This window comes from Rhinolophus ferrumequinum, chromosome 17 (genome assembly GCF_004115265.2).
Source record: "Rhinolophus ferrumequinum isolate MPI-CBG mRhiFer1 chromosome 17, mRhiFer1_v1.p, whole genome shotgun sequence".
Classification (NCBI taxonomy): Eukaryota; Metazoa; Chordata; class Mammalia; order Chiroptera; family Rhinolophidae; genus Rhinolophus; species Rhinolophus ferrumequinum.
The window spans coordinates 1,323,569-1,611,926 of NC_046300.1; the positions used below are offsets into that span (position 1 = coordinate 1,323,569).

At 44.8% G+C, this 288,358-nt stretch overlaps 1 protein-coding gene across 10 annotated transcripts; it reads left to right on the forward strand.

The window, feature by feature from the left end:
* The first annotated feature begins 41,534 nt into the window (after positions 1–41,534).
* CHL1 (cell adhesion molecule L1 like) lies at positions 41,535–196,909 on the forward strand. 10 transcript variants are annotated; one of them, XM_033132128.1, is made up of 28 exons: positions 41,535–41,929; positions 82,426–82,499; positions 129,294–129,474; positions 134,273–134,378; positions 137,335–137,522; positions 147,859–147,981; positions 149,045–149,215; positions 150,100–150,147; positions 151,919–152,039; positions 156,639–156,823; positions 161,842–161,973; positions 164,899–165,039; positions 165,351–165,462; positions 166,472–166,638; positions 169,166–169,331; positions 171,883–172,007; positions 174,874–174,975; positions 175,147–175,344; positions 177,028–177,098; positions 181,711–181,933; positions 183,069–183,184; positions 183,328–183,532; positions 183,722–183,844; positions 184,449–184,628; positions 187,927–188,088; positions 188,611–188,820; positions 190,733–190,805; positions 193,359–196,909. In XM_033132128.1, exons 2-28 carry the CDS (start codon positions 82,458–82,460, stop codon positions 193,573–193,575), a joined length of 3,888 nt encoding a protein of 1,295 aa, XP_032988019.1. In that variant the 5' UTR covers positions 41,535–41,929; positions 82,426–82,457; the 3' UTR covers positions 193,576–196,909. The 10 variants fall into 10 exon arrangements, with proteins under 10 accessions (XP_032988019.1, XP_032988018.1, XP_032988021.1 ...); XM_033132127.1 differs by having other exon boundaries at positions 41,535–41,918; XM_033132131.1 differs by having other exon boundaries at positions 41,537–41,918; positions 188,689–188,820.
* Positions 196,910–288,358: the final 91,449 nt, after the last annotated feature.

Here is a 288,358-nt window from a genome sequence, read left to right on the forward strand (position 1 = left end):
CTGACTGCTGCTGTGTCACTTTCACAAACCTCAGATTTGTGCTAGCCAGCATCCCCTAATCATGCACAGCAGAAATTGTTAGGCACGCTGCCTGCATTCTCATTTAATTATTGTGACAGTCCTGTGGTACCAAACCCACTATTATTCCCATGCTACCGATGCAGAAACTCGGGAACCAAAATCACAGCACCGAGCACCTTCCCTGATGGCCCTATGATGCAATCAGACAGTCTGTCTCCAGACTCTTCTTGGGCTGCATTACTTCTCTGTATTAAAGCTGGGGCATTTTGAGAAAAGAGATTGTCTGTCATCCTTAATAACCTGTTCTCTCACTTCTTCTAGCTGGACAAGCACACCACAGCTCAGGAGTGACGCGCCTGTGTGTCTGTGTGTGTGTTGAAAATTTATAGCTTGAGACAATGACGCTATTTGCTGTCCAATGGTATGTGAAATCAGCTGGCTGCCTTGGTCTAGAAGCTGACACACAGGTGCTCATGTTAGAAATAAGTAGTGGCACAGATTTCATGGGCACTTAAGTTCACAGGCACAGGGCCGAGCGGGAGAGAGGTGGGCACACTGTGAATTGAATGCCTTCACCCTTAGCAGAGGTCTCTGTTGTCTGGAGTCACGGGTTAGTGGAATAAGGCAGCTTTTCTTTTTGCTTTATGAAAGATCGCCTCTGTGTACTTTTTTTTTTTTTTTTTTTTTTGAGACTTTATTTTTCAGAGCATTTTTAGGTTTACAGCAAAATCGCGAGGAAGGTACAGAGCTGTCATCCTATGTGCCCCTCCCCCACAGGGCCAGCCTCAGCATCACTCACCAGCACGGCGCATTTTTACCAAGGATGAGACTACACGGACACGTCATCATCACTCAAAGTGCATAGTTTACCTTAAGGTTCATGGTTGGTGTTTATATTCTGTGAGCTTGAACCAGTGTACAAGGTGTGATCAGAAAATACGGTGAACGTTTAAATTTTAAAAACTTATTACAGTAAAAGACATATTGCCACTAATCCCCCTCCAAAAACTCCCCCTCGCTTTGAACACACTTATTCCATTATTCTTGCCGCTTTCTAAAGCAGTTCTCTGAAGAAATCCTCTTCTGCTGAGTGTCTTTAGTTGAGCTGTCATGGCTGCTTCGATGTCCAGAACCAATTCAAAACCTTGACCTTTCCTGGTCATTTTGAGTTTGAGGAAGAGCCAGAAGTTGCACGGTGTCAGATCCAGTGAATAGGATGGATGAGGACACACCGTAATGTTTTTATTTTACAGAAATTACTGTACCAGAAGTGATGTGTGACATGGGGCGTTATCATGATGGAGGATGAAGTAAAGACACTCACGGAAGAGGACTCCCGGAACTGCTTCAGAAAGTGGCCAGAACAAGGGGACAAGTGTGTTCGAAGTTATGGGGGAGTGTAGTGAGAGGGATTAATGGCAGCGTGTCTTTTACTGTAATAATGTATTTAAATATGCTCTGTATTGTTTGATCATACCTTGTATAATAACATACATCCATTTCTATAATATCATACAGAGTATTTTCACTGCCTTCAAAATCTGTTCTGCCTATCCACCTCTCCCCACCTGAACACAGGCAAGCACTGATACTATTGTCTCCGCAGTTTTGCCTTTTCCAGAATGTCCTACAGTTGGAATCCTATAGTACGTAGCCTTTCCAAATTGGCTTCTTTCACTCAGTCGTGTGAATTTAAGGTCCCTCATGTCTTGTCATGGTTTGATAGCTAGTTTCTTTTTAGTGCTGAATAACATTCCATTGTTTGGATGGACCTCAGTTTATTTATCATTAACCTACTGAGGGACATCTTGATTGCTTCCAAGTTTTGTCAACTAGGAATAAAGGTGCTATAAACATTAGTGTGCAGGTTTTTGCTTAAACATAAGTTTTCAACTCCTTTGGGTAAATACTAAGGAGTACAATTGTTGCTCATATGGTAAGAGTATGTTTAGTTCTGTCAGAAACCTCCAAAGTGTCTTCCATATTGTATCTTATTAACGTCTGGCTTTGTAATTGTACAAAATGTGCAAAACTGTGTCCCTATCTCACCAATAAGAAGAATGGCAATGTAGAAATGGAAGATAGACTACCAGCTCTTAGAAACTATTGGTGTCGGATTAGTCCTGGACAGAAATCCCTGTGGGGTCCATCCCGTTGGTGTCCAATGTCTGTCTACACCCTCATGGCAGTTGGTGTGCCTTCGAGAGATGGAAGGGAAAGGCTCCCGGTTGACAGGGAAACAGATGACCTTTGAAGGCAGGTGACACCATTTCAACCTGCAGGTTAATTCTACAACTCTCGCCATCAAAGTACTTTCTTTTTCCCTTTAAATCCCCACATACAAAGAAAGGGGTGGGGAGTGGCAGAGCCTTTAGTCAGACTTAACATCGCTCAGTCAGGCCGGTGCAGCCGGGGCAGCCCGGCCGTTTGTGAGACGCCTTCTAATGCGTTTCCATGGGCTCCTCCAAAGCCTCCTGCTCTGTCTGGGCCGATTATTGCTCCTGGAAAAAGCCAGGGGCGGTTTCTGAGCCTCTTACAGCTGTAATCCAAATGACGGTGACTGTGTGAGACGTTGGACAAATATGGGCAGGCTGATTATTTACCAAAGCTGTCACTGCTTTTGGATCAGAAGGGACCATTTATTAATTAAATAGGGAGACTAAGGCCTCGTTACCCTGCTATTATTAAAATGAGCAAAAACCACCTGTTTACTGTATTTTAATCTCCCCCCAGGTTCTCATTAGGAATAACAAAAGCCTTGTAATTGAGCTAAAAACAAACGGGTGTTGGTCAGTTCTGGATGTGCCTGTAAATTATCTAGTACTTTCCACCACATTAGCGTGACGACTTAACTCCTGGTGCCTGCTTACATACTGACCTGTGAGAATTCACTCAGTTTTGTTTTTGTTTTGTTTTTAACCTCTTTATTTCCTTTGCGAAGCCACCATTCGTCTCTACTTTTAATCCATTTTCACTAAATAGTGTTATGACAATAGCTACTATTTACTAAGCACATAGGACATGCCATGCCAAAGCTTGACAGGAGCAAATGCCTTTCATCCTCGAAACAGCTCTATGCTCTATCAAAAGAGCAGTGTCATTACCCCCATTTTACAGATGGCGAAACTGAGGCACGTGGTCATTGACTTACCACCCCAGATCACACTGAGGGAATTATGGGAAACAGGCAGAACCCTGCCTGTCTCCCTCTCAGCTTCCACTCTTGGCTTCCAGCCAAATGTGTTAGGTATTCAACAAATACTTTACGAGCTCAGTTACTGCTTTCTGAACACAGCCTGGGGAATGACATGGCCGAATTCATCGCTCTGGACTCTGTTTAGAAGCAGATCCTCCCCTGTGAGCGGCCCTGCAGCAGAGGGTCCCGCTAAGCGGCGCCCTGATTCCTGAAACTGAGATAGCAAATGTGCATGGGTTTTGGCCCCCGAATGTGTGGTAATTGTTATGTAGCAACAGAGAACTCCCTGTAAACTATACATGGCCGTCTGAGTGTTAATTCTCCTTCAGAAGCTTCATGAAAAATAAAAGTTAGAAATATTAGTGACTGTAGTCGTGCTGGAGAACGCCCTTTACTGAATACCTACTGTGTGCCAACCTTTCACTGACTAGGGTCTTCACACCCGAGTCACTTCATACAAAGTATCTCATCCACCTTCACAACAGCCTCATGAGAAGGGCATGATAAGGCTTCCACCACTTTCACCATCCCATATACAATGGGCTTTTGAACTGTTTTTACTTTCTTTTGACTTCTCAGTGTTTTCAAGTTTTAATTTTTTTGTATCCCATTTATAATGTGGTATCTTAGTGAACATATAAAATTGAAATAATGTCTGCAAGCCTAATAGAAATAAAAGAACTTGCCTAACTCACGATGAAAGTCATTTCCCTTTTAAAAATCGACGTATCAAGTTGACAATAGTAAAGAGAGTGAATCTGAATAATATGATTAATAAGCTTCATAGGATGAATAAGTTTATCTAGATGTTTTAAACTTTAAATAGAGACATAGGGTATTTTTAAACATATAAACTATTTTTAAAAATGCTCCTGTATTAGGTCAAAAACAAAAATCTCATTATAGTCCTCAAAGCAGAAATTATATAGCTTAAATAATTGAATCAAGAGGTGTTAAAGTTAGACCATTAAAAATTAAAGAATAGCCAAACATCGTGCTTTGAAAGATTATAACACATATACTTCTAATAAGTCTTCAAAAGGGAAAATTTATATATATATATATATATATATATATATATATATATATATATATATTAGAAAAAGCTAAAAATAAATCACACAGTTCCAGAAGGTAGGAGAACAAAGGAAAATCCAGTGGAGTGGGAGAGAATGCCTTACTAAAGAGAAAAGCATAAATTAATTACACTGTATAAAATGGGACACCCCAAAAAGCACACATGACACCAGCTGCCACCCTGACAAGGGCGAAACACTGCTGGTGCCACTAGGCACATTTTTGTGGGATTTCCGCATGTCATTGCCCTGTGTCGTAAACCCAGAAGCAAGCTCCACGGGTATTTTAATATCGTTATGTGAGAAAAGCTTAGAAACAAGTGTGCTGTGTGTTAATGACTCTGAACCCCAGGGATTTCATTGTTAAAGACCTTCCTTCATGATCAGGCATGAAAATTAGCATTCAGAAAGAATTTTGAAAACCAATTATTCTTAAGTTTGATCATTATAAATTGGAAAATGAGTTTTTAAAAACCCCTGTTCCGAAGATGTTCCCACCAAATTCACGGGTGACATGAAATGCTGTCACGGATGTTTCCTTTCTCAAAATGGCTTCCTTTGAGCCTTTTTTCTAGAGAGATGTGAACGCTGCCATATTGCATCTTATCTGGAATCTTCGCAGGGACTGTCTTCATTTATCAGGAACTATTTACATAGTTCGCAGTATTTCCTTTTTCCTTGTGAGGCAGAAGTATTCATCGTACTAGTTGAGGTTGCTGGTACCCGGTAGCAAAGCAATCTGTCATGTTCCTACATCAGCATCTTCTCTGATTATACAGTCCTCTGGCAGAGGCGCTCGCAGGAGCACACCGAGCGGCCATCTAATGAATTTTCTTTATTATCTGACCCAAAGTGCAGAGGAACTGTATGTGGAGGCGTGTGATTGGAACACGTGATGGAGGATGCAGACCCAGGCTGATTCGGTCAGTCCCCTGGAAACATCCGACCAGAACTGAACACACTGAGTGTGTCATGCACACACCCCTTGGGAAACACCAGCTACTAAACCATTTTTCCGCTTTAGGAATGACTCACTCCCTAGACAGGCTGCTCGGACAGACGGGGGCTTGGTGAAGCCCCAGCTCCAGGGTCCAACCTGGAAGAGCAGCTGGAAACGGGGGGCCGTGTAACTGACGAAGTTACTAATCCCCCCTTGCCCTGAACTGTTCATCTGTGTTTGATGAATATTTGTCAAGCCTTCTTCTGTCTGACAGACGTGGGCTTCTTTCAGGGAGGCACAGACGTCGTAGGGTCCTTCTGGCTTTAAGGAGTTTGCAATCTCCTTGGAGAGGGAAGATTTGCCTGTAAAGTACATCCAGCCAGAGGAGAAAGAAAGTCACTAAACAGCACAGTGTAATCTAAAGGAAAGTCAGAAAAACGATGACCAGAGACTGCAACACACCCTGGCAAGTATGCAGAGCAAAGAAGAGGCAGGCTGGGGCGAGGGGCTGGGGCGGGACGGGGGCTCCTGAGCTGAAGAGCACGTGGCCCCGTCAATGCGGTCAATGAAGTGTCCCATAGACGGTCTGCTTCCCTCACTAGTGCCTTTCCAGAAAGGGGGTCGATGTTGCCTTCACTTTGTCATTTTTCAAGGAAGTTCTCGATTTCAGTATTCAACTAAAGCTTTAAAAAAAAGAATCCTGGGCAGTCAGCCAAAACTGAGTCTGCAGACAACAAAGTACGTCATTTCTGAGTCTCCACTCCCCCTGGTGAAGAAAAGCCATGCTATGTTCCCTGAGCTTTACTTAGCGAGTCGGTCAGAAGGCCCAAACCTCAAGGTCACATCAAGTACTGTCTGGTCCGAGGAGGGACATATGCTGTGTTACTAACATGGGTTCTACCTATGTGGCCGGGTCCCTGTCCCCAGCTTGTCAGTTCTACTGTGAGTTGAGACAGAGGAAGCCTCACTCGCTGCCTGGGACCAGCCTTGTCGGTGGCGAGGGGAGGACAGTTGTGGACGGAAGTTGGCGGCTCAGATAGAATCACGGACTCATTCCTGCCGTCCCCTCCGGCCTCGCTGCTTGTAACTCAGCATACCCCATCTCACCACGTGGGACCTTGCGCTGTGGCTCCCTTGTTCTTGGGACACTTGGTCCTTTCCTGTGTTCCCAGCCTGGCTGGGATCCTGCCTTGTCCCCAAGTTCACGCAGCAAGTTCACGCAGAGAGCCAGGTCTTCCCAGCTGCTGGTGGAATCCCTCCTGCTGTCTGCTGCTAGATTCCCACAGGCGACCCGCCAGGTCATATTGTCGGTGCCTCCAGGTGCCTTCCGTGCTTGTTGGTGGCCCCCCCTGCGCTGGGGCTTCCCACTGGCTCTGCCCAGATGCACAGCCCCGCCTCCTCCGCCCTGGGTCCCGCTCACGCAAAGCCGGTTCAGCAGGGCTCTTGCCGGCCGGCTTCCTCCGGTAGAACCTTCACCTGTAGCACGGCCATCCCCTGGGAACTTGGTTGGAACTGCCAGTTTGGGGACCCCACCCCAAAGCGCGTAATTTAGGAACTCTGGAGGTGGGCAAAGGATGCCTTTGGTTTTGGTGTGCGTTCAAGCTTGAGGACCACTGCCATTCAGTTTGGCCGGTGGCAGGGACTGGCACAAGGCCTGTGTCCCAGCGGAGAGCAGTGGGTTTCTCTCTGTCTGCTGCCGCTCCCGGGCACGCCTCACTGGGGTCCCAACCACGTCATTTCCTCCTCTTGCGACGTCGGCCTGCAGCTGCTCTGGGCCTCCTGCCTCTGCTGAGCTGGCGGCCTGCACGTCCACGGGGCCTCCTCACACCCTGTCAGCACATCAGGACATAGTTCCTGCCTTGTCATCTGACTGGACCGTTTCCTGCGGGGATCCTAGGTCGTGGCCTGTGGATTTCCCCTTCCCAGCCTTTCTCGCCAGAGCCCTAGCCCAGACCACAGTGGGCCGTGGGGTGGGAATAGGTGTCCTTTACTCCAAGGTTTGGGTTCTTATGGGCAATATCAAGACCAGGAAGGCAGTCCAACTCATGACAGAGGGTGACAAGGCCCCTAGTGTCCCTGAAATCTCCGTGCACAGGCAACTTCTCACCTCGTACACACACGGAAGTGTGTGTGAATGCATGTGTGTGTTCATATGAGTGCACGTGTGTGTGCATGTGTGTGCACATGTGTGACGTGTGTGTGATGTGTGCACACATGTGATGTGTGTGCACGTGTGTGACATGTGCATTTGCAGTGTGATGTGTGCATGGTATGCACATGTGTGCACGTGTGTGATGTGTACATGTGTGCACGTGTGTGATGTGTGTGTGTGTGTGCACATATGTGATGTGTGTGTGCATGTGTGCACATGTGTGGTGTGTGTGTGCACGTGAGGCGTGTGCAGTGTGCAGGTGTGCATACGCCTCCCAATAAATAAAAAGCTCTTTTGGCAAAATGAGAAATGAAAGCCTGCAATTTTCTGGCAGCTGCTTTGGATGTGAAATACATCGTCAGAGAAACAGTAGGATGCGGTTTGAAGAGCTCACTGTTTGGGGAGAAAAAAGTGACATGTAGCCAGGCTGTGGGCTGGGCCGTAAACCTGACGGGAGGTCGGTGCGTGGGTGTGTTTCCACGTCAGGCGGTGCGGCCTGGCCAGCAGAGCTGTGCTTGGGTTTCGTGTATTTGTTTGTGGCTTAGTCTGTCTGGGCTACTACAGCCAAATACCACAGACCCAGCAGCTTGTAAATAACAGACGTGTTTCTCACAGCTCTGGAGGCTGGAAGTCCGAGGTCAAGGTGCCAGCCTGGTCAGGTCAGGGCCCTCGGCCAGGTCACAGACTTCTGCTGTGTCCTCACGTGGTGCAAGGTCAGGACAGCTCTGGGGGCCGCTTTCTAAGGGCAGTCGTTGCATTCGTGGGGCCCCCTCCTGACCTCATCACCTCCCACAGGCCCCACCTCCTGATACCGTCACCTGGGCGTTAGATCTTCAGCGTAAGACTTCCAAGGGGACACAAACGTGCAGTATATAGTAGTTTGTCTTTTCTGCGCGAAAACCCTCAGAGCCAGAAGGTAAGGGTAAGCAGGTGATCGTGAAGGGTAAGCAGGCGAGACAGGAACTGGGCAGCATGTGCAGGATGGTGCGAAACTCACCCAGATTCTCTGTGAGCCTGACATGAGCGGCAGGCACAGGAACATGAAATTTCTGGAATCAGAACAGAGAACACGTTTTTGTGCTATAACCACCACCAGTGCTTAAAATGAGGGAGACCGTTTCTCCTAAGAACAGGTCCAAGGTGTTGCAATTATGAGTCTTATTTCATCTCATCCCCTTGTGTCTGAGAGCAGGCAGGGGAGGCCGAGCTGCAAACCACCAGCAGGAAACACAGACTGAGCCTCTCCAGGGATCAGGTCTCTCCCAGGCATGTGTGTGCGTGTGTGTGTGTGTGTGTGTGTGTGTGTGTGCGTGTGTCTTCTGGGCAGTCTGTGTGTGTTTCATTTCATGTACTGGGATCTTTTATTTTAGTTTTGCTCTGCAAATCCTTCTTATGGCAGTCATTTTTTTAAAAAAAAGTTCTATTTTGATAAAACAACACATAATACAAAATGTACCATCTGAACCATTTTAAGTGTCCAGTTCAGTAGTGTATTCACATCATTGTGTAACCATCTCCAGAACTGGTTCATCTTCCAAAACTGAAATTCTAGACCCAGCAAACAACTGCGTATTTCTCCCTTCTCCCCGCATATGTTTTTTAGGGGCATGCTGGGTCTTCCTTTTTTTAAGTTCATATTTAATGTTCTTCAGTGTTTAATTTTATCATGCATTACAGATAAACCACCAGAATTCATGTGGACTTTAAGTAAATATTTCTCTCTAAAATACTTTCATTTTACAAATATTTTTAAAACTTGAACTGTGCGAGACTGCATGTCTGCCATGGTGAACAAGGCAGATCTGCGATGCGGTGAGGAGAATATCCAAAATGACAATAATTACACTGCCTGACATACCAGTATAGACAATAATAATGAATAACAATACCAGACATACCAGGGTTTTTTCTCAGGGGTGATTGGGAAACCATGTCCTTAAATCCACCCCTGACACTGGGGACTGAACACACGCAGGAAGGTTTATGCATCTGTGATAATATCATCGTCACCTGCTCTCGCCCTGGTCTGCAGTCACCTCCTGCCTCTGGCAGCCCCCTTCGCAGAAGCTTCACGGTTTACTGCTGTTGGGGGCCCCAGGCGGACCCCAGCTCTGCACAGGCAGACCCAGCTCTGCACAGGCCTCTCAGGTACCCTGAGGATGTTGACACCACCCTGGCTGACTCCCCATTTGCTGCCATGGGTCATTACTCCCTTATTACCACCGTGCTTGTCCCGGCCATGTATCTCCTTGCAAAGAAAAGCTAGGCAAACAGCAACAACAGCAAAACCCAGCTTTTGCAACGGAAGAGCATAGACCCAGGTCCTCCTCCACTCTCACCCTTACTAGCCATGTGACCGGTGGCCTGTTTCCCCGCAGCTTCCCAGTGTAGATGCGAGCTGGTTGAGACGTGAAGTTCTGCAGACGGTTCTTGTCGCACGACCTATGTCCTGTAAGGCCACCTGCATGTCTGTGCCTGGGAGCTCGGTGCCTGGAGGAGCTGGATGGCAGCCTGTACTCACTTTGTCCCCCGTTCCAGTCGCATGCCCCCCTACACTCCTGGGTGCCTAGATCAACGTAGCTTTCCTTCCACCCAGACAAAACTGCACAAGGAGAAGGGGAAGCCCTTAGCCAGTAAAGATACTCATGAGACCAAAGGGCTCTGAGCGGGGACAGCCAGACGCCATCGGAGAGCCCGGTCACTTTCCTGGGGGGCTGTGGACGGACCGCCTGGTCACCCAGCTCACAAACAGTGTCTCATGTCTGCCCTTCGTCTTGTTTCCCTGGGAACGGAGCTAGGAAGTTCCCGAGCTTTGTCCCTCTGTTCCCTTTCTGCAACCACATGACCAGACAGTCACCAGACACCTCGTTCTGGACCTGCCACTCAGGATTCTCATCCACAAGAGGTCATCGCCACGGTGTCTTCCACTTCAGGTTCCTTTAATTCTACCGCTTCTTCGTGTAGCAAACAGCGGTCACAGCTCCACATGTGCGTAGTGATGGCTTACCTGTCATTGGCTCTGAATGTAAGCGTCACAGCCCCCAGAGGCCCGGCCAGCCCCACCAGATGTCCTGAGCTGGGCCCACAGCCCTTCCTGCTCACCCCGAACATCCTGGCCTCCCCTCCCGGAAGATTTCCCCATCCGATCCGCCTCGTGGGGCATCGGCTTTGCCTGGTTTGCTGACCCTTCTCGGGCCTGGGCAGCTCCAGCTTTGGTCGCATTTCCCGGGATCAAGAGCACACCTTGATCTTCATAAAATGCCATATTTTCAACTTTCCCCCAATTAGTTTTCTTTTGTTGGCTACCTTTGCCCTAGATTAAGTATGTAAGACAGCCAGATTGAGGTTAATGTTATAATGAGACGTGAATGGAATCCAGGGACGTCTTGCAGACGGTTACCTGTCCAAGCTCGGGGCTGGTTGTCACCTTGCAGTCTCAGCCGTGCCTCTCATCTCCATCCTGAGGACCTTGCTTTGGCAGGATCCGAACAGAAGAACAGAAATCCCAGCAAAGTATGTCGGAGGCTCGTTCGTCCTGCCCCTTTGTCTCCCTTCAATATGCAGTACCTGTTATTCCTGTTCGGTCCTTTCAGTTTTAAAGTGTCCCGTGGACCTTATTTTAGGCTATATACATTACGTACCACCTCCAATTCTGCAAGGTCAATGCCCTAGATTCAAAGAAGATATTTTTACAAGGAATAATTCTACAAAGACACATTTTTTAAAAACATTGTATCCTAATCTTTTAAGAGCTTTCCAGAAACTAAAAGTATGAGGATTATGACTGTTATCTTTGGTGAGTGAAGCATGTCGTTGTATTTTATGTAATTGTTCTCTGGTGTTTATTAACAATAAAACATCAGCAGTAGCAATTGCATGTATTAGCACTGACTAAATGTCCAAGATGTGTGAGCTTATTGCTGTCTAGGTATACATAGCACAATAAGTCTTCCAAGTATATATTATTATTCCTATTTATGTATGAAGAAATTGAGCCATCTTACAAGTAGAATTCACTGAACATGAATTAATAAGTGAAAAAGGAAGATTTCAAAATCAGTTCTTTCTGGGTCCAGGGTGCCTGTACTTTCAGAAAGTGTCATCTCAAGTGTGTAAAAATTATGTAAAGTTAAAAAAAAAAAAAAAAAAAAAACTTTGCCCAAGTACTTTGCAAAAATTCACAAATCCCAGAAACATCGTGACTGATACAAATGCGTGAGGATTGGCTCTGAGCACAGAACGGGGACCAGAGAGCCAGATGGGGCTTGTACGGAGTTTTCACCACACAGGTCTTATGCTGCCTTTACATCTGAAATAATCCTGTAACTCGGCATCGCTTTCCATTCCTGTTCTACACGTACAGGGATAAGAACACAGACAAATACAGCTGCTGTGAAAAACGAATAATAGGGGAAGCAAAGCCCAAGTCTAACTTACAGCGAGATAAGGCAACAGCCAAGGAATGTGACAGGGAACAACCATGTTAAGCATTTCGCTAAATGTGAAAACAAACAAACAAACAAACAGAAAACAGAATTAGGAAACGCTGGGAACCAGAGCATCCCTTTGTGTAGTCACTATCGGAAGCTGTTGTGCTTAGGAAGGAAGCGTGTGCGGTAAGAAGACACGCACCAGCCACAGGGCAGGCGGGAGCGGGTCCTCGAAAGCCAGACTGGGCCTCCCTGCTTCTGACAGCACCAGTGTCTCAGGTCCACCATGTAGGTAGTTTTGAAAAGCTCCCTGGGGCATTCTGATGCCAGCCCACATGTCACTCTCTGTTTCCGCATAACAAATGGCTCCAAAACATAGCAACTTGGGACAACAAACAGTCCTTATCGGCATGCTGAGGTTGATCAGGAGTGTCTGAGACGGGCTGCGCTGGCCCAGGCTGCCTCTCCAGTGTGTCACAAGTGACCACTAGGCTCACAGTTTGCGCTGCAGTCTCTTCCTGCAGGTCAGGGGGACTAACCCCCGAGACACTCTCAGACCCCCGGGATCGACCTGGCTCTGACTGAGGCTCTGTGGTAGTCAAGGCACGAGCGAAAAACAGAGCACGCAAGATCTTACATGCCTTTCAGTATGCTCTTTACTTATCAATAGTCAACGCACCACACAGTGAGGCGTCAGTCGTCAACGCACCACACAGTGAGGCGTCAGTCGTCAACGCACCACACACTGAAGCACACCGAGTCATACAATAATTGGGTAAAGTAGGGGAATGAACCCGTCCCAAAGTCAGAGTCCTGGTGGAGCGAGGAAGGGTGGCTGGTCCTGGAGGTCGGTCCGGCAGAGGTTCTGTCCTAGCACAGCAGAGCAGACGGAGGGTTGTTTGAGTCGAGTGACAGTGTGGTCACCTCTCAGTCAAGACTGGCTCTCTGAGCTGCAAAAGTCCTCAGTCCTTATGCAGTTCTGAGTGCCTTCCTGACGTCACTTATCAGGGCAGCCAGTCTGCGACCCTGATGTCCTATCTTCAGTAGCAGACCCCTGGGGTGTAGCTGGTTACACCCATTTACCAGGGTAACTGGGCAACTCCCTGGGCGTTGTGTGCTAAATTCTCTGTGCATGTCCAAAATGGAGTTACTCTTGTCATTCAATATGGAGCCACTCTTGCTCTCACAGAACTCATTCTAACAGCTTCCAGGGGGGCTGTACGAACAGTGGCAGCTGAGGTGGTCCCCTCAGGGTTCCGTTGGGGGGGCACCTGCTTCTGTGCGCGGCTGTCGGTCGTCTCAGTCCCTGAGGGTGGTTGGCCAGAGACAGCGGTGTATCTGCCACCAGAGCCTCTCCAAACCACAGCCCACAACATACCAGCTGGTCCCTCAGAGCATGAGTGTGGAGAGGGCACCCCAAAGGGAAGCCACCGTCCTGTGAAGTGACAGCCACCAAATCCTAAGAGCAAACTTGTGGTCTCACCCGCCCTGGAGGGGATTTGAACACCAGGAAGTGGGGTCGCCAAGGGACTTCTTAGAGGTCAGCTGACCCACCCAGGAGTGAGAATTGGCATAAGCACGGAGACGTGTATCTTCCCCACATGAGGGCAGAGAGACAATCCCAGCTGAGCTTTTCAGGGCTGCCAAGAAAGGGGCAAAATGCCAGTGGGCTGTGGGCATTTGCTGGGCAGAAGGAGTGAGAGGAAGAAGGGGGAGGCCCAGCAGGTCTCTCCTTTTTGTTAGGAAAGCAAATCCTTTCTCAGAAGTCCCCGGGGAAGACTTCCGTTTATGTCACGTGGGCCGTAACTGAGCCACTCGAGCTCCCTTCAGGACAAGTGACGGTGAGGGGTAGACCCTCACCTCCAGGTCAGTGGGGAGCGAGCAGGGAGCCGGGCCCGGACCTGCCCTGGGCCATGTCAGGAGTGTGCACACACGCATACGCTCCATTGTATCCTTCTCTTCACTGTGTCTTAATTGAAGTCTGGGAAGCACAGTGTGGCTTAACGCTGGTGTAACGCGCTTAGTGTGCACCTCTGGAGAGCCGGTTCCCGTAGCGTCCCACTTCTGCCCGCAGCTCGGAGCAGCTCGCGGCTGTAATCGGTGCATTAGCTGGAATTACAGGAAATCCCTCCGACCTTCGCGTTCACTTTACTTCCTCCTCCTCCTCCGTTCACAGTCCTACTGGGATTCGAGATGAGTTCCTTCCCCAGCTTGAAAAACACAGTTGCCTCAGCTTTTCTCCAGCCATCTCAGCATTGTAGCATCTCATACACAGCCCTTCGGACACATTCTGACTCTGCCCTCTGCTACCTACACAGCTCTCACTACGGCCACGCCGCTTCTCCCACCCTTCCCTCCAGAAGCTCGTGTGTCCTGAGCAGTCTCCTCTCCCGCCCTCCCCTGCTCTGACTGTAGTGTCTGTTCTGCCTTCAAGGTCTCCATCACATCATACAACCTCAGCCGCCTGCGGACAGGAAGTAATGTGCGTGCGGGCTGGCCTGGGCGGGTTGTGTATTAAACACAGGAATAACACTTGCGACAGGTCCTACATACCAGCCCATTTCTCTTAAGTTTTCTCCATTCTTGGTCATTCTCTTGTCTTCTCGTTGTCATGGAAACAGAATGATCAGCCTGGGTCGTCACTGCTGTGCGGGGTATGGCTCCAGTACTGTCTTATCTCTGTTTCCTTGTTAAAGCTCTTTCAAGAGTAAGTGGAGATCCAAATTTTAATAGGAAACATCCCATCTTAAAATCTTGGTGTTTGTGTATATATATTTACCCATTTAATTATTTTAATGGCGGGAGAGAACATTCTACACGTCTCGTTATATACAGCTGCCTCTGGACTCAACCTGTTGACGTCCATTTGCAAGCCTAGATCAACACGCTCTCCTCTTTGGAGTCTTCCCTAAATGCCCGAGCAAGTCCCTCACTCCCTGCATTGTTGTCTGGAGTGGCAGGCCGGCCTGCAAGGTAAACCTGTGCGCTGGTCCACACCTGGTCTACACAGGAGCCCTCACCTGGACTGTGATACCTGACGGCCAAGTGTGCTCTCTGGTGTATTCCCAGTGTAGCACAGGGACATCATGCCGTGCTGACGTCCTACAGGGGCAGGATGCATTCATGCATCTGGAATGAATAAGTGAATCTAATAAAGAAACATAGGTCATGTGGGGAGGACATGACCTAATTAGACAACAAGTAGGCGTTGATTTAGCAACAAGATACCTGAAGGAGAGACTTCCTGGGTGGACCCATTGGAAGAAGCAGTGGGTGGTGGCCCTAGAATCTCTTTTCATGAGTGTGTGCGGAAGCCGAGGGTGCCTCCAATACTCTTCTAGACACTGGGAATTCAGAAAACAAAATCCTAGTGAGAGGGTATGGATAGAAATAAACGCAACCAACAAACCAAGTCCTAGGGTCAATTGCTATCATGTGTGTTTTGGAGGAAACATGAAACAGATGGATATGTTAGTGAGAAGCTGAGCAGTGGGCACATGTACAAGGTTTAAATAAGGAAGCCATGTTAGGTCTCTGTGGGAAGGGGACATTTCAGTGAGAAGCCGAGAGATGAGGGAACCATCCAAGGGGGCATCTGAGGGAGGAGTTGCCAGCACATGGAACCACAAGTTCAAGCCCGGAGACAAGAGCCTGGCCATTCAGAGCAGCAAGGAGGCTGGGGTGGTGGGAGAGAAGAGGATAAGGGTTGGGGTGGGATGTGGGGAAACGCAGGGGGACATGGGAGATGCAGGGGGACACGGGAGAATGTGGGGGTACGTGGGGAGATGCAGGGGGTGTGGGGAGATGCAGGGGGACACGGGAGAACGTGGGGGGACGTGGCGGGACACCAGGGGGACACGGGGAGGATGCAAGGTTTGAGACATGATAGGAGGGAGAGTGTGTGAGCCATTTTGTGACTGGAACTTTTAGATGAAAAGCCAAGTTTGATGAAAGCCGTTAGAAGAGCAGAAGAGTAACGTGAGCTGGCGTATTTTAGTGCTGACTTTGAGACTAGACTGATGGGGAAAAGAGTAGAGCAGCATGACCACTCAGGCACTTGCTGAGTGAGGTCACACACAGAGACGTCAGGCACTTGCTGAGTGAGGTCACACACACAGACGTCAGGCACTTGCTGAGTGAGGTCACACACAGAGACGTCAGGCACTTGCTGAGTGAGGTCACACACACAGACGTCAGGCACTTGCTGAGTGAGGTCACACACACAGACGTCAGGCACTTGCTGAGTGAGGTCACACACACAGACGTCAGGCACTTGCTGAGTGAGGTCACACACACAGACGTCAGGCACTTGCTGAGTGAGGTCACACACACAGACGTCAGGCACTTGCTGAGTGAGGTCACACACACAGACGTCAGGCACTTGCTGAGTGAGGTCACACACACAGACGTCAGGCACTTGCTGAGTGAGGTCACACACACAGACGTCAGGCACTTGCTGAGTGAGGTCACACACACAGACGTCAGGCACTTGCTGAGTGAGGTCACTCACACAGACGTCAGGCAGCCTGAAGCAGAGTCGTGGTCACAGAGGTAGAGAGACTGATACTCAGTTTGCAGCCTCATTAGGGTATTAGAATAAGACTACACCCCTCTCAGAGCTATTGGCTCACAAGCTGACCTATCAGCTCAATCCAGGTATGTCTTCTCTGAGATCCTGTAACTTCAGTACAGCCAGACTGAGAACGAAATTGCCTAATCACCATTTATTCCCAACATTTAGCAAAACGTCAAGCACTTATATATTGGATGGATGGATGGATGGATGGTGGATGGATGGATGGATGGATGGATGGATGGATGGATGGATGGTGGATGGGTGGGTGGATGAATGGGTGGATGGATGATGATGGATGAGTGATGGATGGGTCGGTGGATGGTGGATGGGTGGATGTGTGGATGGATGGAGGATGAGTAGATGGATGGATGGATAGATAGATGAATAGACGGATGGATGAACGGATGGATGGATGATGGATGGATGAATGGATGAAGGGTGGATGGAGGATGGGTGTGCGGAGGGTGGATGGAAGGTGGATGGCGGACAGATGGATGGACAGATGCATGCATGGATAATCTGATTGACTTAGAACGTAAGCATTTCTCCTCTTGCAATGTCTCACCACTCAGTGCCATTTGCATTCTTGGAGGCCTGAATAGACAACAGTTACAAGTGCCGATTGTGGAAAATGTGTGGCTGTGAAGTGGGGCTACAAAGACTGCATTTTGTCCTGTGTGGGGATGAATGGGCGCGTTTGAGTGATGGCCGTGAGAGCCAGAATGCAGCTGGTGAATGCAGCACCACTTGAGCATCCAGTGGGTTGTAATCCTGCATGTTCCTCTCTCAGAAGCCTGGGGACTTCATGCTTTTGTTTGTCTATTTGTCCCTGGCACAGTCTGTGAGCCCAGAATGAAAAGGTTTATCTGTAACCAGCATGTCATATTCTTTCACATCTTCATGTCAAGAAAGCGGAAAATGATTCATGTCTGTAATTGATTCAGTGGCATTTTTGCAACTAGTTGCCTTTAAAGCATGATATACCAGAACTGTAAGGAAAAGTAAAGGCTTCTAGTAGTTCATAAAGCAACACTGCATTAATTGTTTCTCTTCCCAAAATAAATCGATGCTGTTGTACATATTTGGACAAAACAGTTTTATACACACTGGGTTAGAATTACGTTACCTAAAAGAGCTGAAACAAAGTTCCACCGTAAATCTTAAAACTTTAAAAATGCTGTTAATATCTGATTATCCAGTTGAAGAATGATATCTTATTCTTAGGCATTCCCCATAAATTCTCCCTCTTAATTGTCCTATAAACAGGCCGGTGTGCTCTACTGTCAAGCCACTTAAATGTATATTTTTATAGGACTTTGGGTCATTACTGAAACCAGGCAGCTACTGTTGATAAACCTTAGCGGAATAAAAACAAGAGCAAAGGGAGGAGAGAAGCGGTACAGTACCTCCCTGAAAGGGATCCTGGTTGGAGGTGGTCTGGGAGCTGGGGAAGCTCAGACACTCAGGACTTGGGGTGCCATTGCAGGGACAGGGCGTGGGGACGCCAGGAGGTGTGGCTGGGGAAGGACAGTGGGAATCCGATATGATTGGATATCACATCACATCATATCGTATCATATTGTATCATATCATATATCATATCACATCACATCATGTCATAGCATATCATATATAATAGCACATCGTATCGTATCATACATATCATATTGTATCACATCACAACATATCGTATCATTATATTTCTCTTTGATCGCAATTCTGTTCATCCTCAATCTAAGATATCTGAGGATTGAAAAACTGTCAGTGAAAATGCCAGAAAGCTACAGGAAGCTGTGTATCTCCATATAAACAAGCACATTTATACTTCTGGACAAGCATGCAGGCATATATATTATTTCTCTGATTTTTGTTCAGTTCCAAAAGTAATCTCCTTCACCATTTTGTAAATAAAAACTATGTTATTGTCAGTTCAAAACAAAAGTCAAAGCAATTCTTCTCTCTGGATTTTCCCTATGTGCTAGGTCCGTTCCTTGATAGAAAAATGGATTTATTTAGCTTGATTTATTTTGGATAAATCACACTTGGCACTCACCAATATCTTGATGTCCTCTCTGTGCTTACAAATTGATTTTTGAAGCAAAACTTCTTCGAATCTCTCTGAGAACGTGACCCCTTTCCTTTGCAAACCTGAGTGGGCAGAGCTAAGGGATGCCCCAGACACAGGAGTTAAGGTACGAGTCCGCCACTCAGCTGGTCGTCTGGTCTGTGCAAAGCCAGTACCATCCACGGGGACCCTAAATCTCCTCTTCTGGGGCTTCTAGCACATAAGCTCTTCTTAGAGTCCGCACGGCCATGTTTTCGTTTTGCAGCTGTTGTGCCAAATACCACAGTGCCGGATGCCATCTCAGAGGACGCACATGGTAGCAGTGCACCTGACACGTGGAGGCAGAGTTAAATGGTCTTGAAAACACTGAGAATGTCGAAGCCCTGTTGACTTCTTCCTCTGCAAAGTCAGAGACAGTTTTCACTGCACCTGACAGCAGACTTACGGTGTGAATTTAAGTGTCACACCCAAGTGTTGGAGTGTGCTCTGGGTGCTGTGTTAACCTAGAAGGTTACTGCATCTTCCCACGGAACCAAGTTCACTGCAAGGTCTTGCTTGCCGAGTGAATGACCTTGAACTGGTCCCAGCTGCAGCTTTGAAAAGCAAAAGCACGAACTGGCAGCCAGGGAACACTGAGGTGATAAATGGTGAGATACCTCTTTGAAAATTCAAAGGGTGGTTCTTAACATTTTCTCTGACATTCGAGGAGGCGTGCCACAGTGGAAAAGCAGGACTTTGGGTCTTTAAACAGTACCTATGAAATAAGGTGCACATATCATCCCTACCAACTGAGCAAAATGTATTTGTATCTTGATATATGACAGTACTTTCTGGGGTTGTATTTCACACTGGACTGTAGTAATAGCGCCTAAATTTTATTAATGTGTTCATTCATCTGATTTACAACTAACACAGTTCTGGACTTACAGTTTGAATTTAAGGTGAAATATTAAATAAACTTCTATTTCTGATGGATGTAACTTCAAATGTGTCAGTATATTTTCTGAAATTGGAATTACACATTACAAATGTATAGGACATTATACAAATTATTTAAATATACAAGATATAAAGAACCCCAGTAGTTCAGGGTGTATTTTTCCTGAGCTAATTTAAATATATTCTATCTAAACCCTACTTTGTTCAGGACATAGAGCCATGGATGAGAGAGTGCTGTGCGGTCTGGTGTCTGCACTGAGGCAGTAACTTTGTAGCTACCGGAAGGTCACCTCATTCTCTCTCAGCCTCCGTCTCTTCTTCTGGAGAGTGTGTGAAATCTGAGTATTCACCACATTCGCCACATGTGCTGTACATAATAGGTTCTCAAGAAAAGTTAACAAATGTTTGATTTAAAATCTAATAAAAGTTAGCTGTTGTAATTACTGCTAGTGGTATCGTGCCTATTGCATGCAGTCTCATCCTCTGTTAATCTTTATTTGTCCTTTTTTTCTACCCATTTCTCATAATTCTCCATTTTTATTTATTACTCTCCTGTGTGCCTGTGTAACTCCTCAAACCTAGGTATAAATTATGTCCTGATTTCTGTCCCTGCCTTCAGTGTCTGTGTCGTGACCACCAGTGGTTATGGACTGGATGCAGGGTTAGCCGCGGAAATGTAGGTGCGGGGCGTGGCCTGGTTCGAGCGTTAACCTGTGCAGACCCTGGTAGTTGGATCTCATTTTCGCTCTCGTTTGGAGAACACTGTACACATCCCCTGGTCCTAAGGGGGGAACTGGCACTGGGCTGGCCCTGCTGTTACATGAAACCTACTGAGGTCAGGTCGCGTCGGAAGTGGGTGTTCAGGCCAACAGGTCAATCTGAGCTTTCCCAGGTTTTCTAATGGATTCAGCAAACGGGATTCTCTCTTTCCTCATCTGAGAAATATAAGAATAATGCACCTGCGTCATAATTCTTTGATTGGTGAGTGACTAGGAAAGAACTTTCCACGTCCTGCCTGCCGAGTCCTCAGGGGACGTCAGAGCTGAATGCCAACCGCTGTCGTCGTCATTGCTGTGGGTACCAGGATTGCTGAGGTCGGAGGTCACGGGTGTGGAGCTGCAGGGGCCACACTGTTAGCACATAGGGAATGTCGGAAACAAAAATTGAAGCCAAGCAAAAAACAAAACAAAAAAACTTCTGAGGGAAGAAGGAAGAGAGGGTAGCAAGGGATACACACTGCTTATGTACATAGAGCCTGAAAGCCAGGATGTGCTGCTGGCATTCCCAGTACAAGAGGCAATATATTTTCTTCAAACAACAAACAAACAAAAACTGATACGAGCTTTCTTCTCATTGCTGTTCTCTCACTCCCCGGGAATTTGATTAATTTGAAGACAAACTTGGTCTTCAAGTCTCTCTCTCTCTCTCTCTCTCTCTCTCTCTCTCTCTCTCTCTCTCTCTCTCTCTCTCTCTCACACACACACACACACACACACATACACACACACGCGCATGCATGCATGTACAGGATTTCTTTTGCCTGAATTGCTCATGTAATCTCTCCATTAAGCCCTGGAGCCTATCTGTACAACCATCATGAATTAAGAAAGGAAATGATGCTGAGATGGAAGAACATCTGAGATCATCACTATCGCTCCAGCTGATTGGCGAGTGGGGTGAGCGGTGTGGATTGCAGCTACTGGCATCGCCACTTGACCTTGTACATGATCCCATTCACAGGAGCTGAAAACCAGGTGGGACGAGGAAAGGTGAAGCTCACAAGCCCTAGTGTGTCTGGTCTCAGCTCGAGGGAGGAAGTGCGGTCTGGGCACAAAGGTGTGATTTGAATCTCCTGTGTATCGCACAGTTTGGCTCATTAACTGAAAATAAACCTACCTTTTCCATTGCTTATTTGAAAATTTTGGAATAAATTAACCTCAAGTAAGTTACATCCAGAAGCTTCCTAAGTGAACAGTGTTCTTTATCATTTCTACATGAAATTTGCTATATTTTCATTTGAATTTATTTTGCATTAATGTCCACTGGAGGAAAAAGAGATGATTTGCCATCATTTCCATGTGACGAATGCACAGTTTTAGTTAGCGTTCACACACCTGACCAATCTGTAATTCAAAGGCAATTTTAGCAGGCGAAGGAGAGATCTTAAATACTAGTATTTCTGTTCTGCAGCTTTCCTCAATAATAGTTCTTTGCCCATGCACGTGTTCTTGTGATGCCGAGACTTTCTGGCACACACGCCTCTCTATGACCCTCAGACATGGTCTGTAATCAAGAACACATTATAATCCGCACCAATAATAACCCAAGAGCCAACCCTGCAGGAAGCCAGGGCTCCTGAGAACACATCAGCTCCACCTTCACCAGATTCCAAAGGATTTGAAAGTCAGTGTTACCAGTTGACATATCATGAATAAGTAAATAGCTGTTTTTCCCAAGTGGTTCTTACTTACCGTGTTTCCCCGAAAATAAGACCTAGCTGGACAATCAGCTCTAATGCGTCTTTTGGAACAAAAAATAATATAAGATCTGGTATTATATTATACTATATTATATTATAGTATAGTATTGTATTATATTATATTATACCCGGTCTGGAACAAAAAATAATATAAGATCTGGTATTATATTATACTATATTATATTATAGTATAGTATTGTATTATATTATATTATACCCGGTCTTATAGAATATAATGCAATTATATTATACCGGGTCTTATATAATGAATGTAATATAATATAAGACCAGGTCTCATATTAATTTTTGCTCCAAAAGATGCATTAGAGCTGATCATCTGGGTAGGTCTTATTTTCGGGGAAACAGGGTAGTTACCCAAATCACCTGTGTGTACAGATAGGCACCAGACAGGAGTAGTTTGAAGGGTGTTGTGAAATATCACCTCGAATCACTTCTTCCATGTCACACATTGGCAGGGGATGCCCACATTGTGTGTCAAGCGGCCACCGGCATTGGACTGGTGGATCCCTGGCGAGTCCATTTTCCGAAACAGAAGCTTCATTTTCCGTTGCTTTCTTCCCCTTGTCCCCTCTGCCTCCTCATTGCTGTTTTTTCCTCAGGCCGGCTCTGTCTCTGTTTTATGCTCCCTGTATCATTTTCTCTCTGAACAGTCGGTGGCATTTGAAGATGGGATTTAACTGTTAGTACCATCTCGTCTTTGCATGCCAGGCTGCCCCGTTGAAACTGGCTTTACATCTGGCAGGACGTCTGCAGGCTCACGTTTCTGCCACCCAACAGAGAAAAGGAAGCCTGGAAACGTGATGAGGTTAGCCAGGGCAAAAGAAAAGGCTGGTCTGGGGAAATGCTGAGTTTCCAACATCCGGTGGGGATGTGTGACAAAGCAGAATTGAGTTTCCATTCATCCTTCCAGTGTTTCCAAATGACCAGCTCTAGGTGGTTTTAAAGATAAGGAGCTGGCATGGATGCTGAATGTGGAATTCAGTTCCTGGTAGGAGGTTGTCCAAAGAGTGGGTCAGGACAGCATACCCCGCCCCCTCAGCTCCCACGCCAATCTCCGTCTTTCTGAGGTCTTCAGATTTCCTCTGCAAAAATCGTACAAGAAACGTAAACATGCGGAGTCAGGGACTGTTAACCCAAGGCCAAGAAGCAGATGCCAGGTAGACTGAGAAAGGGGTTTCCAACTTGTATTTTCTTTTTATCTTCAATGTTTCCTTGTTTCACCGAGGGCAGTGTAACGACAGGCTGATTCGTTAACAATGAGGAGGAAATAATCCCAGCGCCTGTCTTTACGTCACTAAATGCAGGGTGAGCTCCTGTGCACAGACTCCGGGGTGCTGTCAGTGCACCCCCCACCCAGGCCTCCTTTGCTCAGTCATGTACAATGTTACAGATCCGACGAGTACCAGATTCCGGAGTAACCCGTTTAATTTTGTAGAGGGATTAGCTGTGTGTTGTTGTGCTCACTGCCCAGAATGCCGATGACCGTGTGACATACTCTAAGTCACACGTGGAAGTGGAGTCCGCACCTCTGTCTTTGTTTGCACAGAAGCAATTTACATTTGTCATTCTCATTTGCTCGCTGCGAAGGGAGGGAGGGAGCTGGCCCTCTGAGGCTGAGCTCAGCATTAGTTGGAATATGAAGCCACATGCGAGGGTGTCAAGCAAACGCAGGTGAAGTGGAGTATGCTAATTAAGAACCATCATTCAGTGTCATCTCTACATTAGATTAAGGAAAACCCATTAAAGCACTCCATCTCATTTTTCTCAAGAGGTCACGAGCCAAGCGACTAACCTCATCAAAACCCCCGGCCTTAATCACTCTTTATCCACTTCAGCACAGTTCTGGTCTCATCTGTCTCTCACCAGCACGATACCTGAGTGCACTGAACACACTTCTCCGTTTTGAGGGACTCCCACACAGCCCTCATGCATCTCAGCCCATCTCATGTTTGTCAAACGAGGACAGTCCGTGGAAGGGCACGATCCCCTCTGTGGTTCCAGAGATAATTTTCCTTCCCTGTGCTGCCCGGGATCCACCACAGGAAAACAAGTTCCATGAACCGAGTCTTGAGCTCTTGCTGACTGGCCGAGAACACCACAGAAAAAGTGAGGTTCAAATGGCATTTATCTACAGATATAGTTTTGTTGTTTCGACTAAATCAATGTGGATAACCATTTTGAGATTTTTTTGTCACTGTATTGATCATAGCATTAGTCTTCCTACAGAGCCAACCCCTTACGCTCACTGCCTTGTGTAATTCTCTTCTGATTACTAAGTAATGGTCCCGACTTACCAGTAATACTGACTTAAAAATAATGCTGTTTCAAACAAGTAAAGTGAAGTCCAGGGTATAGACAATTAACAGGGTAATTCAGAGAGAAAAATGTCTCAATGTTTTGTTCTAGAATTGATTTGCTCTGAATTGTTTCGATGAATACCTCAGTTATTCACTTCACTTGGCACAGACACCGTTTAAGTCACGGCACAAAAATGAATGGCCATGATTTTTAAATTAATTAATTAAGTAGTGTTTCAGGTACTAAGTTTAGATAACATTAAATTTCTAATTTGTTGATATACACTGTCAAGTAAACTTGCTTACGTAAGTAATGTAATGGGTGGCTGTAAGTAGTTTATTTAATCTGTTCATTCTGTTAAAAAAAAATGCAGAACATAGTTTGAAAGCCATAAATGTCTGACATCCAAAAATGAAGCGATAAGTGAGCAAAATCACAGTACAAACTTCAGTTATGGATCATTTCTTTTCCGTGTGTTTAGTCCTCGCCAGCGCTTTGTGGTGTGAGGAACATGGCTGCTGTCCTTGGCTACACTTGGTGCACATGCCACACACCCTGGGTAGTAGGCCGTGCGTGTGGCACAAAGGCGCCTGAAATGTGCCTCCGTCCTCACATGGGAATGAGCTGTGTGCCCACTCGGGGGCAGACTCGGTGGCCCTGGTGGCAGCTGACAAGTGCGTGCTGCATGACCTTGAGGTACCTCACTCTCTACAACTCATGTTTCTTATCTCTAAAAAGGGGAACTGTGATAGACACAAAGATGGATGTGACAATTAAACGAGGTAATATGTGTCAGGCCTTTGGCACAGTTCCTAATTATGGATCATTGCAGTAACAGTAACAAAATGGGGTGCAGCTGTTACAGAGGAAACCCAAGTTCCTGTGGGCGGTCCCAGGGCACTGTGTGGGACACAGGAGCAGAGCGTCCTGGTGCAAAGTCAAAGGTTCCTGGGCTCCAGGAGGACGGGGATGGCAGCACAGGTGTCCCGGGGCCAAGGTGTGGAGAAGTGACAGGTCCCGTGGTAGGAAAAGCAGGTGTGACGTGGGGGACTCAGATGTGAATGAAAGCAAGGATTGGGCAGAAGACTGAAAACAGTTCTAAACACAGCCTTCCAAGCCCGTAAGTGACAGGCCTGACGTGTGGCCCATGTTCATGACTCAGCTGAAAACCTGTTGGTGTTGGAACATTTGGGAGGATGGACTGGAGATGGAGGGGAGTAGACCCAGGAGAACACCTGCTTAAAGTTCAGACTGAAAGTACGAGAAGACAGACTAGGCGGCAGGTAAAATGTGAAGAAAGGGGCAGAAAGAAAAGATGATTCTGGGATAAACTTAATCTTCCTGAGCAAATATATGAGGTAATGCAGAGGTCAAAAACTGGATGACTCCTGAGCCTTGAATGGGCGGAGTTGTGTCCCCTAAGTCCACATGTTGAAGTGAAGGACCTCGGAATATGCCCACTCTGGGGACAGGACTTCCAAAGAAGTCAGGGAGTTACAATGAGCCCTTAGGCTGGGCCTCGTCCAGTCTGACTGGGGTCCTCGCAGGAAGAGGAGAGCTGGACACACAGACACACACAGGACAGACACCGTGAGGACACAGTGAGATGTCAGCCACCTGCGAGCCCAGGACAGAGGCCTCAGGAGAATCCAAGCTTGTCAGCACCTTGATCCTGGGCTGGGGGGTGAGTGTTGTTTAAGCCTCCAGGCTGTGGCCTGTGCCGTGGCAGCCGTAGCCAACTAACCCAGCGCCATTCACAGAGTCGGGAAAATGGAATCAGGCCCGTTTAGATGGAGGCAGGTGGTTAGCACGAGTGGGGGCATGCCGACCGCCCCAGGCCTTGTGCTTCCAGATCATTGATGGTGTTTTCTAATGATGGCTGTGTTGTCGCGGTGAGCCGTGCAACGCTGTCCTTTGATTTGGGGAAGACTTACATCTCACGGACTCTTACCAGTCAGAGTCATTCTTACTTGCTGGTATAACAGTCATGTCTGGCCCTCCGCCCACACCCCAGTGCTCGCACAGAATGAAGCGCCGTTCCTTGTTCACACAAACTCACTGGAAGTATCCAGGTTGGGTGTCTGTCCTCTAAGAGTTCATGCAGAGAGAGAGCCTGGCCCCTTTTCTCTTGCAGCACTGCCATTTTCTCCTGTGCACAGCACGTGGTGAAAAGGGAGGGAACGTAGAAGACTCTTCTGTGGCCGTCCTTGGCCGTCCTTGGATATTTCCTCCTCCAGCATCTTCTTGGCCAGAACTCAGTCACATGATTCTACCCATATGCAAGGCATTTTTGGGAAGGCTGGCTGAACTGGGTGCCCAGGAACAAAACGTGAAAGGGGGCCTGATAAACGCCCGTGGCCTCTGTCTCCTGGCCTCCCAGATTTTCAATTTGCAGAGTTACATGTAGTGGAGAGGGCAGAATGAATAGCTCGTTTGTTGTAGGATGTATTTCTATCAAGGTATTTCAATACATAATCTGGGTTTGGGGATTTACTCTTAACAGTATATTTGCTGGAATTCCCAAAGGTCCAAGACAGGGGTTGAGAAGATTTTTTTCTATAAAGGGCCAGTTAGTAAATATTTTAGGTTTTGAGTGCCACGCAGAGTCTGTCAAAACTGCTCAGCTCTGTCAGCACAAACCACATGGAGAAAATACGTCAACAAATGAGCATAGCTGTATTCCAGTAAATCTTTTTTTTTTATTATTTAAAGATTTTATTGGGGAAGGGGAACAGGACTTTATTGGGGAACAGTGTGTACTTCCAGGACTTTTTTCCAAGTCAAGTTGTTGTCCTTTCAATCTTAGTTGTAGAGGGCACAGCTCAGCTCCAGGTTCAGTTGCCATTGCTAGTTGCAGGGGGCGCAGCCCACCATCCCTTGTGGGAGTCGAACCGGCAACCTTGTGGTTGAGAGCCCACTGGCCCATATGGGAATCAAACCGGCAACCTTTGGAGTTAGGAGCACGGAGCTTTAACTGTCTGAGCCAATGGGCCGGCCCCCAGTAAATCTTTATTGACAACAATAGGAGGCAAGCCGGATTGGCCCACCTGCCATGGTTTGACAACCCTTCCTCCAGCATATTAGGTATTTTGTCATTTTGTAAGAATTCCAGTCTTGTGCTCAGATAACTGTGCCTGGGCAGTGAGCCTAGGTGACGGCCAGAGTGAGTGCCCTCGAAGGACGGCTGAGGTGTCCCTGGTTTACCTGGTGGACCACAGGGAGCATCTGTTCTAATTCAGCGAGAAGGAAGCTGCTTTGTGGAAACTGGCCTTGGCATCACAGGGACCTACTTGGGTTGGTTACGAAGTAAAGAGGACGTGACAAGCCGGAGAAAGTGGGACGTAGCTAGACGATGTTGGAGTGAATTTCTCTTACTTTGTTATTTTTTCTTGCCTGTAAAGACCAGCCGCCTTGATTTCACTGTCTCTTAGATCCCGAGGAATCTTGTCTTCACCTGTTTCCAGTTCTCATCCCCACTTTGCCCGTCTGTCCTGGCCTGTCTCCTTTATGGCATACGTGCCTTTTCGGGGTGTTGCTGTCTCTTCTAGTACATTTTTTAAATCTGCCAAATTGGGCCATAAAGCATGTGGGAATCAGACAGACCCAAGTTCAGGTCTCAGCCCGTGACTCAGCCCCCCTTTGGCCTACCTCCGGCCCACTTTCTTCATTCTTAGCGTTGGCATAACCATGGTGTCACACTCAGACGTTTGTTTATTTTTGTGTGGATTTAGTGAGTTCATCTACGTGGATCACTGCTTGGTGCCCAGTCAGAGCTTGATAATAGTTTATTAATATTTTAATTGTTTTCCATAATCCTATCCTTCATGAAATTTCTAGAATCATAATGCTACCAAAATGTCAGCAAAGTCAATGATAATGTTTTTGGCCCAAGCCTTGTATTTATTTAATATCACCAGTGCCCTTTCCTTGACATGCTGTATGTAATGTTCTGCCACGACATCATGGCTCTGTATTTTCTGTTTCACTCTTACCATTTCAATGTTTTCTTCTTCATAAAATTTCATGGCTTTCTATCTTTGACTCCTCAAACGTGATGGCAGACATGGCTTACCCCTGTACCTTTTCTCCCAACACTCACACTGCTGAGGACCCTTTCACAACAGTAATTCTCAACAACCCCAAAACACGTAAATTAAAATCCTTAGGTTCCGTGCTTCAGAATCCCACTTTGGCAACTTTCTGATTGTGTGATATATCCATGAGTGTATCTCAGCCTTATGGAAGCATGTCCAAAACCAAATTGATGGTGTTTTGTGAAATCTGACTTGTCTTCTAACTTGGCACTATTGCCTCAGTTTCTCAGATTTAAAACTTTTAAGCCATTCTCTACTCTCTTGCTTCTCCTCTCACATTCATTCAGTTCTCAAGTCCTGTCCTTCCCTTCATGTACCCCCCCTTTCCCATCTCCTTTAGAAGAACTTCAGATCTCATCCCTGAATTAATTTCTATCCCCAGTAGTTCTCCATTTGTCCATCCATCCGATACCCATCCATCCATCCATCCATTCATCCATCCATCCATCCATCTATCCATCCACCCTCCTATCCATCCATCGATCCATCCATCCATCCACTCGTCCATCCATGAAGGCCCTACTATGGGCCAACTAGTCTGCGGTATTCACTGTGAGGGATACATGAAATACCAGTCCACTCCTGGCTTTTTAGGATGTATTTTCTCTTGGGGAACACTAGACATTGATCACGTGCATATATTATGGAATCAAACTGTCTTTTGTTGAAGACTTGGATCCATCACTTCTTATAAGTTTATACAATTGACTTAACCTCCCCATGACTCACTTTCTCGAGTGGAAAATGGGTCATCCTGGTACATACTTATGGATGTTTTGTGAGTGTGAAGTAGGTAATGGCCTTAGTACTGTACCGCACATACAGGAGACCGTCAACAGTGTTAGCTTGTTTATTGTCATTATTACGATTAATTAAACACTGAAAGGAAATTCCTAAGACACAGCTATAGATGCTAAGAGCCAAGATGAGTTATCTAGCACTACAGCGATTGAGGACAGTAGGTTGGCTGTGGCTCTGGAGCCGGCGTTGTCACCAGCCCGGTGCACACAGGTCTTGTGTCTGTGAGTGGTACTAGGAGGACAAGGGTGGTGGTGCTAAGAAGCCGAGATTGTGGACTTCCTCCTCTTGTCAATAAGGAGACATGTTAGACTTTTGAGTCGGGGAGAAACAGGGTGGGATCAATGATTTACAGTAACTGGAAGTCTCGGAATGATCCCCTCCTCGTTCCTGTGTGCACCTCTAGCCTGACCTCAATGAAGGCCAATTATCTAATTGTTTCTTATTTATATATTGCATTGTCCCAAGTGGAGCAAGAGTGAACTCCGTCTTGTTCCAGACTCCTTATTTTTGGCACACGGTAAGTATTTAGCAAACACTTGATTGTTTATTGAAATGTCACATTTTTGATTAAAGCAAGGGATTGAGAAAATTTTTGGATCACTTCATTTTATGGAGAGATATTTGTTTTGTCATTTTATTGCATGGTTACATTCTGTACCATTCAATCAAGGCTGGTTTGTGATTTAAAAATGTGCGTGGTGCTTTGTAATGAGACAAAAGATGACAGATATCAGCCACCTCATCTTCACTGCTGTAAAATTTAAGTCCAAAAGCACTGGTTCCAACCCTGAGATCCAGGCTTCACAGTGATGAAGCACTTGCTTATTCTGCTAAATTCTGCTTATATGTGAACACCACCACCCGTTTTCTCCATCACCAGAAGAAATCACTTCATTTAAATGAGACTTTGTTGCTTTTGTTATTTTGATCAGATACTCAAGTTTAAAGGCTAAGGGACCATTTAAAGTAGTTTACCTCTCGGAATAAAATACATTTGCTTCATTGGCCAGCTAGGATGCCATGTCTGCACTCACTGAGGCTCTCGGTGAAATGGCTGTAAGAATCAGACTGGAACAGCTTTGAAGCGTGGAGGGAAGACAAGTCAGCCTTTGGGGTACCTTACCTGTGTGACTGGTGTGCACCTGTGATAGGAAACCCCCTTTGTCCTGGGAGCCTGGGCATTGGCCTGGCAGAGCGCGTTGCTTTCCGGCAACTGGCAGGATGTCCCACTGCTGCTCACTTGCCCAGCGTCCTGCCAGCAGGACAGAGCAGAGCCACACTGGAGATGAAAGGATCCCTGTCACAGCTGCGCTAAGTCTGCACAGGACAGGTCGGGATTTGGCTCTGATCAAGGCAGTGACTCTCTCCTCCTGGAGACACAGAAAGGAACCTGCTCGTTTAAGCTAAACCGGGCGGCCTTTGCTATTTTCACCTTTCTGCTCCATTTGCAGAGGAAATCTTAAAACCTACTAAAGTTCCATTTCTTCCAGCACTGGGAAATGGATTGTTCCTGTGCCGGGGACACACCCTGCATGCCACGTGCACATTATGTGCGTGTGGCTGTATTTGGTGATCAGTCCAGTGGCATCCCCACTGTTGCTTACCCTGAGACAATGTGTATGGACAAGTGTCACAAATACAAGTCCTCTGGTCCTTTGCTTGCAGGGCCCAAGAAGTACTCGCCAAAGCTGAGGGCCACAGAAACGCATGTGGCTGTCAATTGTGTGTGTTTATTTCCCAGTTCCTTTTAAACTCTTAGGATCTTCTTTATTTGGTTGTGTCTCCATTTTGACTGTAGTGCACCACATATTTTATCGATAGGGTTATTTATCTCTCAAGCAATGTGAAGTAGAGGTACAAGCGTGTGTTTCTAGATGAAGCATTTTTGTACGAATGAGGCAGTTTTGTTTGCTTTTCCTTTCCTCTCTCCCCGTTATTTCTGTTTAGGGAAGGCTGAATGCTCGTGTGATTTCTCTGACGTAACGGCGCACTTCTCTGATTTAACACACACTGCATGCCCTGTTAAGCAACACGCTCTGTATCCTTTAGTGAAGCCCAGTCTCTTGGGAATCAAGACCAAAAACAAAGCCATCCATCTTCAACAGACGTACAAGATCACACCTACTGAGAATTCCGTGTAACTCCCCGTTCCCAAGGAGGCTCAGTCATTTGCGAAGGATGTGAACAAAAGCACAGTCTCTGTTAGAGAACACACTTTATTTTCCCTCTTCGAGATGATTCTGAGAAGGGCTGTTTCCCCTTCCATCAGAGATCACTTGATGGTGAGAAAACTCGATCCCTTAAAGGATAGGAGTTTATTAGAGTAAGTATAAAACAGAAAAGTGAGACTTCCACATCATTTTATGGGAACCTCTTCCGACCGTCCATAAATAACCCCTTTGGGAAAGTCCCCATTTTATGTTGGTTTGCTCTGTCATTGGGGTCGAGTTATGGCCTGAATAAATTCTTCTGGAGGGTTTGCAGGTTGGCATGGAAGTGCCTGTGTGTAATTCGTCAAGTGTGGGACATATGCCTGGCTCTATTCACAAACTTCCACAGAATTGAATTGCCAGCGACACTTTCAAAATCTGGCACTGGAATTTGATATTTAAATCATTCCAGGAAAAATTCGTCCATACGGCTTTGTAATTTACCCTAGCAAATATATTAACTTCCTATCAAAATGAAATTGATCTCAATGGCATTTTAAGTTTTTCAGAAGCTTATTATTATGCTTCATTAGATATTTTGGTGAGCATTTTAGATTTTTGCTGTATCTAAATTTTGGAGAGGTCGTGTGAATTAAAAACGTATAACTAGGCTCCCAGGTAATACCAGTTTATAAAAACTTTTTTTTTTCCATTTTATTTGAGTGGCACTTAATGGAGAATTGTGTTTTCTGTGTGTACATTGTATCTGTGCTATTGTTATATGTGTTCAAAAGCACAGTATCCTCTAAATATTCACTTCATAAAGAAAAATTTTAGGAATATACAGCAAACTTACATTTGCGTATTCCGTCTTGTTCTCCCTTTAAACTGGACCGTTATCACTTGTCAATGTCTTGAAAACTCACAAAAATTCATTACGCATTATGCTTTTACAATTGCTGGTTCTTAGGTCATTATGAAAAATTTAAAATGTCATCTTTCTTCTGCTCATAATATCCAACTGTTGCATGAAAGAGTGGATATGATATGACAGTGGGTGAATTTCCACAGGAGAAGCCTTCTTTTCTCACATCATACTCTCCGTGTCTGGCCTTCAAACAGGGATCAGTGTAGTTCTGATCATCAAACCCCGGCTGCCCCCAAGTGCATCTTCCACTGGGAAAATGCAGAGGATCCTCGTTTGCTCTGTAAGAATCGTTAATTACCGTGGGTGGAAGATATTTATCAAGTAATCAGTCCTAAGTGTTTTCACCAAAAACAGTGTTCCTTTGGGCATGCACGGTAGGAAAAATACATTACATTGGGCAGGAAGCTGTTTTATACCTTCTCTGAAGCTATTCATTCAAATGTAGGTAAATATTACGTTCTTTTATTTTCTTAGTAAGTGGACTGGCTGTATTTATTCCACTTTGTTTTCACATACAGATGGTGGGTGTTGTGCATTCCACTCAGGAAAGAGCCCTGTGACTAAATCATAATTTAATGATCTCTTCCTAGAGAGATAATGATGCAAAATTTAGATCTGGGAAGAGGGTGCTCATTTTCCTCTAATTGGGCTGATCTTCCTGCAACATCTCTGCAGACTCTGGAGTCGTGCTAATAATAAAACACACTGGGTGAAACCAGCAGTATGAAAGCTGCTGCATTTTTATTCAGGAAATACAAGTTACTGAGACCTATCCTCACATCTGAAATGGTATTTTACGTACATGTGATAACGTGTATTTTCTCTTGAGTTTGGGGAATTGTCAGTTTTATTGAAAGCCAGAGCTAGGACTTTTTGGGTTAAACAGTCATATACACTTTAAGTAAACTGAAAGAAAAATAGTCTTTTATATTTACCATTTTAACATATTTTACATTTATCATTTCCAGTGCTTTTCATTTCTTTCTAAAGATCCGAGTTTCACCTGGTATCATTTCCCTTAGATTTAGTGTTTCTTGTGCGGCAGCTCTGAGCAATACCCCTCTTTAGTTTTCTTTTATCTGGAACTATCTTTGTTTGCCTTCATACTTGAAGAATATGGTCACTGGATCTAGAATTCTAGGTTGATCTCTTTTTCCCGCAGCACTGTAACGTGCTATTCACCTGTGTGCAATGTGCTGCTTTTCTGTCTTCTTTCAAGATTTTTTTTTTTTAATCTTTGTTGTTTAACAGCTTCACTATTGTGTGTCTACGTGGGGCTTTCTCTGTATTTGTCCCGAAGGGCCTTAGATGCATATATACATTTCTGACTTTCACCACTTTTGGTAAATTTTCTGCCATTATTTCTTCAAGTATATTTTTTAATTAAATTTATTGTGGTGACAATGCTTAGTAAAATTACCTAGGTTTCAAGTGTACAATTCTGTAATACATCATGTGTATATCACATTGTGTGCTCACCACCCAGAGTCAGTTCTCCATCCTTCCATCACCATATATTTGATCCCCTTTGCCCTCATCTACCACCCCCACCCTTACCCTCTGGTAACCCTACACTGTTTCTGTGTCTGTGAGTGTTTCTTCGTTTGTCTTGTTCCTTTGTAGCCTTCAGTTTTATATCCCACATGTCGGTGAAGTCATATGGTTCTGGACTTCTTCTGTCTGACTTGTGTCACTTAGCATAATAATCTCGAGATCCATCTCTCTCTCTTCTTTTGGGACTCCAGTTACACACAGATTAAATGCTTTGAGGCGGTATTCATTTTTCTCTCTCTATTCTTTTCACTCTCTTTCAGGTTGGAAAAATTTCATTGATAAAACCTCATATCCACTGATCTTTTTCCCTGTCATGTCTATACTGCTGTAAGCTCATCAAAATGTTTTATTTCAGATATTACGTTTTTCAAATCTAGAATTACCCTTTGGTTCTTTTTTTAGAGATTCTATTTCTCGGGTTAGGTTTCCTAATTTTATATTCATTTTGAGAATATCTTCTTTCATTTCCTTAAGCATAATTATAATCACACTTTAATTCAACGTCCATTGTCTTTTCTTTGAGTACAGAGCAGGTGTGGAATCGTATGTTGAGGCACGTGGGGTTTTCTGGGCATTGTAGAGATTCTGGATTCTGCGATGTTCTCCAGATAATGCTGATTTTGATTTTTCTTAGCTGGCCATGAATGTAGCTGAGATCAAACCGCAGTCTCCTTGGCAGTGGATGGCTGAAGCTCAGAGTAGTTTGGGGATGGTCCTGTCAGTGTGTATGTCAGAGGACGGCCAGGCGTGGGCAACTTGGGGCTCCCTTCCTCTGGCTCGCTTCTTGTGGGATTTCCCCTCTCATTATCTAGCTGGTCTGGCTGCGAAGATTCTATTCTCTGTTTCTTCAAGCCTGTAAGTCTGCACATTTTCTTTCCTTATTTTATCCACTTGGCACGGACAGACTGGGTCCTGCTCGCCAAGGAACAGGAAACTCAGCCAGAGTCACTCCCTTCCTTTAGTTATCTCCCGGTGTAGTGCCTCCCTTCCCGTGCTTTCAGGTGTTCTGGTCTGTATTTCTCTCTACTTGATAGTTCAGATCTGCAGGAAGGTTGGTTCTAAAAGAAATCATCACTAGATGTCCACAACTTTATGGGCATAATTTCTTATATTACAAATGTTTAAAAACATAACTTGAGACTGTTTCATCATAAGGTTACAGAAGGATTTATTAGGCTAAACAGTGTGAAATTGCTACTTTTGCAGATGGCCAGAAATGGCCAAATAGTAACAATTTTAAATGATTCAACATAGTAATTATGTTCCTACATATTTATAATTAATTTTGTCATTGAATATCTATGGGCATAGAGAGTTACCTGTGTTTCAGGCTATTTATATTGTATGCAGTCTGAGCAGTAAAATGGCAGGGTCCATCTCCATGGATACTTTTAAATTTACTGAATAAAACTGATAATTTTGTCATGAAATTTTAATATAGTAATATGTATTTTTTTTCTTAAAATGGTTGTACTAGTACATGAATGGTTTCTAAAATGGCATCTATCTTAAAACTGGGTAATGCAATTATATTTGGCTTTGCTTTTTTTTATTAGCAAAAATGTTATCAAGGTATTTAATTTGATTTGTGTTCTGTGTTTGTTCATTATTATCTACATTGAATATATTCAGTATGCTTGTTAAATTATGTATGTATCCATCATTGGATAACTGTATCTTAATATTTTAGGGATCCTGGGATATTTCAGACTTTTGTCATTAAAGTTTCTCCTTTACACGTAGCTGAAACACTCAAATGTGCTTCATTTTAAGAAACTCTTAAGATGGCTTTTTTTAAGCAAGTTAGGAAATTTTGCAAACTTGTTTCACATTTATATTAAGGTGGATGGACTAAGCAATAGGAAAAGAAAATATGAACCAATAAATTGGGCCTTTTTGGAGGAAATACTGTACAGATAACCCTCACATAACACGGTTGTTAGGTTCCTAAAAAATGCCGTGTTACGCGAATCGGTTACACGAAACAAAGGACCAGCACAAAAAAGGGGGTCAGTTTCCAAAAATTAAAAAAAAACATACTATTATATTTTTATAATTAAGAGAAATATCTTTATTAAAGGAATTTTCACCAAAAGTATAACATATTAATATGTATTAAATAATGTTTTCTTCGTCATCACTATTAAGCCCCATTAACCAGGGCATTTTCTTTTTGACAAGATACCTTCATCCTCTGAACTTAATACTCCACAAACTAAATGGATTTAAAATTCTAATAAATTTTAAAATTCTGCAGTCGAATCTGATATGACATCCACGCTCGAAAATTTCAAATGAGATATTCTTTACTCTTAAAAGCTCTTATTACGTTCCATGTTATTCGGGGATTTACCTAATTTTGGATGAGATATCTTTTGCTCTTAAAAGCTCTTGTCATGCTCCGTGTTATTCAGGGATTTCTCTAATTCTCGAACCGTGTTAGAGCGAAACCGTGTTATAGAAGCACCGTGTTATATGGGGGCTGCCTGTATATGCAATGTAAGAGTTACGTCTGGTTATGTGCCCTTAAATGTTTTAGCATAAGCTGATGAAACTACCTGAATCAGAAACACAGAAGATATGGCAGAAGGTAGAGGATCGGATGCTGATAAGATAGGGTGAGTCTCCCCTGTCAGGACATGTGGGAGATTCGGACCCTTGCTGTCGACTTACTGTACTTTGGCGTGGAGTTTTAAATACCTTGTTGGGTTTGTCTGTTTACCATATTCTGAGAAACAGCATGAAAAAATAATCTGATAAGTTTCCTTTACTCCTGAAAGAAAACACAGCCAGTGCAGAGTCACGGTTTGTGCTAACACATATATCACATACTAGCAATTTGTGATTTATATGCATGTCTGCTAATTAATTTGTTTATTTTGCATGAGAAAAATCAATTGAAAGCATAAATTATGGACCCTAAACACAGCATGGAGAGGGCTAATTGGTCCATGACTAAAGATGTGCCCCCAAAGAATTTACCATTATATCATAATTTAAAAAAATAAAGCCCCTGCACACATCTAGATTTTTGCCACATGAAACTAAAAATACCTTAATACAAGGATGGGAAACACCTCACACATGAGAACCATGTCCTGTATGACATCAGTGAGGGAATTACTCCATGTCTCTGTCCTTTCCCGCTGGACTCGGACCCAGGGCTGGAATCCTTTGAAAACAGTATTTCAGGGAGTCCCTGCCAGTTGGACGGGTTAGCTCATGGAAGGAAGACTTTTTGCCATGCCCACCCCTTTACTGAGCAACCAGTCCGAACAGAATAATCTCACTAAGGAATTTATAGTGAATAAAAATGATTTTGATCACAGGACACAGCCAGCCAGTACAAACTATTTTAGGTTAAAAAATATTTTCACTCACCTTGTTACACAGTCAAGCTGTATCCCAGTTGCAGCTTTTAATACACAATAGACTTGCAGCTTACTTGAAGTAAGAGTGTCGTGTATCTGTCTGTCCTTTTCCCAGCTGTGGCTTTATTCTCAGGCACGCTCATAGGAGCAGTGTTAGAAAGCAGCCAGCTTCTCCCAGCTAGCCTCGTGCCCGCTGAGCAGTCCTTATTTTCTTCCGCTAGCTCAGGTGTAAACCCAAGAGCTCTCCCCTGGGTCTTTGGGATCAGTTGCCTCTCACTGTGCTGATCACCGCAGACAGCGGGATGGAAAACGCGGCCAGTCGGTCGTGCCTGTGTCACATAGCTGGACTGGAGTTCGATAGGCAGCATTGGACACAGCCTAACCTGATCCTGCCACACACACATGTTATTCCCGAGGGTGGATGCGCTGCACGGATGTAGATAAATTTTCTGGGCAAGCAAGGAAACAACAGGTAGACACTGCAGCCTGTGGGTGTTTCCCTGACTCGCCGGAAATTGTGCCGATGGCGGCGATTGCGGTTGTACGAGTGAAGGGGAAAGCTCAACAGGTATACTAAAGAGATTCCAAAAGACATGGCTCAAAGCAGACACAAGTTCAGTTCCCAGTCATGAGCGGACTCTGATTTACTCACCCAGGGTCTCAGGCTGATGGGGACCACTTGCCACCTCAACATGAGGCTTTTCTTACTGCAGGATAGCTAGACTGGAAGTGGGAGTGACGCTACATTATCTTTAAGCAGGTGACCTGGAAGTTTCGAACAGCATTTCTCAGCAGGTCCCTTTGGTGAGAACCTAGCCTTGGGGCCAAACTCGGTCACTGGGAAGAGTGGGAAGTGGAGTCTTTGTGTAGGCGGCTGTGTGCCCACGGAGAAGAGAAAACACGCTGGGGGAGGGGAGAACCGCCAGCCTCCTGCCCCAAGCCCTTCTGTTCAGGAGACCCACGGGGTGGAGCATCTGCCTTTTCTCTCACTTGTTTCCTTCCTACTGAGAGTGTGGAAACCTGTTTCTAAAATCAATTGGGCATAATAGACAGAAGAAAAGGATGAAGGAAGACTGCGTTTTGGCAGGTCTATATCTCTGTAAGACCAGCCCTGTTCCTCTGGTGTCACTCACCATCTCACAACTCAGCTTTTGCCTTGTTTGCAGTACCAGAACTGGAATAAACAAAATGATCTTCCAAGATGGCCGTGGCCTGTCATATTCTAAAATGATACACTTTAAGAACTAGGAGATTTTTAATATGTCTTAGGCTACTAACCAGCTGTACAATCTTGAGAAAATTTCTGAACCTTAGCATCCTAAAGTATAAAAAGAAGCTACAGGGGATATGTTATCTGAGGTCCCTTCCCGACTGAAAAGCTTTTGTATTATGTTGGAAATAGGTTTGGATGAAACCCCATTCTCCAAAAACTACCAGGGTTTCCCCCAACAAACATGAATTCGTCCTGTAACCCAGTTCACAGGCCTTGGAGATGCCCCTTGGCTGCTCAGAACTTCGGAGTAAATCACCAAGAAGAGAGGAAGCCAGCAGAACAGGTGGGCGGGCGTTTCTGACTGGAGGACGGGGTCCCTTCTGACGTCCACAGGCAATCGGCACATGCTTTAAGTGAGAGAGCTGTCAATACGTAGCATTATCTTAGCTACATAAGTATATTAATGGTCATACAATTACCTAGCCCTTTTCAAACCCAGTGAAAGCATCTGGTTCCATCAGTTCCTAAGGCTCAATCACACGTACGAGTGATCCGTGGCCTCAAATACCAGGTTTTCCCTTTTTATCTGTCCCAGCATCGTTGCCCTTGTATTTCTCCTGCATGTCCTCTTGTTCTTGTGTTACAGGACCAGTTAGTTACAGGGGTGTGGACTGTCATTCTAACTCCGCGGGTAACGGTCTTCTCCAGCTTCATTATTACCTAAGGGGAGGTGGCTCCTTGTACTTCCGAGGTCACCTTGGAGGGTCTGTCCCTCAATGGGGCATCCTGCTTTCCTCTATTCCAGCTGTTAGTTGGCCAGAAAACCTCTGTGGGTCTGACTGTCGGAAGTGCTGGACAGAAATGGCGTTTCCAGCTACAGCTTTTCTGCTAAACAGTTTTTCGGGGAGTGATACCATGTGGCTACCTGCATGGCTTCACCCAAGTGTACTGGTCCTCCCGTGGCCCTCACTCTGGGCACAACACCCAGGGGCGGTCCAGGTGGGGGTGGGCACTCCATCAGCGGTAAGAGCTAAAAACTGTCCTAGCTTTCAAGACCTTTTCTCTTTCCAGATGACTGAACCCTCTCTCTCACCTTCTGCTTCTGTTCATGAAAGAGCCCGTTTGTCCCTTTCATGTGTGATGTGACAGTTGTATTTTTATTTTACATCCTTCCTCAATGGTGAGAGATGAATTCACACCTTTCAAAGCTTATGCTAGCACGTTTCCATGGGATTCGTACCAGTCTTAGTCATTCTCCAGCATGGCTGTTTGTGAACTGTGAAGTGGGTCTGAACAGAATCAGACAGGAGGCTGGGAGCCCAGACGGGGATCCAGACCAGTGCCAGAAGGGGCCTTCAGCACACACCTGCTCTGCCAGAGGCCACCTTCCAGGAGGAGGCACTGGCCTGTGGGGTCCCAGGGCCCTGGAGGCCTGGATTCCTGCCTGCCTTGGACAATGTGCTAAAAAACGTGAACCTATGCATGGAGATAACAGCTAGGAGGTGCTTCTTGGATGTGGAAATTTAAGTCAACTGCCTCCATTTTGCATATCTTTAAAAAGAAATCCTTTTGTTGGCTAAAATACTTTCTATCTTTCTCTCAAATACTGTTTTCCTTTCTTGGTTAATCATTTGTCCTCCCTTCCTCCTTCCTTCCTTTCCTTTTTCCTTACATACTTTTCCCTCTCTGTCCCTTCTTAAATTTTAGTTGCCTGCGGTGAGTGTATTGTGTATATGAGTATGCTAGCTTAATGGCTATCCCTAGTAAGCCATGGGCTTACTGTGGGCCATTATTTCTTCATTTATATGCAGCGACAGAGGCTCAGAAATGTGTTATTTCCCCTTCAAGAAAAACCCATATTTAAGAACTGGCTCTTCATTCTCTTGTTTCAGGTATGTGCCTGGGCATTCTCCAAGATATTTTGCATATTTGATTTAAAAAGAAGCAGCTGGCCTTGTCTGTTAGATTTCCCACTGGGCCCAGCACCTAGGACAGTGATACATGGTAGGTGCTCAATAAATACATGTGTATTTTAGTGATTCAAATGTCGAGCAAACTAAGCAGAGAAAAGAAGAGCTGTGTGTTTAAGAGTAGCCTGAGGACCTGGCCAGGATGGAGTTCTGAGCCTTTTGCTCAGCGGATGTTTACGCAGAGGGTGGTAAACTCCAGAGACCAACTTGGCTTTGTGTCTCCTTGACCTTGGAAATGTTTTCCTACAGGCACAGTATTTTCCCTGTTGGAATTTTCCTTAATATTCTATCTTTGTTTCTAGTTTAGAAAACATGCCACATGAATAATGATGCCTCGGGCGAAGAAATTACCCCAGCAGTACAACTGAAACTCAGGACGAATCCTGCCCTCACTTGCATTTGCAATTTGCAAGGCAGCCAGTAAGAACTGTGCCCACACATGAACTGACAGAGTCACGGCTCCAAGGTTAGCAATTATTAAAATTTACAAGCCCATTTATTCAAATATCGTCTTCAGTTGCTTCTGAAGCATCATTCCATGCCCCTTGCCTCTAGCTGTTCATTCTAGAGACATCGGCGTCTGAGGGTAGCTCACAGCGCTGTGTCCCCATTGTTCAGTGCAGGGCAGGAGAACAAAACCAATCTCACTGCCACAGTGGAGCGAAAATGAGAAGTCAATGATTCTCGTCGTCAGAGGACTTAAATTCAACGAGCGTTTGTTTAAGTGGTATTGTGTGAAAATGCTGGAAAATCTGACCGTAGTGGGGCAAAAATGAAAGGGTATATAAATCATTTATACTGTCGAAGACTGTGACTTTCCCAGAATAATTGTGGTATCCTAAAACAATGTATGGTTTTTGGTGGAATTGATAAGGCATCAGAAATGGCCTTTTGCATTGGAAATAAGTATGCAGGGCTTTCTTCTGCCCTAAGTAGCGAATTAATACAGAATAAATAAGAGAAACGTTAGGGAATAATACGGTGAAATTATAGAACGTGTTAGGACAGTGTTTTAAAAGATGGTAAAGGTGGAAGGTGCCTTCATTTCTGTAAGTAATAATTTGGCAGTTTACGGAGCTAGCATCTTTTGTAAATTACACAGCAAGGCCGGCCACGTCTGTAAGAGAGGAGGGAAAGCTAACGCATATTTTTACGCGGGCCGCGGCACCACGCCCCTCCAACCTGCTGCGGATGGGGAAACCAGACCCGCAAGCGTGTCTGGAATCTGCACTGAGCGCAGCCCTCCGAGCGGGAGGGGTCTGCAATCTCTTTTGCGGATAAAAGCGGCAGAGATCCTACCTCCTCTGACCGTAGCTGTTGACCATGACGATCAAAGTTTGGGCTCCGTGCAAGTCCTAAGCCCGCAACTCTCCCTGTCCCACGGGAGTGTGCAAAGGGAGGGACACGCCGCGTGGGGAGGGCGGCGGAGCAGCGGGGAGGAGAGGAGGCGCGGCAGCCTGCGCCGGGGGCGTGGAGCCAGTGCGAGCCCGAGCAGGTCCCGCGCTCCCGCGGCCAGAAACACGGCCCGGCCGGGAGCTCCGTGACCGCGCGCACCGCCCGGAGCTGGGGACCTGCACGTCCTCTCGCTGCCGGCCAGTTCCCGGAGGGAAGGCGCCCAACGCACCGGTGCCGGAGGCGACGCAGGTGTGTCTGAGGTGGGGCAATTGGCAGTGTCTGCTCGCCCGGAGGTGGGAGGGGGTCTCCCAACTCGCCAGTAGCCAACTCTTTGGCCGGGATGGAGGGGGGTTCAGGATTTGCTCGTAGGAAGAGGGGTCATCCCACTGTGGACAGGAAATGGTGGGCAACCAGGGCTCCATCCTGGCCAATGTGGGGTGCTCCGAGGCCCCGAGGCCCTAAACTGGGAAAGACCCCCTTTCCCAACCCCGCCCCAGAGGGTCTGAGGCTGGATTCAGACAGCTGGGTCAGCCGGTGGAGTCAGCACGGTCCCTGAATCCTCCAGCCGCCACCTTCTCCGCCCGGTCTCCGGTAGGACAACCCTCGGTTTAGCCTCCAGTGTCCCGCACCCCACCCCTCCCTGCCCTCCGGAGAGCAGTCCACACCCAACTGGACAGTCCTGCCCTCTCTCGAGCGGGGGTCTGAGGTCCAGCTGGGTTTGCGGTCAGTCCTAGCCTCACTTCACTCCTCTCTGTTCCCGACCGTCTCTTGGGTGGCAGGGCTTGGTACCCCCAACCCCCAATCTTGCTCCCACTCTCCGGACAGGATTCCAGATCCCGATGGGGTTCCCCATACGCTGCCAGCTTGAGACTGGGGTGGGGGGTGGGTCTGACGACAGAAGGGTGGGGGTGGAAAACGGGAGGGTTAGCAGCTACACCTCCACTGACCTCTGCCTCCCCCAACCTCCGCGAGGGCCGGGGCCTGGTTGCCATGGCTCCCTGGTAGCCGAACTGGGGGAGCTAGAGATGCCAGTCACGGATGCCCCTTCTTCCTCTTTGTGTCCCTCTCTCCGTGTCTCTCTCTCTCTCTCTCTCTCTCTCTCTCTCTCTCTCTCTCTCTCTCTCTCTCTCTCTCCCTCTCTCTCTCTCTCTCTCTCTCTCTCTCTCTCTCTCTCTCTCTCCCTCTCTCTCTCTCTCTCTTTCTCTCTCTCTCTCTCTCTCTCTCTCTCTCTCTCAGTGAGGGTGTGTGGGGAGGGAGAGGGGAGAAAGTGATTAATTTGGAGAGCAGGGATTGGAGCCAGACGCTGGGAGCGCCAGCCCCTTCATCCCCACTCCCCCTGCTGGCTGCCAGCCGCACTTGCTCGGTCAGGAGCCGGGGCTGAGGATTCCTCCAAAACCGGGGTGGAGAAGCCGCTGCGCGGGCCCAGGTACCCGCGCCCAGGGCCGCGGCCGGGGCTGCAGAGGGGCGGTTTGAGGGTTGGGCTGCGGGCCCAGAAGGCGGGCAGGGGAAGAGGTGGGAGGCAGCGGTGCCGGCAGGTGTGAGATGGCCTCGCAGGGCGGCTCCAGGGGGGACCCCTGCCCTCGGGGCTCTGCGCGCAGCCTTGCCAGCCCGCGGGAGCCGCCGAGCAGCCAGCAGAACTGGCGAGAGGGCCGCCAGCACGCGCGTGCGCGGTAGTGCGCTCCAGGACCGCCTGGGGTGGAGAGAGTGCGCGTGCGCAGAGGTGGGCAACTGGTGAGCCACCTGGGCTATTGCCAAGCAGAGTCTTCCCCACATGGCCACGTGGTTTGGAATTCCAGCTCCACCATCTATATCTGTGACGTGTGGTTTTGCAAAAGTGATTCAACTAACCGGTGCCTCCGTTACCCCTTTTAAGTAACAGGGATAATGTCAGTACCGTCCTTATGGGATTGTTGCCTGACTGGAATGAGATAATCCAAATAGACAGTTTAGCCTGGTGTCTGATGCATGATAAATACTCAGAAGTTAGTTATGGTTGTTGATGGTGTTTACTGTGATGATGGTGTTACTAGTTATTCCTCAATTTAATTAGAGATAGTACGTTCTCGTGTCTCTGTATCTTTACTGAAGGTAAAATCTTGTGTTTTCTAATCTTGAATATCAATTAATATTCTGCCCAGTCCAGCTCCTCCAAAGCTCTGGGTGGCAGCAGATGGGACAATAGAGCTGACCAACCGCTGGTCGGGTTGGCTTGTCACGATGTGGGTGGAGAGAGGAGCTTCGGAAGCATTTGGGGAAACTCACAGAGACCAGGAAGACAGTGTTTCTTCTAGGCTTTGTGTAAGACCTTGTGTTCCCTCTTTCCCCTGCTGATGTGCCAGTTGGCTTTGCCGTAATCCCATCTTCTTTGTGGCCCAGCATCCTGTGGCTTTCATAATTTCACACGGTTCTAGGGTCTAGTGTATAACCCAGCTTCCCACTTTCTGGCCTTAAGTGCTGCCGTGGGTTTACCTCCAGTAATGGCAGGGTGTCATGCCATTCCTCACAAGCTCCTGATTATCAGTGAATAACTTGAGATGAATGGTTACTTCTGGGTCTGTGTGAGCACTGGCTGTGGCAACTCATCAGACATCACTCTGGGGACATGTCTGTACCCACTTCACTGCAGGACTATGGTGATGAACATCTGTGTTCCAGATTGTTCTCTATGGCATCTGTATTTAAAGAGAAAGCCGGCTGTAGATGTGTATTGCTACCACGTGGTTATACAGGTGCTCCATTTTACCCAGTCATGAAAGAACCATAGACCTGGGGACCTAATTGCACACCTGACAGGGTTGATATTGCACATAATATATGTATTACCTTTAAGTTAATTAATCTCGTTAAATGAACGGTTTTAAATAACTTCTTTAAAAATCACTTGCTTGTTAACATATAGGCATGTCTCAGTGGATCTGAAGCAGGTAAGACCAGACAGATGTCACCATTACAAAGTTCCTCGTGACTTACAAAACAGACCTCACCTAGAAAATATTTGCTGGACAGAAACTTGATTTTATAGTTTACTTCTGAAATCTTTGAAGGTAGCTTGTTGTTTGACTCAAAATGGCTTTGTTGAAATAATTAGGCTTGTTCCTTTTTATGAAGTATTAAATAAGAGTAGTGATCAACGCTGATTTCTGATTCTACTAGTTTTTGTCTCATAAAAGCAAAATTAAGCAGTGGAGGGAGGCCAGTGACATCAGGCCTGAGGGAATGATTGTCAAGAAGCCCTGTGAGCACCCCTTCAGTGGAGTTTGCCCTCAGGGTTGACTTGTGCATGACAACACCCCCTTCTTTACAGTGAGCATGCATTCTCTGAAAGGTACCTTGAGGAATTTGTGGGTCAGCTCACCTGAAATCCACATGATCATTTGCATATTGTTTTCCAGGAGCACTGGTATTAAATGCTTCATTCTCTGGAAATTATTTTGGCCTTTGATTTATGGCAGCCAACAATGCCATAAAGCCTAGAAATAAAAATTTAGCTTTTCACTATTTTATATTTTACCTAAAAATCTAAGCAGTCGTGCACATGGAAAGCTCGTAAGTTAGGTCAAAGACAAAAGGTAGCTGTGGAAAAAATCACAGGTCTGGAGGTGTCAGGTCCTTAATTGGGGGGAAGTAATTGACATGCAAAGGTGTAATCCTGAGGACCAACTATCTCTATACTAAGGTTGTTTTGAGTGGTGTACTGTATTGTGATTCAATCAGTGTCCTTTGTTGTTTTTCAGACCCAGATTGAGAATACTATAGTTTCAATTATGAACATTTTGATTACAGCTTCATTCCAACTAATTCAGTCTGAAGAAAATGCAATTATTATGGTGATTTACATACAATATGCTAAGTTAACACAGCTAATGAATGAAAGCATAATATTCTTCCTATTCGTTCCTGGAAAAATATTGTGCTAAGCGTTCTTTCAAGGAAAAGACCACATTATTCCCCAGCATTTTATGGCTACCTACAAGTAGAATTGGCACTGAGCCATTTTCTCTGCTGTTAAAGTGGAATCTCTCACATTTTGGCCATCACATCCCTCTCACCCTCTTTTTTTGGGAGGGTGGGGAAGGAATGGAAACAGTTCTCAATTTAATTAGATGTAGAGCTTTCTCCTTGCTCTACATCCTTCTTGGAGGAAAGATTCTGCATTTTTCTAATTTTGGAGGCTAGTTAACACCTTAAACATTACTAATAGGGCATGCTCACGGTTTAGTTTATGCTGTCGCAATAGTGTCGTTAGTTAATTATAGCTTTCTCAGTAGCACCATGGAGAGAATAATGAATTAACACATCCCTTTTTGATCAAAAGAGCATCTAAGTTTATCTTCTGAGAATAAAAGTGTTATTGTGTTGCTGAAAGTCACTATAATTTTCCCAAGAAACAAATTGGTTGGCGTTCTCTAGCACTGGGATAAGAAGCCTGCTGAATGAGTTGGATTGATCACAGACGAGAGGGAGTACGGCTGTGGTTGCTTGGCAACCTAACATTATTCTTCAATTTCTTCTGGTATATTTATCCAGTAAACTAGAAAATGCTGTTTTGTTAACGAATGTTTTTAGTCAGTGCACAAATAGACCATAACTAATTGAGATTTTTATGTATTGTGGGTAAAAAATGACACTGCTTACCTTCCCATTGTGTTTAGATAACAAACGTACAAAGACAAAGCATATTCTATTTTCTTTCCTTTTTAAATTCTGTAAAATGTGTTTATTTCATTTTCACATTAATTTGTTTCTACCAAAAAATTATAACTTGTTTTTCTCTTTGGACGTCAAATTATTCATTGTGTGTGTGTGTGTGTATGTGTGTGTGTCTGTGTTTAGTCATAATTTTTTAGTAAGAACCAGAAATAGAGTCTGAACTGACATGAATTCTTAAAAAATCCCGATTTACCAGTTGAGCTGACAATTTGGTAAATTCAGGGGGGCATAAACATGCAATCCAGGTGGCGCTGGTAGATGATGGTGAGAATAATAACATATTGCATTTGGCAAATGTGTAAATACAGTCTGTCCTTTGCCCAGGGTTCTTCTGGTGGCCTTGTCACGGTCTCCCTTCAACGTTTGGATGCATCTCATTTTCCCTGTGGGTTCCAAGTAGGAGTTCAGCAAAGACATGGGGGTCTTCTTCTAAGTCCCCTCTCTGTGACTCCAGTAAACACCTTTGTAATTCAGGCTGTGAATTTTAGTGTGTGTCACAATCCCTTCTCACACTGTAAAATCCTTGAGGGCACATGTCCCATTTGAGCATCTCATAAACGCTCAGTGTCTGGTACAGTGGGAAACACCCCGGGTGGTGGGTAACAGCACTGGCTGTCATAGTCAAGCGGCGGGTTCAAGTGAGGGCAGCATTCGTACCCAGCTCGTGTGCGTGATTATGAGCGTGAAATGGGACCATCTGTGCGGACAGCTGAGTGAACTTATCAAGTACTCAAAACTTTGTGGTTTTTATTACAGTAATTGTTATCCTTTTCTTTTATGGTCAGTGTATGAATGGAAAAAGAGAGAGAGAGAGAGACGTGTGTGTGTGTTTCCTTGTGCGTGTGAATCAGTGTGTGCCCTGAGTGATTGGTGCCCGTAGAAGTGTTGATCAGTTTCACACAAACATGAGCAGTGGTTGTCTTGCAATTTTAAAGATCCTAATAGTTGTCCTCGGGCTTGGCCCACCTGAGAACTCCCTGGAGAGCTTTTTAAAGGTCCCAACCGGAACAATTCAGTGAGCACCCTGGGTGTGAGCAGGCCTGTGGATTTGGAAAGCTTCAGGTGAGAGGCTGCACGTCCAGGCTTGAGAACGGGCGCTGAGTTGGGAGGCCTTCTGTAAGATCGCCTGGGCCTGGGGCACTGGCGCAGGTAGCCCGGTTCCTGAAAAGCTGTGGCCAACCTCTGAGGTTTCTCTTACTAATCCCTGTGGTTTAAATGGCACTTTATTCTCTGAAGAGCTCAAACGCACATTTTGTTGACTGTGTATTATTTCATTCTTCATCCAGGTATCTCAGTGAAGATGGTGGGAAAGAAGTATTTATCCCGATTTTGCAGACAAATGGAGTGAGCCATACTGACATTCAATGATTTGGTGAAATTCATACATTTAGAACAGGCCCTGATATTACGATTCCTGTGACTTTCGAACTCTGGATGTTTCTGTTTGGCCTTGAGATGTCAAATGAGGGAGTGAAGTTATGGTATTTGGACTAATTGTGTAACAAAAAGCTATATAGATGAGAACTTCTACACTTCTTGTTATGATTATGCATTGTAATAAAAAGCAGACTTTCTCCCCCAAAGAAGAGGCACTGTCATGTAGGAGACCCTGCTCGCTGCGCCATGTGTCGTGCAGAGCGGCATGTGCGGCCTCTGCTCCCGCTCCCCACATAAGAACGCAGGATATAGTGAGGCCAAAAAGGAACACCCACGGAGCCATAGGTGGGGGAGTCACACCACTATATTCTCGCTGGCGGCATCCACCTCTCGCAATCTGTGCTTGCCAGCCACCATCTCCTTGCTAGCCCCCATTTTCTGCTAGCATAGCCACGGCAGTTATATTCGTGGCCAATGGCTCACTGGTTACAGCTGACGGCCAACTAGCCACAGCTGCTGGCCATTTGATCACAGTCGATGGCCATTTACTACCTGAGCCAGCACCTTTCTATGTGAGGCCGAGAGCCTGGAAACTGCTTTTTGGGGCTCTGTCCCCAGAGGCACCCACCATAGTCTATTTAGGATCCAAACTGATGTCCCTTGGATGGAACCCAAGTTACATATGTGTTTTATTTGCCCCAAGGAGTGTTTAAGAAATAATCAGGCATATTTTAAAACTTGAGATTTTACATACAAGTTCCTATCTCTGATTTATCTTGAAAAATGTGATGTTCTTGCAGTATTGGATGTGAGTGCTCAGGTGGCGGAGAGAGGCTTGGGTTGGATCTGGCAAGCATGTCTGGTTGGTGCTCCTAATGGACCAAAGTTCTGTGTCTCCTCTGGGTAAAGCCCGGCGTCCCCTGCTCTCACCAGGCCTTCTCTTATGCACAGGTCATCCTCAAAGGGACAGCGGAAGGGAGTTTGCAGAAAGGGCCGCATCGTTTTGGACGGGGCTGAGGGAGGCCAACAAGGGCTGCTGCATCACCCCTGCAGCCATACTGCCTGTTGTCCAGTGGGACAAGAGGAAAGAGAAGTTACTAGAAGGAGGAGAGAGCAGAAGCTCTGGGGCAGGGCTGCCAGACAGGACGCTTGGTTTGGGTGGAAACGTGGCCACCATCAGGTCTCCTCCCACCCCAGACCCCCTGCTCCTTCGTCAGAGCGGCCGAGCCACCTGGGGCCAGGTGGTGTGCAGAGGTCAGTTTCCTCTGCACAGAGCAGGATGGAAGAAGGTGGAGAATGGGTCTGAGGCTGGTGTGTTCATGATAAATCTTCATGAGAAATATCCAGCTCACCTTGAGGACCTCAAGGTCATAGAACATGGGCAAAGGGCGTGGAGCGAGCCCACTTGCCCCTGGTGGAGAAGCTTTGCATCTGCATGCAGGGCCATCCTGCCCTTTCTCCTCTGGCACTCCCTCCCCACCTTGTGTCACTGCCCAGGTGGGCCAGCACCTGCCAGAGGTGCTTGTCAGCTGCAGCCTCCAAACTTAAAAACAAATTTGTCTTCCTGTGTTCTCTGTGTCCCAAGATGAGAGCAGACAGAGCAGAGAGAGTCGTGCGGGAGGCACGTTTTGGCTTCTGTGGTGACAGGCTTGTATTTTTTGCAGAGGCTCCTCCCTGACAGAAGCATTGGCTGTGGTGCTGGGGAGTGCGGGTGTCATGCCCGGGGTTGGGGACACCCTCACATAACAGTCTGGCAGCCTCACGTACCTGGAACCCGTGCAGTCTAACCACTGAGGGGACCCCTCTCTGCATAGTGGTGTCAGGTGAGGAGGGTGGACAGCAGGCCAGGGGGCATCCGAGCTGAGGCGTGGCCTCCCACCAGTGTGAAGGGACAGTGAGGTAGGAAGAAGGAGGTGTCCGTTTGGGGCCACTTGATGCTGTTAGAGCTGAGTGTGAGTTCAGTTTGTGGTTGCCTTGAAGACCTTCGCTACAGATGCAAAGTGATGGGATATCAGCTTATTATGGGGTGTGTGCAAGGGGCAGAACTCATCTCATGTGCAGAGGGTGAAGGGGAAGATGGATATTGACCTTTTCTGAGATCTGGACACTTGGCACCATGTTGCTATCCATTCAGGAAATTACTTCTGAAGATTCCTCTGTTTTAAAAAATCATAATGTCTTGCATTATTTGGGTGGTTTAAGCTCTTTAGAGAATTTTCTCGTATCATCTCATTTGACTGATGTTTGCAACAACATGGTGAACACAAAGGGACAAGTCTTAGCCCATTGTATAGACAAAAACCTCAAGCGAGTTAGAGAGCAGGCTGGGCAGTGGTGACAGCAGATCACTGCTCACATGTCCTGCTGGGTACCCGTTCCGAGCCCACACTACTGCTTTTAGTTTCTTGTTTGAAAGAAAAACATTCTGTAACTGATGTGAATCTTCATTTTTTTGAACAAATGCAGTTTATATATAAGCTGAGGGGTGCAGTGAGTCTCGGGGAAATACTGAGAGCTTCACCAGGTACGTGTCCCAGGTGGAATGTAGCCCAGCCCAGAGCGAGAAATTCAGTTCTCCATAACTTCCTTAATCTGTGATGATTGATGGATCGTGGTCCTGTGAGACACTGACGGCGACCAATCTTGTCAGGCTTCGCTGAACCACCAGTGCTCTATGCTAGAGACAGGACGTGGCCGTGCCAGGCAGGTGCTTCAACAGCTGCCCCTTATTGACTGTTTGTCACGTATTTTGTAATCTCTGCATCAGTGACTTGAGGAAAGTACTGTCATCGTAGTGCCCATGTAAAGCTGGGTGACACAGACCTGGGGGTCCTTGTCCAAGCTTACACAGTGTGGCTTCGAAGAGGCAGAGCCCAGAGTCAAACGCAGAAGTGTGTGACTCCAGCCCCCAGCTCTAAGAGCTGCTCTAGGCAGCCTTGTCCCCGGGCTCCTCCAGACCCGGCCTTGGCTCAGGATGCGGTGACGTGGTACCATTGCCAGGTGCCTTCTGGACAACAGACGTGGATTCATCGCAGTCGTGGAGGCTGGCGTCTGACAGCAGGGTGCCGCGTGGTGCGGTTGTCACGAGGGCGTGCTTCTGGGTGGCAGACGGCTGACTTCACGTTGTATCTTCACAACAAGGGAGCTCTTTGGAGCCCCTTTTACCAGGGCTCTAATCCCATTCACGGGGCTCCACCTGTGGCCTAATCACCTCCCAAGGGCCTCTCCTTCTAATGCCTTCACATCAGAATAGGGTTTCAACCCATGGATTGGGGGACACAGCGTTCCGCCCATCGCACACCTGTTCCAATCTCTGGGGCCTCACTTCTCAAGTGTGCCGTGTCCCTCTGTGCCCCGTCATGACTAACGGGGGTCTGCAGCGAGGACCAGCGCCTGTCCCTGCCGTCCATCCGCACTGAACTTCTGTGTCTCAGTGTCGCAGGTAAACATGGGTAAGCAGCTCTGCAGGACCCTTCCTGGGGTATTAATGACAGTGTGTACTCAGCCCAGGGACGTGGCATTTCAGAAGAGGACTTAGAGCCCAGCAGAGGGTTCGTTGTCAAGAGCTTCCGTGTGGAGCACGTCCTGGGAGAGTGGACACGTGTGTTCTCTTCAGAGTCGCGTCATAAAAGCTGCCGGTGTCTGAGCCTTCCTACAACAGGCCCTGGCACCAGCATAAAGACCAACCTTGACCTTCCCCAGAGCTTTGCTTGGCCTGCTTTCCATCTCTCGTCTTGGCAGACAGGTTTCTGATGCCCGGTTATCAGTGGGCCTCATGTCTGGGTGTTACATGCAAACACCTGCATTCACAGGGGGCATTTCCACACAGGTGAGTCTCTGCCGCTCCAGTTAAGATGGAAATTGTTGGCGACGGCAGATGCCTGACTGTTCTTGAAAATGATTCCTATCATAGCAATGGCAATATCTTTACTGGCACCTGTCACTTAAGGTCAGGTTTTGGAGAGGAAATAATTCACCTGTGTTCTAGGAAGGGTCAGGATATTGGGAATTTTTGAAAGGTGTTTGATGACTCGGTTTGGGGTATTTAGAAGCAAGTGTTAATTTGTTTAATGTGCAAAATACAAATGACATTCTCAAGTTCCCAGTGACTCCAAAAGGCCCTTTCTGGGTAATAGACCTGCTTCGGTCAGACTGTAGACCCCGATTCCTTGGACTAATTCACATTAGATTAAAATACTGAAGGCGTTACACAGTGCCAAGAGATTGAAAGCCGCGGTGAGCAAACAACAACTTACCAGAGCTAACATCCATAGACTACACACGACGAGGAATACACTGCTGCGGGCCGTTTGCTATTGTTCCCTAGTTGGAGACACTATTTTCCTTGAAGGAGATCTAAGTGAGTGGATAAAAATAGAAAGCAAAAGAAAGGTGTTTACATTTGACCTTGATCTCATTTCGCTTTGTAACCTCTGGCAGCTCTCAGTGGAGCTAGATTTCAAAGGGTCTCAACAGACTACGTTTTACTTACACACACACATTCTGCATGTAATTGATTTGGGCCGATTTGAACACAATTGATTTGCTTGAAATAAAGGACCAGGATTGAGCAATTCAGGTGCAGCTCACGTGAGCTTCTGTGAGTCAAGCTCAAATACATTCGTTTGCCCTTAACCACTGTCCCCTCAAAAAAGGACTGGCCGTCGCCAGAGTGAAAGCCATCCGGTTATGGGTAAAAATGGACATGAGTGGTTTGAATTGGAAATTGACCTCCAGACCAAGCTCCTTTGAGCCTGGGTTAGTGCTTCCTTTGTTCGGGTTACAGCTGCTGTAAACTGAGGCTGGAAGCCTTGACCACGGGCTCAAGGTGGCAGTTGGAGGATTAATGAGCTAACACTTGGGAAGTGCTTTGAAGATAAAAGTGCCAGCTATTATTATTGCTAATAAACCATTTTTCTCCAGTGTAATTTTGGACAGCAGCCATTAAAAACCCATTACTGTATTTAACAGTCAAACAGTCGGCTCCAGCCTAGTCTTTACGGCTGTGATGAAGCGTGCATCCCATTTCCTCGCCCTCCACATTCAGAGATGAGGACCAGGGACAGAACGGTGCGTGTCATCCTTTTCGGGTTGACCAGGCCGGATGCCTAGAGTGGAGGGTTGTTTGGGGTTCTCTGCAGAAAACTGGGCTTCAGGGGAGACTCCCGTGGCTGCCCTTTGGTCCTGTGGCCTCTGAAGGGGTGCAATGCCCTGGTCGGGGTTCCTCTTTAACTGGATTTATGTTGCATTTACTGCCTTTCAAGGCTGCACCCTGGCATCTTTGTGGTTAGTTAGAGCTGGTTCCACGGATGAAACAAGGTCATTGGGGGGTTGCATGTGGGTGCACATGGGTGGGGTCTGCATGCTCATCTCAGACCAGAGTGGAGACGCAGCCATCCTGCAGCGCCCCCGGTGTAGATGTTAAAGATACAGGGGCCTGAATTGTGCTGCGAAGATTATCAACCTGTAATTGCCATGGGCATAAGGCCCTGAACCCCAGTGTACTTGGACCTACGTCCTAAAGTATCCAGTGGCACCGGGCAGTGTCACTGTCACCCCGAAGGCTGCAACACAGCCCACGTCCCCTGTACTGTTAACCACTGTGCCTGAGCGCCAAGACACAGAGTGAGTCAGTCGTTGTCATGGTAACCATAGTCACTGGGCGTTTACTGGCAAGCTACCACCAGCATTTAAATCCAAGGCCACTGTCTAAAAGTTGATCCAAAAAGGCCTCCTAGCAACTTAATTCTCTCTCTAAAAGTCACCAAAATACAAGTGTTTCATTATGGAAAGACCACCCTCCTTCAATGACTGTTTCCTCTTAATTCAGGACTCATTCTAATAAGCATAAATGTCTGTTTTATTTTAATGGACGACAGAGTATAAACTAGAGCAGATGAGGTCACTGCAGATTCAGTCACAGATAAATGAAGTTCCATCTAAATCCCTCCGTCAGGAGAGGAGGATGGAAAGAACGGAAGACGAGGCAAAACTCATCATGATTGTATGGCTGGTCCTGAATCATTACATTAGGAAATAATTTCAAATTAAACAAATTTCGGTATATTGCCTATAGGCGTACAGATCATGTGAAACCCTCTTTCCTGGTGATGTAGCTTTTTAGGAATGTGAAATACAAACACAAAACAGCAACAATAAAACCCCCAAACCGCTCACAAGCTGTCCCTCTAGAAGCAACGCACGGATCACCATCCACGGTATTGTTTGCAGATAAGGGTTTGCATCAACCACAGGAAGTGTATCACTCTGTGTGTGTGTGTGTGTGTGTGTGTGTGTGTGTGTGTGTGTGTGTGTGTTCTCAAGATTTTTATCAAAACATAGCTAACATACAACATTATATCAGTTTCAGGGACACACCATAGTTATTCAACATTTATAGACCTAAAGAAGTGATCACCACGATAAGTCCAGCAACCATCTGACACTGTACCAGCTATCACAGTACTATTGACTATTCCTCATGCTGCACGTTACATCCCATGACTTGTTTTTATACCAGGAAATTTGGACCTCTTGTTCCCCTTCACCTTTACCCGCTTTTTAAAACAATTTTAATTATAGTTGACTTTCAGTATTATTTTATATGAATTTCAGGTGTACAGCATAGTTGTTGGACGTGTATATAATTTAAGTGATCCCCCTGATTAGTTTAGTACCCACCTGGCCCTGTACGTAGCTGTTATCATCTTATTGACTGTATTCCCTATGCTTTACTGTACATCCCATGACTATGTTGTAACTACCAATTTGTACTTCATTATCCTTTCATCTTTTTCACCCTGCCCCCCAACCCTCCTTCCATCTGGCAACCATCAAAATGTTCTCTGTACCCATGAGTTTGTTTCTGTTTTGTTTGTTTATTTTGCTCTTGAGATTCCACATATAAGCGAAATCACATTGCATCTGTCTTTCTCTATCGGACACTCCACTCAGCATAATACCCTCCAGGTCTAGCCATGCTGCTGCAGATGGCAAGTTCCCATTCCCTTCCCTGGCCAAGCAATATTCCATTGTATATATATATGTACCACTTCCTTTATCCATTCATCCATCGATGGACACCCAGGCTGCCTCCACATTTTGGTCATTGTAAATAATGCTGCAATGAACATACAGATGCGCACACATCCCCTTGAAGTAGTGTTTTGGATTTCTTCAGGTAAATACCCAGAAATGGGATTACTGGGTCCTTCTTTGTCTCTTCTTATAGCCTTTGTTTTAAAGACTATTTTCTCTGGTATAAGTGTTGCGACCCCAGCTTCTCCCCCACCCCCCCACCCCCATTTTCATGAAACAACTTTTTCCATCCCTTTACTTTCAGTCTGTGTGTGTCTTTCCATCTGAAATGAATCACTTTTAGGCAGCATATGTAAGGGTCTTGTTATCCATTCAGTCCCCCTATCTTTTGATTGGAGCATTTAATCCATTTACATTGAAAGTAATTGTTGATAGATGTGTAGTTATTGCCATTTTTTCATATTTTTTTCTTAAAGAAGTCCCTCTAAGACTCCTGTAGTACTGGTTTGGTGGTGATGAACTCCTTTTACTTTTCCTTGTCTGGGAAGCTCTTTATCTGTTCTTCAATTCTAAATGATAGCTTTGCTGGGTAGAGTAATCTTGGTTGTAGATCCCTTCTTTTTATTACTTCTAATATTTTATGCCAATCCCTTCTGTCCTGCAAAGTTTCTGTTGAGAAATCAGCTGACAGTCTTATGTGAGCTCCCTTATAAGTTACTAATTGCCTTTCTCTTCCTGCTTTTAAGATTCTCTCTTTGTCTTTAACCTTTGGCATTTTAATTATGATGTGTCTTGGTGTGGACCTCTTTGGGTTCATGTTATCTGGAACTCTCTGTGCTTCTTGGACTTGTATGTCCATTTCCTTCACCAGGTTAGGGAAGTTTTCAGTCATTATTTCTTCAAATAGGTTTTTAATTCCTTGCTTTCTCTCTTCTGCTTCTGGTACCCCAATAATCTGAATGTTGGTATGTTTGATGTTTTCCCAGAAGTCCCTAAATTCTCAGTTTTTTTGATTCTTTTTGCTTTTTGCTGTTCTGGTTGAATGTTTTCTGCTACCTTATCTTCTAAATTGCTGATTCGATCCTCTGCGTCATCTAATCTACTCTAATATATTCTTCATTTCAGTTATTATATTCCTCATTTCTGACTGGTTCTTTTTTATGTTTTCTATCTCCATTTTTATCTCTGTTGAAATTCTCCCTGAGATCATTGAGCATCCTTATAACCAGTGTTTGGAATTCTGCGTCTGGTAGATCACTTTTCTCCGTTTTGCTTAGTTCTTTTTCTGGAGCTTTGTTCTGTTCTTTCATTTGGGACTTAATTCTTTGTCTCCCCTTTTTGGCTGTCTCCCTGTGTTTGTTTCTATGTGTTAGGTAGGGCTGCTGTCTCCCAGTCTTGGTAAAGTGGACTTATGTAGTAGGTGTCCTGTGGGGTCCAGTGGCATAGTCTCCCTGGTCACCAGAGCTGAGTACTCCAGGTGTGTCCCTGTGTGTGTCCTCCTATTGACTCTGAGACTTGATTGCTGTTTGCACATCAGTGGGAGGTACTGACCCTCAGGATGACTGGTTGTGAGGACTGGCTGTGACTACAGTGGAGGAGCTGCTGTGCAAGGGCTGAACGTGCAGAGCAGGTTTACTTTAGTCGAGCTCTGCCCAGTCTGCTCTTTGGTGTGTTGTCCTTGGAGGCATCAGGGTGGTGCTGTGGCTTGATCTGAAGCTGACCGCTGGGTGGATTGGTTCTGGGGCCTCTTGGGAGGGGCCCCACCACAGGCCAAGTTCAGTCACAGCCTGTGCCCCGCCCAGGGCCACCTGCCATGAGCCACAAAACAATCCACAGATGGCCACCACCTGTGCTGGGCTTGGAGGTGCCTCGAGAGGCCAAGCTGCTAGCTGAGGCCAGCTGATGCTAGTCCTGGGTTTGGGGCTGCTCAGCCAGAGGTATGGGGCACGCCCGGGCCTGATGCTGTTTGTTTGGGGTTTGTGAACCTTTGAGAGATTTTAGGAAAGTTCAAAGCACGAGCTAAGTAGGACAGGTTGTTTGTAGGGAAAAGCCACTGGAAGCAGCTTGGGTGTGCCCGAAAGTTGGGTTGGGTGGGGCCTCAAGGTATCAGGGCCAATGAACAGTGTCAACCTGTTTGTTGGAGACTCAGATATAGCACCCACCTGTGTGTGCATGTAGGGAGGGGGAGGGCTCACCAAAGAAACAATGGCCTCCGCCAGCTCCTCTGTCCTGGAGAAAGCTGTGCTCCAGCCCTTGCTCTGAGGCCAGACAACTCAGTTCCTCCCCACATGTCCCTGTCACCATTTGAGCTGCTGTCCCAGTACTGGAGCTCAGAGCCAGTGAGCCCATCAGCAGGGAAGTCCGTGTGTGGTCCCTTTAGGAGGAGCGCCTGGGACTCCAGCTGCCCTCCATCTCACTCAGGCATAATCTGCCCTGGTTTCCACAACCAGGAGTTATGGGGACTTTTCTCCCCGATACTGGAACCCTGGGTTGGGGAGGGGCTGGGACCTCTCGCTCCTCCATGAAGTACCTCTGTAGCCAACATATCCCTCCTGATTTTTAATGGTCACACGTAGGTGTGGGACCAGCCCGTTTCGTGTCTCTGCCCCTCCTACCAGTGTCGAGGTGGCTTCTCTGTATGTCCTTAGTTGTCAGGCTTTGGTTCAGCTAGATTTCAGGTGATTCTCAGTGATGGTTCTAATTTGGTTGTAATTTTCATTTGGTCATGGGAGGGGGTGAGCACAGCGTTTACCTAACCCACCATCTTGGCTGGAAATCTACCGTGTATTTTTTTATTACCATCTCTTAGGGAGACCGTGCTTTGCAAATACTCTCACCATTCCATTGGCTTCTGAAATTGAGCTCACGCTATTTTCATTTGTTTAGTTGAATTGTGTGTGGGGAATTCACCACACGTAACTGTTTGGGGCCTCAGTAGGTGTGTGTTTTGCATATGAAATTCTTGGGGAAATGCACAATCTGAGTATCCTTTGGGAGATAATTACCTGGAGGCTTATGTGCAGGTAAGAGGGGGAAATGGTGAAAAATGATTCTGAAATGTGACCGGGTAGCAATTTATATACATGTGAAGGGACACTGTTGTGGTGATCTCTTGTTACATGACAAACTGACCCATAACTGAAACAGCAATCATTTTATGAAAGCTCGTGATTTAGTCGGTCAGGAATTTAGGTAGGGCGGGGTGATTTCTCTAGCCCCACCCAGTGACACCCGGGTCGCATGGCAGGGTGCAGGGGGCAGTCGGGCTGGGCTGTGGCCCCAGGTGGCTTCACTCGCAGGTCTGGTGCTGTGGCGAGGAGGGCAGACCTCCACTGGGCCCTCCTCCCCCTTCCGCGCTCCAGCTGTCTTCTCCGGGAGAGCACTTGGCTTTGGGAGGGGATGCGGCAGCACAGTGAGCGCGGCCAGCCCGAGGCGCCTGTGGTTCTGTCTGGAGAGAGGCTGGGAGGGAGACGAGGGCCACATGCCGGCGGAAAACGTGGTGGGCGGGATCCGTCAGCGGGCGGGCTTCTCTGATGCTTCGTGCCTCCGATGCGTAGACATGTATCCAAACGCTTCTCCGTTTTGTTTGGATGTGGCCTGGGCTTCGGAGAAGCAGGAGGCGCTCCGCAGACTCGGAAGGGCCCTGGGGAACCCAGAATGCCGGAGGCTGCTCAGGGCACCAGGCCTGGGGGCGGGGGAGGGCTTCCCCACTCCATGGATCGGTCTATTATAGCCACAAACCGAAAAGGGAGTGATGATACAGCCCTTGTTTCCCTGTAACTTTCGGAAGCATGAGTGTAATGGAAAGGGGGCTAAGGGGTGCTGAGTACCCCCAGAATTCTTGTATCTTCCTGCACAGGACAGGAAGCAGGTCAGGCACCCACAGCAGAGGCACCTTCCTTCTCTCCCCCTTCCCTCCCTCCCTCTCTATCCACCCCCCCCAATGATTGCTGATAATGGGTTGTTGTGTTCTGATGGCTCTGCTTTCTCAGACCCTTCCATCCTGTCCTCCCCTCTGCGGCATGTCACCTTTCTCTCGGTGCCGGGGGTGGGGGGGCATGCATACTGTCATCCCTCCATCTCTGAAGCATTATCCCACCCTTTGATAAACACGAATACTTGCTTTTCTCTTGCAGCCTTGCCATATTTTTCGTATTTCTAAAGCTCTTGGCAGCAAGCAAAATGTGTATAATGCTGAAGAGCTACACTATGGCGAACTTAATTCTGTACTGGCAGTGCTGTAAAGGGCCTTTGAATGGAGGACGGGTGCGTATGTATCATTTAATGTGATTCTTGTAACCACTGGCTGTTTTTGCAAGGTAGCAAAATTAATCCTGTTCAGAGACTTACAGGAACTCCTGGAACCACATGGCAGAGAGTGGACCTGGAACTCAGGTTGTCTGATTTTGTCTGAAGTTATTTAAATGACAGATCATCTAGCCACGGATAAAAGGCTTCCTTATTTAGAAAATGTGTGTTTTCTGGACAAGTTTTATTTTTAGATGATATGACCTAAAGCTTCATAAATTTCAAATTCTGCTTTCTTAAATTTCTGGGGGAAAAAAATGTAAGAAATGATGGTGGTAGTAAACTGAGATTTCTATGATGAATTTGCATTAAATAAAAAACTATTGGGTCTATTGAAACACAAGCAGTCCTAGATTTTTCCATAGTTTCTGTTGCTTTAGCAAAACACATGTTTAGCAAAACACATGTTTACTGTAGCACACCACCTTTTTGCCAGTCTTCTCTAGAAAATGGTCATTTTTTGTACCCTGTCTCTATTTATAAATGACCAGAAAGCCTGCCCAACTTTTTCCTTGCCACACTGAGATTTGTTTCTCATGAGCCATTCTGGAAAATTTCTCGTTCAGTCTTGTAATCATTAGACCACTGAAACCTTTCTCTCACTGGATTTCTGCCTTTTATAGTCGCTCTTCTCCTCTAAGGCCTAAATGTCACTGTTAAAATCCCCTTTCTCGCTTGTCACTTTGACCAGGATGTCTCTCACTTCCTGAGAATTTCCCCTGGCTCCCCACTGCTCTGCTGGCCAAGTAGCTGTCACACAGGTTCCACATTCAGGGGACCTGGCCTCATTCCCCCCTTTCCTTGCCTGTTTCCTTAGAGACCCTCTTCTTCTGCCCAGCAGCTCCCTGCCTCCGTTTTCTCAGATTTCCTGCTGTCCTTTCAGCTTCAAGTAACCCGGCCACTTGCTAGTCTCCGATTCTCTGAGATTGTACTCTCCCCAAAGCTATGCTTTTGCCGTAGTTTTGTGCCATCTACCATAATTCACTTGCATTTTTTTTATTGGCTCGTTAAGAAAATGAATTACAATGAGGGATTTATTCCACTGCTATGCATGCAACCCCCGTGTTGGCGGGGAACAATGAAAGGTACGTACAAACGTTAGTGCGATGGAGGCACTCCGAGATGACTGAGTTCCAGCCAGTTCTGTTGTCTTGCTGTCTTCTTGTGTCCACAACTGTGAGAGTCGTAAAGCAAACGCGCTGTGGGTGACCCACTAGGACAGACCTGGGACGTTCAGCCTTTTGTGGCCAGAAGGATTAAGAGAATTCAAGAGGGCGGGGTGTATGTGCACTTCCCTCATGCCCAAAGCACTTCCAAGGTCATCTCGGCACCGAGAACACTGGCTGGGACATGCAGCCCAACTGTGGAGGGTGGAGCCACCCCCAAGGAAAACTCGTCCCGCTCTTCGTCCCTCTTTGCCCTGCTACGTTCCTGCATTTTATCATCCCGTGGGGATGTAGGAAGGTCGAGCTGGGTGAAGGTGGTCGCTCTGCTGGCGGGTGAACTCCATGATGAATTAGGCGCAGTTGTTGGTCTGAGACATTTGTGGTCAGCACCGCACACAGGCCCACAGGATGTCATTATGTGAGCACAGACACCTTTCCTGGGGGCTGGCACTCCCGACACGTTCCCAACCCCCAGTCCAGGTAGAGAGCTGGGGCACACCCTCAGATTTGCGTCAGGTGACTGGGAGGCTCGGAGATGCTGTTGTGCTGTTGAAGTGTCATCAGAAGAGGGACGATGCTCCCAGCCTGCACTGTTGGGAGCTGTCGGTGAAGAGGCTGGTTTGAAAGCAGAGAAGACGTCTCACTGTGGTTTTCACTTCTCTGAAGATACACAAACACTGCAGCCCTATTTAAGGAGCACTGACTTTTTAACAAGTATTCATCACAGTGTGATCTAGTGCGTTGAGAAAACCTGCGGATGTGATGCCTTCTCGGTTCTGAAAGGCCTGCTCCCGGGGACCACAGCCCCCCTTGTGGAGGGGCCTGGTGAAGCTCCGAGGGGCGGCGTGCCCCTTCTCCTTGCCCCTGGCAGGAGCGGCCGGATGCCGGCCTGACTGGCAGGGAGGTCGGGCTGTGGGCTCCCAGCACCATCAGCCATGTTTGGCACCGTGACCTTGTGAAGTGTATTTCAGTTCTGAGATAACCAGGAAACCTGCTGCTCCCCACAGAAAAAGATAGCACGTTCCTTACTTTTCAGTTGGGTTAATTTATCCTTTGTATCAGAAAACTGCCAACTCTGTTCTGTGGTCCCTTCCAGGACCCGCTGTGTGCCCTGGGAGCTCAGATACTGTGCATAAATTGATTCTGTGGTCAGTTCTCTAGACATAATGTGCATGTAAAATGGAAGAAGGAAACTGATGATAAGGACTTCAAATATATTTGTGTAACCTTTTTACATTTTTCAAGTGAAAATATGCATTTTCTAAGTGACACAGGGGCCATCTGCTGCATGTCAGTGTCACCTTCTTAGGGGCCATAGTGATGCTTAAGTAATTGTGAATCTTTTATACCAGGGGTGTCCGAACTGCGGCCCGTGGGCCATTGTTAATTGGTCCGCAGCAAATTCCAAAAATGTATTTAGTTTACTTAAATAAACCAGGTGAGGCAATCCGTACTTCACCTCGAGTGAGCGCCCGGCTGTTTGTGTATTTTACCGCATGTGGCCCTTGGTGAAGAACGTTGAAAAAAGTTTGGACACCCCTGTTTTATACATAGCATTTTAATTACATTTATAATCTAAGTAATTTCACTTTTTAAAAATGGTGGCAGTGAATAGCCACAGTGTTGATCAGTAATCAATAATCAGTGTTCTTCCTCCCAGTAGCCCCGCACCAATTAACCTGCTGTTTGATGCTGTGCATTTTTTCATTTATACCTAGAAATACAGGAAACATAACTTATTCAGAGTTCCGTAGGAAGCAGTGCTTGTGTCAGTAGAGTTTATACAGCAGTAGGGACAGGGATGTGAAATGCCCTAACTGTCTCCTGAGGTTACTTCTTGCAAAGATGCTTTGTGTTCATGGAATAAGTAACAGGGACGAGGCGTCACCTGGAGACCATGAACTTGGGAATTTGAACACAGCCTCCACACGCACGTCCACACAAAGGACCCTTTTTCCGCAAATGTACATAACCTCTCTTATGTTGAATTCATTGCCTTCTCATAAAGCATTCATCAGCAAAGTGGGGACCTCCCAGAATGGTCATGGATCTGCTCACCCCTCGATGTTTATAAAGGGCAAAGAGTGGCATCTGCATCTGGGCCACGTAGTGGGTGGCTAATTAGGAAACTGTTCTGTGTCTGGAAGTGCCCGTCTCAAAAGTTACTACTTTTGACGAAGCTGCCACTGCAGTCTACGGAGTGATCCAACAGGAGACTTACTTCTCAATTCGCCATTTTATGACTCTGGGTTTTTTGACTTTGAACAGTTCCACTCATGTTTTATTTACTGGCTTCATGAATCAGTTTCATGAAATCTGTCAACTGCCAGCCTGAATCTTTGGACATTGGTATAAAGAATATTCTGAATGGCAATATATGCCCTTAGAGATATTTTAAACCTGAGAATATGGGGTCGGATGCCTGGCTGCCACAATATGGCAGAAAATATAAACAAAATTATGTTTAAAAAATGCTACTGGTTTTAGAGGGACAACACTAATCAGATGACATTTAAAAATGGATGTCTAATGGTACAGTTTTAATTGAAGTCCCGTGGGGGAAATTTGAAGTTGTAGGTCAGTGAGGGTGAGTTGTGTCTTTGCAGGTGTATGGCACAAGAATTCTAAGTACTACAGGTTGTTTTGGTTTTTGTTTTGTTTTTGTTTTTGATATCCTGTGATTTCAAGTATGACTTTGCTATATGCCATTTGAAAAAGTTTCCTGTGCTGTCTGTCTTCCTTTTAATGTGGTCAGGAAAAGAGTTACAGTGAATACTCGTTCATAACGCTCCTGAGAGTTTACTCTGGAATAATGTACCAAGGATGGTTTTGTGCAGGAAAGGCTGTCCTCTGGGCCCTGGGGTAGTCAGCATAGACCAGGCAAAGGTGCAGAGCACACACGGGACTTGTGCTTTACCAGAAGCTTCTGAAGTTCCTGGGGCCCCTGGCACCGCTCGCCAGCCATGGCTGCTGGCCACATACGTGGAGCTGCGCCGTCTCCACGAACACGAGATGCCATCAGCCACCGACGAACGCTGCTGGAGGCTCCTTTCACGTAGACAGAGTGCACCATACATTTGGGAAAGGGTGCTAAAGGTGGCCACTCAGACCCAGAAAATGAGCGTGTTCCCGTTTTCTTGTCCCGATCGGGCAGTGATTTCTGGGAGCCACACCCAAACTTTTCTTTGTTAGCCATGTTGATTTATGGAAACACCTCGATAGAGACACAGAGGCTAACACGGATTTCAGCGGTGCAGAAAGAGCCCAAATCAGGCTCTCTTTCTTTGTCACTGTTTTCACGAGGGCTGTGGAAGCACTGCGTCCCCTGGGGTCAGCCGTATGCCGTGTCAGCAGCCGTTATGCTTGGTCACTACAGGCCACTGTGTTGATTGGTAGTTTAAACGTCTGTAGACAAAGGGGTTTCAGTAGCTTGACTTTTACCCCTTCAGTCCTGTGTACATTGGGGAAGGAGTTACCTTCCTGAATAATTTGGGTTGACCAGAATCATGGCGGGGAAGAACAATATCAGAAAAAATGTACCCAGGTGGCTGTAGCTTTGCTCCAGGTACAGGACACAAGAACCAGTGTCTCCAAGTAAAGTGTATGCACGCGTTTGCGTGTGTGTGTGCACCCTTTTTTGCACGTATGTGTGCGCATGCTTGTGTGTATAGCTCTGACTCCAAGCGGTCAGCCATTCATCAAATATTTCCTTATTGAGCTGTTTATAAACCCCAGGTTTCATGTGAGCATTAGGATAGAGATAAATGCTCTGCCTTCCTAAAGTTTCCCCTTACTAAGAACATCGGCCAATAAAAAGGTAAATGAATAAAATCATTCCAGGAAAGAAACACAGGACTGTGACAGAAAAATGAGAGGAGGAAATGGCTTCAGGAAGGGATCTCTGAGAAGGTGACTTTCAGGCTGGGCCAGATGGGGAAGAAGACAGAAGGGAAAGGAGCCAGGAGAGCAGGTCCGGGCAGGGGCTGAGCGGAAAGGTTGTGGGGGAGGGAGTCTGGCCAGCCCTGGGCGGGCAGCCCAGTGCGCCGGGCGAGGTGGCCCAGACTCACGAGTGCAGATTCTGTAGGCTGTCCAGGTCGTGGCTGGGAACAGGGATTTTAAGTGCAGTACAGGTGTTTCAAAGGAATCCAAGCCATTGAGAACCTTGATCGTGTTTGTTAAAGTACCTCATTTGCTGCTGCATGAAGAGCGGATGGTGGTGTAGAGCGAGATCAGCTGGGATCCCACGTGCGAGAGAACAATTTGGGCTTGAAACAGGCTGCCAGAAAGGGGATTTTCTAAGTGACGCTGTTTATTGTTCTCCTAATGAGATGATAGAGGTGGCCCAGGGGTTGCAGTGAGGAGTTACACCAGGCCTGTGAGCAGGAAACCCACGTAGGAAAGAACCAGAGAGTAAGGGATGGGAGGTGACAAGGTTTAAGATGCTGCTTGCTTGCTGAGGGAGGTGGGTGGGCCCCGGAGAGCTAGGGCTGGGCGAGTGGCATTGGCTGAGCCCTGCAGAATGGACCCTGCTTGTCAGTTCCTGCAGCCGTTCTGTGTTGGCAAGAAGGAGAAAGACACGTTCCATTCAGTTATTGCAAATCAGCAGGATGCGTGTTGACTGAAATGGCAGGATAATCGGATCAAAGAGACTTGGAAGGAGTGTGTCTTCTCTTGCTCCATTTTCATGTATTTAAGTTTACAAAGTCAGTAGGGAAGACATTACCCACCTCCCCCCTTCCAAGGAAAGGACCGTTCTGTCCTTTTAAGGTTCACTGAGTGGAAAATCAAGTACGTTGAACTTGACCAAAATGCCCGCCTTAGGTTTTGGCGTGTGTGTCATTGGCATCAAATGCTGCTAAAAGTGTTCTTCTAGGAAGATTCAAGTTTAGACTTTGAATATTTATTTTCAAATTTATGTGAAAATATAAAATCTGTTAGCTATGCATAGAATGACAAAGCACACACACACAGAATAATTTTCTAAATTGATAAGAAAAAGACTACACGATGGAAAAGTGGCCAAAGGGAGAGAATACATTTCAGAGAACAGAAACCCAAACGGCCAAACCAGAAGCAAAGTACTCAGCCTCGGGAGAATCAGGCCATGCACGTGGAATCACGGTGACACAGGCTGTGGTTCACCCCCGAGGGGCGCTCAGCAGTCACCCAGAGCGGGGGGCATCTGTGCACCCAGAAACAGTGGATGTTCAGTGAAAGAAGCCACACACAGATGGTTAACACCCTACGACTTCATGTCTGGAATATTCTGGAACATGCAGCACTGGAGGGAGGGGGATGCACCCGTGGAGTCAGGGACCGGGGAGTGGGGTAGTGGGGTGGGGTTGAAGTGTAGGAAGATTTTATATCTTGAGTGTAGTGATGTTTAAAATATACAAGTATGTTCCAACAGCCATCTGTAAGTGCCAACAATGGGAACAGAAACTGGGAAGGCCTCCGTGTCTTTCAAACGGGGGTGAGTACTGTGAAATACGTAAAATGTTTGAGATATGCATGTTGCCTTTTATTGAACAGTTCAGGTGAATGAACTACATTAAAGTAGATTTTGGAAACAACAGTTTATGTGAAACAAGCAGATCTCAGAATGATGCCTCACATGTGGCACCTGTTGTGGCAACAGCGGCCCCCGTGCAGCTTCGTCTTCCCTTTGCAGAAAAACGTAGAGGTACGTTGCTGACACTACATTATGTCGGTCTTTCTGGGAGTAACGGGAACCTGGAATTTAGAAGGGACATATAAGGGGCTTGAATTTAATTTCTTGTTTTATTTATTTTAGAAGTGGGTTCTGAGGCAAATATGAAATGTTAGTGTTTGTTAATTCTAGATGGCAATTATATAGATATTTTTATATTATCTTTCCTGTCTTTAAATGTCTTATAAAATAAAAAGAAAATTGCAACCATGGAAGTAGTATTTCTGAGTCCCCAGTTGTGGTGACGTTGAGAACTGATGCATAACTTTTATTTCAGTTCCTGATGACGACACAGGTCCCTCAGAGTGTTTACATGTAAGAGGCTCTTCCTTTACTTATTAGAGATTCTCTTGCTTAGGTCTAAGAGAAGACTCACGCCTTTCCATTTCTAATGTCATGCTAGTTGTCAAAGACTGGACAAAAAGTCCCTCAGTCTCCTCCTCACAACGGCAGAGGGGACCCACGTGGTGACACTCCTGTGAGTGGCATCTGTGCCAAGACGTACGCGTTAGTAGTTTTTCGTGTATGAGGTAACCTTCCTGTGGTCATCTCAGTTCTCTGAGTGCTCTATTTTGGCATATGGACGAGCACGCCATTGAAGAAAGGGTTGGAATTATTCGTTTAATACAGAGTTAATGAGACTATCGACGCTAAACTTATACAGGGTATTAATCCATTGTACCTTAATGCTTAATATTGACTTAATTTATGAAAGTATTTTATGTGCTCAGTAATAACATGATTACACATGCAACATGAATCTTATTTAAAGATTTAAGTTTCTATAAGAAGCGGCATTATTTTAATTTAGTCTTATAAATATCATGTTACTTTATCTCCTTGCACAATAATTAGAATGAAGGCAACATATATTTTGTATGAACTCGAGAGAAGTACCAAAACTTGGCTCCAAAATTTAAAGTGTAAGTTCTTATTTACACACGTTTATGTTGTGCACCCTGGACTCGTTTCCTGCGGTTGCTGTAAATAATTCCCACAGACTCAGAGGCTTGAAAGGACACAGATGTGTTCTCTGGCCCTTCCGGAGGTGAGGTCCTAAAGGGGAGGCGAGCAGGCTGAGTCCCTCCAGGGCGTCTGGGGGAGACTGCCCCCTTCCTGTTCTAGCTTCTGGAATCCACCTCGGTTCCTTGTCCTGTACCGTCCTTCATGTCCAGAGCCAGCAGTGTAGCCGCGTCCCATGTCTTCCTCTGCGCTCTCTCCTCGCGTCCCCTTCTCTGTGAGGAGCCTGTGAGGGCATTGGACCCATTCCCAGAATCCAGGACAAGCTCCTGACCTCAGGCTCCTGAGTCACAACTGCGATGTCCCATCACCACGTGGCAGTGCACTGACGGGCCATCCGCCGGGGTGCGGACATCTCTGGAAGCATCCCTCCCCACCCACCCACCCTTCAAACTGTTTCCTGGGTGGAATGTCCATAAAATTAGGTGACCTTTGGTGAAAGCTTTATGGCCTTCACTATGACTGTTCAATATAAAACAGCGATACTTGAGTGACGTGTTTTGAGAACTCAGATCTGTGTTATGCAGTTAATAGTAGAGGGTAACTAGCCTCGAAGTGCTGAGCAGTAGAATTGGAATAACTTGTGTGTGGACGCTGTAGCATCTCATTTTGAAAAGACTAATCTGCTGTTCAGTATGCGGTCAGTTTTTGTCCTGGAGCTGCTGTTATTTATCAGGATGAAGATGCGATGTCGCTGACAGGTGGTTGCGATGACGCGGTGGGCGACCGTCTGTCAGACCTGGAACTCGGAGGGGCACAGCATTTGCTGAGGAAGTGTGAGCCGCCGTTGTCACCATCATCATGTCAACTGAGCATCAACAGGCGTGTCAGTCACGGCAAACTGCAGGATTTAGTGGGAGACGAAAGTGCAAGAAATTGATGAAAAGACTTTGTTTTCTCTCGCGCCTGCACACACGTGGTAGACACACATACAGACACACACACACACACACACACACACAGCTCCCCTTGTGTGGGAACTAAATCGGCTGCTCCTCCATGTCTAAAACCCAGAGCGGAAGTTAAGAATAGGTAATGAGGGAAGTGATTGCTGCTTGTCTGTCTTCTTTTAAAGTGCAAATATGTCTGTGAGTTCACAGATAAAATGTTTACTCTGCTGCTTGCAATCTTTATCTTCCCCTCATTTTCCAAAATGCTTCTTGTGCTCCGCAATCCCCAGCAGATGGTTCAGTAGAGACTTTCTGAGAACGCTGCATGCGGACGAGTTCTGAGAACCTAAGAGGAAGGGTGTCTCAGTCCTGTCAAAATATTTTCTCTTTGAAGACAGAGCTTTTTGCTGCAGGCTGAAATGCATGTCAGGTTAATTCGTGTTTCTTATTTCAGGTAAATACTTTCAGCAGGCGTCTGCACAGGTAAATCAGTGTTTATGCCACATGAGAAAGCAGCAGGAGGTGCCAGCAGGCGAGGCAGGGAGTGGGGCGTCACCCCCACACCCATGTGCACCTCAGGTTTCCCGAAACCACCAGCACCGACGCCCCTCTGCCCACCAAGCAAACAGCAGCCTGTGGGTCGTTTTTGTATGTCTGCCCAAGGGTTTTCGTGCAGAAGGTCTAGGACAAGAATCACAGACAGGAGGTGACATTACCCAGCAGGGGATCTGCAGTTGGCCCTGGAGTGGCACCTCATGTGTGTGCAGCTCGCATGATATGGGGAGATTGTCCTGCTCAGCCTGGGCCGGGACTGGGTGCGAGTGCATTGTGCCTCTGAACTAAAGGAGAAACGCATGCAAACCCGGCTTTTCTCTGCCATTTGAAGTTACCTTTATGTGGAAACCAGGGCTAAAAGGTACACATCGTTTGGAAAGATGTCAGGTGATGTGTGTGAGGAGGACACGAAAGACACAGAGTAGAAACCACGTGTGGTCAGGAGACCAAGGCCTGGTGCCGGGGTCTGCGTGGACCCTGCTCTCAGTGCTGACCGCGCAGCAGGCACGCCGGTCGTCTGCAACCTTTCGAACAAACCGTGCTCTCCGTACGTGGGCAGCCTCTTTCCTGGATCTTCCTCTGGTCTCCCCAATTCCCACCTTTCTGCTCCATGAGAGACCTGCTATCCTTGCTTTTGGCTTTGCATAGGTGACTTTGTGACAGTATTTGCACTCTGTTGTGTGCCCCCAGCCTCAGAGCCAGAGGGAAGGACAGAGCCAGTGCCTGTCAGGGGAGGTGGTGAGTGCAGGCTGGCCCTGGCATCCACACCCACCACCCACACCCACTGTCCACACCTACTGTCCACACCCACCGTCCACACCCAACGTCCACACCTGCCATCCATCCACTTCCGCCATCCACACCCAACGTCCACACCCACCATCCATCCACATCCGCCATCCACACCCAACGTCCACACCCACCATCCATCCACATCCGCCGTCCACACCCACCGTCCATACGTGCCATCCACACTGGCTCCAAGCAGGTGACTGACAGCCTGTCTCTTCCTGTGCTCATGCAGTCAGGCCCTGATGTGTGTCACTCACTCTGTGTATTGATGGACTGACTGCTAGGCCTTTCCGTACCTGCTTCCATTCATTCTGGGTACAGTTTTAGATGGAGTGATTCGATCTATAACAAGACTGCTCTGGGGATTAAAGAAGCAGGACTCACAAGGAGTTGAGGCCAGATTTAATGGTGTTACTGGAATGTGTCGTTTGAACAATAAACGCTCTCTTCTTCAAGGGAATTTTAATTCACATAAGTTTGCGATGCGAGCCCAGGGTAGTGATAGAGGAATCCTGCAGCCTCCTTCTGAGTGACAAGCTTTTGGATGGAGGTACATTCAATCTAAGAGTTGAAAAAAGTCCCTTAGAGACGTACCCAAATCACCATAAAAAATAGTTGAACAGTTTTTATTCTTAACCTGTGCGAAATTGCCTATTCGGATGTTAAATGATCAGTGGGAGACCTACACTGGACGGTGCAGATCGTTACATATAGTCAGTTGTATAAATATATGTACATTGTAATAGGCCATGCTTTAAAAAGGATTATACGTAAGTGGTTACTTTATTTCTATTTATAGAAATAAATAGAGTAAGCAGGTTACAATTTACATAAATTTCTGGCGCAGGAGACTACCTGCCTTCCCACAGCCTGGGTGTGGCGATGCAGTTTTGGAATGGCTCATTAGCCGTGATGACAGCCCCGTGACACCGGATAGCAATAGATTGCCAGCAGATCCCAGAAGGAAAGGGGCGTCTTTACACGGAGATGTATAATCCTCTCTTACTCTGAAATGCGTTCAGTAGCATATTTTAGACTGGAGAAAGGCTGCCTTCCGGATCCTGGGGAGTGATTTAGTGGTGGATTTGACCATATGTGTACCGATATGCAAAGTAATGACCATTAAGTGGAGTAAAAATGGTTTTTTTTAGGGAGAAACAAGTGATTTAAATCTTTAGTTTCTCATGGGAGCTCATTAGAGTTCCTTCTCTGTAATGCGTCCTGCAGCCTGGTGGTTATCAGGAGTCCTGGGTGCTCGTCGCTGATAGGTTAGTTTACAGGATTAATTGTATGACTTTGCACCCAGCACACTGAGCATTGATTTTCACATTAGCCTGTGTGTTGTTGAGACTGTGCTTTGTGTTTTAAGGTGGTGTTCCATTTCGCTTTTTATTAATTATAATTTCTGCCCATATGGTTTATGCCTGATACAATTTATTAAAACTCAGTCCTAATCTTTTCTTCTAATTGTTACGTCCTTCAGAAACTTCATTAATTTTGAGCACTGGTGTGTAAAAAATGACAGGAGAAAGTACCATTCACAAAACGGTCTCTGACCAGCCAGTGCTCCTATACATCCATTGATAAGTTGGCACAAGCTTTCCCCCAAACAGAAGCACGTTCACTTAATCCCTCCAGGTATGTGAGTGAGTAGATAATGCAAGAAGGGGCCTGAGGACATGGCATTGCTCAAACCAAACCTCCAAAGTGTTGGCTGTCAGAACGGAGTCCTTTCTCTAGAATGTGTAGGTCTCCAGAGTCTAGTGTTTCCTGCAATATCTGTGGGTATGGAAAGATTACAAGGAAGGACTTTTTCCTTGAATTTTCTAGATAATTATTTCAGCTCTCAGCTATACTTTGTCCACTCTTGGTGGGGTTATAAAGCGCCTCCTGAGATTTCAGTGGAGTCCTTCACAGCTTGGTTCAGCCTGTACTTTGTAAATCTATGCAGTCTTGAGAAAACAGAAAATAATGTTGATCACATGCAATTTACACCTTAATCTTGATGCTTTTTTTGGTCTTGAACTTGTACTCCATTGCACTGTGCTCTCTCCAGGGAAGGCATTGAAACTAGCTTAGATTTTGCTGCTTTTGTTTAGTTTTGCTCTGCGCTGATCCGCCCTCTGTGACCTCCCCACCCTGAGTTTCCATGGTGGGAGACAGACAGGAGGGCTACACGGTCAGTACAGTCCTTCCGTGGGTAGGAGGGACCCACTGGCCCCTGTTGGAAGAACCTCATAGCACTTTGTCACCAGTGATTCAAAAGGGGCTGTTTCTGAGTCCTCAAGGAATCTCTTGTGTAATAAACTCAGAACATTCCGTTTCTAATGAAGAGAATAAAATGTCTTTTAAGCTCCCGTATGATGCCGGGATTATGTAGAGAGACTAAAGAAGTGCTGGTTCTCTCTGGCTTTTGTGTCTCTCACGTTAAACAGAAATCGATGAAAGGAAAGGCTTAACGCTGAAGATATCCCAAAGAGGAGAGCTCTGGCCACAGCTTCTCACCAGTCATGACAAAGCACCCGCTCATGATTTTGGGGAAAAAAGAATAGCTTTCCTTTGACGGTGAAGGACTGAGTTTGTTTTGTGTCGTTTCAAACTGCCCGCCTTCACAAAGTGTAAACTAGTATTTTGTTTTGTTTTGTTTTACCGTAGAAATTGGGTTATGACATTGTTGAGAGAAGACTGGAATTGGAATCACAGGACTTGACTGGCCTTGACCTTTGTCATTTGCTGTGTGTGACATTAAAGAAGGAACTTAACCCTCCTAATTTTACTTTTCCTCATTTATAAATGAATCCAATAAAATTAACACATAAAGTTGCTTCAAGGGTTAAATGAAAAAGTCTTTGTTTGAGTGCTGTACCATGTCAGCTGTTACATTTGTTATAAGATAGGTAGGTAGGTAGGTAGGTAGTTTGCACTAAAATTTGGTTAAAGAATGACAACAGATTTTCAGATGCGTTTTGAGGCTGAACGCTCTCTTTTCACAGTGGACTTTGTCGTGAGTAGTTTGCAGGGCCCACGTTGGTGGTGATGGAAGCTGCTGTAGTTGTGCTGTGTGCTGCACGCGTGGAGGTGTGTGCGCTTCTGCAGAAAGAGCCCTTAGCTCTGCAGAATCTCAAGGGTGTCTTCGCCGTCCTGGGCGACCCTTAACCAGACACCCATCAGCAGTTTCCATTTCACGCTAACTGGTAGTCCTTCTCCTCTAGTCCCTGAAGGCGGCATTGAGCATGATGGTTTGTATTTACTAAGTGCTTTTGTCTTACTGAAATTCTGCATACCAGATTTTCTCTCTCTCTCAAATTCCCTCGGAGAGAACATCAATGCAAACTGGCAATCTGAATAACTTTTATATTAAAAATAAAAAATTCCCTTGGCGATGTCCCCTAATTTAGGCAGATTTTTTCCTCTTTATTTCCTACATCTCCGCTCTTCTTTGACAGCACCACCACCACCACCACCACTGTGTTTTCCTCCTCTTTTCCTTGAAACATCTAGCTCATTTCAGATGCACACTTTCAGGGAGAATAAACACAGCCCTGGCCAGTAGGTGATCTAAATTCCAAATTTTGAAAAATAGGATAGCATTAAATAGATATGTTTTTCTAAATGTTAGTTTTTAACATCCAAAAAAAGTTTATGTAAATTGAAATTTTCAACTGGGAGTGAATCTTTAGACTTTCTTTCGTATTCTCTGTCACCCTAAATGCCTCAACTCTATTTTCAGCTTACCTAGCCCAATAAGAAGTTTATTTGAATGGATATTTTTCAAGACATCACAGATGGTTTTTCACCCCCTTATGTCAGAAATCTCTGGGTCCCCTTATGCTTCTGACTCACGAGCTGATCAGTTGGGGAGGAGGGGCAGTCTCCACGTGGCCGGAGGGTTGACCAGAGGCTGTGCTTAGACTTCCACATTCGTCTCTAACTTGAATGTCATGGCATCTGCCACCTGCTGAGCTCAGGGGAGACTCTGGAGACGCACGGCTAAGTCTGCAGATCTGGGCTGCTGGCAGATTATTACTGTGGCCTTCTGAGCGACACGGTTATGTTTCCGTCGTTCTTAGTGACGGGGTTATGTTGTATACATCGCTCGGCTCACACACAGTTCCCTGGGGCTTTTCATACAGTTATTTCTACTTGGTCCCCATTACAGGTATTTTGAGCGTTGTCATTGAATTTACATATTTTGTTCTGCATTGCAATTAGGAATAATTAGCATTGTATTGTAACAGAGGAGAAGTTAAGCAGTTACCGTCACATTGAGAGTCTGTCCGTCCCACAGCCTGCTTATCCCTGCAGGGCTCCTGACGGCTCTGCAGCAGCTTCAGATTTGGTTCTGAGTGGTTACAGTGACCTATTCGTGCTCTGCTGATTAGCTATTTATTTTTCCAGTTTCACAAGTTATGTGTTTGCTTTTAGATATTTTTTTCCACAACAGAGTTTCCATTTGCTAGTGAGTGCATGTAAAATAATCATTATTTTAGATATTATCGCTGCTTTTTAAAAATTGTGTTTTTTTCTTTATTGAGGTATAATTGACGAATAGAGATTGTATATATTACGAGTGTACAACATGACTTCCTATCCACACACGTTGTGAAATGACCAGTCGAGCTACTGAACACACCAGCACCTTGCATTGTTACGGATGTGTGTGCTGAGGACGTCTAAGATGCACTCACAGACGATTTCGAGTGCACAGTATTTTCACTACAGTCACCGCGCTGTACCTCAGATCTCAGATCCCAGAACTTACTCAGCTCATAACTGAAGCTTGTGCCCTTGGCCAACCTCTGCCCATTGTCCCTCCCCCAGCCCCAGGCAGCCCCCAGCCTACTCTCTGCTTCTGCGAGTTTGACATTAGTTTCCACATACAAGTGACATCATGTAGCATTTGTCCTTCGGTGACGTATTTCATTAGCATGCTGTCCTCCAGGTTCATCCATGCTGTTCAAACGGTAGGATGTCCTTCTCCCTTATGGCTGAGTAATGAGAGAGAGAGACAGACAGAAAAGAGAGAGAATACCGCTGTTACTTTGTCAGTTCATCCACCCCAGACACCTAGGTGACCCTGAAGCCCGGTCACTGTGATAATGCCGTGATGGGCGTGGATGTGCAGACCGCTCTGAGAACTTGGTTCCACTGACATTATCTATTTCCCTGGTTTACTACTTACTCATAGATTCCTACTGCCACCCTCCCAGGGAGGTGAGGCCGAGGTCATCACCCCGGCTGAAACCTGAAGGCACAGAGGTGCAGGGTGGTTGTGACATACTCCAGGGTGCAGGAGTGAGTGCCTGAGTTGGTGTGTGTGTTCCCACTATTTGCATTATAGTCTAGAACGTTCTCTGCTACTTCACTCCCTTCTCCACTCAAAGTCCTTTTCTAAAAGGAACCTCCAAGGTAAGGGCTGAACTCAAGCATCACAGACAAAATCAATTCAGTTCCTCCTTCCTCCCTTTGTTCTTTCATTCCTAACAAATGAAGACATGTCGTGCCCTTGAGACTGTGAGTGTATCTGAGAATACAACGGCCTGAAAGTGGCGTTGTCCCCCTGACACAGAAATCTGGTCTCATCATTTCCCAGTAAACACCACATGGACTTCTGTCACAAGATGACACTTAATTAAGCATGACACCTAGGGCGTTTCGCCATCACTGCAATCCAGTGTCTGAGCCTCATCTCTGTTTCATCTGCCCCTGGCCTCGTCCTCAGCCTCCCCAAACGTGACGTATCATCTTGGCTGTTCCTTGATCTCTTCGGCTTCTGAGTAGCCTCTCCTGCTCTCTGTCACACATCCACCCCCATCCTCAAACTACAAAGCACCCCTTTCTTTTGAGCTTGATAAATTGGTCCGCTTATTTCCTGAGTTCAAATTACTATGCAGCCTGGGAGTGTCGGGGGCAAAGGGGGGGTGTCGTTTTTTGTTTCTTATCGTGTTCGTTTTGATGCAAAAAACAATCCATGACCATTAGAAAATATACTGATAAACTAGATCATCTTCAATGTGTCCTGGCCCCGGCCCCCAGCAGCCGTGCTAGTAATTTCATGTGTTTACTTCCAGTATTATTTCCCATGGAGATAGAGGTCCAGATTTTTTGTGTGTCAAACTGAGCTCAAACTGTATACAATTTTGTTAGTTTCACCTATTATAACATAAGAAGTTTCAGCATTCAACAGTCTTTAAAAATATGATTTTTTCAAAAGCTACAAACTTGTCTAATACACAGCAGTATTCAAAGTGCTTATCGTGGAGCACTTCGGTTGTTAACAAAAATGTCATAGTTGTGCATCCCACTAAGGAAACATCATTTTACATTAATGTTTTAGGGTATCTTAGTATGTTTAGTCTCAACTCAAGCTAGATTTCTAGTTGTGTGAACACTGGCCTGAGCTTATGAACATAAAATGGTCTATTAGGTATTCAATAAGGGAAAATGTTCATATTGTTATTAAAGATAAAAAATATATGATTTTTACATCTTTGTACATGTTTATATGTGAGTGAGTGAGTGTGTGTGTGTGTGTGTGTAGCCAGAGTGCTAGCTGGATATTGTTGTATCAATTGGGGAAGGGAATGAACTAAAATTTTGGTAGTATTTATCTTTGGCAGATGATTTCTGTTCGTTATATGTGTGTATTGTGTGTGTATGTGTGTGCTGTGTGTATGCATGTGTGTGTGTTATATGCGTAGTGTATGTGTGTTGTGTGTGTGCTCTGTTATTGTGGGTGTTCTGTGTATGTGTTCTGCATGTGTGTTGTGTGTATCTGTACATGTGTGTATGTTGTATGTGTGTGTTGTGTGTATGTATGTTATGTGTGTGAATGTGTGTGTTGTGTGTACACGTGTGTTTTACCAAATCTCTACAGTGAACATTTATTATTCTTACTATAAAGCAGAACCCCTCCCTCCCGTTTATCTACCTTAAGTGTCGTCCTCGCCTGCAGAGTCTCCAACCTGAATTTGTGGTACAAACAGCTTTCCCGTGGGTGGAATAGTGAAACCGCTGCGCGTCCTCTCCCGTCTCCTTGGTTCTCTGTTGTGAGACCTCACGTAGCCGTCACGACGAAAAGGAGACCGTGCTGAGAAGGTCTGGGAAGTGTGGGGACAGCACTGAAACGTGGTCTTATTTCAGGGGCTAAGTTAGAGAGTACAGCACACATTGCTCTGGGGAGATGGGGGTGCAGAACTCCTGGGGGCACAGGCCAGGGGTGCAAGAATGGAGTCTGGGCCAAAGCTGCGGGAAGGTGGCTCACGCAGGATCTGGGAGGACTGTTCTGGGCCCGGATTTGTACAGACTGGTTCCTGTTATGGGGCCACAGGCCCCCAGTCATGGATGTGCTCTGGCCGCAGTGCCAGACACAGCTGTGGAGCAATAAATCCCGCCTTGTCCCATGCTTTGGACAGAAAGTTCTGGTAATAGCGAAGATAAGGACTCCATACCTTCATGAGCCCAGAAGACTGCAAGGAAGTTTGTGTGTCTTTTAGTGTGACTTTTAGTGGTTTTCAACTCCATTCTTTAATTGCGATTGACAATATTTGTGTCACTAAACCCAGAGCCCAAAGAACGAGTCGGCTCTGAAAGTGTTCTGATGCCGAGGTGATGGGACACGACCCCAGGCAGCGTTTAAGGTGCGAGAGTTCTAAGCTGCCTTCCGGAGACAGGGCTTTATGACCCTAGGCATGCAGCCTCCTCTGCCTTCCTTTTCTCATCTTTACAATGAGGACTTTCAAAACAGGAAGTGTGTACCTCGTGGACTTGTAAGGATAAAGTGAGCTGATAATGGCAAGTGCCAGTGTCGTCACTGAGTGAGCCTGACCTTGTGTTAACTGGTCCACCAACTGATAGCACCAGGCGTTCGCCGAAGGAGGCTTGCTTCTCTGATACACGAGGTCATTGTCACACGCATTCTGGATCATGTATAAAAGCAAAGTGAGCCCCAAGCAGTAGGTTTCAGAGTCACATGTTTTTTAATGGACGTTCCCATGTCTTGGGGAGAAAATCCCCAATTGAAATAGGAAGTTACATAAAGTCAGAGCTGGCTCCTGTGAGACCTGAAAGATTATCTATTTGCCTGAACTTAAGACATGACTATTTTTGCTCGTTGCTTTGAAAACCACTTCAAGCAAGATTTCATTTCACACACTGCTCTGATGGCGTTGAGTGCCCTACCTGTCATATTCCAAGGTGACAAACGGGAATTGCAGGTCCAGGAGATAGTCTGTGGCTTCTAAGTGGCACAATTTAGAAAAGCACTAGCTCGTCCTCTGCTGTCACAGCCGGGAGCCCCTCACTTGGTCTCTCCCTTGCCCTGGGTTACACTTTGCTAATTCACCATGGATGCCCTTTGCCTCCTGAAGACAGCAGAATGTATGTCTTAAAACACAGTAGGAGCCAGAGAGGTGACTGCCACAGCGCCCCTTTCTCTCGGGCCCCACCTGAGAGCCGTGGTGGGGAAGGCTGGCTGGTGTGCGTGTGGCATGGCCTGGGTTCCACGGCCGCTCCATACTGGCTCTGCCCCGCACGCTTCTGGGGAGTCAGCCAGGCTGCCAGACTGGTCTGAACCCATCTCGGCCCCTGCTGTCAGTGGCACCTCACGGCCAGGGCACTCGGGAGTGCTGTAGTTGCTCAGCCTGGCATCTAGCACATAGTACATCTTCAGCTAATGTTAGAAAAAAGCTCCCATGTGACACTTACGAGGAGGTCAAACCTGCTTCTTACTAGACCCATGCTAAAATTAGTGATCCGCAGCAGGCACCATTTTCTTTCAGAAGTTTTTGTGGGAACACGGTCAGCATCTTCATGTTGTTTGGGCAAGCATTGGCTTAGAACTAACTTCCAAAAGCCAACATTTGCTGCTCACCATAGTTTTTCTGGTTCCCATTTTCTTGTGCATTATTTTTTGTTAGGTGTCTTGAAGAATGGCAGTTGTCTGCTCATTTTATTGTAGTTCCAGCTTACATTCTGAAGAATATTATGTGCATTGTATATCATTTCCATTTTAAAAGGTACTATACTCATTCAACAAAATTGAATTGAGCGTCTTGGCACCTGTTTAGAGGGCACGGACCTCCATGGTTTGAATTGAGCTCGTTCCTGCCGGGTCCATGTTAGTTGATACCAGAAAAGGAGGTGTTTTCTATTCCAACTTGTTAAGAATATTGATCCAAATGTTGACTAAAAGTGAGGTCCTCTCAGTGTATTTTTTAAATCATTAGAAAATCTCTAGTGTTTAAAAATTAGTCAAGATTAAGTACATGTTTAAAAGAAAAATGAAAAAAAAGAATAGCCATTCTTGATTCCAACCACACACACACACACACACACACACACAAACACAGAAATAATGGTGTTTGCAGTCAATGTACATTTATTAAACATTCAATATTTGAGAATTTCACAGCCATTGTGCTTGGGTGCCAGGGAGGCAAAAGTTAATAAGACAGGTTTTGGGGTTTTGTCTTTCACTTTGGCCTGAGGAATTCACAAGCCCGCCAAAGCCTTCTAAAGAAGCCCTTTCTGTCCTGTGAGAATAAGGCAGGTGGCCCCTGCTCTCAAGGGCCCCAGGTCCCCATGTGGTGACGTGCTGGCTCAGCTTGGGGACCGCTCAAGTGCCCCTGCAGCCCCATTGGCTGCCTCTGGGTGATGACGGGTCTGCGCCACCCCGTCACTGACCACCTTCCAGGTCCCAGCCCTGAGCTATGCATTTTGTACACGTTGGTCCGTCCCTCAAATGTGTCCTGCCAGGTAGATACCGTTACCCCTTATGTGCCGAGAAGGTCACTGGGTTCTGCAAGGTCATGCAATTAGCTGAGTTCACACAGTGAGCAAGTCCCACGTGATGGCAGCTGCTCTGTTGTTTCTTCTCTGTGCTACAGTGTCCCTTCAGATCGGTGCCGTGGTGGCCCCTGTGACTGTCAGGTGAGGGAGCTTCGTTTGGCTTCTGTCGCTTTCGTACATTCAATCATCAGTTCGTCCCAAATGTGCTTATGAAGCCTCATTGTGGAGCCAGCCGGGCACTGGGGTGGTCAGGATAGGCCCTGAGGGGGCAAGACGCACGGTGCTAAATGCAGAGTCAATCCAAGCAGGACGTTGAGGACAGCCATTCCGTCTGCAGTTAATTTTGTCTAGAACGCAGCTGCAATTTACGTGTGATGTGTTGTACATTCAGGGAGTGTGGAGAATTGACACTGAAAGTACGTGCACACAGCACCATGTAGAACGGTGAGGCGTTATCTCTAAGCCTTTCCTCCGCGGCCAGCTTTTCCTCCAGCCTGCACAAGACCGCCCTTTCTTTTGCTGAGCACCTGATAAGGTCAAAGGTTTGCTTTTAGGGGCCCTATTGTACGAGAAATCCTACTTTCAAATACGAAACTGCCTCAGCTCAGCAAGATGGCCAGTCAGGAAGGCGTGTGGACCTGACTCAGCTGAGCCAGACCCCCTACCTCGTTACACCCGCCCAGTCCGCTGTCTGCCCAGTCCATCCTGACTATGTCTTCTGTTGGGCACATTCTCCTTCTCCTGCCAGTGCTCCTCTCTTACTGTCAGTTTTTGCCTCAAGTAGAATAGAGTTTAATTGAGTTTGATGTGCCCCCTCTGTATTTGCTTTGTTGTTTTTTTCAATAAACAACAAGGACGCAGAGTCCAATTTTGCTTTAATAGCCTTCTAAGTTCTTCAGATTTTCCTTTCAGAAGCCCTCTGTTTCCTCTCTTTATATTTGGTAGATATATTGATTCATATCTCGTAAGTGCAAGAAACTCAGGGGCTTTGAAGAAGGAGTCAAACCACTGTTCTCTAAGAACAGAACATCAGGTATTAATATCTGTACCAATGGTGGTAGGAGAAAGAGAAAGGCCTGCGGATTAAACACATTCAAAGGATTGTATGTTCAGCTAAATACAATCAAAGTAGAATGACAGAGACCTTTTCTGACTGTACAGTGGTGTAGTGTATGCGTGTGTGTGCGTGTGTGTGCCCTCATCATAATAACGTTTGAGTCTGTTCTTCTGATATGTATGTCCCAAATTGTCCTAATACACAGTGTGCTAATATTTACCATGCAAAAACAAAAGAGACAGAAATTAAAAAGAATGAGATCAAAACAACATGCTTACACATATAATGTGCACACGATATTTTAATATTAATTATGTACATGTATGTTTTAGTATTGTTACATCCTAAAGGACTGTGTGCATTCCCATTTTACTGAGGCTACACACCTACACCATGAAGCAATGAAAGGAGACCTGATAATATCGAAGTCACCCTTCATATACACCAAGACCGCACACACGTGCGCACATGTGCTCACACACACACACACACACACACACACACACACTTTAGATCAGTAGCAAGACCTTCCGTCCCGGGTGACGTGCCTTCCCAACCAAAGCAGAACGAAGCAGAGGAGAGCTCTGCAGGCTTGTGCCGCTGCTGTGAGCATACAAATAAGTGTGATCCGTAGCTATATCTCTGGCTGGTGCCAAACAACAGTCTTGAAAATGCTAATCCAGCTCAGACTCTGATCCCTGCTGCCACGGGTGCACTGACAGTGGTATGAGGGGGCACCCACTGGGCAGAGCGACCCGCAGTAGCTGTGACACAGATGGCTTTGGAGAGACGTCTCAGAGAGATTTAATATTGGGACCGTAAAAGTGGCTCCTTGGCTGCAGAACAAACCTGATTTATGACATTCTTTGCCACTGAGGTAAAGGACAGCCTATATTGTATCATTTACCTTCACCCCCAGGAAACGGGGGGAGGGATGGACAGGATCAGCAAATCTCATTTGCAGTCAACACATGCAGACATTTCATTTTTTATGTTTCCCATCGAGTGACGCATGGAGGACCCTGGATGCACGGAATGATGACCTATTTCTTAGGCAAACAGCGTCACAGCTTTGTCAACCTGTAGACTCAGCGCAGTGATGCTCCAGCAGCGTGGACCGTGGGCTCACTGGTTAGGGCCTTGTGGACTGCTGTTCGTTCTGTACACTGTCACTCATCTGTGCACAGTTCTGTTTGCTATAATAAGAAGATAATAATGGTGTCGCACATAGGCCTAATGGGGGTGGAATGCAGTCACTACAAGCGTGTGCTGGGCGCGGTCTGCGCAGTGTCATGGTCAGCCGGAAAGCAGCAAGGACGCCTCTTAGAATTGCATCTTTTCAGTGTATCAGTGGGAGCTTCTCTCTAGAGACACTGAAATCTGTTTATTAAGTTTTGGGCAAAAGCGTTTGGAATAAGGCCAAGGAGATTGTCACATAATGCACAGAAAGGAAGTGAGTTTCTTGAATGTTTTAGCCATGCTTTTTTTTCTTAGGGCCAAAGATATTGTAGTTTTTATACATCTTTTTAATTAAAATTTATACCAGGATGAGTTAGGATTACTGGATAGAATTTAGCTCTTTTGAATGATGCTCATGAAATTAGGACATCTGGTATACCAAAAAAATCTTTGACTTACTTTGACCGTCCTTCTGCTCAATAGAAAAATCTTAGCAGTTCAAAGCTCTATTCATGGGAAGGCATCTGAAAGCAAGCTTCTAAGCAATCTTTCAGGGATGGGGACCCAATCCTCAAATCATCTGGGAATGAACAGTGAAAGGATTGTATACATTGGTTGAAACACTCCCTTCATTTCCCAAGTTGATTTGTAAGAAGACGGGTGTCTGGTTGGTAACATACCTGGATTACGGGAGGCATCACGGGCTGAAGGCTGTTTTAACTGTTCTGATCTCGGATTTAGGTCCATACTGTTCTGTTGTCACAGGCCAGCCGCAGCATCATGCAAATGCAAGTAGCTGTTATGCAAAACAGTTCAGGGAGGACCGCCAAGTAGAAATTCTGACAAATTATGGTCTGCTGCAAAACACTTGAATTCATGAGAGAAGACGTGTCAATGGTTCTTTCAATGAGAAGTGTAATTCTGTGATGGTTTTCTGCACGTCTGCCATCTCTGCTTCATTTGTTCACAGACGGAAAGCTACAGGATGCCTTTTTATAGCAACAGAGCAAGGCTTTTCTTTAGGTGTTTGGGGAGTTTTTCGAGGTGTGGGAGAAAGAAACGTTAAATCAATTATTTCCAACAGGGGAAAGGTAAACAGTCTTGTGAACGTGGTTCTTTAGATGGAAATTACCTCTAAAATTGCAACTTTCAAATCTATCTGTAGGTGCTGTGACTGCAGACAATGACGCTGTCTTGATGCAAACACGTCACAGGGGCCTGCGGGCGCTTCATTTACCGGTAAGAATATTTTCCTTCGTCATTTGCTTTATGCATTTTGAATGTGTTTAGTTCTTGCCATGCCTGGTAGAAGCGTATAACCAGAGGGAGGTCAACACAAGCTGCGGACCCGATATTTAAAGCAGTGAGGTTTTTATTCGGTTACATTAAAGTGATGGCTTATTTTTGAAAGATCAAAACACTGAACTAAAATTTACTTTTCTTGTTAGCTGACCTCTTGGCATATTTGAAAGTTGCATCTTGATGATAATTATCTGAATGTCATTTTTAATAGAAAAGTGAATTTTCCCATTGAGATCTGAGAAGGTCAGCTTCTTAGGAGGCTTGATGTTTTAGTGAGAAAAACTTGTATTTTCATCGGTCAAACAGGGCTCACCCCTTCACCGTGTGAAGGGCTCTCAGCCTCATAACTGTCCCCGGAATTTGGACCAAGGTGAAATCTGAATCCTCCCTTGGGCTCCTTTCAAATTCTTTGTGAGCTGCCAGGTGATTTGTAACTAATTCAAAGAGTTTGAAGAGTGAGAAAAAGTCTGCTCTCAAGGGCCACAGTGATGTGGCCACGGAGGCTATTTAGTCCCTTTTAAACATCTGTTTCCTACTTGTCGTAATTGCCTGTAGGTGCAGGTTAATTAGATTCTTTTTAGTTTTATGATTCTTATTAGCGCTGTGTTTGGTCCATAATATTACTCATAACAATGCGTTCTTTACTTCATTTTACAGAATTATGTTTCTTTTATATTCCTCTTGGTCATTGGTCAACCCATTATTTCATCCTACAAAGTAACTTTCCTCGTGATCAGTTTTCACAGTGGTGCTTGAGGACTTCAGATGTGCAGTTTCCAGGAAGTGTTTATGGGATCATAGTCCTAGGAGGGACACACACACACACACACACACACACGACCATTAATTTTCGTTTCAGAAGCTTCTATTGGGAGTGTCCCCCACAGTGAATTACCCCTCAGGCCGTGATTAGACTAGCCAGGCATCACTTCAGAACAGGGATGTATTCTGTGCACCTGGTTCCAGACCTGTGCTGCAGGCGACTGTCAGACGCTCTGCTACAACTGTGCCTCACTAGGTGTTAGCATTCTGTCAGCCCCCTTATGATCTTAGGGGCCCCCGTTGTATGTGCTGTCTGTCGTCGAACGAAACGCCCTTCTGTGGGTGTGAGTGTATGATACGTGAATCCTGGTTTTGTGTTGCATTTTTCAACACCCAGATTTGTCTGACTGGTTCACAGCACACCTCCACTTTACGTGTTAGAAACGTTGTGAGCTTCAGTTTGTGCACAGCAGAGTAAGGCAGGTTTATCTGTACATTTCGGTTGTTGCCAAACTGACATATAATTTATCCAAAGATGGTATCATCCATACAGCTTCACAGAAGGCTTAAGTATGACACAGGCCATGTTTTTGTGCCAGAGGTCATGGTAAAATACCTGCTCTGCCAACTACATACAGTAAGGCACCCTGGGTGACACATTGAGATGCCAGCAAGACGGAGCTTCGCTCCACACTCCTTCTTCTGATGGATGGGGGTGGGTGGGTCCTTTTATATCAAAGACCAGGCTGCAGGTCCTGAGAAGAGCTGAGACAGAGCTCCATTTTCATATAAGTCTTAGTCAAGTGCTCTCATGTGAGACAAGGTTATGGCCGTCTTCCCTTGCTGGTCTGTGAATAATTAGTGCAAGTATTGATTACTTTCCCGTGACACCCACGTTCACTGTCAGACCACTCATGTGCCCCATTCCACCAAGTGCTCTGGGAGGATGTGCTCTGGGAGGATGACACCAACGACCCCTCGGGACAGTGTTCTCACACACTGCATGACATGTTCATTGTGCTGCCAACTTGACTGGGCCGGGTGTGCCCAGGAGCTGGAAAAACATGATTTCTGGTGTGTCTGGGAGGCGTTTCCAGAAGACTGAAGCATTTGAATTGGTGGCTGGAGTACAGCAGACCACTCTCTCTATTGGGAATGGCCATCGTCCAATTCATTGAAGGCTCCAATAGGACATGAAGGCAAAACGGGGGAATTTGCTCTGGTTTTGAACTGGGACACCCTTCTTCCACCCTTGGCCATCAGTTCTCTTGGTTCTGGACCTTTGGACTCAGAATGAATTAGACCACCAGCTTTGCTAGGTCTCCAGCTCGCAGACAGCATGTCTCAGCTGCCATATTTGTTCAAGCCAATTCCTGTAATAAATTTCTCTATATATCTACCTACCTACCTACCTATCTATCTATCATCTATCTATCTATCTATCTATCTATCTATCTATCTATCTATCTATCTATCTATCTATGTATCTATCTATCTATCTATCATCTATTTATCCATCCATCATCTATCTGTGTATCATCTATCTATACACCCTGTTGGTTCTTTTCTCTGGAGAGCCCTGACTAATGCATTGCACAAAAACTACTTGTTTGGCTGGTACCACCTCTTCTTGTTCTAACTCTGTTTACACACCCCACACTCAGTTGCAATTAACTGTTTACACATTTGTCTCTTGAATGTGTCTTTGAGGGCAGGGTTCACGTCAAATACACATTTGTGTTGTTACCACAGAGCATAGAGTCTAGCACACACTGGATGCTTTATCAGATGGGGGTGGGGAGGAAGAAAGAAAAGGAAGAACGGAGGGAAAGAGATTCCTCATAGATCACTCCTTGCACATCTTCTGTGAGAAACTCCTGGGTTGTTTTCCTGGGTCCTGAGGTCCAGGCAGCCTTGCTAGGAGTCTCTAGTCTTTTAAACTTGGTTTTTGATGAGTTTTAATGTTTGCTTGACTCCCCTCTGTCTGATGACCGCACCTGGCCAAGTGGGTCCTCGTCTTTTCATTGGCGTTGGTCTATGGCTAATTCACTTCAGGACCATTAGGAAATAAAAGTGTGAGGTACTGGTCAGTGAGTGTTACACAAAATGGAAATCTCTCCGTAAGAAATCCTAAGTGGAAGCCAAGTAAAATCAGTCTTCTTAGAAAGAATCTCCCCTCTTTTGAATAATTGTTACTTTTTCGCCAAATGTTGAAATGGGGCATTCAGAGGCAATAAGATTTCATCCTATCAGATGCTAGAATATGTTGCATAAACAATTAATGTTTCAAAACGATGATACTAAACAGTATTTATTTCTTTCTCTTTCCCATGATATAAATATATCAGAATGAGCTCCACGCCCTTGGCCCAGAATGCTTCATTCCTCTCCATATCTGATGTTTACACCTTCAAACATTTACGGGCTCTGCTGTCCCTTATTGCTGTCTTCCCTCTCTGGGGACACGCTCACGCCTGGCGTGTCTTCCTCATTCTCTTGGCTGTTCTTTGGTCTGCCTCCAATTTGCATACACAATTTTGGTATCAAGGCCAAAAATACATTTGTTTCAACCGGAGTCTTATTGAAGTTGCTGTTACTCAAATCACGTACACAAACAAATGTGATTTCTGAGGCCTGGAAGCTCCCTGAGGGCTCCCCAGGGAAGCAGAGATGTACAAATAGGCTATTAAAACACTGCAGGTACGTTCTGAGTCACTATGGAAGGGGCCTCTCAACGCGAAAAGATTACAGAAGGAGCACTGTGTGAAGAGTCCGATTGGTAAGCCTAGGTCTGTGACCGTTTTGCAGATTTTGGTTGTTACTGCCAGTCTCTTGGCTTTTAGGATTTTAATAGGGTTGGGTTCACTCTTTATAGCCATTTTCTTTTTTAATTTAATTTTTCTTCCTCTGCAACTTTAGAAGGCAGAGTCCTTTATCAATAGGAAAACAATTACAGAGAAAAGACTGAGGTAAAATGACCATTAAAATTTAAAGACAAAGAGACACTGAAAGCTTTTTAATAAACATGCACTTTGGATCTTATATTGTTATTTAAAAGGACTTTTCAAGTAACAACATGCCATGCGGCACAAATAAAATGTCCATGAAAATACATAGCACAACCAAACAAATGACTTAGAGAAACAACAATGAAGAGAGAAGATTGTGTTTCCTGAACCAAATGCCGTCTTTGCCCCAAGGCACCCACACTGGAGAAAAACACCGTGTGTAATGTGGACACAAATCATAGGTATCTCCCCCAAAGAGCAGATTTTATTGAGCTGCACATGTGTGCAGATATTGGAGGCCTTGGAGAGGAAGCACACAGCGAAATACATCACTGCCATCACCAGCTCAACTGGGGAGGGAATGCGGGGGGGGGGGGCGCATCTCAGAGCCTGTGATGAGCTGGGGATTAAGAGTGAATCAGAGACCCCGCTCGGAGCTAACGTAGCCGGACGTCAATGCCCTGTCCTGGAAGGACGCCTGCGCACAGAGATCAAAGGCGAGTGCGTCCCCACATACCAAGGCACTCGCTGCTGGAGAAAAGCAAGAGAAGGGGCAGAAGGAAACATCAAAGTCGCCTCCACACGCCAGCAATATAGTCTCCCATGCGCTGTCAGGAAAATGGAAACGAATCTCGTTGGCTTTTTTAAATACAGTTGTTTGCGTCCTGCTTTTCAAACTGTATGCAGGCGGCACCGTTGGCTTCAGTCACCTGTCTGCAAACAGACTGCGGTGACTTCCTTGGATTCGTAGCCCCTCCATGGTTGTCTTCATGACAACAAACGGCAGGTAAATCTGGGGAACTACTGCCTGTTGGATTTCGGTTGACTCAGAGACTTCAGTCCACGTTATGCGCTAACTGCTAGCTTCTCCTTAACCAGTCATCACCCTGTGTGGGTTTTGGGGCTTCGGCACACACCGAGCATAAGCAGCCCCTTCACTGTGTGCAGGATCCCTACACACTATATTCTCCTGTCACCCACACTATATATATATTACATTTTAAACCTGTGCCATGTGTAAAATGACAGTGAAAGGAGAATATAGCGTGTAACTTTCCAGTTGTCTTAATAAAGGATGCTTCATTCATTTGTAGGAATTAAACATTATTTAAAAAATATTCATTCATTCAACAGTTATCTTTGTTTAACTGTTATGAGCTATTTGGCTGAGGATATAGCAGCAGACAAAAACAGACCGATTTCTGACCCTCATGAAGCTTTTAATCTATTAGGGTGGATACATATTAATCAGATACCCTGCAAGCAGAGGGGACATTGCTGCTCTGATAAGTGCTAGAAAAGAGAGTTAAGTGGGGATTTGACCTTTGGAGGGGACAGAAGGCTTCACCGAGGCACCGGTGCCTGTCAGACAGGAGGAGGACTGCACGAGATGGAAGGTAAGGAAGATGCACTTGGTTAGAGAACTTCACTAACATGCTTTCCCTTTCTTGGGAGCGGTGGTGGTGGAAAATTAGTCTAGCTCCAGGGCAGAGAACACTGAAGGCGGTAGAGCACCGATTAAGAGAATGGAGATTGGCACCTGGGAAATCTGAGTTCCAGCCCTAATTTGGCAACTTCTGAGTTGAGAATTTTGGGCAAATTAGTCAACTTCTCTGGTCCTACTCTCATAGAATTGTGCCAATAAATGTTAGCTATCACGATCACATCATCTCCACCACCATCATCTCCACCACCACCACCATCACCACCACCACCATCACCACCATCACCATCACCACCACCACCACCACCATCACCACCATCAGCACCACCACCACCATCGCCATCACTACCTTGGGTCAGCACTGATTTTAGGCATATCATTTTATTCCTTTGAGTTTCAACTTCATGCTTTTATAAAATGGGTGTTGGATTAAATGATTTCAAGATTCCTTCCTGCTCTAACTCTCCATGATTTCCCACCCAAATCTAAACCTGGACGTTTCAGTCCAGACATGGAAAGCCTATACGCTGGCAGGTGAAGGAAAGTATTGTTTTGGGGAAGTAGACATTGCAAAGAGATACAATTACACCTTTTAGTAGCTTTATTTACATTCTAAAAATCACATTTTAGAAGTTTCTGTTATCTTAGATTAAATTTTATAGCACGTATTTCTTCTGCTAAAAAGCCTTTAAAGTGTTGAGGTGGGACATTTAATTTCCCATTATGGTTAGTTTCCCAAATCGTTTCCTTTGTAATTGTCACATTTTTACAGTCCTGTTTAAAGTGAATTTAGTTTTCCAACTAAAAATATCAAGCTGAGTTGGAAATTGAAATGCAAGGACTGTAAAATCAAATGATAAAATGAGGCTTCGGGCTGCCGTTTCCAACCACCGCGCGTCTGGAGAGACCACCACAAGCGTTTCTTTTTTCCTTGTAAAATACACAAGAGTGCTTCTAAAATTCTTTTGGTCAAAATAAAATAGTATCACACTTCTAAATGTAGAGTAGGGAAAATCGTTTATTTTACACCTCGTTACTTATTTAAATATGTAAATATTTGGTTTTGGATCATCTTTATTCTGTTTATGCTTCACTTAAACTACTGTTGTTTTAGCTTTACAAAGTCAACTTCTGACTATATTATGTTAAACATTTAATCTTTTTTTGTAGTGCCACCAGTACAAGAAGGAATACAGGTATATAATGTATATATACATATATAGGAGACACATATATGTATATATATCATATACATGTATATGAGATATACACACACACACACACACACACATACACACATACATACAGATATATATACACACCTATATGTATATGTACACTATTTGGTATTTTAAAACCTCACCCTCACATTTTGCACGACAAGTACTCTGAGTGCTTTCATATTTATCTTCACCCTATGGGAATACATATTAGACAAGTAGCCCAGGTGCTACTGTTCATAAATTACGGGATAGAAAACTGAGATGGTGACTCACTCAAGGTCAAAGGCATATTTACCGAACGAGAATTAGATCCGTGTTTCCTGACTTCTCGATGAGCACATTTCCCAGTGGCTCGCTGACTCTCCAGTGTGACATAGTCCCCACCCGCTGCAAGGAAGATCTGGCTAAATTGGTCACTTGTTGTCTGACTGGCCTCAGTGCTTACAGCGTTAAATGGTGTTTCCTGTAAATTTCCCCTGCTTTTTTTTCTTATAATATTCCCATTTTGTCGGCCTTTGTATGGGTATGCTTTTCATTTGCGAATGCCCAATTATCCTGCCGATTAGCATGGATTAATTAAGGTAATGGGGTAACTACTTACTAGAATACAACCATATTGTAACCGTCAGCAGCACGGCCTGCTCCCCTGTGCTTACCAGTATGTGCCTTGGAGATCTGATTGAAGTGGGTTTGAATTTGAGTTTCAGTTCTTACTGATGGTGTGTGCTTTTGCAAGTTATTGATACTTGAGTGCTTTCAGCCTCCGTCTTCTCATCAGTAAGAGGCTATAACAGGAGTTGCGGAGTTAATGTTTCAATAGGTACGTTTATACCTATAGGTACGTCTTAGATGTCCTATGCGGTGAAAGCTCGGTGATTGTAACGAGTGCTGCTGTGACTGCTGTGGACAGCAGGGTGTGCACACGTCCACTCACACCACAGCTTTAAGCTGGGACAGGCCATGCTCGTTTGGACACTGAGTCGTATGCTGGGGATTTGGTGAACTCAGGAGGGAGTAACAGGGCCCGTCTCAGGGAGAGGTGCCGCCAAACAAGCCAGACAGACCCAAGAGTAAGCGCGATGGCCTCCACTGCGTTTGGGTTCTAGAATCCAGGTGTCCCTGGGGGCGGTTCTCCCTGTCTTTTCTCTGGTTTTTGTTTGTAGGCCAATAAAGTCCCTTAATTAGCTTAGTTCAGTTAGGGTTTCTGTGACCCACTGATGGCACCCAATAGTGCAGCGTCTTGTCACAGACGTATCTTAGTCCTCCAGTTCACGTTTGTTACTCCCAACAGTGTCTTATTCCATCTTTATCTACATGGTTCTTTTCTTTTTTCCTACAACGAAAATGTAAGTTCTGCTTGGACAAAGGCTTGCAATCCTCCTTCCTCAGGTGTTGGAAAATCCCTACCACCCATAGGCACCCAGTAAATATGGGGTGAATAAGTGGATGAAGGGAGAAAGGAAGGAATCGTTTTTTTAAAATGCTTCCTAAGCAAATTTGCATCCATATTGTTTCCTGGATAGAGTAGGTCAAGATGCAAATTTAACATTTGTGACAACTCCACTCCAGCCATCCCTCAGGTTAGGTATTGTACGCATTCTGAGGTCACTGGTGATGTCCCCAGTTTACAAAAGAGAAGGTGGGGCCATCAGACAGAGCCATGGTGCTGGGCACTGCAGCCCTACCCGGACCAGCCTCAGAAACAGCTGTTTCCTCTGCTGCTGGAGTGTGGCTGGCAACCTGCCCTCCTGCAGTGCCCCCGGAAGAGCTGCCTGGACTGAAGACAGCACCCTTCCTCAAGGTCATGTCTCCTTTCCAGGGCAGCCCGCCTCTAGTGCCCGGTGTAGAGAGAACGGGCCCCAGGCCCTCAGCCCAGCTCAGGACCTCACTAAGGACTTCCCCACCTCTGGGCTCTCTGTGGGGGAGGTTAAGGCCTCCTGCACCCTCTCTCCCATGCACTGGTCTCAGGTAGCTCATTAAGAAACCAGGGTCTGCTTTCCAGGAAGACGGACCTGCTTGGCCCGGGTAGTACAAGGCCTCTCTGAGGACGGGAAGCGGCTGAGGCTCTCAGAGGTGGGAGAATGCAGGCCCAAAGCTGAGCAGAGGAAGGACTCGGCATTTTCTGGGGACGCAAGGTCTCAAGATGACCACGTAGCTGGAACACGGGGAGCTGGGCAGGGAGCTGGGCGGGTGGCAAGACCCGCAGACTGTTTCCACTGTCCCCACCCTGCTGCGCTCCTGGCGCAGTACGTGCTGTGCAGTCGGCCTGCCCTCTGGGCCCGGTTCTGCCCTGTGAAGTACTGGAATTTAAGTTCTCTTTCAGAATGCTATTCATAGCCCCTTTCAATTCCTAACCTTCTCACTGGCTTCCTACGATAATTATAGTCTCAGAAAGCAGTTTTCTGGGAAAAGGATGCTTTGAGCTATTTGTTGTGACTCAGTCAATTGTGTGCAGTTAAAAAACCTCTTTATCCACTAAAAGGCTAGTGTTCCAGTTGCTATGATTCAAAGGCGAGGGGGAGATTTCCTAGAATTTCATGTAATTATAAAAAGCTTTGCAGACATTTTTAAGGGGTCATGGTTTGTACCATGTGTATTTGCAGTTAGGGCTCATACAAGTGACCCATAGGATTCAGTAACTTCTTGGTCACAGAAAGGCACAGATGGGCAACACGTCGTGTCTGTGTTTGGTTACTGATGTTGTGCATGCATGTGTGTGCGCGTCTGTGTGTGCACTGCTGTACCGTCTGGGAAAGAGCCTCTGGCTGAGGACCCGTCCTTCTGGCTGAGGACAGTGCTCGGTGGGCCCCTGGGCGCCTGGAGTCTGGGATGTGTGGAGACTCCTGCGTCCTGTGTGTGCCGCCGGCCTTACCGTCTCGCCCTGTCTTCCCCACTGTTTCCCAACAGCCTGGCACGTGTTTCTCCCCTTTCACCTCCGATCGTGACCACCTGTGGCGCTGTCTGGGTGTGAGCCTGGCTGGCTGTGGGAGGAGCCAGGTCGCTCGTTTTTGGCTGCCGCTGCTTTTTCCCACTTTGCCCGTGGTCCTGTTGGCCTGTGACAGTTCCTGAAAGGAAGGTGTCCGAGGGCCGAGGAGAGTCCTTCCTTGCTGTGCTACGGCCACTCTGAGCTCCCCCACATTCCTGGCTCACGTGTCCTCATTCCCAGAGGACAGTGAGTCACCAGGTACGTAGGGACCAATCAGGGATGCTGTGGGTGCTTCACTTCCTTTGAGCGCGTGACGCAGAGTGAGGGGGCCCCATGCATCTGTGCGTCTGTGTGTGTGCACGTCAGAGAGTAGAACACACAGGGAAGCATCGCACGCTCGAGAATGAACCTAAATGTAGCGTAGAACTGGGGCAGGCACTCTCTGTCGCAGGCCTTTCCTAAGTCACCAGGCCAGCAGAGCGAGGCCTCACGGAACCTCGTCCGTGGGCTCGTCCAAGCTGTGGCTGAGTCGGAGGACGGGTCCCAAAACCAGCTGTGCCCGATGCTGCGTGATGTGAATAAGACCAAGTCCCTACAGCGTCTTTCTGGTCACAAAGTCGTCATCACACTAAATAAAGACCGCAGACCCTTCTGAGGCTAGACTGGAATAAATGTGAGCTGGACAGACATTTCAGGGGGTTGAATAGTAACAAGAAGACCATTCTTTTCCATCACTGACTCCAGTTCCTGGTCATGGTGGCCAGAGCCTCTCCCGGCAGCTCAGGGCACAGGCAGGACCCACCTGGACAGGACACCCTTCCATCCAGGGCCACGCACACCCACCCTCACCCACCAAGGGGACAGTGTAGACGCACCGTTCCCTCATGTGCCCATCTCTGGGACATGGGAGGAAACTGAGTCGCAGGAAAGCCCATGTAGGAGAACATACACACTGCACAGACGGAGGCCCAGCTGGGATCTGATTTTGTTTTTTCTCACCCATGTTATGACAAATGACCTTGAACGAAATGATGTCATTCCTGGACTGGCTGCACCAGAGCACGAAATTGTCACCCATTACACGGTGAAGCAGAGCCTCTCCTAAGGGACGTGCAGCCGGGCACAGCCCTGTGGGGTCCCCCACACAGGGCACAGGTGGCAGCCCTCCCAGAGCTCGGCGATGCGGGGAGAAGGCCTGGGAGATGTACGTCTCGGGAACATTTGGTCCTATGTGGGGATAGGTTGGGGTGTCACCCCGTGGGGTGAGCGGGAGTTTGCTCCTGACATCTGTTGAGTCCAGTGATACCACTGAACAGGGCAGCCCCTCCAGAAGGAGTCACCCTGTCCTCAGTGTGACTCACGCTGCAACTGGGAGCCCTGGCTTCACCCTCGTGAAGTCCCATGAACTGTGGGGTGAGGGCGCGAGTCCCGCCTGCCTCTTTGGTGCTTGGTTCCTGGTGCCCATAACGGGGCTTGGGACACAGCAGTCGCTCATTGTGTTGCTGGGGTGGCCGAATGAATGAGCGACTTGAGCGGGACAGCCTGTGTCGCCAGCCTGGGAATCCAGGCAGAGGGGCCGCGTCCAGGGCAGGAAGCAGGCCTGCCTGTTGCTGGGGTTGTCCTTATGGGGACATTCCGGGCTGGGGGCCTAACATACAGGTGATGACTGATGTCCCATGGGTTGTCCATGGTCCTGCCAGTCTCGGATGCATTATCCCTTAATGTTTTGTCCACCTGTGCAGCTCTCATGGGCTAGGGCTTCATGTTGCCTCTAATATGGGGACATTAGCTTTGATTAATTCAGTATTTCACAAGTCATGGGATGGATGCCACAACAGATGTCATGGGCTGTGAAATGATCCTAAGTCGTCTAAGATTAAATAGAATTGATAGATGTACATAAAGCAAATATTTTTCGGTTTTAATTGTCTTTTGAGACCTCAGATTAAGTCAAAGACCAGCTTGGGTCGGGCATGGGCTTATGAATGTTTCACACTTGCTACCATCTCTTTTTCATAAAGAGAGACCAGACCTCAAAGTCACAGATGGAGCTGGTCACACTGTGTAGAAAGTAACTGTTTAGGTTTCGGTGTATTTATTTTTATGCAAAGTGGTGCTGATTTCCCGTGTATAGTAGTGAGAGAACGTACTTTCGTAAGATATTTCAATGTCAATAGAAAAGTAAGTCAATTAAAAATTGTAATACACGCATAGGAAGAAATCACAGATGTGCCATGAGAACGGACTGAGGAAGCCCAAATTTGTTTATTTTAGGGGTTTGTCATCTCACCTTGGAGAAGACTGTTTTGGGGACCACTGACCTGGCGCCTCTGAAAGAGCCCATGTGTCAGGCGTGTTGGTGCATCTGGGGGGACCCTGGGGAGGTGGTGACAGTGGATGCTGGAAGCGGGCACCACCAAAGGACGTGCAGGTGCCTTTCAAAGGCCAGCTGCACCAATTTAGGATGTCTTCCTCCCACGTGGCGGTGACTCCTGGCTTGCGAGGCCTGTGAGAGAAGAGGGTGTATTCTCCCACAGGAGAAACCGGTGACACTCTTGTGAGTCGTGGAATTGTGGGTCGTGCCGCCCAGGTTCCCTTAGCCAGCAGGACGCAGGTCCATTCGGTCACCTTTCTTCGGGGGCTTGAGGCCTTTGCACGACCGTCACAGTGTGTGGGCAGCCACCTGTGCTCCACTCGCCGACACGGTGTCTCCTGAGCCTCTGCCCACGCTGTGTAGCTCAGCCCGGAGTCAGGTCTGCACAGCCTGACCTCGCTCCGAGCACTTTTCTTTCTCCCAGGTCTGCCCGTGGGACCTTAGAAAACCAAATTGAGTACGTTCTGTCTCGCGATGTTCAAAGAGAGGTTTTCTGTCTCACCTGTGTCACCTCTTTTCCAGGAAGACACCCCCAGCTCCCTTAAGTTTTCCCTCCAGGAGACCGTGCCAGCCCCACCTCCCATCTTGGGAGCTGGCCTGGGAATAAGGCCAGTTGCTTCTAAAATTAAGCCCAGTACGGAGGTTAAGAAACCATATTCCATCCTTGAATTTCATATCTATCACCTGTGTGGCCTCAGAGGTCTCATACTTATTAGGATTTCTTACTTGTAAAATCTTGGAATTGGAGCTCAGTGATACTGAGGCAACACTTTGGCCTCGATAACTGTGTGGCTCTTTGATTTTCAACGTATCTGTCAAATTTGAAGCAAAGAATAGAACGAGTGCTTAAAAGTGTACATCCCAAAGTTACAGATCAGCTCTGAAAGAGGCAGATTAGTATTTATGATGAGAAATAAATTTTGCATAAAGTAGTACTTGGGAAGCACAGTTATTGCTGGACTGTAATTCAGTGTTTAATATTTTAGTAAAAAGAAATTGCGCAGTATATGTTCTTAATAACTTCTCTAAGTCAGTTGTTACTTTGAGAGTATTAATGCAGCCAGGGTCCCCGCAGCCGTCCCAGGGCAGGAGTCACAGCGTGCAGGACAGTGGGATGGGACCAGGGACTGGGAACCTGCCGCTTTCTAAACGATCGGCGCCGTGTGCCAAAACCAGACTAGTCTCATCAGACTTTCAATGTTTTTAAAGGGCAGAAATCAGAATTATAGTGTTAAAAATCCCTAATGTTCAAGAAATGCAAGCATTCAAAAAACTCAGTGCAAGGGAAGCAGAGCAGCCATGCATGGCGTGTCCCCGCAGGTCCTGAGGTTTCTGGAGCCGCCTTCTGCCCGGTCAGCTGCCAGCTGACCTCAGCTGGCAGGTAGCCCTTCACGAAGGGATCTCCTGTCGGTATTTGAAGAGGCCCCTTCCCAGTAGAATTCAGAATTTCCCCGACACACGAATATGCAGCCCAAACACTGTGCAAAGTGACGGAAATCTGGAGGGTAGGTTCTTGTGCAGAAATCTCCACCGAAGGAGTTTCAGCAAAGCAGAGTCCCGAAGCTGGGCCCTTCAGCCCCCAGGAGATGGACGGGCCACCCACCGGGCTTCCGTCCACTCTGGGCCCTGAGACTGCCAGTCCCTTGGATGAACCATGCGTCTGCAGGAGCTAATTCAGGCCGGTCCCCAGGTCGTGCTGAGGCACCGAGGGGGGGTCCCGGCTCCTGCAGCCAATAATGAAGAAGCAGTAGACATGCTGACCGCTTAACTGGACAGTTCTCATTTACACCGTGATGGCTCTGAATTTTGTAGCAAGGGGGCATGTTTCCTGTTTGTATTCTGTTTTCTTATAAGAAAGAATAATGCTAGGGAAAGGAAATGCTCATTTGTTCCTGGGAACTGACAGGAACGGTCGGTGCTACACAGATGTCCTAAGAGGTCCCTTGTTTCCATTTGCATTTGTCACTGCTCCAAATCACTCTCGTATCTGTATATCTGCTTCTGTATGTCGCTAAGATTTATCCACGTCATCGATTCATTGAGTCAGTTTTCTCAGACAGGAATTATGTTGCATTTGCTTGTGTGTAACTTACCTTTAGATTTTACAACTTCTGGAAGATGGGAACTCTCGCCAACTCTGATTGGCTCAGAGGGTGTGGGCGGAGTGACTCCAAGGGCGTCACAGGTGGCATTGTCCTTAGCTGCTACAGCTATGTGAGATGCTCCTTTCTGTACATCCATATGCGGTGCCAAACGCAGGGACCGCACGCCACTGACGTTGATTTGAAAAGAGTGACCTCGTCTTGCATGTTCCTGTCCCGAGATCGGCTCACCTAGACGGACGGTGTCCAGGGGGCTGCACCATCACTGTCTTAGCCCAGGTTTGCAAACTGCCTGATGTGTTTTGCGCTAGTTTCTGTGGCCCCTGGGCGCTTGGCAAAGCTCTGTCATTCAGACCTTTCTGCAAAGAAAACCAGTTAGTAGTTATGTGAGTTGAAGGAGTCTTTCTATGGACTCTGTTCAGGTGACACCAAACTCATTGCCACATGAATAGGACAAGTGAATTATTTCTTTACTCATTTCGAAAAGCAGCCCACACAGAAAACAATGCCCTCACAAACCCCGCCTTTACTGCAACCTTTTCTGCTCCCAGGGGCTCACACTGGGAATGTACTTGAAGTGCTCGGGTCTGCATTCCAGGAGAAATGGGAACTCAGTCCTACTAAGACTGCCTAGGTTTTTGAATAAATAAACAATGGAGGAAGGGAGACTTGGTCTTGAGAGCAGGACTCCAAAGGAACAACAGAGAGAATCCTTGCTAGTGATTTGCATCTTTAGTAACCCAGTACTGTCACACTAACAAGTGCCCTGTCTGTGTCATTTACGTGTGGCATGATGCATATTGTGGACCTACTGTGTGCCGTGCATTAAGATTGCAGAAGTCAATTCTCACTTCCTGTCTTTGAGATACTCAGAATTTGGGGCATTTGGGAAGCTGGAAGTCAGTGCTCATTATCTAACTCAGAATGAATGATTGTTGGTCTTTTAACAAAGGACATCTGATGAATACAGTCGTCTTGGGGTTGTAGGGAAAGTGGTGTCACACTGGAACACAAAGAAGTTCTTTCTCTTTTCACAAAGGACCGTGTGCATCCAAGACCTGGGTGTTGAATGACCTGGACATCACAATCTGCGCAAACGTTCCTTCCCAGCCCCTGCTTCCTGGTTAGTAAGCCAGCCATTGGAAAGGCCTTTAGTTCAGGCCGGAAAAGAACTAAAGTGACATGTGGCCTCAGTGGGAGTTCTCCTGATGGCACCACGCCACGTAATGGGAGCACCCTACGTATCTGATGGCCACTGTTCTGCCAGCACTGCTGCTGCTGGGACAGCCAGAGGCAGACACGTCCCACATCCCAGACACGTGTTCTCTCTTCTCTGCGTATTTCAGTCAGGGGTGGGGTGGCAGAGTGGCCCAGAGAGTAGCTCCGAGAACCGTGTTCTGGCCGAGACTTGCCAGCTGTGCAAACATGGCCTCTTGCCTGCCGTTAGTGTGTCTCGGTGACGTCACGTGTAGAATGGACACAGTGGGGACACTCGCCTGATAAGGTGCGTGGAACTAAAGCAGATGACACGTGCTAAGTGCTTGGGACACATAGTAAGTGTTCAGTGAAATTTGTTAGAACATTTAAATCATACCATTTAATTAGTCTTTGCTGTGACATTTTGATGTCACTTACTAACCACCGTAACTCAGAGAATTGTGCTTTCTCAGGAGCCTCAGGAGGAGGTGAGGTCCACACCAACTTCTTTAGCCAGAAACCACTGCCTTTCTGAGCTGCAGTGCAAACTCTGATTGACCCGATTCAACAGCCCAGGTGAAGGATGACGCGGGGAGGGAAGAGGGTGGGCCTGCACCTGAGATGCTTCTAGAATTCTCTACAGTAATATGTCACCCTCACACCCATCAAAACCTGTGTGGGGGAGGTGTGCGGTATTCACAGGGAAGGAGAGGGCTTCCCCACATGGAATGTTCAGGTGTTTTAAACGGGATGGTTGCCACAGATGGTGTGGAGCGGGGGAAGGGATGGCAGGTTTGGGCAAACCGTCTGGCGTCTGTGGGATGGAAGAAGACAGTTCTCAGCATTCACCGTTGCAGAATCCTCTGACCCTTGGTCAAAATAGCAAGCCTGTTAAGGAAAACAAACAAAGGAACACTCAGACAACACCATCCACGCTCGTTGACGGGAAAAATGGGACCCGGGGGCATTTGAGGGACTGGCCTGGGTCCCTGAGTCCTGTCTGCCAGGGGCGGGTGTGCGGAGGGATACACAGGAGGTGAGGCCCCCGACTCGGCCAGTTTTGCAGCCCCACCGACTAAGACGGCAGGAAACCATCACCTCCTTCTTCCCCGACACGAGATGCTCGCCCTGAGTCCCCCGGAAGCTAGCTGGGGACAGACGTGTGTCACCCCCCACATTTACCGGCAGCCATCCCCCAGGAAGGCCCTACTTCCCAGGGTGTATTTCCTGTTTCACGAGGGGAGGACCCTGTGCCCTGCTGACTTTGGCTCCATCACTGCCCACAGCAGGATGTAAATAAACGCCTGTTGAGGAATTGAACTAATAAGTGACGCTATTTTGTTAAGGCAGGTACTTGGCGGCGAGACCTCTGCGCTAAGAAGGGGCGTCTTCCCTCCTCCCTGGTTACCTAGCTCGTGGATATTCGCTTCCTGTCCCACAGCAGATCCAAACTAACCACAGTGAGGTGACCAGGGCCCCAGGCGGGTGGGGACGCTCCCGTTCCTCTGTTTTCTGTCCACATGTTATGTCCTGGTTACTTTTCTTTGGTATTCTATTCACTTCCTAAGCAATATTAGTATTGACAATTTTCTTGTGGCTGCTGTTACCTTAATATTGTGAGAATTTAAAAAAAAAATGTTATTGTGCAACAAAACATTTAAACTAAAAGCATAGTCTGTACATGTCTTCTTTTCAGGGTCTACCATCGCCGTATACATTGTACCTGGATCTCACCAGTTTAGCCTTAACACCTAATTAAACCCTGGTGTGAACCTCATAGCACCGCCGTAGCCACGTTGATTTAAACTGTTGTATAAAACTCAGGAAAAATTTAAATATTATATAGCTTTTTGGCAACACATATCCTCCCTAAGATTTAAGGGGTATTTTGTTAAGAAAATAGATTTACAATGTGAACTGTTTCCAAAAAACAATTAAAAGCAAATTGAGTACATTTTCTTGAATGACAAAATGTAAGAATTGTCCTAGAAATGCGTTTTCCTGCATTTAGTCATTTCTAGCTGTGAATTTGATCAGCTGTGCTGCGGACAGTCTATTCTAAAATGTCGTTTCTGTCCTGTGAAAAAACCTTACTTTGGTTTTCCACCACAGCTGGACGTTTATTCAGTTCATATTTGTTGTCTTTATCACGTTTTCTATTTGTTCCTGCTTTAAATGTATTTTGGCCCCATACATGCTCAGTAGATGCAACCCTTTGCATGAAAAAGGCAGAAGATTTCTCAGGCTTCTATATTACATTTAAACAGTGAGTACAAATAATTTGGAATGAAAAAGAGTAAAATGTTCTAGAACTTACACTAGTGACGTGGGAAACGTGCTAAGCCTGCTGTCTCAGCACTGTCTCAGTGGGTTTGTTTCTGTACTTCGGTTAATACAGGTTCCTTTTCTTCTATCTCAGGATTACTGTACATGCCCTTAATATGGGTCGCAAAATTTAATAACCGTGTACTCAAGGCAGCTACAAACCTTAGGGTTTTATTGAGCACCAAAGAAACAATTAAAAAACAGTCCTTGGAATTGAACTTGGACTTAAATCCCGTGTCAATTATTAGGCATCCACTTTAGGAAACAATTCACTCTACGTTCTTCTCTTGTTCCAGAATGTAGGGTTTCAGTACAAAGAGCCAGTTCCCACGTGGCCAGAAGTCCCTAGTGGAGATTTCGCTGGTGGGACAGGACGTGGAGTGGGACTTTGTGTCCTTCCCGTTGTTGCTGCTGTCCCACTGGGCACTGGAGCTCACAGCAGAGGGCAGACTGCCCAGTGTCCCCGCTGCTGAGGAGAGGAGGAGCTTAGGGCAGCATCCTTCCTCAGGGACGTCCCGAGAGTGAAGAAGAACCCACTTTCTCAACCATCACCCCAGCTGCCCCGTGTGCACAGGAAGCTTTGGAGGCAGCAGCTGAGAGAGCTCTTAGAAGCGCTTCAGCCTCTGAGCGGGCACTGTTGTGATAACAGGGGTCCCTCTGTGGCCCTGGCTCCTTCTCAAAGCCAGTGGAGGGGCCCAGTTGAATCCTTCATACAGACTGTGCCTGGAAGATGGGAGACCGGCTCTGTGTTTCTGTTTATCTGAACCAGTGATGGACTTGCGGATCTGTCTCTGTGCCAGGGTGAGCAGGGCAGGAAAACGACAGAGATGTCAGGGTGGGCCCCACCTTCGCCTCTGGGCCTGGGTAGGGGCTGGGGGGCACGAATGTCCCAGAGAACAAAATGTCCCCATATTAAGGACCTGGGCGTGAGCCCTCTTGCTGGCCCCTCAGCTGAGGGGTTGCTAGGAACAGCGAGTGACAGCGGCAGCAAGTGGCCCTGGGGTCTGCAGCAGCCGTGGAAGTGGGGTCGGGGTGGCTTCCTGAGTTGTGTGCAGGAGACGACCCACAGGTGATCTGGGCTGGATGAAACAGAGGGGACCATGTGCCTGGCCTCGCTTCCCCTCCAGCCCTAGTTCTGGGCAGAAGTGGGAGGGAGAGCTTTTCCAATCAGACTGAGTGTTAGTCACAAGAAGTGATGAGGGCTCGTGGAATGAATGACAAGAAACCCGAACATGACAGGACAGGAGAAAGTGGCAAGCGTGCTCAGGCAGTGTCTGCAGAGGCAGGAAGCACTCAGGCTTGCGCTCCGGCCAAGGTCAGGGACCCCGAAAGCAGTCGCAGCCGCCTGCAGGTTTCTGAGGCCACCTGTGGGGTCTCCTTGAGGGTAGGCCCCCACATATGTCGTGATGTAGACACGGCACAGGACGTTCTCACGAGATGGAATGTAGGGGATTTGTGAATTGGAAGTCTTTGTTTGTGAGGGTGGAGACATCTATCGGAATGTTTTAATTTTGACCGGACGTTGGCATAGTTAGGAAGCCAGGGATGCACGGCTGGGGGCTGCGTGCTCGTGCTGAGCTGTGGGCATGACGAAATGGCAGCTGTTCCCCGACATCCGGCCTGAGAGGGGGTGGGGAGGGGCCCAGGGAACGGTGACGACCCGGGGCAGAGCGCGTGCCTTCCGACATCCTTCTTCCATGTAACACGCGTGCGGCACTTGAAGCTCTCGTATGAAGAATCACCTTCCTGTTGAGAGGAGACCATGCTATTGTGACATTTCTGTGTGGTGGTCTTATACCTAGGTGTTAAAACTCACACGGTGATCAAACGCAGACTGTGAAGTCACAGGGTAGGTATTTTCTGCAACGTAGCCAGATTTCAACAGAATTTGGTCATTGAAATGTTTATACTCATCAACAACATACATACAAATAACTCTACCAGGGCTGTGACTACGGGCTTCTTATGTCCATTTAATGCCTTCAAATCCCCACTGCTGTTCTGCTTCGCCGTGATGTCACTGCCGTCATTTCAAACATGACTTGTGTACGAGCACGGGCAGCCAGACACCTGGGGGTGGTTATTCCTGTGAAAGTCTCGGGGCCTGTGCACACGCGTGGTGGTCCTTGCTGCTTTATTCCTCACTTTACCTTGTGCCTTGTGAAATGCGCCCGGGCTCTGCTGGATCCCTCCACGTGCTGGGGTAGTGACCACATGTTTCCAACACACAACTGTGTTTGCATTGCTTCCTGTCCATACACTGTGCTTTGTTGTTTCTGAAGCGGCTTTCAGCTCTTCCAAGTCCTGGCTTCAGCCGAAGGTCTGCTTGTCACCCAGGGTGTCGCCCCTGCTCTCCTTTTTCTCTTCCCCTCTCAGGAACATTCAAGCACGCTCGCTCCTTTCCTCCCAAGGTGCCGTGTTTGGTTCTGTGGAAACAGGAAGGTGGAGGACGCAGGTCCTTCCCCGGGTCGCTTACCCCGTCAGGCAGTGTGTCGGCCCTGACACTCCAGTTGTTGCAGGAAGCCCAGGCAAAGGGAATTTCGGGTCTCATCACTACAAAGCTGTGGAGATGTTCATGTTGTGAAAAGATCCCAAGAGGGCTTTGTTCACATCGTTCAAGTAGCCATCGACGCGTTCTGGGGGCCAAGATCCAAACATGGTCCAGAGATGACAGACTGCGCGCCCCTCGCACTCCACCTTCTTCTGTGCTGTCATCGTGCCACCGTCATTGTGGCACCATACATCCACTGCCCTTTGATCAGCCCCTGTCATTGTCAGGCACTCGGTGCCCGGGACACAGAGGTGACCAAGACAAAGCTCTGGGAGTTGCTGTCTAATCTAGGGACATAACAAAGAGCCAGTACGTGTGGGATGCTGGTAGTTCCCATCATGAAACGACCGCAGGGGGGCTTGGCCACCGGCCTCAGGAGAGTCAGGCCCTGAATGAAGAGTCGCCCCTGACTGTTTGGGAGGGAGCTGCCCAAGTGAAGGGGGAGCGAAGACCCTGGAGGGAGGGAGCTGGGCAGCGTCCTGGGGACAGTGGGGAGGTCGCAGTGCATGGTGCACCTTCTGGAAGTTCTGTTTACCTCTCAGTCTTGCCAGCATCATGGGTGCAATCGCTAGAATTGGCTCCGTGGATTTTTCAGGACCAAAAAGAGTTTGCCCTTCTGTGACCACATTATTGCACCCCCTAAAAGTGGTCGGTCTGCCCCACGCTGGCCAAGGGAGCGTTCCTCATTCAGGAACACGAGTCAGTGCTTTAGTTTAGTGTCCCCTGCCCGCCTCCCTGTCTTTTTCCCTCTCCCCCTCCCCCTGCCTCTGCCTCCCCCCGCCCAACAGTATTTAACCTCTTTACTCCCTTAGAGATAAATGTTAGCCCCAAACTTCATCATTTCCCCTTTCACTGTTATCTCCTTTAATCTTACCCAGGAGCTGAGGCCTAGGAGACCTGTATTGTTTCACCATTAAGCCTTAGCAATATTTGCTAAACTCAGTATATCTACCCCGTCTCATCCTGCTCCCATAATTATTTTCCGGTAGCAGAACAAAATGACATTGTTAAGAAGTGATCAGACCCATGAGTTCCATGTCAAGTTCGTGTTTTCCATGGGAATAACCTCTTTACTATTTAGCCCTATTAATGTGAATGCGTCTTGCTCTCCGGTGGGTGGGTGGCCGGATGGCAGCGTGCATGGGTGTGTCTCCTAACTATTCTTAGCTACTCTTGCCTATAAGTTAGTTACCATCCTGTACCCAGAGGTTCTGAGATACGAACTTGACATCTTACCACCTTCTGCTTAAGACGATGTTCCATGCGTCTTTGGGGAAAGACAGGCTCCTTGCACGGTTTACGAACCCTCAGTGATACCCGCGCGCTTGCGGCTGGACTCTGACCAATTCCTCTCTTCACCAGCATCTTTCTGCTGGCCTTTTCCCGCATGTTCTCCAGGCCTCGCTGAGCCCAGGACCTTTGCATGTGCTCTGTCACTCTTCTTCCATCTTTGCCCAGCTAGCTCCTGCACACCCCCCGTGTCTCACTGACGGTCCCTTCTTTCTGGCACATGGACCTCTTCCTCTAAAACAGCACCCCTTTCCTCTCCCGCTTAGTACTTACCATATTTCACTTGTATCTCCATTTGTCTGGTTATGTAGTGAATGTCTGTTTACTCCCTGCAAATGGAAGCTCCCTGGCAGCAGGAAACAACATCTGTATTTGCTTACCATTGTGTCCCAGGCTTGGCACCGAGTAGGTGCTTAATAAACATGTGTGATGTGAAGGAACAAAAATGAATGGGTAAGAACGAATGTCTGAATGAAAATGAAGCAATGAATGTCCACACCAGCGCCTTGTCCAGTGGTGGGTGTGCTCTGTGTCTCCTCCAGCCACATCTGGCCCTGAGCACATGGAGTGTGGAGTGGACAGACTGACGTGTGGATTCTAGTCCACTCTAAGTTATTTAAATACCGTCCCCGGAAATAAGGCCTAGCTGGACAATCAGCTCTAATGCTGGACAGTCAGCTCTAATGCGTCTCTTGGAGCAAAAATTCATATAAGACCTGGTCTCATTTTAATATATCATAATATATCATAATATATTATAATTAATATAATATTAATATAATATAATATAATATATACTGGGTCTTGTATTAATTTTTGCTCCAAAAGACGCATTAGAGCTGATTGTCCAGCTAGGTCTTATTTCCAGGGAAACGTGGTAGCCACATGTGGCCAGTGGCCAGCCCAGCGGAAGCACACAGTGCAGACAGCGCCGGCTTGCGCGCTCCTGGGGCTGCGGAAGCGTTGTGCACGCGCGCTACGGGACGCCCAGACTTTGGGGTGAGCGCATTTCCCTCAGTTACTCGGGTGGAGCAGTCGGAGCTCTTGGGCCACTAAAGCTGCCTGCAGATAAACAGAATAAATACGCTTCCGATTCAGGCAAATTCAATGCCAGCAGCATCCTGGGCCTCCGGTACCGTCCACTTCGCTTTCCTTTTTCATCTAAGCCGCACGTTGTTTGGTTTTGAATTCCCTTCGCATGGTTTTCAAAATTGCAATGGGGTCATTTTAAGCATTTTCAGGAGTGTCTGAGTAAGGCATCTACAGCTGGAAGTTTTCCTCCCACAGCTTGTCGAGTACGAGGTGTGTCTTGCCTCAATCAATGCAATTTTCTCTCCATGTTTCTCTTATTTATAGGATTTACCCAATTGCAAATGTGCAGGAAACATTATTGATGTTCTATTGGATTTTTTCTGCTTTCTGTGTAAACTGCCGTGATCTTTGTAGCATCTTCATTTCTCATTCTGGTGGACCACACACTGCCCTCAGCATGTTGATGAGACGAGAAGCCGTAGCTCCCTCTTCTAGCTAAGCATTTCAGACAGGTCGTCCTGTTAGCACAGATTATGTCTGTCCTGCTCACCACTCTATCTCCAGTGCCTAGCGTGGCAGCAGGCACACAGTAGGTGTTTAGTTCCAGCCAGACCCTGTGGGTTGCGATTCTTCTACCCACCCGTTTGCTAGTGATGAAGCTGCCCGTGGGGTGTGAGGTGGGTCAGTGACTGACCACCTGTACAGAGCTGCGGAACGTCAGGGTGGCCCGGCTCTCAGTTCCTGGTGACATTGTCTAGCTACCTGTGTGACATACAAGCACCCTGTGAATGTATTTTGCTCTGTTAATATAATTTGTTACTTAAACTTCCTATTCATTGGTCAGATTTTGTCGTGCGGGGCGTCAGGCAGGGTCTCAGCTCCTGCTCCCCACACAAGAACACAGGACATGGTGAGGCCAAAAAGGAACACCCACGGAGCCCTAGGTAGGGGAGTCATACCACTATATTCTCACTGGAGGCTGGATTCACACAACATGCGACCTGCTGTCCGCTTTCTGCCAACTGACCGACTCTCTCCTCAACTTCCCTCCCTAACGCAGCCGCGCCAGTTATATTAGTGGCCAGTGGCTCAAGGGCCACAGCTGATGGCCATTTACTACCTGAGCCAGCACCTTTCCACGTGAGGCCGAGAGCCTGGAAACTGCTCTCCTGGCTCTGTCCCCACACTCCACCCCTATGGGGTCTCGCCTCACAATCTGCGTGACAAGCGTCTTCCGCGAGGGACCCTATGCGAAGAGCCTGGAGGTGAATGCAATATCCTGGACACAGCCAGATTCTCTGGACACAGCCAGGGTTTCTAAGGGGACCACCAGTCCTTCTGGGCATAGCCAGACTTCCTGGGCTCAGCCAGGGCTCTCAGGGCACTGCCACTCTCTCTCTGGGCACAGCCAGACTTCCTGGACACAGCCAGGGCCTCTCAGGGCACCGCCACTCTCTCTGGGCACAGCCCAACTTCCTGGACACAGCCAGGGCCTCTCAGGGCACTGCCACTCTCTCTGGGCACAGCCCAACTTCCTGGACACAACCAGGGCCTCTCACATATTCTCGATGGTGGCCACTTGAGACACAAAAGTAAACATCTGCCAGTTCCACTACATGGTGGTATGTTCCCAAACAGTCAATTGGTCCATTAAATTAGGGTTGGAAGGCAATTCCCCATAGTCCATAGTCATTGCCAGGGCTGTCCTGGGGGTGAGGGATGACCTTGACCTCACCTTCAGCTCCCACGGAGGACTCAGCAAGCCTTTCCTCCTGGGACTACAAGTCCTGTATCCGGGCTGACTCAGCAAGTACCTCCCAGCCCACAGGGCTGCAAGGACCTTCGCTTTCTCTGGCCTCTGCTGGTTGGGGAACCGTCCACGTCTTCCCACCCCTCCACGGGGGTCCAGCTCTCCGGCAGCTGCTCCTCCTGGTCTTCCTGAGACTGAGTGTTCATTCGCACAAACTGCTCCACTGCCCTTCGGAGGGCTTTGGTCGACACCGTACCCTGCTCGCTGCGCCATGTGTCGTGCGGGGTGGCCTATGGGGTCTCTGCTCCCGCTCCCCACACAAGAACACAGGACATGGTGAGGCCAAAAAGGAACACCCAGGGAGCCATAGGTAGGGGAGTCATACCACTATATTCTCACTGGAGGCTGGATTCACACGACATGCGACCTGCTGTCCACTTTCTGCCAACTGACCGACTCTCTCCTCAACTTACCTCCCTAACGCAGCCGCGCCAGTTATATTAGTGGCCAATGGCTCAAGGGCCACAGCTGATGGCCATCTACTACCCGAGCCAGCACCTTTCCACGTGAGGCCGAGAGCCTGGAAACTGCTCTCCTGGCTCTGTCCCCACAGATTTCCATTGTTAGGTCGAGAAAACAAATCAAGCATTTGTAAGGTAGAAGCAGCTCTCTCACTTTCTTTCCAGTTATATGTGGGTGCTTTTAACTTCCATTACTTTATTTCCTTATTTCTGTTGTTGTGTATTGATAGCAAGCATGTCGAGGCTTGCCTCATCTTGATAGGAATAAACAAACATGTCTTATGAATTGTGTGGGGACAGAGTCCCAGAGAGCAGTTTCCAGGCTCTCGGCCTCACGTGGAAGGTGCTGGCTCGGGTAGTAGATGGCCGTCGGCTGTGACTAGTTGGCCGTCAGCTGTAACCAGTGAGCCATTGGCCACTGATATAAGTGCCGTGGCTGAGCTGGCAAGGGGGTTGTTGGTGGGTCAGCTGGCAGATAAGCGGGTGGTGGATTGCGCATCATGTGGCTCCTGCTTCCTGTGTCCCCAACCCAGCTGCCAGCGAGACTATAGTGGGGTGACTCCCCTATCTGTGGCTCCGTGGGTGTTCTTTTTTGGCCTCATCATGTCCTGTGTTCTTGTGCGGGGAGCGGGAGCTGAGTTCCCGCATGACAAATTGTTTTTGTTGCTATGTAGAATGACAATTCTGTCAACTGTAGTGACATTTAGTGCTTTGCTGTGGAGAGTCTAGCAGATGGTTTGCACGGTGCCAGGGACAGGGTCCAGTGGACACACAGGGACCAGGTGCTCTGCCTTTTCTCCAGGAGTCTAAGTTTTTAAATATTCGAAAGAACATTGAATTTAATAAACTTGCTATTGTTCTATAATGAGAAATAGTTCTTTGCTGCAATGAAAAAAGGCCATTACTACTATTCAAAAGGGAAGTTCTTAGTCTGAGACGAACACTTGTGTAAAGATAAACTTACACAAAAGGAAGCTTGTGTTTGTACAAACTAAACATTATTAGCAATAATATAAAGATACTAATAATTGAATATATGCATCGATGCCAAGCCATTTTTAAGCATGTTATATTTTATCAACTTTAATCCTTAAAACACTATTATTCCCTTTCAATTGATGAGAAAAGTGAGAATTGAACGTTTAAGAAAGTAATTTATGTTCTAAAAACTAATAATCAGAGGAGTGGGGGTTGAAGACCTGCCTGCAGGACGCCAGCATCTAAAGCACCTGTTTTTCCCATTCTTTTAGAAAGTATTTAAAAATAAGTCATTGCACGTACACTGTCATGTTTACTTTTATATTTCCCCACTAACCGACACTGTTGTGAAGGTAAAGATTGTGTCGTTTAATTCACCACTCTATTATGAAATAGATTGAGTTATTAAATGGATGTGACAGACGGTGAGTGTACACCATAGCTCCTCAGTAAAATACGTTGAATGAATCCCCTTGAGTTGTGAGGCGGCCGTCCTTAAAACAGGAAGGTCGTGTTCCTCCTACAGAGTGTTTGCAAAGGTTCGGGACAGAGAGGGCAGAGTTCGAAGCCTGCTTGGAAGAAAGTTGGTGTTTTATCAAGTTTCGTAGTGTCGTTATAACTCTCTGACCATGAGGTTGAAATAAGAGGCAATAGCGAGAGAAAGCTCGTGCCCGGGAGGGTTGATGTGAGTGACCTACCCGGCCTTACGCACAGGGCGTGAGAGTGTGGCCCTGCTTTCGTTCCAGAGCATTGCACGAATTCGCTGTAGACTTGCTGAAAGGACTGCATTTTCTGCACCCATGTTGTCTCCTGTAGGAGCTGGAGATAGTAAAGTTTCTCACCTCACAGGATTGTTATTACTGAGATTAAATGAATTACGTGTAAAATTCATAGCTCAGTGCCTGGCATGTAGTACGTGTTGTGTCGTGTGTATGACGTACAGTCATTCCAAAGCATCATGTCTGAGATGCACTGAAGGTTTACTGATCTGAAAAATGTGTATCAGCTTGAAAATTGAAGGATGTTTGATAATTATGGTTTCCCAGCCCTAGAATTAAATTATTATGTTCACCAGCGAGGATCATAAAGGATTTCCAGAGAAAATTTACATTTTAAGGAAGCAAAATAAACCACCAGGATTAATGGCAAGTGCCCAGACTGCGAAAGGAGACTTTACTGGTCTGTATTGCGCACACACAACGTGAAGACACTTCATGTGTCTGTTGGCAGAAGCCTGTGGCATGGACCCTCAGGGAACGTCTCATTCTCGACTGCGTTCACAGTCACCCATTACATTTATCCTTTTAGGACCCAAATTGCTTGCATTTCAAACTATAATCACTGTAATTTTGATTTATTTCTCTTACCTTATGCTGTGACAATTATGTTAAAAATGTGGCATTCGGAACTTGTGTGTTTTTATATTAGGACTTCAGAGACGATAAATACCTTGTTTGTGTGACTTCATTTCTAAATGCGCTTATTCTCCATCTTTGAGTTTGCTCATTTCCTCGTGTTGTCTTTGACATGACATTTGGAATTCTTACAGGAAATAGAATTAACTCAAAAGCCAGGAAAGCAAGCCTGTGACACATTTGTTTGTTTTATGATGCAAATGTTTGGCTTTGCTCTTTCAACATCTTTCTTTCCTGTAACCAGGATTTTTAGTTACCCTTTACAGATTTTATGTTTGTGCATGTTACGTGATTATCTTACAGTGGGGGCATTTGTGTTTATTTCAGGAGGCAGAGACATGGTGTGTGTGGGCGTCTGTGTACATGTGTGCATGCACGTGTGTGTGTGTGTGTGTGTGTGTGTGTGTGTGTGTGTGTGTGTGGAGGAAGCACGATTGCTCTAGTACTTCCTTAACTCATGACTGAAACTCTTGTTCTAATTCCAGGGAGAAATAAAGAGCTCTTCAAAATTAAAATACTGAATGCTTTATTCATCTTCTTTGTGGAAATTAGTCCAGGAAGCAAATGGAAATTACAGGATTATCTGAAACAGAATTACTTCGCCTAACTTCTGTGTATGTGGCCACTGCCTTCTGTAATTCCAGACATTCTCCCTGGGATGCTTTTCCTTATGGCCCGCAGGACACCCCACTGAAATCATTTAGTCGATGTCCCGGTTCCTTCCACAGCCCCCACGGCGCTAAGTGGCAACTGATCTGGGAGCTGTCATGTTTGGAAACTCCTGTGATGCCGTGAGTTAATTTCATACCTGTCACGGGATCTTTGCTGGAGATCCCAGAGGGCCCCTCGGTGTGTCACAGCTCTGCAAGCTACACGTGAGCTCCTTTCAGAGCAATGACCCATGGCCACTAGATCTTGTCGCAACATATGGCGACACCTGTCACCAGGTTTTGTGACTGGCATAAAATGAACCTGTTTTCCTCTTTGATTTGCTGCTATTTTTTTATAATATCCATAAAAACAGATGAAGAGAAATTGTATTTGGAAGCTGTGTGCTGTCACGTGCAAGGAGCACAGTGGTCGGTCGGGAGTCTGGACCAGTGGACAGACTGTGTCTGCAGAGGGGCACACACCGTCCATGAGGATGTGTGTGATGGATTTCTGAGTAGCTGTCTGCAAATCTCAGACAGGAAGTAATGTTTTAGTGCCCAATCTCCATCAAGGATAGAAACAAAGGCAGGATTGACGTTCTTTTGGGCTTGTGATGGAAGAAAAATTTAGGAGGCTTGGGCTTCAGTTAGGAGCTTGCCCTTGGCTTTCAGATTGTGCCAAGTGACCGTGAGTGTTCTCTGATGTCCTCCACATTTCTCAGGGCTCGACCTGATGGTTCTCAGGGGACATGCCGTACGTTAACGGCATTCAGAAGTATGACAGTTAGTGAGAAGAGTCGGCTCGGGATGCTTGGCCTTTCCATCCTGAGCAATTTATCAGTTGCTTCTAAAGGACAAGCACAGAGAAGTAAACAGCCAGCTGTGACTCTGCCTTAGTGACACAGTAGGAGTTTCTGAATCAAGCGATTTCTCCATGAAGAAAGCATCTGGTCTCTAGCATCACCATACGATTTTTTGATCTTACACACCATTTTGCATACCTTTAGCTTTTTAAATGTTTATTTTAATTGGGGGCGCTGGTTTCTATAGCAGGTCTAGTTCCCTCTTGCTGATTAAGTGAAATGTTTCTTAGAGTCTGTGAGTCTGAATATTCAAGTGCAATAAAGAACAAAGACAAATGCAGTTGTCTTCTTTTTTCTCTGTACCAGTTCTGAGGCCCAAAGGCAGTTGTTCTTCTCCAATGTGGACCAGTTGCTCTGAATTCTGGAGTGATCAATTTTCCGTGGCATTTCTTAAGTGGTCTTCATTATTCAGTGCATTCCCTGGGAAAGGATAAACACGAGCCCTTGTTGTTTGGTTTTGGCTGCCGTCCTCAGAGGATGGCGGAGATGGGATGATTGAAGGTGGGAAGCAAAGATCTGGGTTTAAAACAATGGAGACAGGAGAAGACAATACTAGAGACAGAGAGGACGGCAGCATTGTGAGATCCCCAGTGGGCACTGGGGTTCAAAGGCTGCTCAGACGTGATTAATTGATGCTGTAAAACTGAAATGCTGAGCCGGGGATATCGCACAGCAGAGTTCTCTTGGAAATGTGTTAATGCCTTTACTTGGCAAGCATTTCTATTTTTCCTTACTGAGTGTAAAACCATTACATGCAAATATAGATCTTTTTCCATATTGTCCTGTGTTTCTGTTTTTTGTTTTCTTAACTGCCAATTGTGGCTATGCTGGGATGAAAATCAGGTTTCCACTGGACCAAAAGAGAACCAAAAAGAAAGAAGAAGGGGTCTATACTGATATTGGTCTCATGGAATATCTTTGCTAAGTCAGGATCAAGATAAAATTTAAAAATAAAACACATGTTTAAAACTATTATTGGTAGACTAAAAACATTTATAATGCCAGCAACCAGGATGCCAGTTTTGTACCTGAAAGAATGGAGGATTTTGCAGGGGTTTTTCAAGAAACTGTGGTATTGACATGAATGGTATCTGAGACACATTCTAACAAAATATGTCAAGAAAATGGAACAGCAATCTCATTAAACATAAATAAAATAACCCGTGACAAATCATTTTATTCTCAACAGCAAACTGAGGACCTGCAATATGATTCTTATGAGGAATGGAGGATAATGTAATGTAAGGCGTTGTCCTTACAGAAATTCGGGGTGATCGTTGTTCCTGTAGGGACATGTCCCGGGCAGTGCTGGGTGCTTAGGGGTGTCATCCCCGCCCTGCCTCCCCACAGTGGCCAGAATGACCCTCCCCTTTGTGACGACTGAACACAGCTCCAGACCCTGCAGAATATCCTGTGGCAGGAAAAACCCTTCCCTCCTCCCACCCACTTGAGAGCTACTGGTATAAAGGCATTCTTTCTTCTTTTGTCATAATATGCATGTTCTTAAAAATCAGCATTGATCGGTGACTAATAAAGGCATATTTAGTGTATGAGGTCATGTCTTTACATATGTGTTTTCCAGATGACTCCCACTCATTGGTGCATCCACTCACATATCATTCAGCAGTTGTTCACTGTGCACCTATCATGTGCCAAGTACTGTGCTCAGTGTGTGTCGGTGACATAAGAATCCTGCCCTTATGGTGCTCACCAACGATGGCTAGAAGCTGAACAAAAAGAAAAGCAGATCTCATGGTAAGTGCTTTGTTGACAAAGCAGGAAATGAGGAGGGCGTCACTGGAGTTACATTAGGTTAGGAGTAGGAAGGACTCTCTGAAGTGACATTGAAGGGGACACCCGTGCAGTAGGAGCCCAGCAAAGCCAGGCGTGAATGGAGCAGTCATCCATGTTGACCTGTTTCTGTGACACACAGGCTCATGTTAGGAGTAGACGGAGATGCCCATTTGGTGACATGGTGACTTGTCTGTATGTGGGACACTGGAGTGTTTGTGTGGAAATCATTAGGAACGGCTGCCAAGTCATGGACAAGGCATCGAGCCTGTAGAAACAAGGTATTCCCTCGTGTGACATTGCCGGGAACACGGGGCCACTGAAAAGCAAATGGGAGCCATACACACCTTCAGATGCCCTGCAGTGAGAAGAGGAATTCCTCCGAGAAATGCCCGGTGTGCTCTCCACCTCCCTGACCATGTATGTCACGGGGGACCAGAGAACACCTGCTGCGGTACATCCCAATTGGACAGACTGGCCAGGAGGCGGGGAGACAATGTTTGTCCTGAGACGACAGCTTCTCTGTCACCTCCACAGACCCACGGCTCAGGCCGCTCTCATTTTTCTGTAACTTTGAATTGGATTGAAATGCCCATTTTAAGGTAGGCGTAGCTATGAGTAAGCTAGTTTGCATTTGGATAATGATATGTGCCCGTGGTAATGGAACAAAAATTAAAACTATAAACTTCTGAGTATGTGGATTCATGTGTTACTCCATTAGTAGCAGATAATGACGTGAAGTACAGAATATCGCGGAATCTATTGTCAGGCTCTGACAATCACAATAATGTAACCTGATTCGGATGCTCAGAATGTTTCCTGTATGAACAGAAGTCCTAGATAAGCCACTAGCGGTAGGCTCGCCTTTCAAAGGCAGCTCGGAGTAAGGCTGTCTGCAGGCGTGACTGAATGTTAATTAGAACCGTGGCTTTGTTATCATATCGGCACCTTTTTGCGAGCTGCTGGATCCGGCCTGCCCTTTAGGCTTCTTGATGAAAAGCAGAATTCCATGAGGTACAGAATAAGATCTCTCTTACTTACTCAGGGAAGATACCGTGACAGCTGGGTGACGAGCATTTTAGTGAAATCGGATGAAGTCCCTCCCACCATTTTCTCTACAGAAATCCTGGGCATTTGAAAGGAGTGTCGCCAGACAAGCCAAAGTATATTTTTATACTGCAATTAAGTAATCGAGGACAAACTTCAGTACAGTCGGTGGGGACGTGGTCAGGTGGATAAAGGGCCCGAGACGATAATTGTTCCAGCTCGTTCCTCCTCGGTTATGCTGTGCACCAGTTAGAAGCCAGTCTCCCGAGTCCAGCTGTGCCCTGGGGCACCAGCGCGACTCTCCACAGCTGTGACCGCAAATTATTGCGACTCTGCCTTGGTTTACTGAATTGTAAAGGGGATGTTGACGTTCCAGAGCGGTTGTGAGGACTAAATGAGAGATGAGATGCGAGCGTACCGTGCACACAACACAGCCCGTGCTGCTAAGTGACAGCTTCATCATCAGCAGGGTTTATTCCTCCGGAAGTGGCGTAACCACAGCAACGGGACCCCAGGTGGTCACTGCTGGCGGGGACCCTGCCTTGGTGCTTGAGGTGGGGAAGGAAACGGATGCCGTGAGAGGGACCAGTGTTTCGGGTCTCGTGATGACTTGTATTCAGGTTTCCCCACTAAGTTCCTCTCCTCCCACTTTCATAATTGAACATGAGTATAATAACGAACAATAATAGACAAAATCCATAGCGAACATAATTCATGAAGTTTGTTACCCCACGTTCACCATCCCGGTTGCATGTTAGAGACCCTTGCCAAGGACGGCACCCGTAAAGCACATCTGAGATGCCCCGGCCCCCGGTTCTCACCTTCAGCACCCAGTGTGTCTCCTGCATGGTATTTACCACAGCCACTCATTTCTTCATGTGTCTTTTCTCTCTCCCATCATCACAATGTGAGTTCTAACAGGAGGGTGATGAGTCTGTCCCTGGTCACCAGTTGTATGCCAGGCACACACAGACACTCAGTAACCTATACATCAGGTTTTGAAGATCCTTTCTTTTCCTTCAAACCTTAATTGTCACTGGGTGGACTTACACCTGGGATTGTCCCCTACCTTCTCTTTATAAACCTGTGCTGGGCGGTAAGAGCAGATGGCATCGTGGTGACTTGTGATGGAAATGTGCTTTGGGGAGATGAGGGATGCTTCGCTCGGTCATTTTAGAATCTACCCTAAAATTTCTTCTGCAGGGTTTAGACTCGCCAGTTTTGGTTTGATATGTGTAACTCTTTGTGTGTACGTCCCATGGAACTAACTGGGTTTGACAAGAAATGACTTAGTTTCCTGATAGTTTATTAGGATGTGTGCATCCAAGTGTCAGATGTGAAAAAGGACCATTTTGTCCTGGTGGCTTGTAGGTCCACTTTCTGCTCGTGTCCTACAGCGACCTTAATTTTACTGGGTTCTGACCGCTTACCTCCTCCTCAGAATACAGGAGAAAACAAAGGAAGACAGAGGGGACCGAGTCCAAGCACTTCGTACAATTAGCGTGTTTTCCTCCAAGGAGTTGCTCACTAGGATTTCACCTTCACTTTCCTTTGGAAGGTGTCGGTCGTCTAGTATCTTCTCTGAGTCCAACTGTCACAGTAAATCCTTGCAAATGTTAGGTGCCAAACAGGTTCAGATTTGCATACACGGTTTCCATACGCAGACCTACAGTTTCCAGTGTTGCCATCAGGTAATTAGCAATTGGTTACAGTTCGCTGCTAATGAAGCCACGGGTCCAGATTTACGGTTCCTGTGAGTCTCTCTTGGCCCAGTTCCCTCCCCACAGATCCCGCTCTGCCTGGGCTGCTGTTGCACAAATGCTGTTTGTCACCGGAAGGGGCCATGGAGGAGGATGTGAGTGGTTCCCTGCCACCCCCTCTCCTGGTCAAGGCTGTTTGTCAAGTGCAGGGTGTTTTATCTTTACTTTCTCTGTGTGTCAGGATCGTCCACAGGGACAGAGAGTAAATACTTCTTTAATCCACAGGACCGTCTTTATGTGGAGGAGGCAGGTTGTTTATAAACAGTTTGGGACAAGCTTGATTGTTGAGGTGGGAAGTTTTTAGACAATATTTGGACTTTTAATCAATCTAGTCTCATTAGAGGAAGAGTTGTCTTTGTTTCTCTCTTTTTTCTTTTTAAATCACATCCCTAGTGTTGTTAGCCTTCTGTGCTTTATTTCCTTTGTCCCATTCTTTTGGAAACCTTTAATCAGCATTCCTTACTATGGAAAACAAATCAAATGGACAATTTGAAGTGTGATCTAGGGGAAAGGTGTGAACTAGAAGCCTAGCATTGAAGCAAACACATAACAATATCTTGACATCATTTATTTTTCCTTTAATTTATTGGTATTAACTTCTTTACAGAATACTGTTTTTCATTTAAAAGGGAGTTGTGAAACAAATACCGTGTTTCCCTGAAAATAAGACCTAGCCAGACAATCAGCTCTAATGTGTCTTTTGGAGCCAAATTAATGTAAGACCTGGTCTTAAATTTTACTATAATGTAAGACCAGGTCTTATATAAGACCTGGGCTTATATTAATTTTTGCTCCAATAGATGCATTAAAGCTGATGGTCCGGCTAGGTCTTATTTTTGGGGAAACACGGTATTTGCATAATACTTTGGAGATTGAACATGTACTTGCTGCAAAGTTCATTTCTTTTTACCAATAAGACATGAAAACTTGATTCATGCTTACTTTTGTGACTGTATTTATGGATAATATGTCTCTTAATCTTCTATTGTGGATTAAGTCACGTGCTTTTATTTTGAAACTGACTCACAAATATTGGAGATGCTATAAAATCTACCCATGAAAACGTTACAGCTGATTCTCATTCCTCACGGAGGTGGTTTCTGCCCTGGAAAGCTACCACAGACGCTGACTTAGGGACCCGGACCCACAGCCTGGGTACAGAGTTGGGTTTCTACCAGCCTCTGGTCACAGCACTTTCATCAGCAATCAATGCCCAGCCTTGTTTTAGGTTTGTTTTTGTTTGGTCACCTTGTTGCAGGTACATTGTTGCTTCAAGAGCGGGGAACTCCCAGCCGCGGCACCGTGACTCGTTCCTGAGTGAAACTCACCTGAGGCCACGTCCCCTCACGGCCATGAGAGCCCCTGCTCCTAGGACCCCGTGCAGCAGACAGCCCTGCACTCAGACAGTTTTACACAGCGAGCCGTTTCCGTAGGGCCATCCCAACAAAAAGCTTACAAAGGGGAAAACTACGCAGACCAAGAACAGGACACTTCCTTTCCATGCGCGGCTGAGAGAGGAGGTGGAACCAACCACCTGCTCAGCCTCCGCTGGGGACGAATGTGTCTGGGCCGGGTGCATGTCTGAAAGGGGCTGTGGGGACTGATTCGGGGGCTCCAAACAAGTTCTAGCACTTAGGTTCATGTGCAAGTACGAGCCCTGAGAAGCATGAGTGACCAGCAGGCTGACAGGTAGGTTGGAAGAGATGACACGGGTCCTCTGAGTCATGAGTGAGCCGCCAAAAGGTCTTGCTTTAGCGTTTCTGTCCATCCCCTTCTTTATTTGTTTAATGGAGTGACCAGTTGTCATTCCGCATGCCTGCTGGTGTAATTCAGGAGGGAGCCGTGTCTTCGTCACTGTCCACTCCCAGCCCCTAGCCCCGTACCTGGACCGTGGACGTTCGGGTAGCGCTGGTGGAGGATTGCGTGACCCCCTCACCCGGTCTGAGAAACGAGCCGTGCGGGGCTGCAGCAACCCACAAATGCCCCTAAGGGGGCACAGCTGTAGCCACTGTTCACATCATTTGTAACAACATGGTGATTGGCACTTTGATTAATTTATAAATGATATATGCAGTTTAACACATTAATGTAGGACCTTCTTTTGCTGTAAAAGAAGGATTGCTGTTTTATGCCTGAGTTTAAATGTGTGATGAATGAGCGGATCCCCCCAATACAAAGGCAGGAGGAAAGGTCTGTTAACAAAAGAAACTGTTACTTTGCAGCTCACAATCAGAAGGACTTTGAGCCTGTTTATATCCTGGGAAACAATGTAAACTTGTAACAGTTGACACACATCTGTTTAGGGCTATTTCCTTATTTTGATACATTTGCTCTACCTGCACATTTTCGTTTTTGTGGTCTCTTGCCAGAAAAACCTGGTAAATGGACTCAGTTTCCTTCGTGTTCTTGTTGGTTTTGTTTTCTGCTTTTTCCTCATCACCGGGAAGGAATATCCAGCCTTGGGAGGGAAGCCCCATGCCTCTCAATGTGAAATATATAGAAATGGATAAAACTGTGGTGGTGCCTTTATTCTCCCTCCCTTCTTCCTCCCTCCATTCCTCTCTTCCTTCCTTTTTCTGTCTTTCTGGGGTGTTGTAGCTGTAAACCGATTTTACTGAGTCATCTCTGTTTGTAAGGCACACTTTGCCGTCCGAGGCCCACCCCAGACCTAACAGGCTTTGGGGAAGAGCGGGACCTCACATTTCTGGGGAGGGCCTGTTAGAGTGACGCGGAGTTAAGGTGAGGGTGTCCACAGAATGACTTTCCTTAAGTAAACGGTTTCCCCCAAGATGGCTATGGAAGAAGTTGAAGAGCACACAGCATTTAATTTGAGAGTCCAGTGCCCCAAAGCCGCAGAAGGAGCAGCTGCTTAAACATATTTGCCCTTTGACTAAGGGGCAAAAGTGCCGAATGGGGAGAAAAGGGATTTACATGTGTTAAGCTTAAAAATAATACCACCACCACCTGCAAAAACACACTAACAAGGAGAGTGAGGTTATGATAAGGAAGGACGTGGACTCAGAATTCAGATGTTTGTTCTTTAAAAGTGTGGGGGAGGGAAAATAATTTTCCTTCTCCCCTCCTGGGTTTGTGGCTGAGACCCCCCTGTAGTGAAAGACAAACTAATAGGAGAAAAACAAACAGAAGTTTATTAGCATGTGTCCATGGGAGCTAGCCGGGAAAACTGAGCACCTCTCCAAAATGGCCCAAGCCACCCCCTTATACCTTCTTCAGCGAAGGACAAAAGAATGACATGGGCGAGGGGGACGGCCCATTATGGGGTGACCAGGAAGAGCACGGGAAAGAGTAAGGTGGTTGTACAGATTTCGGTTGTTGCTTCTACGTTGATGAGAGTTGATAGAGATTTATCTGCTAAGGTCCTCTGCCCATTTTCTGAACAGATCGTTAGGTGTTTTGATGTTAAGTTGTGTGACTTCTTTATAATATTTTGGATATTAGCCCCTTACCAGATGTATCATTGTTGAATATCTTCTCCCTTTTAATAGGCTGCCTTTGCTTTTTGTTGATGGTTTCCTTCATTGTACAAAAACTTTTTAGTTTGTTTATTTTTGCTTTTGTTTCCCTTGCCTGAGATGTATCCACAAAAAATATCACTAAGAGCGATGTCAGAGGGTTTACTGCCTGTGTTTTTTTCTAGGAGTTTTATGGTTTGGAGTTTCACATTTAAGTCTTTAATCCATTTTGAGTTTCTTCCTGTATGTGGTGTAAGAAGGTGGTCTAGTTTCATTTGCTAGCATGTATCTGTCCAGTTTCCCATCACCATTTATTGAAGAGACTGTCTTTACCCCATTGTATATTCTTGCCTCCTTGTTATAGATTAATTGAACATATAGGCATGGGTTTATTTCTGGGCTGTCGATTCTGTTCCATTGATCGATGTGTCTGTTTTTATGCCAGTACATGCTGTTTTGATTACTATAGCCTTGTAGTATGATTTGATGTCAGGTATCGTGATACCTTCCACTTTGTTCTTATTTCTCAAGATTGCTAAGGCTATCCGGGGTCTTTTGTGGTTCCATATAAATTTTAGGATTATTCTAGCTCTGTGAAAAATGTTGCAGGTATTTTGGTAGGGATTGCATTGAATCTATAGATTGCTTTGGGTAGTGTGGACATTTTGATGTTAATTCTTCCTATCCATGAGCATGATCTATGCTTCCATTTATTTGTATCTTGTTCAATTTTATTCTTCAATGTCTTATAATTTTCCCAGTACAGGTATTTTACTTCCTTGGTTAAATGTGTTCCTAGGTATTTTGTTTTATTTTTTGGATGCAATTGTAAATGGGATTGTTTTCTTAATTTCTCTCTCTGATAGTTCATTATTGGTGTATAAAAATGTAACCAGTTTCTGAATATTAATTTAGGTCGTTAGCCCTAATTCTCAAAGTACAGAGGACGGTCAGCCAGCTTTGTCAGCACTCATGCCGTCCCCAGAGTGACGATGAGCCAAAGGAAGTTACAAGCAGTTTATACATTTTTCTTAATACCAAGAAATCATACTTTGTATTTTATGACTTGAATAGAATAGGATTGCTATTTAGGATTTGTAGTGTCGGGCTTAAAATTTGGCACTCGTACATCTGTTAGACTGTTTGCCCCAGAAGCCTATACGTGTGTTATGATTTAAATAAATCCCACCTGGATAACCTCTACTTTGTACATAAATAGTATCTCCCTAAGAAGCCTCAGCTTTCACTGATCACTGTTATTTGCTTACGTTGCACCTGGAAGTCTTGACTTCACAAGAGATATATTTATATAAACCACAAATTTGAAGAGAAATTAAGTCTAAAGTTTCAGTATCACTGTATGGCTTTTAGCATTTTTAAACAGTAAGTTGCCTTGGATGCTCTTGCCTCATGAATGGAAAAACAAATGTGGGCACAAAACAGAAAGGATGAAAAGTTAACAAATGGTAGTAAAACAGTATAGACAGCAAACCAGGAGGGGGCTGCCCGACCTCTGGACCTGGCGCCTCCCCGTGCAGCTCTGTCCCCCGCGAAAGCCTCCCTCAGTGTCTGTCTCGTGTGCTGACTGTCGATGGCATGCGATAATGATCACGACCTGCTAGTCACTGTGCATCCTTCAGTGCCTTTTCGTGGGAGAAGAAAGTAGCCAGACTCAGGTGCCAGTTGTTGGAGTTTATTCCTTAAGGCCGTAGGTTTTATGTGAAAGTGTCACTTCTTTAGACTTGCACAAGCGTCTCTGTGGACAGCGCCTCCGTACAGAAGGTTTACAGCACATAATAATTTCTAATGTTTGCATCCTGACTTCATCCAGCGTTTTCCTTTTGTCAACATTGGGCTCTGTTTGTAGATACTGGTAGTTTCCAAGACTTAGAGGAAGATGAGGGTTTTAGTTCTCTCATATCTTGGCTGCCAGGTGCTGTGTGATAATCTGATACCTGATGGTTAATACTTAGTAACCATCACCTGTACACACGAGCTGCTGCACATGTGCACACACGCACGCCGATACTGCACACGGGTAGACCCTCTATTCCATCAGCTCGGTGGAGTGCCAGCTGTTAAAGCTTCGAGGCTGGTTGCTAGAACGTGGCAAGAAAGCCTCCCTGAGGCAGGTGTGACAGTGCCTTGGCTGCAGGATTCAGCTGCCCTTCCGGCTGGTCAGGAGGAGGCTCACAGCAGGACCCGTGGAACCGCAGGCCTGGATACAGGGGCTCGTCTGCAGGCCATGGGGCTGGCCTGACATTTGCGTTGCTCGTGCAAGGGCGCTTATGTCTGGGCAGACATTTCAGCGAATCTTCCTGTGTGCTGAACACCACGTGTCTCACTGTGGAACATTGATTACAGTGATTACAGTGATTAATAAGCCAGATGATCCTTTGAAAAGTAAAGACAGCTGAAGTTCTTGAAGTGGCCAGTTTTGCTACATTTGATTAGAAATTTAGGAGTTTTGCTCAAAATCTTTCTAGTATTAGCTAACCACACTATGGGGTAGCTTAAAACTCAGTCACAGCTACACATTCTATGCTGATGTAATCTCAGGTGAATCTTAGAAAATGTAACACGTTGCTACTAGGGGCACCTGTCAGACCCACTAAGAGCTCTGAATACAGTTTGCCTCAAGTAGACGGTGATCAGGTTAGTGAGATTCACTGAAGGTTCTCTTCCTGTCAGCCTTTATTACTGCGGCACGCCTACATGTGTTTACACCAGTGTTTTACCTGTTCAAATCCACATTTACTTTAATAGGTAACTCAGAAAATTAAATTTTTAGTTGTCTTTCGATGAATGAGAAAAGAAGGGTATTTGGGGTTTTCTTGACCTTTTATATTTATGCAGAGTGTATTCTTTTGTGGACATGTTATGAAATTCACTGATTCATTTATTCAGGAAGATAGATTGGTGTTTCCTACATTCGAGGCGGGCACAGGACCTGGCCCCTGCCTTGGGAAGCGTACAGCTTCACAAACATGTGGATGAGGCAGGTGCAAAAACCACTTGTGAGCCTTGTTTCATTTTTATTTGTAGAATACGCTCATTAAAAACATTCCATTAATAGCAAAAAGTAGAAAAACAGCTGAAAAACATCCAAAACTTAGGTATACTTTTAAATCCGTTCTTTGTTGTTTTAAAAAATGTAATTATCATAATAAAACATTTTATACATAACTTATTATCCTTTAAAAAAAATGTCTTGCTTATGGTTGATTTTTATCATTGGTTTCCAGACTTAATGGGTGGGATTTTCACATGGTGTTTATGTCATTGGCCTATTAGTGGGAAATAAAAGAGCTTTTACCTTACCTGGAAGTACCCCATTTCCTCTGTGGGAATTCCTTTCTTGGTTCTGAACAAAGTTGAAATATATAAAGAATAAATTCAGAGGAAATAAATAGAGGGGGTAGTGTTTGAACAACAGGAGAAAAGTAGTGAAAGAGAAAAAAGATTCTGCAAGTTAGCTTTGATCTAATCGCCAGCTGCGTATCAATAGCTCATTTGTTAAAAGTTGTTAGAAAGCTTCTGTAATTTTATGTTTTCTGAAGTGGGGCTGGTGGTGGAAAGAGGAAAGGGAGCTGTGAGGGTACTTTCTGTAACTCAAGACCTATTTCCTGAAATCCCTGTTAGTTGTAGTAGTTCAGGACTCGCTTGTAATTTCTCTCTTCCATATTTTGCATTCTTAAATTTTAGAAAGTTTATTGTTTGATTATTTTGGATGGGAATATAATTCACAAAGGTCTTGACTCAAATTAGAAGTGATGGAAACTTCTGGTTAAAGTTCTAGGTTATCTACTTGCAGATAATTTTTTTCTCTGAAGAAAATGTTCTTACTGTATTTTAGCCAATTCTTCTACAAAATATTAGTCAAGAACTTATGAAATTAATCAGTAGGAAACTTTCTATAATTTCTCTATACACTTCTTAATTTGATGTATTTTCTCCTAACTTTATTATAACTGATAGTAAATAAATATCTTTAAATCTTGATTATTATTTCCAAGTGGTTGTATGTATAATAGTTAAATGCAATAGTTCTAGAAAGATATTCCATGGGTTTTAACTTCAACCCAACCTTTTAGTTGTAAGGCCTTGGGCATTGTTTCAGTTTTGTTATGTATAAAATGGACGTCATTATTATCATATATCTACATCAGGGAGAAGAGAGAATTAAATGGGCGGTCCATATGTAAAAGCAATTATGACACGTAAGATCCGCTCAATAAAGGTCAAATGCAGGCTGATAGCTGTTATTATTGATATCGTCTAGTTAACAGTGTTCACTGGTGATGGTTCATAAAGCAGTTTCTTCCACAGTGGATTTTGACAAAAATCACACACACACACACACTCACACACACATTCTCATAATCAAATAAGTTTGTGAAAACCTGAATTCAGCAAAACAAAATTCTTAGCCTTTGTATGCTACTGCACATTGAACATTTGGAAAGATACCCACAGCGTGTGGGTTGCGGTCGGCTGCCCAGCTCTCCTTCTGGGAAGCACACTGACCCAGTGGCGCTGGGGGTGGGGCAGGCGCGTTTCAGGAGGGCAGGTCTTCAGGGTCCATGCTTCTGACACGACATGCAGGACCCGACTGCCGGCCACACAACACACACATCATCCCGGGCACACATGCCACCTGGTTGGGGTCCAGTAGTTACAGGAATGCAAACATGTCTTCTGTCTTACGAACCGACCTTCAGAACTCCTCTAGGAACAGAGGCTCATGGTGACGAAAACTCCTTAGAAGGTTTGAGAAGTGGGTACACGAATTTATACTTAATGTAAAAATTCACTGAGCTCCACACTCAAGTTTTGTGTACTTTAGTACATCTGTGTTGTTCCTCAGTTTGCAGAAAATCCCCTAGGTGGGCATTAAATGGGTGGTCCACATGTATGTACGTAAGGTGTCTTGTGACAAATGGTTCCAGACACAACTTGCGTGCCGGGATGCAAGGTTGTCCTCTCATCCCTGCAGTAAGTGACCTTGGTTTGGGGGGTTTTCTTCTTTTTACTCTATTATGAAAGAATTTGAATTGGATGTCATTTTAGCGTCGACGTGGTAAGAATTTTGGAAGTATAGGTAAATAAAGGAGAAAACCAAAAATTATATGTTAATTGTACTCAGTAACATTCCTGTTAGAGTTCAACTACAGTATTTTCCTATTAAATTAAGTCAGTGGTATTAATGATACTAGTTTATCCAATGTAAGTATTAAAGCTGACGTTTTCCCAATAAAATCAATTTTATTGTGGTAAAATCTACATTCCTTTGATCGTCTGCAGGAGAATGAATTAACACTCAGCAATTCTCTTGTCATTTTAGTAACATGAGACAGACTTTGAATAGATACGGCCGTAATGTGCAGTATTTCCTTTGTTTCCAGGCAAAAAGCCATTAACAGTTATTTCAGGATTACCGTGTTTATGACACTTGTAAATTGATTTATGGTATTAGTCAAGCCGGGTGACTGAACAAAAGCCTTTTAATTTTCTTTGTGTTGATCCTTCCTGGTCTCAGGGTGTTGGGTAACTCACATCACACTTCAGGCTTATGGGGACTGCCTCCGCACGTGTCCTGAACTGGGGATAGTTTACCCTGGCCTGACAGTCACATATACTACAAAGGAGTTTCATCAAGGGACACCTGCGGTCAGAGGGACATGCAGGTGACACCCACCCCATCACAGACACGGGTGGCTTCAGGCGCACGCTGGCTTGTTGCAGCACCGTGATTCTTCAGCCCTATGGTATGGAAAGAAAGATTTAAACAATCCCAAGGCACGGCCCAGCCCCAGACTCTTGCACAAATCCATTCAGTTATTTTGAAAACTACACTAGGGACATCAGTATCATCGTGTACCCCTTCCTGCTGACTGTGAGGAAAGTTGCCGGACCATTTCAAGCTCCCCGACCAGACACACGTTGTTTAGCATGGAGCTCGCACGGTGCCGTGCATGCCGATTTCTGGCATTCTCTGTGGCCCAAGCCGCGTAATGTCACATCTTCTGCAGAACAGTGTCCACAAAGCCCTTGGGGCGGTTCCCACTCACGCCTCCTTCAGAAACGGGCCCCGCACAAGTGAGTGCTCATTGGCACAAAATGCCCAGGCTGTGGACGACGGCCCTTAGGTTAGTCACCATCCCAAACTAGCTGCCTTTATGCTTTTGATCCATTCACCTCACTGGGCAGATTCTGTCCCTTTTAGAATGAAGTGCAAATCTATTTTCAAATTTCGGCATAACAATTACGTTGTTTGCTCAAAGGGAAAAAATATTTACGAGGCACTAGGACGAGTAGAGCAGCAGGGCAGTGACTGTCAGGTGTATAAGTGTTATTAGGGAATGGTTAGTACTCAGCATGTACTAAAGGCCTTTGCTAGAGACCTTTAAACTGATTGGAAAGTACTTTGTGTTTCTCTTCAGTTCAGAGGGGTGGGACATGTGTATATGTAATAGTGTCAGGTGATGATGTCATCTGAACCCACCTTATTCTTTCTGCCTATTACACGTTACTATTGGACTTGAAAACTGACTCCAGTGGAAACATAACGCAAAATCGAAGAATGTCTGTGTTCAGCTGGCAGGTTACCTGGGCTGGCCCTTCTCAGATGGTGGCCCTTTCACATCTGGTGGCTGGCTGGCTGGCTGTTGGCCAGGATTCCAGAGGGTGACGGGCCAGCATCTCTGAGGTCCGGCAGGCTTGTGTCCTCTGGACTGAACAGGGTTCGAGCAGAGAGTGAGGACGTGCAGGTCTTCCGAGGCCTGAGCTCAGAGCCCTTCTGTGTATGCACATCCACCAGGTTTAAGAAGTGGGGAAGCAGCCTCCTGGCGAGAGGACCTGTGAAGTCACATTGTGCCGCATGTGGGACAAGGAGGTGAGCAGAATCAAAGACTTTTTACAATCAACGTACCACACTCTCACCCCGTTTTTCTTTTTTAGAGTATTTAAATTAAAATCAATTAACATCCACTTACCTCTAACTACTTTAGTGAATGGTCTTTTATTTATTTATTTTTTAGCTCATTACGATCTTGGAACTCTCTTGTAACTCTCGCAGAAGCCGTACAAGTTATCCTGCTCTGTGCATTGGAGTATTATTACTGGAGGCCATGCCCTAAGGACCTCTATCGCTGTCACTAGCAGTAGCGAATCTCACGTTCCTCTGTTATGTATGGCACACACGTGGCAGCAGCTCTCATAGTCACATGGAGAGGTGAGCGGGAAAGGCTGGTGGCCCTGCCCCCCGGACGTACTGACTGTGCTCTCGGCACTGCCTGCGCATCACTCTCCTCTCAGTGTCAGCAGGCCACAGTGTGTCTGCATTTACTTGGGAGGCCCGGTAGGAGGGACAAAGGCTAAGAAACTCTCGTTTCCATTTCTCAGAGCAGAAGCTGAACTTACGTTAAGGGAGTAAGTTGTTTCTAGATTTACCACAGTGGAGCTGTTTGAAGACCATCATGAGGTCACTTTGTAGTGTTGATTATGTGTGTGTGCGTTACAGGCTGTTGTTCTGGAGAAGCCAAGAGCTTTATTTTCTGGTTGTTGTGTTGGTCGTAGTCACCCGTGACATGCTTCTGCCTCTGCCTGGAACCCGGCGTGTTCTGAGTCCTCAGCCCCCTGGGCGAGCCAGAGGAGCTGAGGCAGTTGCAAGGGTCGGTGTTGATGACCCTGAGACATCTGTTTCCTTTTGAGTTAGGTGTCAGGGATAGTAGGAAGATTTAACCCAATTTGTCCAGATTCATGAATATTCATTGATTCTGTTTTTAAGCAGTTAATGTCATTAGCACCAAGCAATCAGATATCAGCTTTATGCAACTGGTTCTCAAAAATAGTCTAGTATATTTTGTTCCTGTCTTTGTGTCAGCTCCATCCTGCATTTCAATAAATGCCTTCATCTTTGAGGTCTGGTGTGTGGCATTAAATGCATCTATTTTGAAGAAAGATAAATGGGGATATAATTTTATTGCTGTTTTTCTGTTGCAAAATGTAATTACTAAACAGTATGCCCTTTATACATCTGACAGTGAAATTATAACCGACTTTCTCTTTTCAAATCTGAAAGCTATTTTGGGGCTGTCATCATCAGCTAATGGAGTCTTGCTTGCAGGGGGTCACATTTTAACTTCCAGAGGCTTTTATGGAACAGCCTCTTCACATAGACATTTCAGGTAAATTGAAGCCAGCCCCGCTGGAGAAAGGTCAGCTGGAGAGTTCACCATTATTTATATCCTGGAAACAGATGGGGTCATCAATATTTGTTATGCCTCTTAATTTACAGCCTTATTTTAAGCCAGGGTTAGGGTTCAGTGTGGCCTCCTTTTATGGGAGAGAATTTCTTGGATCAAGACCGTGTAGTTAAAACCACTCAAATTCCAGAAGTCAGAGCACCACTATTGAACAATCAGTATCTGTGCAATTAGAGACCATTGAGAGTCCGTAGAGACCAGTAGCCTAAGTCAGGACATAATTGGAACTGAGTCTGGCCTCACTTACTTGGCTGTCTAGGATTTTTATCCTCTGTTTCAGGGTAGGATGATGTGTTAATCTGGAAATATTGTCTCCTGAAAGCATCATGCTTTTCAAAGCCTTTCCCTTCGCAAATAGAGGACAGCTCATTAACCAAATACATCAGGTGCCCTTAAAGGAATCAGCATTGAATATTAATGGAACAGAATAGTAAAGAATAGGCTGCAGGTAACTGGTGATATATAACTCTAAACAATGAGTTCCAATTACTATTCTCAAAGTGCTTCAGAAGAGAGAAGAAGAGGAACATTCAAAAGAGAAGGCATTCATATTTTCTTCTGACTTCTCATCTTAGAAATGGCGAAATGGTTCAGTGTCTCCTACTGCATACAACTATGTAAAACTCAGTTTTTGTGCTTAGGCAATGTCCTACTTTTCATAATGAAAACAATTTTTACTACATTTTATTTTGTTGATTAGAATAATTCATTATACCAGGAAAATGAGTATCAACATAATAACACAATTGAAAATATTTTTAACTATCCATGTAAGTTATTTGTCATTGTAAGAAATATTCTGAGCCCCAAATATTCTGAGGATAATTTTTTTCCAATTCCCATTTTACAGATGGGTTAATTGAGATCAGACAAAATAGAACAATGCTATTACTCTAATTCAAGAACAAAGCTTCACTTTTCTTTGGGGTTGGAGTATTTTCCTTCATGATCAATACAACTTTTCAGACTTTCAAAATTACACAATAAAACAGCAAAATGGCAGCATTCGTTACTATTTCAAATTGGACCTACTGTCTGCATATGTGAAAGGTGTGGTTTGATGATCTCTTCAGCTGCATCCTGAGGTGAAACAAAAAGCCCAAATACTCGGCACTAAATAGACACAGAATAGCTTGTCTGCCCCTACCATTATTAATTTTTCACCAGTTCTAAGTGAATAAACAGAGTAATTGGTTTCTATGAAAAAGGAAATTATGTACTTGAAAAACTAATTATGGCATTTAGGAGAAATTTATTTTTAAAAGTACACTATACATAATGTTTATATGCCTGTTATTACAGTGTTTCAGAAAACTTGAAATTGTGAGAGAAAGTAAAGAGGAATTGGCATTTTAATCTTTATTTCTGTAAACTTGGGAGTGAACAAATATTCTGTTTCCGTAGAAAGCAACAGACGTGGCTAAATCCTACTGGAACAAAACCCAGCACTGAAATGTTAGTTACCGTGGCTGCTTCTCATCCATTCGTCCTCCGTTTCTCTGTTCCCTGTGTCTCACCGTTCACCTTCTGTTGGTGTGATAACATTGGATATGAGAAGTTATTTTACCAGAATAGTCAAAGATTAGACATGTGGTGCTTAATAAATGACTCAAATGGGGTCAGACGCCTGAGACAAAGAATTGATTGAAAAGGAGCCACTTTGTGAATGAACTGGACTAAGTGAAGTCGTAGGCAGACCACTGACACGCGTCAGCATGGGCTAGAGTGCCTGCAAGGAAAACAACTCGGATGGAAAAATACGACGTATTGGAATGGTTTATGGTTTACAGTGTAACATGTACCAGCTGTCCTTTGAAAGAAAGGAAAAACTAATTATGTTTATGGGGAGTTATTAGAGAGCAGTCTCATAATGAGGAAAATTATTGCCAACAGAAAAAAATATATTTTATTTCTGTTAGGTAGACATTTTAGAACATATGAGCTTTGAGACTATGTTATTCTGTTTCTTTTTGAATCTCCAGGTTAAACCCATTTTCTTCAGCTGTAAAACAAAAGTAAGAGGAGACATTCTGATTGTCGTTCTTCTGGGTTTCCTCCTTCCCGACAGAGCAATGGGGGTGCTGTCAAATGGGAGAGGATCGATCGCAGCTCTAGTTTTCTTCCTGGTAAAGTTCTCCACGGCCACCGAAATACCACTTTCAGGTAAAGTGAGAGCATTTAATACCTACTTGATGGAATTCCATATTTGCATTTTGATTTTTAAGTGGAATACTTGATGATTGAGGATGTGTTTTTCTGCCATGTTTCTACATGGTTTCCAGCAGTCTGTCATCAGAATTAATCTCTGCCTTTTCCACTTAATGGATGGCCCATGTTGGGCTGCATGAGCTCTTCCCAGCTCTGGCCTTTGGCATCTCATCGAGTCTTGCCCATAACAAGCAGCGTAACCCATGGATCAGGTGGTATTTTGCCATACGAGACAGTCTGCAATGTACCAGCTGTTACTTCTATATACTCAGCTTAGTTTCTTTAGGGACAAGTATCATTTAGAAATTACTGCTAGTCAACCAGTTATGACAAAATGATTATACATTTAAGAATGAAAACAATGAATGAGGAAAAAACAAAAATGATTTTTATAGTGTACAACTAAAAATAAGAAGATATCAACTGAAAATCTAGAGCATTCTGTGGTAGAAATTCATACCAAGAAGTTAGTCAGTGATTCTGTGGAAATATGTAGATTTGTAAACATCATAAATCAATTTGAATAAGGTACAGTAATTAAACGTTGAAAAATAATGTGTCTGAAAACACAGTTTATGTAATAGTATCTCAACTATGTCGTGTAGAGATTTGGGGAATTCCTCTTGCGTTGTCAGCACCTGGACAATAATAGACCCTTGAGAGGTTAGTTAGCTATTTGGTCCAGGTAGTTCAGTATCGCCCTACTGTCTTGTCCAGATATGGTCTGGAGAGTTATATACCACAGGCGTTGGTTGTTTATTAGACTCTTGGCGTTGGAAAGGACCTTGAAGATCATGTAAGTTCTAGACAGTTAGTCTTGGCCTTGGAAAACTGACTACACATTAGGGAGGTAGTGACACTGAACTGAGTCATTTCTTCTGAAAAGTTGGTCTGGATGTGAGTAGGAGAGGAAGTGATCTGACTATAAAACATAATGTGTTTCAAAGCCATTTGCTGAGGGCTGCCTTAAATTTTGTGAGGTGGCATCCACATCACACACTCTGTTGACCCCCAGGTAAGAGTCCCTTGTCAACTCACGGTGACAGGTGGCCAGCTCTCTGTCCACATTCCCTCTCCTTATACAGCCCCACCCACCCACTCTGCAGAGGTCCAGACTTAAAGATCCCTGTAAGTCAAGCTGCAGTCTGTTAGTCCCATACACTATACACCAGCCTGTTGTCGTTCATCTTTAGCAGCTTCTTTTGGCTTGAGTTGCAATCCCAGATTAAGAACAACTTCTTGGTGTGATCCTCGGGGAAAAGGAGTGAATGTTTTCCACTCTCCCCAGTAGTAGCAAGGCTCCACTAGGCTTCCTGATTACGAGTCCTGACTGGATTCTCTGAAAATAGCCATTTCCTCTCCATCTTTTCTCATTCAGTTCACCGGTGGTGAAGGGTGTGAAATTCTGTATTCATCTGTAGCACACGGTTTTATTTTGGTGGCTCCGTTGCCTATGCATTTTCATGCTGTACGTTCCTTGGCAACACTTGTTATAAAATATTAATGACATGTTTTCAGAACGACTGAGTATTACCCATTTCGGTACTCTAGGACACTCACTAGCGAATGCTACTAAGGCAGGTACTGCATTGGAATGTCAATGAGTCTGGTGTCTCTGTAATTGGCCTGATTATGGAGGAAAGGATTTATAATGTAGAATAATGTTCTTATAAACACCCAGAGATTGTTGGCTCTTTCCCTGAGTAATTATTGCTCAGACTCTACAATCTTGGCAAATTTATGAAAGAATAATGTTCTAATAAACAAGTTGTTCACAAGGTACTTGCTTGTATCTTAGGGACTGTTGCTATTGTGCATCATCCCTTGCAATTTATAACGGTAACAAAATGTAAATGATACAAATTTCCCGTAAGCGGAAGACCTGCCCTACTTAGAAACGGTAGTGATCAGAAACAAGGTAAAGGTCAGTGACGACAGGAATGTTTTCGGCGTGTTACTAAAATATTTATGAACACCCAGTGGATGAAGACTGGACTTGGGCTGATGTCCCTGAGCTGGTAAAACGCAATTATCCCATTCATTAGGCAAAAGTGAAGAAAACTGAATTTTAGAATTGGAAATGACATGAGATACTGCTCTAGGTTGGCCATCGGTGCCCAAACTGTGATCAGGGCCTCTCAGGGTCCCACAGGTACATCCCGGCCGTCCATGAGGTCAGACGTTTCGTAATAATAGAAATGTCATGCTGTTCCACTTGGTGACATCGGCACTGTGTCACAGAGGCCGCATCGCCCAGCTCAGATCCAGCCATTGGCACCAACCTGGACCAGCACTCAAGGCTGTGACTTCATCATGTGTCTTCATGCCTGTGACGCATGATGGAGCACACATGACACAGCTTTGCTTAAGGCTCTCCTTGTTGAAGCAGCTAAGCATTATTGCTTTTATCAGATGTCCACCCCTGGGTACAGTGTTCTTAATGTTCTGAGCAGGAATACGCATAAAAGAACTCTGCTGTGTGACCAAGTACTGCGCTGGGCTCTCTCCTCGATCGCGCCCTTGTTTCAGCCCCATTCGAACACCATTTTTGCTTAAAAGTGCAACTGACAGACAAATTGTCATCACTCTATTGGGTACATGGCAGATGTTTTACTCAAAATGAATTGCGAGAGCCTGTCACATCAAGATAAACAACTGACTATATGTGTCGTCACTGGTAAATGTTGAGTGTTTAAGCAAAAATGAGAATTGTGGAAAATTTGTATTCCCCACTCTGAGATTGGTAGCTTCCCAGCATGTAAGACTTTGCGGGTTAGATCAGGGATGATGTTAACATATGTGAGTTTGGATATCATGTAATGAAATGTGTCAGTATTTGGAAAATCATGCAAACTCAGTGAGCCAATATTTTTCCCAAATGATTACTGTATGATGCTACAGTCATGCGAGGGTTAAAAAGAACCCGTGGTAAGACGTTTTACCGTAACAGCACGTGAAACGCTGACTGATGCGGTTCCGGACCCACGCTGCAGTAAGGGTCTAGTAGGAAAGGCCCGCTGTGAGCTGTGGCGGGCTGTCCCTGAGGCCACCCACAGTCATCAGCTGGTGAGGTGTCTCCCCTTTTCAAGTGTCATCTGTGTAAGGCTGGCTTTGCTGCAAATCTTGACGCAAAACCACTTTTGGCCCCGACTTGATGCAGACCTTTGAGAACCCAGCTGCCTCCTGTTAAGACATTTAAGAGATTTGCAACAATGTGTTGTTATAAAACAGTGCCACTATTCTTCTATTCCGTGTTTTTGATAAAATGTTATTTATTTTAACATGTGACAGGACTATTTTAAATGGATTAATACATAAATATTTTAAAGACTTTGCTATTGTCATTTCTAATGTAGTAAATATTGTTCGATATAACCCCTATGAACACAAGCACTCTGGCATCTCCTACAGTTTTTAAGGATGTCAGGTGATCCCGAGACCAAAGAGACTAAGATCAGTTGATCCAGCCTGAGTCCCTAATGTTACAGATGAGGAAACAGAGCGGGCCAGGGCCGGGCCTGTGTCGCCGGGGTTAAGGGTCCTACTTGTACGGGACTCCACGGTGGGACATTCCTCACGTAAACCAGCCCCTCTGCCTCTCTGCACATGGCTTTGTTCAGAACACGTTTGCCAGTCAGGTTCCTGCTACTGAACTGGTAACTCTTCCTTGTGAATTCCTGTCCCCTTAACCAGAAGTTATAAGAACTGGGCTAAAATGGTCCTGTATCACTTTGAAAACTACTGAGGACTCAAAGACAGTATATCTTTACATATATCATGATCTGTGTCCTACTTCAACACTTAAGCCAAGTTTGTAGGTTCAGCATCAGTACACTTAACATGTTAGCGATTGTTTGTATTCAATTCTGAAGGAGGAGAGAAGACTAACCTGGAGCCCCAAAGAGTTAAATGGGAAACTATGCATGAAAGGAACATTTATAAATGGGCATGACAAAAATACAAGTCCAGAGAAAAACGTTTATTAACAAAAGCAACAAATGGAAAGAAAAATAAAGGAAATGAGGAGGTTATGTTTTCCTTTGTAATGATTAGTGAAAAATGTCGGTGTTAGTTGGTGGCAAAGATGCAGGAAGCCACTGTCCCCATATGTCATCTGTGGTAAATACCCACGGAATGGGATCAGCATTTATCCAGAGGCGTCTCCGCTCATGGCCACGCCTGGAAATGTATCGTAAGTCACTCGTTCAGTAGAGGGAAAGTCCATATGCTCAGGGATGTCGGCTGAAGTGCATGTTACCTAGAAAAAGAAAAATGAAAAAAAAAGTCTAATGTCCAATAATTAGAAAATTATTAAAGTATCACATATCATGGAAAGAAATAACGTAAAAGTAGTCAATTATAATGTCTTAACAAACTAGAACGACAAAATCCAGAACTGTCAAAGTGACCTAAGTAAACACATATACACATGAACACAGACTAAATGCCAATAATTTCACAATAGATACTTTAAAATTGTACTGATATGGAAAATTTTCTTCTGTTTTAAATCCATTTTCTTCTGGATTTAAGTAACATGAACACATATAGCAGCATGAAATGATGGTAGTGATGTATATCCCTTAGAATTAAATGCAGTTTGCAAAGAGAAAGTCAGATTTGTCCTGTAATTTTCACTCTTAAACAGTCCTTTTACTGATGAATACGGTCACCCGTTTAAAGTGTCTCTATCACAGCTAAGCTACCTCACCCAGTCTCGAAGTGTTCCTTAAATGCCTATGTTAACGTTTAGTCCAGCAGGTCCCAACCATCACAAAACAGTCAAAACTGCAAGTGGCCTTTCCCTTCGATGAATATTTCCAAATCGAGTGTGAAGCGCAAGGGAATCCAGCACCAACGTGAGTTGTTCCTTCAAACTAAGTATCTGTTTATGTGTGAAAAAATCCCTTTTCCTTTTTTCCCTCTGGCCATAGTAAGCTTGTTGGGCTACAAATCGACATAAGGCGAGGATTTTCATATGCATGAGAGCTGCGTCTGAAAAGAAAAGCCTGTTCTTTTACATATGTGCTTCTGCCAGTTGAAATTCTTGTTACCATAAAGTAAATTGTCTTAAATACTTCACACAGCCTTTGGCGTTGTGGGAATATTCCATAGCTCCGACCTTACAAGTGAACAGGGAGCGAGAAACCAGAAGACCTTTTGTGCTACCTAGTGAAAGGCAGCATTTATTAAGCCAAAGTTATACATTTATAAACGATATTCTATCTGTATTAATTAGTGCATGACTTTAAATGTGATACATATGTTACTCAGGTTGTTACTGGTGATTTTTAAGTTATCACAGAAGTACTTAGTCATCCCAATGGCAGAATGAGGTCTGCATGGCATTTGAATTTTATATGAATTAAATAATTGTTATTCTAGGGCATTATGATCAGTGTTGAAGTTATTTCAAAGCACCTTCTATGTTGTAGAGGAGCTCAAAATGTGCGTGCTCGGAGTGAGGGCCGAGAAGTCTTGGGGAAAATTCCAGAGTTTAAAATTCTTGGTGATTTAAAATGGGCAGCAAAGCCTACATACTTTCATTGATGTGCTTGATTATTTTATGTCGATTACGAAGATACATTTTAATGAAAACTGACTATTTGAAATTGCATTGTGGCTAGCATTATTATTACCTGATAGTTTGATATTTTAAAAGTCACCCCTTGTGAGTCATTGACATGTAAAATTATCATTATTTCTCTATTTTACCAAATAGAATATATTCACTTATTGTATATAAATATAATTAGAATTATATCAACTAAAGAAGAGTTTAGTCAGTCAATGTAAATCTGAGTCGAGCGACATTATGATATATATTAATATTATATAACTGATTTATTATTTCAAAAGATAATACCATACAATCATATGGAATAATTAATTATCAAATATATTTATCATGTCAGTATACACTGTTGAGTTTAATTATGAAATACTGGCATTTTCACTAAATTCAGAAATAAGAATAGGATATCTGCTATTAATACTTTTGCTCATTTTTCTAGAGCCATGTCCAATATTATTATGTAAGAAAAGAAAATAAATACTACAAATATTAAGAAAATGTAATTAGTAAGAATTTGATTATTATATAATTTGACATTCTGTCTGAAAACCCAAGAAAATTCACTGGACAAAAATAAGGTTTTATAAATAAGAAGGGCTTCATTAAGTGGTGAGTTATAAATAAATATGTTTTAAAGCCTCATTAGATGCCTATGCAAAACAATGAGAAAATAATTAGAAAACAAGAAGGAAGAAAACATAACACAGTAGAAGGAACAAATCCAGCAATCTCAACAGTCAGTGGCAGCGAGGTTAACAAAAACAATATCAAAAAATATTAACAACACGCTCACTAATAGTAATAGTTACAGTAACAACACGAATTATGTAGGCTCTAAATTGGGGGAGGTCTGTGAAATTCTATATCGGACCATAAAAGGAGATTCGAATGAGTGAACAGATATAACATATCGCCAAGTGGAAATGTTTAATTTTGTATACATGAAATGATCTTAGTTAATATGTTGGAATTTAAAGGAATAGACTCGATCTGTTTTTTTGGAGGTAAAACCAGGGAAGCATAAAAGAGAGGCAGAGACAGAGAAGTAGAAGTTGTGGACGGAGAAGGCAGGGTGCTTCTAACAAAAGTGTGTCCCATGGAAGTGTGTTGAAGGAATAAGCAGATAGGTTACTGTAAGGAATGGGGTGGAGGCATAGCCGCATTTACATGCGTAGTTCACATCTGTAATGCTAAATAGAATCAGTGGGAAGATCCCTAACTGGGTAAAGGCTTCGTGCAGCCTTGTCCATAGAACTGACGCCATCACGTACAGGGCTGGGACATAACTGTTTTTGTGTGTGATGCAATTCTGCAACATTTATGAAAAACTATAAAAATCCTCTTATTACTCTATTAATCTCGCTTCTAAAGAATTGGCCTAAAGAACTATTTGAACCTGAACAACAATTTAAACAAGTACCAAAAAATAAATAGGGATGGATTATCACACTATTGCTTATAGAAAGGGAAAAATGGAAATAGTAAAGTAACTTAAATAGTAACCATATGACAGAATATAATGTCTTTGCTAGCATTGTAATAACTGGAAAAACTCAATTGGCGAAATTATATAGTAATTTGATCTCAGATATGTGACATTTATTGTAGTCTCCAAAATATTAGTAAAAATTGTGCATTATGTTTCTAATTGGAAAAATTGAAAAATCAAAGAACAGAACACAGCCTGCTTCAGTGCTCAGTCTGTTGTAACATACGGCTTGTGTCGTGGTCAGTTCAGGCTGCTGGGACAGAAGTGCCGCACTGGGTGGCTTTAACAACACGTATTCATTTCTCATGTCTGGAGGGCAGGAAGTCCAAGATCAAGGTGCCAGCAGATTGGCATCTGGGGAGGCCACTTCCTGCTTCGCAGGCAACCTTCTTCTCCCTGTGTCCTGGCATGGTGGACAGGACGAGGGAGCTCTCAGGAGACCCTTTTATGTGGGCACTAATCCCAGTCATGGGGCTCCACCCTCATGATCTCATCCGCTCCCAAAGGCCCCGCCTCTTCCCACCATCACAGTGGAGTCAAGCTTCAACAAATTGGGGGCGGACGTAACCACTCCCTCTATATCAGCTTGGAAGACTGCTCAAATTCTTCTGACCGTTACTGTCTTCTATTATATTCCATTAAACATTTTTCACCATAAAATGCCTTGGTTTGCCACCTGTACATTTGTTTACAAATGCTTTAAGAGACGTTATGATTTTTCTGGATTACTAATTTGAACTTCATCTTGCAGATTTACATGGACTAAGGATGACAAGCCCTTTGACTTCTCTGACCCTCGGATCATTGTCTCCAACAACTCCGGGACCTTCAAGATCCCAAACGAGGGCCACATATCTCACTTTCAAGGGAAATACCGCTGTTTTGCTTCAAATAAACTAGGAGTTGCAATGTCAGAAGAAATTGAATTCATAGTTCCAAGTAAGTATGACAATGGAGGTTACATTTTACAGATGTTTTCGTCAAGTGTTAAGTAGGCACTATACTGGGTACTGATGAAATAACACATTACTAATTTGATCAGCTTACATGTGCCTTATATTTTACTTATGCAGGAAATTCTCTTCTAGGTCTTGTTACTTAGAGGTGGGTGACCTTGAAGCAACATAATTCTTCTGTGTTTTAGTAACCTTTTATTAACACAGGAACAATAGCATCTGTTTCACCTCACAGGATAAGAACTACGTTAAAGACATGTTTAGTTAGGCTTGGCTAGGTTATGCTGCAGTAACAAGTAATAAGGCCATGTTTTCACAAGGCTATTCCTCAACTATGCCGTTTGCTATGGGTCTGGCCACTCCACATGCCTCCTCAGGAGTCAAGTTGGTGGAGACTCCATCACCCTGTGGCTGCAGCATGTGCCACCTGTGCCACCTTGGGCAGAGTCTGGGGCAGAGAGCATGAAAATCTGCTTCCAAGGAGAAGTTACATGGGTGACTCCTCCTCCCAGTTTGTTAGGTAGCACAGGGCCAATCATAGAGCCCCACCTAACTTCAACATGAGTGTCCATGGCAGAGGAGAAGCAGTAATTGGTATGTATTAGTAATGTTCTCCACAAACAAAAAGCATGGAAACTGTAAACTACTGTTAAGGGTGTTATTTATTGATAATTGTCACCAAGAGCAAGTGACTCCATCGTCACCATATTTGGCCTCTGTGCACGGGATCTCCGATGACTCACCTCCACATTTGGTCATTTACTTTCCCTCGTCTCATAATCATCTCAAGGTATCCAGCATCTCATGATTCTAACCAAAGACTTTACAGAATAAATTCTACGTATAAACCTGTCATTAGCTTTTACTTGGCAATTTCTTCCTGCAGAGTTTTAGACACTGAGTGACTCAAAGAAAGTCATAGACCTCGAAGGATATGGGTGGAAGAATGTACACACGCTTCTGAAAAACAAATAATGAAAACTACATGCACCTTATCCCAAAAGTTGGGACAAGGGACTGGATTAAATTGTTCTAAAGTACTAAATAATGTTAATATTATTGTTGAGGAGAGAATATAGATAAAATTTAGACAATATAAGTAAAGTATGCATCTTAAAATTTATAGAATAATTACACTCAAACATAGAAAAAAATGAGCGATTATCAAATTTTGTGATGTGAGAAAGAGGAAGAAAAAGTATGAAAGCTAAAAAAAAGAAAAACTGAGGAAAGCAGAAAGAAAAAAGTAGAAATAAATCCAAATATATATCACTAATTAAAGATGAAAGCAAATAGACTAAACGCCCCACATTAATAAAAATGCTATAAACTATTTACAACATAACACATCTACATCATCAGGATATAGAATCACTAAAACTACAAAAGTGGAAGTGATATCCCAGCTGAATGCTATTCAAAAGAAAGTAGGTGTGGCTGTAGTAATGTCAGTCACAATAGACTTTTATTTTTTAAAAGGCTTCCTGGAGATTAATTCAATAGGCATACATAATATTAAAATGTGTGAAACGAAATAAAACTACATGGAGAAATAGACCAAAAAATGGCATTTTAACATATCTCTTTCATTATTTGGTAGCTCAAGCAGAGAAAACAATCAGTAAGCACATAAAGATTTAAAGGACACATTACAAGCTCCAGCTAGTGACAGTGTGGGGACATTGTACCTAAAACTGCAGGATGCATTTTTCCAATATTTGACGATACAATAGCTATGCAGAAAATATGACCATATGCAATTAAGTTTGAAATCAATAATAATAATATAATAGTAATAATAATAATAATAAAACTAGAAAAGCCTTCTGTCTTTGAAAATGAATAAACGTATTTCTAAGTAACTCATGTCAAACAAGAATGGCAAAGGGAAATAGAATGTATTTTGTAGTGACAATAGTAGAAATTCTAGAAAGGAATTCAAGATGGCGGATTAGCAAAAAAAAGAATGAAATTTTACATAAACATGCTTGAAGCAGCTAATGCTTTATGTAGAGATATTTTCATCTCTCTTATATTAGGAAAGAAGAAAGGATGACAATTAATGATATAAGCTGACTGGGTAACATCATGTTTAGATGAAAATGAATGAGGTATAACCTAAGGTGACAATAAATTCAAAGAAATTGGAGTGAAGGGAGAAAACAATATAGACACAGAGAATAAGTCCAACAAAGAGGTGTGAAAACTTTGTAGTTTGAAAAGCATTTTAAAAATACCTACACAAATGGAAAAGAAATGCCGTTTCATGGATAGAAGGACTCAGTAAAGCTAAAAATATCAATTCTCTGGGAATTGATATCAGGATAATGACTAAAAATCTCTGTGGGTTATTTTTGTCTGTGGATTGTGAATAAGTGATTGACAAGTATTTTTGAGGAACAATGGGCAAAATTTTGTACACTCTCTTGAAGAATACAAACAGATCAGTGGTACTTGGCCTTATCAGATAACCCTAGTCATTCAGCCAGTCTGGCTGTGTGCACACCGATAGGGCACTACAGAGAACCCAGAAACAGACCCTCACATATCTGCAAACCGTGTGAAAGACCTAGCATGGATTTCCTTCCTTCCTTCCTTTTTTAACTACATGGTATGGAACAACTGGTTATCCATATACAGAAACATTTCTTTGGAGTCCTGGCTCACCTCATGTACAAGATTCCTTCCAGGTGGTTAGAGACTTAACTAAAGGAAAAATATTTTCTAAAAGTAGAAAAAGGTTTGGGCGATGTGTCATGACCTGAGGTGGGGAAGAACTCTTAGACAAGACGTGTTAAAGCCCCACGGAGATCATTCAAGACACATTTGACTACATTTGATCCTTAGGTCCTGTCATCGAAAGACTCCAGGAAGAAAGTGAAAAGATAAGCCACAGCCCAGAAAAAAGTGCATTGCCAATGAATATAACTAAATATAATGTTATGTATTTATAAGTAATTTAACAAACCTCTAAGAAAAAAAGAAATGAAGGGGTGAAAAGACAAAACTTGCACCCCAGACTGAATAACTAATAAAAATATGAAAATGTGCTCAACATCATTCGAATTTAGAAATAGATCAGTTGTAACCCACATGATACAAGCATTTGATCCCACAGAATGGGAACTATTGCAGAGTCTGAGAGCAGCTACTTCAGGTGGGACTATGCAGCTGCCAGGACACGTGTCCACGTGCCGTTCGGCCATCGCTTGGCCTGTGGAAAACATGCTGTCACCTCCTTAGTTGAAGACACTCCCCTGTGACCAGCAATTCCATTTCCTTGTTCACGTGCATGTGTCCTGGTCCGTGTGCACCAGGAATGTTTGTAGCATTGTTTGTGTGAAGCACATACTGGAGAAAACGCGAGCCCCGCCCCCAGTAAGATGAATAGATAGACTGTGGTACCTTCCGACTGAAAATACCTCTCAGCAATGAAAATGCTCAGCCTTCGGGACATTAGCAAAAGCAAATCTTGTAAGAATACATACTGTATCATTTTATTTTATAACTTTAATAATGTGTGAAAAGAAAATATCGTTTGGCAGAATAATTCTGTGGTACAATTATAATGAAAAACAAGAGGTTGATACAAAGAAAATTCAGGAGCGTAATTACCTCTGATGGAATGGAGAGGGAATAGAGCTTCACCAGACAGAAAGGTCACGGTGATATTATATGCCTTTTGTATAATGGCTGGCGGGTAAAAGGGTGTTCTTTTTATTCTTTATGTTACTTTATAAAGGATCTTTCTGTATATGTAAAATTAGTATAAGTGTGTAGCATACTGATTTGCCTGAATTAGATGTACCAGGTTATTAAGTAAGATATTATAGGATTGTAATGGACACAGCAGTGACATATAAACTCAGAAATGGCCTCAGGAGTGTGGGGTTAAAGTGACATTCAACAGGAAATGTTAATAAATTCAGAAAATATTACCATGAAAATTGTGGTTGAGAATCATAAAACTAGATCTATCTATCTATCTATCTATCTATCTATCTATCTATCTATCATCTATCAATCTATCTAATCCATTCATCCATCCATCCATCTATCCACCTATCATCTATCTGCCTATATCTACCTACCTGAAGTAAGTTAACTGAAATAAGGTGTGTGTGAGCGAGAGATTGATTATTAAAAATCTGTTGTAGAAGACGAGGCGTTGGGGTGATCCCTAACCTGAATTCTAGTGGTTGCTATGGAGACACCAAGGAGAAGGCAGCAGCTAGACCTATGCAGAGAAGGAAATGACATGTTTTAGTGTTCGTTTCTGCAGTGAAAGGATTTTTAAAAATATTAATCTCACTATCAGCAGACCGAGTGAAGACGTGAGCAATGCCAGGATAATTCTGGCTGGAATGGCCCGTCTTGTTGTCAGCGGTGAGAGTCGGGTCTGTGCTGTGTGGTGGGTAATTGCCCCATTTTTCTGCTGCTGAGAAGAGAGCAAAATCAATTAGGTTTCTTAGGCATCATTTCCAGTCTCTCCGGAGATTACTTCATCACGGAGCAGCTTCCTGTGACCGTTTATATGCTGAATGGGACCACAAGCACAATTCCTGGGAATTTATAAATCAGAGGCCATTTAAAGCTTTCTACAACCTTTATCAATTGATTCTTCTCTTAAACTGTAGAGATTTGAGTCTTTTTTTATGTTGTTAGAGACTTTGTGATTCCAGTTTTAAAATTTGTACCTCTCATCTTTAAAGTTTTCAGTACACTAACCTTAGCGGCGTTACCACCTGAGTTCCACCATGAGCAGAGCAGCTGAACGTCCCATCAGTGCCCCTGCAACCAGAAGAAGCCTTTCAGTTTTCTACTTTCAACAACATCGCCGTTGAGTTTGCTAAGGGAAAGGAAAGGGGAAAAAAACAACCAAACAAACACAATGTACTGTTTTCAGACGTGAGGGAAACGGCTTAACTAACTACGTGGGTTTTCCAGGGTGTGGCACGGAGAGCGAGTCAGCGAATGATGCAGCACGTCTGTTAGCCCCGCTCGCGGGCCAGCCACTTCTCTAGTAATTTCAGACTCTCCGTGGACAAAGCAAGGGCTGTTCTCAAGAAACGGACAACCTGCGGGCAGACGTGGCGAGTGGGGCGGGCAGAAGGTAACAAGCTGGTTTTGCCTTCGTTCTGCCAGCCGTCCGTGGAGCTGAAACCATGCTGCCAATGCCCTGTGTCGCCCGTTCAGCCCCGGGGCGTCAGAGAACAGCTTGGCCATCTCCCCAGAACATTCCTACATCATCTCAGCTTACACTGGGTCTCTGTCTTGTGACTTTTAAACAATTTTTTGAGGTATCATTTACATATCATCAATTTTCCCTCCTTGACGTGCACAATCAGTAGTTATTTTCATAAAATTTTGCAGTTTCTCCAACGTCAAAACCAGCATTGGCACAGTCCCATCACCCCCAGAAGATTCCTGTACCCGCCTGTGGGCACGTGGCCCTCCCGCCCGTGGGCGCGCCCCCTGGCACCTCGGCCCCAGGCACTCACGACTCTGCCCTCTGCCTTTGTGGGTTTCCTTTCTGAACATTCCATGTAATAGGAATCATACGATATATGACCTTTCCATGTAGCTGCATCCACTCAGCGTGTTTTGGCAGTTATGTTGTAACGTATCAGTAACTCTTACAGCACATGGCAGTAGTTGGTTCCTTTTTACTGCTGAATAATATCCAGTTATTTGGATGCGATACACTTGGTTTACCCACTCACCAGTTGATGTCCTCACTTACTGTTTGGAAGACTCTTGATCATCATGTCTATTAATTGGGATGCTTAAAAATGAGAAGGATCGCGTGCTGTGCTATTCCTCCTCCTGCGCTGCTTTCTAGATGCACCAGGAATGCGTATCCACGATTGATTGATTGATTGGTTCATAGGCCGAAGAATAAAAGAATGAGTAAAATAATAATGCAATTTCAACTCACAATTAAAGTCATGTAAGACGTGGCAGGCGTAGGGAGGAAGTCCTCTCTATGACGGTTTCAATGGAAACCGAGGAGCATTTCTAGTGTGCCGAGTTTCTGATCTGTGTAGCTTCCTCAGGACAATTTCCTGACGACATAGCCTGGCTATTGACGCCCTGGTTTCGGGGGTGGGTAGCAAAAGCAGGGTGCCATAGCGCCTGCTCCTTCTTCTGCTCGTGTGCCAGCCAACCTGAGAAGGCCAGTTTACCCAGTGCGGAGTGCAACTTTGCGTTTTAAAGGTGTGATTCAGGCCGACGATTCTGCTCTCATCGGTTGAGTGGCTGCTCCTTAGTCCTGAGTGGGTCAGTGGGGTGCTCCATCGGAAGTTAAACCTCTCTATAGCGGAACCTGGATGGAGTGATACAGCATGGGGCCCCGTTGCCGGCACTCATGGTAATGAGGCCTGGCCCTATGTGGTGTGCCAGGCACGGTCCAGGGAAACGTAAGGCACTCCCCAGCTCGCCGACCGGCACTGCAAAAAGCGGAAGTCAGAACAGAGAAAGCTGCCTGGCACAGGGAGGTTGCCCATTCACGGGGAGCACGGGGGACAGTTCATGAAACAAGCCGTAGGTTCTGCATGAAATATACTGTTTCTTCCCTCCGGCCCCTCCTGCTGCCTCTGCGAAAGTTCATTCCAGGTGTTTGCACGCAGTTACAGATGTTGGTGGGGTGTGGGCTGCAGGGTGAGTCAGGAGCAGCGCGCAGATAGCTCTCTGTCCCTGCGCCCACCGCGTCTGCATGAGTGGCCGTGACCACGCAGCACCAACACGTCTGGGCAGTGCCCAGCGTGAGTGGTGGTGAAGGCCAGACATGATTTTAATTGATTTATGTGAAATGGTTTATTTAAACTTTGACACAAGTCGATGACTTAGGTGTCATCTCAGGTTTCGTTTTATGAGTGAGGACCCTGGAGCACACTAAGTGGCAGGTTTGGGTCACACAGTAAGTGGGGAAGCCGGGATGCAGCCCCAGGCAGCTGGCTCCGGAGGGCGGGCACGTGGCCGTGGCTGCTCTGTTCCCTGTGCTCTGATTTCCCTTCTTCTGTGTGGAGAACATCCTGGCCATGAAGTGGTTTCTTAGCACCGTTAGGATTTAGTGAAACTGTCCTGATGCCACGTCGTGACTTCCCTTTACTGTGTGTGCAGCCCGTCGGCGTAGTGGGAATGTACCGCTTAGGGTTTGTAACATCCTGCTCTTAAGAAACTTGGTGACACTTGTGAGGGTCCCAGAGAGATGAAATCAGAGGATTCTGGGAAACCAGGGGAAGGAGAAGAGGGCACAGAAAGGGAAGATGCGTCCTGAAGCTGCATAGCCAGGTCGTGTGGGTGGTGCCTGGCGTGGAGCCCAGGGGATCCTGCAGCACCTCCTCCAGGTGTAAAATAGGTTTTCACCAGTCGTCTTTATGCCAGCAGGTACACACGGGTTCTTCTGTGTTGTATTAGGTTGAGACAAGGGATGGTGAGTGTTGGAAGTCACTGTCAGCATGTCGACTGGAAAGCCTGGAAGTTCTGTGTTTTCAGGTTTGCTGTGTGTTGGGAGCTCCTGCGAGATAGTCACCGTCACAACAAGCTGCTAACTTGTCTCCAGGACAGTTATTTCACGCTGGCTTCTGACTGGGCTCTCAGGAACCTGTCTGTACCTTGGACTTGTTACTAGAAGTGTGTCTGCTACACTGGGTAATAACCTTGGGTGCCTATTGGAGGCTAGAACAGAGATGGGTGCTGTACATGCCTGCTTTCCTGGTGCAGGTGACAGGTAGGGCATTCCATAGAAAGCAAACTGACTCACCAGACTTGGTTTCTGGGATTTTCAAACATTCTGAAGCCCTGCTGAGGTAGGCGCTGTGTACAAGTGGGCTCTGAACCCTGTGCCCAGGGCCGTTCCCTGGCCAAGTGCAGTCTCGCTGAAACACGAGTCAGTTATGCTGGTTTGGGTGTCGATGGTACCCATTTGACAGAAGCTGGCTTGGCAAACTGAGCAGTGTGGTTGCCTCACAGAAAAGAGAAATGGTTGTTTATACTTCACTCGATAAAGTGCCACAGGTGTCTAAACGTGCACCACTGACGCTGCTCACGAGAGACACTTAGCAGAAGTCATCATTGGGAGTTATTTTCAATGGAATCGTGTCTTCACTTGGATTAAGGTGGGCTTCGTGCCTGCTGTTGAGTTATAGTAATTAAGTTTCACATTTATCTGTGGAAGGTAAATGTTTCTAGCATGGCATCAGACTCACTAAATAGTTTCAAAGTCAAAGAACTAGACCTAAAAAAAAAACCTGACAAATTAATGTTCTTTACACATCTATTCTCAGTCCTGACATTATTACATTTATAAATATTCTCTGTTTCTGGGTATTAAGTTCATCTTCGGCTAAAAGATGTCCCAAAGAATTATGGCACGTACGGCAGGGTTTGTTAGACTTAGACATTTTATTTTATTTTCGATGCCTTGGAAGCCAATTGAACCACATATTTACGTTTTCTGAAGTGCAAGTGTACAATCTCGATTTACTTAATCACTGGCAGGGCTGTCTGTTTGAAGCATTAGATTCTTTCCAAGCGCTCTCCGATGAGGCAGCTGTCTGGTTAGAGCTCTGTACTCTTATCCATGAGCTGCTTCTCAGCAGCTCTCAGCCTGGGACTGCGTACGTGTGGGCACTGTACCGCTTGCTTGTTAGAATCAGGGTTCCATGCTCCTTGCATTTCTGAGTCTGTGTTTCCCCCCTTTGTTGCCCGTTGTATCTGAGTAGAAACAGGTCCAATAACTGCCCAGGGACACTGTTGATGTCATACCAGTGAGCCCCGGGCTTCAGTTGTAACACGTTACATTAAACACGGGATTGAATGGGGAGCTGTGCGCGCAGAGTTTGGAAGTTACTTACTACGTGTCATTTGCAGGAGGTATACTTTCTGCAAATGACTCGCGTGACATTCGCTCTCCGTCACAACTAAGGTTTCACCAAGTAGGTGGCATTTGTATGTATATACACAATCTTAATATAGCGAATGCACCAGACATGCCTTCCTGCCTTTGGATGGAAACTGCATGCTACCTGGAGCCAAAGCGTGATTCCAAAGTGGCTGCCGTTTCAGCTATGTTTGCAGACTTGCCAGGAGGCCCCTACTAGAATGAGTTGGCCGAGAATCCCCAGTGAGGACTGTCGCATGACCGAAGACTGCCGTCTGAACTGGCAAAGGCTCTGTGAGCCTGAAAGGTCCTCGACTGCAGACTAAAAGCAATTCTTTGTAAGCAGCTGGTGCATCGAAGAGAGGAACATCATCAAATTCCCTCAGTTGGTGTGTGGGTCCAGGGCGCGGGCACAAGTACCTAGGAAATGCATGAGCTTCTCAAGGAGGACATTTGCGATAAAGGAGTATATCTTCAGACTTCTGAGAATAACCGTAAGCTTTTATAAACTACAATAAGAATGAAATACAGAGATTGAAACCCCCTAACGAATTCCATCAGGTCAGTTATATTGAACATGCTCCGTAGGGCATTGTCTTCCATAAATAACTCTGTGATGTGAATCTCTTCACAGAGCTGACAAACAATGTGATGTTCAAACAGACCCATTTTGAATATTCTTAAAGCTATTTTTATAAATACTTTCATAAAAATATCAAGCATTGGTGTTGGATTTTAAATTCTGCACAGTTGTGACTTCTAGTCCCATTTTAACTGCTCTGCTTTTTAGGAAATCAACTCCGTCATGGGGGGAAAAAACAATGTATTGAAATATTGCAAAGTCTCCTTTCCTACATCAATTCCGTGTCACTTTAAATTTCATTTGCTGGGAGCGATCCCAGTCTGGGTGGCTGTCTGTGACATCACGTGGTCGTCTGGTTTGGCATTGCACCTGTACCATTTTCCTCTGTAGGACTTGAACTTTTTATTTAGTTTGGTTTTGCTCTCAGTGGAACATTTGCCAATCACGTTCAAAAGGTTCACAGTAAAGTGAGAGAGAGAGAATATGTACCCACCTTAAAAAGTCACAGTGTTCAGAGAAAAGGATGCCACATCTGTCAAACCTTTGAGTGAGCAAGTCCTGTGACCCAGACCTCACACGTCTGTGTGCGGAAAGCTGCGAGAGCATATTAGCGCCTTACTGACGTCACAGCAAAAACGTTTGCTGTCTAGTTACAACATGCAGAAGTATTTTTAAATCTCAAGTTCTTAGTAGTATTTTCCTCTGCAGGGGAGATAATGAGAACCAAGATTTGTGGTGTTGAATTTATTAAAAGTGCTCTATTTTTTTAAAAAAGAAGAAAGTGTTAAGATATTACTTGTGACATTAAAAGTTAATTTTAAAATAATGTGTTAAAATGATTTCTTATACCAGGTGTTCCAAAATTCCCAAAAGAAAAAATCGACCCTTTGGAAGTGGAGGAGGGAGACCCCGTTGTCCTCCCGTGCAAGCCCCCCACGGGCCTCCCACCTTTACACATTTACTGGATGAATATCGGTAAGTTACGTTCTGTTTAGATTGCAAGCATCATGTCAGATAACATACCGGAACCAAAGATAAAAAATAATATAAGGTTATCAATGTGGAATCCAATAGATTTTTAAAACTATATCCACCCGTAGTCAGCTCCAAGTTTTACATATACGCTTAGGGGTGTACGTGAAAACACTGGAAAACCACTTATGAGCTAAATCTATCTCTTCGTTTTGTCATATCTGAAGAGAGCAGAGGCCGCTGAGAGGATGACGTGTGTCTGTGAGGAAAATGCTTTCTGTGTTGCCAACCACTCACTTGGCTTCAGGATTGTACCCATGTCAACGTCAAGCGTGTCACTCGCTTTAGATTCTGTCTGCTAACGTGGCACCCACTCCATACAGTGACCCACACAGAAGTTAGTATTAACATGTTGTTTCATTTGCCAAGAAAGTTTACTGACAAGATCTTGAGTTGAAACCCAGCGTCTCGTAAAGTCCACTTGTGGCGTGTGCCTTAGCAGTTGCTCCCTACAAGTTTTCTCCTTGTGGCCCCCAGAGAAAAACAATACTCTCAGTGCAGTGCTCGGGAGAACGCCAAGGCAGTTACTCTCGACTGCAGCCAAACATTGCAGACTCCAGTCATCCTAGAACCTTCCAGGCCGCTTCCAGGAAAGAGACACTAATATCTTAGAGACAGCGTTTGGGAGGTCTGTTTAAAAGAAGTAGTGTAAGAAACCGAAAGTCATAATTAGGCCATTATCTGAATTGGGCCAGTTTTTGGAGATGCTGGTGCAGACCGCCGAGTGTCGCGGAGGCCCGATGTCAGGGCAGGTAGAAGGCGCAGGCCGGTCACCCACCGGGAACGTCCTCGGGCGATGGTGAAAACTGCGCTCCCAGGGGTTTGTTGTGGTCTTTGGTTTTTTACTGTTGCTCACTCGCTGCTCCTACAGGAAGACCAGACTTGTGAGGCCTTGGAAGAACGGACATGAAAAATGAAATACAATAATGTAAAAGAGAAGATGTGATAGGAGATTAGACACAGGCAGGGCTGGTCGCCCCGTTTAACAGCGCGGGTTTCTTTGCAGAGCTGGAGCACATCGAGCAGGACGAGCGTGTGTACATGAGCCAGGAGGGAGACCTGTACTTCGCCAACGTGGAGGAGAGAGACAGCCGTAGCGACTACTGCTGCTTCGCCGCCTTCCCGAAGCTCAGAACCATTGTGCAGAAGATGCCCATGAAGCTGACTGTCAACAGCTGTAAGTCCAGAGAACTCCCCGTCCTGTCTCAGTGCCGAATGCAGCCATGTCTCTACCATCCTGGGCCCAAAGCCAGCAGAAGCTGGGTTGGCATTTTCTGCCCTTGTGTAGTTCAACCCCAGAGCCCTCCCCCACGTGAGAGACGTCTGCCTCTGCCGATCGCAGGCGTCTGTCCATCGCAGCTAGAAAAGCGGACCTCAGTTCACAGTATGAGTGTATTTCATTTGAGGTCTGCAGGTCTAGTCATTTTCAGAGGGCGAATGCACACCTGTAGTCCAGGGTTTTCCAAGCAAGCCTCAGGCTTCCACTTACTGTGGTCGTCGACAAGCCAGGAGGCCTAAAGTGGGGAGAAAGTAACAGTCAAAACTAAACAGAAGCAGCAGCACAGTTCGTATCCCATCAAGCTGTGTTGTCTGTCCTCAAAGACAGACCTTGACTTGCTTTTCTCTCCCCTCGATTCTGCCCATGCCAGTCTGGGTGCCCAAGTGGGAAAACGTCACAGGGGAGCAAGGACAATGAGATGCCAGGGCAGACATAATTGGCTCTGGCAGAGCTGAACTTGACATTACGGTCCCATTGTCCAAGCTGGTGTGCGGTTTTGCCATCGTGAGTGTGCTGCCTGAGGCAGGGTCCTGCCCACCCCAGCATTGCTGGCGCCTCCGCTCTGTGCAGTGGGGCCGTGACTCCTCCCTCCCCACCGGGACTCGTCTGTGCTAGCTCAAGACGAAGCAGTTTCGACCACATCCTCAGAGATGGTGTTCTACTGAGGCATGGGTGCACCTCTTTTTGTAGTTTTTCTGAGGAGACTGTGGCTTTTCATTCTTTAATGATACCAGCGTCTACCATTTGTGTGTGAGTTTTTTCCTTCCATTTTTTTATTTCAGTAAAGCATGCTAATGACTCGAGTTCATCCACAGACATTGGTTTCAAGGGTAAGTTGATCACGTGTAGAGTGTTGGCATTTATTTTTGCCTTCAGTAGCTCATTGCCATCTTAAAACTTGAGTTTTTCTAACCTTTGTAAGTTTATTAAAATACTAATATTCTTGTCATTGAAAAACCCTTGGCATAGAGAACTCTATTACCACTTCCCCTAAATATATGCAAAGGAGTGCACTTATAAATGCATAACTATATAAATGTAACTATATGTTTATATATAACATAATTAACATCTGCAAATACACACGTACATATAACTATGTATTGTTAATGAAGTAATTATTTTGGGTCTCCCAAAATGTCTCTCATTGTCAGTAGACATTTTGGATGATGGTTGTGACACACAGAAAGGAAAAAGAAATGGTTGAGTGTGAACAGCTGTGGAGAAAACATTGGGTTTAAGAAAGTTAAAAGGTCTGTTTTCTTGCAAGACTTCTCAGAATACTTAATAAAGAAGTGTCCATTGTAACTTGCTGAGAAAGAATAGTTTAGCGCACTTTCCAAACTTGTTGTCTAGGAAATAGTTGATCTTTTTTCCATAGAATGTTTGCCACAGCTAGTGTGCTGTGGGCGAGGCCTGAATAAACCTGCGTTATATGTCTAGGAAGCTCGTTCTCCACCTCGAGAAGAATCGTTTACGTGAATGCAGCACGTATTCTTTATGTCGTTGGGACCGGCGGCCTCGCTTCCATATCTAATATGCTGGCAGCATCTGCAGGGCTGAGTGGGGGTCCTCTCAGTGCACCCCAGTTTGAGGGTGGGCTGATGAAGTATACACCCGTCCCCAAAATTATTTTCTTTTATGTCAACAACACAACCATAAGTATTGTCTTTATAGCACTCAATAAAAATAGTCATCTAAAATTTATTTAATTATATTTCTATATTAGTATTATTTACATATATAGATATAATTAATATGGAATATTAATTACGTCATATAATTATAGTTTAATTATAGATACAGTAATACGTAGTCACCAATTCTTTTTCGATCAGCACACACCTGGAAGGAAGCTAGCCTGCCATCCCGCCCCTCTGATAACAGGAGGTCAGCTCTTTCTTTCCATATCAGATTACATCACCTTGACTCTGAGTGGGAGAAACAATGTATGCGAACATTTGGGAATGACATGAGCCGTTGCATGGTCAGTAGGAGTGTCCTTATTCCCTGCTGCATCTGAGATGGATTGTGTGGGTTCCAATGGTTCTCCCCACAGCGTTCCCTTTGAGCCTGGGAGCCTGAGACTGGGAGCAGAGTCCCGGGGACGATCTGATAAAGTCACTTCCCGCAGCAGGGCCTGTGCGTGCAGGGCCCTGGAAGCTGTGTTGTGACAGGAAGCCTATCCAGTACTCGTGAGCCTTAAAGGAAAGACAGATGCACACACAGCCTCAGGCAGGGCCCGCTGGCATTAATGCGGAGATGCAAAATCTGAGACTGTCAGGGACCCGAAGCGCTTTCATCAGGAAACACATTCTCTTGAACCGTGTTTGACCTTCTGGGTTTAGAGGTTTGGTGATCGAAAGCTTCGTAAAACGTGGTGCTACATCTTGTTGCCACGTGTGAGAGACAGCCCATGCTGCTTGGTAGGAGTGGAGTCTGTTTAAATGGAAATACATTAAAATATGTGAAATGTGTTTGTGTGTCTCTATATATGTAAATATATACATAGGTCCTAAGGATGTCTTAAGAAAGGTTTAGTGCCACAGACTTTAAGTCTCTTAGATTGGAAAAAATAGCAGATTTTTCTTTTCTGTTCAGCAAACTCCATCAAGCAGAGAAAAGCCAGACTGCTGTTGCCACCTGCGGAGAGAGGCCCCGAGTCCTCGGTCACCATCCTCAAAGGGGACACCCTGCTGCTGGAGTGCTTTGCGGAAGGCCTGTGAGTGACTGCAAAGAACTAGCGATCGGTTAGGGAGCGCCTGCGGACACATTTGTCAGGACGTCCTCAGAAACTTATCCGTTACTACATTTCTGGGGGAAGTAATTAGCACTTCACGGTACGGGTTTCAGGCTGCGGCTGAGATGGGTTTGTAATTAGATCTCTCTGTCAATTTGTGGTAGTGTGAATAGAGGTGGCGACGACAGCGACACCCTTACCGCAGTCTTAGGGGTACCACCCTCAGAGCGTGAGGCTGGTGGCAGTCAGCCCGTTACTACTGGCATCGGGTCCCCGCGTGTCTGCCACAATACCTCGTCCCTTCTCAGGCCCCAAGGAGCCCATTTACCTGTCATTTCACCCTGCTGCCCATCACGTACAAGGGTGTCCCGACCATGTAATTTAAGAGTTCCACATACCAGTGCAATGAACTGGATTTTTTCACATCTCGGCAAGAAGTGCCGATTCCCAAATTCTCCAAGAAAAGCCTAGGGAACCTTCCCTTGGTCACGTCCTGGTTTTTGCGTTTACTGAATAACTATCAGAAGTCCATCTGATTTCATAGCCGGTCGTGCAGGGCTGCCTTTCCCCGACCCCCATCCCTCCATGCTTCTCACCACGTGCCCGGCTCTCCACTGGAAACACCGTGGGGAATGAACCCCACAGCCCCTGTCCCTGAGTTCACATAAGCAGTTTGAAAGCTCAGGGTTTCCGCCAGCTGGGCGTCTGGTTCGTGGACAAGGGAGTGACATTGTAGAAACCGTGTTCATAATTGAGCATGTATTCTGAATGAGTGGTTTTACATTGGATTATAAAGAAAAGGAGCAGATTTTAATGGTTTTACCACCCCTAAGCTTTCCATCCAGCAAAAACACGCAGGTTGCTTATCTGTCTTAAATTTTCAAGGGTGCTGATGTACGTTTGCTCAATGTGCCTTGACCACGACCTGGCTTCGGGAAGCTTGTGTTTTACGTGACAAGTGAAAGTCTCAGGTTCAGCCTGAGTCATGACGGCAGCCACCTGCCCTGTTGTTCTTCCCCGTATGTGTTGATAGTGGTGGGAGTCGCATTCTTTCAGGATTCGCCACTGCTCTCATTGATTCTTTGGGCAGGGCGAACATATCAGCAATTCTTTTTTCTTATCTCCCTTAAGTGCCATAATTTACCTCTAGAGCTGGCTGGCAGCTGCACGGGTTGTCTTCAAAATAATAGAAATGTTCTCATGTGCTTTTTAGAAAATGCAATGTCATGAAACAGTGTATAAAAAAAGTGCACATAAACATGTGTCGTCCTCGGACACGAGACTCCTGCTGCGTTGTCAGCAGAGCTGACACCTGGGTCTGCGTGGGGACCTGTCTCATCTGGTCATCTTTCAGATGAAGGTGACACATGAACACCTTTAGAGTTCTTTAATTTTTTTTTTCTCAGAAGTTTTTAAACCACAAACCTTCTGCAGTAACAAAAATAATTACCACTGAGACACTGTCCTCTTCACAAGGTGTCAGGAAGTGCCTTGCACATCACACGCATTAGCTCGTCCTGTCCTCGTATGTGTCATGGCAGGACTGCCCCATGGGCGGGTTGGGGAAAGGCAGCCAGACACTTGAATTCACTTCTCCAAGCTCAGAGCACCGTGGGTGGAATCCCCTCCTGTCTCCAAAACCCTAAGCTACCTCTAAATCGAACTGATTCCAGCACATTTCAACCAAAGGAAATGTTCTGTTCAGGTCAGGGAAGGGGGAAAGAATGGAATTGTCTCTAAATCTGAGGAATATTCCAGTCGGGTTTGTAACAATGAAACCACTGACACAGTCTATTGAAATAGGGAACTTTCCCAGGGAAACCGGTGTCCTGGAGTTTACCTTCTAGAGATTCCGTGAGGAGGGTGGACAGTGCACATAGTGAAAACAGTATGGTGCCTCGCAGGCAGGAGAGAAGGCTCACTCCCCAAAGCAGTGAGGGGCATGTGCACACCCAGGGCCATTCACACCCACACCCACACCCACACCTACACTCACACCCACACTCACACCCACACACACCTACACCCACACTCACACCCACACTCACACCCACCCACACCCACACTCACACCCACACCCACACACACCTACACCCACACCTACACTCACACCTACACCCACACCCACACCCACACCCACACCCACCCACACCCACACTCACACCCACCCACACCCACACCCACCCACACCCACACCCACACCCACACCCACACCCACACCCACACGCACCCACACCCACACTCACACCCACACTCACACCCACACCCACACCCACACACACCCACACTCACACCTACACTCACACCCACACCCACCCACACCCACACCCACACCCACCCACACCCACACCCACACCCACACTCACACCCACACCCACACCCACACCCACACTCACACCCACACCCAAACCTGTGCAGGGTTCCTTGGGACCACAGGGACAGGGCGGCTTCCTCTGCTGACTGTTGGGCCCATGTTGTTCTTTGTTTTGTAAATTTATCAGTTTAAGCACAGTTTGATTCTAGGGCAAGAGACAGCACTGTCAGCAAAGGCAGTGTAGGAATGCAAGGTGGCTGGATGGGGACCTGCACGGAAGTTTGAGATGTTGAGACAGTGTATGTTCGTATGTAAAAATGGATTAAGTAATGGATTGTCCCTGAAAACTTCATTATTCAAACGCTGTTAGTAAATGTCCCTTACATTAAAAAAAGAGACAAAGAGAGAGAAAAAAATGTGGCGTGAACATAGCTGGACGTTCTTGCAATGGTGTGGATGTGTTTCTGGATAAATTATGCCTCACGTTCACCTGATACTTAAATACTCATTTTATTTTATTCTTCTAAGGGTAGGTATTAGAGGATTAAGCTGATTTTCAAGGACTGGCAAAAAAAAATCGTGCAGAATGTGAGACACTTGCAGGAGGAAAGCGTGGACTCATGAAAATATCCTGGCTGGGAGGAACTGGGGTCCAGGGCAGCTGGGACGTGGTTAGTTGCTGTTTTGACAGAAGCAGTGCAGAGGAGCGGCTGGGAGACTTGGGCTGTGCACCCTGTTAGGTGCTGTGTCAGGGAGCCCGCAGCTAATCCATGCTCCCACTGCATGCGAGCAGAGCACGCCATGGGGTCTGAGCCTCAGACACTATAAGCAGGTCGCTCTGGGCCGACAGGCAGGCAGGTATCTGAGCTTTGGGGGGGGAAGAGGTAAAAAATAATTGTAGCTGAGAAAAAAAGGATAATTTATAAATGTAAGTTAAAGGACCTTCCGCTTGACCTCCGATATTTTTTTGCATCATTGAATTATTTTAACCAAGGCCTATCAATACAAGCAATTTGCGATAATTAAAACAGACAAATGAGATAACTTCAATTATTAAACAGCAACTAACTAATGTGGCTGCATGCATATATTCTGAGAATATAGTTAGGAAGGAAAAGGGGGTGGAAGAAGCATGACGATAATGGCACATAATGAGAAAAGGAACAAGTTCAGAGTCAGACAAGTTTAAATTCTCATATGTCATTTATTACCCTCATGACCTTAAGCGAATTCATTAACTTCCTGGAGCTTCAGATCCTTCCTGATAAAAGGATGACCGTAACGCTCATCTTTAGAACATACTCAATAATTTAACAGTATTAAGAAGAAGAAGATTGTGAGGAAGAAACAGCAGCATAACACAAATAGCAAAACTGAGTTTCTCCCACTCCGTCATAGAGCCCAACCCAAGAGGAGAAATAAACCACCAGTTAGGATCAGCCATCAACGTTTCCCACATAATTTTGAAATCAGAAGACACAGCAAGGGCCCGGTCGTCCACTGGTCTGGGTTCCTTGAGGTGGGATTTTCTGAAACCCAGCTGGCTGGATTGCCCTCTGCTGTGTCCCCTACTGAGTGGAGAAGTCACCCTCCCAGTGACTGAGAAGATAGCAACTGAGTTTTCTTTTGTTTTGGCTTTTTTGTTTCCAGTGGGTGGTCTAATCTTTCTAAGCAAGGGGGGGATGGTTCACCCCCTTCCCACCATCCAGCTGTGAGAGAGCCCCTGGGGAGCCAGGTCTGTGTGGCTGTCTCTGGTCTCTCATGGTGGGGGGGGGGCAGGGGGCTATTCTCCAGTATCAGCCTCATTAGGACTAAGAGGGGCTCAGGGCTTCCCTCTGACTTACTGTTGGGCCTTCCTTTATTATGGTTTTCAAAGTCATACAGGCAAGAAGGCTGTTCTTTCTGAGCACTTCCAGTCACCCGCAGGGAGATTCACACTGGAAACACGGTGTACCGTCTCCACGCCTCCAGTTATCCATCCTTCGCCTAAACACACCCGTTCCGCTCTTACAGGTGGTTCATTCTCTTACTAGAAGAAACAGGTGCTGAGAAGGAGACTATGAAAAGGGGGTTTTAAGGGCAGACCTGCTCCAGCCCCCATGTCGCGCTAGTGGTTGGCAGCTTCGTGACCCAGGAAGGCTGTGCCACTGGGCAGAGCTCCGGGGGCCAAAGGGGCCAGTGACACAGGGAGGGGTGTGCCCCGGGGTTTCTTTCCTTTCCAGTGTGGGCTTTTAAAAAGTGTGTATCATTTGTTAATTGTTTTCCAGACCAACCCCACAGGTTGACTGGGAAAAAGTGGGTGGTGATCTACCAAAGGGAAGAGAAACAAAAGAAAATTATGGCAAGACTTTGAAGATCGAGAAAGTCACCTACCGGGACAAAGGAATTTACCGATGCACAGCCACCAACTTCTTGGGATGGGCCTCTCACGACTTCCATGTTATAATAGAAGGTACCGTCCCCATTCCATGTTGACCGACTTGTTTTCTATTTAAAACAAATGTGCGTCCATACATGTCGTGGAGCGACACCGCTAAAGCATACGTGTGAAGACAGGCACGCCGTTTCCACGTCTAACTACAGAGCGGCCACTGGGTTAGATTACACTTCAATTACCCCGTGTGTCATTTACCGCACAGAACCACATAGAAGGGACAGATGGCAGTGAAGAGCTCGTGCTAGGGATTTTGCACAGGCCACTTCCACGATTTGTTCAACAGTCATTAAACCTTGTCTCCTCTATCACAGTGTGAGAGGTATGTTTATTGGCATACACACACGACACTGCCTCATGTCAAGTCTTAAAAGAAGTGACGTTTATGATGGAAGAAAGCATTACGGTGGCCCGGAGGGAGGCTTGGGCTGTTTCCCAGCCTGTCATTAATGGCTGTGTCCTCCGTGAATTTATGTCACTTCCTGTGCCTCAGTTTCTTCACCAGTGAAATGAGTGAGTCAGACATGTTGTTGCCTTAGCTCTTGCCTGGATGGATAAATAGATATATGTACATATGTATATGTATATGTATGTGTGCGTATATATAGATATATATGGATATATATGAGTGCATATCTTGTGTTCAGATTATATTCAATATGTGACGTATGGGGAAAGAATAGACTCTATGGTATAGACATTAATTCGAAATAAGTAGGTAAAGATGCATCATTTAAGGGAGGCCACCGCAGGTCAGTATTGGGGCCGTGCCTGCCTGCAAAGGTTCCCTGTCCCGGGGAATTAATGGATGGACTCCGGCTGCTCCTGAGGGTCTGATCACCCCCAGGCCGCCTGCACCCGGGGTGGTGGACCTATTGGTCAAGTTAAAGGAGTGATCGCTGCAGGTGGTCCTTATGCCTAAATGGGGAAGGAAATTGTCCAGGATTCCATTCAGGGACTGGCACTCTAGGGTTTCTATTTACATTCCAATGAAGCTGGCCTCTTAAAGCTTCAACTTGCACAAGGAAATCTATGTCAGGGCCCACAGTTTTAATTAATGGAAGAAAGTGAAGACTCAGACGCAAATTCCCCTTACAAGCAAATGTCAAATGACAACTGTTTCAGTCACCCTGCTGTTTGGAATAACACCGAGTTCCCTGGACCCCTCCATAGTGTGTGTGATGAGTTAGGTGAGGAAGAATGGAAAACCAAAGATGGGAAAATCATTTTCTTCCGTCAACAGCAGCAAATCCAGATTGAGAAAGCCCAGAATTTTGCATAAGCAGCAGTATCTGCCAACAGCGGTGTGTGTGCGTCTGACATGGAATTATTCCTAAAGAAATCCAGGGAGGAAGTTTGAGGCTTACGTTATCTGTATTTTTGGGCGTCATTGCTATTTCTCTGTAATCTGGCTGCCCCACACAACAGGATGTCTTTCTGTGACCCCCTCCCCCACCCAGCACAAACACAACCCACCAAGCAGACGTGTCCAATTGTTCACTGCTCCGACTCCAACTTGCTGACTCTTAGAAATCCTTCCAGATGGCTGCAACATTGCTACGGTAGCTGAATATTTTAACAATCTGGCCACGGTTTCTTGACTGTAAGCCTGAAGCTTTCAAAAGAATTGCAAGGGTTGCAAAAAGAAAGTCAAGGATGTAAAATAAATTATTCAACTTGAAATGTTGACTATCGGACTCCACAGGAATACAGGTTTCCCGAACAAATCGTCCCCTCTATTCATAAAACAGCTATTAGCACTATTGAGATGCAAATGATGTTTTCATTAGGAACACTTAATCCTTTCCCTTAATGAGAAACTGCTAAACGTGCCCTCCCTCAGCTGTGCCATCCGCTGGCTCTTCACACATGCAAGTGAGAAGCAAACTGAGCTCTAGAAGCCTTTTTTTGAGTGTGAAAGCGGCATAAATATAACCCCCATTAATCATATGGGTGCGTGAGTCCACTTTTATTCAATTTCCTTCTGCTTTCCTGAACCTCCCTTACCCCTTCTTTTGTCTCTTCCTTAGAAACTCAGAGTCAATAACCAGGATTAGCCGCCTGGGGAAAGAGCCGTGCTGCCATGAACTTTGGGGTCCAGCCCACTCTGGAAGCAGCCTTGTTCTCACGTGGAGGCACGAGTCCTGTGGGGTTCTCTCTCTCTGTCCTATTTCTTCCGCGTTCCTAATGCAGCCAAACTCTGTGACTTAAGCTACAACATCCTAAACATGGACACACACTGCATTTTTTAAATTCTATCATATGTATAAGCAGAAACAGCCAGGATGTTTCACCAGGTTACAGACATCCTTTCCAGCTGTCCCTAATATGACTATTGTACCTTTAGTTAAAAAAAAAGATTAAATCTAAAAGTAAATTAATACGGAGAATATGTTATATATGATATATTCCTATATTGTGCATAATATAAGTCTATTACATCTGTAAATTAATATAAATATATAAAATATGTTTTAAATATATATTAAAATGGTGTCTAAAACATTATAAATCCGGAAATCAAAATATAACCACAATCACATTTGAACTGATTATTTAAAAATAAATTCCCACCAACGATCTTTATTTTGAATCATTTAATACTTTTGAATTTTCAGTAAGGGTAGTAAGTACTGATTTATACATACTTACATGCCCATATTTGTTTTGCCTTTTAAAATGTCATGAATTCAAATGCAATTCAGTGATTGATGTACTTAAGAAAGCTTCATTTTCAAATAACAAATCTGTTTCTAAAAAGTTACAGTTAAATCCAAGTTTGATGGACCTACCTTTTTTAATTTATTTACAATATAGATATTTAATAGGAATCTGTTACTAACAAAATGACCTCTGTATTGTAAGTTTTATAGGTACCTAATGATGCCCTGTTTTATTTTGTTTTCCTTCTAGTGATAAAATCTAATTATCTTGCTTATTATATTCTAAATGTTCGGACACGTGCATCTCAGTTTTCAGCACCAGAAGATAAATTTATCATCTTATTTTTTAATTTACAATTATGACAAGATGAGTAAACTTTCAACATATGTAATTTTCATCAGTTACCATATATCTTAGGATAATAGATGAAAGAAAGGGATTCAGCGATGGTGTTTTTTCTCAGAATTTTTCATTTAACTGTTCTTGTCCCTCTCTTGAGCTCAGTCCTCTCTGCAGGTGACAGGGTTGGGGGAGGTGACACCAGAAGCCCCCGTTCAGCTCTAACAGTCACAGAGCTTAAGGCAGACACCAAGAAATGAATTACATTTGTTGGCTGAGAGGAGAAATAGAAATCTCGATTTTATTATGTGTGAAGATTTAGGGAAATGTCATCATGGCATAACCTCCTTTATTTTTTTAATTTTATTGAGATATAATTGACATGTAACATATTAGTTTCAAGTGTACAACGTAATGATTGATGTTTGTATATCTTGTGAAATGATCACAATATGTCTAGTTAACATCCATCACCACAAGTAGTTACACATTTTTTTTTCTTGTGATGAGATCTTTTAAGATCTTCTCTCTAGCAGCTTTCAGAAATACGGGGGGTGCCAAAAATAGGTATACACATGACTTGTATTCATCTTTTGTTATAGATACATATTGAATATTACAATTTTAATACAGCTTTTTTCTTTCTTAAAATGTGTGTACATTTTTTGGGCACCCTCTGTATGATGCAGGACTGTTAACTGTACTCCTCATGCTGTACCTCACATTTCCTCAGTTTTACATGCTCTAAAAGCAAAAGTCTTAGTTTTCTACTGAAAATATGACAATTTTCATGTTCATGGAACGTTTTTTCTAACTCAAATGTTTAATTTGTTGTGCTTTCATAAATAGGCAGAAAAAGAAAGCATCAATACCCTCAAATATGCACACACATACAAAAGAATCCTTTCCCCTCAGAGTGATATACAGTTTATAATTTGGACTGTTGTATTTTAAACTATAGGTTGTAGATTATAAATAGGGATATTTCACTTGGGATTTAACAATGAAGTCCACGCCCTATAAAACAAATACTTCTCTTGTTGGACTTGAACTTGCCAGGGTTATTTGTATATTTTAGTTTTCCTGGTGAATTTATAGGCATTTTCTTTTTACATAATCCCTTTTTTCCTCCTTTGTTTAAAAAAATGGTTTAAATGACATTTTTTATTTTGCACATTCATGTACTTTGAAGACTTACCTTTTGGACTAAAAATGGCAATTGAAAAATGTCTTGGGGGAAATAACCAGCAACACTTGATGGGAATTACTACCTGCAGGTATTGTGCAATTTTCTAGAAATCAAATTACCCAAACCATCCACACTTTAAATCTTTTATTCGCTCCTGACATAGTAACGTACTTAAGGTGACAAGACATGACAGCAATGTTTGCGCTGAAGAAAAACGTCTCGTTCTGTATTGAACCCACCTCTCAGCATTAGAATATTGGAGCATTAGGCACAGAAAGATGGAAGTAATTTAAATATATTTTTTCCTTCATTGTGTTGAGGGCAAAAAAGCTAAACATTGCTTTTAGGCTTCCTTCTCTCCCTTCCTACCCCTTGCCCCTCCAAAATAAATCTTTAGGAAATCAAGGTCCTAGATAAATAGATAGATATGAACACAGATATACAATGCTACAAGCCATTAACTAAGAAATATTTCAAATAAGGCTGAGCACTTTAATTTTACTAAAAATTCTCAAAAACATGTTTTTAAATATCAGCATTTTCAGGCTCCTTGCTGAGGCTCGAAAATAAGCTGTCGCCAGCACTCATAAATGCTCCATCTGCTCGTTCCTCCTCCATTTTCTGTGATCGAGCTAGAAACTTGTGCAGCTAAGCAGTGATTGCAGGTAACTGTTTTTAGCCTGGCAGATGTGTTACCCGCGCTGAACGTCCCTGTTGGAACACAAGCCCAGCGCTGAGCCCTGTCGTGACTGCCACCTGCTGGTGTGTCGTGGAAGTGCAGGCCTATCATCTGGGGACATTGTGGCCCATCAAGCCGCTCATTTGCTCTTGGCTGTATTTGCAGAGCCCCCTCGATGGACGAAGAAGCCCCAGAGTGGTGTGTACAGTACGGGGGGCAGTGGCATCCTGTTATGTGAGGCTGAAGGAGACCCTGCGCCCACCATCAAGTGGAGAGTCAACGGCTCGCCAATTGAGAGTAAGTGAGCCGCCAGTGGTGACCAGTGAGGCTGAAGGCCGTGCCTGGCTGGGCCGGTGACGTCACACACCTGGACGTGTGGAGAATGGGGATGGGAAGTGTCTGGGCCAGCGGGCAGATCTACCCCGGAAATCTGAAATTACATCTTTCTAAGGCATTTGATGTACGCGTAGGTGTATGGAAAAGCTGTACGTCATGTTTATACTGGTTGGGCCATTACGTTGATTTTATACGTAAAGTAAGGCACCTGAATGAGAGGGAGGAAAGACGATGGTGGCCCCGTCCCTCGCCCTGTGAGTACCGAGGACAGTGACCTTGTGCCTGAGAGCACAGGGTGTTGGCCTGTCCCTGAGACCCTGCCCTGGGCTCTGCTCTGTACAGGGACCTGCTCTGGCCGTCCTCCCGTTGGGCTCGTCTCCATGACTGGGGAAGCGCACAGACAGAGACATACAAAGCCCAGACCCGTGTCCCCCACCCCTGGCTCCCTGCGTGCTGTCAGCCGAGTTCCAGTACCCAAGACTGGAAAATGCCCCCTCCAGGGGGCTCCCCAGATGGACCGGGCATGGAAAGGCAGGCGGCCCAGGACTGGCGGCTGTTCTCCCCACTCCGCGGTGCTCCGGCACGGCACCCCAAGCAGTCCCAAAGCCCCCGTCTGGAGCTAGAGCCCTGGGCATGCTGAATGTTCTTGTAGGAGCACAGACGTATTTTGTCAACTGATTCACCCAATTAGAGAGTCCGCAGTATTGAGACATGTATGTTTTGTTTCTTTGATGCTGGACCCACTCATGTCGAGGGCGGCATCCTGGCCGTGCACTTTCCTCGCTGTGTGACCTGGAGCTGTGTACTGAATCTTCTGCAGCTTTGGGTTTTCACTGAAACGGAGCTAACGGTAATTGGCTGAGGAAAGCATGGTTAACCTGCTAGGATAGCGGCTCATCTGTAGGACACTGTGGTGGTTTATAAGCTTGGGGGCCGGGCTGCCCGTGTTTGTGCCCATTCAGCACTGAGTGACAGGGCATGTCACTGACACACGTCACCGTCTCCAGGGTGGTTACATGGATGAGAGGACACACCAGGCACAGGGACGCTCCTTGTGTATCGCCTGACACTGCTCGCGTAGCAAGCGCTCAGGGGACCTCAGCCTTGTCCTCAGTGTCCTCACATCTGAGACTTTCCCCTCAGCTCCGCAGAGGACAGAATGAGAAATGAAACGGGGCTGTAGGCAGGTCAGAGGGGAAGGGAAACAACCGATGTGTGTGAAGAACGGTAAGGACCCTAAGAGGGACGCACACTGAGACGTCACATCACACACCTGATGTCTGAATGGCGCTTGCTGGTCACAAGAACAGTGTTCACATGTTGCTTTGAAGCTGCAAATGAGTCTTTGAAAGGAGGCACCGGTGTTCATATCTGACGGACTGAGCCTTTACTTCAGTAAGATTCCTAGGGGGCGTCCCATTGAGGGCACTGGCCTGACGGGAGGGAGAGAGCAGGGAGGACAGTGGATGGTCACTGCTGTCCTGGATCTGTCACTCTGCTGGGGGTCCAGGCCACGGAGCAGCAAGCACACAGAGGTGCTGCGGGGTGGTCCAGGCAACAATGGCTGGTGATGGGGACGTAACAGAAGTTCAGGTGCAACAGAGCTGCTATTTCATTTTGAGGTGACGAGAGTAAGCCCCCTGAGGTCATTTGTTCTGAGTAGAGACCTGCCAGGGGTGAGGGAGGTGGCCCTGAAATATCTGTGAAAGACCTGGGTCCAGGGTCAGTGGGTGCAAGAACCCGGGGACGCATGGAGCGTAGACGAGATGCAAGGAGCCCAGGGTGGGTGGGGCGGGCAGTGCCAGGACAGGGCTTCTGTCGGGAGGGACAGGGCCATGCCACCTGCAAAGGGGAGAGCCCGAATAGGGGCTTGGGTTCTTTGTAGTAACATGGGCAGGTCGTCGGAGTGGGATGTGAGCTAATCCATCAGCAGAAGAGACTTCCAGCCTCTGAATGGAGGACCGACTGCACGGTCCCATCTGTGCACCTCAGTCACGTTCCCAGCTAATGTGTGTTCCTCCCACCTCTTGTTTGTAGTGTCACAGCAAGGGAGGGGACGGGGCGTTAGAAATGAGGCCACCTGTGGGCCGCGTAACTCCCCTTCTCTGGAACCAGTCCCCTCACCTCCGCCGTGGCCATGTTTGTGCTGATCCAGGAGGGCTGAGCAGAGTTCATGAGGTGACACGTGACACATCCACAGACGCTTTTGGTCCTTGATGAAGGCACCAGAAGTGTCAGGTTTCTCATGTCCAACATTTCCAGAATTGTACCTGGACCAGGAGTGGGGCAGGATTGATTGTCAGAAAGGAGGAACCATGGCCCCTGTTTTCTAAGCCTCTCAAGGAGGGAAAACAACATATATAAGCTACATACCTGGGGTGGATGAATAGCAAGCACCGCACTTGAACGGTGTAGATCAGAAAATTCCAGAAGGGCGGAGAGATGAAATACAGGAGTAGGTGTGTGTGGCCGCAGCCAGAGGCTGAGGGCTGGGGGTCAGGCTGTGTGGGTCATGAGATTTATGCCGGGCTGTCTCAGGACCTGAATTTACAAGAGCCGTGACCTTCAGATCCCAATGGGACTTGAATGCGAAACAGAAGATCTGGAATCTTACTTCTGGGTGTGGATATAGAGAGGCAGTGAGCAAGAGACAATAGATATTTTGGCAATCAATATTAATTTGAAGGAAGATTGAAACTGCAGAAGGGTCTGGAAATAAAAACCCGGGATTGATGTTAAGGAAGTCTAATGAATTGGCTTCGATGAACTATTATTCACCCTGAACTGGTCTTAAAATATAAATACTGTGTGACACGCTTAAAAAATGGTGGATAAATATTTTATGTCCTATTTTTTATCAAACTGACATTGTGTGATCTCTTGCAGAAAACCCATTTGCTGGTGATGTCCTCTCCCCCAGGGAGATCAGCTTTACCAACCTGCAGCCGAACCACTCTGCCGTGTACCAGTGTGAGGCGTCCAACGCCCACGGAACCATCCTTGCCAACGCCAACGTGGATGTTGTAGGTGAGCGTGCCGCGAGCAGGCTGCCCCCTCGTTGGTCCTAAAGGGCAGCGCTCAAGGTCACACACGGCACTGAATGTTTGACCCAAGAAGCGGGCAGAATCAAAGCACCTTTCCTCTTCCATGTGGGCATTAACTTCATACTAAAGTGAGACTTTCAGAAATGTGCTGAATTTGGATGCTTTTTGAATCCCAGAATGTACACCGTGGCGTTCAACTGTCTTCTCATCGCATCCGTGCAGCGGGGCGTGGGACATTGTACTGGGCACACGTTGTATCTCACATGAAAGTTTAACTGTGTGATTTTCAAACAGATGTCCCTCCACTGATACAAACTGAGGACGGGAAGAGCTATGCGGCGGTGGTGGGCGCCAGCACCTTCCTACACTGCAGGTTCTTCGCGTCCCCCGAGGCGGCCGTGTCCTGGTAAGCCGGGCAGGGCTTCTCAAGAGGATGCCAGCTGTAGAAATGCCCCCTCGTTTCCTCTGCCATCATTTGACAGACTGCACCGTTCCCGTCACATGTGAACCCCACGCCTCTGAGAAATGAGGTCGCAAACTTGGTCACCTCCTTCTCCTGGAAGCATTGACCAGATCTCTTGGGGTTTCTTGCGTGGGGAAAGTGGAAAGCCATCTGTGCTCACACAGGAAAGCAAAGAATTGAAATGATCACGAGAATGATTTTATCGGGGGAGTTGGTTTTCACTTGGGGTTTATCTAAGGTCGCGTATCCCTTTATTGTGTTGTCTGGGACAGAATCTAAATAATTCTCTAAGCCTTTATCTCATTCTGTACACACAGGCTTAAAACGTCTCCAACACATGTTTTGAATTTAATTTCAACGTACTGATGGCTTAGTAAGTCCAAACACACCTCTGTGTGGTCTGCCATGTTTGTCACCTTACTACACACGTGGGCAGACCGTCTGGAAGTGAGTCTGCCATTTGGGGCAGGGCTGGGATGCGAGCCGGGAGAGCGAGGCAGGGCCCGCAGTGCTGGGGAGGACCCTGCCCGGGTCTAAACTGTGTGTGTGGTTCTTGTGGCTGTTCATCGCAGTAGTTTGGATCTTTGAAAATACTCCATTAAAATGTGATTTATCTTGATTATGGACATTTTTTGGCACCCTCTTACGTTTTGCCTCTGAGGCAAGTGTCCCACTCTCCTCTGTCCTGAGTGAAAGCAGCAGAGTGTGTTCTGTAGACCTTTAGCTCCAGCAGCCTATTACTGTGACGTGCAGGGAATTCACGCTGTGGCAGCAATACCTGGGGACAGATGACTGTGGGAAGGTGACTCGAGCTCCAGCAGGTAGACGCAGTCCCCATGCCCAACCAAGAGGGACATTGCGTCAGGTCTGCTGAGAGGAATAATCTTGAGTGACATCGGCGGGTACCCAGCCTGCCATGCGCCCCGTGGGTTTACGCCTTCTGTATCCACAGGGAGAAGGTGGAAGAAATGAATCCGCTGGAAGGCAGGCGGTTCCAGGTCCACAAGGACGGCACCCTGCAGCTCGACGGGGCCACCGAGGATGACGCTGGCCAGTACTCGTGCTGGGTGGTCAACGCGAAGGGGAGGGCGGTCGTCACGGCCAGTCTCGATATTCGAAGTAATTTTAGTTTTTACTCTGCATGGATTCTCCCATGGGCTCTCTTTGTCTTCATTTTCCCAAATGAAGTCTGATTTACGTTAGAGCACTTGTTGAAGTTCCTGATGCCTGTTCACCCCTCCTAGGCTATGTTTTGTCTGAAAGACCATCTAAAAATGAGAGGACACACTGATTGTGTGTACGCGGCTTTCTATACGATTTTAACAGGAAGTAGGTGTTCTCGGTGTGACTGGCAGGATCCAGACATGCCCCTGGGGTATTTCTGTAACTCTGTTGTATTTCAATAACCAAGCAGCTTAACATTGGCCATAATCAACTCTTAGAGCTGAAAGTTTCACAGACACACTTAGAAAAGTGCGGCTTCCTGGAGCCCGGGCGTGAGAGGATGGTGAGGTCCTTTGTCCCGTCTTTGAACCGCGAACAGCTTTGCATTTTCTCTGCACAACCAAGTCCTGGGAAGCCCCTAATAGCTGCTTGCATCTCACTGACATTTTGATTTCAGAATTGCTGAGAGAATCCTTCTCAGGACAGCACACAGACTAGAAAGGGCCTGCAGCCTGTGTGGAGGACACGTCTCCTGTGACGTGCGGGGCTGGGGTCCCCTGCCCACCGCGGAGGGGACAGAGCACACGTTTGCTCAGCTATCTGCCTTCACTGATACCTGCACACCCGCCCCCCACACCCTCCCCTCCTTTCTTCTCTCATCCCTTTTTCTTCTCTTCTGCCTCATATTTGTTTCTTTTTGTACCCTGTTATCCAACACGCCAATCACACGGGCTGTAGTTTTAAAGCACATGCATCTTCCCCGGTGGTGTCTTCTCTCTGATGTGGCTGCATTTTCAGGTGTCGTGTACAATTTCAAAATGTCCTTGAAAGTCCAGGAGATGATTCTTTTTATACTCCATAAAACCAGCCTACATCAAAGTGAAGCAACTCAGCCAGGTTCAAAGTCAGGCGGGGGACGCCAGCCAGCCATCCAGACGAAGCTTCACATCCTTGAGCCGCACACTGTGCTGGACCCACAGGGGACCCCAAAACCGCTTGTCACCACAGAGGTGGTCACTGCAAGACTGCTCAGGCCATTCTTGTGTCCATTTCCTTGTTAAGGAATAAATAGAAATCCCATCAGTGAAAGATTAAGGACACCGTTTTTGCATATACATGATGAACGTCAAAAATTAAAACAGGGATGTCACGGTTGAATGAGGGGCCCATAGGCTCGTGGTGGAAAGAAGAGCTGAGGGCTCTGCCTGACGCGGGTTCAAGCCCCAGCCCAGCCTCTCCGCGGTCAGCAGCTTTGGCATCATTGCCTACTTTCTTTTTAGCCTTAAATGCTCTTGTCTGTAAAGTGGAAATATTAATATTCATAGAATTGTTATAATAATTAAATGTTGCAATGACTGAACATCCTTGCCGAGTTCTGGTAAACAGAGTCGGTGCCCCTGGATGGTATCTGTTACCATGTTTCCCCAAAAATAAAACCCAGCTGGACAATCAGTTCTCATGCATCTTTTGGAGCAAAAATTAATATAAAACCTGGTTTTATTTTACTATAAGACCGGGTCTTATCTAACATAATATAATATAAGACCGGCTTTAATTTAGAATTGGGAGTAGATGTTTAATAATTCACTTAAAATTAACTCAAGGTTATTAAAACTAATAATCTGTAAGTTGTGCCCGGGCTCCTGATAGTCCGTTTTATTAACACTTTCAGTTTTTAATCAGGGTAGATAGTGAACATCAGACCATGATGTGGAACTGGAAGGTCAGCTGGTGAGATCGTGCCTGAGAGGGTCACGGTGTGACCAAGTGCCACCTCGGAGTAAAGTATATGTTCCTTACATGGCCTCTGAAAGTAGGACCATGCGTTTTGAAACAATCGTAAGAAAGCAGACACTTGTCATGACAGCCATGGTACCAGCGTTTGAGCTCCGTGTGTGGACACTGCTAATTTACTTTTAAAATATCACGCCGCCTCATTCCACACGAATTCCGCAAGTGTACACTGAGCGCCTCCTGTACGCAGCCCCTCTAGGCCCTGGGGTGCTCTGGTGCAGTGAAACAGGCCTAGGCCCCCCACTTTCTTGGGGACAGGGCACCTGTTCCTGGGATCCACCATTAGCTGACCCACTAGTAACAGACGCAACAAAAGAAAATCCACTGGTTTTCCGTTTTTCTTTATGGTGCTTTGGCCACATGTCCAGAAGCACTAGAAGGAGACATTGGACTGTGTTCAGCATCTGGAAGCATTTGTTCGCTCACATTCTCCTTTCCCCCCAAACCCGGGAAGTAGTGATGGAAATTGCTAAGCTGTTAGTTACTATTTCCACTCGAATTTTATGAGTTTCCCAGGCTTGTGTGGGAAGAAGACAGTAAAGATGTGTGGTGTCAGGAAATTGCAGTGCGACAAGCATTGCGTGAGGTTTTGACGTATGTGGACACCTGTGGGTGACCCCGTGGCGGGCACGTGACCACGTAAGCGGTGCTTGCAGTGTTAACTGGTGTCTTTGTTTGGTACAAACAGATGCTACAAAAGTTCGCATTTCTCCTGCGAGTCCTCGTGTCCCCACATCGCACACCCTGGAATTGCACTGTGAGAGCCAGTGTGACGCCCACCTGAAGCAAAGCTTGAGGTTATCCTGGAGCAAAGATGGAGAAGCCTTTGAAATGAACGGCACAGAGGATGGCAGGTGGGTGAACGCTTATGATAAAAAACAAGTGGATAAAAAACAACTTCTGATCAAAAGGCATGTGGAGAACACCGAGAAGTGAAAACTCCTCCTGTCCCCTGCTGCATGGGACAAGCATGGGGCCGTTATGCCCAGTGCGTGCTCACAGCTGTCACTTTCCCTCATTAGCCCATTAGGAAGGCCGAGAGCTCCCAGGAATTCCCTGTGGGTTTCGAGCTTGCAGGTGGCCCCAGGCCAAACACGATGGTTATGAGGGAGGGACTGGAGGGTGGCCGTGAGTGGAAACCCTATTTAGAATGTGTACTGTGCTCAGCAGGTGTGATGGGGACTGTTGGTGACGACTGGCAGAGCCCAGGACAGAGTCCTGCGGGAGAGACTGGTGGAGAGGGAAGGAGCTGTGTGGTTGGCGGAGGAAGGTGGTGGCCGAGGGTAGAGGGTCTGGGGGGAGGGCTGTTTCCCCTCCGAAATGGCAGTGCCTGTGTGGGGGACCTCATCGAAGTAGATGCAACGTGAAAAACCATCACAAAAGGTAGAGGCTGTGAGCGGGGAGGGTCCCTCCTGACAGGTCGGGAGCTGATGTGATGCGTTCAAGCAGATGCCGGAGGAGCAGGGGTTGGGGCATTAAAGCGTCCCCGCGAGCTCCGTGACTGCTGCTGACCCAGCAGGGGCACCGCGTGGTCAGTGTTGCCAGCAGCAGCCTGTGAGGATGGGCCTGCCAGGCTGTGCACCAGGCACTTCACGTGCTCCCCCACTTTCTCCTCCCGAGAACAGAGAAACACTGCTGTCCCATGTTGTGGACAAGGTGAGTTAGGCCCACTGTTTCAGTAAAGGTTCCACAGGTCGTAACTGGGGGGACTGAGCCTCCACCCCAGGGCTCCCAGGAGAGAGTCTCTTTGGCAGAGGTCCCGGCAGAGCTTGGTTGTGACACGGACACGATGGGGAGAGACACGGTGGAGGATGAGGGAGGCGCACGCGGCCGGGGGCGGGCAGGCGAGGGTGGCCGGAGGGTTGGGGTCACAGCAGGCTTCTCGGGTGAATGCAAAGCGGAGAAGATTGGAGGGATGCAGACAAAGACAGACAATGGGTCTCATGAGACCACACCGGGGCCCCACGACCTAGGCGGCACAGCCAGATGGCAGGGCCTGGCCCCACGTCTAGAAGTATCAATGGTGAACCTGGACGGCGGCCAGAATGCCGCATGTTTAATAAGCTCCCGAGGTCACAACCCTGAGGACCAGTGGTCACTCTGCCTGGACAAATCAGAGGCCCGAATCGGTGGGTGTGTGAGGTTCAAAGTCACCGGTTCTGGGGCACATGTTACCAAAACGTTGCCCTTTTGTTCTGGTTGACGCAGCCCCGTGCCAGCTGGCAAATCTGGCAGGAAGACAGTGGGTAAGATCAGCTCCCACAGGTCACCCGACAGCTCTGTGTGAAGGGCTGACTAAACGGTCTCCCTTCACCTGAGCAGTAAACGCTTCTGCAGTTGTCAGCATGTGCAGCCCTCGATGTTGTGCCCTGTGGACACACAGCTGACGGGGACTGGGCGCCAAGCCTTGTCCTGGTTAGGACTGTGGTGAGATTGTGGACGAGCAGGACCAGGAAGTGGCATCGCAGCCGCCCAGGATCGCTGGGGGAACAAGCGCGTCGTCCACTCTCAAAGGGCAGGTGCAGGTTAGATTTCACTCCAGTTTCAAGTGGTTTTCTACAGTTCAAACTTCTCAGCACTTCACAGGAGTGTTACATTAAAAACCTCAATTATGGAAGAGTTCCTCTCCCTTCCCACAGGACGACAGTGTTTATTCCAATAAACAGCAAACTGCGGTGAATATATTTCAGTGAATGGAACGGTATTAGGAAAACCACGTGTGCAGTTACGTTAACATTACCTAAGTCGGACAAAGGGTATGAATCATATTAAAAATGTTCATGTAGTGAGCTCGATGAAAAGTCGGCAAAAATAGGACAAATGATAAACAGCTACGAGCTGCAGATAGAAGCGCTGGTCTGCCACCTGCTGTTCAGATAAATCCCATAGATACTGACATGCTTCTGCTCATGCTGGAGGCCGAAGAAAGCGACACTGGCAGGTTGGGGACTCCAGGTCATGCACTCAGCTGCTGGAACTGGGGGGCCCAGAGCTCTGCCTGTGACAGGAGCAGCCCTCCTGGTCCTAATGGGGATTCCCGAAACATCCACTTGAGTAAGAATTATTCAAATGTATCAGAGCTGTTGTCAGGCTGGTATGGTCTCCAGACTCACCAGGTGACACAGGTCCAACCCTGGCGCTGGCACTGCACACGCTTGGATTTGGTCATTAAAACCAACACCGAACAAACCTGATCCTTTTCATGCTGTGTAGACGTGGTAAACTTGAGGAATGCTTTATCTCCAGTTTTCACCGGTGGCATTCTCCAGTAAAATCTGCATCGTGTGAAGATGTTTATTTTCTTCTTTCTTGAAAGGCTTTCGATGGGGACATATGTTTTTGAAAGATCATGTTTCTCCTGTTCGTGCTGTTTCACTCTCCTCATCCTCATGCTTCTCCCTGCAGGGTAACTATCGACGGAGCCAGTCTGACCATATCCGCTGTCACTCTGGAGGACCAGGGCATTTACACCTGCTCTGCTCAGACTGAGCTCGACAACGTCACTGCTGTCACCCAAGTGACCATCCTGGGTGAGTGCACCCAGCAGAGCGGGCACGCTGCTCGTTTCCTCTCTATCGCTGATCAAACCCACTGTTCTCACACAACACAGTCCCTGCGTATAACTTGCTAGTGTGAATTTTTCAATTAAATAGTAACCCACTTTCCATACTTTCTCCTCTTCCGCCCAAGAAGTTAGTGAATGCTTAATCCCCTTCTCTGGGTAGTGAGAAGTAGGTGACATCTCGGCCGCGACACCTGAAGCTTGCCTGAGTTCCCAGAGCATGGCAGCCGCCCTTTCCTGGTGTGCAGAGAAGTGGGGCTCAGAGTGGGGAGGGCTGGTGTGCAGAGGTCAGGGTGGGGGTTCCTGGGGTTGCTCAGTGGTCATGCTCTAAACCAGAGGCAGGGTGGCAGGGCCTGCAAGGGATCTGCAAGGGGATGCCTTTCGTTTATTTTTTAAGTGACAATGCTAATTAGAAGTCAGTATGCCCCCCTCACTAGGCAGTCAGTGCAGTTGCGCCTGACGTCACCACGTGTAAGGCTCTTGGGCCGTCTTCAGGGTGTCTGTCCAGTCTCCCTCCTGAGTAACCGCCAGCTCTCTGCTCTGGAAAGCTGACCTGGACGCACACATGGCATCCACAGGCCGCCCACCCTCAAGCCGTGTGCAGCGCGTGGGAGCCCTGGCAGCACAGGGTGGGTGTGTGTCCCCCTCTCCCCGGGCTGGCTTTGTCCCAGCGCCACCTGTCCTGGAGGCCCTCCCACACTTCTCTCCCGTGGGGTTCCAGTAACTGCTTCCCCCTCCCCCAGATATCCAACCAAATCTTTTAAAAGACTCTTTACTGAAAACTCTTTGAACTATCTGGAATTGTATGACTGACACAGACATTTTTATGGTTTTCTCTTAGAATTCTGCTCAGTCTTTCTCTTACTCTGTTGGTATTCCTCCAAAGTGTCTGGTTTTGCCTACAGTCCTTTATCAGGTGTCTGGATTAATCATTATTAGTAGTAGGCTCTGGTTGCTGGGGTGCACAGCTAGGTGGCAAACAGTGGGGTGCAGCTTGCAAGGAAGGCATTCAGCCCCTTTGGAGGAGGCTGGTGAGGCGTGAGCGAGCAGGCTGGCTGAAGTGCTTCCCATGGAGCAAGGCCGCCGTGGTTCAGGTGAAATGAGTGGCCCCCAGGTCAGGTGCCACCTAAATAATCCTAATAATAAGAGCAATAATAATAATAAGGAGGAGGAGGACGAAGGAGAAAAAGTTGTTCCCAGGTCGTGGAAGGTACGGGTTTGCTTCTGTAGAATTGTTCCTTGTGATGAGATGTTTGGCCACAGGAATTCCGGCTACTGCACAGGACAAGCAGACAGGTTCAGTCCTCCAGTAATTACCCCAGTCGTAATTCACCACATGAAATAGTTCCAGGGGAAGTGGACTTTCTCCCGGGCGCACGAGTGTGGAAGACACGTGTCGGGACACGAGTGCAGGGAGAGGAGACGACAGTCGTGTTACCTTTGGCTCCGTATGTGACCTACCAGTTCAGAGTCATTGCCATGAATGAGGTCGGGAGGAGCTCTCCCAGGAATTCTGAGCAGTGGCCGCCAGCGAGGGGATTGGCTCCCAGGTGGCACGTGCCGCCTGAATCTCCTCGTAAAGCGTAATATTTCAGTCTCGTAATTAGGCTGCCATTTTCCAGAACCATTAAACTTTGATCATTTTAAATAAATAGTGGCCATGCTGACATGTACTATTTATATATGAAAGAATTACCAGTTACTAATAGAATAAAAGTAAAATAAAAACAAGTTCTGAGATGGCTGCATTTTCTTAACCACTTCTTGGAGTTTATGCTCTAATTTTTTAGACCAGTCTCTGCCTCATATCTCCGTAACTAACAGTAACACATAACAGATCCATGCGAAGCTTCTAAAAGTCTCTTTTTCCTGGAAAACAGTTTTTAAAAGCATATATTTGGCCCATTTCAATCCAGACTTTCCAAAGTCGTAAACATCCTTTAAGAGAATCTTTCTTCTAAGTGTCAACAGCATTCAGCCATTCTAGCTCTGTAGGCTTCTCGGACGGAGCAGGTTTTGCTGTCACATGCAGCAGGTTGCATGCGCGGCTCCAGGGACTTCAGAAATGAGGGCTTCAGTGAGTGCTGGGACGGCCAGTCCTCTGAGCGCAGGGATTAGAAACCTGCTGATAAAACTTCTGACGTAAGGCACCAACCACGTTCTAAAATAAATGTGTTCTCTTCTGAATTGAAAATATGTTTTTTGTCAGTATAAATGTTCAGCCATCGACAGATCCTGGGGGGCGGGGGGTGACAGAGGTTGCTGCCCTTGGAGGAGGACAAGCTGTGGGAAGGCCGATGATGTGACTGTCATTGTCTCCTTGGAGAAGAGACACATGTCTGCGAGGGCATGGGAGAATTACAACCAAATTTTGGAAGAAGAACCATGAGGGATAAGATGTCTTTTTGCTGTTGCTTTTGCTGTAGAAATACCATAAATGGCCACGTGCATCAACACTCTTACAATTAGTCATCCCCAGCTCAGTTTCCTAGTTTGGGTGTAACATTTTCCAGGGCCAACCCTTCCTCTTTCAGCACAAGAGGCCTGCCCACTCCTGGTCAGAGCCCAGGTCCAGAGATGGGGCCAGCATAGCCCCCCAGGAATGCTGACATGTGGCCAGAGCGGCCCTGGACACCTGGCCGGTAGTGCCCGTGAGCCCCAGTAGGGAACAGACGTAGAAGAGTCTGTGCTGGGACCAGGACCTGAGGGCCATGACATGTGAACACCTGAGCCAGCAGACGGGGCAGAGGGAGGGGGGCTGTCCCTCGCCTGGGGAGGGCTGGGGACAAAGGCCACTCCAGGTACTGTGCTCACATTCCCTTTCCTGTGACCAGATGTCCCGGACCCACCAGAGCACCTGAGCTTGTCCGAAAGACAGAACAGGAGCGTCCGGCTGACGTGGGAAGCTGGAGACGACCACAACAGTGACATCAGCGGTAGGGGTGCCTGGGACGGCGTGTCACTTACACCCTGGGTCACAGTGCACCTGAAGGCCACTGTTACCAACTGTCCTTCTTAGAACACCCGTTAGACCTTTGCTTCTGGGTATAAATCTTAGGATAACTTGAACATCCCGAGTTCTAATTGCTTTCCATGTCTGCTGCCAGAGTACATCGTGGAATTTGAAGGGAACAAGGAGGAGCCCGGAAGGTGGGAGGAACTGAGGAGAGTGCAGGGAGAGGAGACGACAGTCGTGTTACCTTTGGCTCCGTATGTGACCTACCAGTTCAGGGTCATTGCCGTGAACGAGGTCGGGAGGAGCCAGCCTAGCAGGCCGTCTGACCGTCATGAAACACCCCCAGCAGGTAAGTGGCTTCTCATCGGGTTTCTAAGGAAACATTTAGTTTGACCCACCTTTGAATATCTAAAAAGAAAAAACAAGATTGCTGGAGTGGTCTAGGATCTTAGATCTTTCACAGTCCGGAGCTTGAAAAATTCTGTAAACTGACAGACAACACATAAAAGATTCCCATTACACCGGTCTCGTAAGTACTGAATAAATGTTTGATACAGAGCAGGGCACCAGGGAGGCACACGGGCAGACAGTTACTCTGGGTAACTTCTGATAACTAAATATCATGTTAAAATCAACACAAAGTAAGTTCTACGTTGAAGTTCTATATATAGAGGGAAGTCAAGGATTCAACTTTCTGAAATAAAACTTCTGACTCATTATAGGCACCTTGTTAAGTTTTCAGTGTATCTGACATTGTTCGTTTTAGGCATCTAGTGCACTTTTTGTAGCTCAATGTCTGTCTAAAGCTCTAAATGTCTGTGGTGACACGGGGGATTTGGACCCTGGAAGTCAATGCAGGCTGGGCCACCCCTGCAGCCCTGATAGGAGGTGCCAGGGGCCCGGTGCAGCCACCCCCACGGCACCAGAGGCAGGACAGGTGCCTTCATACTTACAGCTGCTCCCGGGGCGACTGGGACCCTTTGCTTTCTGGCTTCCACGTGCCGCGTGCTGCAGTCCGTCACATGGCTGATCTCCACCGGCCTTTGGACCTCCTATTCTTGTCTGTTCCTTTGAGTTCCATTTGAAGCCTGGCCTTTGAGAAACAGAGGGACAACATCACGGATAAATAAAGCCTTTTTAAAGTCTAAATTAAAGTCTAAATTCCAAAGACACTTTTCTTTGCTTAAATCCTGAGAATAATGGTGCTAAAACGTGTTACCGAGTGGGCACAGCCATCCCTTGCTAATAACATGGTACTGTTTCTCCGGGAATAAACATGCTAGGACATAAGTCCCCTTGGGGACTGAGGAAAAGCAAGTAGAGGTAACAACTGAATCAGACACTTATGTGCTCTGAGTTGAACCTGGAGCTAAGCTCCCCCCGAGCCCTTTCTAATAAAGTAGATCCATCTCACTGAATTTCGTGGACACATTACCTGCTGCTTCCTATTTCTTGGCCCTAAACTTGGCTGTTGACATTAGTACCTGAGGGTAGTTATAGTAGCTTAGAGGCAGTTATTCACAACATACATTTCTGATAATGATTATAATGGAAAAAGGAAAGGAGGTTTAAAAGTATAAAGAGCAAGTTTAAAATTAAGATAGGTAAAGTAAAGCATCTACTCTCCATTGAATAATCACTCCAAGAACACTTCTCCTTTAAATACAATACACATTTTAAGGCTGCCTTACGAGAGATAATGGATGTGTTAACTAATCTTATTGTGGTACTCACTTTGCAATACACACATATAAATATGCAGTGTATGTACATATTTGTATGTATACATGTATGTCAAATCATTACTTTGTACACCTTAAACTTACACAGTTATGTGTCAATTATATCTCAATAAAGCTGGGGGATCGGGAGGGGAAACTGCCTTAAATCTTTTTAGGAGCTGAACTTGATAGAAATGAATAAATGTATCAAAGGTATTTAAATATTTTTGTGGGGGTGGGGAGACGGTAAGATGATTTATCTATGGACCATACAATGGGGAAAAATAATTTTAATGCTTGTAATTTTTCAGCTCCAGACAAGAATCCACAAAGCATAAGAGTCCAAGCCTCTCAGCCCAAGGAAATGATTATAAAATGGGAGGTGTGTATTGTTTAATGTGTTATGTGTTTCTCTGTGTTCCTTTTTCCTCTTCTTGTCTGCATACTAAGTATAATGATAGAAAATGTTCTTTATATTTTAAGAACAAAGAAATAAGACTTCCATATTTTATTACATTTTATAAATGTATTTTATTCGTGTATTTTAAAGATCATTGGGATTAGAATGTTGTGAAATTGAGTTTTCAAGTGCTAAGTAATTTAAAGAAGACGATCCAGGTTGATTTAATTATAACCAATTTCCGGAAGTTTCAGACTCCTAATATTTTTACTATCATTATATAAAGTTTCTCCCACTCAAAAAATACTACCTTAACCTTTCACCTCATTTTAGTATATGGTCTAATAACTATTATACATATGAAAAGAATGACCCCCAAATAATGGTCCCCAGCACTAAAGGTCGCACACGCCTTGTTTCCATCCCCCAGCGGGGGTCCCCAGGGCTGGCAATCCTACCCATCCCCACTAGAAACCCCCAAAGCTGGGGTGTGAACATGGACGGCCTTGGACTTCAAAGGCTACTTTTCCCCTTTACATACTTCTTAAAAGTTATTAAATGGATTTTCCTCTTTAAATTTGGCATAAAGTGGTATATCTGCTCAGATAACTTTAATTTTGTGTGTGTCATTTCTAAATTTTTCCTGTAACAGTGGATAACCTTTTTTCCTCTCCACTTCTTGGGCACATTTCACGAACAAGTATTTTAACCTATTGGAAAGTAGATTTCTGATTAATAATAGTCTTCCAACATTGAACTAACTGAATTTTACGTAAGAATAGAACATTTTTGAATGTATGCTGGAATATACTAATTTATTCCCATACCTCATTCCTGTGATTTTTGAGAACATTTTAGATGTATGAAGTTTGCTTTGACTTTTCCCCTCGTTACCTGATCACATGGCCTGTACTTGCAAAATAGTTAATATTTTTATATCAACACTAACCCTTTATTCCCATTTCAGTCAAATTAACTTTTCCAAGTTTAAAATTTGAAAAAAAGAGAAAGATAATACACAGAAACTAAATGCATTCAAGAATATTATACTTTCCTTGAATCTGTGGTCATACGTAGTTGCTGCCACATTTCTTGCTAATTACTTAACTTATAGACTGAAATTAGGTTAGTATTTTATTCTTTTCGAGTATCTCTGTCTTATCCTCTTTTGAGTTCCACAGACATGGCCATAAGCGAGGTGCTGTAGCTGCATAGATGACAGTGACACTGTGGTTAGCAGGTCAGTTCCTCAGAGAAGTGCTGTGTTTTGCCAACACTCACCCATTAACCCTCAGCACTCCTGCGGGAGCTGCCCCAGACAGCCTTCCTCTTCAGACGCTGGACCAGACTTACTGATGTCACCAGGTGCCACGTGCTGAGTGATGGAAAGAGGGTGGGCCCCTTCAGACCTTCTTCCTGCTCCTCTTACTCAGAAATCACTCTTTTTTGCCCCCAAAGAAAGGCAAGGCTGATTACTAGTGCCCTCTGCTTGTGCTAATGGGATTGCACCAAACAAGTGCTTATAATTTGAAGAGCAAATGATGTGTAATTTAGTAAGTAATTGACTGCAGGATGGAAGGAGTCAGTGATTTGGAATACACTGACAGTTGCATTCATGTTATGTTCCATTGTGTTTATTATTTTAAAATACCAGAGGTCTAATAATTAGAGGCACAGCCAGTGAAGTTTAAGAATGTTTACTCATTGTTTGTTGTTGTGCATGGAGTATCCTAAGGACAGGTGGAAAATGCTGGACCTTTCCCAGGTAGACGAGCAGACACTGAATGACCAGATCCCCTGCAGAGACTGACTTAGAAACGAAGTCCAGTCTCTAACATAATGATCTCAGAGAAGACATTTGTCTAAAAAAGAAAAAAAAAAGTTGATCTTTCACAAAAGTGTTAACAACTCAGAAGAGCCCTAGTTTTCGCTTTATGATTTTTGTGTAGGCATCAAAAGTGATTCAATTAAAAGTAATGCATTATGAGTTCCTTGGCTTATATAGGCAATAAAAAAATAAATACATGAAGTCTTGCTGTCCTGGGATATGTGTTCTCGGTGGAGGGACAGCCAATAAGCAAATATATTAGAAATAAAATAATATTCCATTTAATGAAAAATCCTTCAGAGCAAAATAAGGGAAAGAGCCTGGTGTGTTATTGATCTCTGTGCACTTACTAAGTGAATGGAACCTTACGTTACAATCAAAAATGAGTTTTGGTTTATCTTATTTAGTTCATGTTCTGCTGTATAGGAATTATCTTTATAAATCAGTCATGTTAAATAGTAAAGACACAATTTTTTTAAAGTAACATATGTGAAAAATGTAACTTGATAGAACTAGTCATTTTAGTTAGCATTCTCTTCTAAAACCCACTTTTCATTTAATGGAGTGAGCCCTGTCTCACACACATTCTAAGTGTTATATCTTGTCCCTTTTAAACAGAAATTGAGAGCCCACTGATAAGTTAAATAGTTATATCAGGATGATTTTTGTTTGACATTTCCCTTTGTTCTTAAGCATAAGTTTATTTATGTTAAATTTGAGTTTCAAATACCAAATTTCTAATTTCAACAACCCCCCCAAAAAAAAACAAAAAAAGAGAAAAACCCACAAAAACAAACGGAAAAACCCAAATCCACTAATGTTTGGCAAACAGGAACTTCTTCATTTACCTGGCTATGTGATCACAGTCCTGTGATTTCACTCCTAGAGGACCTGGGTTTTATTATTTCTACTGCAAATATTAGAAGAAAATCGTCCTGCTTTAACATGAAATTAGGCAGTGTGGCAATCTGCCCAGTTTCTAGGTCAGTCTTTATAACCTTGCTCTGTTCCTAGATCTCTGAAAATATGGTAGGAGTATAGGCTCTTTTGCTAAAAAAGTCAACATGGGAAGTTTTGCTAACACTTTCATGGGCTTCTCAGTTCCCTTGGAGGACATCCACGGACCCGTCTAGAAATCCTAGATGCCAAATTAAGAACCTCTTTTCTAGAGCTTTCGTGCTCTGGCAGATTTCCTGAGGGGCTCGCCTGGCGGCCTCCATCCCTACTCTGCTCGTCTCCTCCGGTCTCCTGCCTGTGTCAGGGGCCTGTCTGGGTATTTGCTGAGGTTCTGTTGTCCATTGTCTGAAAACCTAATCGAATATTGCTGCTTGATTTCAGGAGTCCAGGCTCCACGTTCAGGCAACACTTAGATAAGCTTTTCTTAAAGGTGTTACCTACGGTGGCACAGTTCATGTTCAGGTTTGCTGGAGAACGTCATCAAATGGACCTGTTCTCCATGAAGCAAAGCAGGTGTAAATTGTATAATATCATTTGTACACCGTTTTTGTTGTTGGGGCTAAAGAAGTCATAATTGCAGTGCACAATCTGGATCTAAGAGCTCGTGTGGCCTGGTTGGCCAGGGTGCTGAAGCCACTGGGGAATTTATATTCATATCAGAGTAAAACACCTGAGGGCAAAACTTCCTGTGAGCTCGAGTATAACCTGTAACCGAGGGAATCTCAGAAGGCTTTTGTTTCGCTTTCATTGCTTTTTTCTCTACTAGCTAATACAGGTGTTCACCTTGGAATAAACCTAGACTGCAAATTACTTTGCTTGTATTACCACACTATGCTTTCCACGCAATTCCAACCAATGCCTCTAATAAGTATTTTAATAAATCAGATTGACTCGAGAAACATTGCAATTCTGTAAGAACACACAGGCCATCATTGAACCACTTACGTATACAGAAAAAATTATTGCCTGTAGAAGTGGACCTTACAGTCTAGGACTAAAATCACATGTTTAATGTGTTTCATATAACTGATTTCATTTAAATGCATATTCCTATTTCTGTGAAATTAATAAAATGGCTGACATCACATTAATTTTTTTAATTAAAGTATTGCTCAATTAAAAATGAGAGTGGAAATAACCAATTTCCTATAGTAGAAATCCCCCACTAAATTTCCCTATACATTTAAATGAAGTGTGTGTGTGGTGGGAGGGGGAGGAGGGCGGTGTTTTCTCTGAAAGGAACAGAAACAGTATGGTTAGGGAGCTGGGGAATTATCACAGACAGGAATTCCATCTGGGTGCTCACGTGTAAACATGCATCTTCTCCAAAAATGATGTATGCCATCTCTTTCCTAGAGCTAGTTGGGTGCAGGAGAGTTCTGATGAAAATCACGGGGGACCCCATTCACAACCACGGAACTCACAGCCACGTCCTCTAGGTCGCCAGATCTTTGGGAGTGAAAATGTAGAACCTAGAGGAAAATGTGAACAAGAGCTAAAACCCTGTGTGGCAATTCTTAGTAAATTCTTTCATATGAAAAGTTAGATTTAACCACAAGGGTGTAACACAGGCATCTAAACGGTGGTGTTCCTACTACTTGGGGGTGGGGATGGTTGAAAGGGGAACTTTCAAACTTGAAAAAAGAACGACAAAAATTTTAACAACTTTCCAAACCAAAGAGGGGATTTAAGATCCTCCAAGAAATGACCCCTCCCTTGCAACGCTCCTGAGCCGCGTAGGGTGGCTGGCCACCACCTCCGACTCCCTGTATCTGTGATCACCCAGCTGAGTCTTGCCTTCTGTTTTAGCCGTTGAAGTCCATGGAGCAGAATGGACCGGGACTGGAGTACAGAGTGACCTGGAAGCCCCAGGGAGCCTCAGTGGAGTGGGAAGAAGAAACCGTCACAAACCATACCCTGCGGGTGATGACGCCCACGGTCTATGCTCCATACGAAGTTCAAGTCCAGGCCACCAACAGCCTGGGTGCTGGCCCCGAGCCCCAGTCCGTGGTTCTCTACTCCGGGGAGGACTGTAAGTGCCCACGCAGTGCAGTGTCTGTCAGGCAGATCGCGCTTCTCTCCATGAGCACTGTCCCTCTGCCTGTGGGCACACGAGGAAATGTCACTCGGGGTTCCTGCGTTGGGGTCGGCTGCAGGAGGTCGATCAGTATAGAGTGGTAAGGAAGTATGTCGAAAGGCTTACTTTTCTTTAATTTCCCAGTAAAGCCGTTTCTATATTGAAAAGCAAAGCCCTGGAATCATCAGAGTTCCAGTTGCATTTGCCCACACGTGTCAGAGACCTCCCAACAGTCCTCTGCTGCCTTGCCGGCCTTAGCTGTAGGTCTGGAGCTTTCCTAACAGATGAGAGACAGACCCAGATTTGTTACAGAATTATTAATGCACACACACGCGCGGTTTTGAGGTGCTGGTGAAACCATATTCTTAAATACGCCATAATAGCTGCTGCAAATAGATGATTGGAGAAAGGAAGCACAGTGCGCCCCATGTCACACACAGGGGGGGCTTATCCCATCGTTCTTCCAGTGTTTAAAGGCATGTGATCCAAGAACAGGAGAAGGTCGAATGTGCAATGACTAACTCCTGGTTCACCTGTTGTCTAAACTCTGCCACCCGAATAAAACTACACAGGACACGTCACTGGCCTGAGATACTAGTCTCGGCTGCTCCGCTGTGGTTCTTTTCTATGCTGTAGCTCCCCTGTGGAAGGGGGGTGGTTGGTCTAAGGGTTGTGTGGGCCAGTCAGCGCAGGTCCTTAGACCTGGGCCTGACACGTGCACATGCTCAGTTAATGTAGCTGTTGGTGGTACTGATGGATGACTGGCATTCCCAAGTACTTTCACTTGAAGTGTTGGTCTAGTTCACCTGCTTCCAAAGGCAGCGAGCCCCCAGACTATTTCATGTTTCATCACCCACATGTGCCCGCGTGGAGTGCGGCATTTCTCAGAGTGGTGCAGGCTGTCCTCTCCTGGAAACCCATGTGGGCTGAGGAATTCCTGTGGGAGGAGACAGTCTGGGTTCCATTTGGACCTGACCTCACAGAAGTGCTTTCTGCAGGTTAAACCATATGAACACTCGGCCTTTGCAAAGGCCCCTAATAATCGCATTTGGAGTTCATGAAAAGCTCATCATTCTCTCGTGCTTCACAGATCCTGACACAGCTCCAGTGATCCAGGGGGTGGACGTTATAAACAGCACGGTGGTTAAAGTGACCTGGTCAACAATTCCAAAGGACAGAGTCCACGGACATCTGAAAGGATACCAGGTTTTTGTCGTAGATTTTCTTCTTCTCATTGTTGAATTAATTCCTTTCCTGCAAATAAGAACGGAAGTCAGAAGCAGATGAAAGAGAATCTGCCACTGTAGCCACATATGTGATATGTGAAAGGGTTGCTGTTTTCATTGCAGATAAATTGGTGGAAAACAAAAAGTCTGCTCGATGGAAGAACGCATCCCAGAGAAGTAAACATTCTGAGATTTTCAGGACAGAGAAACTATGGAATGGTTCCTTCCCTAGACGCCTTCAGTGAATTTCGCTTAACCATCTTAGCCTATAATTCCAAAGGAGCTGGGCCCGAGAGTGAGCCCTACACGTTTCAAACACCGGAAGGAGGTGAGCGCCACCTGGGATGACGCCCACACGGTGGTTGTCAGTCCCTGAGTTCAACATGCCTTCCCTCATTTGTTGTTACTGTGAATTTCCTGAGTTAGCTTCTCAGTTTCTATGAGAAGTTATGACTAATGGGCCTTTTAAAAAATTTACTGATTTATGAGTGTCTGTCCCTGGTCTTGTGTTTTCTAGTACCCGAACAGCCAACTTTTCTCAAGGTCGTCAAAGTCGATAAAGACGCTGCTACTTTATCCTGGGGCCTGCCTAAGAAGCTCAATGGAAACTTAACGGGCTATGTATTACAGTACCAGATAAGTAAGTAGACGTTCGAACTGGGCGCACCTGTTAATATTTCCAGCTTGGGTGAGGATTTGGCTGCGAGTCTGTGATGATGGCTTGTAGGCTGCCATACTTCCTTATAGCACAAGGCTCGTAAACTGGCACGGAGGCACACCCAGCCCACTGCTTGTTGTTACAAAGACCATTTTATTGGAACACGGCCATGTCCATTCGTTTACATTTGTTCATAGCTGTTTCTCACTACAGTGGCCAAGTTGAGTTGTGGCCACAGAGACTGCACCTTTTCCAGAAGGTTTACCAAGCTCTGTTTCAGAAGAAAAAGAACATGCTAATAGGTACCAGAAAACATGCCTTTAATATTTATTTATAAGACACCCTGAGCCAATTACTAGGTCTCGGTGTAGGCAGGGCGACTATTTTTACTAAAGCTCGGCTTTACCGTGTGTGCTATGGTCATAATATTATGTCAGCCTCATAGAATTAAATAAGTTGACGGCTGTGAAGAATCAGGCTAGTTAGTGCCTTGCACACCTCAAGCACACACACAAGCACAAGCAAGGGACAGTGTGACTCACATTGTTGAGACTGCAGGGTGAGGCATTGCTCTTTGTTTCTTTAGTAAATGACACTGATGAGATCGGAGAACTAAATGACATCAACATCACAACCCCGTCCAAGCCCAGCTGGCGTCTCTCGAACCTGAGCTCCACGACCAAGTACAAGTTCTACGTGAGGGCCTGCACAGCGAAGGGTTGCGGCAAGGCCATCACTGAGGAGAGCACCACAACAGGAGACGGCGGTAAGTTCCGGATGGTTCCCACCTGCCATTTTAACCCCGCTGTGGAAGGAATGCACGGTACTAGCCTTGCAAATTAGAAACGACTGTGTCTCAGTCTGGGCAGCCTTTTGTTTTCCACTGATGTCAGTGCACAATTTACTTACCTTGTTTGGGAAGTTCACATTGACTCAATTTACGGATTTCTACACCACAGCAATCCAGCTATAGCTTTAGTGTATGCCGGGTCAGGAGCTATAATTTTGCTTCATTAAAATAGGGCGACACACGATCATAAAGTTATTTGTAAGGTTAACAGGAGGATGTTTTCCTTTTGGGAATATCCCCACACAAAAAGTACTTGTCTCTTGCCCTGCTAGACATTCTGCAATGCTGATCTGATACATTTCGCTGCCACGTCTTGACTCAAATATACACTGATTTATATATCAATTTTATTGTACTGTCTACTGGTTGGTACAAAATAACTGGCTTGAAAACGGCCCATGAATCTGTGGTTTCATTTGTACAATTCTCTTCATTCAGTTGCACTTTTAAAATTTTTTTCCAACTCAGAACCATTTCCCTTTCAAAATTATTTCTCCAACTATGATGTTAGCAGTGTGTTGCTAAGCTTTCTCTAACATCACCAGGGCATGAGGAGAGAAATAAGAAGGTAGAATAAGAAAGGAGTGTACAAACCAATAAGTGAAAACGAGGGCCTTAGGTAAGGTTCAGGCTGGCCAGACTTTGAAAGATATTTGAGGAAGAGAACGGGGAAATGGGAGATGGCAGGAGGGAAATAAGCTCAGTTGTTTATCACATACCATGTGTCAGACACTGTTCTGGATGCTTTTCCAAATTTTAAATTAGAAAAAAGGTAGAATCTGTGGAAAAAAGAGAAAAATAGTAACCAGGAAAATGAAATTGTCTGTTATTTATAAAAAGTGTACATTGAAATATATTCGAGGTTGCGGATCACTGTGAAATCAGTGTGTTTGCATGTGAATGATGGCGCTCTGATCTTCGCTGCCAAGTCTGTTTCTCCCTCTTATTGTTCTTACATTTCTAAATGATGAAGGGCTTGTGTTTTCCTCAGTTTCCCTAAATACTCAGAACTCCCCTTTATGGGAAAAATATATATATATTCAAATAGTTTCTCCCAAGAAACCCATAGTTTATTCCCAAGGACGACTTAGACACCAACTGACAGGATGATCTCATTTACCTACTCCTAAAAGTTAGATTTAAAGATGGTAATAGAATACTTTCTGGTAACTAAAAGGATTTCACTTCTCAAGAGTTCAAACGGGCCCCATGTGTTCAGTGCACAGAAACAGAGTCAGAATAGCCGTCATCTAAATATTGCAACTCCTGTGTTTTTAACAACAGAGTTTAAGGCATGGAGAAGGCTGATCTTTAAGTAGAAGCAAGACCACAGCATGCACAAACCGTGCTGTCCCCACCCTCGCCAGCTGGCATGTAGGAACACTGTCTCACAACGTGTCCTCACTGGAGTTATGGATGGCGATATGGATGGCGATATCTGGAAAATTTAGACTCAGTTACGTTCATGTCTGACAGGTTGTTTTTAGAAGATGGAAAATGCCGTGTGTGATTTCATACATAATGCTTCAGCTTTCCCTCAAACTAAAGGTGCAGCTCTTATGCTTGAGTGTCTCACAGAACTGTCTTCACTGTCGTATGTATCAGTCATTTGAAAATGTCCCTTACTTGTATGTTTCTGCTCTTTTCCAGGAATCTGCATTTTCAGTATTCCAGCAGCTGTCCCCTCCCCAGTTGACTCTGATTTCCCTTCCATAGGCATGACTTGCAGTAGTTGCAGGAAAGAAGCTGTAATCCCTTTTCCCGTGATTCCAAGGATTTCAGCGTGATCCTTGAAAAAAGAAAAATACATATTTTTTCATTGAGGAGACACATGTTGATATCACTAAATGTTCTATAATTGATAACTTTTGTGCCACTTGGAATCTATGCCTGTGTGTCTTTCTTCTCTGTGCTCTGCCTAGATAGCGCATTTTAAGGTCATCTGGCATTTCTTCAGAGAATGACATTTCCTATATAAGCATTTTTTTTCTGATTATTTTCGGTTGTCACTCCGATTTTCAGTTGCTTCACATTTCATAATCTAAGGAGGAACAAACAGATGGAGTTAATTCGAAATATTCTTTCTTGTGTCATTATTGGTTTGAATAAAACCCTTGCTTTGCTCTATTTTTCAAAAGCTTGCGCTACTTAGTTATATTACTGTTTTTGTTTTTCAAAGACAAAATTAATTGCATTCTGTTTCAGCGGTGTGCAATCTTAATGGCTTTGCTCAACTAACATGGCTGGCTGACCTCCCCATGGCGCCATTTTCCATGACGCCCTTTTGTTATCAGTAACTATAGAATCAACTTCTAGTCTAGGGTAAAACGTTTTAACTACTTTTTAACATGTAACATGGTGTACCCATTTAAAACAAAGTTTCAGAACCCTTAGTATTCTCAACATGGAATATATTTTATCTTCAGTATACATTTTTAACATTGTCTGGTTTATATTTATTCTGTTGAGTTGATTCTTAGCAAAATATCTAAGAAAATATTTTAGATATTTTGTTTCAAGATCAGAAATTAAATGCACCTTTTAATTACACTTGACTCATTTTTATCTGAGACTATGAGATTCTACAATTAATATGTTGGCATATTCATGTTTTTCTTTTTTTAGTAAAGCATCAATTTCTCATAGCACTTTCAGACATCTCAGTGCATTTCATTTACATGTTCCTATAAACCTGCATTTTATGTAGCTTACATTCTACAAATCTAATATATTTAATATATGACCATATCATGGTGTTTTCCATCCATATTTGTAGAAAAGATCAATGCAAAAAGAAATAATACACAATTACAGTGTCACATGCTTTCATTTAGAAGCCACATGGCCGTGTTGAATTTCCTGATATAGGTTTTGCAAAAGTTCAGATTTCACAAATGGCACTGTATATAATTTTTTGAAGCCTGTGTTTGGTTTTGAACCATTCACGTGACCAGGCAGATTTGTAGTACCATTTCATCAGCATGCATATCATCTTAAAAGGACATGAATTAAATTCATTTTATTTACTGCATTTCAGAATGTTAAAACAGAAAATCTTGAAATGTTGACTTTATTGATCTCTTGATAATTCAAGACGAAATAAAAATGCCACCAGCGGCTCTTATTCATCTCAAATAACAATATATTTTTTACTTTTCATGTCCTGCTTTTCAGTGATTACAGTTTATATGATTTAACTGTGTACATTTCTTAGGTAAAAGTATTGGGAAGATACCAGAAGGAGTAAATGTTACTCGAAAGATGCACCCAGTAGAGGCGTTTGAGCCAGGAGCCGAACCCATAGTCCGCGTGTTGCCTAAGAGCTGGGTTGATAACAATAGCATTTTTGAAGATGTAATTGAGACAAGAGGGAGAGGTGAGAAATGAGATCTCGTGTGGGGCGACCTTAGAAGCCGTTAGTGTTCTGTAGGCGGTGAGCTTGCACGTACTTCCTGTGTTAAAGGTAAAAACAGGAGTATATGCCCATGAAAACAATATTTTCAGTTTATTTCAGCATAGCCTTTTAAAGTTATCAAAGCAAAGAATGTTCTCCAAACGTCCACCTTCCCATATTGTTTTGGCCAGAGTAGTTGCCTAAAGACCTCTCCCGCTAATTAACACATGTGAATAACAGAAACTAAAACGGAAATCAGACCACAGAGACGCCTTGCCCTGCATATAACCAGGGTGCCTCTGCTTCTGCTGCTGCTTATTTAACTTGACCTGCTGCCCTCTCCTCTTTGGTTTCCGTCCTTAGAACCAAATGCATCTAGAGAGGGACCTCCCTAAGTAAAGATAAGCAATCTGTATGTGTTCTCTCAAATGTCCTTCATGTCCCATTCCCTTGAGGGTTGCTCAAAGGAGAAATAAAACTGATGCTATTTTTTTGTGTTAAAAGTGACGTTTAGTTGTCCCCAAAGGGGCATCATCCCAGTGCCTGTTTCTGGCATTCAGCCTGTGACTCTCTGTGCCGCAGAATATGCTGGTTTATATGACGACATCGCCACGCAGGGCTGGTTCATTGGGTTGATGTGCGCCATTGCCCTCCTCACACTCACGCTGTTAACGGTTTGCTTTGTGAAGAGGAACAAAGGTGGGAAGTACTCAGGTAAAGTGGGTTCATTTTCTGTTTTACATTTATTGGGGTAACATTACACATGGAAGCAGCCGAAGTGTCCTTCAGTGGATGATTGGATAACGAGGAAGGGGTACATGCACACAGCGGGATATTACTTGGCCATGAAAACATGGAATGCTGCCACCTGAGACAACATGGACGGACCCTGAGAGGGTGACACTAGGTGATATAAGTCGAACCGAAAAGAACAAGAATCGTGATTCCACTCATGGGGGCACGAAACAGAAAGCAGCAAACAAGTTGTTTTTCAACATGACTTTCAATGTAGGTAATAGCATTTTCTAGGAGGCACACTTCAGAGACAGCTCTTGTTTTTTTAGTTACACATTTAAGTCAAATTTATATTAGCACATTAGCTACACAATGGACTAAGAGGAAAAATTATTCCTATATTAACCCAGATAGATGCTCTAGAGTATAATGTCCAGGTGGCCACTGCTTACCAGTTTCTGGTACTTAAAATAGTCTCTAGTGAGACTTAAGTACTTCCAGGCTTTTATTTTGGTTTGTAAAACATCAGAGACGTTGAGAAGACTCATGAGGGGGCACACACATATTTGACAAGGCACCGTTTACAGCATGCCTCTCTACCTCCATGGCCCGGGGATTTCTTGCGCGAGTGCCCCTTAATGGCACGGGCGCCGCTAGTCACCTGCATGCGAGTTAACTCTTGCTGGGGACGCAGTTCTTACACCCACAACATATGCTGCTGCACTGCCTCCCGAACTAATGGTAAGTAAAATACAAATAAATAAAAGCCATCCTAATTGGTATAATGGTTGCCTTCCCTTTCATTTCATTCACTTTCCAATTTTATTGTCTTTTTCAGATATGCACATTGTGTTGTTGTTATTACTAGATTTTCTTAGTGTTCATGATGCTTGTATATGGGGGAAGCTTTAGATCCCACTGTTAGCTCTGACTTTGGTGATGTTCAGATTGATGAGAGCTCCTTGACTTGTGATTCGTCTAGCAAATACTTATTGGGAGCCCAATATGTATATTGAACAAACAAGCATGATTTCTAAATTGTTGTAAAATTACGTGGAAGATTTCCTGTGGAATTGTCTCATTTTTCCCTGTGACGACTGACTTGTTATGACTTAGATTCCCAAGGGCAGAGGAATGTTCCAGGTGGTTAATTGGGAGCTTTATGGAGACCTAGCATTCCTGTTGGAGTATCCCCCACAAACGGCCATCGCAAAGCGTGGTCCTATCCAAATGCTACTGGAGCGTCCCCCTTAAAAGTAAAGGTCACCACTTCCCATTGTAGGACAGCTGAGAGACATCTCCCTGCAAACAGTGGAGGTGCCATGAGAAGGGTGTTCTGTTGGACATTTCCTAGTGAGTGTGCCAGGGCCTGCTGGTCCTGAGTCCCACTGCTCAGGGACAATCTAGTGGAAATGTCACCACTGACCTGCACGTCCTGATTATGGAAGCAGTTTGGAGTAAGAGAGTGTGGACCAGCCAAATGGTTGACTCTTCTTCTCTTTAGTTTAATGACATTGAGCTGATATGCGCGAGTGGCAGCCTCACAAAGGTCAGGACAGTAAAAGGTGAGTCCTGCCCTCGGGCCTCTTTAAGGGGCCACAGCCACGTCTGACTCTGAAGGAAGTCTTGTCATCCACACAATGCTGAGTCGCAGGAAACTGCGAAGTATGGAACTGTGATGACAAAGGCAGGACCCAGATAATCCTTTTACCCCTTGAAGAGGAAACTGATGGATTGTAGATACAACCATAAACAAAACAAACAAACACAAAACTTGACTCACTAGTGCCAAAAAGTGAGCAGCACTGTTTTCAGCGCTCATCCACCGCCCAGCAGCACAGCTCACAGTTTTTAAAATTATCTGCGTTCCTTTTTCCTCTGTTTTTTTCAGTGAAAGAAAAGGAAGACCTGCACCCAGACCCGGAAGGTCAGTCGGGGAAGGACGAGACGTTTGGTGACTACAGGTGAGTGTGCGTTCCATTCCGGTGCATCTGGCGCAGTAATCAGGCCGTGAGCTGAAGCACAAAGAAGTGTTTCTTCTATAAAGAACATCCTGTAAACCGCAGGTCTTTCGCAGGTTCCCAGCCCTCTGTGAGTGGGGCGGGTGGCCTGCGAGGCAGGCAGAGGCCTGAGGGCATCCTTGAAGCCCGGTGCCCCGGGCGAATGGCACTGACCATCTGTCTGGGTAGCTGACATCTTGCAGTCACTCTTCTGCTTGCTCATTACTAATCCAGGTTGTGATGGAGTCATGTGCATGAACATGTACTATGTGTACCTACAAAGGTGAAAAAATCACCCTGTCCCCAAGGTGAATCTGGTCTGCAGAGGATAACACTTCTGTATGCCAGTAACTAATTAGTTAAACAGAATAACAGAGCAGAAGAGGAGCCGCTATTTCTGCCTAGGAAGGAGTCTGGAAAAGGGTCATCCCAAAACACATGACATCGGCTTAGAGGTTGAAAAAGCGTGTGTTGTCATTAACCCCTGGGCTCTGTGACTGCCTTATGGGGAGGTAAAAGTGGGAGAAATGGCACGCAGTCAGGTGTGAGGCACGTAGCTCTCGGATGTGTCACCTTCTCACTGTCCTGCTCTCCTCTTCCTCTCACCCTTTCCTCCACCCTCTCCATTCTTCAATGCTTCTGGCTTGGGATGTCATCGTTTCTGTCAGTCCTCTGTATACCGCAGCCAAAACAGCTGCTGCCATTCCTGAGCTTATGTGGCGTTAGCAGTGGCCACACCAGAATCCTTGTCAGATCAAAGACTGACTGGCCCATCCCTGGGCCCATCCCTGGAACCAGTGACCTGGTGTATTCTGAGTGTCTGTCCTGTATTAACTGCAAACATCTGAGCCTCGTCAGAGGCTCTCACTGCTCTGGACATATCCCTCTTTCTTCCACTGAGCAAGCGTTCTCTTTAGATGTTTACGTTCCTTGAAAAATCAGTTTCTTTCCAGAGTAAGGAGCATTAAAGGCGAACAAGGAAGACGTGGGAATTTACAAATTGTGGCTCACAGTTCAGGAGGCTGGGGCCATTGGGAACCTACAGCAACTATTTAAAATACTTTTGAAAGACAAGTATTACTCAATTTTATAGGCAAGAAAACGCAGACAGTGCTGTGTTCAAAAACATATCCATCATGCTCTGAGCCCTCTTTCAAAAGAGGTGAAGTCGTCCCCCGAGCCCCACCTGCCCCCTATAGTAGTTAATGTCTCCACCCTCTTTCGCTAAATGACACGCTCACTAGGAAATGATCTGATCTCCACGTTGTTTCATGAGGCAGCCTTCCTGGACGCTTGCCCCATGGCCACGACTCTCATTCTTTTAGCTTCTCCTAATGGTTTTGTCACCACCTGAAGCCAGTGCCACATCTTGGGTTTTTTGTTGCTGTTTTTAGAACTGTAGAAGCTCAATTGTGCAGCCAGTGACCAAATCAGTCAGGACAGCCTGAGTTACGCTTCTGTCAAAAACAGCTCCCAAAACGTTTTCTTTGTCTAGTCACGTGTCCGACACGGGGTGTGCTGGGCATCTTCGTTACTTAGGGACACTGGCTGGCAGGGACGTGGTCAGACCCCCACGGCGGGGGATAGGACATGGCAAACCGAGCACTGGCTCGGAAGTGACACATGCCACCCCTACACCCTTTTCTTTGGCCAAAGTGAGTCACATGCTGGTGTGAAGGCAGGGGAGTGCTGTCCCGCCATACTTGCAGAACACTGGGGACGGGACCTTCGGTGAGCAGCTGGTGACTCCACACATTAGAAAGTGCTAGGCACAGTCTGATAATTCTTTTCCTATGTTCATTTTTCAAGCTTTATAAAATTGTTTAATTTGGTATACGACTTTACAGTGTGATACCTAGTCATTGGTACTTAAAAAAACAGTTTCATCAGGAATTTAGAAAACCATGCCATTAGGTAGACATTTTTCTAACTCAGAACTGCTTTTGCCGAAGAGTAGAACCCAGACCATAAATATAGGATACTCGTGGTGTTTATGTTCTAAAAACGCCAGCCATCTTTTAAAATTGAACAAATCTGAGTTCTTAAACATATCAGAGGACATCCTTTGGTTATAGGAAACAGGGTTTGATTGAGTAACCTAAACAAAAGTAAATTTTTGCAGGGATTTGGGGGAACGTGCAGGATCAAAGGTAAAGACAGAAAGTCAAGACTTGGTGACTCGCAGTTCCAAAATTTCATGAAAGCAAAGGAAGTAACGCTTCTCCTCCGTGTATGAACACGTTGAATGTCTGTAGGTCCCACGGAAGCTCCTGGTGGTAAGGGAACCAGAAGTCCTGTGAACCATGAGCATAGTTCCTCAGTTACTCAGAATGACACCAATTGGCGATGACGCCTTAAAGGTGTTTGTGGGAGTGTCACTTTCGGTTCATTTATCTGTCTTCGAGGTTAACGTGAATATCCTGAAAATTACAAGACTGTTTGCACTCGTGTTGATTCTTGCTTTATGCACATGTCTCATGTTAGATTTTGTGGAACTATTCCTTTTCTCTTTTCTAGTGACAGTGATGAGAAACCTCTCAAAGGAAGCCTTCGGTCCCTTACCAGGGACATCCAGGCCACAGAAAGTGCTGACAGCTTAGTTGAGTATGGAGAGGGCGAGCAGGGCCTGTTTGGTGAAGACGGCTCGTTCATCGGCGCCTACGCAGGCTCTAAGGAGAAGGCGTCTGTGGAGAGCAACACGAGCTCCTCAGCAGCCTTCCCTCTTCGAGCATGAACGCAGCATGTGTGGCAGCCTCCCGTGTTGGCCTGTTGGAGGGGGCAGGACGTTCACGCAGGGACAGAAACACACGGGCAGAGGAGTCCACCCAGATGCCAGCAGCCTGCAGTCACGTGGAGGAAAATGGCACTGCCTTGGAAAGGAAAGCGGGCACGACAGACCTGTGGCTTTTGTCAGGTGCTGAAATGCAGAATGTGACACAAATCCTGTGTTTAGAGTCACCTCAACTAAATCCAAAGTTCACCTCCGAGGGCTCCCCAGGGTCCTGCACACTCGTGACGCCCTCCTGTCCCGTGTGCACATGTGTGTCAGCCCTGAGAATGGTCAGATTGACTTAGCTTCCCGACAGGTTAAAAGATGGTAAGCCAACAGTTATTTAAACTGTAAGAGGAACACAAATGTCTCATTAAGACCGCTCCTTGAGCACATACAGTCTAAATGTACTATTTAAATTTTTAGTAGATCTTAGGTAAGCAGTCAACTGGTATTTATTGAGCTCTAACTATTTGCCCGGAACAGTCATGTTCAAACAGAGTTCTAACTTCTTCAGTTTCAACGTCAATCATTTATTTCTGTCAGTTACGGCATCTGCAAAGGCCTTTGTTTTCTTGGATTTTTCTTGGACTAAATTCAGCTGCAAAGACAGCAGTGGTCGGAAGGTTATCTTGTGAAAGAACACGCATGAGTTCTTCGTGGTGCCGGCGTGTGATAACTCTATGTATTTAAATTGCCATTTCTCAGTTGGCCGCTTTCCCTTTTTTCTGTGTTTATATAATGGTATGCACATAGATTTCATGAATGCATTGTACATATTATATTTACACAATTTAAAGTATAGATGTGTTTTATTTGGATGTGAGACAACATTAACAGGCGTGTCTGTGCAGCTAGAGTAAATAGTAAGATACCACTTTCCAGCATTTCAGAACGGCCCCCAATAGCGTGAGATCCCCAGCGGGAGACTTTGTACAACACATTTGGATTTTGTTCTTATATTACTTTTCCAACAGCCTCAAAATAAAATATCATATAAATATTGGGGGAAATGTTTTCCTGTTTTTCAAAATAAGTTTTGTTTGTGTGTACTGCTACTGCACCCCCAAGGAAAACGTGTTTACAGTTGAAGTTCCTGTACATATGTTTGCCTATGTCCCATTTTAACCATCTTCAGGGCGGGATGTTCTTCTGTGTTCTCCTTCTGTCGATGTCAGTGCAAATTCAGGAAATTTATTTCCTGGCATGTGGTCTACTAGCCCTTCTAAAATTGTACATGGAAATGGTTTAGAAGTAGTAGGAAGGATTGTGCATGCATGTCAGTAAAATTCAGTGTACAACTTCTCGTTTTATGGAAACATTTTTTTAACCTTACCGCAGAATTCTTAATTATGTTTAAGTGAAATTGACTTACAGATTTCACCTTATTTTTTGAACTGTAGCTATGGGCGTATCTTGTGAAATCCTTGACTTTGATTTCTGTAGCCCACTCTATTTCTTGTGGACCAAAATTAGGGCTATTTACAACGGTCAACACAGTAACCCATGTCCGAATGCATAAATAGGTAGCAGGTGAATGTCTTTTTTCAACAATGCCTCTTGAGTCAGGGTTTGACCACACTCCCAAAATAAGTTTTTCCAGTAGGGGAGGGCAACTTGGTTTGCACCCCCTGAGTGTGGGACCCACACACCCACCAGTGCCCCTGTAGCTTCATCCTCCTCTGATTTCTACGTAACAGCTTTTCTGGTGGGAGGAATACCATGTTTTGACTTCTCTAGAAGGGATTTCTGGTACCCAGCTAGCGATGAGGCCCAAGGTTGGGCCTTTCGAGTTTAGTTCTGCTATTATTCTAGTTCCTTTTCATTGCCATCAGCCAAAAAGGTCTTAAGAGAATCCTGTAAGTTGGCAAGAATCTCAAAAATCATTAGGAGCAGATTTCTTATAAATGTAATAATCTTTAAGTTAGAAGTTAACACAATAATGGAATGTCTGCTTTTCCTCAATCTTGGAGCTCCCTTTTATCCTCTGGGTAACAAGGATGTCCTGCTTATCTTTTCTGAGTGACCAAAACTAACAGATATGAAACATAAGCTCGCATGACAACTGCCTTTGGCCGTCTCTCTCTAGTACCTTTTCTCAGTACCATGTGGCTTCTACCAGAAACCATCTGCTCAGAAGGAATGGGTCCATGACCCACTTTGGCTGGTCCACTGTTGATATTATTTTAATGATGTCGATTGTGTATAACCTCAAGGACTGTTGGTGGAATGACTCCCTAGAGAGCTGCCTGAGGGTTGGGAAAGCCTAGTCTTTCCCTGGTTCCAGCACTGACTTTGTACATAAAACCTTAGGCAAGTTGTTTGTCCCCTCTGCTTCAAACTGTCTCAACTATAAAGTGCTAATGTTATCTCAGTTACCTTATCTTTGTCACAGGGTGTTTTTTGTATGAAGAAAAATTTGAAGATGATAAAAGCTAAGATGCCTTTTAACTTCATAAACAAACCTATTATCTAATGATGTATCGAAAAGTCACCCCCCACACACCAACATAATTTTTTCCTGTGAGCACATAAATATATTTTTATAGGAAAACAAATCTACAGGAAATGAAATAAATCTGTTCAATGAGCAGTGCGATTTTCACATGCCATCAAAAATTACTTAATCAGACGAAAATTAAGCAGGGTCTTTGCTATACAAAAGTGTTCTTCACTGATTTTGCATGTGTATTTATAAGAAAATGTGAATTTGGTGGGTTTATTCTATTGGTATGAAGGCATCGGATATTTTAGATGTGCCCATGTTTATAAAAATGTAAAGCACAATGAAATTATGCTGGAAGTCTCAAATGATATTTTTTTCCTATTTTATATTCATGGAAGAGATGAGCTAAAGAGAGACCAATAATGAGAAATGTTGGTGTGTTTTTCTAAGCATTTAAAGCATAATTGCCGATTGAAACCCTAAATATGTTTACATGCCATTACAATATGGTCCTTGTACCGATTCTGAAATGATTACAAAGGGACTGGGTTTGTAATCTGTGGTAGTGGCTAGCCTGGGGAAGTTCCTACAGTGAAATGAGGAGTGTGGAACCAAAGCTTACTTTGTTTTGTAACTGAAATTATTCAATTACGTCATCAAAAGAGATAAAAGGTATGTAAAGCTGGTTTACTTGCTTATTCTTTTCTGGCTTAGATTAATATTCACAGTAGAACTTTATTAAAATGTGTTTGTGTTGTAGGTGATGTTTGTATGATGCTTATGAATATGTATGGTTTAAAAATATTTTCACTGTACATGAAATTCAACTTGCCAAATAAAAGTCTGACTTCATGTACTCTAAAAATGTTTGTATTCTTTTCTATCCAGATGAGAAGAATCAGAAATTACATATCGACCTTACCGTCAACTGCCTCTGCTCCTGGAATGTCTGTCAGGAAGTATAAATTGAGAAAGTATAAATGAGGTATAAAAACATATTTTGATTTGAATGGCTATATTCTTAATAGACCGTTTAGTGCCATCAACATTACAAAATGTAATATGTCAATTATTTCTATACTTATGATTAATGTCAAAGTAAGATGAATGTGTATTCACCTGGTTGTTTTTAGAACAATGCAAAAATGTCACTTTTTAAGAAAATGCCCAATATGCTACATTTTCAAATAGGCTGGTGGGTAATTGGGACACCCAGTTTGACTCAGCAGACAATCGATTGAAAATTGTGATTTTTTTTTTAAAGTGTTTGATGTGCACTAAGCCCTTTGCATACATTTAACCTCAAAAACAATCTTCTATTTGTAGACGTAGGGCACATGGTGCGTGAGTCACTGGTGAGTGTGACCAGCGTGGCCTAGAGACAGAAATTAAAGCAGAGCTGCCTGAGTCCCAGACCCAGGCCGACAGTCGTCACACTGGCCTCCATGTTCCCTTAGAAACGCTAAAGAAAGGTGAGTTGAAGTTTAGAGCTGACGTACTGATGGTGTTTAGAAACTTCGTGGTTTTTAGATATGTGGGGAAACAGTCAATACTGTATGTATGTGACCTGTTGAAAGGGTGCGACCCCCAAAGTAGCAGTTGACATACACAGTCATTTTCCGTGTTGCAGTTCTCCAGGGGGGGCAGTGCCCCGCCTCGCTGGCCCCCACGCTTCTCTGCACACTCACCCTTGGTCCCTTTACCACTCTGGCATCTAGCTAATTTGTCGGATCCTCCCAGGGCTGTATGGTCGTGTGCACACAGCTGACCTGACGGGATTTTTAGCCCAGGACTCTCCTTAGACCTAAGGCCTGGATGTATGATTTCCCACCTGGGACCTCGCTTGTGACGACTGAAGGATCTCAGACTCAGTGTTTCAACGCCAGTGTGTGCTTCCTCTTCCTGACCTGCTCACAGCCACCCACAGCTGCCCAGGGCAGCCTCCAGCCAGGTCAGCAGCCATGTCCCAGGGTGTGTCCTGCACAGGTGGCTTCTCCGTCCCCCATCCTCCGTCCGTCACTAACTCCAGCTGTGTGGTGGCCTGTGTGTCTCCTGGAGCAACCCAGAACTCTTGGTACACGGGCTGGGCCACTTGCCTGCCCCTGGTCTGCTCTGTCTGCTGGCTTCCCTTCCATCCGTCCCCCACTATACAGAGAGGTACGTCTCAAAGGCCGGTCTGGTCATGCATCCTCCCGGCTCTGGCTGCCCCCAATGACATTCCATTGCTCTTACGGTGATGACAAAATTGTCACTTCCTTGTCCACGTCCTGCATGGCCTGACCCCACGAAGCTTCCCATCCTCCCTTCCTCTCTCTGTCGCTGTCACACGACTGTAGCAGATGGCTTCTGTGTCCTGCTTCCGAATCCCTGGGCTGTGTCTGTCCTGTGTGGCGACTTGGTCACCGCCTCTGTCTCTCTGCTGAGCCCAGACGTCCTGCAGGGGCAGAGGCTCTTCACTGGCATCACACACATTATTATTTGTTAAAGAAAGAGAGTCCCGGGGGGAGGTGCCAAACGAGTGCATGTGAGAAGATGCTCACAGGTGCAGAAAGAAGTCTTCATCTGCCCCGAACTCTTCTTCCGCGGTGTCCTCCGTGTCAGCGAGGGACCCCAGCACCAGCTGGTTCCTTAAGCCAAAGCCTGGCGGTCGTTCCCAGGTGCACTGCCCCGCATTACTCGGCATGGCCTCCTATCAGGCCTAACTCCAGAATGTTTCAAATCCTTTCCTGTCTAACCCCCACTCCCTCTTCACCACTACCATCCTAAAGCAGGGAGTCGGCATCTGTCCTACGGTGGGTCTTCTCGCTTCATTTCCCCTCCTCTCCATCTTCAAAACAAAGCCAGTGAACTTTGTAAAGCACAAGTCTGGTTATATCAGTGGTCTCTCCATGCATCCAGCCAGTAGCCCAAACCCCTGAGCCCAGGACCACGTGTGCACCAGCCCGCGCTCCTTCCTCGCACCTCACAGGCTTCCCCACAAAGTCGTGCTTCTGCCGCTCCCACCTTCTGTTTCTGGAGCCCAGGAAGCCCCAGCCCCGCCCAATGCCATTTGCAGTCACTGTTCCTTCTGGCTGGAACGTTCTCCCAAATCTTGTATAAACTGGCTCATGGTTTGCTCAAAGGTCACTTCTGCAGAGAAGACATTTCTGGTGATCAGCTCTAATGTAGTCAGGCCGTTATTAACCTTTGTTTCTTCATGGCAACTGTCATTGTATTAATTTATACTCTTCTGTCATTTCTTTTCTTCTCTGCTCCCAGCAATGTAAGCTCCATGAGAACAGCAACCTTTTCTGTCTCGTTCACGACTCTGACCCCAGAATTGGCCCCGGCGTGTAATAAATCCCAAATAAATATGCGTTTGGGTAAATGAGTGAGCTAAAGCACCAGCTGGGAAATAGTGTAACAAATGTTAGTGAGGAAAAAAAAAGTAATCTGCTTACCAAAACCCATTGACCTGACGTTTACATTTCTTAAACATTTATATATTTGGAATATACTAGATTTATTCTGGTGATCATTTCGCAATATATATAAAATATCAAATCATTATCTGTACTACTTAAGCTAATATAATGTCATCTGTCAGTTATACCTCAATTAAAAAATATATACGGTCACCACAACAAAAACACAAACTGTGCACAGCAGACCTGATCACAGAAGAAAAACATTTTTTTTCCAAGCTGATACCAAACCTTCTCTTCCAATATTGGAAAGAAAGTTTTTTTAATGTTTTGTAAACTCCGCAATTCTAGTTATAAGAATCAGTACAAATTTTGTGGGGGCAAACTTCACTTAGTTCCATACAAAGGCATTAGCTGCAACACAGTATATATGTTATATGTATTGCATATTTAATTATACATTTCATAATTAATGATGTATATAATTCAATATATGTTAGAATGATTATGGTAATTAAAATGTTTGTAATTCACCGAGGAAACATTTATATTATAAAACATTAAATTTCTATGTAGTGTATGAGAATTAACTATGTTTTAAAATGAATTTAAAAATATCAAAACAGCCTCTTCAATGAAGTTAAACAGTGGAAGAATCTTATTATTTTACTGTTTTAATAAAAGGTGTAATTAAAACAATGGACCACTAGATGGGAGTGTTTCAAAGTAATATAACCTGTGGATATAGACAGAATCCTGTAGTCTAGATGTTTTTCCCTCAAAACAATTTTAAAGATTTAAACGTGCATTATGTATATATTACTTAGGTATGTTACACTTCTGTTATTTCTAAATCACGGTTGCATTATAATCATTATTGACCTTCATTAATTCAAGTTTTCGGATTTATAGAGATCGTTTCTAATTTTGAAGGGATCAGTATTTTCCAAATCTTGACAAAGTATGATAAAATGATCTGTTGTGATACTTAGGACATAAGAAATAGTTTCTTAGTTTAGCGGTTTTCTTTGTGGTAGAAACAGATGGAAGTGGTCTCTGAATTATTTGTATTATCTATTTCTAAACAAATTGGTATTTCTTAGTTTTTTCTTTAACACGAATAACTGAAGTACAGTGATATAATGTTTTCTGATGAACGCATGCATGCCGGTCCCATATTGCAGGGCAATTGTAAAGGCAAATATGAGTTCAGGCAGGTAAATATACCTCAGCCATATACAAAGTGCTAATTACACGTTAAGACATGATTGAACCCTTTATAAAACTTAACTAAGAAGGTTATGGCCATGCTGAGAATCCACAGTGAACGACAAGGTGTCATGTGAAATAAACTCTTTTGTCACACAACGTCACTGGGTGAAACCAGAGTTGATGTACATGCAACTAAAGCCTTAATTTCAAACTCCAGTTGAACATTGACTCCAGTACGTAAAAGATAAATACCTGCACGCAGGTGACCACCTGCCATCTTCCCGTCTCACGCTTAGGCCAAGCATCACCTGCAGTGCTTGTTAGAACAGGTGTGCTGGCTTCCATCCCCACAGTCTCGGGCTCTGCAGATCAGGGGTGCAGCCCAAGAATCTACATTTTTTAAGAAGATCCCTGGTGCTGCTTCCTGGGATAGGCTAGGGAGGTACCTTAGAATCACTGACCAACAACAGTGCATAAGTCTAAAATCAGCTTAAACTTCTTGTAAATTCCCCATCAGCTCTCTAAATAGTCTCTGTATAGAAGTAGCAGGTGGACCGTCAGAATGAAAAGCAATAGCATATTTCCTTCATGATTTAGGAACTAAAATCTGCAACAGTAATATGAATTTTCAATGTTTCATAATATCTGACAAATAAGCTTTATTTTTTCACCCTGAGAAATGCTGATTTGGAAAAATTGCTTAACTCCTTATTTTATTATTATTTTTTTAAACTAAACAAATGAAACAGCTAATCTGGAGGACTCTGAGAAGAGATGAAATGGTTGGAAATTGTCTCAGAGAGTGTCTGGTTCCGTGGCAGGGCCATGTCCCATTGCTCGAGGTCCTCTCCACGCCCGGGCACAAAGTCCCTTTGCATCGCAATAAGCAACACAGCACTTTTTTTTTTTTTTAACTACCTCTCTTATTAAAAATCTTTATTTAATAGATACGATCATATAACTATAAAATCAGTCCTTAATTTTTACATATCAGCCCACAGACACAAACCTTTTAAGGTCTTTGATAGTTTTTGTTTTTTAAAAAGTAGCACATTAAAGCAAATGAGAACTTTTGCTGCCCTATTTTTGCATAACACAATATTATAAATTAAAATTAGCTCAGATATTCTAATGTTCTAGAGTAAAATCAGGGGATTTCTTTACACTTGATTAATTTATTTTGACACTCAATATTATTTTACATTAATTTCAGGTGTACAGGCTGCATAGTGAGTGGTTAGACATTCATTTATATAATTTAAGAAGTGGTCCCCCTGACTAGTCTAGTACCCACCTGGCACTATACATAGTTATTACCATATTATTGACTATATTCCTTATGCTGTATTTTACATCCCCATGATTGTTTTGTGCCAATTTGTACTGTTGTTTTGTACCAGTTTTGTACCAATTTGTACTTTTTAATCCCTTCCCCTTTTTCACCCCCGCCCCCAAACTCCCTCCCATCTGGCAGTCATCAAAATGTTCTCTGTATCTATGAGTCTGTTTCTGTTCTGATGCGTATTTTGTTAGATTCCACTTATAAGTGAACTCACTTTGCACCTGTCATTCTCTGTCTGACACTCCATTTAGCACAACACCCTCCAGGTCCATCCATGCCCCCACAAATGGCAAGAACCCATTCCCTTCCATGGCCGAGCAATATTCCATTGTATATACGTACCACCTCCTCTTTATCCATTCATCCATTGACGGACACCCAGGCTGCCTCCACATCTTGGCCATTGTAAACAATGCTGCAATGAACATGTGGATGCACAGGTTCCCTCGAAGTAGCATTTTGGGTTTCTTCACATATATACCCAGAAGTGGGATTACTGGGCCCTTCATTGTCTCTTCTTATAGCCTTTGTTTTAAAGTCTGTTTTGTTTGGTGTAAGTATTGCTACCCTAAGTTTTTTTGTTTGTTTCCATTTTCATGAAATATCATTTTTCCATCCTTTTACTTTCAGTCTTAGTGTGTCTTTCCATCTGAAGTGAATCTCTTACAGGCAGCATATGTTAAGGTTTCTGTTTGTTTGTTTGTTCGTTTTTTATCTATTCAGGACCCCAGCTTTTGATTGGAACATTTAAACCATTTATATTTAAAGTAATTGTTTATTATTCATATTTTTTATCTTTTTCTTTTCATCTTAAAGAAGTCCTTCTAAAATTCCTTGTAATACTGGTTTAGTGGTGATGAACTCCTGTAGCTTTTTCTTGTTTGAGAAGCTCTTTATCCTTTGATATTAAATGATAGCTTTGCTGGGTAGAGTAATCTTGGTTGTATGTCCTTGCTTTTCATCATTTTGAATATTTCTTGCCAATCCCTTGTGGCCTACAAAGTTTCTATTGAGAAATAAACTGATAGTCTTATGGGAGCTCCGTTATAAGTTGTTAGTTGCCTTTTTCTTGCTGCTTTTAGGATTCTTTTTTTAATATTTAATCTTTAACATTTTAATTATAATCTATCTTGTTGTGGACCTGTTCATCTTGTTTGGGACTCTGCACTTCCTGGGCTTGTATATTTATTTCCTTTGCCAGGTTAGGGAAGTTTTCTGTCATTGTTTCTTTAAATAATTTTTAATTCCTTGCTCGCTCTCTTTTCCTTCTGGTACCCCTATAATGCAAATGTTGGTATGCTTGCTATCCCAGAGGTACCTTAAACTCTCCTCATTTTTTTGGATTCTTTTTTCTGATTGAGTGTTTTCTGCTACTTTATCTTCTAAATCGCTGACTCGATTGTATGCTTCATCAAATCTACTGTTGATTTCCTCTGATTTCTTCCTCATTTCCATTATTGTAACTTTCTGGCTGGTTCTTTTTTGTTTTCTATCTTCATTTTTATGTTTCCTATCTCTTTGTTGAATTTCTCTCTGAGAATATTGAGCATTCTTATAACTAGTGTTTTGAAATCTGTGTCTGATAAATTGCTTGTCTCTATTTTGTTTAGTTCCTTTTCTGGCTCATTGTTCTAGTCTCTTATTTGGGACATGTTTCTTTGTCTCCCCATTTTGGCTGCCTCCCTGTGTTTATTTCTACATATTAGGTAGGGCTGCTATGTCTCCCGGTATTAATAGAGCATCCTTATGCAGTAGGTGTGCTGTGGGGCACAGTGTTAGTCTTCCTGGTCACTTGAGCCATGCACTGCAGGAGTATCCTTTGTGTGTGTCCTCTTCTTGTAGGTGAGCTTTGGTCGCTATTTACATAGCAATAGGAGGGACTGACCCTCAGGCTGGTTGGCTGTGAGGACTGGCCATGACTATAGTGGAAGAGCTGTGTGCAGGGGCTGACCCTACAGAGCAGGATGTGCTTTAGTGGGGCTCTGCCCAGTCTGCTCTTTGGGTGTGTCATCCTTGGAGATAGTCTGGTGAAGCTCTGGCCCAGTACAAAGCTGGTTACTGGGAATGCCAGGCCTGGGGCCTGAGAGGGAACCAGCTGCAGGCCAAGTTCAACCACAGTCTGTACTCTGCCCAGGGTCACCTGGCATGAGTCACAAAGCAATCCAGAGATGGCCACTACCCATACTTGCCTCAGAAGTGCCTCAAGAGGCCACTCTGAGAACTAAGGCCCACTCTGTCCAGTACGGGCTTAGGGCTGCTCACTGAGAGGCATGGGGCAGGCCCAGGCCAGATGCTGTTTGTTTAGGCTTTGTGAACCTTTGAGAGACTTTAGGTAAGTTTCGAGCATGAGCCAAGACAGGTTGTTTATGGGAAAAGCCACTGGAAGTGGCTGGGGTGTGCCTGGAATTTGGTTGTGCTGGGGTCTCAGGATCACCATGGTGGGGCAAATGACGGTGTCAGCCAATTCATGGAGACTCGGACATGGTGTCTGAGTGTGTGTGCCGCAGGAAGGGGCGGGCTCAACAAAGAAACAATGGATTCTATCGGCAACTCCATCTGTGAGAACGCTGCCCCTCCAGCCCGCAACCTGAAGCCAGATGATTCTGTTCCTCCTCGTATGTCACTCGCACCTTTGGAGTTGCTGCCCCAGATCTGGAGCTCAGGATGACTGAGTCCCTCGGTGAGTCAGTCCATGTGTGGTCCCTTTAAGAGGAGTGCCTGGGACTCTAGCCACCCTCCGTCACTCAGCCACAATCTCCACTGGTTTCCACAACCAGAAATCATGGGGACTTCTCTCTCCAGCACTGGGGAGCTTGGGCTGGTGAGGGGCTGGGACCCCTTGCTTCTCCTTGAGGAGGGGTGCTTTCTGCAGCCGAGATATGTCTCCTGGTTTTTAATGGTCACACGTGAGTGTGGGACCAGCCCATTCTGCGTCTCTGCACCTCATACCATTGTCGAGGTGGCTGCTTCTGTATGTCTGTAGTTGTGGGGCTTCAGTTCAGCTAGACTTCAAGTGGTGCTCAGGGACAATTATTCTTCAATTCAGTTGTAATTGAAATGGTTGTGGGAGCAGGTGAGCACAGCATTTACTCCACTATCTTTACCAAAACCAAAACAAACAAAACAAACAACAAAAAAACACAGCACTTTCTTAACTCCTTCAGTAGTCTTAATCAGTTCCTAGCCATGCTGTCATTTCTTTTTTCTTCCCAGCAACTATTGAAATGCACACCTACAACCATAAATGCAAATCCTTTAAGTGACCCTCCTTCCTAGGGGGGCCCGTGCCTCCCTTTCACGAATCTTCAGGCATTTTATGAGTTAATGGGGATATACAGTGTGCCTGGTAAGATAAACAAGCAGGTGCCCTGCAGATGGTACCAACACAGACTTCAGTTGGTTGCAAGGGAACCCATTTCTCCAGAGAACTCACCTGTATTCAGACTTCTTTCTGAAGTTACAGCTTATCGGTGGCGTAGTCCTGCCCGTTTTCAGGTTTTGCCAGGATGTTGAAATGGTTCCAGCCTAGGTTGTAGCTGTGGCAATTTCAAATCCGACACATGCAAGCCCAGGGCAATAATTTAATAGTACAATTAAGTTTAAAGAGATGAAACATTATTCATCCCGCAGAATTAGCATAGATGAATAATGACAATGTTTAGGGTTGGCAGGGAAATGGTAAACTGTTTATAATTTCTGCTGATAACACAAATTGGTGAAAAATTTAAAAAGAGTAATCTGGCAATATTTATCAAAATGTATAAGAAACCCCCCAAATACTCTAGCAATATAATTAAGAACACTGTATTTCCTGAAATTTATATTAAACTGTAAGGGAAAAATATCAATATAAAGCAAAAATTTTTAATCGGTTATTTTAAAATAAAGCCTGTTGTGCAGATAGCATTTTATAGGGATGGAGTGTCAGTACAGAAACCACTGGAGGTCAGAATCCAGGAGTCGACACTCTGACACTAGATATGAACTTTGCATCTATATGCACACGTATATTTTCTGGGGAAAATTTGTAACAGCTTTACTCAGATTCTCAAAGGTGCCGCTTTGAGAATTTTGAATTTAACCAGGGGTTGGGGAGATTCTCTGAAGCCTAGTATATTCACCACCCTTAGGACTCCTGAGCTAGCCAACCCCACATTGAATGCAAGAGGAAACATGTCTAAATAAAGCAAGTTTTGCAGAAGCCCTGTCTAGTGACAGTGCAGAGTTAGAGCAAATGGCTACAGCATGGCTCCCCACCTGCATCTATAGTTACACCTGCAGGTCTATAGGTAGCTCTGCATTTTAAAATGTGAAAAGAAGAAAACAACACCCTACAATGTGTTTTGATGTTAGCTCTCTTACCTTTGTCATTGTTGAGGGTGAGAATCCCGTGATAGAGAACAAGAGGATTTCCACTTTACTTTCATTGTTTTATAAAATGAGCCTAGAGAAAGGGACTGGCCCAAGGTCACGTGCAGTTGAAGGGCATACTTGTGGTGAGGAAAGCTAAAGGTCAGCCCCCAATTTTTTAGGTAGATGTGTCTTGTATCCAGTATTTCATATCTCAAAGCCTGCTCCCCCCCTTTCTAGCTGTCTGACCTAGCAAGCCCCTTGAAATTCAGTGTTCTCATCTGGAATAATATCTACCGTCAGGTTTGTGGGAAGGTCTGAAAGAAAATTATAACAAAACCAACAAGGATCGGATAGGCTCTTACCGAATGGTTGCTGCGCCCTGTCAAACGCATGCAAGTACTTGTAAGATGTAATTATTATGTGTGAAGCCACTAAGGCAGTGAGTGTGTTTGTGAAAATGGAAGCTCCCATAACTGGTTAGAAGAGATACAAATCCCTTAGAGTTTACGTTATAGATTTTTATACACTAGCTTAAAAGTAACGTCTGTACCACAAGTTACAGGAAAACGGGCTCTGGGTAGGAACGGTTGTGTTCTGATCCAGCAGAAGTGTCACACGTGCCGCTAGGAGTGACACTTCTCCTGTAGCCTTTGCCACGTCCCAAATACGCCGATTGAATGCATCGTGTCAACACTGACAATTGTCTGCAGCCTCTCTCAGAAAAAAGTCTGGGTGTCCTTGTAACTGACAGGTGGTGGGGATTCTGTGGATGGCTGTGTCATTGTGCCCGGTGCTGGGCACCCCTGAGTGAGTGGCTCCCATCTTTACAACCAGTGGGGATTCTCAGGAACCTACCACTGCCCTGGAGACCTTAGCTTCCCTTAGCGATTTCTGGGCCTTTCTGCTTTCGTCAGGCCTGTGGTCAGAGAGACAGCCATGAAAGTATGTCTTTTTCCTTACAAAACCCTTCCTTTCTCAGCCACCCTTGGTGATACCAGAGGACACACATAAAACACTAATTGCTGGCACAAGTCCCATTGCACAGTTAAGTTCACGGGCAAACATGCTACCCTGGGACCCTGCAGATGGCTGGACACATGGTATCTAAAATTTTACTTATACTTTGGAATGAGTAACGATGACTGCACTCGCCTCAGTCGTTAAAAATGCATATTCCATCTCAAACACAGCTCGTGGTGTCGCTGTCACATGGTGTCCATTGCAAAGTCAAATGAACCATCATTTACTTCATTTCCTGCCGTCAACAACCAAAATACACCTGTGAACATCCCTGTGTGACATCGATAGTGACGGACACTAGTAATCGATAAAAAAAGGTGATAGGTGCATTTTCCTCCAGTGTATCTTAGTGGGTTAGAGTGTGAATTTTGACGTCAGTATAGCTGATGAAAGGATGATGACACATTTTACATGCCCTCTCCAATCACATAGAAGTGACTGTCTGGAGAGCTGCCTGGAGGAGGAGGGCACACAGAAGGTGCCAGATCCCTCGGCGATGTCTGCCTCAGACACGGAAATGCACAGGCACACTGCACTGTCCCTTCCTGGATTTGCGTTTACGAACTCCAGGTTTTAAGAGAAGTTCCTGGGTTTGTTTCTCGCATCAGAACTTACTGGCTAAGTAAGAAAATGACCTTGAGGGCGTTCAGTCCCTCAGAGCCTGTATCACTCAGTGTCATCAACTGTAATTGAGGAAGCAAATATTCTCTCTCTCTCATATTAAATGCATGTAAAGCGGTACCTGGCATATAGCTGAGTACTCCGTAAAGTAACATAGGACTATTGCTGCTGCTACTAATGATATTAGAAGAAAGGATATTTCTTCAGGTTCGTCACACATTGAAGAAGTATGAGGTGGGTGCAAAAGTAATTGCAGTTGAAAAGTTTAAAAGTAAATGCAAAAACAGGGTTGCTAGATGGGCGGGAGGGGTGGGGGGTAGGGGGGAGGGTGAGGGGATTGGAGGGCAGTCGGTGACCACAGGATGGCCACGGGGTTTGAAAATTAATCTGGGGAACGTAATTTGGTGGTTACCAGAGCGTAAGGGGGTTGGGGGGTGAGGGATGAGGGTGAGGGGGATCAAATGTATGGTGATGGAAGGGGAGCTGACTCTGGGTGGTGAACACACAATGTGATTTATGGATGATGTGATACAGAATTGCACACCTGAAATCTATGTAATTTTACTAACAATTGTCACCCCAATAAATTAAAAATAAATTAATAAAAAAAAATAAAATAAAACTCACCTGTGCCAAGATAGTAAAAAAAAAAAAAAAAATAAAAGGACTAACAGCCGCTTAAGTAACAACCAGTGTAAATGCCCAGGAACGGCTAGTTCAACATAATCCCTATCTGCTCAGTCTTCAAATATTAAAATAAATTGTAATTCTTGGAAAAAAAAAAAAAAAAACAAAAAAATAAAAAACAAACAAAAAAAAACAGCAATTACTTTTGCACCCACCTAATAACTGGTCAGCAGAGACAGTAAGAACTCAGAGCGATCCCTAACCCATCTTCCGAAGCCCAAAAGTCTTCCCTCTCAAGCAGGTCCCAAACAAAATGCTGGCGGCATAACCCTTGCAGGACACTCTGAGGCTCAGGGGAAGGCGTGCTGCCTGTGAAAGTCCTGGTTGCAGGGGACCTGACTGCTTTGTAGCCCGTGCTCTGGGCCAAGCTCACAGCTCGTCTTCAAGTACTGACCTCACCTGATGACTCACTTGTCATAAGATTTCATTGTGATGCTTCAAGCCAAGGGCATTTCTAAATTAGAAATACTATGTATATGCAAAAACACAGACTTTTAATGTCATTTAAAAATTCAGAAAACTCAGAGACTATCACACACCCGTTCACGCCATCTGCGATTACCAGTGAGATTAACTTGTCACATTGGTGTCAGATTACATTACTACTTATTTATATACAACTTCCTCAAGAGGTAATGCCTGTGGTGGAATCCTTTACATTCAGGGGTGAAGAACTCTCACTCTCAAAAAATCTTAGCAACTATTTTCATGTAGAATTAAGAACAGATTTGCAAGTTGATGGGTGCAGCGTTTGTTGGAATTGTGTGGTCATTCAAGAAGCTTGGGAATGGCCGAGTGACTTTAAAACGAGTGTGTCAGGGTCATGGCACAAGGTTGTTCAGCCTCTGAGCTGTCAGCGTGAGTCCCTGTGGTGACAGTTTTGTTGGGCGCAGCCATGTGGAAGGATGGTCTGAGAGCATGGTCCACCTTGGAACCCAGGAAAGTCAGCTTCTGGGAAAGGCATTTTAATTGCGATATTTTCCAAAGTCGCGTAGATAGCCTCCTTCTACCAGGATAGCTTATCGCCTTTTCTCTAATGCAAAATGAGATGAATACCACTCCTTTAACACTTGGGATGTGCAGTGAGAAATACATGAGAAGGCACGGTAACATGTCCCGTGCTAACATCTGCTCTTCTCTGGGTTTTACTCAGAGAAGCTGTGTGTCGTGACCGCGTGCCCTCCGACTGCCTACCCCCCATTTGCAGATGGCAGAAGGAAGTCAGTTTGTAGTGCTCAGCCCGTGCATATCATTATGGTGAGTTATTTCAGCTGGGAAATCAGTATCTAAAAAAGACCGTGACTTGGGTGCCAAAAATAAGCATTTATCACTTAAAACTTTCACAAGCAGCCAACGTCTTGCCATCCGTCTCAGGGTACACACATCAGATGGTGGGGCTGGCTGTGCAGCCTCGTTATGCAGCTTTCCTACTGTTGAAACATCTGACTTGGACACTTTCCTTCTCCCCAGAAAACCGTTCCAACTCTTCTTTTGACAAAATACCCCTGCAATTCTGACTCTCTTTGTCCCCTTATAACCAGGCTTAACCTAGATTTATTAGAGCAGTGGCTTTTTGCCTGTAAGCTCCTGGATCACCATTTCTCAAAGAAGTTTTCCTGGGGTGCTGGCCCCCACCTGTCATATTTGCTCCTTCTTTGGGGGGTGGATGCAAGTAGCAGGAACAAAAGGCTTCTAAGATCAGAGTGCGAAACCAGGGTGAACTGGGTCCTTTCTTAGAGACAACATGGATGCTAAAGACTGAGAAAACACAGGATGAAGCCTGTTTAAGCCAGTGTGTCACCAACGTGTTTGTTTTTAGAATTTTTTCACAGAACACTGTTAATATTGTGTGGGACATTGTGAAAATCATAGTTTGGAAATGTTCATGTCAATCATTTCCTTTGCTACTCTTGAATGCCTTCCTTCCTTCCTTTTTTTCTCCCTTCCTTCAAACTTAGATTTATTTCGTTTGGGTGTATAAAAACATCCACTGAATAATCTCTAACCCTCTGATGAACGGTAAGCTGTCTGGCTCTCCTGGAAGAAGCAGGGAGTTATTTTCTAGTGTTTATGTTCACAGAATGCATCTTCTGAACCCATTACCACATTATGGGTTTGCATTTGGCTTGTGTCCCTAGTGGACCATGTGGAAAACGTGAAGAGAAATTTAGTTCTCTAAGTTGATAAATAGCCTCATACTTCTCCAGTGAAACCAAAGAAAAAACTATGGAACAAACTCTTAGAATATGTTCTGTCCTCATAATTGGGGCACAAGGCTTTGGACGAGTTTTCTGCAGAGACTAGAGAAGGATCTAGAATAGCATCGACCGGTGCAGAATCCGAGAGCCCAGGTACCAGTCCAGACAGACGGCGTCAACGTCGTACCCTCATGGTTGTTAATCAAGTTACCAGATGCTTCTGGCATTCTGAGTGACGTGAGGAGTAGATGAGATGAGGAATAGAAAATGTTTCGCAAATGCCTGCTAATAAAGCACATTCGGCTGGCAACTACGATTTTTATTCCACCAGAGAGGCTCTGAGCAGAGAAGGAGCCTGAGGCTGGTACCACCTGCTTTACCGCCCGTGTGCAGATGTTAGTCTCAGATCGGTGCTCAGTATTAACACTTATTCTTCTGGCTTCTTTTTATTTGTTTACTCTCTCTTCTGGGCCTTTTGGGAGTTGCAAAAATCACCTGCCGGGACCTGTTCTGAGGCTGAGCTGATGTTGATTGTGCAAATAACCTACGTTACCTTAAAGCAGACTTTATTTTTACTGAGCTGAATCGCCTCAGTCAGCCAATGAGAATGGGAGAGGGTGTTAAAAAAGACTCGAATCTTTCAGTTATCAGATGCCAGTCATCTTAAGAGTGCTGTCCAGGGCCTACCTGATCAAACTTGCAAACTTTGGGAGGCTGAGACCCAGTCAGCTCACCAAACCTGAGGCCAGAACCTGGGAGAGGACCGTGGGCCCTCTCGGATCCCGAGTCTCACCTTGCCTCCTCCTCCCCGGAGGGATGGGCTGGAGGTGCGTCTCCCCTGGCTTCTAGAGGACATCCCTTCAAGAAAAAATAAAGAGGCCTTGAAATGGGTGACCTGAGGCTGCAAGAACACAGTAGACTCATATCTGGTTCTACCTGCAGATTGAAACAGGCTGGAACAGGAACCTGCCTTGGAATCCGTGCATTCCCCACGTCCGTGGGGGCAGGGGACAGGCATGTGCTCTGTGGTCCTCGTGGACTGGAGCCAGCGTGGGCTGGAGGCTCAGGTTTGTGGTCAGATCTTGTCCAGGACTCTCCTGGAGGAGAAGTATCATCAGCAGAGGAGAGCTGGCCATGGACTTCTGTGTTCTAGAGGAACTGCTGTAGAAGCAGGGACCACAGAAGCAGTCTTAGAAGTGGCCACAGAAATGGAAAGCTAGTTGCCACAGTGAACGGAGCTGGAGGAGGGAGCTCCCCACCAAAAGAGGGGGAGGTCTCCCGCAGGGGAGGGAGAATCAACAAGCAGCAGCTGCCAGGCTCAGACAGAGAAAGAGGCAAAGCAGACATTTCACACACACTCCCACGCTCCGTCCAGACCCGTATGTTGCTTCCTTTAAAATCAATATTATTTGGATCTAGACATCCTAGTTTCCAAACCGAGCATGTGTTTTATAACTTGAACTCACAAAGGACTTTGAAATTCTGCAAACTGACCGGAAAAATCCTAGAACCGCCTAACTTTTTATCCAGAGACAGGGAGAGACCTCCTTCCGTGGAGCAAAGGGACGAAGACTGAAGAGTCACTTTGTTGTTAATGAAAACCACACTGATTTGATCTGTCCGAGGCCCTGTGCTACGCTCTGCCTACCCTCCATGCCAACAAGCCTGTGACCTCCGTGTTATGACCCTGATTTTCAGGTGACACTAGTGAGCCCCAAGTCACTCAGCTGGCCCAGAACAGAGAACAGAAATTGAGAGCCAAACCGACGTGACTCTAAATCGCGGGTGTTTGCAGGATGTTGGAGGCCCAAGCCCAGCTCACTCCCAAGATAACACATTGCTGTAGAGAGAATCCTAATCCCTGTAATATGCAAACCTTTTGATCCAGATATCGTGGGGCTATTTGATTCTACCCATTGCTCTCTAGAGAGAAGGTGGTTTACATTTTCTAATGGACCTTATCAAACCACCTTGACATTGATTTGGTAAAACAGCTCAGTTTTTAGCTCTACAAAAGGTGCTGGATAACAAGAAACTTCATTAGAATCCTTAGAATTGGCTTAGTAAATACTCCTGAGCAGACCTTCCTAAAAGGGAGGTAAAATCCCAGTTTGATCATGTTTTACTTTATTTACCATCAATTTGCAGTCACAGTAAAAGAGACCAAAACAGTCATTGAGAGAGAAGAGGAAACAGTCTAGGAGCCAGCTAATCCCACCCTCCCAGGCTGTCGACACATTTTCATTTCGTGCAAGTTTCCTTTGTCAGATAAAAAGTAAAGCTGGACTCAGGTAAGGAGAGACTATTATGAATGACTGTGGCAGGAGTGGTGACTGAAAGGGACTGTTGGGACAGGGAGAGGCTCTGACCTCTGACTTCAGGACAGCAGGTGTCTGTCTTGGAGGTTAGGCAGAGGCTTTTCATTGACAAGAACGAAGAAACACGCCCAGAAAGTACCCGTATGGGAAGGTGGGAGGCAGGAGGACCCAGGGAGAGGTTTGGGGCTGAAGTCAGCCTGTTCCTTGGAAGGGCCATGCGGAGGGGCTGAGGGCTGGCTGGGCTGAGGTGGGGACAGCATTCAGAGGCCTGGGGAAGGAGGAAAGGTTGACCGAAGTGTCATCCACGTGTGTTTTGTTACACAGCTCAGTGGGGACAGGAGGTTCAGTGAATTGTTTAGAAAACAGAGTGGGGATCGGGAGGGTCTGTGTTCAACCTGGTCTTAGGCAGACATCTAACTATTATGGGGAAGGTGCTACCGTGCGTGAGCCATTTCCCAGAACACAAACGAGTGGCGGGGTTCTCAATCGTGGCATTTTTCCCGGAGCACAGGGCTCAGGTGAAATTCAACATTGTCACCTTCAATGTCTGTATGTAGGTTAACTGCCAATCCATGTTACAGAGTCAAAAGCATCTTTCTTTTAGAAAAGATTTACAACTAACTTTTAAAAATCGTCAGGCTATCAGTTTTATTTACTGCTGCAATTCAGTGATATTAAAGTGGGGTCTCGCCCACACTGATTGGTTGACTCATCTCTTCTGAGTACTAATAGACACAAGACTAATAACAGTTTCCACTTAATGATTTCTGTATGCCAAGAACTATTCGGACTTTCACATCTTTTATCATTTTTAACCTTTGAAGCCTCACTAAAGTTTCAGTTACTATTATAAGAACTATTTTCAAATATGGAAGTTATACTTAAGCCCAAGGTCTCTCAAATGGTTTTGTAACTCAAGGCCAGTGGAGCCCAAATCCTGCCCATAACTGCTAGGACTTACCATTTTCCATAATCCACAGAGAGAGCGGAGATCTTTGTGTCTTGGGTCCTCTATCCTATAAAATCACACTTGAGGCTCCTGCCAATGGGTGTGTTTTTGTTGGCTTTGGTGCTAGAGCCAAATACAACAGATTGAGTGGCTTAAACAACAGACATTATTTCTCACAGTTCTGGAGGCTGGGTGTTCAAGGTGCCAGCTGATTCAGTTCCTGGTGAGGGCTCTCTTTCTGGCTTGCAGACGGCTGCCTCCCTCCTGTGTCCATACACTGAGTGGGGAGAGAGAGAACAAACTCTCTGCTGTCTCATTTGATATGAACACTAATCCTGGAGGATCAGGGCCCCATCCTATGACCACATTTCACTCTGACCCCTCCTCCTCGGCCCCACCTCCAAATACAGTCACACTGGGGGTTTGGGTTTCAACACACAAATTTTCAGGGGACAAAATGTTCAATCCACAATAGAATTATGTCATGGAAACTGAAAGACCAGTAACTGCGACTTCAATTTTTCTTAAAATAATTAAAAAGTCTAAATTACAGTCAATGTAGTATATAATATTTTAATCATTACATTTACAGAATTTCTTTGAATAAAATGACCAGCTAGAACACACGATAAAACCATTTCACATTGGAACCCACCCAGTTATTCCACCCAAACCCAAGAGCCCAACACACACTCCCAACATCATGTATCAGTGAATTTTACCTAATTCCACTCTACCTTCCTAGGAAAAATAAATTGTATTCAGATTTGATGAAAATTTGAAGGTATCAGTGTTGAGTGCTCTCTTGCTAACCATTTGGGCTTTTTATTTTAAAATTTCTGTTTCTCTGTCTGATTTAAGAGACACTGTTTAGGCATCGGTCTCCATGACAATGCTAAATAGCAGCTTTCCAAATGCAAAAGCAACTTAAAACAAAAAGGACATGGACAATCCTGTGTTGTACCTCATTTGCAAATAGGAAATATCTGCGTCAAGAAAAAAGGAAATGGAGAAATAAGAAATTGGCTAAGGGAAACCTGAATCGCAAGGGTGAAGGGAATTTATAAGTGAAGCAATTTCCAAACTGAAATAAATACAGAGGCAAATGTAAAGGGACAACGGATTTAGTTTTGTTCTGCATAAAATAAACATGAAGTATAAATTGGAGCCACCTTTTAAGTCCCCAATCAGACAAAGAATTATGTGACGTTCATGATAACATCTTTTCTCCATCACAATCTTTACTTTGACATTCTGCACATTTTGACAAAACTACAGTGACTTCCTTTGTTCTCACAATCAGGATACTCTCTAGTAAGTACTTGATAGATTTCTCGGCCATGGAAAATACAGATTGATTTTTGCCGTATTATTGAGTATTTATCATCAATAATTGTCGACAGTTTTCCTCTATCGGCTGTCAAACGTATTTTAATCAGTGAGTGTACAATCCTAGAACCACAGGCACCAACATTAGTTATTGGTTCAATTAGCAATAAAGCATAGTGTCTTCCTGTGATGAGAAATACTTTTTGTTGTTTCTATGATGTCTTAGTTTTTCCAGGTAGTGAGGCAAAACACTACAGGTTTGCTCATTGCTGGAGAGGCGATGTTCACCATTATCTGGGTCTCTTTGGGCTCATAAGATTTTATATAGTAACTAGTTCTTAAAACCTCTTGAGCTATTTCACTGATGTTTAGTTACTCACATTCTGAAACTCCATCTAACATACCCTTCGATTTTCAGGGCACTCTAGTTTATGCCAGAGTATGTGTCTCAATCTCCACTAGAACTCAAAATGCACATAATTCAAGACTCGTCCCGATAAGCATAGTTTTATATTAATCAGAGAGGGTGTAGCCACTTGACAAAAGCATAAACAGAGATGACAATTTATACAGCTAGGTATGAGACCAAGTTAATTTGTAAACTTAATTTTGGGGGAGAGAAGGGTGTTGCACAAATTAAGATTTTTTTTTATGGTTTATATCACACTAATTTAAATGTAGGTAAATCACATTTATATGAAGTCTGCAGACCCCGGTTTTATGTTATCAACCTGAGTAAAACATCATCAGTTTTTCGTACTTCTGAAAAGCTAGAATGACCCCCCAGCAGAAATAAACATTAGTCTACAGTGAACAAAAAATGGTCACAGCATTGAACCATAATCAAAATGCTGGTAGAAATTAATGTCAATGATTGCAGGGCAAATTGTAAATAAGTAAAATGTGTTATAAAAAGTTCCCCCCCCCCAAAGATTTTTCTCTGTAAATGTTGGAAGTTTAGTATTTTTTAAAAAAAATTTATTAAAATATAGCTAACATACAACATTATATTAGTTTCAGGGACACACAATAGTTACTCAACATTTATATGCCCAAAGAAGTGATCACCCTGATAAGTCCAGCAACCGTCTGACACCATATGATGCTATCACAATATTATTGACTATATTCCCTATGCTGTATGTTACATCCCCATGACTTATTTGTTTTATAACTGGAAATTTGGATCTTTTATTCCCTTTTCCCCCTTTTTAAATTTATCAATTACAGTTGACATTCAACATTATTTTAGGTTAATTTCAGGTGTACAGCATAGTGGTTAGACATTTATATAATTTAAGAAGTGATCTCTGATCCCCCTGATTAGTCTAGTGCTCGCCTGGCACTACACATAGTTATTACCATATTATTGACTATATTCCCTATGCTTTGCTTTACATACCCATGATTATTTTGTAACTACCAATTTTTATTTCATTATCCTTTCATTTTTTTCACTTTTGACAGATTCTTCTTTATGGTTTCTCTATTTTTATGCTGGCAATCTCTCTGTTGAAGTTCTCCCTGAGATCATTGAGCACACTTTTAACCAATGTTTGGAACTCTGCATCTGGTAGATTGCTTGTCTCTATTTCATTTAGTTCTTTTTCTGGAGTCTTCTTCTGTTCTTTTATTTGGGACATATTTCTTTGTTTCCTCATTTTGGCTGCCTCTCTGTATTTATTTCTATGTATTAGATAGAGCTGCTATGTGTCCCAGTCTTGGCCAGGTGAACTTAGCTGTCCTGTGGAGTCCAGGGGTGCAGTCTCCCTGGTCACCTGCTCCAGGTTCTCCAGGAGTGTCCCTTGCATGTGTTGTATGTGCCCTCCTGTTATAGTTGAGCCTTGATTTCTATTGGAACATCAGTGGGTGAGATTGACCCTCAGGCTGATTGGTGGTGGGGTGTGGCCACATCCAGAACTACAGGCTGCTGTACTTACCCCACTGCGTGGGATTCACCCCAGTGGGCTCTGGTGCCTGTTGAGATTGCCCTTTGCATGTGTTACTTGTGGGGCTAATTGGGTGATGTCCTGCTGTGGTTTGAATCCAACCCTTCAAATATGTTGGTTCTGGGGGAACCAGAACCAGAGCCTCTAGTGAGGGCCTATGGTGCATATCCATGTCACCCACTGCCTGTGACCAGCTGGGAACTACCTGGTAGGAACTAGAAAGCAATCTACTGTTGTTCGCTGCCAGTGCTGGACCTGGAAGCATGTGGGAGAGGCCAGGCTGCAAACTGAGGATGTCTGCCACCAGTATCAGCCTGGGGTAGTTTGGCAAAAAGTCAGAAAACCCTGAGGCCTGCTGCTCCCTTAAGGTTCAGCACTTGATAAAGCCTCGTATGGTATGCAAGTTGGGTGAGGCAGGGCCTCAGGGAGTCACCAGAGTGGGAAGAGTTATAGTCACTCTGGTTTGATGCCAGTGCTGATCCTGGAGCGACTCAACAAAAATCTCAGAGCACACCAAGGCCAGCTGCCACCCACCTCGGGTCTGTCAGACTCTGATAGTTTTTCAAGAAAGAGTGAAATCCGGGTGGTGCTGGCTGTCGGGTGGGGCGAGATCCCAGTGAGTCATCAGGATGGAGCCCAGTAGCTCAGCAGACCAATCAGATTTCAGATTTGGCCACGTGGGGGCGGGCTTAATACTTTAAAGATGGCAGCCGCCTTCCAGCTGCTGTCCTCCAGTCCTCCTCCTCCTCCTCAGGTCACCCACCTCAGTCTGCCCCCTGTATTTCTCTGACACCAAGCCATTGTGCCTTCGCTGGAGCCCAAGGTGAGTGCCTGTGAACACGTGTGTCTGTGCGCGGGCCATTTAAGAGAACATCTGGATTTCCCACCGCCTTTTGTCCCACCCAAACGGTCAGAATTCCCACTGTTTTTCACAGCCAGGTGTTGTGGGGGCTCCTTTACCCAGCACCAGAATTCTGGGCTGGGGAGGCTGGTGTGGGGGGCTGGAGTCTCTCGCCCCTTTCAGGGGAACCTCCTTAGCCAAGATATCCTTCCTGATTCTCATCAATTACACGCAGGTGTGGGGCTCACTCCACGTCTCTGCCCCTCCCACCAGTCTCTAAATGGCTTCTCCTTTATATCCTTTGTTATAAAACTTCTGTTCAGCCAGACTTCCGATGGTTCTCCAGGTTGATTGTTCTATAATGGAATTGTAACTTTAATGTGTTCACGGAAGGAGGCAGGCACAGTGTTTATCTACTGCAACATTCTGGACCCTAAAACTGGGGTTGTAGTATTTAATGTACATGAAGACTTTGCTGCTTTCAAGCACTCCAATATTTAGCTGTGAGTTAATGAGAAAGGAGCACATTTCTTGTTTTGTTTGTTTGTTTCGTTGATTGGTTTATTTCTATAAGTAAAAGAAATGAAAATCATCCAATAGCATAAAATTTATCTAAATTAAAATAATTATTTTAAAGTGATTCTTAAAAGTGAAAATTATTTTGTGTGATAAAACAATTTTAAAGATTCTTTTCAGTCTACATTATTCAGTAAATGTGTTAAACTTTCTTAACTCAGGCTAAGGAAGATCTGATTTAATGTTGCTTTAAAACAAAAATTGGCTTCTTTTCTTTATGACATGGACCAGAAGGTCAGAGGTTGTCTTTGAAATGATGGGATGTCTGCAGAGACCTCAGTCCCGGTCTCATCGGCCCTGTGCTAGTTCCAGGAAGTGGTCCTCGGCGGGCAGATTTGCCTGTGATGTTATGTTTGATTTCTCCTTGTAGCCCACATGAGGATAGACTCAAAATGCCTCTGGCAGACACTACAGGAGGAAGAATAAGAGTCATTTCCTCTGGGTTCCCTGATCCTTCACTCTGATGAGCCTCTCTCTCAAGCATGCCTTTTTGTCTCTGGTTCTATGTGGAGGAAAATAAAGCTACTCCAGCTTGGAGTCATTGCGTCCCAAACCACGCCAGTCCTTCCATTCCTGTAGGTCCCCCGGTTTTCTTTTAAGTTGGTTCCTTCCCCTTTCTTGCCTCTTTTGCCACTTTGAGTTTCAGTTTTATTAATTTTTATCAATGACGGTAATTTGCTTAATTCTTCATCTTTCTATTTCCTTCATATTTACATTTCCTGGTGCATTTATAATTGAGTGATGCTATTTTGAGTGGGGTCTAGGAGAGTTGCCTCTCAGTTTTGCACAGCAGACTATTGGAGAATGTAGGAGAGCCTTCCACATGCCTTGTTTTCTCGACCCCATCCCACTTATATCCTCAGAGATGGTTTGTATAGTGGTTAAGGACTAGGTCTCCCAACCAGGGCTCAGATCCTGGCTGAGAGCACGTCCTGCTGTGTGGTTGTTGATGTTATCCCTCAATATCCGCCTGTGAAGTGGTAATGGTAACAGTAGCTATCTCCTACACCTGTTTTGAGGAGTAAATTCACTAGTCTTTGTAAAGGGCTTAGAAGAGTGCCTGGCCCATTCTGAGTGCTTGTTAGTCCCAAGGTCACTGGTGCAGATTCTGGTGCAGGTCACCGCTCATTATTTTTCCCAAGGTCGTTGTCCCTTTTATCCCTGTTGTGGAGGGGGACAGTGATGTGGGGGAGGGGAGTGGATACTGCAATGTTACCTAGTTCTGTCCAATGATGTGTGGGGATATACAGATTCTGGGGAAAATGCCTTCCCTTATTAAAGGGGGTGGGGTAGTGTTAAAGAGAAATGCTCTGCTTTGCACCATTTCCTGCTTCATGCCTTTGAATGCAATGGAGACTGTGATGCTTGGAGCTGATGCAACCATCTTGTGACCAAGAGGGAAAGTAAAGATAACCACAGACACACGAGTCACTGTGACTTTGGAGGTACTGAACCAACCCAGCCAATACTGTGGTGTAGGCTTCTCGTCATGTGGGGGAATAACCTGTGTGTTTAGGTCAGTTTTTTATCATAATTTTCTCTTCCTAATAGCCAAAAACATTTCCATGATGCATAATCATCTCTTCTACATAACAACATCTGCTTTGGCAATGTGTAGATCTCTCCAGTTATAGATTCAACCATTGGATGACAAATATTTGAATTGGCATTTCTGAACTATCTGTTTTATGATAAAGATTTTTACCAATGGTTTTTAAGTTTCACTTAAAATGGCCCTTAAATGGCTATTTTATTTTTAAAGGACCCCAGATGCTTCACGGACTGGAGCAGAGAGCATGGCAAAGCCAAGATGGAAGCCCTCTTCAGGGCAGAACTTGGCACAAGTGCCAGGTAGCTGGACGCTTGGCTCCACTGGTCCAGGGACAGTCCTCATGTACCAGGGTTTTATGGGTCCACCTGGCAATCCTGTTTACACTTTGATAAAAATCCAAATGAAATCATTTACCTGAGTCACATAAGCACATCTAAGATTTCTTAGGGAAAGGAAAGAAAATTAATTTGACTTAACCTAGCAACACGTATGAATCAAATTGAATGTCATGGAGACATTTTTAAAAAGAACAAAGATAAAAAGCTTATTTATAATGATATAAATGAAGAGAAAAAAAGCATATTTCAGTTTTCCAACTTTATTGAAGGGCCGGGAACAAGAGTGACTTTGTAAAGGATATGTTTGTGGACTATTATGTTCATCCTCGTCGTCCCGCGGATGCCCTAGGAAGGGCCTACAGAAAAGTCAGATGTGTTTCCCACCTTGTTCCAGGGGATTTCAATAGGTGCTCAACATTTTAAGGGGGGTTGCATTTAGGAAATACCAGGACAAGCAGAGTTAATTAATTTACTAAATAATTATACAAATAAGACAGGAATATTGGATTACAAAAATGATAAAAAGCAATACTTAAGCCAAAGTTCTTCTCATTTCTCTCTAGTTTCCCAGAGTAACAGTGTTTGCCATCAGTTTGGTGTGTCGACACCAGGTTTCTCTTTCCCAAACCATCCAGTACCACTACAGTCCTGCTCATGGAAAATGTGTGTGTGTGTTGATGGGTGTTTACACAAATAACTTCTATACTCGCTATGCCGTTTACTTTATAAGTTTTACTTTATAACTTTTCAAGTAACAGTATCTTTCAGTTAATGTCCTTTGTCAATATATGTTAAATTTGTTTATTTTAAAGGCCTGCACAGTGGTGCACTGTAGTTCATTGAAATATTCTTGTCCAGTGTCCGAATCTCTCCAAACTCTGCAGCCCGTCCCATCACAACGGCCTCAATAGATCGGGTATCTCTGCTCACAGAAAACTAGGGTACTGTCTCAATTTGGGGAGTTTCCTCTCTCACCTCCACAGTGGTCCTTTGTCCTGGATCAGCAGTTTGTTTTTCACTGCCCATGGTAGTCACCTGTGGAGTTTCTGATATACAGATTTAATGATAGGAGTTCTTAAAAATGGTTCTTAAGCCTCCATCCCATGTATTTTGAAGTGTTCCCTTCTCCTTGCAAATGCATGGCAGGAGGGTGTACTCTTCCCGCCTTTTGAAACTGGCCATGGACGCAGGACTTGCTTTGGTCACTGCCGGTGGAGGCGTTGTAAGTCAGTGAGGGGCTTCCCGTCGTCGGTCTCAGCCTCATACCGGGTGGTCGTGGAGGCACGTGTTGACACCAGGCTCCATCAGCCTGGGTCCTTGAGTGAGAATTGACTCCCACATCCCCTTGTAAACCTTAATTAGATTTGTAGCATGAGAGAAATGTTTGTGGTGCCAAACTGTTGAGCACCAGGGTTATTACGTCAGCATAACCTTGCTGAGCTCATTACACACCAAAATGACGGTGGGGTCCTTTGGCTTCCCACATCACTCAGCTCCACAGAAACACGTCTCCACACAGTCGTCTGTGTTTCTCATCTTGTCTACCCGCTTCCCACTACAGCCACCCTTCAGTGCCCACCACTGCCCTAAAATAACTTCTAGTATCCCTGATGCTACTCAGACTTCCAAAGCCAGAGGCCAGTCTCTGTCCCTCGCTGGACCTCACAAGAGTATTCACCATCAATAATTTTCATTCACCATGAAAAATGAAAATTATTTTCTTTTCTTGCCTTCTTGCCAGGAACAACACACTTTGAGGCTGGTCATTAAGAGAGCCCCTTCTTTGAAATCAGATAACGAGACATCAAATCAACTTCTATGACTTAGGCTAGCTTCCTCTCATTTTGCCCCAAACTCCCAAATAAAATGGAAGTAATAATAAGATTTGAACCACAAAGTTATTGAGAAGATGAAGTAAGGTAATGCATGCAAGGTTCCTGGCACATAGCAGGCACCCAACTCAATAAATGCTATCGGTCATGTATTTTCTCCATTATTTACAACTGCCAATTCCATTATTTGGGGACTAATAATTCTGAGTCTCTCCTGCTGCTAGAAAACTGTCTTTGTGGCTAGAATTCATCCATCACCCCATAGTGTTCTAGACCTTTAGATCTGGAAGGAACACGTAACAGTCAATTAAAGTTAATATTCAATCAACATTTCTTGCGTAGCTATTATGGACTTGGCTGAGGAGTGAGATCAATACTCCAAATGAAAGAGAAAGCGAGTTACAAAGATGTGCAGTTTGCTTCTGCGACACTGGAAATGGACTTACAGGTGGCAGTGCAGCCCCACATTTCCCCTTCCCCACCCTTAGCCAGGTGGTCAGCAGCAGGCTGACCGGTGGGCCAGGCCGTCTGTCAGTGGCCACCTCGTGGATGTCACTTATCGGGCCCCTGCGGATGTGGCTGCGATGACCCAGCACAGCTCTGATGGCAGCTGAGCCCCTCACTCAGGGAGCGGTGGAGCGGTGCCAGCTCGCAGAGAAAGAGGTCTGGGCAGGCCCTGCAAGCAGACGGCTGGCCGCGGGCCCAGCTGCCTTCATCCTCCATCCAGTTTCCGGGCTGAGTGTTATTGTGCCCAGTGGCAACCCGGGGACTGTAAACTTTGAGGCTTGTTGATGAGCTCTGAGAAGTACTGTGTGACTAGATCTCAGGAAACCTGCTGTCAAGTGCCCGACATGGCGTTAAGCGCTTTATCAAATTATCTCATTTTATCTCACAACACATTCCTGAGGTTGGTACTATTATTACATCTTCTCTACAGCTGAGCAAACTGAGGCTCAGGTGCAGGAAGTGAAAAATTGGAAAATCGGGGATTGAACATTTTAAATGGACCAATGGCAACAGAGTGATTTCTTTCTCAGTAAAATGTATTCAACGAGCAGGTTTTCTGTCCTTTAGAATTTAGCTGGTAAAGAAAAGGATATAGTAGAAACCCCATCTGACATGATTGGCACTGATATTTGATCACTCATAAAAATATTATTTAGTGTGTGGGATCATATTCACCCTAAACATTTTCATACGAATGTGAGTGTTCTTTTCTGCAGAGCTTTTTGCTGCTGAGCTAAGGCTTTTGTCTGTTGAATGTGCGTCGATGGCCAGAGGCTTCCCACTGTCCTTTGCTTCATTAAAAGAATTCGCAGGTGCATCAGCGAAGACTCCCAGCTTGGGTTTCCCTGCACCTGGAGGTCTGCTGTGTTTTTATGATTACGGCTGTTTTCTCCAATTATTTGAAACTACCAACAGCTAATTCTATGACAATTTTTCAGCAACATACCCCTTCTGACTTATTTCATAGAGAGTACATATGACTTCAGTTCTAAATATTTACATGAAACTGAAAGCTTAACGTTTAACTGTCATGAATGGTTTGGGGAGCGATTGCAGCCAACGCTTAGTGACCTCCTGACTTAGCTGGGGGACGAGTGTGCAGGGTGACCTCCGGCCTGGTCAGTGAGGGGCAGGCGGCTGGCCAGCGAGACTGAGACTAAAAGGTTGTGGGCAGAAGACCTACCTGTGGCTACTCACCCGTAAGGCCACATTTGTTTCTGCTGGCATGGGCACCGCTTGCGCCACTTTTGTCTTTTTCTGCGTCCTTATGTCCCTGGGTGTCCCTTTGCTAACGATCCCACGTCCCACCAACATGTGGAAGTGAGTTGCTAATTGTGCAATGGGAACAGAGCATAAGCTTCCTGTAAAAAAAAAAAAGCGGACTAAATACCCATTAAGATGTCACAGATGTGGCTACGTTTCTTTGGAAATTATTCCAATATACAAGGTGTGATTTCCTTACATTAGGGTCGTTTGTTAGAAACTCTGTGATGGCGTTGTTTGTTTCTGGGAAGTTTGTTTGTTGTGGATTTGTGTGATTGTTTTACATATTCTGCAGTTACACTGTCCAGTAAGCAGTCATTGGCTCCATGGGGCTACTGAACCCTAAATACAGCTGGTCCCACGAGGAGTGGAATTTTCATTTTATTCAACTTTACTTAATTTCAGTTTCAAGTTCGGTAGCCATGCCTGGTAACCAGCACAGAGCTATACGTGTTCCTCCAGCATTTCCTCAAACACAGGGCTACCTCCTAGGACTCGCTCTGAAACTAAATGTGAAGGCAAATTATGGGAATGCTTAAATGTTCCCTGGGAGATTTCCCCTCACTTTGATTAAAAGAGAAAGTGTGATGGAAGGACCTGTCTTCCCAATACATGCGGCCCAGAGGATGAATCATTCTTCTGTGTCTAGATAAAGTGTTCTCTTTTGGCTTAGTTTAGTTTGAACCTCATTTAGGAGGGTGTGAAGAAGACAGAGGGTGAATGCCTTGCCTTCAGGATGTAAAGTAAGTCTTCTGGGAAACAACGTGCAAATCTATGTAAATATCCACATTCACACCAATGTCATGAAATGAGCAAAAAATGATAAAGCAGAAAATGCAAAATAATGCAACTATGAAATCGGATCAGCCAGTGATCACATTGGAAACGTAATAACCGCTGCAACGCTACCTGGGTTTAGGAATGTTATGCACACCGCGGCTCCTAATAATTTCCAAATGTAGCAGGTCAGCTTCTTGGAATGTTCTGGACCTGGAACCCACACTAGCCTGTGGGTCTTATCACCCAATTGGAAATCGTGTCGTAGTGACCACTGGACAGACGGTTTGTGTCAGCGTCTTCCAGTCAGCACAGGTGCAGTGGACTCAAAGTTTTGGGGTAGAAGTAACATATTGATGTTTGTAATGTTCAAAAACGGAGATAAACAGAATAGAATCAAAACATTTGATTGTTTGAACTATTTTATTGCTACTATGGTATTGTAGTGTTTTGGAGGGCCTCTGGAATGTCTGCTTTAAACTAAAACATTTTAAATATGCAATAATTGTGAAATGTATTTCACAACATGTTTTAGCAGTGTTCCCCCCCCAAATTTTAATGAGTACAGTTTTTTTGTATTAATTGATTTGATTATATAAAGGAACAGCCCCAGATACTACTTGGGTGTCGGGAGGGATAAGGCATCTAACAGGAGGTAGGAAAACTTCTCTGCATAAGCCCTAAGGTTGTATGTTGTCAATACTCGTCATTTGCCAGGAGGCTTGGAGGGATGATTCTAATGAGTGCAAGGATTAAATAATATTGATGTTTAAAGCTATGGTGCGTTGGACACTTTGTAATATTGTGCAGCCTTACATTCTATAAAAAAACCCTTAAAGTGATTTTTTTTTTTTTTAATCTTCTTATCCTCTGTTGACTGGCTCCTAAGCTTGATGAGTTTCACTCAGTTACGTCTAACCAGTAAATATCACAGAGGCAAATAAACCGCTTCCATTCAGTAGCTTCCCTCTCACAGACACTTAGAGAATACATAGTCTCCACCCGAAAGCCACCGGTGATCATGTTGCATGAGTGCAGGCCTGTCCCGAGCCTGAGAGGGAAATGGAAGGAAATGCGTCCCGAGCACTGGGTGGGCCTGCTGAAGCTGGGAGTGGGGTTCACATTTGGGAATCCACAGTCCCCAGAGGAAGTGGCTTATCAGAAGCCACAAGAAACATCCCTAAGTGTTTGGTTTCACTCGTCCTGACAGTCTCTTGCCAAGAGCAAGTCTTCACTGGGGAAGGAAGCAGGGGGCCTTGGACAAGCATTGTGTCCCTCTCTGCACCCCCACCCTTTTCTATGCAAAGTAAAATGAGGCATTTCCTCAAATACCCTTGGCTTTCCCTTTGAGTCTTATCACCAATCCCACTTTCCTCCATTTGTAGAAGGAGTCCACTCTTACAGCTTTGGTGGGCCTCCTTCCTGGCCATTTACAAAGTAGTTCACAGACCTACATTTCTCCATGAAAAATGTTTGATGAGTTCGTGTTTGATCGTTTTGCTTACGGGACAGTGGTCATGAGGACAGCGGTTCTGCCTCCCGGAACTCCTCCCATGGGGCCAGTCCCAGAGGCTGCATGTGGATGGCCACTGTGGTACCTGCCGGGGGGACACAACCTGCCTCCCACCAGTGACCAAGTGCTGAGCGGACACAGGCAGACTGGACCTTGGGCACAGGTCAGCTGATGGGCTCAGGGGCTACCTGTTGGCTTCACTGATCCTCACACTGGACAGTGCGGGTCTCTGCCACCCAAACTTCCTCTGTCACTCGGTGACAGGCTAGCATTAGTCTGATGGCTCTCCCCATTCCACCGCTACCCTCTCCATTCTTGCCACATGGGCGTGTCCCCTAATAAAATCCTTAAATGTTTTCTCTTCTCTTGGTGACTCAGACTAACAGAGAGTCTCCCACTGTATAAATCCTACCACCACTTACACCATGTGCTATCTAGTCGTTATCACAGAGCTCTGTTTCATTCTTTTCTACTGACCTGTAGGACTCCGTCTTATGGACACATCACGTCGTAGTTATCCGTTCCCTTACTGGTGGACACTTACATTGTTTCCTTTTTCTTGCTATTATAAAATATGCTCTAATGAACACCCCGGTACAGATTACATCGTGCAAGAGTCATTGTAGTGTACAAACCTTGGATTGAAATTCTTGGATGGGGGTGTGTCCACATTACCCATTTTCCTACGTACAACCATATTTCTTCTAAGAAAATTGATATGAATCAATTTATATGTCCACCAGTGGAGAATAAGAGCTCTTGTTTCTTCTTATTCTTGCCAACACTTAATATTGTGAGATTGTTTTATGTTCTGATGTTCTCACCAATGCTTTTGTATATATTTCTCGGACTCTAATGAGGCTGACCATTTTCTTATATGTTGGTTGGAATCTTTCCTGTTCTTATCATATCCATATATTGTGTTGTTTATAAAGGCTGTTTTGAATTGGAGAAAATATGAACTTAATGGTAGTCTGGTTCAATCTGCAGTGCAGAATAGAATCCTTTTGTATAACTACAGGAGGATCACCTATTTAAATACTTCCAATTAAATAATTTTTATTAGCACCCTGTGCATATCTTTTAATATTGAAGAATTCTTAGCTCTAGTAAATAGTCCTGTAAAAGGTTTCTATTTAGCAATCCCCGATGTTTAAAATCCTTATATTCATATTCATAATCTCAGGCAGGTAAGCTTTTCCGGGCAATTTGTTTTCTCCTTGTATTCTACATATATATTTCAGTGTATTTTCAATTTGTATGTTTAATATTCCTGTTCTACACTTTATGCCACCAAGGACTCATGTTTAATAAATTTCCGTGTGTTCAAAAGCAGGATTTCTGTAGAGATGGCTTTTCCCCATTCTTATTATATCTTAATTAATTTTGTTATAACTTCCAAAGAATACATTAAAGAAATTATTGGTTACAACCAGACCACACGCATGCATATGTTGGTATATTGGTTGGGACATTTTTAGGTATTATAACAAAGCTCACTTGAGCTTGTTTAAAGAAAATGAGGGAAATATAGTATTGGTTTTTATGTTATACAAACACGTGTAATGACAGGAATGACAGAACTGCAGAAATGAACTGAAATAAATGATGTAGTAGTAAAAGAACACTCATTCTGTCTTTCATATCTGATCTTTTTTTTTTTTTGCATCTACCTTATTTTTGCTTCCAGGTACCACACTGGCTTTCTCTATTTTCCAGGTCACATGTTGAAAATATAGCTTCTGTGACATTCTAAGTTTTCCTTTTGCTGGCCTCCTACCTGGAAACAACTGGGTTGACTCTTTCCACTCCCAAGGAAGCGATTTCATGAGCTCATTGCGTTAGCTGCCCACTCCAGGTCCACAGTCCATGTCCTGTAGGGTAGAGGCTCGATCGACAAGGCTGCGTCAGCTGTGCCAACGTGATTTGAAGGGTGTAAGTCACAGAGACTAGAGTGCGAACTGCTTTTAGACATGAGATTGGGCTTAATAATGACTCTAATAGATGCTTATTACAGCTGGTGAATGTTGGGTAACATTTTATTAAACACCTATTTTGCATTCAGCATTGGGCTTGACGTCTGGGTAAGAAGACTGAAATTCGAATCTATTTATACTTCCTGCCATAGAAATGAAAATGTTATTATGTAGTTTCTGTTATGTGACAGGCAATATGGAAGACTGTTTTATCTCATTTAATACAACAAACCTACAGGTGGGCATAGTCAGTGCACTTCTCAGGTCCTTCAAGGGGGCCAGCGGGTGGGGCATTGTTGATTGACAGCTTCTATAGCCACCTTCTTTAATTTGTTCCTGTGTTCACACCAGGCCATGCTTCCCCTGGGCTGCTTGTCCCTAGCCCAGGACTCAATCCACTGAGGACACTAGAACAGGGTGATTGCTGCCCCCTGAAGATGCTCAGTGGGCGTGTTTGGCTTGGGAGCTCTGCAAAAGCTGAAAGACTTTTCTGAGAACTGTCTGTGGAGTAAGGCTCTTCAGAAGCAACCCTCACCTCCCTTCTCCTTTCACAGGTGCCGGATCCCCACTTCCCATTTTTGCTCCATCTCCCTTTATCCTTCACAAGTTTTGCCCCCAACAAATCCTTTGCATGCTTAACCCCATCTTGGAGTCTATTTCTTAGAGGACCTGGGCAGACACATCCATCCCCTTCTTACAGATTAGAAAACCAATTCATAGAGAGGCTAGATATGTTTTCCAAAGTCACATACATACTACTAGTAAAAGGAAAATTCCAGAATCAAACATAAATCTTTCTGACATGAAAGCTCATATTCTTTCCATGACATAATATGCTTTCCACTCTAGACTGCAAGTTTTTTGAGAATGTACTCATTAGTTTATGAGATGCTTAGAATAATGTATTGTATATAAAAAGCAATGTGCCATTGTTAGTATTCTGATTTTTGCCTTTGTTCATGTATTGTAAGAAATGTGGATAGCAACTCAGCATAGCACCTTCTAGAAAACCTGTGTGGCAGGTGGTGAAGATGGCCAAGTATCCCTCATCACCTGCCTCCACAACTTGGCAGTGTCACACTGCACATCTTTGCCTTGAGAAGTGGAGACTATTTATTTCTGAGTCTGTGAATAGAAGTTGAGCTGGTGACTCTGGACAATGAGACCTGACGCAAACAGCCTCAGGAATGCACCTGCACTCGGGGATGTGTTTGTGTGGCCCTGGGGGCCGTCAGCAGACGTCTAGGAGAGCTGGCTGGAGGAAGAAAGAATGTGGGAAGAGAGCAGAGCTGTAGAAGCTCCCCCAGACCAAGCTGCTCCCCGCTTACCCGGCAGCTTTCGGCACTTGGACATATGGGAAGAGTGCCCATGTGAGCTCACAGATGGTGGACTCAGAGAACTAGGCACTAAATTGATGGTGTTGCTTTTAAGCCAGTGAGTGCTGGCTGCTTCATTATGCAGTGAAATACCACTGCTACCCAGGCATAGCGGCAGAGGGGACGTCGTTGCAGTGGGCACTCTCGGTGGTCTCGCCAATTAGCCCTTCCTGCTTCTTGTTGCCGGCACACATATAAGCTCATACGCCTCTCCCCAGTGCCGGCTGGGTAAATGCTGATTAGTATAAGCCAGTCGTAGTGATGTCATTTATTTAGCGGGTGACCAGGCAGCAGAGATAGCACCGACATAGTCATCTGGGAATTCTCCCGGAGAGACCTTTCTGGATAGAAGGCAGAAACATGCCACATCCAGGATATTGTTGTGTGATAGAGTGATGTGTACAGCTCTGGCAAACGACCCTGTGGCTGTGAGGTGAAAGTCAAGAGGAGCTGACACAGATAACATCTCACATTGTACTTTGTTGAGCCCCAGAATTAACCAACCCTTGAACCGCCTACTCAAGACATCTTGTGATGTGAAATAATGAATTCCCTACTGCTTAAGATATTAAGTGAGGTTTTTCTGTAAGTTGTAGCTCATGGCATCCCATTTGATAAAGTGGTTAAATTTAAGGGTCTTAGAAATGCAGTATAAACTTTTGTAATGAGCACATGAATATTCATGCCAGGAGATGAAGCCCAACCACTAATAAACTTCCCTTTTCAGATTTTCTATTCCATTCTCTCCTCCTCTTCTCCAAACCTACACGGAGCTTTATAAAAATACTCAGCAAGAAAAGCAACACTGGTTTCATGCCAGGATAATGCTCTCCAATTTTCCCAAGTATTGCTGTCTATTTCCATTTTAAAAACACAGCTGATTCCTTTAAAATGAATTTATATAAGCTGGCAGTTCATATGCCACAAAATCAAATTACTAGAAAAGAGCCTGGTATAATGCGTTTAATCTTTGAGAGGATGATCTGAACCCTTTAGAGAAGGTCAGAAACCGTGGACAAAAAGACCATTTTCAAAATTGCTCCTGGGATTAGGCATGTAGACAGGAAAATGCAATGTGTTTTTTATTTCTGGTGCTCACCTCAATCTTCTAGGAGGCACTGTTGCCTCGGAGCTCTAGGATAAAACCCCCGGCTTCCCATGTGTGTTCATACACTGCCCTGCCAACCTGGAATGTCTCATCTCACTTTCTCAAAGCAAGCGTGCGTGTGCTTATTTCTGGGCACCCCAGAAAATGTCTTGCTGCACAAAGGAAAAGATGATGTTGGAAAGCACTGACCTGAGAATCACTTTGATAACGGGCAACACTCTAACGTCTGATGAGAGCTACCATGGAGGCCCGCCAATTACCTCTCCACAGAGTAGATGATTTCCAAAATGGCATCCATCCATGCGCCATCCAGGGGGCTGCAGGAATGCTTCCAACTTGTGAATTGGAAAGGCGAGGATCTGAAAGTGATATCAACAGAAGGCTTGTGCCCTGGCAAATATTGACAGAGGCCTTCAGATGCCCCGAGGTTCCTCCTTGGGAACACCAGGGTCAGTTATGGACGCCTCAAGGAACCTCATTGGGCAGTGGACATGCAGTAGTGGGGAGGAAGCAGACTCAGAAGGGGGACAGGCATCAGTCCGTCAGCAAGTAAATAGTCACTGAGAGCCTGCCGGATGCCAGCAGCAGGCTCTGCATCTTTATGATCAGAAGTTATGGAGGACACAGGCTTTAGTGATGACAGGCTGGGGTCACTTCCGCAGAACCACTGGTCCCCACGGTATTACCAAATACCCTTAAGGTCAGGGACTTAAGTTTGGATACGTCTTTATTATCTTTTTATTGAAGTTTACTGGGGTGACAATTGTTAGTAAAGTTACATAGGTTTCAGGTGTACAATTCTGCAATACATCATCTATATATCACATTGTATGTTCACCACCCAGAGTCAGTTCTCTTTCCATCTCCATATATTTGATCCCTTTTACCCTCATCTACCATCCTCATTACCCCCTACTCTTTGGTAACCACTAAACTATTGTTTGTGTCTATGAGTTTTTCTTTCTTTCTTCGTTTGTCTTATTCCTTTGTTGCTTTCAGTTTTGTATCCCATATATGAGTGAAGTCATATGGTTCTTGACTTTTTCTTTCTGACTTATTTTGCTTAGTGTGATAATCTCAAGATCCATCCATGTTGTCGCAAATGGCAGTATTTCATTTTTTCTTATGGCAGAATAATATTCTACTGTGTATATATACCACATCTTCTTTATCCAATCATCTATTGAAGGATACTTTGGTTGTTTCCATGTCTTGGCCACTGTAACTAAAGCTGCAGTGAACACAGGAGCACATATATCTTTACAGATAAATGTTTTCAGAAGCTTTTTGGTAGATACCCAGGAGAGGGATTGCTAGGTCATATGGTAATTCTATTTTTAATTTTTTGAGGAACCTCCACACTGCTTCCCATAGCAGCTGAACGAATCTGCATTCCCACCAACGGTGAATGAGGGTTCCTTTTTCTCCACAGCCTCTCCAACACTTGTTATTGTTTGTCTTGTTGATGATAGCCATTCTAACAGATGTGAGGTGATATGTCATTGTGGTTTTTATTTGCATTTCTCTGATGATTAGTGATGTTGAGCATTTTTTCATGTGTCTATTGGTCATTTGTATGTCCTCTTTGGAGAAATGTCTATTCAGGTCCTCTGCCCATTTTTTTAATTGGATTGTTTGTTTTCTTGTTGTTGAGGTGTATAACTTCCTTATATATTTTGGATATTAGCCCCTAATTGGAGGTGCTATTTGCAAAAATCTTCTCCCATTCGTTGGTTGCCTCTTTTTAAAAATTTTTAATAGGTAAATTAAATTAAATCCAGGTGCTGTTGTACAATGGCATAAAGCAGGGGTTTCCAAACTTTTCTCAATGTTTTCTACCAAGGGCCATATGTGTGTGGTAAAATACATAAACAGCCGGGCCACTCACTCGAGGTGAAGTACGTATTGCGTCACCTGGTTTATTTAAGTAAACTGAATATATTTTTGGAATTTGCTGCGGGCCAATTAACAATGGATTGCGGGCCGCCGTTGGCCCACGGGCCTCAGTTTGGACACCCCTGGCATAAAGGATAGCATGGTCTCAATCCTCAGGAAATTAGAAAATCTGAGAATCACCCCGTATGGCCAAACCACAGATCCCTGCTGTCTGGAATAGTCTCAACAGTTAGTATATTTTTCCACCCACTCCCGTACTGTTTTTCCAGTCACTTCTCCCAGGACCAAATCTATACCACATGTTTTATGGTTTATGCCTCTGTCCTTAAACACACAAACAGAGCCATACCCACATACCCTTCTCATCCAAACTTCTTCCTTAATTCCTATAATTTGCCATTTTCCTGCTGTTCTGTCAGCATGGAATAAATTTCTCTTCTTTTCCCCTATCTACTTAACCTATTAATCTTTTTATTCCATAATTTCATCTGCAAAGCCTGTATCCATTTCTATGAATTTGTTTTATTTCCTAGGATTTCATAAGACACATATTGATAGAGACTTCGAATCTGGAGTAAAATAGATGCTCAATACATCAATTAGCCAGTTTTCGTTTTTTCATAGTCTTTTATTTTCTGTGTGGCATCAGTCATGCATCCTTAGCTCTCCTTGATAAGGTTGGAGGTAGGTTCTGCAAAGATGGCGCCAGCACCTCTCCTCCCTGAGCTGCTCCTCCCCCAGGTGGTGAGTCTCTCTCCCCGCCCTGTGTCCTTGCTGGATCCAGGACTTGCTTTGACCACAAGAGTATGGCTGTGGTAGTGTAGTGACGCTTCCAAGCCTAGGCTAGAGTATGACTTTCACCCTCTTAGGATCTAGTTACTATGTTAAAGGTTTGGGGAGTCATTATAGACGTGTGGGGTGGGGTAAAGGTGGGGGAAGAAAGAGAAGTGGCCACTGTAGCTGAGACCCTGAGACGTGAGTGAACCATCCTAGATGTTCCAGCCCCAGCCCGGCTCTTGGCTAAACGCAGCTGCATAAGGAACCCAAGCCAACTCCATCTCTGCAGAGAGGAGCCAGCCCCAGTAAGCCTGGCACAGAGTGTGGACTTGTGAGCCAACAAATGGTCACAGTTCTGGAAAGCCCCACTAAGCTCTGGGCTGGCTAAATATATAGCAACAGGCGAGATACCCATAATGCATAGCAAGCAACACTTAGATGGAGAGCGGAACACCTTACCCACTTGCATGTAAATCCCAAAGCCAGATCAACAGCTTGCCAACAGCAGTCATTAAGTGAACACGTCAAATGAACGGGAACTGCTCACTGGCTGTGATGGTTCCTGCCCAGCTGTGTAATGTATGTGGTCTCCTGAAGCCTGGATGATGGCGCTGCCATATTGTTGGTGGTTCTGCTTAGCTGGCATCTCACATTGTACACTGTTGACATTTGCTTTAAAATGCGTATTATTGAACGTGATTTCGAGCCCAGGGTTCATCATTCTGCCCCCAGGCTGCTGTGTTGGACACCTCCCTGTGCTGGTCCAAAAATATGGCCTCATTCTGTTCCAGTCTTGTAAGATCCAGAAGGAATCGGAAATTATCTGTAGCTGTGGACAAATTATCTGTAGCTATGGACAAATTGGGTCACAAAGAGATAAGAAAACCCCTCCCCCTACATGTCCCCTGCCCCCACGATAGTCTAAGTTCCAGCCTTGGTGGCATGAACTGTTTCCAGCTGATGCTAAGTTTTCATGTAGACATATGATCTCTTCCTGGGCATGAAGGTCTTCTTGACCTCCACAGTATTGTGAAATGTTGAAATGTGGAAACTGGCATTTCATTGGCGTGGTGTTCCCTGCCTTTAGATTCACACGTCCTGTGAAAACATCCCTTGCACCTCGCAGCCAGTGCCTCTTAGGTCTGGCTTCAGACCTTGTGTCCAACGGCCAGTGGCAGTGACAACATTTGTTTTGTCACAAGCTATATCCCCTTTGTTCAGGTAAAGTGTGACATCATGGTTAGCTTTTCATACGGGAAGGATCACTTTTCCATTGCGCTAATAGCATTCACAGAGTCTGGCTTTGCAGTGAATGGACCTAGGCTCCCACCCCTGAAGCCCACTTTGTCAAGCCTATAAAAGCCGTGTACACTGGCTCCTTCGCAACAATTTTCCCGTAGTTCTACTCGGTTACTAAAGTCATAACGTATCATTTTCCTTCTGAGCAATATTTTGGACCAGGGTCCTAACACTAGGTAAATCAGTTGAGTCAGGCATCAAAAAACAACTCTATTTCATCTCCATTAAGTTGTCAACAACCCATAAGCGTCTGCCGTTCGCAAGCACAGCAGACATGGCCTCTTCCTAGAAAACTGAGGTTCTGAATTAGTATTTGTACGTGAACAAAACATGCAGCCTAAAATGTTTTTATTCATTACCATGCCCAAGGATCTGCTTGTCAGAGGACGAATTTTACCAAAACCTATCTTCCAATTCACTTATTGAAATCTAACTTGCACACTCAGGCTTACATATTTGAAACCAGTAAAAAGTAATCATGGTGATAAGTCATCAAGTATTAGAAATTGCGGGTTGGATGTTTCTCAGTGTTTCGTAATTTAAAGTTTCGGGCATCTGTATTCAAAACCTATTCTCGTTTCTATTACTTTTCCCGTCAAGAGAGGTTGGTGCCTCTTCAGTCGTGGCCACAGGGTTCAGATAGTAAAATCTGTGCTGGGTGCATATTTTCATTGTCATAATAAGAATGGCTTTAATCAGCTCAACCCAGAGGAGAGATTCAAACAAGCTCTTTAAAGAATGAGCATCGAGACACACGCTTAGCTGTCATTCTCAAGAAGACTTAGTTGCCTTCAACATATATTCTTTGTGCCTCAAAAATTAGTTCTGAATGAATGAAATGATTTGGACCATAACCTTGTTTTAAAACTTTAACTAGAATATATATTTTTTTAAACTTCACTTGAATTTTCAGTCTGGAGTAAAGTGATCTTGTCCAGGTCTGTGTGTATTACTGAGGCTAGTGGCCAACTTGCTCCTAAAAGTTCTCCAGGTGTCCCCGTGACTGCTTCAGTTTGTGTGATCAGTACCGTCTGCCCTATATCTCCTTCTCATAATGATCCACAGCCTTCCATTTCAGTCTTTTGCAAAATTATTCTATCTCTTACACGAGAAAGGATGAAAGTAAGATTATTCCACACCCCCTGTCTCTACCAAGGTACCACAATGACTCATGTGTCTCCTGATGGAAGAGAGGACTGGGCTGGGGGAAGTGCAACATGTAATGACTTTCTGAACCACTGTGGCCTCTGTGTAAAGCTGCGGGATGTGACAAGGTCGCCTCATTTCCTACCAAGGAATGTCACTTCAGGACAAAAGTCTCATGGGTGCTTCCTCAGTGCCTACCTTTAGGGTTAGAGTTGGTCACCTAACTTTTTCTCGTTTTTAGTTTACCCACGAAATAGGAGGAAGATGACGTGTTTGATTGTATTTGAGGTCACTTCTTTTGTCCTCAAATGCAGCTTCCACCCTACTAGCTGTCACTGCCCTCATGCCCCACAGACAGAAGGGACCTGGGGAAGCTGGCCTGTCGGCTCAGTAGGGTGGGAGACCCACTCTGGGAGGGGAGCGCAGTCTCTCACTCACGTCTCGGGGGTGTCCTCCCACATACACCTACGCACAGAGAATCTGTTCTCTTTCCCTCTACTACTGATCTTCCCAGCCCCTCATTTTTGAAAAATCAGTTTTGTTTAAAATCAAAGACTTTTTCTTCCTGCTTTACTCCCAAAGTAGAGGAAAATGTACCTCTCCCAATTACCAGTTGTAACCTGCTGAAATAGCATGAACTCATGCCCTAATGACAACTAAACTTCTCTGAGACAAAGTGAGAGGGCATAGAAAAAAGGATGGTTTCTGGGAGTGAACAAAGGAGCTATAGCTTTGCATAATAAGGGTGGTCCCAAGAGAAGAGGGATTCGGGAGTTTACTTGTGTGCTAGGTGAATGAGAGAGTGTGGTCTTGGCCAACAACCTTTCTGAGTGGGCAGCAGCCTGCATAGCCCACTTCCATGGCACAGTTGTCACCTACACCTTTCACATAGGATATTTGAACGGGAATCCCAGGGCAAGTTACCTGAGCTTGCGGCTATCACTGGAAAGGCATGCTGATGTAAGTCGTAGGGCTGCCATTTTAGGGAGCTATAGGCAGTGAGAACAGTTGTAAAAAGACCAGAGTGACAGGAAGAAAGAAAGAAAAGAACGTGGAAATTGGGTAAATGCCTACAGCAGGACAGAAATGCGTTCCCACTGTGGCAGACGCAGACATTGCTGGGCCACGACTGCCTGCATGTCTGCCCATCAGGAGAATGGCTGCCGAGGCACCCTTGAGTTCCCACGGGTGGACATCCTTTCCAGACCTCCCCTTTTCCCTGAGGTTCTTTGACCAAGTTTTTGTTCCTGAAAACCAAAATTTCCTGATGGGTGCAGTTTTTATTTATTTATTTTTTTGGCGGGGCGGTGTATATATAATAATGCAAAAGAAAACTCATGGATTGACAGGAGAAGCTACCTGGAAGGAGATAAAATTGTGGATGCATTAGTCAAAAAAGAGGCAGTTGGGGAGCACTCTATTTGGAGGCTGAAATCAGCAAAATGAAGTCTAAACAAGATGTGGACATGTTTCAAGAAAAACGAGAAAGGCTAATCTGATGGGTCAAGATGATTCAAGGATGGAGTGAGTCTTGTCGAAGAAGTGCCAAAGAAGGATAAGGAGTCACGTATCTTCTCTCTGACAGATTCTTCAACTCCAACATTTTTACACCTCGTTTCTTCTACAAAAATCATTGGAAAAATTTGCTTCTTCTGCAACGTGTTTTGAATTAACCTATCCTAATTAAAATTTGAACTCCTGTTTTATTTATAAGAGATACTTAAAGTATTATTGCTACAGCATGCACTACTTACCCTCTGTAATAATACACAAGTAACATAATTCCTTAACAATAGTTGTCATGGAAAGGACAGCAATGCCACAGACCACATTTAGCTGAGAACACTCAGAGTTTCTGCTCCTGAAAACACGTTCCAAGTCCATCCGTGTCTTGTTTATTTGGAACTTCATACTGTGGACTGTACACGTCAATCTTTATCTGCGAATGTGGTTATTGGCTGTCCCCTAGGCTGCAATGGGGACTGGCTAAGGCTTATTTACCCTGCTACCTAATTGTGCCAGTGACTGCTGACAGAGGTGACCCTGGATGGTGTGAGTATGGGGAAAAGCACACAGTCGTTTGGAGGTCTGGATTGCGTGGAGATCTAAGGTAGCGTGAAGGGTGACTCTGCTTGGGTAAGCAGGTGCGTTGGGGGCCTTGACACATAGCTCTTGGCTGGAACCCAGTGTCTGCTGCCCTCAGCAGCACCACTGTGCACACAGGTGGAGCCAGGGGCAGGCAGGCTGCCTGGGTGGACGGCTTCTCTGCCTCGGTGGTCCTCAGCATGGTCCAAGCCACAGCTGCCTGCAGAGATCTGCAGATTACATGCAATGCGTGCGTGTGCATGTGGGAGCACATTTTCTGTTGCAGACCTATGTGTACATACTAATGCTTGCACAGGTCACTTCCATGACTGAATGCTTCCAAAGACTGTGCAGGTCATGTCTGTTGGCTGTCATCCACTCCTCGTATCAGAGGGCAGGGGGGCTGGAGAAAGCAGCAGATGGAACTGCTGCAGAAGCTCCTGCTCCCACTGGCTGGCTGGGCTCCCATGGTCGCAGCTCCAAAGGGACAGCCAGCCTTGGAGCCTGGAATCTCCTGAGTGGCCTCACACAGTGATTCCTGGGTTCCTGCACGGCCTTCCATCACCCACACTTACATCCCAAGCTTCCACACGTCCACACACTCACGTGTGCATCCATATGCAGCATGTTATTGCCGTTATTACTATTGTTATTGCAATTGCAATAGCTAAATACATGTGTGGAGCTTCCTACGTGCACGTTACTTTTCTAAGACACTAGGTCATTTGATCCTCACCACAAAGGGCGAGGTGAGTGAGCCCTTTTGTGGGGCCTACCCTTAAATGGCTGTGAAGGAATTCAGTCATCAAGGTAAAATCATATTTAGTGGCCTATTAACTAAACATCAAGTTTAATGCAAAAAGTCTATTGTGAATATAATATCAAAATTTCCAATGAAGACAGGCTCCAATCCTGCGTCTCATGGTCCTTTTCCCTCACCCCATCCTAATCCTGGCCCTGGTTCCAGAAAAATCACACCTGTAAAAACAGGGAGCTACCTGCATGCTATAGTTTACTGATTGGGCTTTTTAAAAACACATATCACATTAAAATATTTCTCTTGATGACAGAGTTTTTGGTGCTTGTTGAAATTTTGCTCCAGAGGCAAATATGTCACCTGTCCCCAAACTAAGTGACCCTGTACTGGAGACACTGACTTACCGAGGTCTCAGCTAAGTCGAGGTCTCTGCTCTGATTTGCTCACCTAACAGCACATTTTCCATAACATTTCATGAAACCGTGTTCCAGAAAAGTCCCAGTGTGGAAAATTCCAGAGAATGCAGAACGATGGTGCCTACTCATTTCCCAACCCCACTTAACAGATGAGAAAGATGAAGCAACAGTGATGACATCATTGCCAGGTGATGAGTCAGGGTGAAGCGGGCTTTGACCCTGAGCGGCTGCACTACGGTGGCCACATCAGGCAGGGAGCAGACATGAGAGCCACGTGGTCACAGGAGGCACCGACGTGTGTCCTGGATGTGGGGCCAGGTTCCCTCTGGGCAGGTGTTGTGTTTCCTCGTCCTACCCGTGAGGCCAGCCCCATTCCTGCCCTGGGTTCTGTGAGATTTACCCTGCCCCCTGAAGAAGTCCCCATCCTAAATGTTGCCAGCAGAGGTAGATTTCTTTTTGCCATGGAGTGTGCAATTTAAAAAGCCCTGGATTAAAGTCGGTTCTTTTAAAAGTCTACTTTGGCAACATCCAGCTCATCTCTCACTTTGTTAAATCTACCAGTTTTCGTCATTTCAACAGTTATTTTACTTTTATGAAATGCTGAAATAATTTTGTCGGTAGGATGTTTTACAGTTATTTTTATTTTTAAAGATGAATGTTTATATAGGTACACATACGTCCTTCCTTTTTCTTAAATAGCACTAGCTTTCCACTCCCGTGGGACCCAGTTGTACTGTGTACACAGGTGTCACACAATACATATTTTAGAAGAAATAAAGTCCATCTAATGACCATTTTTATTTTTACCTCGATGCAAGGACAAATACCATCTCCAATGCGGTTACTATGCATCTGTATAATTTAGCATAAAAAAATGCTTCCTTTCCATGCTGTTAGCCCTGAAATAAGCAAGTCTGGATTCTGCTGGGTTCCTCCGAGAGCCGCTGGTGGCAGCAGAACACACGAGTGCAAAGCTCAAATGCTTTGTGTTGGTCAGAAACTCAATTAGAAATTATGGCTCAATAATTCAACCTTCTCCTTATGAGTTTGTTTTATTTTTAATTTTATATCCTCCCTTGATCAGAGTACTGAGCACATACTATACACAGACAAAGCCAACGGGGCCTGGAAAAAAAGTTAAACATTTGTAACTCCATTATGCCTAAGGAGCATGGGACACTTTCCATGTCCCTAACCTGCGGATACTGTGCGGCGTCTGCATCACTTCGGAATGGCATTTCGGGAAGTTGGGTTGGGGGCCGGGACCCACTCGTGCTAAGACCAATGCACGTTTCCAAACACACATTGTGAATTCCTGTCCTCAAGGTCATCCAAGTGCAGACTAAGCGTACTGAAGCCCGAGAGGCAAAACACCCCTTCTCAGAATGAAAGAAGTGCTGGTAGTAACCCTAACGCAGATCCACATGTGCAGAACTCCCTGAACGGCCTCTGCGTGAAGTGAAAACAGGGAGCCAGAACTCCTGCGCCCACCAAGTGGTGCTGCCGGCCTGTCAGGAATTCCATTCTCTCTCCCGAAACTCTGGGAAGGCTGAGCTGTCCCTCTCTCGCATCACTCTCAAAGACCAGAAATATGTGCTGAGAAAGCCCACATCCCTCCCCTGCATTTCTGGGCCTCAGTTTCCTCTTCTGTAAATCGGTAGTGACAATATCTGTGTCAAAATGTTATCAGGAGGATTTAATCTGCTAATGTACAAAGGTGTATTGGCTGTGTTATAAATACATGACATTGCTCTTTTATTATCTGTTATGACTTTCAGAGTTTAATCTCCCCGTCATCAATTTAATGAAATCTTTGAAACTATACTACGGAACTCTAATTGAATCTTACAACATCTTAAGGGTTTAGCAAAATGTCCTCAGCTTATTACTTGCTGTACAAAGAGGATGCGGTTCAAAATCCACCTTTCTAGTTTCTGAAGGTCCATTGTACTTGCAGTGTACTGCTGTCTGGTGGAAGGTGGACTCTGTTTTCCTCCATCATTTGTCATGACCGGAATTTCCTGTGTCAAGAAGTAGTTGTGTCTCCCTCTAGAATTACGTTTTCTTTGGCTTCATCACTGTAGCCCTCACTTTTTATGAGACTATAACTTTTCCTTCAAAACTGAACGCAAGCATCAATCGCCTACTTGGAAAGACATTTTGGAACATTTTATCATCTAGCGAAAAATGCCTGTCTCTTGTCTTTTTTCACTTTGCTCTTACCTGACTTTTCAGCTAGAATCTAAGATATCTTGGAGGGTGCCGCTCTTTCATGCAGTTCGGTGTTTCTCATCCTAGATCCACGCCTGGCTCATACTAGGTAGTAAACACACTTTGAATGAATACGTTTTAAAAGTATGTCAGATATGCAAAAATACTTAATACACTGCCAATTTTTAGTCACCTGGCTACTCCCATCTTTGAAATGAACCATTTTGAAAGATTTCGTTAGGCAGACATTTACCACATAGTGGTTCTGTTTACCAGATGGGACCCTGATTGCCTGAACGGGGGACTATGAAAGGTGCCAAAGGAATTCCAGGCACCAGGATATCCCAACCCTGCCCTCAATATAACAGCGACCATAGGAATGAGGCATGAACAAAATGATTTCATGTCCTCAACTTCCAAAAACAAGCAGGTGGCAAAAAACCTTCTAGGCTTTTATTGACTCTGCTTTGTTGTAAAGAATTCAGCTATGTTTGCAGTGGGTATGATCAGCAATTTGGGATATTGGCTACATGTTATAATGACAGATAGTGTGTGGATGGGTCGGGCTCACATTGTTATTTCCACCAGGAGCTGCTCAGTTTATGTAAAAATACAGAACATTTTCATTCCTGTTAGGAGACTATCAAAGTGAGAAGATAACATGACATCTCAGAGTATATGATACACAGGTATTTTTCTAGAATCTCTTATGAAGTTTTCTTAGATATATATCATTTTGCCTAAAACATATTAAAAACACACAGGCTGTATTTACTAGAAATTCTGGTCCTGTGGGTAATGAAAAATACTGTTGGATATTACAAGCTGGGGCAGTCTTGTTTTTATTTCTGATCGAATTTATTATCTTTGCATAGATATAACCTATGACAAAATTTATATAATTAAAATGCTAACATTGTGCTGGCTGTATTTAATTATAATGTTACTTAAGATGCATACTTCTTGATCAAATACAAGAGTTTCCCCCAACATGAGAAGGACCAATGGCACCACCTTCTTTCTTGATGTACTTGGGTGTGTGTCTCTGACATCAATCACCTGAGGTGTCACGGACCAAATGTTTAATGAATGAATGTGCCTACTTCATAGCAATTCAAAAAATGAAATGTCCAGAGGATAAAGTGCTTTCTTGGTTTACAGCATCATTTCTCATTTTCTGTACCTAATTGTGGTTTTTACTTATTTGTCATATCACTAATATTCCGCCATTGACAACCGGAAATCACCTGGACCTACTGCTTACTTGTTTTCCTTTTTTGTCTTTTATTTAGTGTCTGATATTTGTAACCCACCTTCAGATATATGGAGAACAGTTCTGGATAGTCTTCTATCTACTCACTGAGTTAATTTGAGAAATGCCTTTTTCTTGCATATATAATCAATTTCCCAGGAATTCTCGAGATATGTTAAAATGCGTTGCATTTTAGGAGTTTGGGTATTTGAAGTTAGGAATTGGCCAAGTTACCGTCTTTATTACCTAATATTTACAGGTAACAACATTCAACAAATATTGTGGACCATGGGTGCTTGAGACAGTACTCAGAGGAGAGAATCAAATCTGGAATAAGGGTTTGTGCTTCCTCGTTCATAATTATCATAATCATTTCACTAGCCTGGGGCTCAGGAATCAAATTGCATTCTAAACTTTAGGAGCATGAAGGTAAGCTTTGCATGTTTTCCAAACGTGCCCAGGACCGTGGGTTTGTAGAATGGAAATGCGGTTCTTCAGGGAAAGAACACCGCTGCTGGGAACCCATCAAGGGATGCTCATCTTGAGAAAAACTCATCCCAATTATTTAGAATCCAAAACAACTTCCAGAAGGGAATGTAGTGGTAACAACAGGGGCCTCATCAGCAAATCCCAGTCACAAATAAATAATTCTGCTTTACCATCTTGAAAGCGGAACCGGCCCCCAGGACGTTTCACGCCCCATGGTCTCCTCGCATCCAGCCAGGTGCAGGGTTTGGGGGTCAGTGTTCTCAGCGTCCAGGGAGGCACTCCCAGCATGTGGAGTGCACGGCAGCAGAACGCTTTTGTGTCTACTAGAGATTATATACACAATCTTGAGACGCACTTTGGAAAAAGCAGGCAGCTCAGGCTCATATGTATTTTTCATGGCTTTCCAGCTGCCCTTCCTTCGATTGTCAGGACTGGGGCCACCTGCAGACGATGGCTCCAAGCTTTGCTGAAAGGGAAGGTCGGGATGCGCCATATTCCTGACTGGGGCCGAAGTAGAATGAAGGGCCGTTAAGCTCGCCAGCCTAATTGTGAATGGTGTGTGTTTGATGTCCGCTAAGATATAAATTAAAATAAAAGGAGCATTTTCAGAAGCACTGGGGGAGCTCTGCATTATTGATGACCTCGCTCGCGCTGCTGATGGCTTGCATTATTCATGATGTCGTTATCAGGACCCGTCAGCCAGCGCTGAGTGATTGGTTCGCCCACAAATTGTGCAGCCTGACCAGATAAGTAATATCTGTGGTTTGTGTTTATTCTTGTGGCGGCTTCCCGGGTGGGCAGGGCTTCCTTTATCTGCGGCACTGAGCTCACTCACCGCTGCTCAACGGGACGTGCCATCAGTGACATAAGCTTTACTCACTCACGGATGCAAAGCAGGGCATCAAAGTAAGAAATCCTGCAAATGTGGGGAGCACTCAAAGGCTATGATCCCCATCCAGCAATCGTCATTGAGCTGCCGCCATATGTCAGCACGATGCGAAGTGTCCTGTCTGCACCTGTAAGGACATCACGTGGTCCTGTGCACCTGCTTGTTTGTTTAGACAGTCTTCCCACCATCGCAAGGGCTCTGCCAGTCACACCCCTGCATCGGCCCAGACTGAGGTAGCCAGAGCCATACAGGAGATGCCAGCGTGTCCTTTCTGAGCAGATCTGTCTGTTTCATTGCACCTTCCTTATCCTAATGAGAGAGGACTGTGCTTTAGCAGTTTGGGCTTTTGGATGACAAGGGATAGCAGGAGGGGACCAGAGCATGTAGGAAGCTCCCTGCTGAACGGCAGGTTTCAGGGTCTCGAGGTGTTTTTGTTTCCTCCTCAGCAAAGTGATCATGTTTTGAAATCTCCTCTGTCGGCACCCCACCCCACACAATCCGAGCTTCACAGCACTCCTCACCGTGCATCTCTTGGCAGGAAACTTGCCCATCTTGCAGAGTCTTGCATGAATAATTCATTTAAGTGTCATGCTGACTCTCAAAAGCTGGGATGACTGCTTCAGAGGAAGTGTTTAATAGAATTCTTCCAAACCTCCCAAAACATAGCGGTGCCCGTTGTGTGGCGCCTGTTGTTGGAAGATCTGAGTGCCCTGAGAGAATGTGCTAAAAGCCAAGACCTGTGCCTCTTTGTGGAGGCCAGTGTTTTAGATTAGGGTCCCTGTTTTTCAGGGTCTGAGCTCAAGTCCTGGGCACAATTACTTTTCGTTAGATTGTGGGTTTCGGCCTCTCAGATATATCCAGGACCTTGGCAGCCCAGGCAGACGAGCAGCAGACAGAAGTGCTGACTGGGGCGTGGGTGAAGGAACCTGCAGAGCGGCCCTTGCGGCCACCTGTGGCCACTCTCTCACACCGTTCCTCACAGGCCCGCTGCTGGAGGCCAGAGTGTGGAGGCCACAGATCTTTAGACTCAGAAACTCACCGCTTAGAGCACCTGTCAGGTGATTTCACTGCATTCCTTCACCTTCACGTCCCCTTCCATTTTCCACAAAGCCTTGCTTTGCAACCTTCAAAGCCTGCCTCTAACAAAGTCTTTAAAATGTGTTCATACTACCTGTAAAGGACCGCTGGCCTCAGCGTTAACCCAGTGTCTCCGAGGGTGATCTGCATTTTCAATCGAGAGGAGAGTTGCAAACTTAAAAGATTCCATGGACACTTTTTGGGTTTTTGCTTAATGACTTTGAGAATGACACAAGTAACACTTGCTCACTGTAGGAAAACAAAATCGGTAAAGGATACATTTAAATATAGTAATTGTTATTCACAGCTTGGCATGACGGTACATTAATTGGTATTCATATTTTAGGTCTCTATGTTGATTTAGCTGCAGGTCTATATATCCATGTAGCCATGGATATGTCTTTACGAAGATGAGATGATCAGAATTTTGAACAGCAGTGGGATTCCAGAAGAGTGTCACTTTCATAGGTGGGCCTTATCTAGGCCAGTGGGTCATAAATTGTTTCTCAGAGCCCTGAAAATTAGGTGAAAGACGTGGCTATCTTTTATTTCCCCTCTAGATTTCTGACACCTTTTTCTGCTGCTCTGTACCTCTTGGGGCTAACTTGGGAGGGTTATACTAACAGGCAGTTACCCTCTGACTTCTCAGTGGATTCATCCAATGAGAGAGTCAGGAGGGAAGGTGGTGACATTAGGGTATTTACTCCCCATTTCCTCTCTTAGGAGTGAAAGTTCGTAGCACACCCCTCTTTCTCCTTCTTGGTTTTAGTTACCCAAACCTCCCCTTTCTCATCCAGGCCTAAGAATAGTAGTAACTTCTCCATTTATCTATTATCATTGCAAAGGAGACCATCCCCAAACAGTGATTTAAAATGCCAAAAATTTGTTCGACACAAGATTCTGCCAATTTTGCAGGGCGTGGCGTCTCCAAGGGCAACAATCCTTAGCCGGTCCTGCAGCTGTGGAATCTTGTAGAGCAGAAACACGGCTGCATCCAGGGTGAAGAAGCAGAGCTGAGGTGACAGTCACCAGCAGGAGGAAGCCAGTGCTGCTGCCCCTCTAACCTCCCTCATTCTTTGTGGTTCGTTTCACCTGTTCTTGTGTTCGGAGAGCAGAGCCCAGACTTCAGACAAAAAGCTTACCTCATTTTGAAGAAGACGTTCTGAATTGCTGCTTTCTTTCTGGCTTATACAACATTTGCATTTAAGTTCTAAGGGGGTAACCCTGTCCCCGAATATCGTCGACCTCCCGATTATCAGTTCCTGTGGTGCATTGACGGTGATGGGCTTGGGAGTTTCCATAGTTTTCAAACCCCTCCAACAACAAAAAGACTCACCTTCTATTTATCAACATTATCAGTTAAAACTGGGTGACAAAAGAAAAAAAAAAAGCAACGTGGCTGAAGCTTTCTGTTTTCAAATAGATGCTAGGCATTTTATATCTGCTGCCCAAAGGCTGGGTTTGGCTTTACTGAAAGTGGCAAATGACGACTCGTATACCATGTAAGAAATAATTGGTGAATGTGAGTCCTTTATTTTCAAAACTGAATTTATACCTGAGAGGCATGAATGCAAGTCAGTAACAGTGACTGTCTCATCTACCCCTGATTTAGGCAACATTTCTAAGGGCCGAGTAAAATCGAGGCTAAGGTAACTCCCTGGCTCTGAGCCCAGGGCAGACCCCCAGCACCCGGACGCTGTCGGTCGGAGCTCACACACCCGGCCCCCCAATACGTCAGGGGCTCTTTGGCTCTATGTAGGGTCCTGTCAACTAAGGCAAAGCCCATTCGGTTTGCCCAGGCGGTGGATGTCTTATTCGCCCTGTGTCATCCCCTGAACTGTGGGAATGAAACTCTGTCCAAGGCCAGGGCTGACTAAGAAAAATGGGCTATCACACGATTTTAATAAGCTCACACATTTTGATAGCACCTCAAACCCGCTTTCACTTTTCCATTCCCTGTCCAATAACCATCCCCATACTGAGAACCATGGGGGTTGAGGGCAAAGACTTTTCGTTTCCCCTGAGAGAAATCGCATCTTGCTCCATGAGGCTCTAAGTACAGGCCAGAGCCCAGGCGGTACCTCTATTGTGTTTTGCACGTTCCCGCCGATGACTTTCTCATAGCGGCTTTTCCAGATCCAGGCTCCGGAGGCATACTGTACCACACAAATATTTTAATTCAAGTGTTTGGAAAGGGAAATACCAAAGGAAAGTCACTGTGGAGACGTCGGTCTGGCTTCTGCAGTCACATGGGCCTGTGGAGCTCATGTCGTGACTATAGAAACCGGAGTTCTCTGTCTGAATCCAAATTCGACTGGACTTGGATGACAGACCTCCCCCGATTCGTCATATTAAATCACGCAGTTAAAAATAGTTACTGTGCCCTGTGCTACCCTGGCTGGCTCACCATCCCACCATCACCTGGCCCTCACCCCACGTTCCATACTGGCTTTGTGAACAAGTTCTTATCAAAGTCTTATGCTACCCTTGAAAATGTAACATTCCTAAACTAAGTTTGTAAAACTAGACCCGTCTGCACTCAAGCTACATAAATCAGAATCGTCTTAACAGCAGTGGTTTCAGACTAAGGTGCTCTCAGGATGAAGAGAAAGTGGGCAGGGAGGTTTGCCAGTTTTAATAACTCTCCTCCTTTGAATCTTCTGATGATTTAAGATGACATGTTACTTCATGAGACAGTGTCTAGCCACTTGACTTCTATGACAAGTCTTCTGGAAAACACACAAAGTGGGCCTCCCTAGGGGAAAAAAGAGGTCATTCTTGTTAAATCAGTGTATGAAAGGGTCCCTGGACCCAATTCCAGCAGGTGTATGTGTGGACGGTTTCCAGCAAAAACACGCCATTGGGGGCACGAGCAGGGGTCCAAGTCCGTGACTACAATTCTACCTAGAGATGAAATCGTGCTCCACAGGTTAAGGGCTCAGTTTCAGAAGTGCGCTCTCCACTGCAGAGGCCAGTCTCAATCCCAGGTGGTCACCTGTGTTTTTCGGACCCAGGCTGCAGGTTGGAGGTTCCCACCGCCCACCCCCCTCAGGGGGGTATTTACTCACTAGATAACTGAAGCTATTAAAGGACACAAATCAATAGCCAGATGAGAGACACACAGGGTGAGGTCCCAAAGATGCTTTTGTCCTCCTGGAGTTTGGGGCCCAGTGTGATGGTACATGGACGTGTTCTGATTCCTCTCCTTTTTTTTTGGTAATTTTTTTATGGCGGCTCTGTTACATAGGTATGATAGATGAACTCGCTGGTGATCGATCCAACCTCCAGCCTCACACCCACCCCGGAAGTCAGGGGGCCAGACTTAAAGCTCCAACCCTCTATTCATGGTTGGTTTCCCTGGCAACCAGCCGCCACCCCTAGGTGCTTTGCAAAAGTCCTCATTCACATAATCCCCGTTGTGGTGGGAAAGGCTTATTATCAGTAACAAGACACCCATTTCATCTTTATGGCTCTGGAACATTTTCAGGAATTGAGGACACGAGACCAAATATTATAACAAAAAAAGATGCCTCCAGCACCCGTACTGCTCAGGAAATGCCAAGGGTTTTGGGAGCTGTGAGGCGGGAACTTGGATGAAGACCAAATACATCTGAGGAATACATTTTGGTCATTCAGAAATGTATATTTACAATACATGTTATGTATATTATTATATGTGATATGTATTTTTATTATAAATCACAAAATCACAGCATGTGACATTATGAAAAAATGGATTTACAAACCTCAAGTGGAAAACCTATCGTATAAATGTATGTTGCTGATTAAGTTTTGATGATCTTTATAGCAGTTGAATTGACTCCTTCTCTTTTCTGAGGCAAAGAGGTTTCATTTTATCCCCCAACTTCAGTTGCTAGTGGTAACTGTTAAAAACCAAATTCAATCCAGTAAATGTGAGGATCTAATTGGCTTTATTGAGCCATTCATAATTGGACAGCGACCCGTCGAACAAGGAGATGGGTGCTGCCGGGGGTGGTGGAAAAGGGAGGTTTCATAGGAAGAAGGGGGCGGGACGAGGGAGCCATGAACAGAAGGAAAGAAAGGATTGTTTGGGGGCCAGGACATTTTTTGAGAGAGGAGGAAGAATAGGAAGGGTTTTTATCCTGCAGATTGTCTCTTCTTTCTATGCGGGATGGAGAGGGCCCGCGAGACAGATGACCTTACTGGTGCTGCCCCAGAAAATTCTAGAATGGTTGATTAAGTTGCTGGGAGAGGTTGGAGCTGTGGTCAGATCAGGTGTTAAACCTTGGCTTGGGGTCACGGGCTTTAGCAGGACGGTGGCATGTTGGGCCTGTGGCTTTCTCTAACACCACCAGTACTGCCATAGGAAGGATTTTGAGACCAACTGGAGTTATTGGAAAGACAGCCATGACCAAGCGGGAGAAGCGGTTGCACATATTTGCTCGATGTTTTGCATTCCTGGTATGTAGGGAGTCAAAGAGCAGGGCTGACAGATTTTCCTCTAATTTAACTCTAGGGAAGTGTTTCCCATGCTAAGGAATTAAAACCGTCAGGGCTGCGGTTCAGAAATGCAAACTTCCAAAAATTTTCCCAAGTGGCTCTAATGAGGGGCCAAGCTTGGGAGCCATTATTTGGAAGGACCAAACTTGTATCAAACATGATTTACAGCTCAGACATACGCGGTAAGCAGCCACTAAGTGTGCGCGTGTCTGTGGTGGGGGCAGGGTGGCGCAGGAAACTAAGCAGGCAGCTCTCAGACAGGACAAGGGTCATTTTCATGCTTTGCAGTTGTTTTGCATGTGGGGTTTTATTGTTCTGGAGACAAATCCAGGGGGAAATAAGAGATAGATAAGACTTGTTCAGGAAAATAAGAACCAGATAGAGTGTAATCTCTATTAGGTCATAGGTTCCTCTTGTTTCTCTCTAATTTAGAATTGTTCACCTAACTTAGATACAGTGGAGTGGGGAATTGCGGCAACTATTTTGAAATACAGTGTATAACCTGATAATTGTTTCAAGGATCCATTTCACCCAGATGGTGGAGACTTATCATAACTTACCCCCTGATGGAGTGATTCTAACAATACTTGCGTTGCTCCCTCAGTATGTACCATTTTATCACAGACCATAGCGCCGCATAAATAAGGAAACACGTGACTTCCCTACCTCTTCCCTTATACTTACAGAGTGTCTTAGCTGCTAAAGCTACGGGGCAATGAATATCTACATTTGTTCACAAACATGTTTGTATCTCTCTCCTTCTGTCTCTCTGTCTCTCTCTGTTTCTCTCATGCACACACATGTTATGTAAGTATTTATTTTAATGTATTCTAATAAAGGAAAATTTTGAAAAAGTCCACAGAAATTAAAAAAGAAAGTTTCTCAGGATGAATCACTATCTACCGATTAAAAATAACTGTTTTGTAACATACAAAATTATAACATATTGCAAAAGATAATTGAAATTCCTGCATATGCCTAGGATATTAATATTTTCCCTGCTTTTTTGTAATTAGATTGATGTGGGTATTTAAAAATCTGCTCCCCACATGTGTGTAAGAATGCCAGGTTTTTCCTGAGTCATTTTGTCAACTCATACTGTGTTGGAATGTGCTTTCTATTTCAGTTATCATATATATATATAGATATTTTTTTTTTAATTAATTTATTTTTTTAACATCTCTGAGATGCGCTGGTTGCCAGCCACCAAAGGTCATTTGCCATCAGTTGAGCAGCCCCTGGTTGTCTCCTCTCCTTCCAGCTCTGAGGAAAACTCTGTGCCAGCTGAGCCCACGGCTGTTTGTGATGCATCAGTGGGAGCCTGTGTGGACAACGTGAGTGGGGAAGTTAGGGGGTGCGTCTGCTAATGGCAGGGCCTTGGGGGGACCGTAGGCAGGGGTGGCCCCTGCGGGGCACAGTCCACTCGTGGCCTTTCTGTATATCAAGGTTCTGCATCCCTTTGCTTGTTCTGCAACCTGCCTGAATGTTTGTCACACCATAGGAAGCCACCTCACCAAGAACTACACGTTCTTGAGAAAAGCGGAAGGCGACTAAACTTCCCCCCAAACTTGGGGAAGATCAGCAACAGCTCGGTCGCTATGGTCCCCGCAGCTGCGGGAACTTGCGGTTCTCCTCCCCTCCCCCAAAAGCCCCAACGGGAAATGCCTCCTGAGAAGCTGTTGGTTTTTTTAAGCGATGGTTTCAAATGCGGATTTTGAGCTTTCCAAGTAAATTAACAGCCGCCAGCAGTCTTGACTGCCCCTGGTGACAAAGGTACTTAAGAGGTCCGTCATCCTTTGGTCTGAAAGTTCCGTGTCATGTGTGCCTTTCTTATTGTCACATGGACATGAGGTGCCCACGAGGATTTGCTGAGTAAGAAGTAATGTGTTCATTTCTTTTTCTCCGAATCTGCATTACACCCCTGGCTCCAGGTAAAAGAGTGTGTCACCGAAGGGGAGAGGGGACTGACGTTCCTGCGACTGCACCCTGTGTGGCAGGCCAGCGCTGGCATCTCTAAGGTGAGGGGCGTCGGGAGAAGAGAGAAAGAGAAGAACTCTCACCCGGGGCTGCAGTCTAGGCCGGCGCCCACGGCCGCAGGACCTGTCTTTCCGTACCGCTAATTCGGCACACGACCAGCAGGGGGCACTGGTCAAACACCACTGAATAGCTCATCCGTGCTATTCGACGGTAAACGGTTGATGAATTTAAAATAATCATTCTGGACGCAACTGCGAACTAGAGTCGACACCCGGGCCATGGACTACTGGGCACAGGAAACGGGATGTGCTGTGAGTGTAAAATACATACCAGGTTATGAAGACTTAGTACCAAGGAAAGAATGTGAAATATCTCCTTAATTGTTTTATATACTGAAATAACATTTCGCTATACTGAGTTAAATAAAATATATTAAAATAAATTGTAGCTGTTCTCACTTTTTAAAAAAAAAAGTTGCTCCTAGAAAATTAAAAACTTGCAGACATGGTTTGCATTATATTTCTACTGGGAAGCATTACATTTCCTTCTCTTCTACATGAGGAAACATTTCCCAATTATATTGTCTTTGGGAGGTCCAATCTGTATTTTTGCCTTCCCTCTGTGTTTCTCGTCTTCCCACATGCGTCCAGAAAGCCTGAGGCCCAAGTGGTACAGTGCATCATGGGAATTACCTGAGAACTACTTTATAAAGCCTATGGTGACCTGAGAGGTCTCACTGTCACCCTGGGAGAGAGCCCTCTGTACTGGATGGCGTGTAGCAACAAACAGGAAAGTGTTGTTTGACTGAAAGCTATTGTTTCTGGTTAACCTCTAAGGTTTTGGAACCACAGCTTTGTGTTGGACAAGCACTGACTACCCCCACTTTATGCCAGAAGCTTTTACAGGGCATCTATCTCATTTAATTCTCACCAAAGCTCGGCAAGAGTTGGAATTGCTCTCATGCTACAGGTTTAAAACTGAGACTCAGAGAGGTTAAGCAACCTTGCTGTAACCACACAGCTGGAAAGTGGCAGAAGGGACCCCAGAACTCTGCTCTGTTCAGTCTTTCTGATGCTCTCTTTGTGTGTCTCTGGCAGATGAAGAAGCCCTGGGGCTGGTGGCTGGCAGGCCATCAGTGGCTGGGCTCTGCTGGCCCTTAGGTAGTCCCTAGCTGTGTCAATGAGCCCAAGCAGGGAGCGGGTGGCTTGGGAGCAGGGACGTCACCATGGACAGCTCCAGGATGCTGAAGAAATCAGGTATAACAGAAAATAGTCCCTTCTTTTGTGATCTTAATAAGATAAATGATTCATTGTTCTCACCTCTGGTTGGAGCCTACTTTCAGCAAGAAAAGAACTGCTTGGAACTATAAATATTCTGCTGATTAGACAAATCGGGTTCATTAGAAAGGTCAGGCAGAAAAATCAGAGACAAAGCAGAATTTATCAGCAGAGTTCAGACCCTTGGGCTTACTGCGGTGTCATTTTGTCCACACTGGATTCTGAAAACCGTACGGCCATCTCTTCTGTCATCACCCCCACTGCTCTCTACTGTAGAAACTGGGTAAGGCTGCAGTAATTGTGTTCGTGGCGTCTTTGTACTTTCCTGGGCTTTGGATGAGCCAGCCCCCAAACTGTGCAAAGTGAATTGGGCCTGCCAAGAGTTCTGTCTGGCGAGGACCAAGCGGATTATAATAGCTGACAGTGGCCGAGTGCTGGCTGCTTGACAGATGGTTACATGCACTATTTCAATGAATCCTAATTCATGTTAAGAGAACAACAGTCATTAGCCCTCATTTCCAGAAAAGGATGCTGAGCCTCAGCACAGAAACGTGTGTGATGTCACAGAGCTGTGGAGAGTTAGGATTCCAGCCACCAGCTACCACCTCACCACACTGTTCCTCAGAGTGTCTCACTGGCATGAACACGTTAGTTTTCTTCTTCTGGCCCATTTCTTGAAAATAGAATGCAAAAACCTATATCGAAGGCACTTACAAGACACTGGAGGCTTTTCTTCATTTTCGTCTCCCAGGGACAAAAAATTGATACCAACTTTTGTCCCTGTACTCATGGAGGCAGTGGCTTTCTGCTTACCTCACCTGCCATTTGCTGCCACTGGAAGACAGGGACCACGGAGAGCATCCTTTCCTGCCGTTATTGGATCTCTGCCATCACGTACGGCTTGGTGCAATTATATCCTGGAAGAAATCATATATATTTGGGGTTCAGTTTTATAGAATCTATTTTCTGTAACCTTTAGAGGTCATACATTTCATCTAGGAATGCACTATATTCAATACTTTCAACTTGTAACCTGCTAGGGAAAGAAAAGGCTGATTTAAGAAGATCATACTAATCTTGTCTTCTAAACTTTACAGTGAATGTACTCATCTGAAATTTACATTTTTAGTAATCTTTAACTTTGCATAAAACTTCTGAAAATGCTCTTATCTACAAATACAGGAACCTGAAGGATAATTTGGTCTCTGAAATAATTATTAAGCATTTGGTGTCCTTTGTGTTGTTTAGAGATTTTGTCTTTTTTTTTTTTTTTAGTATGTAGCTTTAAAATAATCTTTGTTTACGACCCTCCATATCATGCATATGGTATTAGATGAAAAGGAAAGGCTTGAAGGAGACTATTAATATTATTATTAATTTGTTATTTTTGTCGGCGTGGAGCTTGCAGAGTTGGCCACAGTTGTGGAATTAAAAGTTTTCAATTTGTGTTGGAGAAGGAGGGAACACAATAGTTGGGGAGTTGAAACAAAGAAGGCTAATGGCCCATTTTGCAGGGGGCTACTCCTTTCTAGTGAAAATGGAGTACGTCTCCTAACTGGAAAGTTTCACAAAGTTATGTGGAGACTTATGTAACTATACTCTTATTCTATTAGAAATAACCCCCAACACAAAATGTAATTCAATATCTAGAATCTGAATACACTTTTTAAGGAAAACCTAAATTCTTTAAATGTTGAGTGACAGGTAATTTCCAGAAAGAATTATAGTAGATTCTTCTAGTGATACACAATACTGTGCTTCACCGAAAACAAGACCTAGCCGGACTATCAGCTGTTATGCCTCTTTTGAAGCAAAAACTAATATAAGACCCAGTCTTACTACATTATATTATATTACATTACATTGTATTGTACTATATTGTATTCTATTGTATTATATTCTATTGTATTACATTTTATTATATTATATAAGACCTGGTATTATTATATTACATTACATTACATTATATTATATTATATTATATTATATTATATTATATTATATTATATTATATTATGACCTGGTCTTATATTTTATTAAAATAAGACCAAGGTCTTACATTAATTTTTGCTCCAAAAAGTGCATTAGAGCTGAGGTTCAGCTAGGTCTTATTTTCGGGGAAACACGGTACTACGTCTATAACTAAGCATCAAACAATAGGTCTGTGAGTTTGTATCATCTGTCTCAAGAATTTGAATAAAAGTCTGTTTCCTTTCTCTTGTTCTAAGCAACGTGCAGTTCTGACTGATCTTCTTAACGTGGCTCTCTCAGAATCAGCTTACTTGACACACCTGGGTGTCTAGCACAACGCTTTTCCAACTTATCTGCAAAGAAACCCCCTGAGCATTTGTCAACATGCAGACTCTGATTTCCCGGGACCAGGTGGGACCCGAGATTCAGCATTTCTCATGCGCTGCCCTGTGGCGTGCAGCTGCTGGTCTGCCTGCTGCACTGTGTGGGAGGCGGCCTCCCGAGGCCTCACTTTCTGAGTGTGTCCTGCCTCCCGCAGGAAGCCTGTTGGTTCACCCTAAACTCTACCCCTGACATGAGTACATCTCACCCCACTGCGTAGATAAGACCCGAGGCCTAGCCACCACGATAGCCCTCCTAATTACTGTCCTTGCCTCCTAGCTTCCTGACAAACCAAAAAAATCTGATGTGTAATTGACATATAACATAATTTCAGGTGTACAACATAACGGTTTGCTATTAGTATATATTACGAAATGATCACCACAGTAATTCTGGTTAACATCCATTACCCCACAGAGCTACAAATTTCTTTTCTTGTGATGAGAACTTTTAAGATCTACTCTCTTAGGAACTTTTAAACATGTAACTCGGTGTTATTTACTGCAGTCGCCATGCTGTCCATTCCATCCCCAGGACTATTTATTTTGTAACTGGAAGTTTGTACCTTTAACCCCTTTCACCCCCAGCCTCTTGCCTCCGGCATCCACCAGTCTGTTCTCTGTATCGATGAGTTCGGGTTTTGTTTTTCTTTAGTTTCCACATGCAAGTGTGATCGTATGATATTTGTCTTTCTCAGACTTATTTCACTTATCATATTGCCCTCAAGTTCATCCATGTTATCACAAATGGCAAGATTTTATTTCTATGAGTGAATAATATTCCATCATTCCATTTTTTTTAATATATGTATATGTATTACATTTTCTTTATCCATTCATCCATTGGTGAATACAGGTTGCTTCTGGGTCTTGGCTATTGTAAATAATTCTGCAAATGACATCTCTCTTTGATTCTTGCCTTTGCTCCAGTATGTTCCCCACACAAATGACAGAGATTTTTTTCAAACACAAATTAAATAATATCAAACATTTCTAGTTATCTTACAATCATTTCCCAAACCATTAATGACAAAATTTAAACTCTTTGCCAACTGTAAGATCCTCCATTATCTGACTTCATTTCCTATTCCGCATTATCTTCTATTTTTCTCTGCCTTTTACTCCATTCCAGCCATATTGGCTATGTTGTTGTTCCTTCAGAATACCTCAGGACCTTTGCACTTGCTGTTCCATTGTCCTGGGAATTTTGTCTTTATATTTGAATGACTCATTATGTCACATTATTCAGGTCTCCGTTTCAGTATCTGTTCTTCAAATGAATCTCCCCCATACCCTGTGTAAAATACCTTCTGTTCCACTTAATATGGATGCATACCTAATCACCAAAAGATTTCCTGGTTTAAAAAAATATGCTGACTTTGTTCTCTCATCTGTAGTGTGCGCAGGGCTTGGTGGGAACAGAATCCTTCTGTTCCACTCGACTTCGGCTGAGGGGCCAGAAGGCTGAGTCTGGAATCATCCGAAGGCTCATTCACACACTATCTGACACCTGGGCCCAGAAGACTCAGCAGCTGGGCTCTGGCATCTGTCTCTGCCTCTTGTGACATCACCACATGGGCCCTTTGTCACAGCTGCCTCAGGTTAGCCAGCCTCCTAAAGCAGGGGGGAGCCAGGTGTAAACCATATGGCCATTTGGGACCTAGTTTCGGAAGTGTCACTTCTGCTTTGTTCACGTCTGCTGATTCTATTTGCTGGAAGCAAGTCACTCAGGGTGGCACGCATTCAAGGAGAGGGGAATTCAATTCTACCTTTTGGAGGAGGAATGTCAGGATTGGCAAACATTTTCTGCAAACCATCACATCTTCCAACGGCTCATCCAGTACCCTGCCCGTTTCCTTCCCAGCACTGCTCACTGTAGGAAACACGCTGTGCCTCTGCCTCCTATGAGCAGACAAGTCCAGGATGGGCGGATGTGGTCTTCTTTCCTACGGTGTCATAGTGACTCAAAAACTGCTGGGCAAAGAGTCAGCAGTGACAAGTCCTGTTGAGTTGATTTGTATATTTAATAAGCCTGTTTTCTTGGCAGAACTCAGTTGAATTCCCATTGTATGCTACTACTAATTAATTGAACCAATATAAGAAATCTTGTGAGAATGGTGCAGCCCGCATGGTGTGTGCTCGGTTGGTACTAGGTGTCATTCCTGGTAATAGTTGACATTGGGGTGGGCTTAACGTACACCAGATACCTCAGGAGGCTTACTTTCATAACTCCCCAGAAATCTACACGACAATGCTCTTATTGGGTCCTTATTTCACACAGCTACTGGGTGGCAGAACTGGAATTCAAAGCCGGTCCTGCCTGGTTCCAAAGCAGGAGCTCTCATCTTCCCGTCTGGTGTTGGGAGCATCGCCACCATCCAAGTCATTACAGCACTGTTGGCTGCATCCCCTCTGCTGTACGTTACACCCTCACGGCACACTGATTTCACACCGCAGGTTTGCACCTCTTTCCCCACCCAGCCCCTCCCCTTTCTGGGACCACCAGTTATTTCTCTGTTTCTGTTTTGTTTGTTTTTTAGATTCTATGTGTGTAAGTGAAGTCATACTGTATTTGTCTTTCTCTGTCTGACTTATCTCACTCAGCACAATGTCCTCCAGGTCCACCCACGTTGTTACAAATGGCAGGATCTCCTTCTTTCTCGTGGCTGAGAACATTTTATTGGGGATATATGTGACATACATATATCACCTCTTTATCCGTTCTTCCAGAGACAGATACTTAGATTGCTTCCATGTCTTGGCTATTATGAACATGCTGTGATAAACTTGGGGGTGCAGGTATCTTTTCGGTGTCCTGTTTTCATTCCCTGTGGCTATGCAGTCATGTGCTGCATAGTGATGACTGGTGGGCCCATCAAATTACAGTGGAGCTCAAGACTTCCCGTCACCTGGTGACATCAGAGCCATCCTACCATCATAGCACGATGAATTGGTCACGTATTTGTGGGGACGCTGGTGTGAACAAGCCTCTGAAGTGCCAGTTGTCTGACAGTACAGCACGACAGTTATGTACAGGACAGAATACTTGATGATGATAGCAAACGACTGTGTTACTACTGGTTTATGAGTTTACTACAGTATTTTTTATTGTTATTTTAGAGTGTCCTCTTTGTACTGGTAACACAAAGTTTGCCGTAAAACAGTGTGCCCGTTTACACCAGCGGCAGCCTCATACGTCCCGCGTTCAGCACACCTGTTCATTACATCATTCTCTCTCGTGCTGGACTCAATCTCATGTTGTTTTGTACAGTGACGTGCTGTGCAGGCTTGTGGCCCAGGAGCAACAGGCTCTACCATCCAGCCCAGGTGTGTCGTTGGCTGTACCATCCAGGTTTGTGGAAGTCACTCTATTACATTTGCACAACGATAAAGTCACCTAAGGATGTATTTCTCAGAATGTGCCCCTTTTGTTAAGACACACATGACTGGATACCCAAGAGTGGAACTGCTGGATCACATAGTACTTCTATTTTTAATTTTCTTGAGAAAACTCCACGCTGTTTTCCCGAGTGGCTGAATCAATTTACATTCCTACCAACAAACACGAGGGTTTCCTCTTCTCCACATCCTCGGCAACACTGATCTCTTATCTTGATGGTAGCCATTCTAACAGGTGTGCGGTGACATCTCATGGTTTTGAGCTACGTTTCCCTGATGATTAGTGCTTTTAAGCATCTTTTCCTGTACCTGTTGGCCTTTTTAGAAATTAAAAACCTTTATTTTTTAAATTAAGAAAAAATCATGATATTTATTACAGAGGGCTGATTTTTGCTTTCCATTATATAGAAAAGTGTTCTTATGTGAGGACATTACCCATGTATGGAATGGCGGACTCGCGAATTCTTGATAATTGTCACCTGGTAGAATAAGGGCATGTCCTGTGACGAGTGCTTTGTCTCCCAAGTGTCACCCTCCCATTGCTCCCTTCCTCACAGGAGTTTGCTTCTGTCTGGAGCGGCCCTGTGACCAGCCCCAGGGGACTTCGTAATGGGCTTTAGCCGTGTGTCTATTCTCTTTCTCTTTCTAGATGCATGTTTCCCCAGCACGTGTGGCTAACGTTGGCCATGAATAGAATTACGGTCAGTGGCATATAAATGGACGTCTACCTGGGGCTGCTGGGGAGGTGTTTCTGAGAAGAGCCTCACTTAGGAGCAGATCCCATGGCCACACGCCTTTCCCTCCCTTTCTGTCTGAGGCATTGATGGCGCCCTCATATTTGCAACCATGAGAAATAGACCAATAAAATTGAAATACGCTCTCACCTAACAGAATCCGCATATAATCAAGCCTCTCAATGACCCCTGTACGGTCTACCTACATATTTCTTAAGTAAACAATAAAAACGCTATGATTAAAGCCACTCTTCATTTTGTTGTTGTGCTGGTTACTTGGAGATGACTGCATCCTAACTGACATGTATTACACTTTCTCAAAAATCAGGAAAGAATTGTCATAAAGTAAGGGCTTTATTTACTGTGTTGAAACGATAGCATCTTGAGAGAAACCATTTTGATTCCAGCAAAAATAGAAACAAAGAAACACAAGTAAGCCTATCACAAAAATACTGCTTGTATTTTCTCTGTCTTTAGCCAGCAAAACAACATTCAGAACTTATCCTTCTCGTAAAAGACACCAGTAAGATTTCACTGGTTACATTTAGTGTGACCAGTTGAGAATAAAAACAATGAAAAGAATAATTTTCAAATTACTATTCATCAATCCTACTAACTTATAAAATTTTGTATCTGTTCAATGGTATTTAGGTATCCCTTATTTTGTATGAATTTGCTCTTTCAAGTTCTATGAAGGAACTCAAATCATTGCGAAGTGACTGAAAGAAGTTTGGGGCATTTAGATCCAAGAGAGTGCAAAGTCAGGTGGCAAAGTGACCCAGCAAAGGTGAAAAGGAAGAGAAAGACCAGGTGAGGACAACTTGGAGAGTCGGGACTCTGTCGCAGTGTCCTGTTCATAAAGAAACCTACTGAGATGTGTGTTTTAAAGAAACCACTCTGACTGCAGCATAAAGAATATATCAGATGGGACCACTCAGTTGTCATAATTCATGCAAAGGTAATGGTACCGAGCAGTGGGGCTGGAGAGGAGTGGCCTCCACAGGCAAGCTGAGGAAGTCCACACAGACAGCGAGCAGGAGAGTGTATTAGGTTAGATACGGACTTCGGGGGATAGGAGCAGTTGCCACGACAGAGCTTTTGGATTTCTGATTTAAGAAAATCAGACAGAACACGGCAGGGCTGTGTGCTGGGTTTGGCAGACTGGGTCTCATGCTGCTGAGGAATAAAGGAGAGGAAAGTGTGGAAGACGTTGGTGAACATGGGAAAAGTACGGCCCACACAGGGGGTGCCAGGTGGTTGCAGGTTGTAGAGGAGTGGACGGTGAGCTGTCCAAGAGGGTGATGGAGGCACAGCTTAAAGGGATGGTGAGGAGAGGAGTTACATGGAGGAAATGAAAGTTTAAGGTTGAAGGACAAGTGTTGTTTGACTGGGAGAGCTGAGCAAGCTGCAGGACCCAGCGTGAACAACGATGACCTTCCTTCTCACCTCTTAGGAATTACATCCTAACACAAACCACAACACACTCTTATTGTTTTCCTTTTTTAGACTCACTCAGCGGCCCTGCAGATAATACAAAGAAAGATTGCCAAAAACTAGAGAATTTGATTCCCAGAGGTAGCATTATCATGCAGAAGCCAAACGGGACTATTTTTTATTTGAGAACAACAGCAGTAGTCTAACCCCACTGGGAGTGGGATGCGTCTGCAGTGTACTCCGCAGCAGACATACCTCAGGGCTTCTGCTTCTACCTGGTGCCTTCCCCGTGACCAGAGCGCCTCCTGGAGGAAACAGGCACCTCCAGCACGCAGTCACCCTCTCAAGGGCCTCCTGTCCCTATCACAGAAAGCCATTCCAGTTTCTGTTCAACTTCCTCTTGTTGAAGATGCTCCATTTCTTCAAACAAGGATCCGCTAGCTCATGTGTCACCTGGCACATCAGCCTTGGGAAGTCAACTACATTTGCAGCTGAGATGGCTCTGCCTTCACAAATCTGTACCCTCTTCTTCCTGGGCACTTAGCTGAACTACATTTCCCAGCCCCCTTTGCAGTGAGGAAAGGTCATGTGCAATGTGGAATGTGGGCTGAAATGACACTTAAAACCTTCAAGTGTTTTTACATATTCTTTTTCCTTTCAACTGGCTGGAATGGATACGACACCCAGGGCACACCGGGAAGCTACTCGTTGATGACAATGGTGTCACAAGACAGGAGGCTGCGTCCTGCATAAACCACCTGGAGGGCAACCATCGGACGATCAACAAGAAGGAAACCTCTGTTGTTTAAAGCCACTGAAATTCCAGGATTTATTTATAAAATAGTTAGCCAAAATGTAACTAATATGTAATTCATCCCTGGCACTAACATTGACATATACTGATTTACTAAATACATTCACTGTGTAACTGTTATATCGTTTGATTCTATTGTCAGGTCCATGAGGTAGAATCATTACGCTGTTTTACCAATGAGGCAGGGTCCCCATTTCAGAGTGATTACCAAACTGGCCCTAATCAGTTGTCTGTACAAAGAGTCCCTACAGGCCTTTTAGGGATGCAGATGTCTTTACCGGAGACATTAAGGAACAAAGCCCGGAGAACTTTGCCTCTTCTCTACATTTCAGCTTCAGAGCAAAAATAAGCTCTTTATTCATTTTTAAAATCTCTATGTGTAAATCATCCCAAGAAGCCATAGTTAATGTGTAATCTACAGCATTACAATTCATAATATTTTAATTACCTGAAAAATGAATATTCTAACGTGTATGCAACGTCAAATTCTAGAGTCTCTTTAAAAATACTAGAAAAGAGGAAGGATCTTTCCTGTAAAAATATGTCCAAGATATAGAAGTATATCATACTAAAAACTTTCCCAACATACATTTTACTTGGCATAACCTATTTAAAACAATGAGCTCAAACCCAGCCTGGCTTGACCTAAGTGTATATGCACCGGCATTGAGCAATCATGAATATTCATATTATGGTTCATTGAAAAGCCAATGGGCTTTGCAGCGAGACTGACAACAAAAGAAAAACTGATGAGGAAAATTGCCTTACTTATCTGCTGTGGTTCTCTTGATGGCCAACTGTAATTTTACGGTTCATTATAAGAGAGGGAAAAAGTTTGACCATTAACTTGAGTACTACTTGTGTATTGTACTGACACAAAGAACAACATGCTTGAAACACTCTGTAACGAAGCTGCTGCGTTTTTAAAGCATCATCAGTTTTAGCCTTGATGGGTTACCTGTGGGTAAAATATTTAAAGGTCGTCAGATACCATGGGACATGGATCCACTGTAGAAATGGGAAGATGCTAAAATTACACAGGGGCGACACACGCTATTTCTGACTTATTGCTTGATACAGTATGAGATTTGACTAGCATCGCTGTTATCAATGTCATGATAGATCAGATAGGGGTCAGAAAAGATCACCTTAATCACCCGTTAGCATAGGAGAATGCCACTCGAAAGTGGGGATGCCTCCAGCTGAAATGGTCCCCATTCTACTAACGGTCCTAAACTTTGGTTCTTCCAAGGACACGTCCTTTCTCAAAACACTTCAATAGCTTCTCTGTCTAGAACTGTGTCTTTCAAAACTACAACCACTAGCCACATGTGGTTATTTACTTTAAATACATTAAAATTAAATAAAATTTAAAAATTCCATTCTCAGTCACGATAACCACGTGTCAGTGCTCAGTGCCGTTAGAGGGCTGGCAACTACTGTGTTAGATAATGCAACTCTACTCATATTTCCATCGACTCCAAAGGCGCTATTCCATCGCTCGGATCTAGAGCTGGACCACCCAGTAGGATAGCCACCAGCTAGCCACCCACAGACACTGCGCATTGGAAATGGGTCTGGTCCCAATCGAGATGTGCTGTGAGGATAAAATACACATCGGGTGTGGAAGACGTCGTTCAAAAATCATACTGCACACAGTCTCATTAATAACTCTGTGTGCATTTCAACATGTAGAGATGATAATAATTTATATATAGTGTTGAAATATATAGTAGTTTCACCTGTTTCTTTCTACTTACAATGGGCCTACTAGGAATTTTAAATCTACGTATGTGGCTTGCATTATAGTTGTATTGGATGATGCCAACCAAGAGTGAGCTAGGCGACTGGGGAAGACCACCAAGGACATACCTGGTGTCCAGTCAAGGTCAGCTTGCTGGCTTGCTGCATCAGAAGGTCTGCGTACCAGAGGGACCTTGGGCGGGGGTGGGGGAGTCAAACAGAGGAAGAAACAGTCCAGTAGGGATGTGGGGAAGAGTGGGGTTCAGTAATATTTAGAGGATGCAGTGTTTGATAGGCTCAAAGCAAGGAAAGGTTATTTGCAAAGGGCTGAACCTCAAGCCTGAGGTTGAGAAGAAGGCATTTATCTTCGCTGCGAAGTAAAGATAGATGTGCAATGTATCCAAAACCCCCTAATGTGAAATTCTGCATGTAGGTTGCAGATTGAGGCCAGTACTCTGTGTCAAGGAGTCTCAGGCAGGATGCTCCATTCTTACGAACGTGGTTCCTTAACGTGATATCCTTTCGTAATTTTCAAAGCAATGTTTACAAGCTCATCATACAGCAAACTTCCTATGTCTTGGCCTAAGGCTAAAGTCCATCCATGGTCTGATTCTGTCATGAAATGATCTTATTCTTTTGCATGTGCCCTGTGATTATGTGAAAAAGTTCTCCAAATGTCCTGTTCTTGCCACCTCTCTGATCTGCCCATATTGTTCGCTCTATCTAGAATGCTCTTTCCACTCCTGTTGAAATCCTTCCAGACCCAGTTCAAATATCACAGCTTCTCCTAAAGGCTTCCCAGCTTTTATCCCCTCCCATCAAGCAAACTTCACAGAAACATCCCAGAACACTGGGTCTTGACCTGCCTCGGGCACCTGCTGGACACACCTTCCATTTTGGGGGCCGTTGTCCGGCTGAGCCCCTCCCCTGTACCCGGCCAGCTCCTTCAGACCAGAGGCCCTGATCTGACTTTGTATCCCAATGTTCCACTGACAAGAACCCTGTGCACATGGGAAGCTTGCAAAAAAATCTGATTGAATAGACATGGTTCCCGTCCTGCTGGGACTCAAAGTGTAGGAGCGTTTTGGGGGGTTGTTTGTTGCTGGGTCATGAGCCATCCCAAAACATACTGGTTTAAAACCCAACCATCATTTATTTTGCCCACAAATTTGCACGTTCAGTAAGGGCAGTGAGGCGATTTGTCTCTGTTCCATGTGGCCTCAGCTTGGGCAATGGACTGTGTCTGGGAGGTCGGGTTTCAAGGGGCTGGCTGCAGTTTGGTGCTGTCACCCAGGCGCTGAGCTGGGGCTGCTGCTGAGGCCCCTGGCTCCCTCTGTGGCCTCATAGGGGCCGCTTGGGCTTCCTCACTGCATGGGAGTCTCAGGGTGGCTGGACTTTTGACGACGGGCCTGGCGGTCCTCAAAGACAGCATTCCAGGAAAACAAGGTGTGGGCTGTGGTGTTTCTTCTGAATTCACAGAATGTCACTTCCATTAAATTCTATGGCCAGTCCAACCACTGAGACTGTCCTAGACCACTGAGTGGGGAATTGTCCCCAACTCTCAATGGGAGGAGGAGGAACAAAGAATCTGTACCCTTTTTAACTTACCACAGGGTGAGCCGTACTTAACGATGAACTAAATACGTTTGCAATAAATACCACTAAGAAATAGTGTCTGGTGCTGGGAAGATATGAAACACAGAGGGAATTAGGAAAGGACCCCCTGAGGAAGTAATATTAAAGATGAGGCGGGCGCCATGTCAGAGAGCTACATAAAATGCAGGGAGGCAATCATTAGAAAGCAGGTAGAATAATTAGGCAAGAGAAATGAGGGTAAAAATGCTCAGAGTATTCTTAATTACTTGCTCGCTCTGTGCCCAGCACTGTTTGCAGACTTTGTGCCTAATGTCATTCAAATCTGGTGAAGATCTCAGCAGTAAGTAACCCTGTTCCCATTGTGCAAGTGCTGCCGTAGAGCTCCCCAAAAGGGCAGAGCTGGCGAGTGGTACAACCGCGTTCCAGGGTCTTCTATTCTGGACACTTAGGGTGTGGGCAGCCTGGCCCTGGAGGCTGGCCCAGCGGAGCCACGAGGGGCTGGGACAAGCAATGATGAGAAGATTTGCACGAAGAAAGAGTGAGCAAACACAAATGGCTCGTCCACCCCTGCGGCCCGAGGTCTGGAGGAGGGTTGTCATTTTGTCTCACAGCTGTTTGGGAAGGGGATTGAAAAAGAACAGCAGGGTTCCCATTTTTAAGTAGAAAAGCAGAGGTGTTCTTTTTGATTTGCTTCTGTTTTCTCACTCAGGTTTCTTTTCAGCTCAGAAAGACCCTCAATAACTCTCTGTCCAGGTACAGTGGAAACAGATACTCTCCTTCAGAGGGGCAGGATTTGCTAAATCGATAATGTTCCTTTAAATCACTGGTGCAGGCTTCCTCAGGCCTGGCCACAGTGCAGTGGCCGTGTCACCCACGTGGCATGGCTCTCACCATCTACAGATGGAACGCTTCATCCGGATGGTGCGATTTGTCATCAGGTCCGGGAAGCTCCGATGACGAATTAGTGGGTAAAACAAGGTTAGCTGTCAAAAACTCACTCTAGGGCACTGGCAGTTTGATTGTGGGGAAATTCATTTCAGGCCTTAAAAAAATACATTTTTCATTTGCGTGGAGGTAAAGATGACATAGTTAGAGTCAAAAGGTTTGAGAGCTTCATGAACCCTGGTGAAGAAAACATACTGCAACACAGATAACTCCAGTGAAAAGCAAGGGCCAAATCCATGCAGTCCAGAGATTCCCACCTGGGGTTTTTGTAGGAGACAGTCACGTACAATTGTAGAATGGTGTAACATGGTGACTGCTGGTAACACCCCACACCTACAACCTTGAGGCAACACAGACTGCAAAAACTACGGGTAGGTGTTTCAAAAGACTAAGTTTTCACAATAAACATCTGGAATGAGGGTTTTGTGTGTGGGCTAGAAATGTCTTATTAGTATTTAGCATACCCCTATTTATAGATGCTTTCACAACTGTTCTTTTATAGAGGGTGATAATGTATTCTAAAATGATCTGTAATACTGATATTTCAAAATCTGTTCTTAAACATGTGTGTGTGTCATCTGAAATTAAAAAAAAAAAAGAAAACTGTCTTCCAACATTTCATTTGCTTTCAGATGTGCTGACTAATCTTACAACTAGACTTTATCACAAAGTTCAGCTTTTACACGGATCCATTTTTTAAAATATTTTTATTACAATAAAACTAGCATACAATATTATGTTAGTTTCAGGTGTACAGTAGAGTTCTTCAACAGTACCCACCTGGCACTATCCATAGTTATTACCATGTTATTGATTACATTCCCTAAGCTTTACTTTACATCACAAGGACGGCCGGCCCTATAACCAGCAATTTGTACTTCTTAATCCCTTCCCCTTTTTAACCCACCCCAAACCCCTCCCATCAGCAACCATCAAAGTGTTCTCTGTATCTATGAGTCTGCCTCTGCCCTATTTGTCTGTTTAGTTTGTTCTTTAGATTCCATTTATAAGTGAAATCGTGTAACACCTGTCTTTCGCTGTCTGACTTATGACTCTCAGCACAATACCCTCTAGGTCCAGCTACCCGAGCCGTGCATTCCAGGTGTGCACCTGTGTGTGTTGTGTGTGCCCTCCTTTTGTCGGTGAGCTTGGGTTGCTGTTTGCACATGAATGGAAGGGACTAACCCTCGGGCTCACTGGCTGTGACCACAGTGGAGGAGCTGCGGAGGCTGACCCTACAGAGCACACCTCTCAGCAGGGCTCTGCTGCCTGCCCAATCTTCCCCTCAGGTATGTTGTCGCTGGAGGCAGCTGGGTGATTCTCCAGCTCATTTTGAAGCCGGCCACCTGGGAGGGGACCCACTACAGGCCAAGTTCAGCCACCACCCATGCCCCACCAGGGGCCACCCAGCAGAAGCCATAAAGAAATCCACAGATGGCTGCCACCTGTGCCTTGCTTGGAAGTGCCCCAGGAGGCCAACCCACAAACCAAGGCTGGCTGCTGCTAGTGCCAGGCTTAGGGCTGCTCGGTCAGAGGCACAGGACGCACTCAACCCAAATGTTGCTTGTCTGGATTCCATGAGCCTTCGAGAGGTCCTAGGAAAGTCTGCAGCATGAGCCAAGACAGGCGGTTTTTACGAAAAAGCCACTGGAAGTGGCTTGAGTGTGCTCAAATGTTTGGTGGGGCAGAGTCTCAGAATCAGGGCCAATGAAAGGTGCTAGCCAGCTTGATGGAGACTCAGATATAGCGCCCACCTGTGTCTGCACGCAGGGTGGGGAGGGCTCATCAAAGAAAGAACGGCCTCCGCCAGCTCCTCTGTCCGGAGAAAGCTGCTGCTCCAGCCTTTGCCCTGGGGCCAGACAACTCAGTTCCTCCCCGCATGTCCTAGCGCCCCTCCAGCCGCTGCCCCTGCACTGGACCTCAGAGCGAGTGAGTCCATCAGAAGGTAAGGCTGTGTGTGGTCCCCTGAAGAGGATCCTCTGGGACTCCAGCCACTCTGTCTCACTCAGCCAAAATCTCCGCTGGTTTTCACAACCAGGAGTTCTGGGGACTTCTCTTCCCAGCACTGGTACCCTGGGCTGGGGAGTGAGGTGCGGTGCTGGGACCCCCTTCCCTCCCTCCTCCCTGGAGGGAATCTTCGCATCGGAAACATCCCTCCTGACTTTCAGTGGTCACACGTGCGTTTGGGACCAGCCCGTTTGGCATCCCAGCCCCTCCTACCCATGTCAAGGGGGCCCCCTCCATACGTCCTTGGTTGTAGGGCTTCAGTTCAGCTAGACTTCAGTTGACGCTCAGCGATGGCTGCCCTGTGGTTCAGCTGCAGTCCTGCTTGGCCGTGAGAGGAGGTGAGAGCGCAGCCCACCCCTACGCCTTCTTGACCAGAGCTCAGGATCTACACGGACCTATTTTTAATTTCTACCTGAGCTTAGTATGTTCATGATAATGTGAAACTTCAATAATAGGTTTCCAGAGAAAATAAGTACCTAAAAAAAAATAAATAAAACAAAACCCACAAACACGTGATAACGAAACAAAACCTTTGAGGGAGCCAAATGGAAGAACTGTTTCTTTTAGGTCCTTAGGAAGTTCTGAAGTTTTATTAGAGTCGGGCTGTGACTTGGGAACAGTTGGCTCTTTTCACTTGTTTAGAAGATACAAGAAGAAGAAAGAGCATCAATTGATCATGGAGGTGAATGTCACTTCCTGATTCTAAGAGAGAACCAGAACGAAACAAAATAGAAATTGTGAAACCAAAAGGTTCATATTTATCCTTTGTTCTTTTTTCAGATACGATAGAGGGAGAACTACAGCACACAGTGTTATACCATTTTCTAAAATTTGAGAATACTCCAAAGTGTTTTCCAATTTTGATTGCAGCAGTGTGTTCGAATTAATTAGAGCATTATAATTAGGAATTGTATGTGTCAGGCTCCAGAGTGTCTTGGCGTAGGAGTAGGTTAGAGTGGGTTAAGGTGTGCTGGGGCATTGATCCAACTAGTCATCTGACAGTGGGTATAAGTAACAGTCATATACACTCAATAATTGTTTTGAAATGAGTTCATATATTATTAGGTTGGTGCAAAAGTAATTGCGCTTCTTGCAATTGTTTTTAACCTTTTAAACTGCAATTACTTCTGCACCAACCTCATAACATTAGTCTAGGTCTGAAAATAGCTTTTCAATGAAGAAGCACAAATAGTAATTTTACTGTCAAATAAAAATTGCAATTGCTTATAGAGCCCTTCCTAACTGCTTTGCTAAAAGAAACTATGGCTTTGAGAAAGAAAGATTTTTAAATATAGCAACTGATTTAAATTTTTTTCCTTTTGAATTTACATATACTGCTGCTTTATTTAAAATTCTGAGGATTTTTCTAAAGTATTTTTGAAGACCCAAGAGCATTTATAATACTTTATCACAAACATTTTATTTAAATGACAATATGATGGATATTTTAATTATTTTGTGTTTATTTTTGACGAGTTTAGAACTGGTGATTGGTTACCCAAGAAGTTTACAATGATGGATTAAATATGATTTATATTAATGATGGTAATGATTATGATAAAAATAATAGTTGGGTATTACTTTTTAAAAATCCAAAATGTGTCTGTGGTTTGTGTTTAAATACCTAAATAAAATCTTACTAGCAAAGCTGAGATAGAGAAAATGCAAGATATAGATATATCTATCTATATCTCTAGATGTATATGAATATAGATATATATGTTTATACATATGTTTTCTTTTTTTAAGACAAGGAAGAATGTGGGAATCTAAACTATCAGAAGGGTTGTAATTAAACACAAAGGTAGTGAGGTTGTAGGGAAATATTTTTAAATTGTGAAAAGCACGGAAGGACTAAAGGAGAATTTTGAACCAATTGGAGTCCCCAGTGTGGGGAGAAGGAGAGGTCTGGGAGGAGACTGTGGCGGCTCCGAGCCTGCAAAGCCTGTGCTGGTCCTGAGTGTGTGGGCAACTGTACCACCGGGTACATATTTGTGTATCTAAACATCTAAATACAGAAAAGGGAAAGTAAAACTATGGTAGAAAAGATAAACAGTGGTCCACCTGTGCAGGACGCTCACGGTGAATGGAGCCTGCAGGACTGGAAGCTGCTCTGGGTGAGTCAGGGAGTGAGTGTAAGTGTGAAGGACATAACTGTCCTCTACTGGAGACTTTACACACTGGTCACTTAGGCTACGCTAAATTTATAAAAAGGTATTTTTCTTTCTTCAATAATAAACAAACCTAGCTTAGTATAAGTTTTTACTTTACAAACTTTTTGACTCTTTTTTAATAACACTTAGCTTAAAACACAAACACATTGTACAGCTATACAAAAATTTTGTCTTATATTCTTATTCTAGAAACTTTTTTGTATTTATATATATATTACTTTTCAAACTCTTTTGTTAGAAACGGACACACACACTGGCCTAGCCCCACACACGGTCAGGGTGGTCAGTGTCACTGTGTCCACATCCAAATCTTGTCCCACTGAAAGGTCCTCAGGGGCAGTAGTATACACGGGGGTGCCATCTCCTGTGATGACAGCACCTTCTCCTGGACCACCTCTTGAAGGACCTGCCTGGAGCTCTTCTTGAGGGGGTATCTCTCTTCTCAGAAATAAATCCGTGGTGATATAAAGATGACCACGTGGTTTGCTTGGTTTGTCTCTTTTTCATCATAGTTTTGTTTGTGAACAGATAACACACCATGAATGGTCCTCTCCATTAATGAAAACCTTTCAGTGTTGGGGCCACATTTTTGGACTTTTTAAGGAGCTTGTTGAGGTCTACAAAGCGTCTGCTAAACCCTCACTGTGAGTGTTCTTGGGGTTCGTCTTCTTTCTCTTCTCCTGCAGTTTCCTCTTCTCTTGCCTCCTTCAGGTGTGTGTCCCTCTGGTTAGGCGTCTCCTCAGGGACCCCTCTAGGAGCTCCCCGATGCCACCCGCATCCACACCAGGTCAAATCGTTTGCCATCTCTGCCACAGCCCTGGTGACGTTTGCAGCTTCCTCCTCCTTGGCAAACCCTTTGAAAACATGGATGAGCCTCCTGAGTGTCTTCTTCCAGAAGCCACTCCTACAGGCCTTGGTGACGTGGCCTCAAGAGCCCGAGCAAGGCTCTCGATGCCGTCAGAGAGGTTGTGATCCTTCCAGAACTGCGTCCGTGTCCTCTCAGTGTCCTTCTTAGGTGCAGCAACAGCCTGGCAGCGCAGTGGCCTTAACAGCTGCTATAACTCCCTGACCAAAACTCCCTGACCCCCTGGTTGGTCAGAGGTGGTGTTTCGAGGGAGAAACACAACTGTGACATTGGGAACAAGGTCACCCATAAAAGGAGGTGTCTGGGAGCGTTACCAACAAGAAGCAAATTTTTGAAGTGCACGTTATTGTCCTCACAGCACTTCTCCATTTTGCTGGTGTAGCAGCCATTCCGGAGGGCTGCTTGGAGGCGGAGCTGTGCCGTCCGTGCCTCTTGACTGGCACTGGTGCTGTCTGACATGCTTGAAGGCCCCGGGGTTCTCAGACCGCAAAGGGTCTCAGTTTGCAGCCTGCAACACTGCCCCGAAGCAAGACTGTCACCCGGTCCGTAAAAGCCCCGAAACTTGGCACTGACTTGGTCTTCTTCTGGATGACAAGTCCTTTCAGGGTCCGTTTCCAGAACAGGGAGTTTTCTTCCAGATTGAATATTTGCTCTGGCGAGTAATTTTCCTCCCCAGTCAGCTGATCTGAAGTTTCTGAAAATTCTTCAGCTGCCTTCTCATCAACACTCGCAGACTCACCACTCACGTATGAGTCATAGTGAATAACGATGCTTACCTCCTTTAGGTCACCCAGAGCTAGGAGTAAGTTCAACAGCAGAGTCAGGCCCAACCTTTTCTTTCAACATCACAAACATTCGGCTTTTGCTGTGATTGTCACGGTGCTGAGAAGGAAAATCTGCATCTGGTCTCCCACCCAGGTCATCAGCAGTTTCTCCAGGCCATTCCTGAGTTTGTCCATCTTCTGAGGTCAGTCCATCTTCTGACCTCAGTGAAGCAGAACCTTTAACAGCTTCCACCACTTTGTTCTTGTTCTTCAGGACCACAGCCATGGTGGGACGGGGCGGGCCTGACTGCTGAGTGACAACTGCACTGACTTTCCACCTTCAAGTTCATAATCCCTTTTAAATTTGTTTCCTGGTCAGTCACTCGATGTGGCCTCTTACTGGGAGGACAGCAGGATTTTGCACCTTAGGGACCATGAGGGACAAAATGGGCTGAGGAGAAATCAAGCACAAGAGAAAATGAGGTCATTAAGAGATGTGGTAAACATGCGATGCAGAAGGCTGGTGCTGGTGTAACACGGCTACTGTCTCACAGCAAACGTTTTTAGTAAGTAGAAGGAGCGCGCTGTATAGTAATGATAAAAGCTAGTGTAGCAAGTGCACAAACCAGTAACACAGATAGTTATCATCACCACGTATTTGGTTCTGGACAGAACTGTCTGTGCTGTTCTGTCAGACGACTGGCAGCTCAGTGGGTTTGTTCACACCAGCGTCCCCACAAACACGTGACCGACGCATCATGCTATGACCTTAGGGTGGCTCTGATGTCACCAGGTGACAGGAATGTTTCAGCTCCAGTGTAATCTATGGGACCACTGGTGTATACGCAGTTCACTGCTGACCAAATATGTGACTCACGATTGTGGTGAAAATATTTGAAATCACAGACTTCACGCCGGGCTGTGTGCTGCCCAATCAGCAGAGTCTACATGTCCTGGACTCCTCAGCTAAGGCTGGTGTGACTGACAGCGCAGGAATCGAGGTCTGTCACTAAGACAGCTGCTGTCACCTTACTGAAAGCCTGGAGGAGGGGGTGTGGCTTAGAGTGCAGCTAACTTGGGACAGTACAGAGAAATACAGGGGTTTGATGATCAAACGACAGAGAGCATACTTCCAGGAAACAATAACTTGCCCCTTTCAATGTTCGCCTCACAGATCGGATAGCTACCTTCACCAAGGAGGTGTCAAATGCACAGTCTCTCATTACAGGTCTCAGCATTTTCCAGAATGTGGTGAGCCTTCTCCTGGGAGCACTCGGGGTGAGCTTAGCCGGGGTGCCAGACACACTCATTTTTAAGGATATTCATTTATTTTTAAAATATTTCAGAAAAATACATGGTTGGGTCCTGAAACTCATGATTTCACAAATATTATTACTTCAGATATGGTCAAATCAGTATTTAAGTAAGTTTAGAAAACAACAGTGAGTTTGTAGTCATTCAAAATGGTTATGGAGCACACAGATATAGAGAAAACAGTCAAGAGAGTATGTGAGAGACTGAAATTCGAAAGCCCCGGTCCCTTATCTTTCCCCCTATAGCCTTTTCTGGGTCCCTGATACAGTCTAGATTTATTCCTTTCCTGATTCTGTCCCCATTGTCTCTCCCACGATTGATCATATAATTTGGAAGTCCTAGTGCAAAATGAAGACCCAGGGCTCCTTGTTCAAAACGTATGAGGAATATAAAGATGATGACAATAGACCATTAAATCAAGTGTGGGTGCCTCAGAGCCTGGGGCCCAGTGCAGCAGGAAGCCGACCCCACTCCCTCTCCTTGTCAAGAGATAGGTGGTTCGGGTTTGCCAAAGCCAGATGTTAGTCTTGGCTGTAGGGAATCTGAGATGCAGAGCAGATAATGTGTGGAGGTGTTTTCTGTGTGTGTGTGTGTGTGTGTGTGTGTGTGTGTTTGGCGTGGGTTATTGTTGATTCACGTGGAAAATCGGAGTGAATATAAGATAACTCCAGAAAAGCCAAATATCCAAACTTTCTCTGTTGATACGTGTGTGGGAGAACAAGTTGCTCGGTGAGTCACAGCAGCTGGGTCCAAACGATCTCCTTTGGAAGATCTGAAGACTGCATATTGCTCTGTGCTGAGACCTCTGTTTCATATGGATGATCCAATTTTCCAAAGTACTTTTCTCAGAGAACGAGGGACTCCCAGGGAGCCATTGCTCATGGAAGGATGGCATTTCAGCCTGCAGCAGAGAGAAGGCAGATGTCGCATTAACAGCTCCCCTCGCCAGCTCACTGCGTCTCCAGGTGAGAACCCACCTCCTTCTCCCCACACTCCCTGTCCCTGTCCCTCCACTCCCGTGTTTGCCTGCAGGTCTCAGCCTGGGGGCATCTCCCCGCCTCCTGGTCCACACTGCTCTGCCCTCCTCTGAGATCTGCCCGCCTGGCTCTGCAGGTGCTGCCTTGTTTCATCCCCTCCAGGTCCTGACATGTGTACACGCAGAGCTGCACTTTACTTTGTCCCTGGATTGTGTCACACACTCCGTACATATTCGGCAAGTGAATGATTGAGGGATTGAACGTGTTACTTCAAATACATGGGGGGTGAGAGCACTGAGAATGTCTAGAAGGACAGGAGTGAAATGGCCTGAGCCATATTTTTATTGTGTGTGACTTATGTCGACTGGCCAAACGATCCTCCAGATAATCCACCAAAAGAAAATGGTTTATTCGCAAAAAGAAACAGAACCAAGGAGTGCAGGGCACACTCCCTGGTCTTGCCCACAGGCCTTGCCCACCCGCCACCCATGTGGGAAGAAGGAGGAGCCCCTGACGTGGCTCCCCCCTTTATTTGCATCCCTCCCCCTGAAGTTACCATAGAGTTCAACAGGAAGTCAAGACTAGAGAGTTAACAAGGGGCCCAGCTCCACCCATAGTCCTCCCAGCTCTATGATTAAGCGTCTTAAGATGTCCATTCACTTTCAACATTTATATCATGGCGCCCATAGAGATATTTAGGCACTTATAAGTATTGTCATCCTGTCCCTTCACGTTCGTACTATACTTTTCATATGAATGATTGCATTTATAAATATTTTCAACCTTCATTTAATGTTGAGTTTCAAAAACAGATTTTATGCTGAAAGCCTGTGCATAGCAAACCAATAATTTATTGAAATTTTTGTAATAAATGTGCATTTACCACAATACTTAAGTAACATTAAAAAAACAACACACCAATATTTACCCTTTCAATATATAAACCATGTTCGTGGTCTGTTATTGTTTTCATTTAGTAAACTTCTCTTCTACTGCATGTGAAAAACAATTTTCATTTGTGTCACATTCTCTTGTCATAAGGGGGACATATGGTAACTCATGTGATAGATAACTTCCGGCTGCTTAAATATAAGTCACAGTGAACTTCAAACATGCAATTTTATTGACGTTCTAGCTCCAGAGTTTATTTGCTTTGTTATTGGATGCTTATGGTTGTTATAAAAATATCCCTTCCTGAGGCTCTTAAGTCTATAAACTATGGACTTTGATTAAGTATAGATGTTCCCCGAGTTACAATGGTTTGACCTATGATTTTTTGAGTTTATGATGGGATAATGGCAATATGCAGTCAGTAGAAACCGTACTTTAAATTTTGAACTTTGATCTCCTCCCACGCTAGAACTCTCTCGTGACGCTGGGCAGGGCAGGTGCCAGCTGGCCACGTGATCACGAGGGTAAACAACCCATGCTCTACAGTGAACTGGGTTGCCAGTGGTTTTTGGATATTGTGGTTTCAACACATTTAAGGTAGGGTAGGTTAAACTATGATGCTCGGTAGCTTAGGTATATTAAATGCACTTTCAACTTGTGATATTTTCATCTTATGATGGGTTTATCAGGATGTAACTCAAGCAGCAGCTGTATTAGCTATAGATGAACAAATGAGTCGTCCGTTGGGTCCATCTGCTTATGCATATACAAGTCATATCTTGTGTATGATGACATTTTGGGGTCATGTGGACAACTCAGTGAATTTTCAATTGTCTTAGAGAAGTGTTCTATCATTAATAAATTTTGCAATAATAATATGTATGACTTAAGACATCTATGAGCTATATGCAAATCAAGTAGATAAATTAAACTTTGCAGAAAGATATTTCTGCCAGTGAGGAACCTGTGGGAAGGCTTTGAAAGATCTGACAAGGGGATGGGCAATTTGGATCTTTTGGTGGAAAAAAATGTATAAAAATAGCTGCGGTTCATCACGAATGTTGTCTGCCTTTTCTTTATAGAAAGTAGTGAATTGGAATTGCTGTGATAAAAATAAGAGTGAGTTCTATTCTTAAATGGACGTCAAGTAGGTACTGTCTGACTTCCTTTTGATCTGTACAATTCAGTTCTCACATCATTTCTACATCACTAGTCAAACTTGATTGGAGGTAAAATATACTTGATTTAAGTTCAGTAAATGTCTTTTCTTGGCCATTCCCTCTCTAGTATTGCCGTTGGACGCAAAACGTGTTTCCTGAAGGGCTGTTCTTCATAGAACAAGTGCAAATATATGGGCCTTTTGACTTTCAGCAAAGAGAAGAATACTGTTACAAATCTTGGGCCTTGATATCAGCAAACCATTTCCACATGCTGGCACCATCATGACCAAATGGTGAGACCATCAATAACTTCTATTTTTTTTTAATAATTTATTTTTTAGAGAGAGACTGCCCATACACCCCCCACCCCTCCCCACACACGTGTCCTCCTCCATTATCAACATCACTCATCAAAATGGTGCATTTGTTACCAAGGATGAAACTACATTGACACGTCGTCATCCAAAGTCCATAGTTTAAATTGGGATTCACTCTTGGTGTTGGACATTTTGTGGGTTTAGACAAATGTATAATGACATGTATCTATCACTATAAGGTAATACAGAGTATTTTCACTACCCCAAATCCTCAGTGCTCTGCCTGATCACCCCTCCCCAAACTCCTTCAGCAACCACTGTGCTTCTTACTGTCCCCACAGTTTCTCCTTGTCCAGAATGCCGTAAGGCTGGAATCATACAGTATATAGCCTTTGCAGCTAGGCTCTTCTGCTTAGTTCTATGCATTTAAGATTCTCCCATGTTTTCTCATGGCTTCATAGTGCATTTCTTTTTAGCGCTGAATGATATCCCATTGTCTGGATGGATCACAGTTTATTTATGTATCCATCACCTACTGAGGCACATCTTGGTGGCTTACAAGTTTTGGCAATTAGGAATACAGCTGTTATAAACATCTATGTGCAGGTTTTGCGTGGATGTAAGTTGTCAGTTAATTTAGGTAAATAACAAGGAGCACCGTTCCTAAGTCGTATGGTAACACTACGTTTAGTTTGGTAAGAAACCACCAAACTGTCTTCAGAGTGGCTGCGCCATTTTACATTCCCACGATGATGTATGAGTTCCTGCTACTCCACATCCCCACCTGCTTTGGTGTTGTCAGTGCTCTGGATTTAGGTAGGTGTGTAATGGCCTCGTTTTAATTTATTTTAATTTTCCTGATGACATATGATGTGAACATCTTTTTGTATGCTATTTGTCACCTGCATACCCGTTTTGTTGAGGTGTCTGTAAAGTTCTTTGGCCCACTTTTTAACTGGGTTGTTTGTGTTCTGATGGTTGAGTTTTAAGACTTCTTTGTATATTTGGAATGATAGTTCTTTATGTGACTTTTGCAAATATTGTTTTCCCAATCTATGGTTTTTCTTCTAATTCTGTTGACCGTGTCATTTGCAGAGCAGAAGCTTTTCATTTTGATGAAGTCCAGCTTACCATTCTTTCTTCCACTGGCTGTGTCTCTGATGGACTCAAGGCCAACAGCACTAGGACTCCTGTCTGGACAAAGCTCATCTAACCAAGTGTTTTTCCTCCTTTGGGCACATCATGACCTCTGGCCCTTAGGAACCCTACAGAGCACTTTGGTATTGTGCTCGTGGGTTGTTTTAAACAGTGAAATCACCTGAAGATATCACAAAACTGAAAAATATGCCATAAAAGGACACTTGTTTATAGTAGGAGAGCTGAAAGAAGAAGAGAGCGTCACCCCGTTTGACTTCAGCGAGCACATCGCATGGGGCTTCCTTTGTTTCCCTGCTCAGTGTGCAGTGAGCACAAAGCATTGTGACTATTGGTTTTGGAGTCACAGATACATTTCAGCAGCAGGCCAACTCGCACACACAAAATGTATGAATGGTGAGGGTTACCTCCACATGTTTATGGTTTTCTCTCTCTTTGCTTATTTAACATCGTTATGCTTTTAAAGCAACAGAGTTGTATGAGAGCTCGAGCTCAGCAAGTCACCTTGACCATAAGTTACACGTGATTCTTTATAGCTTAAGAATTTCACTCTGGCTCTGAAATCAGAGAGACTTATGCTTTAATTCCAGCTCCAAAACTTATCAGCTGCCTCACTTTGGGCAAATTCTGTAATGTCACTAAGTCTGTTTCTTCATCGGTAAACTAGGGATCATCATAATACTCTACCCTACTGACTGAATAACATGGCACATGAAGGGCATTCAACACACCGCCTGGTAATGTCCCAGAGCAAAAGTAGCCATTGTTACCAGTTTTTGTCTTGTACGCTCTAACTCTACCAAGCATGCATGTTCCTTTCCATAATACACTACAGATTCCTCAAGCCCTGCACTATTGACATTTTGGATAGGACAATGATTTGTTATGGGAACTCGACTGCGCATGGTGAGATTTTAGCAGCATCCATGGCCTCTATCCATTAGAAGCTCCCTGTCTCCCAAGCTGCACTATCCTAAAATGACTCCAGAGAATAGCACGTATCTCCAGGCATCAGGCTACAATTGCCCTTGGCTGAGGACCCCGGGTAGCTCGCCATACATGGAGTCAGTTTTTAATAAACGCTCACTGAGTCAACTCTGAGGAAACCAGCTTGGAGATGTGCCCTCTGTACAATCTAGTAGCCTAAACACCTTAAACCTGAAACAATGGTACTCACGAGAGATGTTCTTCAGTAGAGCCCTCTTATCATCCAGGAAAAAAAAGAAGCGCTTGTGAACCTTGGAAAAACTGGGTCTTTCACTTCAAGCGGAATCTTTTAGTAACAAGTGCACAGTATATTAAAAAATAAATAAATAAATACACATCACATAAATTCTAGGCCCTTTACATTGTTATCTCAAATAATCCTCCCAATCTTATGAGGGAGTATTATTAGGATCTCATCAGAAAACTAGGGTTTGAACTATTAAATAACTTGCCTAACGTCACAAAGGTAATGTTTTGAAGTGAAAAGTCACTTGTGGATATTCCAACTCTGAGATCAATTTACATTTTTAATGCTGTTTAAACATCGGACTAGTATTTCCAAACCAAGGGACTGGAAGGAAATGCATTTATGTTTCTCTATGTCTTTGTCACTCTGAAAATAACAATTTAAAAAAACCTATTAGAGGAAATCTAATAACAGAGATAAGGTCAAAGGATCAAGAGTGGAGGATTGTCATATCAATAATTCCTCTGCATTTCTGTCATTTTTGAGTCGTCCTAGCATTAGAAATTAGTTGAAGGATGAATTGTTCTGAAGCGACTATACATGACATTGCCCATCACCCCTAGCCCCTTTTCTGTCTAACACACTCACACACACACACACACACACACACACATCACACATTATATGTAAACAAAATCATTCTAGCATATAAACCTAGCATTCCTGGAAGAAGTGCACTGAAAAGAACTGAGCTTGCCTGAAATTTATGCGACTACCATGGCCAATAAAATACTTGTTGGTGTAACTTATAAACTTGTAGAAAATAAGGACTAAAACTTGAGAGTTCATGTTCAGGCAGGCTGAGCATGAGCGTTGTGAAAGTTGCACGGTTGATACTGGGTGATAAGTTAAGGTAGACTGAAACCTCTTTGCTTCTTTCCCTCCCAGGCCCACCTGGATTTTGAAGGAACAACTTGCTTTTCAAAAAAGGAGAGTGACAGCCTTCACCTGTGACCTTTAGTAATCTTTGGTGACTAAGAGCCGTATTAATTTTGTGACCTCTTTAGAAATGAAGCCCACATATTTCTGAGGGGTATTTAGAGTCTATGAAATAATCGGTAGCTGTATCTACTAGTGGTTAAGGGCTTGGATGTTAGAGTCACACAGACAGACACGAACTGGGATCTGAGCTGTGCTTTTTATCAGCTGCGTGATTTCGGCAAGTCAACTTCACTGGCCTCATCTGGAACATGGAATTAAACAGTTCCTATTGCATTCTGCTTTGATGAATTAGAATGAGATAATACAGGTAAAGTTAAAAGCTTACCATTCAGTATACAGTAGACACACATGTTGGCTATTTTCATTATCACCTGTCATAATAAAAAGGGTTTCAGGTGAGTGTTGTCTCTCAGCTGATTATTGGGCCTCAGGTATTGCAGTAAGAAGCAAAAAATCTTAAAACATAGTATATATTTATTTTAAAGGTGAATTTTTGAAAATATTATATGCTATTGAAAACTCTCTAGATTCTCAATAGCTAACTTAAAGTAAAGAGTAAAAAACAAACAAACAAACAAACAAACAAAACCTAGAGTTTCATGAACTGTTGAAATAATATGGGCTGTCTAGAATCTTTTCCACCCCCATCCATTGTATCTAATATTTCAGTACAGCCTATATGTGTTGACTGTATTTGTCTGTCCTTCAAAGGACAGACAAACTACTACACATTTATCAACATATAAACGACCTTATAAGACATACAAACTACCTTCCATTTATCAACAATATAGTCAGAATTCGCTCTCTCAGGGCCCAAACCATCAGTCAGCGTGAAGGGAGGGAGAATGGAACATTTGATCAAACCACTGATTCCTTTCTAAGATGACACATATGTGGGCTAGGATGTTTCACTTTTTCATTTGGTTGTGCATATGATGGAAACTGTGAAGGACCTCGTCCTCTGTCTGTCTGCTTTGGCCAGATGTATCTACTGATTTCTGTGTGTAATCTGAGTCAACCTGCACTCTGAGACAAATTGCTACCCTCTGAAAAATGGGTTAAGAAACCTGCCCTCAGAATTGTTTCCAACAAGCTACTGTAGGTGCCATGTACCAGCTGCTTTCAGTTACTGCCGAGTCATCGAGAGGTATATTAATATATGAAGAGATGTGAAACATGGTGAGTTATTTTTGAACTATCAAATGAGTAAAAGAAGATCAGATGGTTTGTACTCAATATTGGCTAGGACGTTTTTAGGGAACGACCTTTTATTGTACCGTTTTCCCTTTGGCCTCTAGGCTGGCTTCCCTGCTTGGTCTTAAGAATGAGGCAGAAGCTCTTGCAGGCATCCCCAGAAAACCTCTCCTCTTATCTTATCGACCCAAATTTTCCCAGAACCTCCGTTCTTGAGCCAGTCATTGGTAAGGCTGTAGAATTGCGGTAACTGGCGTAAGCACGTCAGAATTGTCTGGGAGCTGAGGTCAGTGCCACCTACAGGGCATGGCTGCTGCCGGCTGGGACGTGGTTGAAAGAACGCCAGCAAGTCGGCCTTCAAGTGTCCCCACCTGTGGTGGACAGTGCTTGCTATTTATCCGTCTCTTCCTTGCAGAGTGTATCCAACCTGTCCCCACCACATGCTGTCACTGGACAGCTGAGGGCAGATGGCATCAAATCCCCTAACTGCAGTTCATTGGTTTAGAAGTGGATGACATTGTCCCTGCTTAAGCCATCAAAGTCCCTTCCCTGCAAACTGTGAATTAAGATAAAGAGGCTAGTCTCCCCCTGGACGTTTTCTGGAAGAAGTCAGATAGCAGCTGAAGCCACTGGCTACTTCCCCTCCCGAGTAGGGAGCAGGGAAAGCTGCATTCAGTGAGACAAAAGAAGTCACGTGCAGAAAGAAACAATAAGAAACACACAGAGGATTTCCATGATCCTCTGCAGCCGTCCAGTCCCTTATTCCAGTCCACTCCTGATGAGCCCAGCATCCTTATTCTAAATCTTCCATGCTTACATTGAATGCAGCTGACTTTTCATTGTTTGCAACCAAAAGAATCCTAAGGAAAACAGACCTCCTTTGCTTAGATAACAGACTTACCTTTTTCCCTATAATTTACGCTTTTCTCCACATATAGCTACGTATGTAATAAGGCAAAAGTCTTAGTTTTGTTTCTATTTATAATGGGATGTGGTTTGGTATGGTGATAAAAGGAGACAGATTTTGGAGGATGCTGGCAATGATATGAAAGTGATAATTTGTACCAATATATAAAATCTTTATAAAAATTTACCTTCCGGGTAAGATGTGCTTTTCCTGCCTCCCTCCTGAGGTCCTAGTCAGCTGGTGGGTCTGCTCTCCAGGTGAACTTCTGGACTCTCGACATTTTCCCATGTCCCTAAAGGATCACAACAACCAGAGAAGGAGGGGAGGAGTTGTTAACATCCCAGGCCCACCATGTATACTCACCAACATGTTGGGAAGAAATGATTAAAAAAGCAAATCAAGTTGACGTGGACTGGACACTGTGTATTCTGACTTTGATGTCACAGGAAATTTTTTCTCATGCTTTTATGTTCTAACCCTACACTTACATGTAAGGCGCATAAAATTGAAGTGTTTTCAACCGACAGTCATTTACACTGGAATCTCTTAGATTCTGCGACCTGGCGTGTAATCCAGAGATGAGAAGCCTCGGGAGCTTTGTAGGACAGACCCCTCAGGCCCCAGCCCTGCCATCAAAGGGGGGTCTACATCTTCATTAAACCCCCAAGGGTCCCAGTGCACATTCAAGTTCGGGAAATACTGGGCTTCATGGCATGTTCTGATGTTGTCTCGGCACACTGTCAGGTTACAGGGTAGCATTCTCCACTTCCGCTGCACCTTTTCTTTCATGCCACAGATATTTGTAAGTAATTAGCTGCACTAAATCACAGGAACTGGTAATGAGATTGGCTGTAAACCTAAACATTGATGAAAGTGATATTTAAAAACACGATCAAGACTTTTAAAAAGATAATCCTCCACTGTGGGCTGTCCTCCAGAGTTTCATCTTCCGGGATTTGGTAGCGGGAAAAGCGTGATTCCTCAATGGGAGGGAAGGCGGGGACCCACAGAGCGACCGGATGTGCTGAGGCTCACGTTTGTTGGCACGACTCCGGCGCGCCAGTTGGTTCAGAAGATTTTAAGATGAACTCTATTGACTGTATCATATTATCTCTCGATACTAATTGGCCTTAAACCCAGAAAAATCACCAACTGCATCACCAGTTGTGCATGAATATCTGAGTGTGCTGTTATTTCAAATCTAGAAGTCATCATAAGAACATTTTCTTTCAGAATTAAAATCACATAGTGTGTGGCATGGAAGTTTATAGTTTTAAGGGGGCGATGATGTTTGTCAACCAGGACTTAAAATATATATGTAATTATCTATACTGTATTAAAACCGGACAGGTTTATAAAAAATCCTAGGTGAAATATTAGTCTCAGCATGATACGAACCAGACTCTTGCTTACGCAGATTTCCCAATTCATCCTCCACTTACCAAGTTAAATCATTCCGCCAAGCCCGGTAAGTTTTGATGAAGTAAAAGTTCTTCTAATAACTAAATTCATGGGGAAATTTTACCACTCTTTTTTTTTTAATAAAAACAACTAATGAGGTTTTTTTTTATTATTTTTTTAAAAAAACCTGAATTTGTTCTTTCAACAAATATTTCTTGATCTGTGTGAATAACAGTTCTGAGCACTGTGTGGAACAAAACCAAATTATAAAGAAACAGTTTCAGATCACAAGCAGAATGTGTGTGCGTGTGTGTGTGTAACCATCATTAAACAAACCTACTCATTCCACCTAACTGCTGGCTTCCACCTACCTCGGTCACTAGCTACGTTCGTAAATGGGGTTTACTAATAACACTGAATCTTCTAGGTACTGATGTCAGCAACTTTGCTAAGCATTGCAGTTTCATTACCTCCTTGAACTTAGTAAAAATCCTATGAATTACGTAACATGTGTTATTTCATTTTGCACATCAGGAAATGGAGCTCAGCAATGTCTTGGATATCTGGTTCAAGGTCACGGAGATAATAAGGTCAAGTCCAGAAATCACAGCCAGTGTCTGGGGTGTGTGTGAGTGTGTGAGTGTGTGTGTGTAGTCATCAGAGTTTATTGTAAACTTCTGATGGCTGAATAACCAAATAAAGAGTCCCACAAAGACCACAGGGAAAAGCTAATTCTGGGGGCACTAGCCTTGACCAAGTAGCACACAACCAGCGCCAGAGGGTGAGAGACACGAGATTGAAACTTACTGTTTCTCGATGTGCACAAAGTCCCTCTTTTCTTTTCTGCCTCCTTTGAAAAGGAGGGTGAGATTTAGCATAGCCAAAACCACATCGCTAATAAAAGTTACCGTCCAATAACAGAACAAAAATTAATTTTCTCCAACAGAGAGCACATGAAAAGAAAGTGTGAGCATGCTTGTGTGTCTGAAGGTGACCACTGCCAGTTTCCATCACTCCCCTCATCCTGGACCTTTCTCCACTGGGGGCTTCTGAGTGTTACTTTCTGACTCAATGATTTTCCATGAAAAAATAATAACACCCCTGAAGGCCAAAGATGGAGAGGACTGCTGATGGCAGCCAGTGGTGGCAGACACTCACGTTTTTTCATTGTTCTACCACTAAACTTTCAAAGGAGAAAAGGGAAGGCAGGCAAACCATCGATCTGCTCCCCCTCCCCCACCCTCCAGAACCTTTAATGTGACTGATGTATATTTTGTTTTGCAATCACAGGGGTCCTATTAGAGCAGAGCAATGGCTATTTTTATCTAATTGAGTTAGACTTGGGCTCTCCATAGAGTCATAAAGAAGGGGAATCTAGACCATCATTCTGGAGGTAGTTCCAGCTGAGAGAACATTAATGCTGGAGGGTGAACAGGCGTCTCCTCGATGTGGAAGAAATTAGACCTTGCTCTCTGGTTTCTGCATGGAAGACTCACTGTGACCCCTTTTTGTTGTTGTTGAATAATACGAGAATTACCAATACATTTTCTTTCTTTTTTTATTGTGGCATAATGAAGAAGTTACAATTGTTCTGAAGTTTTATATTTATGAGTCATCGCTACAATTTTGCACAGTTTCATCTGTTATATATTTAGACTCAATCATCACTCTCCACTGCCTGCTTTTAACACATTTGTAATTGGGTGGAACTAGTTTGTTTAAACCAAATTAATCACCCTCTGCCTGAGTTAATGTGTTAGCATGAATTATAATGGTGGCCACTCCACATTTTTACCTCCCGCCCCCCCTTTTCCTGCTTTCATTAAGCCCAGCTATATCTTTTGTAGGACGAGAAAAGAAAGGAAACAAATCTGGGCCCAGAGCTATGTGTTGAAGATAATGACAGCCCAGAGAAAAGTGCCGACATTTTTCCTGGTGGAATAATGGACACTTTTCTGCAACAGATTCTTTCTAAATAACAGATTGATTTAGCTTCTGAGTGCTGATGAAATGATCAAAGCGGCACTGCAATGATTAAAGCGTAACACTTGGAATTAGCAAGACCCAGACTCCCTCAAGTCCCACCCCCGACATGACAGACCTGAAGGCCAGGGAGGTGGTCAGGCTGTATTTAATAAGCATGTGCTACGAACCCAGTTACCTCCCCGTGCTGTGCTGCTGGGGCTGCACGCACGTTATCCCTGTCTCCACCCACCCCCTGGTCAGGGCTGTGGCTCTGTTGACTGGAAACAGGTCACATAGGAAGTTTCCACCATGGGGACCAGCAAAGGCTACACATCAGGGCTCCCTCTCCCTCCCCGCCCACGGAGGCTCCTTGAGCACTTACCGTCCACCACGTGTGACCACACTATTCATTTTGAGCCATATTATCAACACCAGTTTGTTTCTTTATGAATGGGCGCCATTATCCTCAAGGCTGCCCACACCCGGACCCATTGCAAATTAACTGTAAACCATCCCAACCCAAAGCTGACACATATTTCCTTTTGGCAATTTTTGGCACAAATTAGGTCCTCTGCCAGTATTTGCTAAGTGAATAAGTCACCATGTGTGATAAAATAAAAACCTTGTGTCTTTGTATCTATGACGTTTTCTTCATAGATGGATGCACGTAATGTAGACCAGCTCTTGTGGGAAACTGTAGTATATATAATTTATAATCATTGAGGAAAAATTTCACGCAATAAAAGAGAAGAACTTATTAAAGAGATAGGATAGGACTCAAATTCCAGTGAAGCTACCTGCTAAATCTGGGGCCTTGGACCACTTATTGAAATTCTCTAGACCTCAATTTCTCATCTGAAAATACAGACAAATAATATTGATCATGGTCTCATTGTGGAGATTTTAGTAATAAAAAGTATCTGGCACATAATATGTATTTAAAAATGGCAATAGATATTGCTAGTATAAAAAGAGCAACAATTATTATTCTTACTTTTATTTTAGATATAATCATCTGAGGATAACTGATTTTCTAACTATTATGTGATTAGGATAAAAAATATCATATGTGATTTTTCCATTAAACAGTCATTTGTAATTCATTGAACCACTTTGAAAATAAATCTCAGTGACTGGGATCTTTCATTAAGACTCAGAATTCAAAATCTGGCCTAAATACTTTCCTCATCAAATAGATGACATTTTCAATTGTCCAGCTAAAATCTGCAATTAAACTAGGAGATTTAAGTTAACAGTAAATGCCCACGATCACAGAGAAGCAAGTCCCCAAACTGCTAGGAGCAGGACCACAGGCTTCTCCTAGCCCTGTTTCCCTTAGGAAAATAGGAGGACAAGTGACTGTGTGACAACTTCATTCTACATCAGTGGCGTTCAAACACTCGTGTGTAGAACAGTCACCAGAAGAGCCTGTGGAAAAGTGAAGATTATTCACACTCTTTCACTAACTCCCTACCTGGGGGAGGAAGGGGAAGGGCATAGAAGAGGAAGAGGAGAGAGGGAAGGAAAGGAGAGAGGGAGGAAAGGGAGAGGCATGAATGGGTCAGAGAGGGGAGGAGGAGAAAGGAAATGAAAGAGGGGAGAAGGAGGCAGAGAGGGATGGAGACGGATACATGTTTACATCTAAATGTCTTATGAAATGCTAACGTCTCAATGCTGGGTTCTTTATTCTTTTAGTTTTTCAGAGTTTTGACATTTGAAAAATAGATTGGGAATTTGTATGGACATAACTGAAGTAGATTTAGATCTCAGGATAAGTGACCCCACTGGAAAGGGGGTCTTAAATCAAAATGGTGTTAAGCCAAAACTCATTTTCTCAGTGAAACAATGGCGCGAGTCCACACAACATCCAGCCCACATCATGAGATGAGAACAAGCATCGCGTTTAGTCAAGCATAGGCGACTCCTACATAAATGTCCCTACAACACAGAGCTGTCCCAAGGACTGAGAATGGCCGGGCTGCGCTGACTCACCAAAGACAGGGATTTGCACGAACAGACACCTTTGAGCACCTGTACTTCCACCTGCCACTCAGTTCTCTAAGATGCTCCATGTTTCCACACCGGGTGTTCCATCACACCTTCTTCCCCTGCATCGCAACACTTCACCCGACGGTGTATTATTGACCTCTGCTGAGCACTGCGTTCAGACAGGTACACGCTTATCCAGCAGCTTCCTAAGCTCCACGTAATTACAGGTCCACCAACCCACAAGGTTTGTGCACTTTTGGCTAAATAACCAATTCATTCAACGGGAGGAAATGTCAACAAAGCAGCTTTTATAAATTTCCCTTGAGGCCGTGTCTCACTTGTCCATCGGTCAAGACGGCTCAAAATGCCACTCAGTGAAAAGAGATCTGGAGACACAGATGTACGAACACAGCTGGTCCATGGGAGCGCACTTTTCAAACAATTGGCAGGTGAAGAAGCCTTATCCCAGACATTAGGGGACGCAGAGTCTGATCTGTGGACGTGTCTCAGGTCTTATTCTAAAACTTTAACCTCTGCCTTCTTATAAATGTAGACACGGATATGCTCTGCGATGACATCACAATGTGAGCAGGGAATCGGCTTCTCTCTCCTGCCTACTGACCACGTGGGCCGTGTCCCGGGAAGGTGACTTGGGATGCTTCAGCCTCCAAATGGAGCAATGAGTGACAGCTTTGACGCACATCACGCACTTGCTTTTCCTTGAACCAGGAAACCTCACAGACAAGCACTAACTCCCATAGACATGCACTGTAATGGCAACTCAGGTCGCTTCTTCCCCGTTTTTAGAGCTTACATCTTGTCATCCTCATGAAAGCAAACTTTCTGGAAGACTCCTCAATATATGATCACCAAAACTGGACGGCGAGGGAGAGAACGTCTTATGTAATTCAGTAGTAGTTTTCTTTTTTGTGGAGGATTAAATCTGTTGTAACCT

Coding starts and splice junctions, on each gene's coding strand:
- CHL1 (XM_033132128.1), top strand. CDS start 82,458: ATGCAAACACGTCACAGGGGCCTGCGGGCGCTTCATTTACCG. Junction 134,379..137,334: donor CAAGGGAATCCAGCACCAAC/GTGAGTTGTTCC, acceptor TTCATCTTGCAG/ATTTACATGGACTAAGGATG. Junction 175,345..177,027: donor TCATGAAACACCCCCAGCAG/GTAAGTGGCTTC, acceptor GTAATTTTTCAG/CTCCAGACAAGAATCCACAA.